Raw genomic sequence first — 288358 nt, 5'->3', positions numbered from 1 at the left:
TGTTTGGCGGTTGGCCGACAATGAAAGTAGAGATTGAGAAGGGAACAATGCAAAGTTAGTGAATTCAGTTCAGTAGTTGTTAAAAGTATATCCGTTATTTGTTTGTTTTTAGCTTTCTTCCTATATGGAAAGTGTTTCCAAATTTGAAACGTATCTACTGGGCCAGAAAGTAATGGTTTATGTTAAAATAAACATTTGGGGTAAATTTGTCGCTACCAGGTTTTTCTTGTGTTTATTGTAATGTTCTAAAATGTGTATTTTAAGTGGCATTAAAAAGTCTTGAATTTAACTTTCCTTATGTTGTAGGAACCCTGTCATGTCATTTTTATTTATTTTTTTGGCTGTCTGTCGTGGATATCCTCCCAACGACGTATAGATTTATGTTAAGGCTTATAAAAATTCTAAGTTCTTAAAAAGCAGTTGAAACGTCTTCAAACAATGGTCAAAAAACAGGCAGAGGCAGCTGGTTCATAGGGGGGGCTCGGGGAGGAGCCCCCGAGCCCCCCCTATTTTTACGTAATTTTAGGCACTTTTCCAGGTGTATCTTTAATATCTTTTTATCTACCGGTGGAAACCCCCCAAAGTACAATTTGTATATATTTTAATCAAAGCCTTTAAAGGCCATGGTGATACACATTGTAGTTTCATTAAAAACTTCACATATCAGCATAACTTTGATGTTTATCATTGACATGTCAAAACAACGTTTCATTAAAACATCAAGCATAACTTTGATGTTTAAAATTTCATTAAAACATCACACAGCGGCATAACTTTGTTGTTTAACCTTGACATGTCAAAATAACTCATCCTTGGGTTTTCCCAATGCCATATTTCGTCCCTCCTAATCTTATCTCAACCTTCAAACAGCCATGCACATATTACTTTTCTTAGACTTCAAACAGCCATGCACATATTACTTTTCTTAGACTTCAAACAGCCATGCACATATTACTTTTCTTAGACTTCAAACAGCCATGCACATATTACTTTTCTTAGACTTCAAACAGCATGCACATATTACTTTTCTTAGACTTCAAACAGCCATGCACATATTACTTTTCTTAGACTTCAAACAGCCATGCACATATTACTTTTCTTAGATACATGTTGAAGCACACCATTTGACCATTATAACGCGAATATATTTATTGTGAGACATTTATCCACTATATTCTATTCATGGTGCAGTATTAATTCACTAAATGTCCAAGTAGGACAGAGAGAGATTATTATTGACTTTAAGAATTTTATCAAGATTTTTACAGAAACAAGTTCACCATTCATTGTTTGTCATTCAGCAAAAAGCACTAATGCAAAGGCACACGGAGACTGGAGGAGCAGAAGGGGAGAGGATGAGGCTGTAGAGTGAAAATGCAGTTATTCTTTGCGAAACAGCTTTGTCAGTTAAAATTTGTTTTCGTCATTTAATTTTTCAATCTAAGGTGGGATTCTTTGCAGCTTTGCACATTTCAATTGCAATCTGGATTGGAAGGGGAAAGGTTTACTCTCTCTGCTGCTGTGCAGGCAGCCTGCTCTGCCAGACAGAGAGAGGGAAACATAAGATCCTCTCACTAGGGAGGACAGAGGTGCTTTTATGTCGCCAAAGTCTCTTCTAATACAGAAACAATGTCACTAGATTTGGCGCTAGGCCCTTTTTTACAATAAAAGTACTAGTCTGAAAATGCATTACATTTAGAGTGCTTAGTTGGCAACATTCTCAATGAGAAACATAAACCCCTTTCCCACTGGCCAAAAAACCTGTTTGAACTGGTGTTCTGTCAGATCGCCATACTCCGTCATACCAGCATACCCTTAAGTCAATACACATGTGCATTAAGCCTTTACTTTATCCCCATTTATCCCCTTAGTTTTGTATGAAAAATAGACTTTAGACTACCTCAACAGGCGTGTATCCCTGTAGTCACATACAGAAAAACAATTTAAGGTCAGATCACAATACGCTTCAAAAAACACCAAAAAGTAATTAAAATTTATTTTTTTTTTTTTTTGTACATGACTACAGAAATACATGCCTGTTGAGGTAGTTTAAAGTGTATTTTTTGTGTAAAACAGTGTTCCCGCGTGTCCTTAAAAAGTCTTAAAAGGCATTGAATTCTTCAAAATAAAACTAAGGCCTTAATTGATATTAAAATGTCTTAAATCTGTCTTTCATGGGTCTTAATTTTTAAAACACCATAAATAGGATTATTTTTATTACGATTTATTTTCTAAATAAAACGTTAAAATTGACAATTTTTTTTTTCTTTTTTGTAAAAAAAATAATAACAGCTCGCCATTATTGGTTCCGTCTCGATAGCGGAACCAATAAAAGGATTGTTGCGGCCGGGACATTTGGGAGATGCACCATTAACTTTCTGTCTGGAAAATATGAGCAAGTGTAAATGTAACCAAAATTGTCTCCAGACAAGAGTTTTCTCCATGGCTAAAACCAGGGAACATACATGAGGCTCAGTGGATTTAGTGCAAGAGGCGATTCAAGCTCAGAACGATGGGAATTAAGGCAGTGGAGTCACACATGCGAAGCACGAAACACAAAGCGTCAAAATGGAGTTACCGAGAAACAGCCGGTATTTCTCAGTTTAGTTCCACCCTTGTCTCTGCAACGCCTCCACTTATCACCAAATCAAACACACTAAGAAAACGATACAAAGAAAAATAGCTGCAAAAAAGACTTAGCACTGGTTATGTTGTGGCTTTAAAACTGATTTGTTTTGTTCCCTGCTAAAACAAAGTTTTAGCCTGACGTAGTCCTACTCAATTCTAGTCAGAATATGAGTCTGATGCTGCTCCATAGAGCTGTGATTATGGGGCGTGTTTCGAACGAACCAGGAAAAAAAATGCCTCTGCACTCAATTGGATAGACCTACAACCAATAAGAGCAACGGAGTGCGTGACGTATGTTAAGCGATGCATAGTTGTTGTCAACAAAAATCAAAGCGTGCAGTTGCACGCCTAGAATAAGAAGATGAGCCTTGATCGCGTTTCTCTGTTCCTCTTTTAAAATTAATTTGCTGTCGATATCTTCTAGAACAGACCTAATAGCATAATCTACTCACCTCAACTCTCCTGCGGCAGCCATTGTTGTTGTCACCCATGCGCGCTTTGGTCACGTGGTTGATTACGTTACTGTTGATCATCTGTCCATCATCGTATAAAGCCCGCCCTGACAATTTGATTGGATCGCCAGAGGGTGGGCGATCATACTCGCGCTACTATGGAGCAGAGCCAGACCGAACTTCCCGACCTCAAACCTTGTGGGCGGGACTAAGTTCGGAATGGCACCCAGGCTAACAAAGTTTGTGAATTCAGTTAAATAATTGTTAAAATGTATCTGTCATTTGTGTGTTTTTAGCTTTCTTCCTGTATGGGAAGCTTTTCAAAATTTGAAACATTAGTGCAGTGGTTTATGTTAAAAAAAACCTTTGGGTTAAGTTGTCGCAAGCAGGTTTTTCTTGTTTCTTGTGAATTTGGTCCCAAATTATTATTTCAAGTGGCATTAAAAAGTCTTAAAAATTCTTGAATTTAACTCGCCTTATGCTGTAGGAACCCTGTAAAACTAAAGGGATAAACTGAAGGGATAACAGGAATTGACCATATGTATGCTGGTCTGACGGGGTATGCTCATCTGACAGAACACCAGGAACAATCGGCTTTTAGTGGCAGTGGGAACAGCTCACTGTTCGTTTGTCTACCCGGGTCAAACAACTCGGAAAGCGACCTGCGTTAAAATTGTCTTGGCACTGATTGGCATGCGGTGGGAACACCACAGACCCGCTAAATTAGGTGATACCATTGAATGAAACATACGGACTTCGACAAACCGCGCCAGATGTTTCTGATCTATCAAGCTGAAACAACTCTGTTTAAATTCGCTAAACATGGAGCAGCTCTGGATGGAGAGATTAGGATGGATAATAGAGCAAATCAATGAAGCAGGCTTACTACGCTCTGTCTTTCATCCCATGTTGCTCTTCATTGTTTACATCCCTGATTTCCACCTCATTGTCAACATAATCAACACTCACCCAGGATGATGCCATCACCAGACACGCAGTGGTGAGGGCGACAGTCAAGAGGGCCAAAACCGAATGTCAGCGGATATACCCGGTTCTGAAAAACCCTGATTTTCAGTAGGAAAGCGGCTATAGAGGAGTGATTCAGAACATAAATGAATGTTTTAGGACTTAATTTTAGACAGTTCCTATTTTTAAGGTGACCTTTTTTAGAGTGCAGCGCTAGATCGCATCTGCAATATAATCACAATTTTACAAAAAGCAATTTTCAAATTGAAGGGGAACAATATTTACCAAGTTAAGGCTCATGTTTAGTAAATGGGAATAAAGAAAAAATAAATCTAATCCTGAAATGAAACTTTGCAAAACGTCTTGGTTAAGAACAGGGTTTCTTAGGAACTTTATTTTTTATTTTTTTTGCTTTATTTCCAAATTGTAATTTTAAGATTTTGTAGGACTGAGTTTTACAAATTGCATTTATTCCAAATACATTTTCAAGATTACATTCTCTTCACTTCTGGGGAATTAAGAGACACATCTCTATTTTTCTGGTGGAAGTTAGGAACAGTTTAAATGGTTCAGTGCCAGCATTGGTACTGGGCTTAAAATGAAGAGAATGCGATCTGTGAAGACTTAGACCTAAACGATGTTTATTGTAATTTTGTATACACAGCGTGTATACAAAACAAAATTTTATTTTGTAAAGCTCTCAGAATATCTCCATTCCTTAAACAGCAGCAAGGATCAAATGTAAACAGTGTGGGAGAAAAAACGGTGCAAAAACACACATCGATATGGAAGTTCAGAGCATTGTGACCCAAAAACAAAATTTGCAAAGATTCCATTTGTAAAACTCAATATATGAAAAGATAAATATATATCTGAAATACAATTTCACTTCTTAAATATGCATATATGTGTTAAATTTGAAAAAAAAGAAAATTGAATTAAATTAAAATTAATTAATTAACTAAAAAGGTACAATATAGATGAAATATAAAAATTAATATTTATTTGTTTTCAAAAACAAAACAAAAAAACGAAATTAGTTACAAATTTAGGTTGCATTTGTACGGAAGAGGATTAGGGCCACTGAAAAAAAAGTTAACTGATTTTTAAATTTTATTTCAGTTTCACATGGGAAAAAGTCAGAATTCTGACTTTTTTTTTTTTTCAGAATTCAGAATTCTGACTTTAATCTCAGAATTCTGACTATAATCTCAAAATTCTGACTTTAATCTCAGAATTCTGACTTTTTTCTCAGAATTCTTACTTTTTTTCTCAAAATTCTGACTTTTTTTTCTCAGAATTCTTACTTTTTTTCTGAAAATTCTGACTTTTTTTCTCAGAATTCTTACTTTTTTTCTCAAAATTCTGACTTTTCTCAAAATTCTGAATTTTTTTTCCTCAGAATTCTGGCTTTTTTTCTCAAAATTCTGACTTTAATCTCAGAATTCTGACTTTTTTTCTCAGAATTCTTACTTTTTTTCTCAAAATTCTGACTTTAATCTCAGAATTCTGACTTTTTTCTCAGAATTCTTACTTTTTTTCTCAAAATTCTGACTTTAATCTCAGAATTCTGACTTTTTTCTCAGAATTCTTACTTTTTTTTCTCAAAATTCTGACTTTTTTTCTCAGAATTCTTACTTTTTTTCCTCAGAATTTTTACTTTTTTTCTCAAAATTCTGACTTTTTTCTCAGAATTCTTACTTTTTTTCCTCAGAATTCTTACTTTTTTTCTCAAAATTCTGACTTTTTTCTCAAAATTCTGAATTTTTTCCCCTCAGAATTCTGACTTTACCATGAAGGGGGGAGATGTGGGAGCACTCAGCTTCACTGACAAAGATGTGAGTTGTTTGAGGTGGCCAGTGACACATTGGTGGAAAATGACAGAATTAGGCAACTTTTTACGTGGCCGAGGGGTCCCCTCATTAATGGAGGAGCAGAAGGTCATTAAAACAAGAGAGCTAGTCTCTAAAACAGACATGACTATGGCTTGATGCTAACATGTTTGTTAGCTGTCAGAATTCTGACTTTTTTCCCCATATTAAACTAAAATAAAATTTAAAAATCAGTAACCTTTTTTTTTTTTTTTTTTAGTGGCCCTAATCCCCTTCCGTACATTTGTCTAAATCCATTTTAAAACATATTCTGTCGTTTCAACAATAATGGAACAAAAAGTCCTCAGCAGGTCCAGAGGACACTACTGTCTTTGTTGGACCTTTTTTTGTCTTTCTGTCCACTGCAGATTCATTCACTGAAAACAAACAGGCGTTTTGTTTTTCTCTGTTTTTAATATCCTCCTTTTTACCCCCTAATATTTTGATTCATGCTGTTTCAGTGTTGGATAAGTATCAGCTCCATAACCTCCGGTGTCCTCCTGGAATGAGCTGTGGAGACTTCCTGAAGCTGCTGAGGTCCACCTTCCCTATGCTGGCCTCCAAGACTTACTTTGAGACCTTCAAAAGCAACCCTGACAGGAAGCTCCTACCTCTCTATGTCAACATATTCACGCCTGAACAGATCACGAGAGAGGCCGGGGAGTCGGCCCTCTTCATCCGGCTAAAGGTCCGATCCCATTCTACAGAAATCGTCTAGAAATCCTCTTTTTATCTGATATTTTGCTGAAAAGCTGTTTTCCTTTCAGCCTCCAGAGGACATCCAGGTCAGAAAACGGAGCAATTCGGATGATGCTCGTCCTTCCTTACGGTATGCAGCTCCCCCCGCCACAGCGTCAAAAAACCACCGCTTCTTGGCTCCTTTATAGTCGGATTGATTCCACTTGCTGTTTCATCCTCTAATCATTGACTCTTGTTGTTTATTTTTTCTAGAAAAAAAAGTCCGGATCATAAAAAGGTCGATGATAAAGACGCCCCAATGAGCCTCCAAGTCTGTTTGCTGGAGTCCGACGTTGATGTGCTCAAGCCGCAGGGTGAGCTGACAGATACTAGATCTATCAGTGGAAGCCTTTTTCTCTTGGTCAGAACCGTCCTCACAGGAAAGCTGAAAGTTTTAGCGTCTTAAAATACTTTTAAAAAGGAAAACTAAAAAAGATCTTTAAGGTACCTGTAGGGCTGGGCGATATAAGAAAATCTAATGAGGCAAAATATTTGGGCTATAATGTTGATACACGATATATATCATGATATGTTTAAATTACCTTCAAAAACAATAGAGTGCATAAAGTTTTACTTTCTCTCTTACGGGATTGCTTTTTCATATGACGAGGCACATCTGCTTCAGAGCTGATTTATTTAACGTTTTAATTGGTGTGCGGGGAGACGCTGACATGTGGGGATTACCACATTCGTTTTGCTGCGGATTACTTTTTAGGTGGTGGAATAAATCTATACTGCTAACGAGGGGTGTAAATAATTGTTTTGTATCGATGCATCAATCCAACAGCTGACGATCCGATGCATCGACACGTCCGCAAGAGAATCGATTTATGTTTTTTTCCTCCGGTCTATTTTTATCCATTTGCTCCTGGGCGTAATTCTCCCTCCCGTGCTGCAGTGGCGCTAAACCTATTTTGCCCTCCTACCTCGCTTCCTGGTTATACTCTTACAGCAGTGTGTTGCAGTGAGCTTGACACAGACAGTTTTAAATTATGCTCAATATTGCAGCGTGGTCTGCGCTACACACTGTGGGTCTAGATACGGCCGAGGCGGCGAGGAAGTGGGGGCGAGTTTAGTCCGACGACGGAGGGACATGAGGGCCAAAAAGAGCGGAGATCCAGGTGGAAAAAGGGTCCCAGCGTTCTTGCGCACCTCGCTCTTCTAGCAGGTCAAACTTCATGAGTTGTTTTCTGCAATTTCGGTCATAAAAACAAAACAAGCCGGCCTCCTGTCTGCGGTCAGCTACAGTTTGGGAGAGGAGCAGCGGAGCGTCTGTGGAGGGGGCGGGACGTCTGGAGCCGAGGTATTGCATTGCACTCATTGCACTGATTCTGTGCAGTATTTTTTGATGCAAGGCCTTTCAGAATCTATAACGCAGGGGTATTATTATTTTTCAGTGAATGAGGTTTTAATAGGAATAGGTGGAGTACAACTTTTCTACTTCTGTTATTTGCTGTTGTTTCTCAAAAAAAATGCATAACGATATTACAGCTTTCATTGATTTATTTCAAATTTGAAACATTGTCTAGCCTGTAAAGTGTTTAAAAAAAACAAACCAAAAAAAAAAACGAACCAATTAATCGAATCGTATCGTGGTGTATTCTTGAGTATCGAAAATAACCGAATCGTTGGGTCAGGAAATCGATACTGAATCAAATCGCCATGATGGATGAGATTTACACCCCTACTGCTACCTTTTGCAGCGATGGTTTTTGCGGCACGTCTTACAAATTGGTGCCTTTTGTTTGACGTCCTCGGTGTGAAATCCAAACTACTGCCATGTACTGATCAACTGAAACACCTGCTGTCGCCCTATTTCATTTGCCGGTTGCTATAGCAGAAAATAATCCTGTTTGGAGGAGGGGTTTATGATGCATTCAAAGTGTGTGGGGAAAAATAAAACTCTAAGTGAAAAAGATGCAGATGGCTTAAAGTCTTCATGTGAATTTGAACTCGATGGTTGCGATAGTCATTTTAACTATACATCGAGTATATTCGTTTTATCGCCCAGCCCTCGGGAGCTGTAGTCCCTAGATTGGGTCCAGTTGAGTTGTCCAACTCAGCTCTGTCTCTTCTCTCTATTATTATATTTGCGATAAGGTGATGAAAATTTTCGCATGTTGTCAATTTTGACTAATTTAGAGCAATCGGAATACTTTCAAATCAATTTAGCATGTAAACCCAAGAGATGAATTAAAGGATTTGCTTAATCGGAAACCAATGACCTTTAGTCAATTGAGTCTTAAGCTTCTTTGATTGCGCTACTAGCTAGCAGACATAAAGGGACTCCTCTTCAATGGCTATTTTGTCATAATTTGTTAATGAAAATGTGATGAGCATGTACGGAAACACAAGCTCAGTGAAATAAGGATCGTTTTAGCTTCATAAACAGCAGCTCAAACATGTTAGCATGACACATGCGCCCAATTTGGCTAGCTTTTTTTTAAACATTAAAGGCATAAAATGGTCAAAAATCATTAGAAAGACGAATTATTTAGCTGGAAAATCTGTCCCTAAATGTGTCAGACTTGTACCTCTGCTGTTCTCCGTTTTGAAAAATGCTGACTTGCATTGTTCAGCAGCTTAGTATAGCTGGCCACATCAGGGATGTTCTTTGTTCTCAGGTGCTCCACATCTCCAGCCTTCTTCAAAGTTGGCTGGAAGATGAAAAATACAAATTATGGATTAAACGGGGACAAACCCCACGAGTTGCCTCTTGTAAAGTCTGCAAAAAAGATGCTTGCATTTTGACGTTGTGTTTTCAAGGTTTGAAAAGTGCTTATATTTTGGATGAAATGCTTGAAAATGCTTGAAATTGTAACTATTTCTTTCGCAACAAATACCTATCTAACTGAATCGTGTGTTTATTAAATGGAGAAATAAAATGTTGGAGAGCCCGAAAATGAAACCTGCTCGCTTATGTGTGACTGCGATCTGCCAGTCTATTTCCATGTGACTCCGCCCCCATGAAACCACCAACTGCACCATGCCGGGAGGTTGTTGTTTCAATGAACGTTGGCTGGAAGATGAAAAATACAAATTATGGATTAAATGGGGACAAACCCCACGAGTTGCCTCTTGTAAAGTCTGCAAAAAAGATGTGCAGCTTTTTACAATGGGCGAGTCTGTGCTCTCGAGTCACATGAAGGGTAAGTCATAGACTTTTAAGTAAGCCAACTAAATTAGCCTAGTACATGTTAACGTTAGCACCTATTTGTTTACGCTAGTAAACTGCTAGCTAGGTATTCACAGGCTAAGTTACGTGTTACGTGTTTGTCGTCTTCATCATCGGTGGACTATAGTAGTTAATTAAAACTGATAATAGAAGATAAATATCTGCCGGCCGTCATCTGCGCGAAACTGGTTCCGTAAGGTGCTGGAAAAAGTTTTAAAATGGATTTTGAAAGTGCTTGAAAAGTGCTTGATTTTGACTTTGGAAAAGGTGTACGAACCCTGAATATGGGAAATATTAAAATTATGGGTCCTGGTACAACTGTTTTATTTCCAATACGATACCGATATTGGAGCTTTGAGGATGAACAGATACCGATATTGACTGATATGATATTAGCTTGAATAATAAAGTTTTTATTACTTATTTTATACTGAAGAATGTTGGAAAACACATGTGCTAAGTAATATTATTACAACAGGAAACAAAAGTCAGCAACAAAGAATATGAAAACAACTGACCCATTTAAATTAACCAATGAGTTAAAGAAACTTTTACCAGAAGTAGAGAGTTTCTGTTAGCATGAAAATATGTTACATTTTAAATGCTGGCTGATAAAATCTGATATCAGTTTGTTTGGCTAATATCTAATATAAATATCCATGTTAAAATGTTAGTCTGGACCAGATCATTAAGATTTTGGACCAAATGAGATCCCTGAGCTCTGTTTGGCTGCCAGAGTTGCCGCTTACTGTGAGAGCCCTCCTTAACAAAGATATCTGTGTGGGGAGAAATCGCACAAGACTGGATGAGCTGGATAAAGTCAGATGAAGAGTAGAACATGTAGCACCACATGTCTCTTCCATGCTGAATGTTTCCTTTGTTTTTTTTGTTTTTTCTCTCAGCTCTTAACAAGCACAAAATCCATGAGCTGAAGTGTCCCTGGGGCCTGCAGGAGAAGGACTTCATGGATCTACTAAAGTCCATATTTTCTCAGCTGGCTGGTCAAGCTTTCAAGGTTTTAACTCTTCAAAGCGGGAAACTTCTACCGCTGAAGGTTAACCGCCTCGTTCCGGAAGAGATCCAGAGGGCTATCGGTCATGTCGACCAAAGGTTCCCTCCACCAGTTCTCTACATTCAGCTGCCGGTATGTCCGTTCGCCTTTACCACAAATCCAGATTCCAGCTCCTTGAAGCATCGGTTAGAAATAAAAACCTGTTATCGTCTGTGAAACCTTTGAAGAAACCTTCACAGAAAGAAGATCCTAAACCTGTAGCTCATCCCAGCACAGCATATCCAGACATCCAGACCCTAAGGTAACCTAAATCCCCCACGGCTTTGAGTCTAACTGTTTCATTTCTAATGTTCTCTTCTAATCTCGGTGTTTTTCTTTGTTTTAGCAACTATGAACCAGAAGAGTTGCTCAATCTGAAGATCTGTATCCTGGATGACCCAAAAATACATCACATCACCCCTTCAGGTAAACCAGCTGATTGGATGGCTGTCCTTTAATCTTCTCTTTATGCCCAGAACCACTAAATTATTGGTTCCATTATTATAAACATAAATCTTAAAGCAGGTTTTATATTTTTTCATTGCTTTTTATAATTCAAGAGGTACAGTTTCATGTATTTCCAATGAATAACCTGGAAGACTTTCAGAAGTAGATAGAAAGGACCTTCAACAGGTCGAAGGTTATTAACTTGTGTGTCACACTGAGCTTGTCCCACATATTTTTGATTTATGCCCAATATTGAAGCATGGTCTGCGCTATGTTATCCCACGCTCTGATCCTCGGGGCTGAAAACAAGCAACAAGTCAGAATCTCTCACTGTGCCCGTTGTGCCGGCTCGGTTCCGATGAGAAGAAACTACCTTTGAAGTGGAGCGCTTTCATCCTCCATTACTCCACAGGTGGTCGGCTGAGGTTCGTCTTTAACCAGCTGAAGGTTCTCTTCATTCTCACTGTCATCCTCTCCACCCGCCTGTAAAAAAACAGAAAAGGCTTACATACAAGGCCATGAGATCAATTAAAGAACTTTCCTTTTTTAGTCTTGATCGATCCACCCAAACCTCTTGTTATTTAATCAAGCAACAATCAACCAAAGGATCAGGGAGCTTGTCCAACAGATTGTCCAACATGGACGGCAAATGGAACAGTCCACATTAGTCCACCTCAATGTTTTTAGTCCATAACTCTTTGGTTAATATGTGAACATAGAGAATATCTGGTAGGACCTTTGATTTTCAGTGCTTTATGATCCTAAAGGTCCCAGAGATCGGGGAGTGATTTACGCAACATGAGAAAAGGAGCATTCAGATCATCATAACAACAATACCGTCAAAACTAGCACCGAGCAAAACACCTTTGACCTTGAAGCCTGGTTAGATATGGCTCTAAGCTTCATGAGTCCATTGCCTTTGGGTTGTTAGAGTAACCCACCCCCCATCATGCCTCACCACAGGAACACCTTTCAGATCTTTCTGGTGGTTTCAAAGGTGTTTTCGTGACTGAAGGGATGGCTATCCTCATGCAGAACAGGTCACAGGTATGACGCAGATATTTTTGGATTTATGCCCAATATTGAAGCGCAGTCTGGGATATGTTTATTCCACGCCAAAACGCAAGAGGGACAATCAGGAACTAGCTGTGGGTCTAGATACAGCCGAGGAGGTGAAGAAGTGGGGGCAAGTTTGTGCGACAACGGAGGGACATGAGGGCGAAAAAGAGCGGGGATACAGGAAGAAAAAGGGTCCCAGCATTCTCACGCACCTCGCTCTTCTAGCGGGTCCATCTTCATGAGTCGTTTTCCACAATGGCGGTCATACAAACAAAACAAGCCGGTAAGGAACCAAGCAGGAAATACACATAGTCTAGAGCGGATGTAGATTTGACCAATCAGAGGCCTCCTGTCTGCAGCACTGTCTGCGGTCACCTACAAATTTTGAGAGGTGGAGCAGAGGGTCTGCGGAAGGGGCGAGGCACATCTGCATTCACTGTGACATACACAGACGACCTGGTTTCTGAGCACAAATCAGCCTTAAGATGTTATGAATAAACCTTGAGAAAGAAACTGGCTTGTTATGGGAATAAGTATGTCTTTTCTACAAACAGTCCTCTCACTCAGGTATTTTGTGGCCTTGAAGGTGAAACAGACTGAAAAAAAAAGATTTTTCAGTAACTAAACAGCATAACTAAATATATGAAACAAGAAACAAATAGAAATCCAAATTTTCCAACGACAGTGTCTTCTTGTAAACATCAGGGATGATGCTTGGGTGAACTCAGGATCTATGCCTCACAAAACACCTGCAAACTATGACCTGATTTTATTCATTTTATTATTTTTTGACTGATGGTGTTCCGTTCTCTCAGTGTTGCAGACACACCCCATCCAGGATTTCCAGTGTCCCGGGACTCTACTGAAGGCTGGCTTTCTGAACCTCTTGCAGTCCAAGTTCCCTAAGCTGGCTGGAGCCAATTTGGATTTCCTGGTCGATTACGGCACATATATGAGGGCTATAAATCTAAAGAATTCAATGGCAGAGAAGATCAACAGGATCCTGATATCAGCCAGGACTAGAGTCCTCTACATCATAATGAAGGTTAGAGGCTCATTGTCTTTCCTGCAAGGTCAAATATTCCTACTCTTCTTTTTTTCTGAGATGCCAGCAGCACAGATCAGAGCTGCTGTGTTCAGATAAGGGGCGTAGTGATTTAATCAAGGTCTCCAACTCTTTCAGGAAAAAACTAACGTCGAGGTCAAAGGAAAAAGGAGTCACTCTAGTGTTTCTGATGAAAGCATTTCTTCCCACGGTAAGTCCTGCTTGTTTATCTGAGTAGGAATTTTAAAAAATCAGATGCGGTCTCAGCCCCTGATTATATATTAGCTGCTATAAGAATGTCACTACTCCTCTATCATCAGAGTTCATCCTCTAGTGGCCTTCATAGCTCTGATAATATGCATTAGTAGCATGAAGTGTCCTCCCTTTAAGTCTTCTTAATTGAACCCGCAAATAACTGGGTACACATTGACCAGCAGGAATCAACAGCATTGCAGAAACAAATAGTACCCGATGAAAAACCTGCGACTTGTACGCGTACACTCTTCTTTAAGATTTTATTTAAGATCTGAACATGATAACTGGAGTCTGGTGTGCTATTGCTTGGTTGGAATGAAAATCTGCATCCACACGGCCCTTTCTGGAACAACTTTGACACCTTTGCTCCAACCTGTAGAAGTACAAGCTTTAGATGAACTTCTAGCCTCTGTCACACCTTGATGATTTAGACCAGCGTATGCCTGATGTACAGCAAAAATGCTGACATACGTTGGATAAGTTATGGGTACATTTTGTATAAGTTATGAGCACACTGAAGCACATTAAAGGGAAACACCGTTTTTTTTTTTTTTTTTTTACATTGGGCCCTTGATTTTACATTATTACATCATGTTCTACTCACCCATATGAGTTTTTTGTCATTTGGAGCCGTTCTGAAGATGTTCCGTTAAGTTATATCCAAGTAACGTCTTCCTATGGGCAACGACTTGAAGGCACAAACTAAACTGTTCATAATTTATTCATTATGGTACGCCAGCATTCATAACATGTAGGCGAATCACTGTCCCCCAGACATCCGCAGATTTCAAAAATTGAGCATCAAGGCCTGCAGTGTGAACGTAGCCTATGTTACCTCATGTGCAATCTGGGACAACATGACAGTTTATTTTCTCTCCACAAACTGGTCAGGTAGAAATCATTTCTGCCAAATAGCAGTTCACAGAAACCCCTATAAACCATTGCATCATCTGCATATAGTGTAATCTCTTTTTTTTAGTAAAATCGTATATGTTTAGAAAAGCATGGAGTGTTGCTTTTGGGCTGTCGGTGTCTGATCATATCTCACCATGTCTCATCCTGGCCTTAATTGTTTGTGCTTCTCAAGTTGTAATTTCCTGTCCAGTATCCTTAAAAGCAAACGTTTAAATTTCCAGAAAAAAAAACAGACAGAAATCCAAGATTTCAGAAGTCGTAGGTTATTCTGAACTTGATCAGACTTTCTTTTCACACTGAACCTTAAATGTCTACTTGGTTTCTTTTTTTTTCTCTTCCTAACACTGTCCTCTCTGGCGATATGGCAATAAGAATAATTATCTTGATGCCAAAAAGAGCCCAACGGATTTTTCTTTGACAAGTGTAGCAGTACGGCTATCGCCATAGTGTTCATAGTAAAAAAAACTGAAAAAAAAGGAGAAAAGATTAAAGAAAGAGAAGATGAAAAGGAGATAATGATAAAACATCGTCAGTCTGCTTTATCACCTGCAAAGATACACTATATTGCCAAAAGTATTTGCTCACCTGCCTTGACTCACATATGAGCTTAAGTGACATCCCGTTCCTAATCCATAGGGTTCAATATGACGTCGGTCCACCCTTTGCAGCTAGAACAGCTTCAACTCTTCTGGGAAGGCTGTCCACAAGGTTTAGGAGTGTGTTTATGGGAATTTTTGACCATTCTTCCAGAAGCGCATTTGTGAGGTTGCACACTGATGTTGGACGAGAAGGCCTGGCTCTCAGTCTCCGCTCTAATTCATCCCAAAGGTGTTCTATCGGGTTGAGGTCAGGACTCTGTGCAGGCCAGTCAAGTTCATCCACACCAGACTCTGTCATCCATGTCTTTATGGACCTTGCTTTGTGCACTGGTGCACAGTCATGTTGGAAGAGGAAGGGGCCAGCTCCAAACTGTTCCCACAAAGTTGGGAGCATGGAATTGTCCAAAATGTCTTGGGATGCTGAAGCATTCAGAGTTCCTTTCACTGGAACTAAGGGGCCAAGCCCAGCTCCTGAAAAACAACCCCACACCATAATCCCCCCTCCAACAAACTTTACACTTGGCACAATGCAGTCAGACAAGTACCGTTCTCCTGGCAACCGCCAAACCCAGACCCGTCCATCAGATTGCCAGATGGAGAAGCGCGATTCGTCACTCCAGAGAACGCGTCTCCACTGCTCTAGAGTCCAGTGGCGGCGTGCTTTACACCACCGCATCCGACGCTTTGCATTGCACTTGGTGATGTATGGCTTGGATGCAGCTGCTCGACCATGGAAACCCATTCCATGAAGCTCTCTGCGCACTGTTCTTGAGCTAATCTGAAGGCCACATGAAGTTTGGAGGTCTGTAGTGATTGACTCTGCAGAAAGTTGGCGACCTCTTCGCACTATGCGCGTCAGCATCCGCTGACCCCGCTCCGTCAGTTTACGTGGCCTACCACTTCGTGGCTGAGTTGCTGTCGTTCCCAAACACTTCCATTTTCTTATAATACAGCTGACAGTTGACTGTGGAATATTTAGGAGCGAGGAAATTTCACGACTGGATTTGTTGCACAGGTGGCATCCTATCACAGTTCCACGCTGGAATTCACTGAGCTCCTGAGAGCGACCCATTCTTTCACAAATGTTTGTAAAAACAGTCTGCATGCCTAGGTGCTTGAATTTATACACCTGTGGCCATGGAAGTGATTGGAACACCTGATTCCAATAATTTGGATGGGTGAGCAAATACTTTTGGCAATATAGTGTATGTAAAAAGAACAGCACAACCAATGGATATATAGTATAAGAGATACAATAAAGTAGCACTTTGATACTATCGCTTTAGTATAAGTAGTATGATCTAATGTGACATATATACTGTGGTAGCTGAAGATAAGAGATGTCTACCTGGTTTCTAGACCAGATGACGTCTGGAGAGTTAATGAATCCGTCCGAAAACGTCCGATAGAACATGATTGTTCAATTCATAACACTTCATCTGTTTTTAAATGAATTTGATATATGGTCTTTTAAGAAGGTTCAGAAACCTTAATACATCTTTCATCCATCCTCTAGGCCATTGCCTCCTTAGTAGCCTTAATTGTATGTGTAGTTCTTTATTTTGATTAAGGTATGTTGTTGTTCATGTAAAGCACTTCTGTCAGGTCTAACACCTAAAACACTGTAAAACAAGGAAAGAAAGGCACAGAGTCAGAATTATTTTTACTCGTGAGGAGAGTAGGAAGAGACGTGCAGGTAGATCCCCCCCCACTCTGCCGGTCTTCCGCTTTCTCCTTGCTATTTATTAAAGTCAGAGGGGAGGTCCCTAGTTACACAAGCTGAGGTTGCGCTAAAGGAATAGGAAACAAGAAATACAATTCAATTTGCAGCCTCAGTGAACAGGTCAATTTGCATTTAAATGTCTTGCTGCCAAATGGTCCGAGAACCACCTGGTTTCGTTAAGCTTGAGCAATACTTCCTGCGAGTTGACCTATACTGCTTGTGCAACACCTCTCTGGAACAGTAATATGTCACACATTATACATCATAAGAACAAACATTAACTATCTTATACATAATTATTCCAACAACTTCACTTTGCTTTGCAGCCAAAGTTTAAAAAAACGAAGAAAGATGAAATTAAAGTCCAGGCATTCGGGGTCACATCACAGGAACGGAAAAAGCGAGGACGACAAAACGGAAGACAGCGAGGATGAAGGCAAGCCAGAAGACAAAAAGCCTGCCAAACTCTTGGCTCCGGGCTCCCTGATGACCCAGATCTCCTCCACAGACAACACTCCTCCAGAGACAAAGGAAAGCTGTCCAGTAACAATGGAAACCATCCAAATAGACGACGACCAAACGGATGACAGTGAAGATGAAAGGCTCCGAGATAATCCAACGCTCTCCAGGCTGTCATTTATGAACACGCAGATTTCTGCTTACGCTTCAAAGGAAACTACTACTAAGGTGCAGAAGACACTTCCAGATGCAAAGGCGAGCACCCAGGTGGATGATGACGAAACGGAGGACAGCGAGGATTACAATGACCATGAGAGCGTAGATTCTTCTCAGCTGAACTCTACCATGTGGGATAACGAGGCGAGGAAAAACATAGTCAAAGAAAAGCCACGCGTGTCAGGTAAGGAGGAAGTCAAACCTCCAGAAGCAAAGAGAAAGCCAAATATCGAAGAGGTAGAGATTTTGGACAGTGAGGAAGGAGGTGATGATAGTGAAGCAGAGTCCAGCAGACGCTCGTCGCTGCAGTCTCAAATACCAGATCAGGATGTAAAGCAGAACTCCACCACAGAAAACATGAACGTGAAGCAAAATAAGATAAATCCGGAAGCCGTGAAGACAAACGCCCCGATAGAGCAGGTGGAAATCGGCGACGCTGACGGTGATAATGAAGACTCGTCAAAGTCGGATACGGTGAAAGAGAAGAAGGAGCAAACCTGCAGAGTGTGCAGCTTGATCCTCCTGTCCAAGCGCCTTCTGATTAGACACGCGTGGAAGCATTTGAACCACAAGGACCAGCTCTGTGGAGTGTGTGGAATGCAGCTGGACTCTGCAGTAGAGCTACAGATGCACCTCCAGAAATACCAGAAAACTCACAACTGCAAGATCTGCTGCAAGCGTTTCATCTCCAAAGACGGCTACAGGAAACACATGAGACGGCACACAGGTAAGGGACGGGATATCAAGAAACACGCCGTGAAGTTTTCTCTCAATAGGGTGTCTATGTGAAGGGGGAACTGTTGAGTGGGGTTGGTCAGAAATGACAGGAAACATTAGATAAACAAGATTTTCACTTCAAACAGTCCTGCGCCTGAATTATTGTGCAATATATCCATGAATGGATACATCAAGAAAAAGCTTCCAAATAATAAAAAAACAACAACATTCCACTGGACTTTGCTTCCAAGTTTGAAGATTTTTCGCTTCCCATCCCTCTAACGACCCCCTTTCAGGGACATAGACCAGTATCGGGTATACCAAGTTTACAAAGAAGCCAAACGACCCCCATTCCTAAGGGGCGGTTCGTCCGGTTCAATTTGCATCGTTTCTAAGCCAAAACTAGGCTTTTGTCTTTGGTCCACTCTATAACGCCTAGAACTCAACGCTATTTCTGACATTTTGTGTGGAAAAGCTTCCTGGACGGGAAGCGAAATGTCTTGAAACTTGGTAACAAAGTCCAGTGGATTGTCTTTTAACTTGTTTGGAATCACTATGACCTGGATGACTGAATCTCCACCAGCATATTAAGACAACGCAGAATGGCATAGATTTATTTCGCATACTTCAGAACTTGTATATTAAATACTCAAAGAGTTTAAGGCTCTATGAATGATGAATATTTTTCTAACCTTACAAACAAGAATAGCCCAATAGAGAATGTTCCCGTTCACTCTTGGTCCACTTTAGGTCGGCCATCCCAGCAGGAGGACACAGACCTCATTACTCTTGTGCTCTGACCCCTCCTTGTATGGAGAAGTTCGGTCAACAAGGAATGATCAATCGACATTATTTATACCTAAAACGAATATATTCCCAGTGATTTAATGAACTTAGCGTTAATCAGTAAAAAAAGGAAAACAATTTTTGTTGCGATCAATGAGTCTGGGAGCGGCAATTTTTTCCCATAGTAACTCCTCCCTCCTGCCATCTTCCAGCAGTGACGTCACGGTGCGGTAAGCCTAGCGCCATTCTCCCCGCTTTACAAGCTAAATCAATGGGAACTACTAGACACATCTGCAATCAACAACAATTATTGAAGATTTCCAGAGGACTTCACCATTGAAAGAGCTATAGTGAAACTGACAATGCCCACTTGCATGGCAATTGGATGTTGGAATACATCGGGTAAAAATGAAAAAAAAAGAGTTATTCCACCTTTCTGATTCCTGATCCTCCACGGACGGGTTCGTTGTTGGATTGCCAACTTGAAGAGGGAGGATTTGCCATCGAACTTCTGGCCAGAGAAAAAACACGTAATATGTAGCCAACATTTGGAAGAAGAATGTTTTCAAGATGACTTGGATAATAGCGCATTGTGACAAACACCAGATACAGCACTGGGACTTGATCAACAGCCAATACCGCACCGTGACGTCACAAACCAGTAGGTGGCAGTAGTTTTCTTTGACAAACATGGATGCCTCCAGTAAAGCACATTCAAATGGAAATTACCCTTCATTAAAAGACATATTATTTATTAAACAATATTGCATAATTTTATTATTTAAAATAATTTCAGAAGTTTGTCTTCTGAATATGACTGGGCTTTTCCTTTAAAACATTAGACCAAAACGATCTAAGGTTACCCGGCTGACTCGGATAACATTCATAATTTGGCCACTCTGGTAGATTTCATGTAGCCTGGGAGCCATTCCGAACTTAGTCCCGCCCACAACGTTTGAGGTCTGGCATTGCTCAATAGTAGCGTGAGTATGCTCGCACAATATCTGGCGGGCCAATCAAATTGTCAGGGCGGGCTTTATACGATGATGGACAGATGATCAACAGTAATGTGATCAACCACGTCACCAAAGCGCGCTTGGGTGACAACAACAATGGCTGCCGCTGGAGAGTTGAGGTGTGTAGATTCTGCTATCGACAGCAAATAAATTTTAAAAGAGGAACAGAGAAACCCGGTCAAGGCTCATCTTCTTATCCTAGGCGTGCAACTGCACGCTTTGATTTTTGTTGACAACAACTATGCGTCGCTTAACATACGTCATGCACTTCGTTGCTCTTATTGGTTGTAGGTCTATCCAATTGGGTGCAGAGGCATTTTTTTTCCTGGTTCGTTCGAAACACGCCCCATAATCACAGCTCTATGGAGCAGTATCAGACTCATATTCTGACTAGAATATATGAGTAGGACTACGTCAGGCTAGATTTCATGTCCAATAAACCGAAATATTAGTCTTGCTATGATCAGGGTAACAAAATGGAAGGAAAAAAAAACCTAGAGCACAGCGGCTAAAATCTGTTATGACATCGTAGAATAAAATCAACTATATCGTCATTACACTGTCAAAAGTTCAAAGCAACAATATTATCTCTACATTTAACCCATTCCCTTGGGGAGCAGTGTAGGGTTAAGGGTCTTTGCTCAGGGACCCAGAGTGGAGTCAAAGGGGATGGAACTGGTACTTGCAACTGCTAGGCCAACACTCCCCTGAAGGGTGGTGTCACTTGAAAAGACATTAAATGGAGAATAAAGGCATCAATCCGGCTGCCTCTACACGCTAAGCAAGTGCTCTACCATTTGAGCTAATTCCCCACATGCATAGAATCGTGGGATAAATATTCAACACCTCTAAAAATAAGAATGTGAAAACCTGAAGTTTGTTGGAAACATTTTGTTTTTAGTAAACGACTGCCAGAGTGAACGGCCGGAGCCCACGCAGAAGTAACCACAACCCGAAGACCCGGAGTCCATCCTGGGGTCCATCTTGGAGTCCATCCTGGGGTCCATCTTGGAGTCCATCCTGGGGTCCATCTTGGAGTCCGTCCTGGGGTCCATCTTGGAGTCCATCCTGGGGTCCATCCTGGGGTCCATCTTGGAGTCCATCTTGGAGTCCATCTTGGAGTCCATCCTGGAGTCCATCCTGGGGTCCATGTTGGAGTCGATGTTGGAATCCATCCTGGAGTCCATCTTAGGGTCTATCTTGGAGTCCATCCTGGTGTCCATCTTAGGGTCTATCTTGGAGTCCATCCTGGAGTCCATCTTAGGGTCTATCTTGGAGTCCATCCTGGAGTCCATCTTAGGGTCTATCTTGGAGTCCATCCTGGAGTCCATCTTAGGGTCTATCTTGGAATCCATCCTGGAGTCCATCTTAGGGTCTATCTTGGAGTCCATCCTGGAGTCCATCTTAGGGTCTATCTTGGAGTCCATCCTGGTGTCCATCTTGGAGTCCATCCTGGTGTCCATCTTGGAGTCTGTCCTGGGGTCCATCTTGGAGTCCGTCCTGGAGTCCAACCTGGGGTCCGTCCTGGAGTCTATATTGGGGTCAATTCTCGTTATGAAGAAGTTTAGTGCTGCTGTTGCTGGTGTTATTTTTGTTTGTTTGTTTTTTTGTTATGTGACTGAATGACCCTTTATAGTGTTTCTAAGTTATGTTAAAAGACTTTCACGATTACATTCAGCTCTTGTTCTGTCAGAATGTCTATAGAGAATATTTTTTTAGACACAAGAAGGAATTTTAACGTGTCTTTAAAGCGGTGACGGTAATTTTTCTCAGGTTCCAAAGTTACCCTCTGCTGTATGTGACTGATTGATTAATTTTATTATTCCTTTTATGGCGCATATTTTATCAGTTTATTAAAAAGAAAAATAACTATTTTTGTCATTTTTTTCTGATGCTATATAGGACATCTTTGAGAAAAGAAAATGGTTTAAATCTGATGGGACATCGTTTCTGTCGGGAAGGAAAAAAGCCAGGGTTAATTCAAACTTCTAAACCCAGCTTGGATCCTACTTCTAGGAAACAAAAAGAGTTTTTGCTCCAGGTTTGAACTGCTCCAGATCTGTGTTTCTAGATTATATATCACAGACTGGAAGGCTTTGGTTCTGCTTCAGCTCTATGGGGTCTTTTTTTCTACTTCCCAGGTTATATTAAAGAAAGATAAAACTATTAGCTCAAATTTTACACATTGTTAAGTTTCCCCAACCTTAACCTATAAAAAATGGAAACAAAGACAGTGTAAGATTTTTCCTGAAATGCTTAGCGAAGGAGAGTCCAGAGTTGAACAGTCAACCTCTGCATCTCCGCTTGGCTCAACACTTGCCAGGCTTTTTATTGAGCAGTCAACATATTACAACAGCAGGCGTTAGTTTCGATTACGCAGTCTCTTTGACATCGCATGAACTTTTAAGATAGGGAACTTGTCTGGTTTCAGTATACGCTTTACAAAAGGTGTCGGAGTTATGACTTTTCATTTCTCTGCTTCTCAAATGAAAAACAGGAAATCATTCTTGCAAAACATTTGACTGTCTTATGACCTTCATACACTATTTCCAATGATGAGTAACATATAGAAAAACAAATTATTGAGAGTTAAATGATAAAAAACAGAAATCATAATAACTCAAACACACATTAATAGCCAAAAGCAGAAAAGCAATAACATTTCATTTAACTTACTCCCATTTTTATTGGGCTTGGTTGGTACTTGGATGAGCAGGAATTTATTGTTAGATCTCTTTCTTAGTTTCTCTGTGGAGCTCTTAGCTTCAGTTGAAGGAGTCATCATGAGGGCCTGATCAACCAATCAGAGACAACATTGAGAAAATGTCCAAAAAACATCCAAAACCAATAATATAATAAAGCTAAACTCATTCTTACATCGACTCATTGACTCTTCAGCAATCCCTCACACTAAGCATGCTTGTAGCGACAGTGGAGAGGAAAAACTCCCTTTTAACAGGAAGAAAACCTCCAGCAGAACCAGGCTCAGTGTGAGCGGCCATCTGCTGAGGCTGACTGGGGTTCAAGGAGACAGAAGCAGAGATACAAAAAGCAACTGCAAAAGGCAACACACAGCCAGGCAGACGAGCTCCGTCACAGTCAGAGAAACAGGACTACACTGGAAAAACAGGCCAAGCTCAAACATCTACAATATTATTTACAAACAATGTTAAACACAATATGGTAAGTGGTATTTTAATAAATAATATTAGTGACCACTTAATTGTATTTCTAAGCTAAGTGAATCCTGGGATAACCAAGGATAGAAAGGATACAGCGGACCCATCCTTCAAATCAGGCAAAAGGGAAGCATTTGTAGGCCGCATAATGAGGAGTCTTGGAATCCGACCAGCCCTTGGCGCCGCGCTATGACGTAATCGGCCTTCGAATCTGGCCTTCAGAGAACGCATCCCATGACTCGATGCAATCAGCTGGTTTTCCTCAGACCGGAAGCTTTGCACCAATCTGACTGTATTGTATGCTGCCCTCGCAATGGAGAAGTCGCCTTTGTGATGCTGCTCTGGTGATTTTTTGCATTCTGTCCACCAACACTACGAGAAGCTGTTTGGCAGAAAGATGACACCTGAGTTCTGTCCGCCCGCACGCTACACAGGTAAGAATGACATCAGCACTACCAGGCCAGAGGAAAAGAAGGAGGCTGCATCTGTGATCTCACTAAAACTCTTACGCTGCATCACAATAACCCCAGCTTTTAGTGAAAAAAATCAATTTTGTTACTACATATTCTTTATTTTTACAAAGCAAACAAAATAAAATGACAAGGAGGATTTATGCATTAAGTAAAAACAGTGTAAACTTGAGAACTTTATACATTAGAACATAAAGATGCTGCTTGAACATAGAATAAAAACATTTTTATTTACAGAATTCAACCAGATCTTTATGTTCTATATTAATATATAAAATTAGGTTTTACAGTTGACATTCTTCTGAGCCATTTTATTAATGTTTTATGCAGCTCACTTGGCTTTACATATTCCAGTCTGTAATGTTCATTATGTATTTTGTTCTGTCTCAGGTGAGCTGATCGGACTGCAGTACCTGTTTCAGCAGACTGGTCAGGCTCTGCAGGACATGAACCCCGACTCAGAGGAGACTGCTGGCTTCATTGAGGAGCACGATGAAGATGAGGGCTTCTCTGACCTCACAGATGACCCCACACTGACGGATTTGGAGGTTTCTACCAGCGCCTCCCTCAGCATATCTGAGTCTGGAGATACCTCAGATGTAACAATGGTCAGTAGCAGCTATGTGCTACTGTTGTGTATTTTTTATTACATCTAAAGCATCAGTTTGATTGTTGTTAAGGTTTAAATGGTAATTTTGTTTTCTGTGCTAAATATTGACAGGCTGTTGATGACCAGAACGTGACTGGATACCAGCAGGTAGACATGCTCGCTGACTACTTGGTGGGGCTTCGGGAGCAGACCTCCCTCTGTCTGACCAACCTCCAAGCGGGCCGCATCATGGAGCTCTGGCACTGGCTGGATGACGGGGAGAAGCAGCGGGCTGTGTCTGCAGCTCGCCACCAGGAGAGACTTTTAAGTTGACGCCTTCAATCGCCAAAGAGCCCTCCAAAACTCCTGGTGTTGAGAGCACAACGCGCTGCGTGCCAGGAGACGTAGGCCGTTTTTATTCGTCTTTCTGGTCTGCACCCAGCCCCGAAGAGGAAGGCAAAGGGGCAGAATCACAATGGTACCTAATTTTGAGGGACTATCGTAAAATCAGGCAGCTGGTTATTGGAAAAGCCAGAGATTCAGCAGGTGGAAGTGAACCACTCCACCCTGATCCAGTGGCACAATGGCAAGTAGAAGAAGCAGGAGCTGTCTGCGCTTCTTCAGGGAACTTCTGTATCAATAGATTTAACTGTGTCAGAAGAACCATTGTTGAACCCAAATGTGCTGCCTTCTATTCCTGTTCCAGTGCTGAACATCAGTATCAGCTGCCAGAGTGTACAGCTAGTCAGCCCAAACAAAGGCAGGCACTGTGTGGCATCTTCCCTAAAGTTGCCGCAAAAAGGCAGCCCTTTGCAGCATCAGCGGTTCTCCCGGCTCCAGCAGGCTGTGCACCCTTGGCTCCCCAGCCTTTGGCTCCTGGGATCCATCACCAGGCAGGACAACCTGTGGTTATATATCAGGTTATCCTGCCTGAACAAATGCAGGGAACCCCAAAAAAAGAGGCCATATAAAAGAACAGGCTAACAGAATTTAATTTTTTTATTGACATTGAACATCACAAACATTTCTGTGAATAAATGTAATGACTTTTATTGCCCAACAGTTTTTATTGAAAATAAAGCCAGTTTACACATCCTTAAAGCGTAATGATTGCAATATTTTTCTGAAAAAGATAAACATTCATTGTATTTAATGAATTAATGAATGACACTGTTAAACACACATAGATGGATAGATAGATGAGAATATACACTATATTGCCAAAAGTATTTGCTCACCTGCCTTGACTCACATATGAGCTTAAGTGACATCCCGTTCCTAATCCATAGGGTTCAATATGACGTCGGTCCACCCTTTGCAGCTAGAACAGCTTCAACTCTTCTGGGAAGGCTGTCCACAAGGTTTAGGAGTGTGTTTATGGGAATTTTTGACCATTCTTCCAGAAGCGCATTTGTGAGGTCGCACACTGATGTTGGACGAGAAGGCCTGGCTCTCAGTCTCCGCTCTAATTCATCCCAAAGGTGTTCTATCGGGTTGAGGTCAGGACTCTGTGCAGGCCAGTCAAGTTCATCCACACCAGACTCTGTCATCCATGTCTTTATGGACCTTGCTTTGTGCACTGGTGCACAGTCATGTTGGAAGAGGAAGGGGCCAGCTCCAAACTGTTCCCACAAAGTTGGGAGCATGGAATTGTCCAAAATGTCTTGGGATGCTGAAGCATTCAGAGTTCCTTTCACTGGAACTAAGGGGCCAAGCCCAGCTCCTGAAAAACAACCCCACACCATAATCCCCCCTCCACCAAACTTTACACTTGGCACAATGCAGTCAGACAAGTACCGTTCTCCTGGCAACCGCCAAACCCAGACCCGTCCATCAGATTGCCAGATGGAGAAGCGCGATTCGTCACTCCAGAGAACGCGTCTCCACTGCTCTAGAGTCCAGTGGCGGCGTGCTTTACACCACCGCATCCGACGCTTTGCATTGCACTTGGTGATGTATGGCTTGGATGCAGCTGCTCGACCATGGAAACCCATTCCATGAAGCTCTCTGCGCACTGTTCTTGAGCTAATCTGAAGGCCACATGAAGTTTGGAGGTCTGTAGTGATTGACTCTGCAGAAAGTTGGCGACCTCTTCGCACTATGCGCGTCAGCATCCGCTGACCCCGCTCCGTCAGTTTACGTGGCCTACCTCTTCGTGGCTGAGTTGCTGTCGTTCCCAAACACTTCCATTTTCTTATAATACAGCTGACAGTTGACTGTGGAATATTTAGGAGCGAGGAAATTTCACGACTGGATTTGTTGCACAGGTGGCATCCTATCACAGTTCCACGCTGGAATTCACTGAGCTCCTGAGAGCGACCCATTCTTTCACAAATGTTTGTAAAAACAGTCTGCATGCCTAGGTGCTTGAATTTATACACCTGTGGCCATGGAAGTGATTGGAACACCTGATTCCAATAATTTGGATGGGTGAGCAAATACTTTTGGCAATATAGTGTATATTTAATAATCCCAGAGGGAAATTACAGGTTTTTTAAAAATAAAAAATAGATATAGTTCTTTCAGATGGTAGGTCACCCTTCCAAATCCAGCCACGACTTCCTCTGGTTCTGGTCCTTCCTCAGGTATCTTCATAAGAAAGACGGGGAAACCACATACATTTATATAAGAAACTATATTAGAAATTATAAGAACAGGTAAGTAAATTATATAAATTAAATTTAAAAGTCTTTATTCAGAATTACAGATGTCTACGTCCCTGAAAGTATTCTGTATAAACACATATAGATTTATTCCACATTCAGTGTGAGCGGCCATCTGCTGAGGCCGACTGGGGTTCAAGGAGACAGAAGCAGAGATATCCAGCAAGTCACAGTCAGAGAAACAGGACCACACTGGAAAACAGGCCGATCTCCAACATCTATAAACAAAGGTGTTGATGGCAGCAGCACAGCTGATATTTCTCTCCAGGATGGAGTCACAGCCAAACAGGAACAGACCAGATGAGGCTACTATGAGAAAAAGCAGAGAGAGCAGAACGTTAGAGATTGAACTAACAGATTCTGCAGAGTGGGAGAATAGAGATAGAATGAAGCAGAATGATGAAATAGGGGTCCCTATGTCCTCCAGCAGTCTAAGCCTATAGCAGCATAACTATAGAGATAGCTCAGGATAACCTGAGCCACTCTAACTATAAGCTTTATCAAAAAGGAAAGTTTTAAGCCTAGCCTTAAAAGTAGACCGGGTGTCTGCCTCACGGACTAAAACTGGTAGTTGGTTCCACAGGAGAGGAGCATGATAACTAAAAGATCTGCCTCCCATTCTATTTTTAGAAATTCTAGGAACCACTAGTAAACCTGCAGATTGAGAGTGAAGTGCTCTGTTAGGAACATAAGGAACAATCAGATCTCTGATATCAGATGGAACTTGGCCATTTAAGGCTTTATATGTGAGAAGGAGGATTTTAAATTCTAGTCTTGAGTTAACAGGAAGCCAATGAAGAGAAGCCAGGATAGGAGAGATATGATCTCTCTTTTTCATTTTCATCAGAACTCTGGCTGCAGCATTTTGGATCAGCTGAAGGCTTTTAACTACGTAAAGAATTACAATAGTCCAGCTTTGAAGTAACAAATGCATGGACTACTTTCTCAGCATCACCCCTGGACAGGAGATTTCTAATTTTTGTAATGTTCCTCAGTTGAAAGAAGGAAATTCTAGAAACCTCTTTGATATGGGATTTAAATGACAGGTCCTGATCAAAAACAACACCAAGATTTTTTACTTTATTATCTGAAATCAATTTAATCCCATCCAAATGGAGTTACCAGCTAATCAGCTTTTTTTTTTAAAGACTTCTGTTTTGTCTGCATTCAGAAGGAGAAAGATAAGAGTCATCCAGGTTTTTATGTCTTCAGACATGCCTTTAATTCATGTAATGGGTTAGCTTCATCTGGATTTATAGACAGATATAGCTGGGTATCATTTATTAAAAATATTGATTTAAACGAACCCTAGAGGTTTACTATGGTGAACATGATACCCAGCTGTAGTGTAGTGCTGTTTGGCCACGGCTAGGTGGCGGTAACGCGCCTTCCTGTCAGTGTTTCACGCGCGAATTCCTTCCTCGCTCCGGAAGTAGATGCGTCAGACGGGCCGTGCTGAAGTTTTTGGATCGCGACAAAGGAGATAAATCATGTTCTACTGCAGCAGCAGCGGCTCTGATCCGCTCAGCGTCTCTAAAAGAGACATCCTGAGAGGAATCATCACCGAGAAGCTGAGCACCGCCGCCCGGGAGATCCTGGCCGTGGTGGAGAGGACCGTGGCCGACTACGAGGAGGAGGCTGCGGGCTTCAGGCAGGAGATCGACCGCCAGAGGAGACAGCTGGAGGTGCTGCAGCCGCAGGTGAAGCTACACCGAAGAGGTGAGTGTTAGGCTGGAGGAGCAGCTGTGATGCAGGAAGGTTAAAGCTGACCGGCTGGTCACGTGTTTGAAGAGTGGAAGCGCGGCAGAGCATGGGCGGTCCGAGACAGGGGGCCAGTGCCCCTGTACTCAAGACATAATCAGGCTCGGACTGGGAACGATTTTCTGCCCTGGCGTTTTTCCATCCACACAGGCCAACTTATGGAACCCCAACCCCCACCAAAAACAAACAAACAAACAAAAACATAGAAAATGCACATCTTGGATTAACCGATCTATCTTCACCCATCACAAAGACTTAAGACTCGTTGAAATAAAACGAGTCTTATTTCAATTGAAAAAGCATTTGTGAAAATGCCTTTTCATTTGAAATATGGTAACAATTTGCTTCCATAGATCTGCGCTGGAACAGACATGGCTACTGATTCGTCCTTTGGATCTATTTCACTTATCAAATTTAAAAACAAAAAGATTCTTCATAGTATTAAGATAGGATCCCAGTTTTTATCGACTAAATATATATATTTTTTTTTCAAAACAAAACTCAAATTTTTAAAGCTGAATTTATCTGTTTTTTTTTTTGTTTTCATTCTGATTTTATAGAAAACTGTCATTTTAACTTACATTAAGTTATAAATATGTACAATTTCTAAATCCTGAATGTATATTGAGCTGATATTCCAAATAATAGCTTTATTTCATCTTTCAGATATTTAAATAGCTGCAGGATTTTGATTTTTGATTTTAACGATGATCCAAATGAACATTTTCAGGCCAAAAATTAATATTTTCAGTTGGAAGACATAGAATTTGAATTAAACTTTATTGAATGGGAATTTCCCTTCATGCAGCTTTCTTAATATATGTCAATCCTTTGCTCTGTTTTAATGTTTCCTGCCTCTCTGTGCGCCCCCCCCTTCCTGGTACGTTTGGTCTAGAAGCGCCACTGCTGCAGAGCCATGAAGAAGAGGTGGTGGTTGGAGAGGATCCGGTGGAGCGGCAGCTCACCCACAACTCAGGTAGGACTCACCTTGAAGCTCAGCGTCAGGCTGATGTTTGGGCTCCATTGTTCTGCATCTCATGCTTCACAGCACAGAGACTGAAGCTGAGAACCGGTCCTTCTAGAACTGATGGACCCAAACATCCAACCTTCTCCTACCAGGTTCTGATTATAGTACCTTTTATGTTGGATATCTGAACAAAAAGACCAAACAATAAGGTAATACCGATAGGAAATATTCAGATAACAGTTTATCCATCACATACTGGAAAAAACAATCTAGAAATTAGAAAAATATTTGAGTAGTATGGAAGTAAATCTGTCGCTGGGATTTGATTTAAAAATGCCACTGAAATTTAAATGTTGTATGTTTGTACTCACTGTTTCCGTGTTAAAATATATTCAGAACACATTTTTGACCTAAAAAGAAGTTCATTGTCATTATTTCTACCCAGTTGAAATTTCATTTATTTTCTCTTCAAGCTAAAAATTCACATTACTATTTCAAAGTGATTACATTTTCAATACTTATTTTTAAGTGTTAAAGAACTCAGCATATAAAAAAATTCAAATTTTCAAAATTCAAACTCAATATTTTCAACCCCCTGAGATTCAACTGGCTCTATTTCACTGTCTTAAATTTGGCGTCTAAATTCAGTGTGAAAAGGGAAGGGTTACTTCAGGTCACAGACATTAGCAATGGATTGTGGCGTCCAACACCCAGCCAATCGCGTTACGTTTCCTTAGTCACGTGACGTGACGCTGGTGGAGCTCATTTGGAAGGAAAACCAGCATGACGGAGCCGGTCATTCAAGCTAACGCTAACTCAACGGTGAGTTTATTATTTTAATTTTTCTGTAGTTGAGTTAGCGTTAGCTTAGCTTAGCTTAGTTGAGTTAGCGTTAGCAGATTTTTTTAACACTGAAAAATTAAACTGAAAAATAAGTATTGAAAATGTAATCAGATAATGAACTCAAGCCTACATTACCGTGTTAACATGCTTTTCAATCCTTCCTGCACATTCTTTTCAAACTAAACTTTGCTTTAAACTGTTTTTTTGCTTGGAAAAATATAAATTGTAATGTTAAAAATCTAAAAAAAACTTGACAGGTTAAAAACTTAAGAAAAATGACAAGATGTCACAAATGAATAACTTTTATTTTAGAGTCACGGTATGTTGATACAAGATAATACTATTAATATATTGTGATTTTTCTAGAGAATCATTATACAGAGTTATTTTATTCAGGGTTTCCACAGTCTGACATCATTTCAGAATTCCCTGACTTTTAACTGACTCAGGATTAGTTTTCCCTGACAAAATAAATGCAGCAACAAGACAATAATAATAACATAACAGGTCACCAATCTAACATGTTTAGCTCTATAGCATTTAAATGCATCTCTCCAATGACTAAGAGAAAAAAAATAATGAACATTTTTTAATGTATGACCTGCATCACTGTACAGAAGACTGCCATATGATAGCGCTTTCTAGCTTGTTTGTCGTTTTGGTAACTACCTCAAAATTACCACTAGGTGGACAAAATGGCGGAAAACCACGCAGCTTTTTTAAAGCACGCGAGAATGTGTACAAAACAACAAAAATGGCGCCGGCAACGCTTCTGGGTCGTTTTCAGCGAATGTCTGTGATTTTAAATTAATTTTGAGTGAAAAATAAAAAAAATTTGTGATCATTTTTTGCTAAATTTGTACTCTCCCGACAATAAAAGCTACTTACCCCAGGGGATTGAGCGATGGTTAACATCGAGCCCTGACTTATTTTAAGGAAAAACGACTTATTTAGATTTTGATTTTTTGTAGTGCAACAATGAATAGAAGATTACATTAAACTCTTTAGTTGATAAATATAATTCTCTAATTATTCCCCCCTCAGTGTTTCCTTCTGGGCATTTTCTGAGCTTTTCAGAGTCCTGGACGCAGCCTAATCCCAGTTCCGCTGATCTGCTGTCCTTCTCTGCAGGCGTGGACGACCCCGGGGGTCTGGACTTCCTTTGGTACGACGACAACGACCCCGATGATGATGTTGAATCTGTGGTTCAGTTCACTCAGAGACCCAGGCGCAAACGGCAGAAACCCAAGGACCCAGATTATGAAATGACACCCAGGTAACTCCTCACTGATTAAACCACAGTTCTCTCTTAGATCTCTTAGATTTTGGTTAAATTCATTTACATTCTAGCAGCAACTTCTAGGATTCTATCAGAGTTCGCTTCTGATGGGAAAACTGGTTTAAGATCCCATTAAAGAAAATAGCAAATCAGGGACATAGATTAATTTATATGACATGTGTCGTCAACTGGAGCTTTAGAAATAAACCGAACTGAAATGACTAGAATTGAATCTGCAGATCACAGCATCATCAGGATTAATCTGTTTTTAGGATTAGTCTAAAATGAGATGCTTACTGTAAATTTAGAAATATAAAATATTTTGAACTTAGGAAAAAAAATCTTCCTCTTACTAATTTTAAGTTAATGATAAGCAACAGAACCATGGAACTATCAGTACATATACCTGTTTATTCAGTCATGAATAAAGATGATTTTATCTTTAATGTGAAATATTTGTAGAGTTTTGTCTTCATTGCTGCCGTAGGAAGGTCCTGTTTTAGACCATCAGTCCAAGTAATGATTTAATCTAATACTGTGATTAATCTGCTGAACGGTCTCAGCCCTGATCCACAGTGAACTCGCTTTCACCGTGCGTCTCGTTTCCATCCAGAGTCCAACCTGAGAAGAGACGACCCAGCAAACCTCTGATCAGCGACGGCCAGACTCACCTGGACTTCAAGGTGCGCCTCCTGGAGGACCCTCAGGTGGAGGTGCTCTCCAATAACGGTACGCTTCCTCCAGCTGTCTGTTTGGGTCAGAAGAAGAAAATCATTTAGGATCGACTATAATGGGTTCATGTGGATCCTGAAAAAGTCTTAAAAGGCGTAAATTCTTCAATATCAAACTAAGGCCTTAAAGCAGGGGTAACGAATAAAGAAAATCATCAACCAGTAAAGACTGGAGGCCTTTTTTATCATAATCTGTATTTTTAAACATCATTTAACACTGAAATAAAATGAGGTTTTTATGCATCCATGTTATACTTTGACTTTTTAAACAAAAAATATAAAAAATAGAAAATTTTTTCCATTTTAAAATCTAGTTTTTTTTAAGTAGAGAACAACAATCGTTCAGTTTGGTATATAGACAATTTCCTCATTCAGATATTTTATAAAACACCTCAGATGACCCTTTATTTTTATTGTTTTTATGCCTTTTTTCTGTCTTAATGTTGGCAGTGGGCTTTAGGCTGCCCTGCAAGGCTTTAAACCTGGGTTTGAATGGAGACTAAGCCATTCTAAAGCACATATCAAGGAGCTCATTTTGAGCCTGGATCCAGATTTATTGTTGATTCTGTTCATGGTGGAGAATCCTGCTTCACAGCAGCAGGTTGAGCCAAACGTCCTCTAAATGTTCAGGGTCATCTTTGAGTACCATTTCACTTTTCTTTCACCAGTTTTTCTCATCGTCTTCTCCTTCTTTCCCATCGCCCGGCTTGCCACAGGTTTGCCTGCTGTGTCTAAATGCAGCAGCAGCAACCCAGACTGACAGCTCATTGGCTCATTTGGATCACATGAAGCCTGGAGCCGGACGCTCCAGAGCTTCTGAGGACTTTCTTTTCTCCTCATACAATTTAAAGACACTTAAGACCCTCGGCCACTTTCAAAGAACCGCGGTGAGAAAGCTGAGCTTCAATGACTGTCTGAAGCCGTAGCTCAGCACAGATTTATGCCTGAAAGTGAGCAAGAGCAGAAAAAGATAACTAACATCACCAGAATGATTGACAGTTAGGAGGACCACTTATTTAGATGATCCACCTGAAAAAAAAAGATCCTCCTCTATACTTTTAATTGATATTAAAATGTCTTAAATCAGTCTTTCATATGTCTTAAACATTTAATGTCATAAATAGGATGTTATTTTTGTAATCCATATCAAACATTAATATAACTGACAATAATGTTTTTGCATTTACCGATCGACTCGGTGGAAGAATTATTAGCTCCTTCCCGATAGCAGAACCAATAAAAATGATGTTTTAGCCTGACATTGGGATGATGCACCGCTACGTTTTTATCTGGACAACATGGGGAAGTTTAAATTCCTGCAAACTGGCTGTCAAGCAAAGAGTTTTCTGCAACCAACAGTCCAGAAGTCGTAGCTTTAACCTAAACAAATAAATAGATGGAAACTGCATCATAATGCTAATACAAACAAACCAGGGAGAGTAAGTGAAGCAAAGTTGCAAACTAATGTTTAAATTTAATTATTATGAATCAAAAATAAAAATAACGGAAAAGTGGTGAACACAAACTGAACCACTTTGTCTCACAAAAATTTGGGTAAATTTTTTTCTACCCAGTTTTTCTTATGTTTATTGTAAAGGTGGTCTTAACTTTTTTTTACTTCAAGTGGCTTAAAAGGTCTTAAAGTCCTGAGTTTAACTTTCCTTATGCTGCATTATCCCTGATAAACCTGCAGACAGACAGACAGGCTCCTTCCATTGGGTTTGGTTGTCAGAACCCTCCTTTGGTCTGGATGGTTCAGTCTCCTGCAGGATAAACGGAGCTACAGAGACGCTGAATCACGTCTTTGTTTCTGTCGCAGTGTTTCAGAAGAGCCCCATGCGGGACATCAGCTGTCCTCGGGGTCTACAGGAGGCGGACTTCCTGAACCTGCTGAGGTCCACCTTCCCTCAGCTGGCTGCAGGAGAACCCTTTGACCTGTTCATGACGGACAGACAGAGGAGGCTGCTCCCTCTGATGGTCAGCAGTCTGAATGCAGAGGAGATCTACGTCACCATCAAATCCTGCGGACACTCTGCTCTCTACATCCGCCTCAAGGTTCGGCTTGGTTCTGATCATCTGGGTCTGTTGGACCTGCCTCATTTATCCTCTAACTACCACTTTAACCACAGGCAGAGGGAGGGGGCTCCATGTCGGCTGCTTTCTGGTTGCAGTTTGGAACTTTTGTCTCCTTTAAAACTTAAAGTCGTAGAAAAACAACTGTCCCACGGTCAAATTTCCGAATTCTCCCGAATGGTGCACGACTTTACACGAGTGAATAAAGTGAATGTGATTGGTTGATTATCAAGGGGCAGGGAGGATGTGGCTGAAGGTTTGCAAGCTTTTTGGTTGTGGCCGATGTCTTTGAAGCATTTTGCTAACCAGTTAGCATCTTAGTGCTAGCAGGTTCCCAATGGGAAATTCCATTGGGACCAAGTAGCACTAAATTGGTGACTTAGAAACGACACTGTCAAGGAACGCTATGGACAGAGGAAACATTAAGAGGAGGAGAGTTTAGTGTCGGAGGTCGTGGATGAGTCTCCTCCGTCATCCATTTTTTATTTAGAGGAGGAAAGCGGGGATGAAGATGTTGTGGAAGAGGACGCCAGGGCGGCAGAAGCTTGGTTTGGTGTAGAAGGCTTCCAGCCGTACATGTTTGAGCCCTTGCCTCGCAACGCTGCCAGTTCTGTTAGCTCACACTCACTTTATTCACTCGTGTAAAGTCGTGCATCACTCGGGAGAATTCAAACCTTCCATTTCTGGGTCTTAAAGCACATTTATTTGAATCATATATGTATACCGTCCTACGCCGTGTGTGTTTGAGGAGTTTCTCTTGTGTGACCATGTGCAGACGGCGGTCTACCCTCAGAGCAGCAGCGATGGGGTCTTGCCTCAGCCAGTAGAGGAGGGGCCGAGCGTGAGCTCTGCCACGCCTTCATCGGACCAAGATGAGCAGAGCATGAGGTGATGAGGATCAGCAGGTCAGCTTCCCTCCATTGCATGGCTGCTTCATGATGTGTTCGTACCCCACCTGTCTCCCTCAGGTTATCGTCGCCCGGCGATCAGACTCAGAAGCGGCGGCGGGGTAGACCTCGACACGGTGAAGAACCAACCCACCACTTTCTCAGAATCTGCGTTCTGGAGAACCCTCAGTTAGAGGCTCCCGCAGAGACCGGTTCGTATAAAACTCTTCCTCATTTCCCGGTAGATTAACGTTCCGCTACTGAGGACCTTCTGTGTTTCAGAGCTCCACACGTCATCGGTGCGGGAGCTGAAATGTCCCCGAGGTCTGCAGGAGGCCGACTTTCTAGAGCTGCTGAGGGTCACCTTCCCTCAGCTCGTCGGAGACGATAAAAAAATCTGCATATACAAGTCTGACCGCAGCAGGAAGCTTCAGAAGCTCAGAGTGAACACCATAACCCCCGAGGATATCTACAGGACCATGAAGTCCACGGGGGTCAAGAAGCATCTCCTCTACATTAAACTGAAGGTATGAATGCCATAGAAAGCCCTAAACATCATCTCCTGCTGCAGCAGTTTAATCAGAAACTATAAAACCTTTGATTCAAATGAATGCCTCGATTGAAAGAAAACATCAAGGCCATCAGACAATTGTGTTGTTAATCTACATAACTACTTCTGCTTTGCTGTTGAACAACTCTTACGCTGCATCTGCATGAAGTAGAATTTCATGTGAATGGTTTATTTGTGTTGAATAAATAATTTCTTTGTTGGTTTGATCAACACAGGTTATGACCCATTTTCAGGTGTGTGAATGAAACCACGGCTCTTCGCTGTAAAAGGTGCAGCCTTTGTCTTTCAGGGTGACCAATGAGCTCTCAGCTTTTGCTCTGACCCTCAGGTCATGAGTTGTAGTTGGAGACCAAGAGGGTTAGAAATAAGCTTCTGCACAAGAATGGGGTAGTGATCAATCTCTGAGTCACAGATTAGCTTTGATGAAGCTGTAGATGCTCCGTGTGGCGTTTTTATCTCAAATCAAAGTTAATTCATATAGCACTTTATAACAACACCAGGATACGGAAGAGGATTAGGGCCACTGAAAAAAAAAGAGTTAACTTATTTTTTTATTTTCATTTAAGTTTAACATGGGGAAAAAGTCAGAATTCTGACTTTAATCTCAGAATTCTGACTTTTTTCTCAGAATTCTGACTTTGTTTTAGTCGGAATTCAGTCAGAATTCTGAGATTAAAGTCAGAATTCTGAGGAAAAAGTCAGAATTCTGAGAAAAAAGTCAGAATTCTGACTTTTTTCCCCATTTTAAACTGAAATAAATTTTAAAAATCAGTTTACTTTTTTTTTTTTTTTTCCAGTGGCCCTAATCCTCTTCCGTACCAGGAAGACCAAAGTGCTTCACAGAAAGATAAAAGAAGAAAAAAAAGAAAAAGAAAAAAAAAACATACTAAAATCATAAGCATAAAACAATGTGTCCTAAGTATTAAAAGCCAGTTTAAAAAAAAAAGTCTTTAATCTGGAGTTTAAAAAGTGCAGATCAGTGGGAACCCGCAGACAGAGGCGCAGATTGTTCCACATTTTAGCTGCGGTAAAGACAAAGGAACGATCGCCTGACTGTTTATACTGGGACCTAGGTCAGCAGGGGTGATGTACCTTCAACATTCAGTTAAATATAGCGGAGCGAGACAATGAAGGGCCACTGAGAAGGGAAGAACAAGAAAAAAGAGACGACACACCCAGAGTTCGCTCTAGAAACTGATTTCCCTTCCTACGGCTGATTTATGCTCAGAAACCAGGTGGTCTGCGTGTGTGTCACAGTTAAAGCAGATATGCCCCCCCCTTTCCGCACACCCTCTGCTGCACCTCTCCAAAATTGTAGGTGTCTGCAGACAGTGCCACAGACAGGAGGCCTGTCTACATCAAATCTATATCCTCGTATTTCCTGTTTGGTTCCTTACCGGCTTGTTTTGTTTCTATGCTGCCATTTTGTAAAACGACTCGTGAAGATGGACCAGCTAGAAGAGCGAGGTGCGCGAGACCATATTTCCACCTGGATCCCCGCTCTTTTTCGCCCTCATGTCCCTCCGTCGTCGCACAAACCTGCCCCCACTATCTCACCGCCTCGGCCGTATCTAGACCCACAGCCAGTTCCTGATTGTCCCTCTTGCGTTGTGGCGTGGAATAAACATATCCCAGAGTGCGCTTTAGTATTGGGCATAAATCTAAAATATCTGCGTCATACCTGTGACACACTGCTGCAGGAGGATAGCCATCCCTTCAGTCACGAAAACACCTTTGAAACCACCAGAAAGATCTGAAAGGTGTTCCTGTGGTGAGGCATGATGGGGGGGTGGGTTACTCTCACAACCCAAAGGCAATGGACTCATGAAGCTTAGAGCCATATCTAACCAGGCTTCAAGGTCAAAGGTGTTTTGCTCGCTGCCAGCTTTGGCGGTATTGTTGTTATGATGATCTGAATGCTCCTTTTCTCATGTTGCGTAAACCACTCCCCTATCTCTGGGACCTTTAGGATCATAAAGCACTGAAAATCAAAGGTCCTACCAGATATTCTCTATGTTCACATATTAACCAAAGAGTTATGGACTAAAAACATTGAGGTGGACTAATGTGGACTGTTCCATTTGCCGTCCATGTTGGACAATCTGTTGGACAAGCTCCCTGATCCTTTGGTTGGTTGTTGCTTGATTAAATAACAAGAGGTTTGGGTGGATCGATCAAGACTAAAAAAGGAAAGTTCTTTAATTGATCTCATGGCCTTGTATGTAAGCCATTTCTGTTTTTTTACAGACAGGTGAAGAGGATGACAGTGAGAATGAAGAGAACCTTCAGCTGGTTAAAGACGAACCTCAGCTGACCACCTGTGGAGTAATGGAGGATGAAAGCGCTCCACTTCAAAGGTAGTTTCTTCTCATCGGAACCTAGCCGGCACAACGGGCATAGTGAGAGATTCTGACTTGTTGCTCGTTTTCAGCCCAGAGTATCAGAGCGGCGGCTCCACGCATGAAGACGACGAGGCAGGTGAGAGGAATGCCAGGGCTGACGAGGAGTGGAAGCCAAGTCCTGAGGAGGCTGAAGATCTGGAGGATCTTGAAGATCCAAAGCCCAGAGAAGCCATTAAGCAAGGCCCCAGACGATTGGGAGAGAAGGGAGACGGGAGTAAGGCCTCCTGCCGGGTGTGTGGCGTGTTTTACCGGACATTGTCGAACTTTGCCAGGCATGCCTGGTCTCACGTAGACGACCCCCAGAGCGTGTGCGGGGTGTGCGGAGAAAAGTTCGACTCTTCAGAAGACCTAAAAGGACATCTTAGAACTCACCAGCAAACATACGATTGTTCGTACTGCGGGAAGGCCTTTGTCACCACCACAGGGCTCAAGAACCACGTCACTCTGCACACGGGAGAACGGCAGTATAAGTGTGACATTTGCAACAAATCCTTCTCCTACAAATCCGCCATGAGAAGCCACCGCTGGGTCCACGTGGAAGACAGACCTCACAAGTGTGACATTTGTCCAAAGTCCTTCGGTCTCAAAGGGCACCTCGTAGCTCACAAGAAATGTCACGTCGGCCGGGACCAGTACCTCTGCAACATCTGCGGAAGGTCCGTTTTCGACCTGCGGTCTCTGACTCGTCACAAACTGACTCATTCCACAGAGCGCCGCCACGGCTGCAAAGTCTGCGGGAAGCGCTTCAAGCTGGAGGGAACCCTGAAGGCGCACGAGAAGGTCCACACCGTCAGGGACCGCATGTACCTGTGCCACGTCTGCTGCAAAGCCTTCCTGTCCAACAGCACCCTGATGGCTCACATGAAGACCCACAGCGACGAGCGGCCGTTCGTCTGCCCCGTCTGCAGCAGAAGCTTCCTCACCAAATGGGACCTCAGGAAACACATGCGCATTCACACTGGCGAGGCGCCCTACGGCTGCACCAGGTGCGGACGCCACTTCAAACTCAAGAGCACCCTGAACGTCCATATCCGGAGCCACCTGGGCATCAAGCGCTTCACCTGCGGGGTTTGCGGCAAAGCTTGTTCTCGACAGGAACACCTGACCGTCCACATGAGAACCCACAACGGAGAGAGACCCTACAAGTGTTCCCTCTGTGACAAAGCCTTCACCCAGAGCCACTGCTTGAAAACACACATGAAGAGCCACCATCCAGAGGAAACTCTTGTACCTGAACCTTCAACTTCCTTCCTTCAGCCACCGGACACCGTGTGAATAACTTTGTTCTTTAGTCGTCTATTTTAGCTTTGCAAAGTCTTTGTCAGAACTGCAGTACATGGACCTGAGGTTTGACCAAACAGGGATGTGCGTGGCGCCATAACGTAGGTGAATGTTTATTTAATCCAGTGCTGTTATCAGTGCATTGTGTTTGCGCTTCGGAGAAGATGGTGTCCTTCCCTGGCACTCACTGGGTAAAGGTTCCGGTTCAACATGGACGATCTAACAGTAGAAAAACATTGTAGGAGAAGAAGTGTCCGATCCAGATTTCAAATGCCTCAATCATTTCTAGCCTGTTTCTCCAACTTCTGTCATTGAGTATCAACCATACCGAGGTTAACCAGCTTTACCGACACCAAACTGTCTCTTTTGGACACCATTAAAAATGTCTTCAGACCAGAACCACGTGATTGTTTTCTGCTAAAGTGGCTAATCTGTGCTAGCTCAACAGTCTTCAGCGTGGAAGTTGAGTTTTTTGGGTAAACCTGTGCTGCATTCAGTGACAAAAATATACAGACAAGGTGTTCATAATGATAATAATTGAACTATTTTGATCTCACACTGGAGAAACTCATTTTCTGCATTTAACTCATCCCTTTGGGGAGACGTGGGCTGCCACTGTGCAGCCTGCAAGTAGCAGTGTGGGGTTAAGGGTCTTGCTCATGGCTCAGCATAGCCGCAGTCAATACGCATGCGGAAGACGTCAGATTTACATTTATCCCCTGTTAAGTTTTTTGTCTATTTTTCGGCGGGGTATGAAATGTCGACTGCTGGACCGGACCTCAGCAGAGAGCCATGAGCCGCCCGTCCTCAGCTGGAGGAAGGGGGCTGGGGACCGGTGAGGCAGGTGCGCAGTCGACCAAATTCCCCTCGGATATTTTTTTAGGTTTGAAAAGCAGGACATGTCCGGGAAAAAGAGAATGTCTGGTCACCATAATTTAAGGTCAGGTCACCATATGCTTCAAAAACACCAAAAACTAAGTAGTTAAGAGTTTTTTTTTGTACATGACACCTGTTTAGGTAGTTTAAAATGTATTTTTTCGTACAAAACTAAAGGGATAAAATGGTATTGACCATTAGTATGCTGGTCTAATGGGGTATGCTCACCTGACAGAACAGCGGGTACTTCAAACGGCACGGCTGCTGGAAAGAAATCAGTTTTATACGAAGGGATCTGGGCTCCTGAACAGTGGAACAGGAAGTCTGAGTCGCTGCTGTCCAGGCTTTTCAGATAAAGGAGATTCATTGAACCAGAAATGTTGGCAGCCATCTATAATAAACACGCTGATAGCCGTTTAGACTGCGATGCTGCCTGCACTGTTTTGAAGGCAAAAAAAAAAAAAGATCACCTCTAAGACTTGTAAATAAACCCTGTTCTACCACAGACCTGTGTTTACGACTCGTCTCTCACACAGTGTGACGTCACCTCTGCTCCTGATGGAAATGTGGTCGAGGGTCTTTTCTAACCAACAGAAACACTGATGCTACGTTCACACCACATGTGATTTCAGCACCAAAAGAAAACGCCTGCTGCTTCATTTGTTATGCTTGTCCACATTAGAGACTGACATTTTTTCGGGAATCCCAAGGGTCACGGGATTCCCGTGGGATGGGAGTCAGTATTAGTAACGATCACGTGATTGGGACGGTACAGGATTAACCATTAACGGGAGCAGACGGGAGCGGGAGCAAACCAATAGTAACTAAAAAAAAACTAGGATCGATGCCAAAAAATTAAATAAAATAGAAAGAAAAAAAAAACAGTACCTGGCGCCGCCATTTTTGTAGTTTTTTTCCTTGAAGCCTACACTATAATGCGAGTCAAAAAAAACTACACGACCCAAAAACCAACAGTGTTCCGCTCTGAGTTTTTCACCCGCGCTCAAAAACAACAATGGGAGTGGTGCAGGAACGGGAGTCATTCTGAATGGGAGCGGGAGTAATTTCACCAGGAGTGGGACGGGACAGGATTTAGATTTCTACTCTGGCCCGGGATCGGGACGGGACACAACCTTTTTTTGTGGGAGTGGGACGGGACAGGAGTGAAAATCCACTCCCGTGTCAGTCTCTAGTCCACATTAAGGTCAGATTCGCCTTAAGAGCATCTTTGATGCCCCTGAAACGCGTCCAGTAAAGTGTGAAGAGATGCGTCTGATTTTGCTGCTCCTGTGTCCAGTGGCAGAAAGCAGATTTGCTATATTTCAATTCAGAAATACTTAGCAGGGCTTGATGTTAACGATCGCCCGGGGCAAGTAGTTTTTATTGTCAGGAGAGTTCAAATTTCATTGCATTTGCCCGCCGGGCAAGTGCAATGATTGCCAAAAAAATTATCACTCAAAGTTACTTTAAAATCACCGACATTCTCTGAAAATTACCCACAAGCGTTGCCGGCGCCATCTTTGTTGTTTTGTACACATTCTCGCGTGATTTGAAAAAACACGTGATTTTCTGCTAAATGGCGTGATTCAGCTCTTGGGGAGAGAATTCTGCAGAGCAGCAGCTGGATGATGAATTTAATCTATACTATAATACACGCTAGATTAAAAATGATCAGTCAGGGATTAGGAAAATAATAATTGTATGCGCTAGGGGTGGAACGGTTCACAAAATCCACGGTTCGGTTCGATTCACGGTTTCGTGGTCATGGTTTTCGGTTCGATACATGTTGATTGTTACACCAAAATCCCATAAAAATTTTTTGAAATTAATGAAAAAATCCCCCAAAAAATAATGAATTGTAATTATTTTAAATGATCCGTGGAAACCCTGGATCATTTCCACATGTTTTGCTGCTTTGAATTTAATCATCTCGCGCATGCTCTCTACCATCTCCAAGGGACTCAGAGGGGAGCGGACGGAGGGAGCCACAGTGGCGGCTGTAGGCTTTGCTTTGAGCAGGCGGTCTGGAGCGCAGCGGGGCGGAGCGCTGACGGAGTATGTGGGATTTCGGGGTTAGCGTGACATGTTGGTCGTGTTGCTGTTAGCATAAACAAAACGTGTTGCACAATGCTCGCACACTGTTGCACTTTTATCCACAACTTTCTTTCTGCCGTTATCGTACTGAACTTAATTAATCCCAAAGGGAAATTAAATGTTGCAGTAAGTCGTTATTTTAAACAGGTGTTGTTGGTATTGATAGATGTAGGCAAGAAGGATCTTCTTGTCTTTTAAAAATCGTCTGAAGAGGACGTTTACTGTTGTTACTTTCTTCAGTTTATGAAGAATTCCTTCCGAAATCTCCAGAGGTGTGATAAGTGGGATATATATATTTATATTTTTTTATGTTATACTGTGCCGTCACTGAGAATCCCCAGCAGCAGCTGCCTCTGGCCGGGTCGCCTCTTGGTCGCTGCTGTAAGAGGATGTTGGTGTTTTTCAGGTATGTGGTACCACCTGCAGGCACCCTAGTAATAAAATCAAACATATTTTGCAGACAGGTTTTTAATTTAGCCATCAATAAACTGTTTTAGAGGAGTGATCATAGCGATCTGCATCAGCAGAGCTGCGTCTGTCTCCCTGCCAGCTCCCAGATCAGCTTCTCTGATTGGTTGATGAGAAAAAACTCTATTTTTCTAACTCCAGCAGCTGCTGCTAATGACGGGCATCATGCTGCAATACATAGGTCATTTTTCTTAAAATAATTGCATTTTTTTCTTGAATTGAGGAGGAAAATCCGACATTTTGCCAATGGAACAAGATAATTTACATTTAAAATAAGAAAAAACAATTGCATTGTCTTATTTCAAGCGCATATTATCTAATTATCTTATTTTAAGAGTAAAAATACTCATCCCATTGGCAAACTATCTCATTTACCTACTCAAATTAAGGGTAAATGCAGTTGATTATTTTTTTTTTCTATATCATTTTTTCAGTGCAAGATTCATTGCTCCTGATGCTTGTAAACTATGGAAGCAAATCGTTACCATATTTACAATGAAAAAGCATTTTCACAAATGCTTTTCCATTTTAAGAATGTGGCTGCATTGTTTGACTCATAAATTAAATTAGTAATCATATTTGCATTTTAATATCCCAGCAAATACATACCAAAATTCAATTTGAAATGTAACGATTTGCTTCCATAGTAAAGCTGGAGGACCTTTTGATGCACCATAGACTGCATGTAAACCGGCTGCTTCTGCTGCCTAAAGCCCATACGGTGTGAAGGTGGCATTACATGCTTAATTAGAGAAATATTTTGGACCTCCACTGATATCAGAAAGATATTGACGCAGTTCAGAAGTATTTTCTAGGTTTGAGACAACTCAGCAGCTCCAACTTATTAACAGTCTCAGTGATTCAAATAAAAAGCTTTTATTGTCAAGTGCACCTCAAAGAAATGTTTTTCCCTCTACAATAAAATACTTTGTGGTCTAAACTCGATGCCAAGAGAAGAAAAAATTAAAACTGCATGCCATAACACAATATAATTAAAAGTGTAGAATAGAACATCAGTTTACTGCTGTGAGGAACACTTTAAGAAACACATCCTAGATCTGATAGAATGAAATATTCTCATTTATTACTTTGTTCTGTACAAAGATGAAGATGCTGACAACAAAATCACAGAAAAATCTATGAAAATCTAATTTATTAACCATTAGATGTCGGGGTTTAGAGTTACACACAAAATGAAAGATGAAAACATTACAGACTGATCAGACTTTGATGTAGTGTCATTAAAACGACGAAATGAGCCACATGAGGTCTAGCATTATACTGGTGAACATTCTGTCATCGAGGTCACAGTCATTCTAAAGAAAATTATTATTACTGGTATGTTAAAATGTACTTATGCTTTTAAAAATACATTAGAGATGAAGTAGTTTTATTCATCCCAGAATTTAATATCAAAATCAGGAAAAGTATAAACTAAACTTATGGACTTCAGTTTATACAGAGAAAAGGCTGCATTATTATTTGTTAATTTGGTAAAAAAAAAAATATAGGAAAATATAAGACTTCCACACAGAAAGCCCATATCCTCATCTTCAACTATCACAGTATACATGTTATACTTTGTGGATTTAATCCTTGGGTGAAGCTCTGGTCCACACTCCTTACCTGTAGGCGGCAGTGATGCACCATTTTTTTTTTTATTATTATTATTGTTATTCCTAATTAATGATGCTTACTAAACCGATCAGTTTTATTATATCGACCGAAAGTCCGACTGTCTTCCACTATAAGCCTGTTTTTGGTCGTCATGACCCAGATGACTTGAGGAATTTCACAGGCCTTATTTTATTTACTTTTGTTCCCACACGGACTTATTTTGTCCCCGCACACCTGCATAGACGTGTTTCCAACTTGTTGAAGTCTCTTATCCTCTCTAAATAAAACATGTTTTACGGCAGCAGCGGTTCGGATCCACTCCTCGTCCCTAAAAGCGAACTTCTGAGAGGAATCATCAGCGAGAAGCTGAGCACCGCCGCCCAGGAGATCCTGGCCGTGGTGGAGAGGACCGTAGCCGACCACGAGGAGGAGGCTGCGGGCTTGAGGCAGGAGATCGACCGCCAGAGGAGGCAGCTGGAGCTGCTGCTGCCTCGGGTCTTAGTATACAGAGGAGGTCAGTAAAAAGCATGTTTATTAGGATGGATTTACAGGCTATCCCTGTGCAAACCGCGCGGGGCAGGGCGGCTAGGATGTTCCCGCCTCGTTGGTAACGGACATGCCGACAGGGCGGCCATCTGGGATCAGACCATAGTTCAAACAGCTGCTTTTTTTTGTTTTTTCTTTTGAACATCATAAACGAATGTATAATATCACGTGACTTATAGATACACTAAAAGAAATGAAGTCTTACAGGCTTAAAGCACACATTATCAGATAAAACAGAGAATACAAAAGTGAATACAAATATAAATAAAATGATTCAGAGATCAAATAGAGTGATAGCAGCACGATAAAAAAAAAAACAGAGACAATGGGCATTAGTTCTAAAAAAAAAAAAAAATCATAATTATAGGCATCCACATGGGCGGTTCTAGACAGGGGCCAACGGGGGCCAGTGCCCCTTTAGATCATGTTATGGCCCCCGTACTGAAAACATAATACTCAAATAAATTCTATGATAAGCTGCGCTGGAACAGACATGGTTACTGATAGGTCCTCTGGATCTATTTCATGTTTTTTTCTTTACAAATCCTGTTCTGTACTAATTATTTAAAAAACAATAAGGCGATAGCTTCAGCTGTATTAAGAAAGGATCACAGTTCTATTTCATCCCTACTGACCGCCAGAGGGTGGTGCTGAAAGCACTGAATGTTCCCTTCGGGCATGCGCAGTTCGAGTAATTATACCAACAGAGTCACACCTGTGACACCGGATGACCACTCAGAAGCTATATAGCCTGGTGTCATCCTTTGCTCTGCTCCTTTTTTCTTCTCGCAAGCGGTTCGCTAACTTCCCCATTGTCTGAAGCCCCTGTCTCTTGACTGGAGTTGCGGTTATTCTCCGCCCTCCCAGGGCTGCAACGGGTCGATTCTGAGGATTACGGAAGGTAAGTGAGTTGTTTGCTGGTGATGGTAGCGTCCATGCCCCCTCTCCCGGCTCACGGCTTTAGCTTTTTACCTACAGCTTCGTGCTGTTTTGTTTCGAACTGGTGACGGCAGCGATTTCGCCCCTACTCCCAGTGTGAATAACTTCACTGCCGAAGTTATATACGGCTAACGTAGTTAGCTTCTTTAGTTTGTTGGTGTTATACCTGGTGACGGCAGCGGTTTTCGCCCCCTCTCCCAGTATATTTCCTACTTTTGCAGCCTTCTTCATCGTCTGCTTTGTTATAAATGGTGACGGCAGCGTTTTTCGCCCCCTCTCCCAATATCAACCTTTTTGGCAGTCTTTTCCTTGGTCTGCTCTCTTAATTGGTGACGGCAGCGTTTATCGCTCCTACTCCCAACTTAACTTGCCATACAGCTAACGTTGTTAGCTTTTTTGGTTTATTGGTTTTATTCCTGGTGACGGTAGCGGTTCTCGCCCCCTCTCCCAGTATCGGCTGCCTTGTGCTCGTAGCCTCTCTTGTTTTATCCGCTATAATTGGTGATGGCAGCGTTGTTCGCTCCTACTCCCAACTTAAGTTTCCATACAGCTAACGTTGTTAGCTTTTTTGGTTTATTGGTTTTATTCCTGGTGACGGTAGCGGTTCTCGCCCCCTCTCCCAGTATCGGCTGCCTTGTGCTCGCAGCCTCTCTTGTTTTATCCGCTATAATTGGTGACGGCAGCGTTGTTCGCTCCTACTCCCAACTTAAGTTTCCATACAGCTAACGTTGTTAGCTTTTTTGGTTTATTGGTCATATACCTTGTGACGGTAGTGATTCTCGCCCCCTCTCCCAGTATCGGCTGCCTTGTGCTCACAGCCTCTTTCGTTTCTCTGCTGTAATTGGTGACGGCTGCGTTTGCGCCCCCTCTCCCTATTTTTGATACTTTGTTCTTTGAGCCTTGTCGGCCTTAGACATGGATGGCTCTCACAGCTGCATGGATTGTGGGGCTGCCCTGCAGGCAGAGGATGGCCACGACCTGTGCCCTACCTGCCTTGGACATGAGCACCTTTTGGAGGCGCTGTCTGAGAACCCCTGCATGAACTGCAGCTTTATGCCCCATGCAGTGAGGGTGGCTCGGTTGGCCCAGTTGTGCCCCCAGGAGGGCTCGGACCTTCCGCCCTCTGGGGAGGTGGTTCCCCCCAAGCGTTCTAAGCGCCGTGGTGGGACCACAGCATCTGTGCCCCTCCCCCGGACGAAGCGGGCCAAACCTGACCAGGGCCTGTCCTCAAGGGTGGAGCAGTTGTCAGCAGAGCTGGCAGAGATGAAGTCCTTGTTGCAGACACGGCAATCTGATCCCTCGCTCCCAGTGGTTGGGTTCTCTTCCCCACCAATGCCCGAGCTGGTTGTAGAGGATGACGTTATCTCTCTGGCTGCTTCCGCTTCCCATTTTAGAGATGAGGAGGAGGCAGGGTCCTCTCAAGCCTCTGAGGCTGGTTCATTTTCATCTCAGAGTGCGGTTGGAGAGGCCGGTGACGGTTCCATGCGGGAGGTCATGTCTATGGCCCTGAAGCAGCTGCAGCTGGAACTCCCACAAGGAGAGGCATCCAGCTCCGGGAGTGCTTTTTTCAGACGTGGAAGGGCTCCTACTCCCTTTTCTGTACCTCCATCAGAGGAGTACCTGAAGGAGTTACACGCCTGTTGGCGGGAACCAAGAGCGCTGTCTGGCGCACCTCATGTTTGCCCTCTCTGCATCTGTTCAGGACACTGGTGGTGCAAGTGCGGCGGTTGGTTATAGTGACGCAGCGCTGCAGGCCTTCGCGCTGATGACAAGAGAGCTTGGACGGGTCATGTCTTTCCTTGTCCAAGCTCGTAGACAGGTCTGGTTGGCACAGTCTCCTCTGACTGAAGCATGCCGTAGGACCCTCAGGGGTGTCCCGGTTGTACCAGGGGAGCTGTTTGGATCAGCTGCCTTGGAGGCGCTGGAACGGACTGTTCAGGCACGTCAGACTAGCCAGCAGCTTTCCGGCCTTCGCAGGAGCATACCTGCCTTTCCCCAGCGTTTGGGCCGCCCTACCACTACCACCAGCGTTCAGCCCCGACCTCAGACTGGTGGCAGACCTGTTGGTTCCTATCCCCATGATGTGCGGCAGAGACCGAGAAGGGACTTTCGTGAGCCAGTCTGCCGCCCTGTTAGACAGACCCGGGCCTCAAATCCTGGACGCCCTCCCCCCAGAGCCCCCAGGGGCCGTGGGGATAGAAGATGATGCCACCGGGCCAGCCGTCGGACATTTTTCCCATCAGCAGCTGAATTTCTGGGCTGCTCATGCCGTAGATCCATGGGTGGTTGCCACCTTAACCAATGGCTACAGGCTCCAGTTCCGACGGCGGCCCCCCCTCTCACACCGGGTCAAAATGACTGTCATCACAGACCCGGTGAAATCTCAGGCACTAGATCAGGAGCTTTCTGCCCTCCTGGGCAAGGGGGCAATCGAGTCTGTAGATCCTCTGCGGCAACCCAGAGGCTACTACTCAACATACTTCCTTGTGGCCAAGAAGACTGGTGGTTTTCGCCCCATTTTAGATCTAAGGGGACTGAATCGGTACCTGAAGGTCCTTCCCTTCCACATGCTCACCATAACAGAGATCCTTCAGACCATTGTGGCGGGAGATTGGTTTACATCAATAGATCTGACAGACGCCTACTTTCACGTGCCTATTGCGGCAGAACATCGCCGTTTTCTCAGGTTCGCCTATCGGGGGCGCCATTGGCAATTCCGGGTGCTCCCATTCGGGCTCTCCCTTTCCCCGAGGGTGTTTACTCGATGCGTGAAAGCAGCACTCTCTCCTCTACAGGCCTCCGGAGTCAGGATTCTGCCATACCTGGACGATTGGCTTCTTTGTGCTCCCTCTCAGGTAGCTGCCTCTCGGGATACGTCCCAGCTTCTACTTCACGTGTCACTGTTAGGCCTCAAAGTCAACTTGGCAAAGAGTTGTCTGGTTCCATCTCAGACAACCACCTTTCTTGGGATGCATCTGGACTCTGCTACCATGATGGCCCGTCCATCTGTTCACAGGGTGGACGACATACTCCAGCTTGTCCGTCGATTCAGACTGGGCAGGGAGTTTCCCTACATAATCTTCCTGCGAATGCTGGGCAAACTGACATCAGTCACTCGTGTCGTGCCCTTAGGGCTTCTCCTTCTGCGTCCTTTGCAGCGATGGCTCAACAGCTTTCGCCTAGACGCCAGGCTGCACAGGCATCACAGGCTGATGGTGACCAGGAGCTGCCTCCATGCCCTAGCTCCTTGGCGAGAGGGGACCCTTTTGTCCAGTGGTGTTCCAATGGGGCTAGTAGTGTGTCGAAGGGAGGTGGTCACCACGGATGCCAGCCTCATGGGCTGGGGTGCCGTGTGGCAACACAGAGCTGTTCGGGGTCTCTGGGACCCAAGGGAGCGCACCGAACACATAAATGTGCTGGAGCTGCGGGCTGTGCACATGGCCCTCCGGTGCCTTTTGCCCCACCTAGAGGGAAGGCATGTGCTGATTTGGACAGACAACACCTCTGTTGTATATCATATAAACCACCAAGGGGGCACCAGGTCAGCGCGTCTCTTGAAGGTGTCAAGGGATCTCCTGGAATGGGCGTTTCCCCGTCTGTGTACCCTGCGTGCAGCATATCTGCCAGGACGGCAGAACCAGGTTGCGGACTCTCTATCCCGCCAGGCACCTGCTCCGGGAGAGTGGTCTCTTCACAGCGACGTAGTGCGCATAGTCTGGAACCTCTTTGGGCAGGCAGAGGTAGATCTGTTCGCCACAGAGGAGTCGACCCATTGCCCCCTATGGTATTCCCTAACCGGGGTGGCGGGCGCACTGGGCCAGGACGCACTGGCTCATCCATGGCCGCAGGTTCTCCTGTATGCCTTTCCACCCCTCTCACTGATTTGGCCGACTCTACGGAGGGTTCTCGAGCAGGGCCACAGAGTGTTGCTGGTAGCTCCGTTCTGGCCAGCGCGGCCGTGGTTCCCGCTGCTTTGGAGTCTGTGTCACGGTACTCCATGGGGTCTTCCAGCAAGGAGGGATCTGCTGTCTCAGTTGGGGGGACAGATAAGGCTGACTGGGTGTTCAGACACTGTGAGACACACCATATTGAGTGCTAGGGCTTCCTCCACTCGGCTGCAGTATGCTAACAGATGGCGCCTCTTTTCTCAGTGGTGCTCTGCCCACAATGAGAACCCGGTTTCCTGCTTGGTGCCCACTATCTTGGAGTTCCTCCAGTCTCTCCTTGATAAGGGCCGCTCTCCTTCGACCCTTAAAGTGTATGTTGCAGCAATTTCATGTCTTCACCAATCTGTTGACAACCGTACAGTGGGGCGCCATGAACTGGTTTCACTTTTTCTGCGTGGTGCTCGTAGGTTGTGCCAGCGGCCCGCTCCACGAGCCCCAGATTGGGATCTGCCGTTGGTTCTCACAGCTCTGTGCCACCCTCCATTCGAGCCTTTGGCACAAGCAGAACTCAAGTGGCTTTCCTGCAAGACTGCTTTCCTGATGGCTATCGTCTCAGCTAAGAGGGTCAGCGAGCTACATGCTCTTTCTGTCAGCCCTAGGTGTATCAGGTGGAATCCAGATGGCTCTGGTGTTACCCTGTGGCCTAATACTGCGTTTCTGCCTAAGGTGTTGTCTCCTTTTTAACCTTAGCCAGCCATTGCGGCTGGCTCGATTTCAGCCTCAATCTGGTACAACTGAGAATGAGTCTGAGTTGTTGTGCCCAGTAAGAGCGTTGGAGGCATACATTGCAGCCACCGCCAATCTGAGACGCTCGGACCAGCTTTTCCTATGCTATGGGGGTCCAAGGTTAGGCTGTCCTCTTTCTAAACAGCGTCTGTCCCATTGGATTGTGAGTGTCATCTGCCACGCCTACGCTGCAGGTCACTGCTCCCTGCCAGTCGGTGTGAGAGCACATTCCACCAGGAACGTCACCCCTTCCTGGGCTGCTTTGAGAGGGGTTCCGCTGGAAGCAATATATGCTGCTGCTTCATGGGCTTCCCCAACCACCTTCACCAGGTTCTACAGTGTCAATGTGGCTGCCCCTCATCCCCTGGGTCAGGTCCTTTTACAAGGTTCTGCTGGGCCTCCTCTGTGAGGTATGTGCTCAGGATTCCTTGTGACATCGTTGGCATTAGTCATTCAGTGCTTTCAGCACCGCCCTCTGGCGGTCAGTAGGGATGAAATAGAACGAAAGTTACGTATGTAACTACGGTTCTATGAATCCCGGATGACCGCCAGAGCTTCTCTGTCACTCAGAATCCTTGCTTTTGCGAGAAGATTCTGTAGGAGCAGAGCAAAGGATGACACCAGGCTATATAGCTTCTGAGTGGTCATCTGGTGTCACAGGTGTGACTCTGTTGGTATAATTACTCGAACTGCGCATGCCCGAAGGGAACATTCAGTGCTTTCAGCACCGCCCTCTGGCGGTCATCCGGGATTCATAGAACCGTAGTTACATACGTAACTTTCGTTTTCATCCGCCAAATGTTTTGGGGGTTTTTTTTTCAAAAGAAATTGGGAAAAAAATACTTTTTAATTTTTACAGCTGAATTTATCAGCTTTTTTAGTTGCAATTCAGATTTTATAGAAAACTGTAATTTTAACTTGAATTAAGTCAAAAATATGTAAAATTCCTAAATTCTGAATGTATATTGACCTAATAAGACACAGAATTTTAATTAAATCTAATTGAATAGAAATTTCACCTCATGCAGCTCTCTTAATATATTTGAATCCCTTGCCCTGTTTTTTATTTCATGCTTTTCTGTGCCCCCATGAAAACACGCTGGCCCCCTCCTGGCCCCCTGGTCCGTTTGGTCTAGATCCGCCACTGGGCGTCTAAGAGCTCCCCTTTAAAGGCTGAAAATTCAGGTTTTCAATTCAGTAGCGCCTCCAGAAATGTTTCATAGGGGGGTAACAAAAAACCTTGGGGGTGGAAAACTGAAACTAAAAGTCATAATTTCAGGGTTTGAATCAACTATTGTGGTAAACCTGCCTGTAGAAATGATAAAGACTTAAGTAAAGACCTACTGATATCTTGGTTGGGATGAAATGTTAAACTGATTCTACTACAATTTACACTGGTGAGTGGGGCGGCCACCCCCTGGTGGCGGCACTGTTTCTATTACTCCATTTACTGGAGTGGATGAAGAATTTTGTGAAGATCAGCAGGTTGTTAGAATGAGGTTGGTTAAACTCTCTTCCTCCCTCTTCAAGTTGGCAAACCAACGACGAACCCGTCCGTTGAGGATCGGGAATCGGAAACTGCTGAATATTTAAAAAAATTGGCTTTTATTTAAAAAAAAAAAGCACTGAATGTTGGAAACTGTAAATCATATACCCTTCTTAAACATTCAGTAGTTCCATACAATAACGTTTACGCAAAAATGATTAATAACTAGAATTAAGAAAGGTACCTTTATATGTCACGAAACATATGTCAACTTTTCAGATATTATAAACATGACTGCTCTGAAGTTCGGTTTATAGAGGAAAAAGATGTGCCAGGTTGACATCTAATAGCATTAAGGCTGAATAATCTCAGTGATTAGCTAGTATTACTTCAAGGGTTTTTTCGACTTTATTCAAAAGTAAACATGTTTCTTTATTCATATGTGTTATTAAATTGCATTTAAAAAGTTTCGTGTTACTAAAGAGAGTGGACACTTCAGGAGAAAACCCAGTGGTGCAGCTTTTTACCTCTGTTTGAGTAACTCAGTACTTTTTATATTTACTAAGTGCATTTAAACAGAAATGTGTATATTTTACTTTCGTAAAACGGGTTTGTTACTTCTATACATGTTGATCAAACGATGACTTAGACAACTTTTTTATAAAGCTTTATAACATTTCCATTCATTAATGATGTTACTTTTACAAAAAAAAACAAAAAAAGTAAAATGCATTGCAGCTGATGGAGCCGATTCTGAGATGTTCTGATCCTCCCCCATTGTTAAAGTCGACATTTGATTTATATTCCTTTTATTTTTTAGTTAATGTTATTCTAAACCTCAGTTCAATGTAAAAAATGGAATGGTATATGGTACCATTCTGTAAAAATGAAAAGGTCTTGAGAGCTGTACTGAAAGAAAGTTCTTTTTGTGTAAACTCTGTGTACAAACTGACAATAAAGTCTAAGGAAAGTTGAAATAACTATAATTTTTATACTTTTATCCGATGTATTCTAGCATCTAGCTGCCATGCACGTGGGCATTGTCAGTTTCACTATAGCTCTGGTGAATTTCAATGGTGAAGTCCTCTGGAAATCTTCAATAATTGTTGCTGATTGCAGATGTGTCTAGTAGTTCCCATTGATTTAGCTTGTAAAGCGGGGAGAATGGCGCTAGGCTAACCGGACCGTGACGTCACTGCTGGAAGATGGCAGGAGGGAGGGGCTACTATATTGCAATCTCTTCCTCGCAAGTAACTAAATTAATTGTCTCTGTGCCTTCTTTCTTTCCCTGTATGTATGTATGATGTTTTAGGTGCTTAGACCTGACAAGAACCAATCATGTATGGATTGTCCAGCTCAGATTTAACGTAGAAATGCTGTTTATCAGACGATTGCTTGTGACTGACCTACCTGGATCTGCCCATAGATCTACAAAGTCATGAGGAGGCGGCAGTTTGTGAGGAGCGAGAGGAGCAGACGCTGCCACAGGACGCTGGTAGGATTCAACCAGAACCAGCCTGAAGATTCTGGAACAAGAGATCAGAAACTGATTATGTTATGTTCAGGTATGGAGGCAGCTGAGGGTTCCTTTCTGCCTGGGAACCAGTCTGAGGAAGAGGAGGATGAAGAGCCTGCGATAATCTCTGAACTGATCCAAACAGACGTGAAGGACCCAGTATATCAAATACCTTCAAGGTAACAGATCAACCACCTGTGATATTCAATCATGCTTTCATCATTTACTTAGGTGTGTATTAGGTGAGGCTAAATATGGTTTAACTTCATTATATGGGTCTCATTCACTAAAACTCAACCCTGTAAAACAGAAATTGTGTTTAATGGTTCTTAAGTTTAAAAAACTCAATAGATTCATATTTCTAGTGGATTCATGTGAGTTTTAGGTCTTTGCCTTCATGCCCCTCCAGGTACCAGATCTGATTGGGTCAGTGGAGGCTGGTGGAGTTTTCTCCAGGGTGGGGCTATAAATACAAAATAGACGTATACCAAAAACCAATCAAACGTATACTAAGTTATCACACCAGTATATTTATATGAATGCCAACAACAAAAAACCTGATAAAAACACTTTAAATGTTGCCTTTCTAGGGCTTTGCAAAGGCAAATTTGTGTTTTGCATGATTCATTATCATGTCAAAAACCTAGAAGAATTGTAACACACCTAGTGGTGCAACCTGGACACATCTCCAGTGACTCTCTCGAGATCACTGGGTGTTAAGGGTCTTAGTCATACACCCTCACTTGAGCGACCCAGCCGGGGGTGATCAGTTCGCCGACTTGTGTCCACGTAGCGCACTATGCCACGCCTCCCCCCTCCTCAACCTGAGCCACCGTGAAGCCTTTTCAGCTGCTTCCAAGATGTTCTTGGTGGCTCTTCGTCTCTGCAGACCACAAATCCCTACGAGTCCAAGGACACGGTGTAGAGATCTGCCTGCGAATCCCCTGCAGCCCACTTCAATAGGCTCGCAGCGGGCCTTCCAGCCATTCCTCCGGCACTCAGCCACGAGTTCTCCGTATTTAGTCCTCTTCCTCTCCTGGGCTTCCTCTATTCTGTCCTCCCAAGGAACAGTTAGTTCAAGCAGCACAACCTGCCTGGTGGAAGTTGATGACAGCACCATGTCCGGGCGGAGTTTCGTGGCTGCGATGTAATCCGGGAATCGCAACTGCCTCCCCAGATCGAACAAGAGCTGCCAGTCCCTTGCTGTCGTGAGCAGGCCCCCTTGGGTCTTCTTGAAAGGTTGCAGTTTCTCCCCTGCTCGAACAAAGGCAATCGTGCTCCTGCTTTCCTGCCATAATGTGTTTGATGGGCGCTGCTTCTCATTTAAATCCGAGGTCATGCAGCCAATCAGAAGGGATCTGTAATCATCTTGCAGGTCAGCTCAGTCTGGAAAGAAAAGACGGCGCTCATCTTTAAATATTGACCCCAAAGAGCCTCTAAATCTCAGGATCCGGATCCTGGAGGACTCTGAGACCGAGGTGCTCTCAAATAACGGTAAGTTATATAAACTTACTCTCATCAGTCCAGCTCTGGTCCATCTGTTCCGGTTTCTCACACAGGAATGTCAATGCTCTGTTCCAGTGTTTAAGAAGTGTCCGATCTGGGACCTGCAGTGCCCTCATGGTCTGGAGGAGGCGGCCTTTCTGGACCTGCTCAGGTCCACCTTCCCTCACCTCTCTGCAGGGAAACCTTTTGATACCTTAATAACAGATAGAGGAAGGAAGCTGCAGCCTCTGAGAGTAAAGACTCTGACTCCAGAGGAGATCTACAGAGCCATCAAATCCATCGGGAACTCAACTCTCTACATCCGCCTCAAGGTTCTGACTAACTCTCAGTTGTTTCTTTGATGTAAAGCCTCTTTAACACAAAGCAGGTCTGAGATGTTTAATGTCATGAATCTGTACCGCCTTTTAGGTTAGTTTGGGCCTGAGAACAGGAGTACGGAAGTAAATCTGTGTCGCTGGGATTTGAATTAAAAATGCCACTGAAATTTAAATGTTGTATGTTTGTACTTCCTGTTTCAGTGTTAAAATATATTCAGAACACATTTTTGACCTAAAAAAAATTCATTGTCATTATTTCTACACAGTTGAAATTTCATTTATTTTCTCTTCAAGCTAAAAATTCACCTTACTATTTCAAAGTGATTACATTTTTAATACTTATTTTTAAGTGTTAAAAAAATCTGCTAACGCTAACTCATTTTAGCTAAGCTAACGCTAAATCAAGTACAGAAGAATGAAAGTAATAAACTCACCGTTGAGTTAGCGTTAGCTTGCATGACCGGCTCCGTGATGCTTTTTTTTTCTTCTTTTTTTTTCATACAACTTTATTTGTTTCTGCAAAGAACAATACAGAGCAACCATATTACACTATAGGAATTCACAACAACCATTATTTACAGACATTTTCAACTAGTGTTAATTCACATTTTTACCAGTTAAGTAAATGACCTCGTTTTGTGCAAAACAAGAAAGACAAGAAAAAAATAAACTAAGATCTTACATTTATTAAACAAAAGTTAACGCTAGGGGGAAACTGCGCTCTAAATAATATTAAAAAGGACAAAGGCTTCTCGAGTTTTGATTGCTTTCTTATTTTCTGATAATTGTATGGTGTCAATATATTTAAGTTCGTGCTTAAAAGCAGTAATGCATGGTTTGGAGCCTCTATATTTACATTTATGTATAAAGAACTTGGCCATAATAATAATAAAGTCAATTATATATACCTTATCTGATCTCTTTGTTTGAAACTTGCAATTTCCCTTAATGCCGAATAGTATAGTCTTCCAAAATAAAAGAAAATCTTTGTCTATTTTTTGCTGGTTTTCCTTCCGTATGAGTGCCACAAGCATCACGTCACATGACTAAGAAAACGTAACGGGATTGGCTGGGTGTTGGACGCCACAATCCATTTCTAATGTCTGTGACCTGAAGTAACCCTTCTTTTTTTACACTGAATTTAGACGCCGAATTTAATACGGTGAAATAGAGCCAGTTGAATCTCAGGAGGCTGAAAATATTGAGTTTGAATTTTGAAAGGTTGAATTTTTTTATATGCAGATTTTTTCACACACTGAAAAATTAAACTGAAAAATAAGTATTTTGAAATAGTAATGTGAATTTTTAGCTTGAACAGAAAATAACAAATGAAATTTGAACTGTGTAGAAATAATGAAAATGATTTTTACAAACATACAACATTTAAATTTCAGTGGCATTTTTAATTCAAATCCCAGCGACACAGATTTACTTTCATACAGGAGTTTTTTTTATTTGATTCAGTACTTTGTAGCAACAGCTACGTCAAACCACAGAACATGCTTTTCTATTATAGCTTTCTTTGTTGTGCTTCTGCCCTTTTTAGGCTTAGAGTCTACTATGAGTGAATGTAAATAATGTTGAAATTTCAATGAATATAATATATGACTCTGTTGTAGAAAGAAGAGGTAAAGACAAAGGAAGAGGGAGAACATCTGGGTACTGACCCTCCAACAGCTGAACCTGTGATAATGAAGAATGAGGAAACTGCGCTCCACTTAAGGTGAATTAAGAAAAGGAGAAGAAATTTTTCTTCTTCTTTAATTATTGAACTAAGAATAAACATTTCACCTTATTATTTGTAAGATGATCCTAAAATAACCAGTTCAATACATTACTACTGTCCCACGTATCCATCCAGGGTGATTTGCTTCACCTGGTATTTGGCCCCATACCTAAAAGGTAGAGCTAAATGCAGTCCCTGGCCTTGGCTTGGTGAAGATTCAGGTTTGTTTACAGGTAGAAATCCTACTTTCAGTTCCTGAAAAAGGTGAATTTCTAAATGTACATTGATTTGTCACAAAAATAAGTTTTCTAAATGTTGTTTGGTGAGAAAATGGACCTCAAAAAGTGCTCTGTCTTATCATTATTTTAAATAGTTAAAACAATTATTAGCAGCAGGTTGGATCTCCCCTGTAATGGCTGCAACCTGCTGTAATGTCCGCTATTACCACCTAAAGGGGGGGGGCCATGAGGGACGGTGCAGCAGTCAGAAGATTGACGAAGGCTTAAAGGAATAGTACACCCAAAACATGATTAGCCTTCATTTTCTACTCACCCCCATGCTGAACAACACTCTGGAGTACTTTTTTGATATCTAAAATGCATCTGGAGATCTGGGAGGCTTCTTGCTGTCTGCTGACATTCAAATAATGGAGGTCTATGGCGCCCGAGACAGAAAGGTCCACAAAAAACATGTCAATATTCCTCCATACTGCTCGTCCAATGTATTCCAAGTGTCCTGAGTGGGTAGCGTCCATAATTTACTCGAAATAAAGTAATTTAGAATGTTTTTAGAGCATAAACAGTAGTGTATAGGATTTCCTAAACGCACGCGCCTGCGAGTTCACGAGCCTACGGAAACCACAGCAGACCAAACCAGATGAAAGTGCGCATTCAGCGTCTGCTCTGCCGATAATGCAAGCGTAGAAGAAGAAATGTGCTGTTTACCTGTGCAAAGAAAGAAACAACGAAAGAAAAATGTCTGAGGACTTCAGTGTTGAGGAAGAGCATGAGTTCTTTGCCGAGCTGAATGCGCACTTTCATCTGGTTTGGTCTGCCGCGGTTTCCGTAGACTCGTGAACGCGCTTTTAGGAAATCCTATACACTACTGTTTATGCTCTAAAAACATTCTAAATGACTTTGTTTCGAGTAAATTATGGACGCTACCCACTCAGGACACTTGGAATACATTGGACGAGCAGTATGGAGGAATATTGACACGTTTTTGTGTGGACTTTTATGGACCTTTCTGCCTCGGGCGCCATAGACCTCCATTATTTGAATGTCAGCAGACAGCAAGAAGCCTCCCAGATCTCCAGATGCATTTGAGATATCAAAAAAGTACTCCAGAGTGTTGTTCAGCATGGGGGTGAGTAGAAAATGAAGGCTAATCATGTTTTGGGTGTACTATTCCTTTAAACCTGGGATGTGGAATGTTGAGTCTTTGCGAGGGGAGGAGCCTGAGCTTGTGTGAGAGTTGGAGTGATGCCGCCTAGAAATAGTTGGGCTCAACTTCACATGTTGCCTGGGCTCTGGAACCCAGCTCCTTTGGAGGTTCTACCTTGTGGAGAGACAGAGGGCCGGGACGGGTTTGGGTGTTGGAGTTTACCCTGATGGACGAGCGGGTCGGATCCTTTCGTCTTCTGTTAAAGGGGGGGGGGGTTTCTGATTGATGTTTTGGCCTATGGGCTTAACAGCAGTACCAGTCCTGGTAGTAGCGTCCCTTGGTTAGGGAAGAGGAGCCCCCATGATCCTCCCTGCTGTTCTCACCTTCTTCCAGTCTGAGGCGCTGCAGCCTCCACACCACACAGTGAGACAGCTGGTCAGAACGCTCTCTATGGTGCTTCTGTAGAAGGTGGGGAGGATGGGTGGGGGCAGGTGGGCTCTCCTCATCCTCCACAGGAAGTATATGCGCTTCTGTGCCCTTTTGACCAGTGAGGTGGTGTTTCCAGTCCAGGTGAGGGTGTCTGTGATGAATTTGGTGCTGCTGACCACCTCTACAGCTGAGCTGTTGATGAGCAGTGGAGCGTGGTTAGGCCGGTTCTTCCTGAAGTCCACCATGATTTCCTTCGTCTTCTCCACGTTCAGGGTCAGGCTGTTATCTTTGCACCACCAGCTGCTCCACCTCCTCTCTGTTGGTCGTTGTCGTCTCTGATGAGGCCCACCATCGTGGTGTCGTCTGCAAACTTCACCATGTGATTGGTGGTGAACCTGGGGATGCAGTCATGTGTCATCAGGGTGAACAGCAGGGGGCTCAGGATGCAACCCTGAGGGGAGGGGCTTAGACTGGATGACATCAGAGGTGTTCTGTCCGACCCCGACTGACTGAGGTCTGTTGGTGAAAAAATACTAAATATTGTTTCAGTCCTTAAGCATGTTTCTCCCATGAGATTTATATTTTGGATTTAGTAATTTAGCACATATATCTGTGCTTGATTCAGAATAAAAGGTGGCATTTTCTAACGGCATCAAAGTGAATAACTTAAAAAAGCTCAAATAGCTACTAAAGAGTTTTAGGACTAGGAACCCCTCTAGAAACTCTACAGATAATTTTACAAAGAATTCTTCATAAAGTGAAAAATGACAGCAGTGAGCCTCGTCTTCAGAAGATGGTTAAACAACAACAGAGAGTCTTCAGTAGGAGGTTTATTTAGTTTCTGTGTAACACACTCCACTCCAGAAGATCCTTCCTGCCTATATATATCAACATCTAATTGAATAACTGCCCATGATTCAATTTCCCTTTGGGATAAAGTATTTTTGAAATAAATTTGAATTGAATTACTAAAATGCTAACATTTCCCAGAAATATTGGAAAAATAGGAAGAACAGTCGCAATATTTTCTTGGTTTAATTGATTGATCTAAATCTTTAACTCTCCGTGTCGTGTTGTGTCCTGTTCTTCTTATGCAGCATGTCACAGCAAAGTGTACCAGACAGCAAAAAGATCTTTATGTTGAGCTCAACATCCCAACAAGACCTCAAAACAGAAGAGGGTGAAATTGAGAGTGACGTGCACTTCAGCAGTGATGAAGAAGAGGGATTGGCTGGATATAGGGAGTCGAACCCAGATTATGGACCACACAAACAAACAAGAGAAGAGAAATCAAGCAGTAATAAGAGGTGAGTTATCCTAAAATCAAGTCCATAACTTTAATTACTGTTTGAAAGCTCTAATCAACGGTGGATTAAGCGTAGATACAGAATGCAAACAGGTTTACACTTCAATCTTTGAAACTCAACTATAGGTTCTCTACCAGGGGCCTTGCAGCCTCGGGGTTCTAAGAACTGCTTTTGGATTTCCTTGAATTATCCTCCTTTGCATAGAGATCTTTGGGATATATTCTGGTAACTGAAGGCACTACTTCCCCAGCTTAGGAGTACGTCAGTGACCAATGAAACCATGGAGACTATGGAAACATTTTTGTTATCTGCATCTCATCCTGAAAGGAGGAGGTTTCTGTAATCCGTGACCTTTCTGGAAATTTGCTGACACTCTTACACCAACATGAGAGTATCATTCCTGAGATAACTGTTGAGTGTAAATGGCACGCCAAACTGAACCGGACCGCACCAGGCACAACCAAACCGCTCTAAACTGGTACTAGTTCATGAGTAGGGCTCGCCGTGGTTTTGTTCTGGCTCGGTTCTCAGATAACAAAGAGCGTATGAGTCATCTCCTTACAGTCAGCTTCTCCAATTGTGAAATTTCAGAGATTCATAAAAATACTAGCTTCCCTACCGTGCTACACAATTTCCAACAATGATTCTGCTTAGCAGTGTGATGAACATCAACTTCTATCGTTGTTTCCTGCGTCTGTAAGCCCTGGTTAGACTATTGTTTGTCGTGTCCACTTCCCAAAAGCCGACTCTGTCAAGTAAATTCACCAAAGGCTGCCTTCTTCGCCGGACTGTCCTCAAGCAGCGGAATATCACTATTATAACCAAAGTTCCTGAATGTTACGGCCGCCACCATGATGATTTGCTTGTTTCCCTCTAGAGAGTAGTAGTACCGGGGATTGTCACTAGGAGGCGAGGAAGTGTGCTAGAGTGGTTTGTAGTGTGTAAACGGTCGTAAGAAACTGAGCTAGGCACTGTTATCTCATCCAAGCTCGCTCCGAACTTGGCATGAATTGGTTTTCAGAGGGTAGTGTAGTGTAGTGTACGATTAAATTAGTTCTCTCCCCCAGATATACATCCGCGCTGAAATCATTATTATTGACCCAGCTCCCAACCCAACTGTGAGAATAGATTAACAGCGATATTTGCTTTATCGCCCGATAAGCCGATAACAGCCTAATTTATATTAGTGGTGGGAAGATTCCCACCGTTTGAGAAGAGCGTTTGAGAAGATTCTGGGACATCAGGTATACGCTGGCTAAATTAGCAAGGTGTGACAGGGCCCTAAATTTGCTTCCTCACTACATCAGTATTGCTTTCAAATTGTTTTCATTTTCTTTGCAGTGATTTTCAAGAAAGTACCAAAGGAGAACATGCTTGCAACACAACCTCCAGTGGTGAGAACGACAAGGATACAGACAAACCTGAGCGTAAGACACCGAAAATGAGGAGAAAAAAAGAAGGATGGAAGAACAGTAAGAAGATTAGGTCTTGCACAGTTTGTGGGGTCACATACAGAAATTTGGGAAATTTGCTTAAACATACCTTGAACCATCCCCTCAACCCCCAGAATATTTGTGGAGCCTGTGGAAAGGGCTTTGATTCTGAGGACAACTTGAAAAAACATATCCGAAAGCATAGAAAGTCTTACAACTGTCTGCATTGTGACAAGTCTTTTTTCAGCAGAGAAAGCCTCAGGTGCCACATTATTAAGGTTACAGGAGAAAACTTGCTTGAATGTAATGTTTGCAGTAAAAGGTTTCCGAGCCAAAAACGGCTGAACCAGCACCGATGGATCCACCTAGAAAATAAACCCTACAGGTGTGATATGTGTCCACAATCTTTCGGTCTGGAGTCACGTCTCCGAGCTCACAGAAAGCGGCACAGCAGCAAAGTTGTTTTGTTCCACACAGGAGAGACTCCCTACAAATGCAACGAGTGCAAACGCCGCTTTAAATCCAAGAATCAGCTTACCCAGCACATGAAGACCCATTCAGGCATTAAAGATTTCATCTGTAGTATTTGTGGCAAAGGTTCTTCTAAACCTGAACATCTAAAAATTCACATGAGAACCCACACTGGAGAGAGACCCTACAAGTGCTCTCTTTGTGACAAAGCCTTCACCCAGAGCCACTGCCTGAAAAAACACATGAAGACTCACCAGACTGAAGAGTCGCCTGCGATCCCTCCCGCTACTGAAGATGGTTCATTTAGTCCGAAATGAGGGACAGATATTACATTTATGCCTTCCTTTACTTTATTGTTCAAATGGTTTTTGAATTTAAATGTTGATTTGAGATTTTGTGAAATGACATGACTTTCCGATTAATTTTTCAATCACACTGTCATTGGCACTGTTGACTTGGAGCAAAAACGTCCTTGGTCGAGATTCCGACCTGGGGTCTTCCCAAGTGGAGATGTTCCCCTCATGCATCCGTTGGTTCTCTCTTGGCATGCTGGCTTCTTCACATAGTCCAAAAATAACAATTTTGTTTGGTTAATTGGCTTCTCATAAGTTGTTCCAAGGAACATAAGCTGTACTTCAACATGTCACTTAAGTAGAAGTAAACTAAATTTTATTCAGAAATTACTCTGAAGACACGTCAGCGAACAGTTTCCTTTCAGAGGCCTATCTTTGGTGTTAATAGATGACTGAGAGTATTTAGACTGATCTTTTTAAGATGGCGTTGAATCCTTCTTAAAGCATCCAAGGTTCATCAGGTGCATTACCACATCTAATCTATTTTTCTTAGAACAGTCCTTCCAGTGACAATAGATTACAGTATATACACATGACTGGCAAATGGTCCAGTAGGCACAATAGATGGGAAATAACATGAGAAAAACAAAACTTGTGTATAAACAAGAGGTTTATCTGCAACAAATCTGTTGGTGTCTCAGGTTAAAAATTTGTTCAAAATAATCCTGTTTTGCAGAAATGTTTAATTTTGTTCCTTTCTTTTTATTGTCCTTAAACTGTCACAAGTACAGAGCAATGAAATAAATTCCCTGCATTTAACCCATCCCCTTGGGGAGCAGTTGTTCATTGTGCAGTGTGGCGATTAAGGGTCTTAATCAGGGACCCAGAGTGGCAGTCTGTGGGAGTGGGCTTAAACTCAGAATCTCTGGATTCCAAGCGCAATTTCCTAACCGATAGACCGCCACTCCCCTAATGCGATAAAAAAGTCTTGAATTTAAGTTGGTGAGTCTTTTAGAAACCCTGTCACAAGGAAAGCTTATCCTTTGGGCTTGATCGCATCTTAAACATTATACGTATGGCTCACCACAACTAATGGTAAATACCTCGTTGGCAAGAGACCAACTCAATCTGATGTCCCAGAAACTGAAAACTTAGTACCACCTCCCTGTTCAATAAATTAACTATATATGAAACTGATGTAAAGAGACGCTACCAAATATTTTGCTATATCCTCTACAGGGATAATACAGCTTCTTCTCAATACACTGCATGACCTTATACTTTTTTCAAATGTAGATTACTGAGAGAAATTCATCTTTCCAAGAGAAAAATGCTTTTGGACGAACATTCGAGGTTTGTAAATGCTGTTAAACAGACATCCTATAGTTGTTCTACCAGACGTGTCTCCATACCATCGTGTTCTTCTTAAGAACATTGGAGTTGAAGTTGTACTCAAAGAATGCAACCAATGAGGTCCAAACACTAAAGGAACTAACCTTTCTTACGTACAGGCTGTTCTGCCCCTTGTGGATGACTTCCCAATTGGGTTTCCAGTCGAGTTTTTTGTCCAGCCGAACACTAAAGTGTTTATACTCCTCCACCACCCCCACTTCTTGTCCCATGGCTTGCACTCTTATCAGAGAAAAACAAGACTGTGACCTGATCTTATAGAATTAGGCAGTGTTGGGAAAGTTCTCTTTCTACGTGAACTAGTTCAAAGTTCAGTTCACACATTTTAAAATGAACTAGTTCAGTTCATAGTTCATAATTCAAAATTTTGAACTAAGTTCCAAAATATGAACTAGTTCATAGTTCTTTTTTATTTTTCATATATTACTCAATTACACCATAGCCTACTGTAGAACCACAGACAGCAATTATTTTATCAGTTGTAACTGAAACTGTGCGTCAGATTTCATCTTCATATCCAGTTTTGAATCCTTATCCAACCAGGGTTTACATTAGCATTGAGGGGACAGCATTTCCCCATTGTTGCTTTAACGCTTTGTTGCTGTTCATTCACTTCACACTAGTAGCAGCTGCAGCTTTCACCCCTACAGTATATTCTCAAAAACATCAGGAAAAATGTGCTGCTTCTTCTGCTTAATAATTCTGAGGAATTATTAAAAGAAAAACAGGAAAGTAGTCTTTAAGGTGCAAATGTTTTTTTTTATTTTGATATTTTTTTCTATTTGAAATTTCATTTCAGTACATGCTAAAAAGGAATGCTGGAAAATTATACCAGGCAGGTTTAAGTGCGGATTTTTTTTACTGAAAGCCGGCGGGCAAAGTTTGCAGAGAAATGTCAGATTGTTGCCATCATCCTCACCAACCACCTGGTCATGAAACTGTTTTAAGTGATCATACTGCTGGTTTGTCGCCTCCATGCTGCTGTGGCTTCCACGCTGCACTTTGTTTTGATGATGCAGGCGGCTGTAGGCTACGACACTGGTAGCTGGTGTTGCCAGATTGGGTGTTTTTCCCGCTACATATTAAGGCCTGTTTACGGTGTGATTTAGCCGGGGTTTCGCCTGGAGGACTCTATAGAAATCTGGCAACCTATTGAACGGAGTTGAACTGAGAGAGCGTGTTGTTCACAGACACCAAAATGAATGAGTTCACAATAACGTTCATCAGGCAGTAATGCAGTACGTTCAGTTCACGTTCGCCCAAAATATGAACGAGTTCATGAACGCGTTCAGGCACAACACTGGAATTAGGTCTTCCTATACTGTTATACGAGTCCTTGAAATTTTCTGTACACAAATCCAAGATTTCTTTCCTCTGGTTAAGCAGTTGAAAAACTGTAGGAATGTTAATAGTATAGCAGAAAGTGGGGCATGATCGAAATCACCAGTTATTGCCACTGAGAATATCATTTGCCCAGAGAGTTTACCAGTGTTCTCTTGGTAACTGTTTACATTCCACCTTATGCCATTGCCTGATGTCATCAGTTGTTTAGTTGCTAAGCTACATACACAACAGCCAAATGCGTTACATTTGTGCAGATTACAGGACATCCAATACCTGATGGAGACCTCTCATCTGCTGAAATAATATACCAGATTTCAAAAGTAACAGGAACAAGTTGAATCCTGTTAATTGGAGTTGGTGGAGTACCACCTTGGTGTTCACTTTGACAAGAAAGGACAGAGCAGAATTGACAACATCAGTATTGCTTTCAAATTGCTTCATTTTCTTTGTAGTGATTGTCATGAAAGTACCAAAGACAAATCTGAGTGCAACACAGACTCCAGTGGTGAGAACAATCAGGATATAGACAAACCTGAACGTAAGACCCAGAAAAGGGGGAAACAAAGATGGCTGGGAGAGGAGTGAGGAGATGATGTCTTGCAAAGTTTGTGGGGTCACATACAGACAATTGCCAAGTTTGCTTAAGCATACCTTGAATCATCCCCTCAACACTCAGAGTATTTGTGGAGCCTGTGGAAAGGGCTTTAAATCTGAGGTTGTTAAAATGAGGAGGATTTGTCCCCTTGGAAGAAAGGCTGTAGCGCCCCGGGGACCTCCTCACTGGTTTTTTTTCCTGGGAGCAAGTTATTTACTACTCTTAACTCAAACTGGGTAAAACCATATAAAAAGGACTATAAAACAGGAGTAAAAAATAACAGACTTTATTCCAGATCAGGTCGTTACAGGACAGAGTAAAATGCTTAGACCTTGCACAGCTGTGGTCTCAAAATCACGTCCGCAAGCGTCCGGCAAAGTTTGGGCCCCAAACAAGGTCATCACCTCCTTCTTATAGCTCAAGAGTCTACGTGTTGCATCATGTTGATGTTTAGCTGTCCGTATCAGAAACTGACACGCCATCCATGTCTTGAACTTCATGCAGCTTGCTTCTATGCTTCAGGGTTACAGATACAGTAGCTCTCCTATCAGACCGGCTCCAAGATGTGCCCATATCCTGTGTATTCTTAAAGACACGAAGGCTGTCCTAATTAGATGACCTCCGTACACACAGTGACGTCCACAATGTGAAGGAAGGCCTTCTACTCTGTCTAATCTGACTAACAAAATAACAATGCACATGATGTATAAATGATAAACCTAACAAGGTCAACTTGAAGAAACATATCCATAGTCACAGAAAGTTTTACAACTGCATTGTGACAAGTCTTTCAACAGAGAAAGCCTCAGGTGTCACATTCTTAAGGTTACAGGACAAAAACTTGCTTAAATGTAATATTTGCAGTAAAACATTTCCAAGCCTAAGTCAGCCGAACCAGCACCGATGGATCCACCTAGAAAATAAACCCTACAGGTGTAATATGTGTACACAATCTTTCGGTCTGGACTTACATCTCCAAGCTCACAGAAAGCATCACACCAGCAAAGATGTATAGAAATGCAACGTACGTGCAAGACATTTCCTATAAAACCGACGCTGACGCGCCACATCCAGACGACTCACAGCAGCGACAAGCCATTTCCTTGTACAGTGTGGTAGAGGCTTCAAACTCTGTGGAGACCTAACCAAACACATGAAGGTACACACTAAGGGTGTCAGTGGCGTTGGATGTAGGAGTTTGCCCTAATATCGATGGATTAACAGTTCAAGCCCAGGCTCTGACTTTCATTGTGGTCGTGTCCTTGGGCAAGACACTTCACCTGCATTGTCTCCTGTTGGTGGTCAGAAGGCCGGGTGGTGCCAGTGTACGGCTGCCCCGCTTCTGTCAGTGAGCCCCAGGGCAGCTGTGGCTACAATGTAGCTTGCCACCATCAGTGTGTGAGTGTGTGCCTGAATGGGTGAATGAATGTAGTGTAAAGTGCTTTGGTCAAGTCTCCTGACTTGAAAAAAGGTGCTATATAATTACATGCCATTTACCATTCACACTAATGAAGCTTCATTTAAATGCAGCCAGTGTGGACGCTGCTACCAACAAAAGACTAACATTACCCAACACATCAAGACCCATTCAGGCATCAAAAGGTTTGTCTGTGGAGTTTGTGGCAAAGCTTGTTCTCGGCAAGAACACCTGACCGTCCACATGAGAACCCACAATGGAGACAAACCATACAAGTGTTCTCGGTGTGATGAAGCCTTCACTCAGAGCCACTGCCTTAAATCACACATGAAGAGCCACCAGGCTCAAGATAAACACTTTGGCTTAATCCTAAACTACCCCCTCAGCACTAACCCTTAACAAGTGTCACTGCCAACGCAAGTGTCACTTGCAGACTTTATTGGCAGGCATCTTGATTGAAAGCAGGGGTGTCATTGTGTCTGATAATGCATGCATTACCAGACACAATGACACCCCGTGTGTGGCTGTAGCTCCGTGGTGCAGGTTAGCATAACATCAAACATTTGCCCCTTTCTTTAAAAAAATGTACAGGTGCTGGTCATAAAATTAGAATATCATGAAAAAGTAGATTGATTTCAGTAATTCCATTTAAAAAGTGAAACTTGTATATTATATTCATACATTACATACAAACTCATATATTTCAGATGTTTATTTTGTTTAATTTTGATGATTACAAATGACAACAAATGAAAATCTCAAATTCATCATATCAGAAAATTAGAATATTGTGAAAAGGTTCAAAATTGATGGCCCCTGGTGCCACACTCTAATCAGCTAATTAACTCAAACCACATGCAAAAGCCTTTAAATGGTCTTTCAGTCTAGTTCTATAGGCTACACAATCATGGGGAAGACTGCTGACTTGACAGTTGTCCAAAAGACGACCATCGACACCTTGCACAAGGAGGGCAAGACACAAAAGGTCATCGCTAAAGAGGCTGGCTGTTCACAGAGCTCAGTGTCCAAGCACATTAATAGAGAGGTGAAGGGAAGGAAAAGATGTGGTCGAAAAAAGTGTACAAGCAAGAGAGATAACCGCACCCTGGAGAGGATTGTGAAACAAAACCCATTCAAAAATGTGGGGAAGATTCACAAAGAGTGGACTGCAGCTGGAGTGAGTGCTTCAAGAACCACCACACACAGACGTATGAAAGACATGGGTTTCTGCTGTCGCATTCCTTGTGTCAAGCCACTCTTGAACCACAGACAGCGTCAGAAGCGTCTTGCCTGGGCTAAAGAGAAACAGGACTGGACTGCTGGTGAGTGGTCCAAAGTAATGTTCTCTGATGAAAGTAAATTTTGCATTTCCTTTGGAAATCAAGGTCCCAGAGTCTGGAGGAAAAGAAGAGAGGCACTTCATCCACGTTGCTTGAAGTCCAGTGTAAAGTTTCCACAGTCAGTGATGGTTTGGGGTGCCATGTCATCTGCTGGTGTTGGTCCATTGTGTTTTCTGAGGTCCAGGGTCAACGCAGCCACATACCAGGAAGTTTTAGAGCACTTCATGCTTCCTGCAGCTGACCAACTTTTTGGAGATGCAGATTTCATTTTCCAACAGGACTTGGCACCTGCACACAGTGCCAAAGCTACCAGTACCTGGTTGAAGGACCATGGTATCCCTGTTCTTAATTGGCCAGCAAACTCTCCTGACCTTAACCCCATAGAAAATCTATGGGGTATTGTGAAGAAGAAGATGCAATACACCAGACCCAAAAATTCAGAAGAGCTAAAAGCCACTATTAGAGCAACCTGGGCTATCATAACACCTGAGCAGTGCCACAGACTGATCGACTCCATGCCACGCCGCATTGCTGCAGCAATACAGGCCAAAGGAGGCCCAACTAAATACTGAGTGCTGTACATGCTCATACTTTTCATGTTCATACTTTTCAGTTGGCCAACATTTCTATAAATCCTTTGTTTTTATTGGTCTTCAGTAATATTCTATTTTTCTGATATGATGAATTTGAGATTTTCATTTGTTGTCATTTGTAATCATCAAAATTAAACAAAATAACCATCTGAAATATATGAGTTTGTATGTAATGTATGAATATAATATACAAGTTTCACTTTTTAAATGGAATTACTGAAATCAATCTACTTTTTCATGATATTCTAATTTTATGACCAGCACCTGTATAAGGTCAAAACAATTTTAAAGAGAACTTTCCATTTTTGAATGGATTGTGTTTTTTTCATGTAACAACTTGTCATTTTCTGTCAGCGTGACGAAGAGGCAGCAAACCAGCAGAATTTATATTTTGGAAGGTGTTTCCTCGGCCAACAGGCCGCTTTTACACCTACTGCCGAATTCCAGCCAGCCTGCATCTGATGCAGACTCGCTATTTAAAGGCTGAACGTTCGACTGGCCGTACCCATTACGTGGTTTGGGATTGCACTTAATGTGGCGGACCCTCCCCAGCAAGGCACAAGCGGAGGGTTAGTGCTTAGGGGCGGGTTTGCGACTGGGCCTTGTTTCAGTCAGGAACAAAGCTTTACCTTTTATCTCTGACCCTGCTGTCACTCTATCTGTGTGAAACACAGTGCAGTCTGATAATCACTGAACTGCATCTGTAGTGTTTTACTATAGGAAATATGTTACCATGGCAAGTTACCTGGTCCTTAATAGTCATTTGGTTTTGTATTTCTCTATGTTCTACCCTTGCACGGGCAGGTTAGTAATAATTGCTAAGCTATCAAGAGAACACCACAAAGCCTCTCTATGGGCTACCACTTAAGTCTGTTTTGAGCCCAGAACTCCTTTTCTCTGTATTTAATGAAATTGGGGGGAAAAAATAAAAAAAGTTTTTTTGTTTTTTTGTACTGTTAACTCTTAAAGAGACGAAATTAGAAGAATGGTTGGAAGAACAAGCCAAGAATGGAATATTGGGAAATGAAGGGAATATAAATTATATTCACAGATTAAGCAAAGCATTATTTATGTACAGAATACACAATTCAAAAGCAGAAATTGATGTAAACTAATGTTGCTACACACTCGTGTACAGTAGGTGGCGGTATGCGCAATGAAGTTGCGTTCCGCCATGATAGAAAAGAAGAAGAAGAAGGTGTTTTGCTCCTACACGGACTGCTTTTCTGAAACACCACAAACCGGAAGTGAGTGCGTGACAACGACTGACAGAAATTTTGGATCCCGATTGAGAAAGCCCAGCATGTTCTACTGCAGCAGCGGCGGTTCTGATCCGCTCGATGTGTCTAAAAGCGAACTGTTGAGAGGAATCATCACCGAGAAGCTGAGCACCGCGGCCCGGGAGATCATAGCGGTGGTGGGAAGGACCGTAGCCGACTATGAGAAGGAGGCTTCGGGCTTGAGGCAGCAGATCGCCCGCCAGAAGAGGCAGCTGGAGAGGCTGCATCCGCAGGTCACCACGTTTGGAAGAGGTCAGTGAAAGACAGGCGGTTTTAATCTGCTATTGTGCCGCTGAGGTGTTGATCAGCTTGTTTATGGCTGAACTATCTGGATCTGCTCCCAGGTCTCCAGAGCCATGAGGAGGTGGATGATGTGGAGGAGCAGGAGGTCACAGGTAGGACTCACCTGGAAGCCCAGCCTGAAGATGCTGGCTCATCTTAAAGATCAGAAGCAGATGATGATGATGCTGCTGTGTTCAGGTATGGAGGCAGCAGAGAGCCCCAGTCTGCCTGGGAACCAGTCTGAGGAGGAGGATCCTGCAACAATCTTTGAGCTGGTTGAAGAAGAAGAGGAGGACCCAGATTATCCTTCATCATCAAGGTAGCAGATCAATCACCTCTGAGGACTAATTTTGTGTTTAAATAGAATGATCTCATAGTATTACAGCCTTAACTCACACTTCATGGTTAAAGGGTTAAACTCAATAATCACCCTCACCTGATAACAGAACTTAAAATGTTTAGTTAGTAAAACAAGTAGGTTTGTTGTTACTCCTTGAATGGATGTCCTATTAGATCATTAGTCTCTGTGTTGGTGGATCAGAATAGTTTATTGTGAAATTTCACAACTGATCTGTTTTTATTCACTGGATTACTGACATGAAAAAAGTGAAGCCACCGTCCACCATGCTGGTACCTCCCACTCCCATGGAGATGCACAGGAAAAATGTGTAGCAAATATGTATACATTTATGTGTGTGTATATATATATGTATATATATATATATATATATATATATATGTGTGTGTGTATGTGTATATATGTGTATATATGTGTGTATGTGCGTATATATATATATATATGTGTGTTTGTGCGTATGTATATATATGTGTGTTTGTGCGTATGTATATATGTGTGTTTGTGCGTATGTGTGTATATATGTGTGTTTGTGCGTATGTGTGTTTGTGCGTGTGTGTATATATGTGTGTTTGTGCGTATGTATATATGTGTGTTTGTGCGTATGTATATATGTGTGTTTGTGCGTATGTGTGTATATATGTGTGTTTGTGCGTATGTATATATATGTGTGTTTGTGCGTATGTATATATATGTGTGTTTGTGCGTATGTATATATGTGTGTTTGTGCGTATGTATATATGTGTGTTTGTGCGTATGTATATATGTGTGTTTGTGCGTATGTGTATATGTGTGTTAGTGCGTATGTGTGTATATATGTGTGTTTGTGCGTATGTATATATTTGTGTGTTTGTACGTATGTATATATGTGTGTTTGTGCGTATGTATATATGTGTGTTTGTGCGTATGTATATATGTGTGTTTGTGCGTATGTGTGTATATATGTGTGTTTGTGCGTATGTATAAATATGTGTGTTTGTGCGTATGTATAAATATGTGTGTTTGTGCGTATGTATAAATATGTGTGTTTGTGCGTATGTATGTATATATGTGTGTTTGTGCGTATGTGTGTATATATGTGTGTTTGTGCGTATGTGTGTATATATGTGTGTTTGTGCGTATGTGTGTATATATGTGTGTTTGTGCGTATGTGTGTATATATGTGTGTTTGTGCGTATGTGTGTATGTGTGTTTGTGCGTATGTGTGTATATATGTGTGTTTGTGCGTATGTGTGTATATATGTGTGTTTGTGCGTATGTGTGTATATATGTGTGTTTGTGCGTATGTGTGTATGTGTGTTTGTGCGTATGTGTGTATATATGTGTGTTTGTGCGTATGTGTGTTTGTGCGTATGTGTATATATGTGTGTTTGTGCGTATGTGTGTATAAATGTGTGTTTGTGCGTATGTGTGTATGTGTGTTTGTGCGTATGTGTGTATATATGTGTGTTTGTGCGTATGTATCAGAGATGGGGACTCGAGTTTGTGACTCGTACTCGAATCGCACTTAAGTCGCATATTTAATGACTTCAGACTCGACTGAGACTCGTGATTTCCAACTTGTGAACAATATTTTATTCCAGTGTAAAAACACTTATTCAAGTGTTTTTTGTTTTACTAACTTGACTGATCGCCGCTTGCCTTACCCGCACACAGAAGAAAACTCAAAGACCCAAACCGTGAAGCACTCAAGTTAAAGTGTTTTATTTATACAAAAAGCCACAGCAAAAGTAGCATAATAAAACAGTCCTTTTCTTCTCCTGATAAAACCTAAAATTCAAGAGTTTTCCTTAAAAATCAGAGGCTGGAAGTTGGGCTCCGCTTGTTATGCTGCTTCAGGTGCGAGTGATCGGCCTGGAGCACCCACTGGCTGATCCACAGACTCTGCGGCGCTCCAGCACTGTTCCACTCCCTGGCGTGCCAAACCCCTTTCCAGACCGATCCAGCTAAAAAGAGAAGCAAGGAGAACGCCAGCATCCACGCGCCAAAACCACGTCGGAAGATATATTCCCGTTTATGCTTTAAGCGAGGGGGAGCGCTACTTACCGGCGAGGTTCCCCCTCTGCCCTAATACTCCTTACTGGGACGGCACGGATCCCGCCTGCATCTCCCCCAGCAGCGCGTCCGTCTATGTCACCTTCAGATTCCGTTCTCCTTCTCCTTTCCTTCAGACTCCTTTTATGTCGGCTTTAATCAGCCCTTGCTCACACCTGAGCGCAGCAATTACGCAGCGCAATTAATGCACTCCGCCTCCTTAGACAACTTCTTCAGTCCAGTGCGCATGGATTGTCACAAGGGAAAAACAAACCAAAACAACCCAACATGCAGGAAAAATTTCAAAAGTCTAAAATAAAGGAAAACAATCATATAAAAAAGAAACATCAAAACATGCAAAGCTCAAGAAGAAAATACAAAGAAAAACAAATCATATCTTCCTCTCCAAACATGCAAAGCATAATACTAACATTAAAATGAAAGAAAACCATAAATTATATTTTTCCCTGTGCAACACACTGACGTCACTGATGCAACATTACGTGGACGGCAGGATTGTGATTGTTTTTTTTTTTCCACAGTCCTCATTTTCAATTAAAGAGCAGACATTTACTGCTAAAACTAGAAAAAGTTGTAACCACAAATGTCAGGAAATACTGTAAGAAAATGCAAAATTTATCTTGAAAAAAATTTTGCGTGTGCTTTTTTTAATTGTATTTTTCATTTAGCAGTTCCAGATAATGATAATTCCATAGATATAATAGCGACCTTTAAGCTATACCGTCTCAGTGACGGAGATGAAAACACATGGAGAAACAAGCAAGCACAAAAATTATTGTACTTTTTTAAATTAATCAAGTGATTAGAATTTTTTGTGCGATTAATTGATTATTGCGACAGGCCTTCTCAAGACTTGAGACTTGACTTGGACTTGCAAAAAATGACTTGTGAACATGTCTGGTATGTATATATGTGTGTTTGTGCGTATGTGTGTATATATGTGTGTGTTTGTGCGTATGTATATATATGTGTGCATGTATGTATGTGTGTGTTTGTGCGTATGTATATATATGTGTGCATGTATGTATGTGTGTGTTTGTGCGTATGTATATATATGTGTGCATGTATGTATATATGTGTGTATATATATGTATATATGTATGTATATGTATATATATGTGTGTGTGTGTATGTATATATTTATATATACATGTGTATGTATATGTGTATAAATGTGTATATATATATTATATGTATATATATATCACTGATTCTTGAGAGTCAGGACAAAACACGTTTTAAAAAAATATTTTTAAAAACACACACTATATCAATTAGAGTGATATTTTTCTGCAGAGAAAGGTCTTAGTTATTTAACTATGTAAAGGAACAGGTTCTACATAAAAACACATTTTTAACAAATAAACATGTTTCCCTTCAGAGCTGAATTTGTGTCAACTCCGTCAGACACACTAAAAAGTATACAATTTTAATTCTTCCAATCATACAAGAATCTAAAGTTCTGAAGTATACTATAATAATGTTTAATTAGTATATATATATAAAAAAACATAATGTATAAACTTAAGTTGTGATTTCACACTATTTTGAAAACTCAGATTTCTAAATATTTGCATTTTCAAACTTTGATTTTAATTTCAATATTGTAAAAACAAGTTTCTTAAATAAATAAAACATAAGAGGATGTAAATCAGATGGTCCTTTATTACAAAAACAACATAAACTGAAGGAAGAATATTTTTTCTCCCAAAAAATTTACAAAAACATACATCCAACGCTGTTGACGAAGATCTGACGGTGTTGACGAAAAACTGACGGTGTTGACAAAAAATGCGTGCATTGCTGATTGAATGAACAGATTTGCTCTTTGACCACTACTACTAAAACTACTCCTTGTTAACAGAGAATTTAGCTTACTGTAAAGCAAACTATAATAAACATTTTGCACATACAACGTTTCTAACTATTATAAATTACACCGTTTTCAACTATAAAAAAAAACAATAAGGAAAACAAGGGGCCCTCCTTCCCCTCTATTTTCATCTGCCACCCCTATACCACTTTCTTCTCTTCATCTTCTCATCCACCTGTTCTTCTCTTCCTTTCCTCCTTTGTAAGTAGCCATTTACTTTGAAGTGGTGTGTGTGTGTGTGTGTGTGTGTGTGTGTGTGTGCGTGTTTGAGTGTGTTTGCACTGCCTACTTTATACTGGGTGTGATCTTAAATTGACATCGTTTGACAAAAATACTGCAACACATAATCTGTATTTTAGAATTATGTTCAAGTAGGTTACTTAAGATTTCATTTTTGTCTAATCTGCACTTCTGCCTTGAGCAGCAGGCGTCGGACATGCTCCCTCTCTATAAAGTCCATCACATCAGGGGCTATGCTGTAGATCTCTCGTTTTATTAATTTGACTGGTGATGCATTTCCCATTAGTTTCACTATGATGTCTTCAACTGGGCGGAAACAGACATCCTTTGCGTGCATTGCTCACAAAGGATGTCTATATGATGACCACTGGTGGCATCATATACTACTACTAGCCAGTCTCTATTATTAAGGCTGCTAACAGTTGTTACTGTCACAGTACCCTCAGGACCTTACAGAGGCTCCTCATCCAACTCCTCCTCCATTACATCTTCCATTTCCATATCCTCTCCCCCCACTCCCATCTCTTTTTCCATCTCCTCCAACAACAGGGCCAAAGGCCTTTTCTTCCCTGCCCTCTTTGTATGACTCTGCTGTTCCTCTGGGTAGCCATGAAAATAGAAGGCATGCATGCTATGTATGTGCATTTATGTGTAAATAAAACCTTGAAATATCAGTTTAACCTTTCACTATAGTCACAAATAATATTATATTTGCACATTAAGAGGTCATTGGTGGTTTTGTCAACTCTGTCAGACATAGAACCTGACGGAGTTGACGTCTGACGGAGTTGACGTAAGGGCATGTATTTTCCCTCCAAAACATGTATTGTACACTGCAGCTAGGTACTTTTTCCTCAGTTGCTAGCTGTCCCAATAACCTCCCTAAAATGCTTAAATTCAATCCACTATGGTTTAAAAAAAAGTATCTCAACTGAAAGACAGTATTGACAATGTGCAGCTGTGACCATAGGAATATTGACATTCTTTGTCTCAAATATGAAAAAAAATTAAAACATACCAGATCATGTGTGGTAGTGTTGCATTCATCACAGACAGGGAGATAAAGAGGGGTCCTCAGAGATAAAGCTGACCATGCTATTGCATGATATAAAGAGCTTTATGAAAAAATCTGACGGAGTTGACAGAAACTGAGGACACAACTTTAATAGGCAGATTTTTATGGAAAATATAGTTTAATGTTGACTTCATGTGTTGTTTTTTATATTTATACCCCTTATTTTTTATTTGATATTTCTGTTTTCACAATTTTAGAGCATTTTTAAGTTTTTTGGGATGGTTAATATTGTGACCTATTGCTGAGGACAAGTAAAATAACATGGACTTCCTAACCAAAGACAATATATTTAAACAAATTTTCCCCAAAAAGATAAAAAAGTTTATTCTAAAAATCCGATAGGTATATAAAATTCCTTTGGATTTAACTTTGTAAGTATGTAAATCATGATGAATTTATTATTTTTTGCTATAAATTAGAATTTTTTTTGTGGGACATGTTTTGTCCCGACTCTCAAGAATCAGTGATATATTATATGTATATATTATATGTATATAAATATATATATATATATATATATATATATATATATATGTGTGTATATATGTATTATATGTATATATATATATACACATATATATATATACATATATATATATATATATGTGTATATATATTTGTATGTGTGTATATAAGTGCGTCAGTGTGTATATATATATATACACATGTATTAGACTCCATTAACACATTAATGTTGTTGTGTTAAATTTGTATAATATGTTATATTACATGATTTATAGACCTCATTGACTTCATACTGACTAGACAATGTGCTGGGTTTATATTTCTAGTAGAAGTTAAAGTAATCTACTGATGCTATGAAACAGCCAGTGTGTGTCAAAGTGATGAATTTATCTTTATTATAAAAGTCTTAAATTCCCCTGAAAATAAGACCATCATTGCTGCTTGATGCTGCAGCACACGTATTGTTTACATTGTGACCGGTCTAACTAGGGAGTACCAATATGGCGGCCTGTGTCTTCACTTCAACCCCCTACTACCAACAAGCGATCAGCAATCCAGTGAATAAATAGAGATCAGTGAGTGTGACCCGCCCAGCTATTAACATGAAGATTCATGTCAGTCCCATCAATACTGGCAGGAGGACAGACACATCCTCCTGTCTCTCACCAGCTGTAGTTTCTGCCACAATGTGTTTGATGGGCGCTGCTTCTCATTTAGATCCGTCAAACTGTGTCTGACCACTGAGGTCTGTGAGACATGCAGCCAATCAGAAGGGATCTGTAATCATCTTGCAGGTCAGCTCAGTCTGGGAAGAAAAGACGGCGCTCATCTTTAAATATTGACTCCAAGAAGCCTCTAAATCTCCGGATCCGGATCCTGGAGGACTCTGAGACCGAGGTGCTCTCAAATAACGGTAAGTTATATAAACTTCCTCTCATCAGTCCAGCTCTGGTCCATCTGTTCCAGGTTCTCACACAGGAATGTTGATGCTCTGTTCCAGTGTTTAAGAAGTGTCCGATCTGGGACCTGCAGTGCCCTCATGGTCTGGAGGAGGCGGCCTTTCTGGACCTGCTCAGGTCCACTTTCCCTCAGCTCTCTGCAGGGAAACCTTTTGATACCTTAATAACAGATAGAGGAAGGAAGCTGCAGCCTCTGAGAGTAAAGACTCTGACTCCAGAGGAGATCTACAGAGCCATCAAATCCATCGGGAACTCAGCTCTCTACATCCGCCTCAAGGTTCTTAGTCTCAGTTGTTTCTTTGATGTAAAGCCTCTTTAATAAAACATTAAAGCTGATCTGAGACATCCTGTTGTCTCTTCCATGTGTGATTTAAAGTATAGGATGTCCGCTTGTTTGAGGCCCGTTGAGTTTAATCTTTGTATTTGACACCAACAGCTAAAACCAGAGATGATGTGATTCTTTTAAAGCTTTCCCATTGGTTTTACCTTTTGTTAGGATCCAGATCTGTCATATGAGTGAAAGGGTTTAACTTAAAGATTGATTTTATGTTTTATTCTGTGTCAATGACGATGGGGCTTTCTGTTCCAGGAGAAAGAGGTAATAACGCCTGAAGAGGAAGAGCATCTGGTCTCTGACTCTCTACCTGCTGACCCTGTGATGGTGGAGAAAGATCAACCTGTGGCCCAGAAGAGGTGAATTAAGAACAGAAGAAGAGAGAAATCATCATCATAATAATAATAATTCAGCTTTATTGTCTCCTATTGGAGAAATACACCTCTGCATTTAACCCTTCCCCTTGGGGAGCAGTGGGCTGTCATTGTGCGGCACCTGGGGAGCAGTGTGGGGTTAACGGTCTTGCTCAGGGACCCAGAGTGGCATGCTGAGGGGATCGAACCGAATACTTGCAACCTCAGTAGCATAAGCGCAATACTCCAACCACTAGGCCAACATTCCCCCTTATGATTGATTTATGGAAACATTTCAGATGTAATTTAAGATAAAAAAAAACTTTATTATTCTGTCATTGGGAAATTTGTTTTATGCAAATATTGGACAGTAAGAGAAAAAAAAAAGACTTAGATGCAAATATAATACAGAAGATATAAATATATATGCAAATATGTGTATATACATAGAACACTACACTGGAAAAAATTATAACCCACTCAAATTACGCATAAAAAAATGTTGTCCAGATATCACATCTAAACTATTTGACTTTACAAAATCTGAATTTAAAGTCGTAGGGAAGTCATATTCAAATGTCAAATCATTTTGGCTTAAACATGTATATTAATTTACTCTTTATCAGACCATATTGTACCAAAATGTTTAACAAAAATTTTTTTGTTATCTTATGCAGGCCAGTTAGTTATACCTCAGCTTGTTCACCTAAATTCGGCCAATCATATATCAACGGTCATCTGTCAATCAAATTTTTTCGGTCATAGCATCTTGATTCATGTGTCGCAGCTAATATACGCAACGGTTGAAATCAGAATCCTTTCCTTTCCCATTGAGTTCCGTCCCAGTGTTCACGGGGATGGACGTCTGTGACTTCAGCAGGCGTAGAGCTAACAGAACTGCCAGCGTTGCGAGGCAAGGGCTCAAACATGTACGGCTGGAAGCCTTCTACACCAAACCAAGCTTCTGCTGCCCTGGCGTCCTCTTCCACAACAACTTCGTCCCCCTTTCCTCCTCTAAATAAAAAATGGATGACGGAGGAGACTCATCCACGACCTCCGACACTAAACTCTCCTCCTCTTGCATGTTTCCTCTGTCCATAGCGTTCCTTGACAGTGTTGTTTCTAAGTCACCAATTTAGTGCTACTTGGTCCCATTGGGAACCTACTAGCACTAAGTTGCTAACTGGTTAGCAAGATGCTTCCGACAAATCGGCCACAACCAAACTTGCTTGTGAACCTTCCGCCACAACAATCCCGCCCCCTTGATAACTGAGCAATCACATTCACTTTATTCACTCGTGTAAAGTCGGGCACCACTCGGGAGAATTCCAAAATGCAATGGTTGGAACAGCCGCTTCCCTAAGACTTTAAATCTTTGCCCTGTTCCAAATGATTTCCTGAACATTTCAGTTAATATAGCAAACTAATATATTTAAAATGAACCAACCTAATATACTTACTTTTAACTAAATGAACATGAATTAAGGTTTGTATTGACACCAGTTCATTAATTTAAATATAACCAAATTGGCAAGAGGTTGCAGTTAGCATCGTCGCTAACACGCTTGCCACAGTGACGGCCGGGTATCCAGCATTTAACTCAAACAAAACTCCACACTGTACCTTAAAGCAATGTTTGTTTAGCTCTGGATTTAGCCCAGATGAACGTGCAAGGACTTTTGGCTAGCTAACGTTAGCGATTCATTGCCATAACGTTATCGGTACATGCGTAAACCCTCAGACATCAGCTAGCTAATATTAACTAGTTAACTAGCCAGCTATAACCTTGATTCTATGCAACTGCTTTGCTACTTGTGTTTATTTATGGGCGAAATCCACCCAGAATGTTGGGACGACAAAAATGGCGCTCTCTCAAGGTCTGGGACTTGGACTTGATCATGTGACAGCAGTGTGCAAAGCGCAGTTCACATGTGACTCAAACAAAGAAAATATATCATCAGGTCATGAATAAATATATACATATTAAAAGAATTTAAAAACTTTGTTTCGGCTCCTTTTATACTTGTGTTTAGTTCAGATTAAATCAAACTCTATGTCTCAAAATCCAAAAAAAATTAGTTACACGATCAAATCAATAATTTTATCCAGTTTACAGTGAAAGTCATTAGTTTGAATGAACAGCTTCATGTTGCAGTTCCCTGAAATCCTGAAAAAGTCAATACTTATTGATTAGTTATCACTTCAAATAACAAGGTCATTGTGAACATTATTATTGGTTTTATTGTAATGGATGACACAGATTGCTTTATCCCGATAGAGGAAGCAAACAAAGCAATGTTAATGCAGCTGGGACCCTCAGAGTAGATGAATGTCGTTCATGCAGTGTTAGCAGTCACTATATATTTTGGAACACATAAGAAAATGTAAATTCAACAAAAATTGTCTGTCTAACCAAGATTTCTCTCAATCCTAGAAGCTATTATCAGGGAATGTTTATGTGACACTGTGGACTTGGTGCAAAAAATGTTTCAAACTCTGCATGACGGGATTACGGCCTTGAGAAGGGTGAAACTCAACAACCAGCAGATGTTTCTAAACAGCAGCTGCACCACATTCCCAGACAATGTTTGGCAATGTTTCTGGAAAAAACTGATAGAATACCAATTATACACGGTGAATGAGATATCTTCCATGCAATGTTTCCAGACTCTGTTCCCCACTCATTTGCTTTTCTTTTCAAACCGACTCCCCCACCTCAACTTGGAGGCAGATTTGACTCATGCATTTTGGAGCAACTTGTTCCGAATGCTGACAGTGGCATGCTAGTTTTGATACACTACCATTCAAAAGTTCGGGGTCACCCAAACAATTTTGTGTTTTCCTGAAAAGTCACACTTATTCACCACCATACGTTGTGAAATGAATAGAAAATTGAGTCAAGACGTTGACAAGGTTAGAAATAATTATTTTTTTACATTAAACTTTGCTTTTGTCAAAGAATCCTCCATTTGCAGCAATTTCATTTGCTCTGCGTCTCACAAACGTTCTTCTTTGTGATCAAAACACCTCAAACTTGGATTCATCCGTCCACAGCACTTTGTTCCAGTCTTCCTCTGTCCAACGTCTGTGTTCTTTTGACCATCTTAATCTTTTTCTTTTATTGGCCAGTCTCAGATGTGGCTTTTTCTTTGCCACTCTGCCCTGAAGCCCAGAATCACGCAGCCGCCTCTTCACTGTAGATGTCGACACTGGTGTTTTGTGGGTACTGTTAATGAAGATGCCAGTTGGGGACCTGTGAGGCGTCTGTTTCTCAAACTAGAGACTCTAATGTACTTATCTTTTTGCTCGGTTGTGCAACGCGGCCTCCCACTTCTTTTTCTACTCTGGTTAGAGCCTGTTTGAGCTGTCCTCTGAAGACAGTAGTACACACCGTTGTAGGAAATCTTCAATTTCTTAGCAATTTCTCGCATGGAATAGCCTTCATTTCTAAGAACAAGAATAGACTGTTGAGTTTCAGATGAAAGTTTTCTTTTTCTGGCCATTTTTAGCGTTTAATTGACCCCACAAATGTGATGCTGCAGAAACTCAATCTGCTCAAAGGAAGGTCAGTTTTGTTGCTTCTGTAACGAGCTTAACTGTTTTCAGATGTGTGAACATGATTGCACAAGGGTTTTCTAATCATCAATTAGCCTTCTGAGCCAACGAGCAAACACATTGTACCATTAGAACACTGGAGTGATAGTTGCTGGAAATTGGCCTCTATACACCTATGTAGATATTGCACCAAAAACCAGACATTTGCAGCTAGAATAGTCATTTACCACGTTAGCAATGTATAGAGTGTAGGGATGGGAATCGAAAACCGGTTCCTGTTAAGAACCGGTTCTGTATTTTCCGATTCCATGGCATCGTTTGGCAGCTCGCTGAACGATTCTTTTTTCGATTCCCGCAGCACCAGAGCCTAGAGCGCCGGCTCTGGGGAGCACGACTTACGTCACGTTTTTTACGTAAGTTACGCAAGTTACGCAAGTTGGAAGAACTATTCGAGGAGGAAGACAACGAGCTGCGGTCACTTTGTGAATCTTTCCTTAGCCCAGAGGGTAGATCAGGAAATCCAGCTCTGTAAAAGCTTGCCCTCCATCCCCTGCAGGGATAGCGCCACACTGTGGTGGTGGAACAAGCAAGATACGCTGCCCTTGCTATCTGGACTGGCTGAAAACTACCTCTGTGTGCAGGCTTCCTCCACCCCATCTGAGAGGGTGTTCTCCACGGCTGGAGACACCTTAAGCGCTGAAAGATCCCGTATCCTTCCAGAAAAAGCAGATATGCTCATCTTTCTGCAAAAGAACTGTTAATTTTCCCTCACTGCAAAAACGATCTGAAATTAAGTAAAAATATCTTAAATCAAGTGTATTTACCCTTAATTTGAGCAGGTAAATAAGATAGTTTGCCAATGGAATGAGTATTTTTACATTTAAAATAAGATAATTAGATAATATGCATTTGAAATAAGACAATGCAATAGTTTTTTTCTTATTTCAAATGTAAATTGTCTTGTTCCATTGGCAAAATGTCTCACTTACTTACTCAATTCAAGAAAAAATGAACTTATTTTAAGAACAAATGACTTATTTAGATTTACATTTTTTGCAGTGCTACTACTGTTTTATAATTAGTATTTTTGTTATTTAAAATAGGTTATTATCCCATCATTTGTTATTAGACATTGTTGGTTATTAAGTTTGTTCTTGTATTCATTTTTCATTTAAACACAGATGTTACTCCAGTTTCACATTTCCTGTGGACATCTTGATCTTGTTGAGTTTGTATGATTGTGCAATAGTTAAGTAAACAAAGTTGATTCTGATAATCAAACTGTTTGTTCTCCTTTTCCCCCCAAATTGGAATCGAAAAAAGAATCGATAAAGAATCGAATCGTTTCATAGAATCGAAAAGGGAATCGGAATCGTGAAAATCTTTTCAATTCCCAACCCTAATAGAGTGTATTTCTTTAAAGTTAAGACTAGTTTAAAGTTATCTTCATTGAAAAGTACAGTGCTTTTCCTTCAAAAATAAGGACATTTCAATGTGACCCCAAACTTTTGAACGGTAGTGTATTTGATCACCTTGGAGCAAATTTTAGTAGCAAGACAGTAGCAAGACAATGCAAAGGGCTGTACATGAAAAACAACAATAAAAGAAAGTAGGAAAAATACATTGCAGTAACATGGTAGGAGAGAAATGCTAACCTTCCTTTCCTTGCCATTTAACTTCTCTAAATTGATGGATGTTTTTCTACTCTTCTGCCTTGATGTGCCGCTGATCACAAACAATTCAGTTTATTTCATATAAGAAGGTGAGGAAGAGAAGGTGTGTCCAAACTTTTGGTCTGTACTGTATATATTTATATATATGTTTATATATATCTGGCAGAGCAGACTGCTACTCTGAAATCTATGCAGCTACACTCGTATTTGTCATCTGAACTCCCTCCCTAAGGTCTCCGTCAACTGCTTTACATTTAGGCCAGTAAGCTGAGTTTTGATAAGTGTAACAGCCGTGGATACAGTCATATTAAACACATTTACCTCCTTATTTGCGTGGGCACAGCGCAGTGAAAACGTCAACCGCACCCACTTCAGATTCTGTCATCAACTCACCTCGAGTACTTGCAAAGGACTCAGGGTGATTCTTTAAGACCTGTTAAAACGGTTGCTATGAACAACACTGTTTTGTCCCTCTTATGCAGCATTGGTCAAAGTGCACCAGGAGGCAAGGGGAACATTTTCTCAAGCGCAACATCCCAACAACAGGACTTCCAAACAGAGGAGGAAGGAGCTGAGAGCAGCGTGGACTTCAGCGGAGATGAAGATAGGGGTTCAGAAGGCAACGAGGACTCAGACCCAGATTATAAACCGCACAAGCAAACAAGAAAAGAGAAAGCCAGCTGTGACAAGAGGTGAGTGATTCTGTAAGATCCAGCACTGTGCCCTCATATGCAGATATGTTATTGAATATTTATCCTGATATCTTTCAGTCTGCCATATTTTGTCTTTTGACAAATATTTAAATTCCCCACACTTTTTGTCAGTGGTACATAGAAGGGCAATGGATGGTAGCAAGTATGATGAGCTAGTTCAGCTTCTAGCATTATATCTTCTCTATCAGGCACCCAGTGCGCAATGTTCACAGTGAAGCAGTGCACAGTGGCTGTGACGCTGCACGTCCTCATGCCTGCCTACTCACAGCAATTCAGGGTTTTAGCTGATATGCTGATGATGCCATGAAGGAAAAAAAAATATTGAGGTATGTCTGTTCTTAGCCTCACAGGCTCTAAACGAAGGTCATGAGCAATAAGAATGAGTTACACAGCCTCCTTCATGGCACGAAGGGTAGGACTGCTGTTTTGAGAAGATCCATCAGGCCAGTGAAAGATATATTAACCTAACAGGTAATGGCTTTGATGAACTCAAGTTGTTTTTCCTCCAAATGTTCGCGTGTGAGAAAGTTCTTTATGTAAGAGTGGGATAGTTCCAAGGGAGAGTGTGTGTATTGGGAGTTGTTGTATAAATGTTTGCAGTCAGAGCTGTATCTCTCCGTCGGAGGACGTTAAATGCATTTCAACATTTTCTTGCAAGTCTCAGTTTCTCCTCAACTTCACAATGCCATGTGGTCGTTAATTGTGTAGAAAGAAGATCTTACTTTACTTGGAATAAAAGCTTGAAGAACATTGTTTATTGCCAGCAAGTAGGAAATTCTGTGTAATACAGTCCTGGTAGCAGGCTGCGCGAAAATTTTTGTTTTTGTTTTGGTAAAATGGGTTTTTCATATGGAGAACCCATGATGGTTCCCTTGTGTCCTACAAATGGGTAGTTTCACCTACAGTCTGAGAACTTAGGACCTTTTCCAGTCTGTGGTCCTGTGAGCCGTCCATAATTCATCTTCCATCTCATAATCATTATCTTGTAACACCAGTCCATCATCGTCTTCATTCACAAATGTGAAATGTCTCCTTATCGGTGGTGGGATAAACAAATATACGGAATGTTGCACATTTGTTAGGGCTTCAGGATTCTAAGAACTATTATTGCTTTTCCTTGAAATATCTCTCTCTATACCCTTTGTGTGTTTTCTGGGATCTGCAGTTGCTTTCCCAGTTTGGAGTTGAGGCTCATCATTCATCAGTTACCAATAGCAATAATTATAATGCACGAATAGAATTATCAAGATGATTGCCTGTGCACTGTGGACAGATATTAGATAGTGAATAATCGTTGACCTGTATAGTGCACTCTGTGGAGGATTTTGTATTGTATTAGTTGTAAATTGGGGTTTCTAGTCATGTTAAAAGTTCTTAGACATATCTGAGCCAAAATGTTTTGTTCAAAGCTGAGTGATAAATCCTCCTCCCATTTCATAATAGCAAGAGATATTGTATCATCCAGTTTAGTCAGTGTCCTGTATAATATACACAGTAGTTTGGGGGGGTTAACTCTATGAACTGATATATTAGTTTGAATTTGTAAACCTCCTTCAATATGCTTAAAATTGTTTCTAATTATAGATTAAATTTGTTTATATTGTAAGAATTTATTTTTGTTAATCCCATATTGACTATTTTTCTAGCAAATGTGATAAACTCCGTACCTTCAAATAAATTATCCAGATAGTTAATACCTTTATTCTTCCAGTATGGAAAGTTTATAATATTCTTATTTTGTAGAATGTCAGGGTTATTCCAGATGGGTGTACAACTGCACGGGATAAGTGATGACTTTGTTATTTTAAGAAACTCCCACTGTCAGAGAAGAGCTGATGGTAATATTTTGAAAGCATGAATGCTGTTTTATATTACAGCTAATAAACGGTAAATGTGAAATTATGATAGACCACCTATTATAAGTGCCGTTCATCGGGTTGAGTCTTGGTGTGTTTTTTTTTTTTTCTGAACGGAATGGATATTTCTCCTGCTCTCGGTCAAGGTTTGTTTTAGTTAGAGTGCCCAAAACAGGAGAGAATCACCCAGACAACAGAGGTAAGGCGAAAGTGTTCCTCTGCTAAAGACCGGGGCATTAGGAAATCAGTGTAACAACAGCAACTGACAGAGCTCCATAACTGGAGGCCAGACATGCCACCCTCTAGAGCTAAGGAACCAGAGCTGCATTTTGGAGGATCACACTGAGCAAAAGAAGTTCGGATAACTCGTCGTGGGAAATTGCACTAGAGCGGGGAGAGGCTTCAACTGTCTGAGGGTAGCTAGGCTACCTGCGGAGGATCCAAGGCACCAGTGAAAGATTGGCAAAGTTTGACGGGGAATAAGAAAGCTGGGGGTGGGGGAGAAGCTACTGCTTCCTGGGAGTAGGACAGTAGTGCTTTGGAGAAGCCAGCCAGGGAGAACGAGCAGCGAGAAGTTCATACAATAAAAGCCAATTTATACTTTTGACGCATAGCGCCTGCAACCGGCAAATCTGACTCTGTGCATGACCACGCCCCCCACACAGAGGCTCTGCAACCGTCGTTGCGCACCTCAAAAAAATCCTGACTACACGTCGGAAGCTCGCAAACCTGCGCAGACCTTAAGCAGAAGTGCGCAAACGAAAATGCAGCTGTGATTGGTCCTTGCTATGCCTTTCTAAATGACTGTGTGGTCGTCCTTCTCGATTCAGTGCTGGGTTGTGCCATTTTAAAAAACCGAGGAGTAATAACAATGGATAACCACGACAAAAGGTTAGACGTTGTTTTGGAAAATAAACACTCTTGCCAATGCCGCCGAAGAAGTTCTCGTGACATTTTAGGAAAATAAACACACTCGCCATTGCCGCCGAACAAGTTCTCGTGACCATCCGTCGAAGTTCTCGCGAGTTCTCGAATAGGCTCCCTCTAGCGCTTTGGCGGGAAACTGCTGTGCATCCCTAGAAATTCCAGACCGATGTTGCAGAAGCATACCAGCAAAACTGCTTCACAAGCAGACGCAAGCGACATCTGATGTGATCGGTTGCAGACGTGTAATCCAACCTTAAAGGAATAGTACACCCAAAACATGATTAGCCTTCATTTTCTACTCACCCCCATGCTGAACAACACTCTGGAGTACTTTTTTGATATCTCAAATGCATCTGGAGATCTGGGAGGCTTCTTGCTGTCTGCTGACATTCAAATAATGGAGGTCTATGGTGCCCGAGGCAGAAAGGTCCATAAAAGTCCACAAAAAACGTGTCAATATTCCTCCATACTGCTCGTCCAATGTATTCCAGGTGTCCTGAGTGGGTAGCGTCCATAATTTACTCGAAACGAAGTCATTTAGAATGTTTTTAGAGCATAAACAGTAGTGTATAGGATTTCCTGAAAGCGCGTTCACGAGCCTACGGAAACCGCGGCAGACCAAACCAGACGAAAGTGCGCATTCAGCGTCTGCTCTGCCGATAATGCAAGCGTAGAAGAAGAAATTTGCTGTTTACCCGTGCAAAGAAAGAAACAACGAAAGAAAAATGTCTGAGGACTTCAGTGTTGAGGAAGAGCATGAGTTCTTTGCCGAGCTGAATGCACACTTTCGTCTGGTTTGGTCTGCCGCGGTTTCCGTAGACTCCCAGATCTCCAGATGCATTTGAGATATCAAAAAAGTACTCCAGAGTGTTGTTCAGCATGGGGGTGAGTAGAAAATGAAGGCTAATCATGTTTTGGGTGTACTATTCCTTTAAGAATCCACCAATTTGCATTCATATCAGTTTATTGGTGTACTGCAAAAGGATTGCATTGAAATTGTTTTGGTTTTTTTTTCAGTGGTATTCAAACTGTGGAACGTACCAAAGGGGAATCTGAGGACAACACAGAATGCAGAAGTGACAACGATCCGGCTTTGGAAAAAGATGACAACTTGAACCTGGATCCTGACCTGCAGACATCTTTAAAAATAAGAAACAAAGGATGTTGGAAGAGGAGTGATGGAGTAGAAAAGTCGTGCAAAGTTTGTGGGGTCACCTACAGACAGTTAGGAGGGTTGTTCAAACATATCTGGAGCCATTCCTCTAACCCTCAGAATGTTTGTGGAGCCTGCGGAGAGAAGTTTGAGTCTGAGGAAAAGTTGAAAGAGCATTTCCAAAGTTACAAAAAGCCTTACAACTGTCCACATTGTGGGAAGTCTTTTTTCTCCAAAGATGGCCTGAAGCAACACATAACAAAGCACACAGGCGATAACTTGTTTAAATGTAATGTTTGTAATAAAACCTTTTCACAGAAAGGTTTGCTAAACCAGCACCAATGGGTACATGTAGAAAATAAACCCCACAAGTGTGACCTGTGTCCACAGTCCTTTGGTCTGGAGTCGCATCTCCGAGCTCACAGGAAACGGCATGCGAGCAAAGATGTTTACAAATGCAAGATATGCAGTAAGTCATTGGGCGACCGCCGATCTCTGGCCCAGCACACGTTGACCCACTCAGACGAGCGACCCTACTGTTGCCAAACGTGCGGGAAACGCTTTAAATCTAATGTTGGACTAAAAGTACACAAGATGACCCACACAGTGAGAGATCGGCCTTTCCTCTGCCATGTGTGCTGCAAGACATTTCCAACCAAGCAAACCCTTAAGTGCCACATCAGGACTCATAGCAGCGAGAAGCTGTTTGTCTGTACAGTGTGCGGTAAAGGCTTCACGTTTAGTGGAAATCTCAAAATACACATGAGGGTCCACACAGGAGAGACGCCCTACAAATGCAACGAGTGCGGACGCCGCTTTAAATCCAAGACTCACCTTACCCAGCACATGAAGACCCATTCAGGCATTAAAGATTTCATCTGTGGTATTTGTGGCAAAGGTTCATCTAAACCGGAACATCTAAAAATTCACATGAGAACCCACACTGGAGAGAGACCCTACAAGTGCTCTCTTTGTGACAAAGACTTCACCCAGAGCCACTGCCTGAAAACACACATGAAGACTCACCAGACTGAAGAGTCGCCCTCGCTCCCTCCTGGTTCTGAAGATGGTTCAAAAAGTCTGAAATGAAGGACGGACCTTATTTTGATTTACATTCCTACTTTAGTTCAGTGTTTGTATTCCATCTTTTTGAAATTCTGAGTTAAATTTGGATGTTGTAGAAGCAAAAAGGAATAAACTCCTTAACCAAAAGGTCTGATGAAGTAATTTATTACTGTTGTGTCTCATTCTGTAGCGCTCCTGAGTTGCAGCACGGATGTTGTTGGTTCACATTCACATCTAGGGCCTTTCTTCATTCAGATTAAATGTTCTTCCAGTGCATCCACATCTTTTGTTACTCTGGCTTCCTCCTACAAATAAAAAACCAATGACTGTTAGGTTGATTGGTCTCTATACACTAAATTGCCAAACATACACTATATTGCCAAAAGTATTTGCTCACCTGCCTTGACTCACATATGAGCTTAAGTGACATCCCGTTCCTAATCCATAGGGTTCAATATGACGTCGGTCCACCCTTTGCAGCTAGAACAGCTTCAACTCTTCTGGGAAGGCTGTCCACAAGGTTTAGGAGTGTGTTTATGGGAATTTTTGACCATTCTTCCAGAAGCGCATTTGTGAGGTCGCACACTGATGTTGGACGAGAAGGCCTGGCTCTCAGTCTCCGCTCTAATTCATCCCAAAGGTGTTCTATCGGGTTGAGGTCAGGACTCTGTGCAGGCCAGTCAAGTTCATCCACACCAGACTCTGTCATCCATGTCTTTATGGACCTTGCTTTGTGCACTGGTGCACAGTCATGTTGGAAGAGGAAGGGGCCAGCTCCAAACTGTTCCCACAAAGTTGGGAGCATGGAATTGTCCAAAATGTCTTGGTATGCTGAAGCATTCAGAGTTCCTTTCACTGGAACTAAGGGGCCAAGCCCAGCTCCTGAAAAACAACCCCACACCATAATCCCCCCTCCACCAAACTTTACACTTGGCACAATGCAGTCAGACAAGTACCGTTCTCCTGGCAACCGCCAAACCCAGACCCGTCCATCAGATTGCCAGATGGAGAAGCGCGATTCGTCACTCCAGAGAACGCGTCTCCACTGCTCTAGAGTCCAGTGGCGGCGTGCTTTACACCACCGCATCCGACGCTTAGCATTGCACTTGGTGATGTATGGCTTGGATGCAGCTGCTCGACCATGGAAACCCATTCCATGAAGCTCTCTGCGCACTGTTCTTGAGCTAATCTGAAGGCCACATGAAGTTTGGAGGTCTGTAGTGATTGACTCTGCAGAAAGTTGGCGACCTCTTCGCACTATGCGCGTCAGCATCCGCTGACCCCGCTCCGTCAGTTTACGTGGCCTACCACTTCGTGGCTGAGTTGCTGTCGTTCCCAAACACTTCCATTTTCTTATAATACAGCTGACAGTTGACTGTGGAATATTTAGGAGCGAGGAAATTTCACGACTGGATTTGTTGCACAGGTGGCATCCTATCACAGTTCCACGCTGGAATTCACTGAGCTCCTGAGAGCGACCCATTCTTTCACAAATGTTTGTAAAAACAGTCTGCATGCCTAGGTGCTTGAATTTATACACCTGTGGCCATGGAAGTGATTGGAACACCTGATTCCAATAATTTGGATGGGTGAGCAAATACTTTTGGCAATATAGTGTATTTGCACACCCATCCAAATAATGGGAATGTGTATAAAGGTGTATAAAATCAAGCACCTCGACTGTTTTTACAAACATATGTGAAAAAGAAATTGGTTCTTCTCAGAATCACAATTAATTTTAAGGTGGAACTGTTATAAGATCCCACCTGTTCAACGAACCCAGTTGTGAAATTTCCACGCTCCTAAACATTCCACAGACAACTGTCAGTTGAACCATCAGAAAATGGAGGTGTTTGGGAACGACAGCCACTCGGCCACGTAGTGGTAGGCCACGCAAACTGATGGAGCGGGGTCACTTGATTCTGAAGCTCATAGTGCAAAGAGGTTATTAGCTTTATGCTGTTAGTTTCTTCATACCTCTAAACTTCATGTGGCCTTACGATTAGCTCAAGAAAAGTTCGCAGGGTTCCATGGTCCAAGCAGTGGTGTAAAGCACGCCGCCACGGACTCCAGAACAGTGGAGAAATGTTCTCTGGAGTGATGAATCGTCCCTCTCCATCTGGAAATCTGATCAGACGGTCGATGGGAGACAATTTGGACATTCCATGCTTCCAACTTTGTGGGAACAGTTTATGGTCTGAACAGATTATGACTGAACTACCTGGATCTGCTCCCAGATCTACAGAGCCATGACGAGGTGGGTGTTGGTGAGGGTTAGGAGCTCTCACAGAACACAGGTAGGACTCACCTGGAAACCCAGTCTGAACATGCAGGATATAGAGATCAGAAACAGATTGTGTTGTGTTTCAGGTGTGGAATTATCAGAGTCCCAGTGTGCCTGGGAGCTGGTATGAGGAACGGTAAGAAGATCCAGCACTAATCTCTGAACTGATCCAAGAAGACATTAAGGACCCATCAAGTTAACAAATCATAAGTACATTGATTGTCTATGTAATCCAGCATATATGAAAAATATACAAAAATACCTTTAAATAAAAGACTGATTGAAGTAAAAAGTAGGTTACTGGCGATATTGATGAAATCATAGAGATGTTATTGTTTTCAATGTTCGTAAAAAGCTAAAACCAAAAAAAAATGTGGGTTTCTATTACTCATACACATCATCTTCCCCTTAATCTGAGACACCAGGTCCAGCAGAGACTCCCAGACTTCCCTAATCCCAGACACCTCCTCCAGCTCTGCTGGGGGGAGTCCAAATCACTCCCAGGCAAGCTCAGAGACCTAGTCTCTCCACGGTGTTTTATGTCGTCTTCTGGGCCTCCTTCTGGTAGGACGTGCTTGGAAAACCTTCAGAGGGAGCCGTCTAGGGGACATTCGACAAAAATGTCCAAGCCATCTCAACTGACTTCTCTCGATGTGGAGGACAAGCAGATAACTGGACATTGCCTAAATAGATATATCATAAATTTTGGATTTGATATTGGATATGGCACATCCAATCCAGTGCACTTTACAGAGAACTGTTATTTGTTTCCTGTTATGCTACGTTCACACTGGAAGCAGCAGAAGCAGCTAGTTTACATGCAAAGTCAATGGTTGATGTGCATGTTGGTGCAGCAAAAAGTTCCACATCGCTTTTGAGAAACATGAGCAGCTGAAGCGGCGCAGCATGAGTTTCTGAGCATCTAAAGCACGGGACGCTTATCAGAAGCAGCAGCTGCTGGAGTTGGAAAAATTTAACTTTTGGTGCTCTACACGCTGCATCAACCAATCAGAGAAGCTAATCTGGAGCTGGCAGGGAGACAGACACAGCACTGCTGATGCTGAGCACTATGATCACTCCTCTGAAACAGGTTATTAACACCTAAATTAACTTAAAATGTTCAATTTTATTATTCTGCTGCCTGCAGTTTGGATTACCTACATTAAAAATGCTAACATCTAATTCCAGCCGCCGCGAACAGTAGGGGAAAACCTCAAAGAGCCAGAGGCTGCTGTTGAAGGGGATTCCCAGGGACAGGGTTGGGTTAGCTAGTGTTCGGGGCTCCAACGGCGAAATAATTTTTGAATGCAGGATCATAATCTGGGTGAACTGACTAGACAGATGAAGTTTTCAGGTGGACTTTCTTACTTAAAAACATTAAAACTACTTTTTTACCCACTGATCACAGCAAATATAGCTGCCATTGTTACAGGCAAAGAAAGAAAAGAGTAGCTCTAAATTAAACTTTACAAGCATCAAAAATGAAGCAGCATGCAAGCTTTTGCTGCTCCTGCTGCTCGCAGTGTGAACTTAGCTTTAATAATAAAAATAAAGTTAATTTTGATCAGTGTTAATTTGGTGACTTTTTAAAAATAAGGTTTATGCCAAGGCTAAAGTCTTTACTCACGAGGTATACGATTCATTCATTCAACAGATCGGATCGATATAAGCCGATACTGGGGGGTTAAAGGAGAGGACGACTCAGACCTTAATCAGAAACCACACTGACAAACTAAAAAAGAACACAAAGAGGTGGGTTGACTGGGATGAACTGAATTTAGTGATGAACACAGAATAAAAAGGGTAGAAAAGCATTTACCAATAAAATAATGCAGTCAGAGTGCAGCAGGGAGTTCATATTTGAGAAGCAAAAATAATCATTAGAATTAATTGGCTTCAAAACTAATTTACATAAGTGCGTACAAACTAATTTACAATGTAAATCAAAGCGTGTATATTTATGTGTAGAGAGAGAAAAACTCAAATATGGTTTAATCTCCACACTGGAAAAACCATCTAGAAATTAGTAAAACATTTATTAAATTATGTTTATTTACCCTTAATTTGACTAGGTAAATGAGATAGTTTGCCAATGGAATGAGTATTTTTTGCTCTTAAAATAAGATAATTAGATAACATGTACTTGAAATAAGACAATGCAATTGTGTTTTCTTATTTTAAGCGTAAATCGTCTTGTTCTATTGGCAAAATGTCTCTTTTATCTCCTCAATCCAAGAACAAATGCTCTGATTTTAAGAAAAAAAATGTCTTGTCTAGATTTTAATTTTTTCCAGTGCATGAACCCAGGGTTGGTCCCTTTAGGTGTTGCAAACCTTTGCATTCATCCAGAATATGCTGGAAGATGAGATGTTGCCCAACGATCTGATGGATATCATGGATATAATGGATAGACGGAGCCTAAAGTTACTGAAAATGTCCAACTTTTTAGGCAAAAAAGGCAGCTTAACGCTGTTGTTGACGTCTATAAGCTGTGATTTAGTTTGAGCATTTGCAGTAAAATGTTTCTGACATCAGTGGTGGCAGATCCACAGGGAGACTCACCCCTGACACAAAGGGTGACCCCCACTCACCCCCCAAGGGAGGGGGAGGGGGGATAAAGAGGTCAGACTGCTCCAAGATAAACAATGAATGTATAAGGAAAGATGTAGATGGAGACGGTTCCTTCCTTCCTTCCTTCCTTCCTTCCTTCCTTCCTTCCTTCCTTCCTTCCTTCCTTCCTTCCTTCCTTCCTTCCTTCCTTCCTTCCTTCCTTCCTTCCTTCCTTCCTTCCTTCCTTCTTGAGGAGGTTTTATCTTTAAACTCTAACTTCTCTCTGTGGATTCTTAAGATTCTCCTCAGATGAAATCTTCACTTGCTTTTGCTTAATTTTTATTCAAAATATTTTTTTATTTTTGGACTAAGAGAAGCTTGCAATATAAACAAGGAAACTTTTTGAAACTAAATCAGGTTTTTCCCTCCCTTTCTAATCTGTCTGCTGGGGATGATGACATCCTCGGATGATGACATCTGAGGGGACAGATAAAGTGAATAATATCAGCCTCTTTAGTTGAATCAGTTTATACATTAGCATATAGCTACTAGAGCCATGAGACCTACAATGGAAACAATCCTAATCTAGATAACTAATTTTCTTAAAATGAGTGCATTTGTTCTTGGATTGAGGAGGTAAAAGAGACCTTTTGCCAATAGAACAAGAAAATTTACACTTAAAACAAGAAGACACCACTGCAAAAAGAATCTAGAAATGAGTATAAATGTCTTAAATAAAGTGTATTTAGCATTAGTGTATTTTTACTCTTAAAATAAGATGATTAGATAAAATTCACTTGAAATAAGACAATTAACTTGTTTTTTCTTATTTTAAATGTAAATGGTCTTGTTCCATTGGCAAAGTGTCTCTCTTACCTCCTCAATTCAAGAACAAATGCACTTATTTTAAGAAAATTTACTTATATAAATTTAGATTTTTTCCTGTGTACTGCTTTGTTTCAAGTGCATGTTATCTAATTATTTTATTTGAAGTGTAAAAATACTCATTCCATTGCAAACTATCTTATTTACCTACTCAAATACACTTAATTTAAGACATTTTTAGTTATTTCTAGATTGTTTTTCCAGTTTATTGGGTGAATTTGAAACATTAACACACCAGCTGTGGTGCAGAAGGATGCAGAGGTGGAAAGCTGAGTGGATCAAAGCTCCCTGGAGTTAATAGGAGGTCAGATCTTAGAAAGCGGAGGTTTGATCCAAGCAGGCGATAATCGTTCTAAAGGATTTTCCAGATTTGGGTTGTTTCCTTAAACGTTTTATTTTGGAGGTGATATTAAACCAGTTCCGCTGCAAACATGGAAGTAGTCGGTTTCCCTGCAGCAGTTTTCTAATCAGGCTTATAGTATTTATTAAATTATATTATTGTCTAAAATATGAAAGATCTTTACAGCGGGACTCATTGATTAATGATATTAGCAGTTTTCTTTCAGTTTGCACATTTAGTTTTACTCTTTAACTGTTATTTCCAAAGTGTTTTTATAAAATACATTCATGTAAAATATACATGTCAGCCACTAAATTTGCTCTGAAGCGAACCTGGAAAGCCTTTTAGTCAGAATCTAGCCCTGTTACGCCGTGGTTAGATACTTAGTTCATCAGTGTAACGTGACCCGATAGTTGTTGGCCTGCAGCGGCTCAGCGTCAGACGAGCTGAGAAGCTGAAGAACCAGAGGGAAGATACTGGCAGGCTGCTGATGGCTTTATAACATCATGGGCAGCAGATGATCCATCACATCTCCAAACAGACTGCTGGCTGGAAACTCAATCTGGTTTATAACAGGATGGAGCACATTCTAAATTTAGAAGTAAGTATCTATTATTATTATTAAGGCATAATCTGTTTGATTTAACTTTTCCTTTTTTAAGGTTTTAATGTAAACTTTTCTGATTAGTGAAAGTGCAGCAGAAATCAAAATTAATGATTTATATATTAACAATAAGCCCACAGAAATAAAACTTATTCAAAAAGTATTTTATTATATTCATGTAATTTCTGCTTTAGTAAAGATGTGAAGTTTTGAAGATGTAGACTAGTGTGTTGTTTTGTTGTTTATACTGTGCAGATAAAATGTATTTACTGCCTATATGGATTAATTCCTTTTTATATATATAATCAAATAAATTTAAGGCAGAGAAAATAAATTGATTGATTTTTTTCAAACCAATCAGATAAATTATCATAAACTGTCTAACTAACCAGGAAATATGCAAAAAAAGTTATTGCCCTGCTCACTTTAAATCATTTGACCGTGAGTCAGTTGCACTTAGTTATACCCATAAAATAAGAAATCTCTTTTATACACTGGGAAAAAAAATCCAAAACTAGGTAAGTAATTTTTTCTTAAAATAACTGCATTTGTTCTTGAATATAAAAGAGACATTTTGCCAATGGAACAAGAACATTTACATTTGAAATAAGAAAACACAACAGTATTGTCTTATTTCAAGTGCTTTTTATCTAATTTTCTTATTTTAAGAGTAAAAATATTAATTCCATTGGCAAACCATCTAATCAAATTAAGGGTAAATAAACTTCATTTCAGAAAATTCGTTTTTCCATTGCAGAACCAGACTGATGACATGAAGTAGACCCAGATACTAAGACTAAGACTTCTTTTTTATCTATAATGTCCTGATATAAAGTAAAACAAATAAGAAAAGAGCAGCAAAGTCATTAACATCTATCACAAAGCTCTTTACAAGACTCCTGGACTCCAGAGAACCATGATCTATCGGTACAAATGTTATCAGTTTAGACCAGCGTGAACGATTTACTTAGAAATAGTCTAAGCTTAAATGTTTCTAAGGCCAAAACTACTGCAAAGCAAACAGACAATGAGTAAAACACCTGGATGACCTCTGGGACTTTATGGATCATATATACATAACGGATATTTTTTTATGTCGTGAACAATTTATTCTATTGAAAATACGTCTTTACTGCACCATAAGGAAAGTGAATTAAAATAAAATGAATCTCCAGGACAGGAATTTTACAATTCTAAACTTTTGTTTTTGTTAGATAAAATAAATTTGTTTTAAAGGGGACAAACAGATGATTTAATTAGAACTTTTTATATTTTCAACATTTATCACATAAAACAGAAACAGGTCTAATATTCAGTTTGTTTTTCTGTTTATCTTTTTAGGAGATGCCGTTTATAAGCGGACTGAGTGAAAATGTTTCAGGACTGAGCTTTGGTTTGTGAAAATAAGTTTAATTTAAATCTAATAAATTAAAGCGGGGTTCTTTCTAGTTGAAATACTTTTTATTTTATTGTGTAGATGAGCAGCAGGAGCTGGACTGGACCCTGCAGGACTCAGACCTGCACTACCACATTCTGACCAGTGGGGGGCAGAGCAACTCCCCACACACTGCTGCTGCTGTAAGTGTCTAACATGGTGGGAAAGATCAGGTCTGTGTGAAACCACAGGCTGACATTAATAATAAATCATTTATTTGACCTCCAGGTCAGAGAAAAAAAATCACAATTTTCAAGAGATTTTTTTTTTTTCACCCCTTGAAGCCAATCTGTTCCCTTTCTGACACAATCAGTGTTAAATCTGGTCCAGGCGGCTCATCGGTGGCCTGAGGCTGAATGTCTGACCTGATGACCATGATGATGAGTCGTTTCGCCTCTGAACAGCTGGGAGATAAACCGCTCTGAGACGTTTTCTCTTCCTGTTTGTGGGATCTTCACAGACTGGGGGCCAAAGATCAGAAAATGCTCTTTAGTGTGGAGAGAAACTTGACTTCTACGATGAAACATCTGTAGACGTATGCATACCAGTTATCCCTAAATAGGGCTCTCAGTGAAACACTTGGAAATTCAAAATTTCAAGCTAATAGGACAAGACCTTATTACGATGGCAAAAATGAATGCCAATGTAACAAGAAGAAACGCCAACTAGCCCGAATATATTAGAAAAAATAACAAAAGTGCTTCTAGAAGAAATTCATGAAAAACACTCTGAGAGTGAAAGAAACACATTCGTTTTGGTCCAACATAACCTTAGAGGCATTAATTCTGATACTGGGAATTACATTTTTTTAGTTTATAAACCTAAATATAATTGTTAATCAGGCTTATTAACTTTTTAACTTTACTTTTTAACTTTTCAGTGAGCTTTTTATCTTTTTTCTTGACTTGTTAACTTATTTTTTTCAACTTAATTTAAGTTAATTTAAGTTTTTATTTAAAAAAACGGTAACTTGCACTATAAAGGGTTAACGCGGCTTCCTACAGTATATGATAGACCCCAGGTGGCCTTTTTATTAGGTACACTGTTAGGATAATTATCACTAATGATGTGTGAGTTTATTACATCCTAATATTAGCTGCCTGTTGTGTGTCAGAACTGATGTTTATCTAATTAAGAAACTTCCTCTTTCTTAATTAGATGTACAGAATGAAAATTATACAGTTATAATCTTCATTCTGTACTTGGCAACGATTTGGGAATGAAATGAGAGCGGCGTCCTTCTGCTAAGAACAAAGTGAAATACTTTGATAAGGCTGGAGCCATGGATGTCTAATCATCTGCTAACGTGTCTGATGTAATGATGTTACACTGCAAAAATTTGAATCTCAACAAGTAATTTTTTTCTTAAAATAAGTGTATATTTTCTTGAATTAAGGAGGTAAATGAGACACTTTGCCAATAGAACAAGACAATTAATACTTAAAATACGAAAAAAGCAATTATGTTGTCTTATTACTTATCTTATTTAAAGGGTAAAAATACTCATTCCGTTGGCAAGTCATCTTATTTACCTGTTCAAATTAAGGGTTAAATTGATTTAATTTAAGAAATTTTTACTCATTTTTAGATTGTTTTTGCAGTGTATGATGTAATAATGTAATGATGTGGCAGACTGAAGTATGAAATGCCATAGATATCCATAATAAAGGCTAGATGTCTTACGGCGGAGTCTCAAACGTCATCACCGGCGGCCATCTTACCTCAGGCAGGCTTTCTGTTGTGCTCTGTGGTACCTAATGTAAGGTGAGTGATCAGCACGAACACTAATACTCTTATCTCACTGAATTCTTGACGGATTTACAAACAGTTTGGTTTCTTACAAACATTATGAACGTGGCTATTATTCTAGATGCTTGAACATGTCGAAATTGCAGATTTTCTTGTCGAAAAATGACTTAATCGCGCAGCATAGTTGTGCATCACGGCTACTTGCGCAAGTTATCAAGGCTGAGATTATTAGTCAATTATATAGGTTTTACTGACACCAATAACGATTGTATGACAATTAATCTTTGGTGTAAATTATAATATTTGTGGATGTGGTTGTAGTTATTAGTTGGCTAATAACAATAATCTGAGTGTTGTTGTATTTTCATTATTAGCCTAACGTTAGCTGGCTAATAACAAGAAGCTGCGAAGTGAGACCTAACGTTAGTAAGTTAGCAGCTAACGTTACAGTTTAGCTAGCTGCTAACGTTAACCAGCAACTTTACATCAGTGGAAGAGGCAGAATTTAACATGATTTCCAATCGATTTGGTCTGTCAACACATCTTACATTATGTTACAGGAATTTGCTGGGTTTATTAAAAGGAAGATGCCAGACTTTTGCTATGACATAATAGTATTACAAGATTGTTGTTGACTCAAAGCTTTTATAAGTTTGTATTAGTTTCATTTGGACAACTTAAAGGTGGTGTTGTGCCAAACATTTTCAACTTTCCAGCTCATCTTCAAAGGGTATGTGTATCATTGAAATTTAATCACATATTGATATACCAATTTTATACACTGTGAATTGTTGTTGGTCACTTTTGTTTTTGTTTCTGCAGGTTATATAATGTGTAAGCAGGAGGAGAAGATCTTCCATCCCCGTTTGCTGACATTCCTGCACTAGTACATGACCACAGCTACCTTCCTGTCCGCTTTGATGGCCTTGTGGACAACGCTCTCTTGTACATTACACAGAAGCTCAATAAAACCGTCCTTTTCAAAGGGCATTAGCCAAGCTTTGTTTTTTGGGTCATTTTTTAAATCTCTGTCTTCCATGTGTATACCATCACAGTAGTGTAGGTGGGGATTTCAACATGCTACATCTATATATACTTGTGAAGGGGACTATTGTACCAATTTTAATAGCAAATAAATGTCATTTTTATAATGGTTTAAAAATAGGAACTTTTGTGTAATTACCCCTGATATATAATCCGAATAGTCTACATGAAACTTCAAAGTGTTACCTTTAATTTGAAACCTGGATTATGCTGCTACACCAAGAGGTTGCCACACAATAAGCCTTTTCTGTCAGTATTCCATATTTTATTATAACAATAATATTCATATTATAAAAGTATGTATGTAAATATAAATAAATTAGGACTGTGAAATAATTAATCACACCCAAATAAAAGTGTTTATTTATATATATATATATATTTATATATACATACATATTTTTATATATATATATATATATATATATATATATATATTTATATATACATACATATTTTTATATATATATATATATATATATATATATATATATATATACACATATACATAATTTTATTTATATATATATATACATATTTATATATATATATACACATATTTATATATATAGGTATCTATATCTATATAGATATCTATATAGATATCTATAGATATATCTATATATCATGTTGCCATTCAGTACACTGAGTTTTAATAGCATATATTGATTTAACATAAATACCTTGTGCATGTGTATATTGCACCTGTATGTTCTATTCAATGTTCTTTTCATATGAAATACCATGGTTATAATTATTCATAAGTGTGCAGTATCATAACTACATGTCTGACTTTTGTTTAACAAACCAAACAATTAGACAATTCAGGAAGTTATGGTTATTTAAGTACATGCGCCTTTAAAACACAATGTTACGAATGAGCGAGCTGCCTGTGGCAAGATGGCCGCCACGTGCGGACGTCGACCCCCATTGGCCAGCAGCGCGGACGAGACATCTAGCCTTTATTATGGATATCTATGTGAAATGCTGTTTGTCGGGGCTACTTCCTGGTTGGTGAGCAGCTGCCTTCTGTAACTCTAAGCAGCTTCTTTGTTCTGAGTAAGATTATAATTTCTATCAGCATCTGCTGTCATGTCTCCTGGTTATTTAATACATATAAGTTATGAACTGTTATTTAAGTAGTTTATCCAGAGTGATTTGCTTTCAGGAAAAAGAACCAGAGAAAAAGCTTCAAGCTGCAGAGTCATAGTGATAAAGTGGCCTGTGACTGAGTTTGGTCTTCTAACTGCACCCCCTCCCTGTCCAGGTCTCTCTCCATCCTCTGGTTCCCCTCTTTCACTACAGTGACAGACACCTGCCCCCCTCCTCCCCGTACAGCCAGCCAATCAGCGAGCCCCTAGCCCAAAAGGCCAACTCCCCCTCCTGGACACGCCCCTGTTACCATAGCAACACCGTTTCCAGGCGAGTGAAGCATTATTGAACTTTTAGCTTCCGCTTCTGCTTCCTCTAACTGTTCGTCTTCATCTCTGCTCACTAAGGACAAAAAATAGCTTCTGATTTTATTTTTATCAACCTGGAAAAGTTACAGACACTTATTGTGGAGCAACGTTTTATAAAGTTTGGATTTATATAACATCAGATAAAAAAAATTATTTATATTTTATTGATTTCAGTAATATTTAGTAACTTTTAGGCTTTTCAAAAGTAATGATACTCTGGAAAGTAAACTTGGAAAACAAAGTCCTGTGGATTGTTTTTTACTTTAACTTGATGACTGGATGACCGAGAATCTTCACCACACTGGAAAAACTATGTAGAAATAATTAATTTAATTCTTAAATTAAGTGAATTTATCCTCAATTTGAGTAGGTAAATGAGATTTGCCAAAGGAATTAGTACTTTTACTCTTAAAATAAGATAATTAGATAATAAGCAATTGAACTCATTGGTGCGTGTTAGACATGGAGTAACACGATTTAAAGAGGTACATAGACTTCATTTCACCAGGGACAAACTGGCGAGAATTTTTCAGGGAGCTGATCAAACAGGTGCCAGCCAACACATCCTATGTGTTTTGGTCTTGCCCAAGACTCAAAGAAATCTGGATTGAAATCTTCAAAACTTTTTCATCCATCTAAAAGAAAGATATTGAACCCGTCCCTCTGGTAGCCATTTTTGGTGTGGCACCAGGGGGGCATAGAATTAACAACAGTTTAAAGGAAGGCAATGGCATTTTATTCGCTGTTGGTCCGGAGATTGATTCTGTCTAATTGGATAAAGGCAGCAACACCAACTCATAAACGATGGATAGAGGAGGTAATGGCACACTTAAAGCTGGAACATCTTCCATTGACATCACAGGGAACCATTAAGAGATACACTATATTGCCAAAAGTATTTGCTCACCCATCCAAATTATTGGAATCAGGTGTTCCAATCACTTCCATGGCCACAGGTGTATAAATTCAAGCACCTAGGCATGCAGACTGTTTTTACAAACATTTGTGAAAGAATGGGTCGCTCTCAGGAGCTCAGTGAATTCCAGCGTGGAACTGTGATAGGATGCCACCTGTGCAACAAATCCAGTCGTGAAATTTCCTCGCTCCTAAATATTCCACAGTCAACTGTCAGCTGTATTATAAGAAAATGGAAGTGTTTGGGAACGACAGCAACTCAGCCACGAAGTGGTAGGCCACGTAAACTGACGGAGCGGGGTCAGCGGATGCTGACGCGCATAGTGCGAAGAGGTCGCCAACTTTCTGCAGAGTCAATCACTACAGACCTCCAAACTTCATGTGGCCTTCAGATTAGCTCAAGAACAGTGCGCAGAGAGCTTCATGGAATGGGTTTCCATGGTCGAGCAGCTGCATCCAAGCCATACATCACCAAGTGCAATGCAAAGCGTCGGATGCGGTGGTGTAAAGCACGCCGCCACTGGACTCTAGAGCAGTGGAGACGCGTTCTCTGGAGTGACGAATCGCGCTTCTCCATCTGGCAATCTGATGGACGGGTCTGGGTTTGGCGGTTGCCAGGAGAACGGTACTTGTCTGACTGCATTGTGCCAAGTGTAAAGTTTGGTGGAGGGGGGATTATGGTGTGGGGTTGTTTTTCAGGAGCTGGGCTTGGCCCCTTAGTTCCAGTGAAAGGAACTCTGAATGCTTCAGCATACCAAGACATTTTGGACAATTCCATGCTCCCAACTTTGTGGGAACAGTTTGGAGCTGGCCCCTTCCTCTTCCAACATGACTGTGCACCAGTGCACAAAGCAAGGTCCATAAAGACATGGATGACAGAGTCTGGTGTGGATGAACTTGACTGGCCTGCACAGAGTCCTGACCTCAACCCGATAGAACACCTTTGGGATGAATTAGAGCGGAGACTGAGAGCCAGGCCTTCTCGTCCAACATCAGTGTGCGACCTCACAAATGCGCTTCTGGAAGAATGGTCAAAAATTCCCATAAACACACTCCTAAACCTTGTGGACAGCCTTCCCAGAAGAGTTGAAGCTGTTCTAGCTGCAAAGGGTGGACCGACGTCATATTGAACCCTATGGATTAGGAACGGGATGTCACTTAAGCTCATATGTGAGTCAAGGCAGGTGAGCAAATACTTTTGGCAATATAGTGTATTTCAAGATCTGGTAACCTTTTATTTCTTATTTTGAATCCGAATTTCCAACTGCTTCACTGGCGAAAAAATCTAGATCTAGATAAGCCATTTTTTCTTAAAATAAGTGAATTTGTTCTTGAATTGAGGAGGTAAAAGAGACATTTTGTCAATAGAACAAGACAATTTACACTTAAAATAAGAAAACGCAATTGCATTGCCTTATTTAAAGTGCATTTTATCTAAATATCTTATTTTAAGAGTAAAACTACTCATTCCATTGGCAAACTATTTCATTTACCTGCTCAAAATAAGGGAAAATATGCTTAATTTAAGAATTTTTTACTTATTTTTAGATCGTATTTCCAGTGTTCAGCATAATTAGCAGCTTTTTTTGGGCAGAATTATCATTATGATTGTTATTCATACTTATGTTTTTAGTTTTCAGCCCACTGATGTCTGGAACATGGGTGTGTGTGTGTAGTACCTGTTTTGTTGATAGTTGGTCTATGTTTTTTTTTAGATGTTTGTGTGATGTATATATGGAGTCTTATTTTTTTTTGTTTTGTATGTCCTGGACGGGATGTCAGTTGGTTCAATATGAAAAACTTATAAAAACTATTTGATTATTAATAAGAACTTGAAATAAGAGGATGTTATTGTGTTTTATTTTAAGTGTAACTTGTCTTGTCCCATTGGTAAAATGTCTCTTTTATCTCCTCAATCCAAGAAAAAATCACTTATTTTCATAAAAAATGACTTATCTAGATGTCGATTTTTATCCAGTGCAGCATCATAATTAATAACTTCTCCTGTAGATCTCCGGTGAAGGTGAAGAAGCCTCTGAACGCCTTCATGCTCTACATGAAGGAGATGAGACAGCAGGTGCTGCAGGAAGGACAGGAGAAGGAGAGCTCCGCCATTAACCGCATCCTGGGACGCAGGGTGAGACTCCGGATGATGTCATAGTGATGTCACAGCGGCTGGTTGGCCTGATGCGTTTGTCTCTGTCTGCCAGTGGCACGCTCTGTCTCCCTCTGAACAGTCCAAGTATTACGAGCTGGCCCAGAAGGAGCGGCAGCTCCACATGCAGCTGTACCCCGGATGGTCTGCCAGGGACAACTACGTACGTACAGCAACACATCCCACAGCTGCACCGGTGGAAGCTAGGAGGAAAACATCCGCTGCTTCTTCTTCTGTTTCCAGGGGAAGAGGAAGAGGAGGCAGAGGCAGCAGCAGCTCACTGAAGGCTCATCTGGGACAGGATTCGTCTGCAGCCACTTCTAGTTGAAGAATCAAACTGTTTCTAATTACTGTCAATGAACTGAAAATATAAACACTGACTTAATGCACTCACTGAACATTTACACCCTGGTTCTGCTCAAGTCTTTCAGCTGCAGTGAGATCGGATACCAGCGTTCCTCTCATGATCATCCTGTGCTTTCAGTCTAAGGAGTGTGAAGCCTGATTCATTTAAATGTTTGGGTTTATTTTATCCTTTAATCTGCGTTCATTATTGCTCTCACTGTTCTTTTTTTTTAAATATTTTTTAACCTGAATTTCTGACCTAAACAATTTGTTAGGATTTCACACTAATTTATGTACTAATTAAATTTTTCTTTAAAAGTTTTGAGATCTCTACATGTAAACTCAATTTTATTTTGATCATTTTGTGGTGGTTATGCTAAACATAAGGGTTTACATCAATTTTGTCCTCATTACTTGCCCTAGAATGTTAAGAGTCTACATTGAGTTGTGTTTTTTGCATTTACTAGTTGCTCAAATAATACCCCTTTAATCTGCGTTCATTATTGCTCTGACTGTTCTTTTAAAAAAAATCTTTTTTAACCTGAATTTGAACCTGACCTAAACAATTTGTTAGGATTTCATACCAATTTTCGTACTAATTAAATAAACCTCCAGGATTTTAAAGCCTAGATTTGGATAAAGGCCTTCATTAAGCATTAAGCTCTGGTTTCGCTCGCACTTAAACGACCAATCAGGTTGCAGGATGATGTTTCAAAGGAGGGACGAACAGAAAGAGCAGCAGTCTAAAAACCAAACCCTGTTTTGCTGGACTAGGTGTCATTTTACCCTTAGAAGGTTCCGCTAACATTAGTTCCAGACTGGAACTAAAGTAAAAAGATTGAAGAACATATATATATATATATATATAAAAATAAAAAACTCTTCCTTACCCATTGCGGGTGGTTGGTGGTCTTCCCCCCCTTTTTTACCTCCAAGCTCAGGTCCTCTACTAGAGGCCTGGGAGGGTTCCTTGAACTGCACTCCTCTGGACCGAGATATCTGATGTATTTCCAGGGATCTGCTGTAACCACTCTTCAAGTTAGGGGGGGGTCAGTGCCCCGAGGGCCCCAATGACCACGGGTACCACTGAAATATATATATATATATATATATATATATATATATATATATATATATGTGTGTAACGGGTTTTAGAAGATGTAGATTTAATTCTACTAAAATATGTTTTATAGTTATTTGTGATGAGTGGTTTTTGGCGCCCCCTACTGGTTGTCCTATAAATACTGGGGAACGGCTGACAATTCCACTGAATCTGTTCGGCCCCCAGCTGTGCTGTTGGTGAACCAGAGGGGAGGCTAACCAGAGTATTTGTTTTTCTCTACCATTCATTACAGTAAAACTTTTTTTTTTTGTTAAACCCAACTGTCTGGCATACGATCTGTGCATGACGGGATGGCTTAAGCTGTGACATTGGTGCCGTGACCTTGGACTTCAGTCAAGTTCATCGAACCTGTGACCGTCCTGTCTACAACATCGGTTTTTGAAGACATCAGTTCACATTGTGTACGAGTTCACCTTCACAGCTGATACGTAAATCTTTAAAAAAAAAAAAAAAAAAAACCCAACTGTCTGGCACCCGATCTGTACATGACAGGAGGAGCTGTGACACGTGTGTGCCACATACACAAACTTTATAGATTTTTCCTTTAAAAGTTTTGAGATCTCTACATGTAAACTAAATTTTATTTTGATTATTTTGATCATTTTGTGGTGGTTATGGTAAACATAAGGGTTTACAACAATTTTGTTCTCAACTACTTGCCCTACATTGCTAAGAGTCTACATTAAGTTGTGTTTTTTTTTGCATTTACTAGTTGCTCAAATAATAAAAACATTTTGAAAAAAAAAAAAAAGGCAGGTTTTTACCGTTTTGATCATCATCAAAACTAGAAAGAACCCAAAGTGGCTCTGGAGCCGCCCTGAGCAGCTTTATTTTATCAAACTAATAAAATAACGTTACTGGATGAGAAAGTCTCTTAAATTAGTGTCTCTTTATTTGAGCAGGTAAGTAAAATTATCGCCCACAGAGTATTGTATTTTGTTCTTGGAAATTATCTTTTTCCACGCAGCTCTTATAAGATAATGTTTTGGTTTTTTTGTCTTATTGTGAGTGCAAATATCTCATTCCTTTGGCAGATTGTTTTACCTACAGCAAATACATTCATTTAAAGAAAATTTCTCTATTAATTCACTTTAACAAAAAAAAAACAGTTTTAGGTAGAAAATAAAATGTCTGTAGCTGTTAATTCTGTGAAATTAACAAAAGCCAATTTGGTTTCCTTTAACTTTTCGATGTTCATGCTGAAACATAACCTGCGGCGTATTCAAAACAAGCTGCTCATTGATGGAAAACAGGCTGGAGTCGTTGGAAAAAAAAAACTTTGTTGGCATTTATTCAGGTTACTTTAGTTTCTGTGAGGATGTGAAACATTTAAAAAGGCACAAAACAAAACAAGCAACAGAAGCTAAAGGGTAAATACTTCCTCATGGCATGGAGGTCCCGCTCAGACTGCCGTAGAAACATTTCTCCCGTGGTTAAAGAAAAGCCAAACGGCTGAACGTGACTCCCTGGACGCTGGAGTCTTTCTGCAGCTGTGAAGCACCATGATCCCTCCTTTAGTCTGAAGGCTTTAAATATCACAGTGCTGATCAGGAAAGCAGCAGTTCATCATTTACAACAATAAAAAAAAAGTCTTATTGCTCCTCGGCTTCAACATCCGGATCTTCATTCGTTCTGCAGTGGGACCAGTCCAAACCCACCAGCAGTCCGACCGACAGCTGCTGCATGAAGGATGGACTCCACATTGGCAGAGGTAAACATCAACACTTCCAGGTTCTGCTGCGGTACCAGGTGGGTTCTCCTCATCAGTCGTCCCTCTCCATGCCCATGGTGTGGTACCTCTCCTTGCAGGATGACAGCAGGGCCCGCGGCGACAGGAACACGACGGGGACCTTTGTCTGGACGTTCCTCTCCAGGAAGTTAAAGACCGGGTTCCACCAAACCCTGGACAGGTAGTTGTTCTGGGTTCCACGCAGCTCCTGGGCACAAAATAAGCAGCAGCTGTACATTTATAGGTGATTTTTCTCCCCCATTTTTTTTTTTAGGGATTTCATTTGGCAACTTAAAAAAATTACTACTCTGACTCCATGAAACCTACAATTGAACTTCATCTTCCATCCAGCAGAGGGCGTCCTAGAACCTAACCTGTTATTTTTTTTCTTTACTGGAAAGTCAGACCATCACAGAGTGGCTGAACATGATAAATGCTTATGCTTGCTCCCTTTCCTCATTTATCTATCTTATATTGTTTTTTTCGAAAGTTTTTTAGTAAATTTCTCCACTGTGAGATCAATAAAGTCAATCAATCAATCATGACTTTAAATTAAATCTGAAATCCTGAAACATTAGGGCTGGTAGAGAGAGACCCAATACTCAATGTTGGGCCAGTTCCTAAATAAACAAAACTAGCTCATCGTTTACTTTTTCAAAAAGTTCACAAACCTATAAATGAACTAGTTCAAGTTTATTTGGTAAATTAACCCTTTAAAGCCCGATTCAAGAATAAAACAAAACAGAAAATTATTTTTTTTGGGTTGAAGTCCTTATTTGACCTTTTAACAAAATATGCAAAAAGAAAAAGCAGAAATACATTTTTGATATAAATAATTTATTACTATGCGATAAGTCAGGATTATTTTTGGTGTAGTCTTCTGCCCTCTGTTATCAGGTATATCTGATTGTGTACAATAGGATTTTGAGCAAAGTTTTTACCATTAAATTATGCAAAAGGTGTCAGACGCAAATTTTTCAGAAACCGTATGTATCAAATATACATTTGGCATTACAGGGTTAAGCCACAATCCTCGACAACAGAACCTCCTATTTCCGCCTTTGAATGTTTGATTATAATAAATAGAGAGAAATGGAAAATCCTGGATGCAGTCACGGTATAGTGGAAGTGCAGTGATCCTTTATTTAGCCAAATTACGCAGAACTTTAGAAACATGCAGGAACATTCAGCTGAAAAGATGTGGATCCCATATTATTTACGTTCGTCATTCAGTAAGAGATATTTCCCAGAATGGCTCTGATGCTTGAACTCGATGTGTCGCTTTAAATTTGATGTGAACTTGGCTGACGTACGGACTTGTTTGTTAAGTCTCAGTTGGCACAGTTGATTAAAAATGTGAGTTTTTTTCTGTCCCAGTCTTTCTTTTTTAGTTCATCAAACTCTGCCAGGTTCTCTGCTAAACTGGCATCAGAAATAGTAGACATGCTGCTCTGTCATGCTGTGAAACCTGACGTTATCCAATGAAAAGTTTGGTTAAACTGAACGCCAACGTAAGCTGTGCGAGTCGCTCATTATTCTCAGAGTGAACGTTGGTCTCGTTCACGTTCATTACTTCCTAAGCTGATACATTCAGTTCACCGTTCACTAAAAATATTAATGTATTCAGTGAACAGCGTTCATGCACAACAAGGGGCGTAAATAATAATCGTTTTGTATCGACACTGGAGAGAATCGATTCATGTTTTGTTTTTTTATTCCTCCGGTCTATTTTTATCCCTTTGCTCCTGGACGTAATTCTGACTCCCGTGCCGCGGTGGCGCTAAACCTATTTTGCCCTCCTACCTGGCTTCCTTTAGCCACTACCGCCTTTCTGCTTGCACACAAACACTCGCGTGAACACAGAGGCGTTAGTATTTTTCAGTGAATGAGGTTTTCATAAGCATAGGTGGAGTATAACTTTGCTAACTCTGGTATTTGCTGTCGTTTCTGAAATAAAATGCATAACGATATTACAGCTTTCATTGATTTATTTCAAATTTGAAACCTTGTCTAGCCTGTAAAGTAAAAAAAAAAAAAAAAAGAATAATATCATGGTGTATCCTTGAGTATCGAAAATAATCTATTGTTGGGTCAGGAAATCGATACTGAATCGAATCGCCACTCCGATCTGATGATGTTTCCAGGCACTGAAAAGCTGCATGGTGTCAGTATGGTTTTATGCTTGTTATGATGTCATCAAACCTTCCAACTTGACAAACCTGCCTCAGGATGACTGCATGATTTATAAACAAACTGCATTTAACCAAACAACCATTGAACCTCACACAGAAATATGAATAAAGCAATAGGACATGATGTGCAGCTGGAGTTAGGGAGGCCTATTCAAAGTCCAGACCTACATCCAGTTAAAGGATGAAGTTTGTTCTCCTTTCACTCCACAGTAACCTTCCTCTAATGTACAAAGTGGGCCTTAAGGGCTGTTTTTCAGGACTTACATGATTGTTGGCCATGGTGTGGTACCACCAGAACACCCTGGTGCAGACGTAGTAGGCGATGATCACGTCGACGCTGTAGTGCTCGTGGCCCACCAGGATGCAGATGACTCCGGAGACGCTGAGCAGCCAGCAGACCCAGTGGTACCACCACATCCAGCGGGGGGAGTCTGGAAACAGATCCTAACCGTTAGTCTGCTGATATAGAGGGACAAAAGGAACGGAGGTGCGAAAACTTTCTGAATGCTCGGATGTTTTGGGTCAAAGCTGCATGAAGCAAACAGCTTTTTTGTTTGTAACAGCAGAAAGAGAGCAGCTTTCTGTGAGGAAATGAAACCACTGCAGGGACGGAAGGGTTAATGTTGGGCAAGAAGGTTTCTGTGTGAAACCAAGAGTCAAACGCAACGTTCTGTAGGGAAGCTTTAATAAAGGAACACCAAACAGAGAGGACAGGGAGAAACCTTTAACCCAGGGGTCTTCAACAATTTCCCTGCAAAGGACCCCAATCTGATGGCAAGATGAGGACCCCCTAATTATATATATTTTATGAAATTGTGTTCTATCAAACTGGTCCTATAGTCACTCTATTACAGATGGAGTAATGTAATAAAAGTAATTTTTCAGCGGGATTATTAAAGTATTTCTGATTCCTGGTGGATGGGAAAAGGTGTTGTGAATGAAACAGTGCCCAGCTTGAAAGAGTTCCTGTGTGTCGCTGAATGTGAGCATTGATGATTGAAAGACATTTATCTGTTTACTACAGTCTGTTGATTTCGTGTTAATGTGGATTTAAAGACGTTTCAATTAGTGGAAAAAATTGCAGAGGGGAAAACTTTTGCGATCCCCCATGCAGTACCTTCGTGGACCCCCTGGGGCAGAAGTCCAGACCCACATGCTGGCTAATCTGGACCCAACCTGATTTAAAACATTATAAATTACCGCTTGAGAATGGCTTTGTCTCCATTCAAACCCAGGTTCAAAGCCTTGCCGGGCAGCCTAAAGCCCACTGCTCTCATTAAGACAGAAAAAAGAAATAACGGTAAGTTCAGGTGTTTTATAAAATAGGTGAATCAGGAAATTGTCTATATACCGAACTGAAAGATTGTTCTACTTCAAAAAACACTGGAAAAATGGGAAATTTTTAAAATATTTCTCTAATTAAAAAAAAATCATCTATGTATAACATGGCTGCATAAACACTTTATTTCAGTGTTAAATTTTGTTTAAAGTAACAGATTATGATTAAATACATCTCCGGACCTTTACTGGTTGTTTATTTTCTTTATTCGGACCCTACTGATTTTTAATTGGTTACCCTTGACCTAAGGGTTGAACACCTCCGCTTTAACCAATCAGAATGGATGACCTGATTGAACCGTCTCTGTAGAGTGACCTTGCCTGACCGGCAAGGCAGGCGGGGGGAAGCATACCGTCACCGGGTCGGGTTCGTCGCTACGATCCCAGTTCCAGTCTGCTGCAAACCCAAATCTGGTCACCCTAGGTGTGAACGTAGGGGTTGATTCGTTCAAGTGTCAGGGTACGCGCACAGGGGGGAGGGACAAGCAGACAACCATGATTGACGTGTCAGGAACCAATCATGTATAACGGACCGTCTTTTGTGATTGGTTGAGGTTATTCATTGATTTCTCACTGTAGGGGGGACCATTTATTACTTTTCACTTCACTTTTATTAGTTTCACTTCCAGACCTTGTATTTCACTGCTTGCTAAGCGGCTGTGGGGAGATCTTTAAGCCACATGGTAAAAAATGCATCAGAAAATGCATCCTGAGGCAATTTTGACTGTTATTACAGATATTCACTATTTTTTGATCAGTTGGTCACATAACTCCTCCACTGCACGGTGTCTGAGCCATCTTTGTTATTAGTCGCCTTTTTTGGGTAGCAGCAACCTATGGGCCGCTGTGATGGCAAATCCCATAATGCTTTGCGAGGAGAGCTCTCCGTGCAAAGCATTCTGGGATATATCTGCCTCTTCTGAGGCCTTTCGTTTCTTCTCATACACTTCATGGACACTTTTTTTCTTCTGACCATCGGCCATTTCCAGAGAACCGCAGTGAGAAAGGTGAGCTTCAATTACTGAAACCGTAGCTCACCACAGATACCTGAAAGTGCACATGTGCAGAAAAAGATGGCTAACAGGACGAGCAGGTAGGACGGCTTTATGTAAACATATCACCAGAATGTTTGATAATTAGGAGGACCACTGATTTAGATGATCCACACAGAAATAAAAGATCGTCCTCTACACCTTTAACAGAAACAAAATCAATAACTTGTTGAGTTTCTATTCCCTTTGCCTCTGAATCTGAACATGCTCTACTTGCATCATCTGCATCCGGCCACATGGTGGTGCTATCAGTCGATCTATTAGACTCACATTCTTTGATGAAGAGGTAGGCCAGCGTCAGCATGACTGTGTGGCCGCTGTACAGGAAGTCTCCACACATGAGGTGAGAGCCAGTCAGAGACAAACCTAAAAAAAACACACAGTCAGAATACGTTCTGATCAGATTCAGGCTGACTCCTTTAACTACTGAGAATCACCAGGTTCAACTTCTCACTTTGATTGTAATACGCTGCAGGGATCACCTGGCAGCCAATCAGAGAGCAGGACTCTCTACTATGTAATGAGAAGTTAGCTTGGACGTTACCTCCTCCTGAAATGAGCCGCAGGATCCTCCAGATTTTCCCTGTAGAGTCGTTGTAAAGCTGCACGGAAACAACAGTTAGTGATCGTTGTGCTAAATGAACCGGCGAGGTGTCGTAGGTGGGTGGGGACCAACCTTGGGGGCGCAGACCATATGCTTCCCGGGCACCGGCAGCGTGGTGATGTACATGGTGATGCAGCGGTACATGTAGAGAGTCCCGATCAGGAAGAAACATCGGCGGCCCACGATGGCTCTGCAGGCAGAGAAATGGTCAATAATGGCCGAAACACTCAGAGGAACAAGGCGTTCAAGGCCAACGCTGAATGTTTGAACAGATATCAGGTCTTTGGGGAGATATTGATTCATTTACAGGATAAAGATGACCAATAACAAATGTTACACATTTTAAACAAGAGAAAAGTGAACAAATCAATGGAAGGAGCAGCAGTTCATGAGCTTCATGTCATCTCCATGCATGGCTACTATATATATATTTTTTTATTTTATACAAAAAACAGATTTTAACCAATAACTTTTTATATATAACTTGTTTGAGAAATTCTCTAGAGGGACTTCATTTGTCTAATTGCATAAAAGGTTAATTGATAAATATGTCAAAGTTTTTTTTTCTTGTTTCTCCACATTTACCTTGTTATAGAAACAAAAATCCATCATTCGAAATAACGTAACAAAATATTGATTTTTAATGTCAATGGATTCATTTGGTTTTAAATTTAAATTAATTTAAGGAAAAAAAATGATATTCCTTTTAATTCCAGTTAATTTATTTAGTTTATTTGATCAATAAACTTTTAGAATATTTTAATTTTGATCATTTTAAGTTTTACATTTAAATTGACAATTGTAAAACATCTTAAAGCATAAATGAACAACTTTTAAAGTCACAATCTATAAATTTAAATCTGTTATTTTGTTATTTGTAAATCCTCATTTTATTTAAAAATGCTATTCTAAATCTATTTATTTTATAATTTCATGTGTTTTTTTTAAGACGGAGTATTAGGGCAAGGCTAGAGATATTTAATTTTTTATTTCGAGAATAAAGTCATAAAATTATGAGAAGAAAGTCGTAAAATTATGAGAATAAAGTCATAAAATTACGAGAATAAAGTCTTAACATTATGAGAAGAAAGTCGTAACAATATGAGAAGAAAGTCGTAACAATATGAGAAGAAAGTCGTAACATTATGAGAAGAAAGTCGTAACATTATGAAAATAAAGTCGTAACATTATGAGAATAAAGTCGTAACATGAGAAGAAAGTCGTAAAATGATGAGAATAAAGTCGTAAAATCATGAGAAGAAAGTCCTAACATTATGAGAAGAAAGTCGTAAAATGATGAGAAGAAAGTCGTAAAATGATGAGAAGAAAGTCGTAAAATGATGAGAATAAAGTCGCAACATTATGAGAAGAAATTCGTAACATTATGAGAAGAAAGTCGTAAAATGATGAGAATAAAGTCGCAACATTATGAGAATACAGTCGTAAAATGATGAGAATAAAGTCGTACGTTATGAGAAGAAATTCGTAACATTATGAGAAGAAAGTCGTAAAATGATGAGAATAAAGTCGCAACATTATGAGAATACAGTCGTAAAATGATGAGAATAAAGTCGCAACGTTATGAGAAGAAAGTCGTAACATTATGAGAAGAAAGTCGCAACAATATGAGAAGAAAGTCGTAACATTATGAGAAGAAAGTCGTAACATTATGAAAATAAAGTCGTAACATTATGAGAATAAAGTCGTAACATGAGAAGAAAGTCGTAAAATGATGAGAATAAAGTCGTAAAATCATGAGAAGAAAGTCGTAACATTATGAGAAGAAAGTCGTAAAATGATGAGAATAAAGTCGCAACATTATGAGAAGAAATTCGTAACATTATGAGAAGAAAGTCGTAAAATGATGAGAATAAAGTCGCAACATTATGAGAATACAGTCGTAAAATGATGAGAATAAAGTCGTACGTTATGAGAAGAAATTCGTAACATTATGAGAAGAAAGTCGTAAAATGATGAGAATAAAGTCGCAACATTATGAGAATACAGTCGTAAAATGATGAGAATAAAGTCGCAACGTTATGAGAAGAAAGTCGTAACATTATGAGAAGAAAGTCGCAACATTATGAGAATAGTCGTAAAATGATGAGAATAAAGTTGCAACATTATGAGAATAAAGTCGTAAAATGATGAGAATAAAGTCGTAAAATGATGAGAATAAAGTCGTAAAATGATGAGAATAAAGTCGTAAAATGATGAGAATAAAGTAACATTATGAGAAGAAACATTATGAGAATACAGTCGTAAAATGATGAGAATAAAGTCGCAACGTTATGAGAAGAAAGTCGTAACATTATGAGAAGAAAGTCGCAACATTATGAGAAGAAAGTCGCAACATTATGAGAATAGTCGTAAAATGATGAGAATAAAGTTGCAACATTATGAGAATAAAGTCGTAAAATGATGAGAATAAAGTCGTAAAATGATGAGAATAAAGTCGTAAAATGATGAGAATAAAGTAACATTATGAGAAGAAAGTCGTAAAATGATGAGAATAAAGTCGCAACATTATGAAATGGGTTGTGGTATGAGGAATTCATTCTCGTAATATTACGACTTTATTCTAAAAAAAAAATCTCTTATAGTCGTAGTTTTTACGTCTCTTCTTAGAATAAAATAATTGTCACGTTAGATGCAACAGGTGAGCCATTTCTCTCAAGAATAGTTTAGAACCATACAGACGGTGGGGTCAGAGGAGGCCCCGCCCCCACTAGCCGGTCTTACTTGTGTTTGAGGAGGAGCCACTGGACGAACCAGAGTCCCACCAGGATCAGCCCGTTGGTCTCGGTGACGGTGAAGGCCCAGGGAACCCGGTCCACATAGTCGAAGAACTTGTCGGGCAGCGGCGGGCTCACGGACTTGTCCGGCACCCTCTCGTGGACGATGGTGATGACGACGGTGGTGAAGACGAGGTTGAAGAAGGCGTAGAGGAAGGCCACGCCCGTCTTCCACCACTCGTTGGGGAGGTCGTCGCCGTGCTCCTCCTTCATGCAGATCTTCTCGTAGTCGCAGCGTCTCTTCAGTTTGCTGTTCAGGGACTGGATCAGCCGCAGGCTGCACAGCCCGCCGCGCTCGCTGCTGCCGTCCTCCTCCACGGTGGGCACGGAGGCGTGGCGGCTGGGGTTACCGTTGGCAACCCTCTGTGGACGCGTCGGTGGCGGCGAGTTTGTCGAGGTCACGTTAGCTTCCACCGGGATACGAACTTCTTCCTCTTCTATGAGTTCTGAAGCAGCCATGGACTCGGCTGAACACTGTGGACCAATCAGAGCCTCCAAACCAACTGGCTGACCAATGACGGGCTTCCTGGTGATCGATGAAGTTCAAATAGGGCAGAATGTGATCCGTTTGGTCAGAATCAGCAGAAACCTGAAAAACAGCAAACATCTCTCAGCTTGTTTCCCGTGGATCGGCCCAAACCTTCACTACAGGACAGACAGCAGAACATTTTAACCTCCAGCACCTTTTTCCTCCTCCTGATTCAAACAGACCGACGATCTCTGCCTGTAGGGTCCGACTCAGGGCCCTAATGTTTACAAAGTTTTTCTCCAATCAGAGGTTCAGCTGTCGCTCTGCTCTTTGACCTGCTGCTGAATTAATCAGTCTACAGCCGTGAAAATGAACCTTCGCTGAGATAAAGGACGTTACACCGGGGTCAAGCTTGTTTTTTTTCTTTTAGTCGTTATGCAGAACGAGCCAATCAGCTGCGGACAAACCAAACATTCCTCTGAGCAGCTCTGTAATCTTCCTCTTATCAAATCAATGGTTTCTGTTATCAGCAGCAGAAAGCCTCTCGTGATTTCTGGCTCCTCCTCCTCAGACAGGTCATTGACCTTCAGCACACACGTGTGTTTACATCCCATCATATCCAAATCTAAACAAGCAGGGTGATATTTCAGATACTCTGTGTTTCAGAGTCGGGGGGGCAGGGTCAGGTTTCTGCAGGCTTCCCCATGTTTGTTGAAGAGAAGGAAGAGAAGCGGAGCAGGAAGCAGCAGACGGCCCTGAGTTTGACTGCAGGTAACCTCAGGGAGACACTCCCTACAAACCAGTTGAACGGCATTAAACGGAGGAGGAGGAGGATGAGGGGGAGGATGTCCTTCAGCTTTAGTACCGGCTGATGAAACAACAAACAGGTAAAAAAAAAAGGCTTCCTGTTTCCACAGAGCCCACCTGGGATTTACTGGGATGCAGCTGTGACACATCAGGCTGTTTCTACCTCTAACTGGAAACAGAAAAATAAAGATGCATTTACTCCCATATCTACTCAGCATGTCATCACCTATACTGATGCTCTTTGCAGTTATGACTGATGGTTTTTATTTGACGATAAAAAACAATAAACCACACCTTGATTAAAAAACCCAATTAAAAATGTTCAAATAAACTTTAAGTCATGAAAATAAACAGTAGTCTTTTAAGTAAACATCCAACTAAAGTAAAAACACTGTATTTGAAGAATGAAAAAGAGAATATAATTCAGTAAAAAAAACTTTTTTTTAACTGTTTGTTCATTATGTAAAACATTTTCTTTATATATACACATATATTTTTTTTTTCGATAATTTAATTAATAAATAATCGGATAGTCAAAAGGTTCTTTAAAGAGGATTTTATAGAGAATTAAACCAGGTGAAACTAAAACTTTCCAACTTGTGGATTCTGGATAGAGCATATTTACAGACGAAAAATATATATTTTTTATTTATCTAGAATGCAAAATATCAATTTATGTTTTTCCACAATATTGGTCTAATTCTTGCTCTAAATCGGTCACTCTTTCAGCTAAAGGCACATTTTAGAGTCTATACTCTAGTTAAGGATTAATCGATTACTAAATTAGTTGACGATTATTTCAATAATGGATTTATTGCTTCAACCCTAATATATATATATATATATATATATATATATATATATATATATATATATATATATATATATATATAAATAAATAAGGAAATGTTTCATGTAATAAAAAAGAAATTTAAAAAACTTAAAGAACTGAAGAACTTAAGGGAGGCACTTTTATTCTCTCCCTTCATACGGATAATTTTCTAAATATATCCCATTGTGCAAACTATTAATGGGAATGATAATTATTTCCTATTTGCAAACAGCTGCTGCACACAGAACGGGCACCAGGGGACAGAAATGTTCTGGCTCGATCCATTTGGACCTGCAGCAGAACTTTTTTAGGGTCAGATTGAGGCTTCTACTCCTAAGGACACTGCTGCAGCTCTCAAGCACGGTTGTGGCAGCATCATGCTTTGAGGCTGAAAGGCTACTAGTTACAGTTACCTTTAAAATTCTTTTACTTCAATTTAAAATAAAGAAATATAAAAAAAGACTGATCCGGGATCAGGGATCCAACTCCTTTAGTCCAACAGTGACTGAATCAGCTCCTCATGCAGGGTGGAGGTGAGCCGATACCTCAGGACTATCGGTTTTAAATGCCGCAGAGCAATGATCCTAAATGCATCCAAACTCGTTCTGGAATGATTAAAACGAATCTAACTGTCTAAAAAAACAACACAGAATCGATTTAAATGAACCGTTCTGATCATCAGAGGGGTCCATTCTGCCGTTCCCTCCTGAGTAAAGGGGTACACTACAGGCAGCCGTGATCATGCTGGACCAGAGGGGTCCGTATGCATTAGGGGCCACATTACACTGTGCATGGTTCAGGTATTCAGAGGTAATCTGCACCAAATTTTAGTGCCAAAACCTGCATCTTTGACTGCAATCTACTGGATCTTCATCCGTCAGAGCAGAAGCAGCATGGAGCTCTGATTCAGTCATTCTGGCCCCGCTGACTCGACTGAGGATCAGGACAGGTTAGCAGAGGATTTAACAGAGTGTGATGAAGCAGAGGAAGGGGTCGGGTCCCTGGCTGCTGCTAAATGCCTCCTCCTCCCGCTGATCTTCACATGGGACGGCTGGAATGCCAGCTTCAAGTTAAAACATGTGACCACAAACTCATCCCTGGTCAAACCATCTCTGATTGATCAGGCGTCACAGAAAAAAAAACTATTTCCTACTTTAAAGCCCAGTTTTAGTCTGTTGCTGCTCTGATTTAATACATCAAAACTGTATTTCTGGGTTTTCCTTCTCTTCCAGCTGCTGTTTTTGGATCATCTTTCCTTTCCAAACGCTCCTTTTCTCTATGCGCTTCTTGGCAAACATCCTGTTTACTGAGCAGCAGAAGCGAGGCCTAATGACGTTAGAAACACGGGAATTCAATTCGGACAAATTAGGGCTGATTCATGAGCTGGAGTCTGATGAGGAGGATCCTCTGGCCTGCAGAGAGCGTCCTGACAGCTTCCTGCACAGATCAACTTTAGCAGAAAAACAATCACATCCCTGTGAGTAAAGCTGGAGGAACCTCATCTCAGATCCACTTTTATTATAAAATCCACTTAAAAAACAGACTATTTAATTAATGTGGTTTAAATTCTCAAGTTTTAATGAGATCAACTTATTTAATCATCTCCAAAATGTCAGATAAGATGTTTAGACTAAAAAAAAATGTAAACTAAAATAAAAATTACCATACATCTGTAATAATTTTAAAAGGGCCTTGACTTATAGTTGTATAGCCTTAAATTTAATCAATATATATTGATTTTTACTATATTTTACAGATTATTCTGATCTAAAGACATTTTTAGTATTTTAACAAAATAAAGAAATGATAATATTTCACTTTAGGGACTATATGATGTATATCCTTAGTTCTACGTCAGAGAATACAATGTTTTTATTAAAACACACATTTTTACATATATATTTTTTTTACTTTTTCTCAGGCCAGTTTATCCAATAAACCTTAAGCGTATTTCTTCTTTAAAAATGTATAAAATTAAAATAATAATAGTTTAGTTTTTGGGTTTTTTTTAAGTTTCCGTCCTTCATTTTGAATTTACGACATGAAAGCTGGATCCAGGAAACACCTGTCGACCGCAACAGGTAACAGTTTTCGTCCAAAAAAAACGGATAAAACTCGGATAAAATAGAATTTTCTTGGTGTAAAATGTCAGGAGGAATACACTCACCTGTTAGCTGGTTTAATTTCGGGTCTTCGCGTCGGAAAGATAAGCTTTTTCTCCTCCTTTCTCCCCTTTTTCTGTCTGCCTGCCGTCTTGGTAAAGCAAGCCCCGCCTCTGCCTCGTGCCTGGCATTCTTCGATGTTTAGACTCCAAATATGGTTCGCCTGCTTCCGCCACGTCACCAGCTGCGTCCCGGTTTCCGCCCTGTTGACTCACCTGTGCCATGACTCATCTGAGCTCGGTTTCACTAGGGGCTTTCCGGAGAAATGCAGCTTGTGCAGCTTTATTTTTTCTAAAAATAAAAAAAATTATAAAAATGATTTGGAATAATTAGTTAAATTTGCCTTTTTTTTTTTTATTAATTTACAATCGAAATTAAAAATTGGAAATATAAACAGTTACCTGGAACTTGTGCTTCTTTTTAAATGTCTCTATGACTAATTTAATGATCATGACTAAAATAGCATAATTATAGAGATGACTGATTACTTAAGCAATCTAAATAGCTACTGGTTTTCTTACATAAAGATTTGATTTATTTTTAGATGTTTTTTTAAGGATCTAAATAAAAAGTTCTTGTTTTTTGACTGTCTGGTAAATGTTGAAACTTTTCACATATCAGTCAAATGTATGAACATTTTCTGAGGATTTTTTTAAGCATTTAGGTATTGTTGTTATTTGGTTGTTCAATCTGTCAGCTTTAGATCGATTCACTCGTTTATAATATCATTTCATGCCCATGTTTGTCTTTTACCTAAAACACGATAAATCAGTTTGAACTGATACGTTTAAATTACAGTAAGCTGCAAATCCATCCATCTATCCATTTTCCATCAGCTCGGGTCTTGAGGGGTGCTGGTGCCTATCTCTAGCTGTCTATGGGTGTGAGGCGGGGTCCACCCTGGACAGGTCGCCAGTCCATCACAGAGCAATACAAACAACCATTCACAAACACACTCACACCTAAGGAGAATATAGAAAAGCCAATAATCAACAGTCATGTTTTTGGACTGTGGGAGGAAGCCGGTGTACCCGGAGAGAACCCACCCATGCTCAGGGAGAACATGCAAACTCCATGCAGAAAGACCCCGGGTGGGGAACTGAACCCAGAACCTTCTTGCTAATTGTCATTAAATGCTCAAATAGTCTCTTTATTTTATTGTTATCTGAAATTCTGACCGTTTTCTATTCAGTTTGGCTTTGATATCCCAGTAGAAAATGTGTCCTTAACTATGTAGGGGCAGTGATGGCCATCCTCACTATGTAGGGGCAGTGATAGCCATGCTCACTATGTAGGGGCAGTGATACCCATGATAACTATGTTGGGGCAGTGATAGCCATGCTAACTATGTAGGGGCAGTGATAGCCATGCTAACTATGTAGGGGCAGTGATAGCCATGCTCACTATGTAGGAGCAGTGATAGCCATGCTAACTGTGTAGGGGCAGTGATAGCCATGCTCACTATGTAGGGGCAGTGATAGCCATGCTCACTGTGTAGGGGCAGTGATAGCCATGCTAACTGTGTAGGGGCAGTGATAGCCATGCTCACTATGTAGGGGCAGTGATACCCATGATAACTATGTTGGGGCAGTGATAGCCATGCTAACTATGTAGGGGCAGTGATAGCCATGCTCACTATGTAGGGGCAGTGATAGCCATGCTAACTGTGTAGGGGCAGTGATAGCCATGCTCACTATGTAGGGGCAGTGATAGCCATGCTCACTATGTAGGGGCAGTGATAGCCATGATAACTATGTTGGGGCAGTGATAGCTATGCTCACTATGTAGGGGCAGTGATAGCCATGCTCACTATGTAGGGGCAGTGATAGCCATGCTCACTATGTAGCGCCAGTGATAGCCATGCTCACTATGTAGGGGCAGTGATAGCCATGCTAACTATGTAGGGGCAGTGATAGCCATGCTCACTATGTAGCGCCAGTGATAGCCATGCTCACTATGTAGGGGCAGTGATAGCCATCCTCACTATGTAGGGGCAGTGATAGCCATGCTAACTCTGTAGGGGCAGTGATAGCCATGCTCACTATGTAGGGGCAGTGATAGCCATGCTCACTATGTAGGGGCAGTGATAGCCATGCTCACTATGTAGGGGCAGTGATAGCCATGCTCACTGTGTAGCGGCAGTGATAGCCATGCTCACTGTGTAGGGGCAGTGATACCCATGATAACTATGTTGGGGCAGTGATAGCCATGCTCACTGTGTAGGGGCAGTGATAGCCATGCTCACTATGTAGGGGCAGTGATACCCATGATAACTATGTTGGGGCAGTGATAGCCATGCTAACTATGTAGGGGCAGTGATAGCCATGCTAACTATGTAGGGGCAGTGATAGCCATGCTCACTATGTAGGGGCAGTGATAGCCATGCTCACTGTGTAGGGGCAGTGATAGCCATGCTCACTATGTAGGGGCAGTGATAGCCATGCTCACTGTGTAGGGGCAGTGATAGCCATGCTCACTATGTAGGGGCAGTGATAGCCATGCTCACTATGTAGGGGCAGTGATAGCCATGATAACTATGTTGGGGCAGTGATAGCTATGCTCACTATGTAGGGGCAGTGATAGCCATGCTCACTATGTAGGGGCAGTGATAGCCATGCTCACTATGTAGCGCCAGTGATAGCCATGCTCACTATGTAGGGGCAGTGATAGCCATGCTAACTATGTAGGGGCAGTGATAGCCATGCTCACTATGTAGCGCCAGTGATAGCCATGCTCACTATGTAGGGGCAGTGATAGCCATCCTCACTATGTAGGGGCAGTGATAGCCATGCTAACTCTGTAGGGGCAGTGATAGCCATGCTCACTATGTAGGGGCAGTGATAGCCATGCTCACTATGTAGGGGCAGTGATAGCCATGCTCACTATGTAGGGGCAGTGATAGCCATGCTCACTGTGTAGCGGCAGTGATAGCCATGCTAACTATGTAGGGGCAGTGATAGCCATGATAACTATGTTGGGGCAGTGATAGCCATGCTCACTGTGTAGGGGCAGTGATAGCCATGCTCACTATGTAGGGGCAGTGATACCCATGATAACTATGTTGGGGCAGTGATAGCCATGCTAACTATGTAGGGGCAGTGATAGCCATGCTAACTATGTAGGGGCAGTGATAGCCATGCTCACTATGTAGGGGCAGTGATAGCCATGCTCACTGTGTAGGGGCAGTGATAGCCATGCTCACTATGTAGGGGCAGTGATAGCCATGCTCACTGTGTAGGGGCAGTGATAGCCATGCTCACTATGTAGGGGCAGTGATAGCCCTGATAACTATGTTGGGGCAGTGATAGCTATGCTCACTATGTAGGGGCAGTGATAGCCATGCTCACTATGTAGGGGCAGTGATAGCCATGCTAACTATGTAGGGGCAGTGATAGCCATGCTCACTATGTAGGGGCAGTGATAGCCATGCTCACTGTGTAGGGGCAGTGATAGCCATGCTCACTATGTAGGGGCAGTGATAGCCATGATAACTATGTTGGGGCAGTGATAGCTATGCTCACTATGTAGGGGCAGTGATAGCCATGCTCACTATGTAGGGGCAGTGATAGCCATGCTAACTATGTAGGGGCAGTGATAGCCATGCTAACTATGTAGGGGCAGTGATAGCCATGCTAACTATGTAGGGGCAGTGATAGCCATGCTAACTATGTAGGGGCAGTGATAGCCATGCTAACTATGTAGGGGCAGTGATAGCCATGCTCACTATGTAGGGGCAGTGATAGCCATGTTCGCTATGTAGGGGCAGTGATAGCCATGCCAGTCCAGGGACTGACTGCATTTCTACTGTTAGGTGCCTTGGTTAGAACAATGACCGGCGTACCTGACATGTAACAACCAGACCATGCATATGACTTTAGGTTAATAGACTATATTAATTAGGCTGTGTATGCTTCCACAAACTAAAAAAAAACTATAGTCCACCATCCTCCTCCTTTTTTTTATTTTTATTTTTTACAACTAGACTACTGTATATAACTAAAATAAAGGATCTAATTATTCTATGTTTTAGTGAAAGTTGTCACAACGTAAAGGATTGTCCATCCCTGGTTTAAACATCAATGTGCAAATAAATCAGTTGCTTTTATCTTATATTAATAATACTAGTTAGGTTTATGGACCAATGACTAGACTGCAGTGTTGAGCAGTTGGCAGCATTATTGCCTTGCAGTGGGAAAGAAAGTATCCAACTATTCACCCCAGTTAAATAAACAGAGATTGATGGATTTCACTCAGTTGGCACTTTATTTTCATATCTTTGCAAAGAGAGCAATTCATCATACAGCCCTTACTGCTCTGTATTCAGCCCCGTTCTGCCTGGGCAGAGTGTGTTCCCCTGACTTACAACAATGGAGAGTAGTCAGAGCTAAAAAAACAAATTACAGACACTTTGGTGAAGCAGTTACCATGTTATGAATAAACCTTGAGAAAGAATCTGGCTTGTTGTGGGAAGAAGCTTTGTCTGGTCAACAAACATCCTCATGTAGATAATGGTGTGGCCTTGCAGGTGAAACAGGCTGAGTGGAAACTTTTATAGTGAGTAAATAGGATAAATTGATATATAAAATAAGAAAAATCAAAATTTTCCGACCATTCGCTGTCTTTCTGGAGGTTGTGCTGTTGTGCACACGGATGAATGAAACGCAGCGTAAGAACAAATGACTTACTTTAGTTTAAATACAAACACAGTGTTACAGTTTAAATGTTTATTTAGTGAGTAGATCTGGAAAAAAGTATTAGGAAGTGAAAATTATTTAATTTGACCTCCTATCCTTCCTACAGTCCGTATTGTAACTGATCCTCATTAATGTTGCGTTTCTTATGATTTTATAATTCTCAAAAGCCATTATTTAAACAAACTAATTAAATTACAAAATATGTTTCTCAATTTTACCCCAAATATATGCAGGCGAGAAATGTTACAGCAGGCATCTATTTTAGACTCAAAGCATTAGTTAGAGCTATATTTAACAATAAACCAGCTGCCTGCAGATGATCCTTTTTTATTAAGTTAATTTAAATTTAAATCCTCCTAAGAAGGATTTATTTATTTTACCCCTCTTGTTTCCTTCCTACATTAAAAACAGATTTTTGGTTATTATAATTTTAGCTCCCAGATCATTGAAACTAGTTTAAAATAAGGGTTTAATCATAGATAGTGAATCACTGCTCATAATGCAGGCTCTCTGGTGTTAATGTCACTTTAAATTTGTGTTCCTGGTGGAAAGAAACCACTAGGTGGCGCTAGATGTTCACTAAAACACAAATACATTCATTGCCCAACTGATTTCCTTTGAAGTTTTAATAAGGAAATAAAATGTATGAAGAAAGGAAACTATTGATGAGTGGAAAATGTCATCCATGTTCTATTTTTTTTTAAGAATACAGTACAAACTTTATTTAAAATGATTACAGTAAAAATACTAGATAAACACAAAGTAGTTCAAATTAAAATGTAAAAAGCCTTTAATAAAAAAAAACGGAGAACACATCAAATCCTCATTTAAAAAAAATACTTTTGACTTCTGTGAAATTTTACTAAACGTCAACAGGTCCAGGGATGTGAAATATGTTTATTTTCACTCTGAATTAAATGTTTGTTTTGATTGAATGAAATATTAAAGCATATTAGATTCCCACCGTGGTTAAAAGTGGAGGCATGTGCCCTTTGACCTCCAGCCACTGACGCTGGAGATGGAAGCAGGCAGCTGTCAGGCTGAGGACCTTCGCTGAAACACTTCAGGAGCTTTCTGAGCAGGACGACTGGCAACATGGACGAAGTGGACAACCTGTTCAACCCCAGGTACAGAGCCCTGCTTTGGTTTCTCCTCCATGTCTCTGAACACTTGTTTCTCTACTGACACCAAATTAAACCTTTTTTCTTAGGGGGTCAGATAAGGTTTGGCTGCTCTGTTTTAATCCCTGCTATTATTCTGGTATCAGAGTTTTACCTTTAAGTCAGAAATTAGAAGAAAGTTTGAGTGGCCTTTCTTTTTATCAACATTAATGACTTCAGTTGTGTTTTTTATTTCTGTTTTGTTGTTCCTCTGTGTTCATGTTAGTGAGTCCTGCTAGTTCCAGATATTTTTAGCATCATAACCATTGCAGCTGTTCAGTCTCTGCATGTCAGCAGCCCTGCACCTGCTCTCTCTGTGGGTCTGTTTAGCTGCAGCGTGAGGTCATGCTTTTAAAGCTGCAACGTGAAAGGTCCTGACAGGACCATAATAAAGCCATCCTTCTGCACAAATGGCCACCGATCCAAAGCCTCCAACTCTACAACTTTAAGTATTTACATTTGATTGTTGGAGAGGGAAGCTGCATAAACAAGTTTTAATAGTTTGGATTGTGTATTTTATTTTTTTTATTTTCTATTAGTGAGAAAATTCATCTATTCAAACAGGAGGTTTAAAGCAAACTTTTCACCTTTTAAAAGATAAAAAAGTAGTTTTTAACATAAAGGTCTGTGTTTTTGGAAAGTCCAAATTCAATGATACATAGTTACAATGTAGATACATAGACAAAAAAGACAGATTTTGGTTTATAAATAAATCTTAAGTGGTACTAATCATGATACGTTAGAATTTCATCAGACATCTTAGTGATGCAGGTAATAATTAAATATGTTTGGGAAGCAGAGGTGTCAAATAACAAAATACAAATTCTTTGTTACCTTATTGGGTATCTATACTCTACTGGGGTAATTATTTTTAGATAACTTTTTACTTTTTTGCAATTATCTCTGCTTTCTACTCCTTACATTTTAAAATAGACTCGTTAGTTTTGTTTCATTTAAGCTTATTTTTGTTATGGTGTTTTACTATAATAATAAAAAAACCAACATCAAAGTAATTGGTTTCATCCATATAATTAATTTCTTATGCAAAGTTATGCAAAGTAAAATTCGACACTGCTACTATTAATTATAAAACTAGCAAACTTAGATATAAGGAAGTTATCGTCCAGAATTGTAGAAAAATGTTCCTTTAATAGGTTAGTAACCAGTATAAGGTTAAAGCTTCTGTCCTTAACATGTTTTCCTGCATTACGTTTACTTTTATTCTTTAAGTACTTTTAAAAATGGTACTTTTACACGTTTTCTTGAGTAAAAAGCTCAAGTTGAACCTCTAACTTCTGTAAAGTGTTTTAAACAGTAGGATTTCTATTTCTACTTGAGTAATTAACATTAATGATGGTAGAGAGATGGACTTCTTTGGTCTGGTATCTCAAACACCTACTGGAGGGTGAATTGGTGAACATATCCTAAATTAAATTAATTAGTTCATTAAAAGGACTCTGTACAACCTTAAATCAAGCTGAAGTACAGTTTAGCTATTTAATTGAGTTTTTCCTCTCAAATCTCGCTACAAGCGAGGAAAAACTCCCTTTTAACAGGAAGAAACCTCCAGCAGTACCAGTTTCAGTGTGAGCGGCCATCTGCTGAGGCCGACTGGGGTTCAAGGAGACAGAAGCAGAGATACAAAAGGCAGCTGTAAAAGGCGTCCCCGTCCAGGAAACACACAGCCAGGCAGACGAGCTCCGAGCCAGCTCCCATGTCAGGGGATGAAGAGAGCACATCCAGTTATTCACAGTCAGAGAAACAGGACTACACTGGAAAACAGGCAGATCTCCAGCATCTATAACGAAGGTGTTGATGGCAGCAGCACAGCTGATATTTCTCTCCAGGATGGAGTCACAGCCAAACAGGAACAGACCAGATGAAGCTACTATGAGAAAAAGCAGAGAGAGCAGAACGTTAGAGATTGAACTAACAGATTCTGCAGAGTGGGAGAATAGAGATAGAATGAAGCAGAATGATGAAAAAGAGGTCCCTATGTCCTCCAGCAGTCTAAGCCTATAGCAGCATATTAGACATATTACAGTAGCAGTACAGGGGATGAGCTGCATATGAGAAACAGACTGTTTGGAACATGACTTATTAGTATTACCTGTGACCTCCAGCAGATGGCAGCACAGCCTGGCAGCCACCTAACCACAGCCTGTAGGTCTAAATTAATCTCAGTATAAACCATTGATCCCAGTTAAAAAAAAATACACAAAGCTAATCATTAGGGTAACATAAAATCACAATAATATTTACATTATCAATGCTGCATATCAGGCTGACAGGAGAGGGTATAGGACAGTTTTAACACTTAAAACAGATTATAGTTGTGTAGAATTAGCATGTTTCTGCATAGCTACCCCTAAATAATCCCTATGAAACCAAACTGGGAGCACAATCACCTTTAGCCACCATTACGTTCCAGTAGATTATCTGTATTGGCTTTCTGATCTTTTGTGGAAACTGGTTTATGTTTGAAAGGAAGTAAAAAATGCATTTTAGTTGAGCAAATGGTGACAAATTCAAGGTTTTTCAGATTTATTCAATGTACCAGATTCATTTTTTTGTCATTTTTCTAATTACCTTATTTTCATACTTTTCTGCATAATATATTCATTTTTCTGATGTAATCTTTTTTCCTGGGGCTTTTAGAAAATTGTGCCTTTTTTGTTTTCATCTCTTCAAAAAAACTGAATCGAGAACAGATTTGAATTTGCAGCCTATTAATTAAACCTGCCCTGACCTTACGAGGTATTCAGATCCAACCACATCGATCGGCTATAGGCAGCGGTTACAGGCTGGGACGTCCTGATACGACCCGGATTGACCTGACATGATATCAGCAGGAATCGTCTGTTTATCGCTCATTTTTTAGTTTGTAATGTTAAAAAAAGCCTTTATCAGGTGATATTAGTCAGACAGAGAACAAAAACACATATGAGTGTTTATCAGGTTCTTATCAGACCAATTTCAGGTCAGATTATCCATAATTACAGACATGAATAAAAAAATGAAAACCCCCCAAAACCTGATATCAGTGAAATGGGAAATTAGTGTAAAAGAAAAATCTAATTGTTTAAAGTTTTGCAGGATTAAACATGTTTATTTTTACAGAGAGATTGTTATGCTGTTCTGAAGCATTGATTTACATCATAGCTCAAAACCACAAAAGCCTCAGTCCAGGAAGTCCTGGCGACCCGCTGGCTGCTAACAGTGGACACCGATCAGAGATGGACATCTTTTAATTATCCCTTCAAACTGTTTGTTTTCACAGTGATAAAACAGAAGTGATGTTTCTCTCCGGGTCACGATTTACATACTTAAATATAAATGATCAATTTAAGGTTAAGTAGAGACAGTCATCCTGTCCACCTGTCCACCTGTCTCCTTCTCTTCTCCTATTCTCCTGTCCTCCTACACGCTGTTTTCTGTCCCCCCTGGCCTCCTATCTTCCTGCCTTCTATCCTTCTGTCCTCTTGTCTTCCTATCCTCCTGTCTATCGTCCTCCTGTCCCCTTCTTTCCTCCTGTCTCCAGTCCACATGTCTTCCTATCCTCCTGTCCTCCTGTACTCATGTCTCCATCTCTCCTCCAGTTTATCTATCCTACGTCCTCCTGTCCTGTCCACTTATCCTCCTATGCACCTGTCCTCTGTCCTCCTATTGTCATGTCTCATGTCCTCCTTTCTCCTATCCTGCTGTCTACTTCTCTCCTGTTCACCTGTCCACCTGTCCTCCTGTCTCCTGAACTTCTGTGCTCCAGTCCTCCTGTCCTCCTTTGCTTCTGACCTCCTGTCCACCGTTCCTCCTGTCTCCCTCTCTTCTCCTGTCCACCTGACCTCCAATCCTTCTCCCCTCCTATCCTCCTGTCGTCCTGTCCACCTGTACTCCTGTCTCCTGACCTCCTGTCCTTCAATCCTCCTGTCCTCCTTTGCTTCTGACCTTCTGTCCACCTTTCCTCCTGTCTCCCTCTCTCCTCCTGTCCACCTGACCTCCAATCCTTCTCTCCTCCTATCCTCCTGTCTCCTGTCCTCCAATCCTCCTGTCCTCCAGTCCATCTGGTGTTACAGGAAGCAGCTCCAGCTGTATGACTTCATATCCATTAACTCTGACATTTAGCTGTGTGTGCAGCCCTGCAGCAAAGCCACAGCCCTCCATGTCCTCTCAGATACCGTCTACATAAACACCTGATCTAATCGTCTGTGACATCATCGTCTTTCTGATTTGAATAAAGGTGTTTAACCAGGGACAGTCGCTCAGACCAACGTTAGACAGAAGCTCCTCCCATTAGTGACGTTAATCAGCTTGTGTGTCTCAGTCAGACTGAACTTGTTGGAGGAGACCAACTCATAATTAATCTAAACTTCAGGGATGATATTTCATAATTAAGATCCTCTTAGTTTAGAGATATTTTATGACTATTTATAAAATAGCAACACAAATTAAAAACATTTATAAGTATTATGGATTCACAGAGAACCTTTACATCTGTCCTCTTTCTACTCATGCTTTGTTGTTTCGTGTCTGTTTTTCAGCCTTGCAGCCGCTCTGAAGAAACTGGACCCCGAGGATGGAGAGCAGATCATGGAGTATTTAAAAACTCACGCACTGCTGAGCAGAGAAAAAGCCTGTAAGACCTCAATCTGTGGAAGTGTGTTTGAGATGACCGGGTATCAGGTCAGAGGTCAGCTCTGATGTTTCCATCCACGTTCAAATTGAGTCATTAAGTGATTTCCATCATTTCCCAACATGTTTTTACCATGTTAGTTAGTTTCCAACCTTGATTATTGATTTTCCCGGAGTGCAATGCACCACTTCCTCAGGTGGTCCCATAACCCATCAGCATAACGGTGTAGCATCCTACTCAGCCATCGCCACCTACAGCAAGGCGGTCTGTACGGGACCATCCTTCTACCACCACCATGTTTGATGGAGGTTATGCTGAACAACAGCCTCTAAGAAAACAACTATGGTTTCTGAAGTCCATGGAATATTTCCCAGATGCCTGATCATTCAGATGTAATTTGACCAAAGAGGGAGGGGTATTGTTGTTCTTTTGGAGAAGAAAACTTCTGGCCTTTGAACTCCTCGATGCCATCCAATCTGGTCTGCTAAGTTCACTGGTCTGCAGATGCTGAGATGTTTTTCTTTTTTTGCTTTTATGACCTCCTGGGTAAGGGGATCAACGTAGAGGAACATGATTGAGCTCACCCTAACTTTAAGGCTGAATCCCAAACCGGCCCATAAACCATAACCCTCTGTTGGCGTGTTCCTACGGAGGCTCTGCCATTTTAAGGGCCATCCCAAACCATGTGGGTAGGGGGGGTGGACTGTTAAGGCTTTAAATAGCGAAGCTGTGTCCAAATGTCCTAGCCTCGTGAGACCATCCTGATCTCGTGAGCTTTCAAGGTTTAACTCGCAGATCAGTCTGGAGACTCTCCGTTAAAGAAAATTTGGAGCCGTTCACCAAACCAACGTCCAATCAGCGTTGGCTTTGAGGCGGGTTGAGGTGTGACGCAACGAGAAGCGCGACAGTTCGGTCTAAAGAACATGGCGGCTTCAGCCGATGAAACTAGCGTTAGCGTTGCTATCGAGCAAGTTTTATCGGAATTACAGAGTATTTTTTCACTGAAAGAAGAGCAAAACACTGCTCTGGAGGCTTTTCTCAGAGGAAAAAATGTTTTTGCTCTTCTCCTGACTGGTTTCAGCAAGAGTAGCCTGGCTGTTAGTACGTCATATGCTTCGTTGATCTGATTGGTTTATTTGGCCCGTCTATCACCAACATAGGCCAATCAGCTAACCAGTATTTTCGCCCCTTCCCAAAATTACTTCAACGGAAGGTTTCCAGATGTATATGCGGAGCAAATCCATCTGGCGGAGTCAGGTTATAAATTTCCACCCTAACCCGTCAATCACTATATAGAGCGGGGACTATATAGTGGACTTTATAGTGAACTCAGTTAACTGACTGTTCAGACAGATGATCACTACTTTTTGCTCCACCTTGGTTTCGTAAGTCCGCCTCCCTGCACGGCGCCTGCACCATCTTTATTCTTTATTGCCGCCACAACAAATCCCATGACGTTATGCAAGGAGAGCTCTTGTAAAGCAATCTGGGATATATCTGCTCATCTAGTGACCATGGATGATCACTACTTTTCAAGGTGCATTGTGGGAAATTTCGAGTCAATTTTCATCCCCTAGATTAGGGGTAACTGATTAAAAATCAGTGGGGTTTGAATAAAGAAAATCATGAACCAGAGACGTTTTTAATTATAATCTGTAACTTTAAACATAATTTAACACTGAAATAAAATGAGGTGTTTATGAATCCATGTTATACATTGAATTTTAAATAAAAATATATATATATAAAAAGACAATTTTTCGATTTTAAAATCTAAAGTGTTTTTTTAAGTAGAGAATAACAATCGTTCAGTTTGGTATATAGACAATTTCCTGATTAACATATTTTATAAAACACCTGGCCTGATATTTTTATTTTTTTTTCTGTCTTAATGTTGGCAGTGGGCTTTATTCTGCCCTGCAAGGCTTTAAACCTGGGTTTGAATGGAGACTAAGCCATTCTCAAGCACATATCAAGGAGCTCATTTTGAGCCTGGATCCAGATTTATTTCTGATTTTGTTCATGGTGGAGAATCCTGCTTCACAGCAGCAGGTTGAGCCAAACATCCTCTAAATGTGCAGGGTCATCTTTGAGCACCATTTCACTTTTCTTTCACCAGTTCACCACAGTTCTTCCAGCAGTCCACACTTTCTCTGCTCTCTTTTTCTCATCATCTTCTCCTTCTTTCCCATCGCCCGGCTTGCCACAGGTTTGCCTGCTGTGTCTAAAAGTAGCAGCAGCAGCAACCCAGACTGACAGCAGCTCATTGAATCATTTGTATCACATCCTGGTGCTGGAGGATCCGGAGGGTTTTACCGTATTAACAGGAGAAGCAGCGCAAGTGAATTTAGACACTGACACACGGACAACATGCAGTAATTTATAAATGCTTTAAATCAGGCGGGTCTGGATTAGCCAGCAGGTGGGACCGGATCCGGACCTCTGCCCAAGATGTTTGGACACTAATTTAAAATGGCGTAGCCACTATGTAGTGCCCTATATAAGGACTAGGGCGGATGTTTGGACACAGGCCGAGTCTGCATCAGTGCAGGCTCATCGGAATTTGGCAGTGGGTGTAACGGCAAACTAGTAATGGAGTAAACACATTCCTCAAAATATAAGTATCAATGGTTTGCTGCATCTTCATCACACACACAGAAAATGACAAGTTAGAAAAATGAAAAAATGTCTTTAATCCCTAAATGGAAGGTCCTCTCTGAAATAGTTTTATTTGACTTGCTAGAATTATTTTTAAGAAAATGGCAAATGCACCTGCGCCACGGAGCTACAGCCACCAGCATGCAGTGTTACTTTGTTGGCATAGCAACGACTGCTTTCCCTTTTCCTTGGAGGGAAGAGGCCGTCCCATTCACATTTATACCCCCTACCTCCAATCCAGGCTCCTTCCTGAGCTATGAGTGTGACTGAACTGACTGCTCTGCTCTTGCTTCACAACAGGACCAGCATTACTCTATGTGTCCATCTCCAAATTCATCCTACAATAACAAAGCATCTAGATGTCAAATAAAATGTAAAAATGTTAATGCTGCTTATTACAAACACTTTGCACTTGGATAGCTTTATTACCAATACAGTCTCTCTCCAGTCTAATACTGACGATAGGTCCAGTCCCCTTTGCGTCAGATACTGAAGTAATGAGAGTACCCTGTTCATTATTTATTGATGCTCAGAGTGCATGATGGGTTGTTGGAGTAACTTGCCAAGAAGTTACCATGAATTGTAAAGTAAAAACCTACCACTAACCTATTCCTAACCCTAAAACTAAAGAATCACTAGAATAAATGTCACTATATACCCCTAAAGCTACCAAACTAGCTTTTTAAGGCTAAAATCTAAATAACTTTTTGTTGCGGGTCAGGAGATACAATGTCCCAGCCTGTCCTTTACCCTGGGCAGCCTTTTAAAATGAGAGAGGTACTCCCGTTGGGTTTGTATGTAATGTCAGCATGATGTCACGGTGGGATGGAGGTCTTCGAGGACCTAAATCCAGAGATCAGGAGAACGAGGTGAATCCTTTAGATTTAATGAGTAACTGCGGAAAAATCCAAAAATCCAAATGACCAGAAATCATCAAGGGAAACTCATGCAGGGAGCCAGAGATGACAAAGCAACAAACAACAACAAGGAACCAGCACTGAGTGACTGCAGACGTGGAGTATATAAGGGGAACAGAACAAAGGATGAACTAATGAGCTGAATAAGGAGCAGGTGTGAGTGGAAATAACTAGAAAGAAGCCAAGGGAAAGGAAACAAGTATAAGGGGTCAACAGAGATGACTAAAGACTGCTTGAATATTACGGAAAATAAACCAAAGATCAACAAAAAAGAATAAATAAAAACTAGAAACGCAGAGTCCCAAAGATGAGAACCATGGGGACACATGGGGGCTTTGACCAAGCGTCAGTGTTGGACCAGTTGGGAGTGAGAATGTGTTGAAATAACACCAAACACAGCAGAAATCTGTAATGAGGGAAAACAGTTTTAGACCTCTGAATATTGAAAAGGTAGTAAACTGCCTTGTGGTTGAAATTACAATGTGTGTGTTGCAGTGCTTCAAGCGTCCGTTAGAGAGCAGAAGAAGCTGCTGGTTGAAAATGGCAAACTGAAAAAGGACATCGAACAGCTGAGAGGTCAGCTGCAGGACAAACAGAAGAGACGGAGCGGTATGACACCAAAACCAACCAATGATTGACATTAAAATGACACCGGACAGCTTAACTTTGGCTGTTTAAGGAAAACTTAGGCAGATCCTACACTCAATAAGCACCTTTAAAGATGATTTCATACACAACTCAACCATTTCCCCTTTCTTCCAGCCAAGGCTGTGCTGTCTCAAGCCCCACCTCCTCATAGTGTAAGCCCCGCCCACACCAAACCTGAAGGTGGATCCACCTCCCCGCCAAGAGCAACAGCTGGTGTTCCTTCAAACCCCCCTCCCTCTGCCTCCTTAAGCGACGTTAAAGACAGACCAAGCAGAAGGAGGAGAGGAGAGAAGAAAGGTACACTGCAAAAATAATATAGAAATAAGCAAAACATTTTAATTAAATTAAAAGTATTTACACTTAATTTAAGTAGGTAAATAAGATGATTTGACAATAGAATGAGTATTTTTACTGTTAAAATAAGATAATTATATATTATTCACTTGAAATAAGACAATGTCATTGTTTTTTTCTTATTTAAAATATAAATTGTCTTATTCAATTGGCAAAATGTCTCACTTTCCTCCTCAAATTAAGAAAAATTTCACTTATTTAAAGAAAAAAATACTTTTTTGTATTTCAATTGTTTTCAGTGTAAGAATAAACCAAGATGGAGTTAAAGTAAAAGTAAAAGATTAACACATTTGTATCTGTCTTTTAGTGCGTGCCAACACAGACACGCTCACTCTGGGGGAGGAGTCTCAAATTGATGCGTCACGCCTGGATCTGCGTGTTGGAAGAATCCTGAGCATCCGTCGCCATCCACTGGCTGAAACCATGAGTGTTCAGGAGGTGGATGTGGGAGAAAACAGCCCCCGGACGGTCGTCACCAAGATGGGAGGGGGGAAAGATCTCGACCAGGTGATGATTTTTATCATGCTTATATATGACGGCCATTAAAAACCTTTTTGATTAGCTGGAGTATAAAATGATATCATGATGACTTATTTACGAAAAAAATCATAAAATATAGTATTATTTTCATCAAATATTATTATTAAATTATTTGAACAAATATTCTAAATGAGTTTCTCAACCGACGAATAATTTCCCAATATTTTTATACCTTTGAATAGCACCCATGCATGTATGGTATTACATTACGGTAGAATGATTTCAACAATATTAATAGTGTGCCAATTTTAGTAAAGTATTTTTTACCTCATCTCTAAATATAAAGTGTTTTTAAGACCTTATTTCAAAGATATTAAAAAAGTTAAACAGGAATATTTAATAAATTAGCCATTAAAATATTTATTTGGAGGGTTGAAAACAGAAATTGAGTAAATAACATGATGATAATTAATGAATTTGACGAAATAGACAAATTTTCACAGAAGAAAGTCACCTGGTTATGCACTGTTTCTGTCACTACCATCAGAAAAATGATTCAGGACCATTAAACACAAAACAATAGACATTTTCTGTTTTAAATGCTGTAAAAGCAATCTTTCTCCTGTATTCAGCCAACCTCTGCTAACACCCCCAAATACAACACCAGCCCATTTTATAAAGTGACTCAGAACAAGCTGCACTTTATTTAAATACTACATGCTGCTATATTATTAGTACATCTCTTTTCTAATGATGTTTATATTTTCTAATGTTTTTTTGGAAGTTGAAAGAGTGATAATATGTTGTGTCTTTTTTTCTTAGGGTGTTTCATATCATTTGTCCTATAAGGATGCTTATTTTTCCATATTTTCCCTGTTTTCTATGTGTTCCTGCTGAGCCGGGTTTCTCAACAAATATCCTATTATAGCCTCATAATGAGAATAAAGATTCTTGATTTTATAGAAAACTGTATTTGTCTAGTAGGTAGAGTTGCCAACCGTCCCTTGAAAAATAAAATTGTTCCGTATTTAGAAATAGAAGTACCTGTCCCGTATATATTGGAAAGGGAACGCATTTTGCCCGTATTACTGGGAGAGTAAAAAAGTAATCAGTAAAAAGCTAATGGAAAATGAAGAACAAGGGCACATTAGATACAAAAATTACGGTAAACTTGTTCCAGGGCCGTGTCCTACGTTGTGACCAATGAGCTGACAGCATACATGTAACGAATACTATGTATTCATTGTTTTATATTCATTATTACAGTTTGAAGTTAAGCAGGACAGGCTTATGTTTAAGATACTGATTTTATTCAACAAAGTTTGTATTAAAGTGAATACTCTGCTTACCGATATTTACGCTATTGTGTTCATGTCACTCCCAAGTATGCAATATATTATATAATATATAAAAAAAAGAATCACCACGCCAGCAGGGGTAAAGGCAATCAGGTCAGCTCACACGCATATGAGGTGTCCCTTTTTTTTCTTTTTAGGGAGTTCGCAACCGTACTAGTAGGCCTAACCCATGCTAGCGGCTAATTAGTCAGGCTAACACCCAGCTCTCAAAATAATAACAGCTACAGTGGGAATTAGTTGCTAACTGCAAATTAGAGTGGCGTTAACAGCAATTGTAAACATTTCAACAGGTACTAACAGGCTAACAGGAGAATAAAATGCTTACTGAAGTCTAGACATAAGCTAACAACCAAAAGAAATCAAGCTAACAGATAACATACACTGAGTTAAGGCTTAAATATTCATAAATTATCTTAATTGCGAGTTTTTTTTCCCCTTTTCTTTATGTTAATTTAAAAAAGTGATATGATTTTCTCCCACTAGCTTCAAGGCTCTCTTGGAGTGTTTCTATGCAACGTAAAGGCCTCAAAAATGAGGGGCGTGGCCTCACAGGGCCGCCTCATATGTTGCTCCGCTTCCGACGACAGCATTGAGCCTCTGGTTCCGCCTGCAGGCTCCGCCCCTGGAGACAGAATCACCTTCTTCAACTATCCTGGTAACTACGGTGACAGCGTTCATGCATTGTAAAGCCAGATGGTCATCATCAGCTTTTATGATGGCTGATATATCTGAACAGGTGACAACATTACGACCTCATGTGTGTTTTAGGCGAGCCGGATCGAGAGCTTCCATCCAAACTGAAGATCTGGGAGCTTCTGCTGCCTGATCTGCAGGTGGACAGCAAGGGTGTGGCCAACTATAAAGGCTGTGGGTTTGAAGTGAAGGGGAAGGGACTGTGCAGAGCTCCCTCTCTCACTAACTGCACAATCAGATAGAGGAAGGCCCAATGGGCTTTGTTTTGCCTATGGATGATTTGACTGAAAACTGCTGGTACAGGTTGATAGATTGAAGTATGTTCCTTCTTTTAGTGTGAAAGCATAAAAAAAAACAATAAATAATTTGACAAAAATATCATGTTTTGTTTGTTTGCTTTTATTTAAGTAACAATAGTATGGGTGATTATGTTTTATTGATACTGCTTTCACTAGAGTGTCTTCAAACATGCAAGTAACAAACAAGTAGTAGGGAATTCATGTTTAAATGTCAAATAATTCTGGCTTAAACATTTATATGAATGTACTCTTTATCAGGCCATACTTCCCCAAAACTTAGAACATTTCTATTTAAAAACGAAAAATGTTCTGTGGGTTTTTTTCGTTATCTTATGCAGGCCAGTTAGTTATACATCAGCTTGTACGCCTAAATTCGGCCAATCAGATATCTCCAGTCATCTGTCAATCAAAATTTTTTTTGGTCATAGCATCTTGATTCATATGTCGCAGCTAATATACGCAACGGTTGAAATAAGAATCATTTCCTTTCCCATTGAGTTCCGTCCCAGTGTTCACAGGGATGGACGTCTGTGTCTTCAGCAGGCGTAGAGCTAACAGAACTGGCAGCGTTGCGAGGCAAGGGCTCAAACATGTACGGCTGGAAGCCTTCTACACCAAACCAAGCTTCTGCCGCCCTGGCGTCCTCTTCCACAACATCTTCGTCCCCGCTTTCCTCCTCTAAATAAAAAATGGATGACGGAGGAGACTCATCCACGACCTTCGACACTAAACTCTCCTCCTCTTGCATGTTTCCGCTGTCCATAGCGTTCCTTGACAGCGTCGTTTCTAAGTCACCAATTTAGTGCTACTTGGTCCCAGTGGAATTTCCCATTGGGAACCTACTAGCACTAAGTTGCTAACTGGTTAGCAAGATGCTTCCGACAAACTGGTCACAATCAAACTTGTTTGCAAACCTTATGCCACAACAATCCCGCCCCCTTGATAAACGACCAATCACATTCACTTTATTCACTCGTGTAAAGTCGGGCACCACTCGGGAGAATTCAGAAATGCAACGGTTGGAACAGCCGCTTCCTTATGACTTTAAAATGACGATCTATATGCACTTTTCACAATATACCTAAATTCATGGACATAAAAATTGGTTTAAAGCTACAGTGTGTAATAATTACAGGGATATACAGTCAGAAATGTAATATATTATACATAACTATGTTATTTATCATTATCTACGAGCTCAGCCTCTTAACCTTAATATTTGCGTTGCCTTAGAATTCGTTATTTATAATTACATAGGAGTGGGTCTCGCAGCCATGGAGGCAGACATCTTTGCGCTACGGCAGCGCAGAGCCAACAAACTAGCGATTGCGAGATCGCCCATTACGCTCGAAAGTAACTACGGCAAGTTGAGAGAGATGAACTGAGACGGTACTGAAATCTATACCCTACACAGACTAATGAAATACTATCTGTAAAATTATCTTTGTAAACAAACCTCATCACTTGAGAAGGTAGGTGATGCGGACATCGTGGAAGACATTTTGTCCCGTAACGCTCGCCGTACTGTTGGGGGGGGAGAAGCGGTGGGGGGGAGATGTTCATGTTGCTGCAGTCTGCAGTCTGGACGTTAGATGTCGCTGAAAATTACACACTGTAGCTTTAAAAGCTAGCTGCCATAATCAGTGTATATTTATATATTTAAATCTAAGGCTAAGATTGAAGTAACAGATGTTTAAAGTTCAAACACGTTCACTAATGTATTCTAACTCCAAATTAGCAAATGAGAAATTAAACTGGACACTCAAAGTCCTCCGGGTTTCTGACAGACTGACTAGTCTGGCCTAAACCTCAGAGCTTTGTGATGATTCTTTGCCGATAGTTGGAGAAGTTTGTCTCTCAGCGGGCGGCCTCTGACTGATGGCCAGTCAGAGTTGTTGTCCAGAAAAAAGGCCCCACCCCTAGCCTCTTTAGCCAGAGTGCGCAGCCAATCGGAGGTCTGGGAGAGGTAAACGGACGGCTGAAGCCCTGCCTCTCCCAGATGATCAGCATGTGTGAATACCAGCATGGCGTGATCACGCCACTCTGGACCGAAGAGACTCTGAAAGGAAAAGGAGAAAGCAACATAAATTTTGTTGTACAACATCATCCTTAGAAGGTTTCAAGTCCAACAGAATCTAGTGGTAAAGTACAACATGTGCTGGAGGCAAAAGAAGAAGTTTATTTATTTTCCTTCTTGACTCTCATAGAAGGAGGACATTTTTTCTCTGTCTCCTAATCCCTCTCTGTATATCCTGCTTAGCTTCTGTGTCTTGTCTTCTGTTGGAGCCTCTCTTCAAATATCTTCCCAAAACCTGCAAACTGAATCGTGGATCTGTTTGGCTGTTCTCTTAACGAAATTGATCGAATTTTCTCTACGGGGAGTGTCCAGATGGGACGTTTTTCTCCGGGTACACAATGGATTCTAGACAGCATTGAAAGATTGTGTGCCTGACGATGATACCTGTTGAGGTCATAGAGGATTCCTACATAATTGGATTTTTCATAACATGATTTCTACTGTTTGGAATTGGTGGATACCTGGCATATTGTGAAATTTGAAAGATGTTGGGGACTGTTTTGGCCAGTGTCAGGCTACCTGGAATGTACAAGGAGATCTGCAGAGCTATCAACACTCAGACTGAGATGTTAAGGAAGCAGAACTGTAAACTGGATGCAATGGCATAATCTTGGAGACACTTATAAGCTCATATCTTGACAGAGTGGATCATAAAAATCTGTTCTTTTGGGTTTCACCATGATGAGACTCCAGGAAAAACTCTGAAAGCTGGCAGAAAAAACATAACAGCCAGCCTGACCCAAACAATTTGCCTCTATCTGGAATTTGCCTCCCCACTGGCTTTAAAGGCCTTTATCTAAGTAACTCTGCTGGGGTGATATGTAAATATGAGCCTCTACCCCCTCCCTCCCCTGAAGACATCTGTGAAGCTGCCTTGTTGGTCAGATTATGAACTGTGACATCTATCAAGGACATTGACCCACGGCTTCATGGATATTCAGATATGATATATGCATCTAGAAATAAGTATAAATGTCTTAATTTAAGGGTATTTACCCTTAGTTTGAGTAGGTAAATGAGATAGTTTGCCAATGAAATGAGTGTTTTTACGCCTAATATAAGATAATTAGATAATATGCACTTGAAATAAGACAATGCAATTGTGTTTTCTTATTTTAAGTATAAATTGTCTTGTTCCATTGGCAAAATGTCTCTTTTACCTCCTTAATCCAAGAACAAATGCACTTATTTTAAGAAAAAGCTTCTCAATTCAAATGTCTGGATCCGCAGTGAGACATTTGAATTGAGAAAGCTTCCTGGAAGGGAACCGAAACGTCTTCAAACCTTGGAAACCAAGTCCAGTGGATTGTTTTTCAACTTTTACGGAATTACTATGACCTGGATGACTGAGAATCTTCATCAGCGTTGTGTAATTTTGTTCATTCATTTAAAAGGACAATGGCAAAACCTTGTTATAAGTATGTCAGCGCATTGGCCGTTAAAATGTCCTCTGCAGATGCAAAATAACATATGGAAAGGGCCAAGAGATGTTGATATTTCCTTTTCCGAAGTGAAATATCAATAATACTCATACCCTAACTATATGTTGTTGGGACAAAAACAATTTTGCTTTTAATTCAGCATTGAAAAAAGAACAAATGCTGGTACAAACTGGTACCAAGGCCAAATGATTGTTTTTTTCTTTGTGTGATAGTTAAATGCCGACCAAATTACATTGAAAGGTCAAATAAACTGAAATAACCAGCACAAAATACGATAGGACTGGATTATATAGCAATCCATATTAGGGTTTAAATTAGTAAAAGGGCAAAATATTGACATAAGACTAAAAAAGGCAAAGACTAACCAAAAAATTCCACATATATTGTTAGTACCTCTGCTTGATGCAGCAGTCGCGAGTTTTCATTCAGCTGATCCACTCTAACAACAACCACGACCACATGAACCCCATCAGTACAGAGCTCCTGCAGGCTCTGTGGGCGAAGCTTCGTTGGGGGTGTGTCCATAACTCTCAACATGAGGTCAGACTCCGCCCCCTGCCTTCTAAAAAAAGCAGAAAACTTCCTGCTTCGGACCCCTAGCTCTGCAGTCACGGGAACGCCAGAAACGGAGGTTCCTGTCTGAAATTCGTGTCCACCTGTAATAGTGAGAAATGTGGTCGGATTCATTCACACTCAAAACATCAAAACACGCACAAGAAGATGTTTTCAAGACTGACCAATAAGCGCGTTCCCCACAGAGCTCCGCCCACTCTGCCTCTCACCTAGCAACAGGACATTTAGAACAAGAACATCCTGTTGCTCTTCTCTTGTTTGAAAACCCAGCCAGCTTAGGATATTTCCACAGTGTTTATCATCCATCTGAGGAAACAACATGAAAGGTTTGCATTGTCTGATTCATCCAAGTCGCTTGTCAATATTCCAATATGTTCGCTCTGGAAATCAAACAAACCTCGATGCTTCCTTTCCATAAACCTCAGCTAAATGCAACTTTCTGGTATCAAGAATATTACTTGCTAATGAACGTTTTGAGTCCTCTTTTCTTTTTTTTATGATACCTTGAATCTTTAAATGAATAATAAATTTCAGTCTTACCCTTTGGTACCTCTGCTTGAGAAGCGGACAGGGACTCGTCCCCTTGTCTGGTCACTGTTAGGTATGTGTCTCTGCAGGAGTGGTTACAGGTTAAAGTATAACCAGTCTGACATATCTGCTCCACGCTCTGCAGCTTTATTGGGCCATAAAAGTAATAATTATCTTTGCATTTCCTCACACTGTAGCACTAATGTCTCTATCATCATGTGTTGTCCACTCTCTGGTTTTACTTTGGGATACAACTGAATTAAAATGGAAATGTTTTTATTTTAAAATGTGACCTGCTGTCAGAGTAACGCTACAGAGACTCAGTGGGACAAAGTCTAGATGCACAAAGAGCTATTGAGTCTGACTCCATCCTGAAATCATGATAACAGTTTATTACATCCACATGTTGCCATGATCTGGTTCCATTTATTAAACCTTGTAATTTATAGGCTGATATTTAAATAGAGTTGTTTGGGCTTAAACATTGGACCCACATCCCAAAAAAGGCTCAAAACATGGACCCTTACTAGAATTGCCCATGTTTATTAGTGCATGAATGCATTTGATTCCATCCTGCTGAATGAGTCTATATAAGCTACACACACAGATGATGAATAGGGATGGTTACTGAGCCTGAGTGGGTCCAGGATTAAGATTAGCTTAATTAACACGATCTGAATGATTTGACTAGGCCAATTTATCCAGTCAGTCCACATTCTGGTGGAGGTAGGACCGCCCTTGGACAATCGCACCTCCATTGTCCTCTCTCACACATTAAACCAGACATCTGATTCATACTGACATCTTTTGTATCTTTTCCCTCCTCCTCTTCCTCGATTAATTCCATAGCCTTTTCTTCTCCCAGTAGATCTGACATTTTTCGAAGTTGCAATGGCTGCTAAATGCAGGTATTTCTCAGCTTTGTTTTTTTCTCTTTCTGTACCTTTTCAGCCAGTAACTGAGCATCCCTGGCATGCTGACGAGTAACAATGTGGCACACTTGACAGCCCAGCCAACCTACACAACTTTTTCTTGCTGTGCATTGTGTTGCGAAAGTCCTTTGTTAACAGCATCACATGATATTATCTCCCATAGACCAGGCTCATCACCCAAAGCCTTAGGCCTTGGGTTTTCTGCTGTATCTTGTAAAATGGTCTAAAAGTCTTTTGAAGAAATCGTCCGTTGTCGCACCAGACAGCTGCTTGCAGCACTATATGTTTGTCGTGTTGATATTTGTGGGAAATGTTGTGCCCTGCCCAGATCTGCCCCTTGTGGCCCAATTGTTCAAAACGGCACCCCAAAGCGCCTTCTTGGAAGCCAAATGTGCCAAAGTGCCATCTTGGGAGAAAAATTGCAACTTTGGAGTTGGAACGCACACTAAAGTGCCCTTTCATGTTCTAAAACAGATGCCAAAGTGCCCCCTTTGTAGCCAAAGCATGTTAAAGTTCCTTGTCAGTAGCCAAACCAATGCTAAAGTGTCCTTCCGGGAGCCAAAACGCAAGCTAATGTGCCGTCTCGGGAGCCAGAACGCATGCTAAAGTTTCCTCTTGGGAGCAAAAACGCATGCTAAAGTGCCCTCTTTGGAGCTATAACATGTGCTAAAGCACCCAGCCGGGAGCCAAAACGCACCCTAAAGTGCCCTCTTGGGAGCCATAACGTGTGCTAAAGCACCCATCCGGGAGCCAAAGTTCACACTAAAGTGCCCTCTTGGGAGCCATAACTTGTGCTAATGCACCCATCCGGGAGCCAAAACGCACGCTAAAGAGCCCTCTATATTGGTATGGTAGTTATAGGTACCTTTTTTTTCTTTTGGCCCCTGCCCTTCAAAAAGCGAGGGCTTGCCTTGCTTTTTGCACCAGTGCATGCCACTGTTGCGGAACTACTTTGGAGCAATCTGTTGCCTATGTTTACCTCCTGGTTGCTAAGCCAATCATACTAGTGTTCTCAGGGTTTCCGAAACAGAGCAGCTTTTTGTATTTTATGTGTTGGCTAATGTCAATCTGCAAACATGGAGGCCAGCAAACAAAGTGAACCAGAAATAGTTTCAACAACTGAAGTCTCAGCTTCCTCCAGAATTATTTGCACAATAATTCTTTACTCATTTTCAGTTTATCTATGTCACTCGTCCCTCTTGGCTTGGCAACCTGCACAGCACTCTCTGAAGGGGCAGTTATATGCACTGTTGGTTCTAATTTGAAACATTAGGTTTCATTATTACTTATTGCTCCTTCAACATGTCAGGGAAGTGAATAATGACTTGTTCATGACTTGAAATGTAAGCCAATTAACTTGACTTGAGACTTACCGAGACTAGAATGATGCAAAAACAACAAAACTGTGCAATAAACATAGTAATAAAATAAACACAAAGAAATCGTAGCTGGATTCCTAAGCTAGATTACTGAGCAAATGTTTACAGTTTTAGGAAACTAGACTTTCACTAAACCTGTTAGTCATTTTCATATCTGAATAACAAACAGATGAATTCATTTAGTTTTTCACTTATGTTTTCCTCACTTATTTACTCTAAATGCTCAGTTGCTCGGTACCTTAATTGTTTAGAATACCACATAGCCATGTTGACATACATTTTTAGTAGCTATTTCTTATCTAAGAACAGGAAGGTTTGTCTAATGGTTTGACACAAGCAAGAGGACCGTGTCATTTGGCCATGTTCCCAGATCCAAATCACATTCATGAAACAGAGTTTTGACATTAGGGAAAAGGGGAAACACAGATGGGAATGTGACGACAATGCAGATTGATGACCTACTGTGGACATGCATGAAGGGGGAAGCTGGGAAAATAACCCATGTGGGTAGCGTAGGGAAAAGACCTTGTCACTGTGTGCGTTATCTTTATGGCTGCAATAATCAAAAGTCAGGAGAGTGATTCCTCACAGCTAAAAACTCCAAACAGGGAAGAACACGTTCTCTCCTGCCCTGCTGTCAGTTAACCTCCCAAAGATCGCAATCAGTTCAAGGAAGATTATAGGAACCAGCTGTATAGATGAGTTTCCAGATGGGTAGCTCTACTTGGAGACTTCCTACCTGTTTTCTGTAAATCTAAACATTTTGCTAGTTTCTAACACAAAGTTTAGGTTCTTCTATTGGACTGATTTATCTCACTTATTGTTGTTGTACATTTATTCACAATAAGCATTTTTGTTACAGGCTTTGTTACAAAAAACTTGGGATTCTAAAGGTAAACTCAAAATGTATATAAAAAAAATTAGATGGCTTTGTTTTTCAATTGGGGCCCTTGGTATTTAGAGGTGAGAAGATTACAAACATTACAAATATTTTAAACGTTTTTGTACTCATTTAGAATTTTACAAATAAATTTAGCAATGTAGAACCCTTTTGGACCAAAATTACACTAATTCTACCAATTCAGTTCAGTTTATTGATATAGAACCAGGCTCAGTGTGAGCGGCCATGTGTCGAGGCTGACTAGGGTTCAAGGAGAGAGAAGCACTCATACTGGAAGAAGCAGAGATACAAAAGGTAACTGTCAACCAGCTCCACAGGAGGCCACTTCCCGGAAAAACACAGCCTGGCAGAGAGCACCTCAAGCCAGTCACATCTATAACAACATCTATAAACAAAGGTATTGATGGCAGCAGCACAAATGATGTTTCTCTCCAGGATGGAGTCACAGCCAAACAGGAACAGACCAGATGAAGCTACTATGAGAAAAAGCAAAGAGAGCATGACATTACAGATTGTACTAACAAATTATTCAGGGTGGGAGAATAATGGTAGAATGAAGCAGAATGATGAAATAGGGGTCCCTATGTCCTCCAGCATTCTAAGCCTATAGCAGCATAACTGTAGAGATGCTCAGGATAACCTGAGCCACTCTAACTATAAGATTTATGAAAAAAGAAAGTTTTAAGCCTGATAACTAAAAGATCTGCCTCCCATTCTACCTTTAGAATTCCAGAAACAACTAGTAAACCTGCAGATGGAAAGCAAAACCTTTTTAGGAAAGTTTTTTCCTCAATATGAATAAATTAATTATTGCCATGTATCATTAGCTTTGCAGATCTCTAAATGCCCACTAGGATAGATAAGCAGATTGTGCAATATGAGATATACTAAACTCGAAATCCAAAAAGACGTGAATTAAAGAGAAATTACCCTTAGTTTATTTCCTGGAAACAAAATGTATCCACCCTGAGTGGTTAATTTCTAAGTTTAGAGTAGTTTTTGGTTAAACCTTACATGTAAGTATAATGGGCACAAACACTTAACATTAGCGCCACGTTTGACCCATGTTGCCATGCAATAATGACCAACTAAAATAACACGTTCAACTGGGCTTACCTTTAAAGATGCAGTTTAGTCAACCCAGTTAAGCCTAAATCTGCCTTGTGCTTACACAGCCCGAGAAAAAATCCAGTGCATTCCAATTACATCACCTGGCTGGGCTTAAATGTAACATACATTTATCCCCCTGAACTGATTAAAAGGGATAAATAAAACCCCTACACTGTATATGCTGTGCCTGTAGAAAATGTCAGCTTTTGAATTTAACAAGGTGCAGATCACTGGAGTGTAAATAAAATAGGTTTTGTTAAAAGCTATCAGTTATCAACATTGCTTTGTGTTGGATCACTCATTGGTTTAGGTTTTTGGACCTGATGAAGTTTTAAAGATATGAGATTCTTAATTATACAGGTTGTAGTGGGAATATTACTATATCTATAGCGATGTGTCCATGATGTGGAAAACTTTTGATCCTTTGCTTTTAAACCACTTCTAATTTTCTGTTACTGGTTTCAAAGTAATACATTGAAACTCCGGATTTATGTTTATCTGTCTGTAAGGTTGACCAAGAAGGTGTTTTATTTTATATTGGAATATTTTTATTGTCAGTATTTCATGTTTATGGTGTTCAAGCTATTAGGTTGATGAAGGTTCTCAGTCATCCAGGTCATAGTCATTCCGTAAAAATTCAAAAAATATCCACTGGACTTGGTTTTCAAGATTTGAAGATGTTTCGCCACCTCTCCAGGAAGCTTTCTCAATTCCAATTGAATTGAGAAAGCTTCCTGGAGAGGTGGCGAAACGTCTTCAAATCTTGAAAACCAAGTCCAGTGGATATTTTTTGAATTTTTACGGAAATTCAAGCTATTAGCTAACTAGCTATTATTAGCTATTATTAGCTAATTAGGTATTAGCTAATATGCTGGTGAAGATTCTCAGTCATACAGGTCATAGGCATTCCAAAAAATGTAAAAGAAAAAATCAATCTACTGGACTTTGTTTTCAAGATATAACACGTTTCGCTTCCCATCCAGGAAGCTTTTTCAAATCAAAATGTCCTTTTTTTGGAATTAGCTAGCTAACAGCTACTACAAATTGGGTGCAAAATAGCTACAATGTGTGAGGTCAAGTGTATTTCAGGCTTCATTTATTTAGATTTATGACCCATATTGTTATCAATTTACAAAGTATGGATGGATGTCTAAATCTAGGGAAGGCTAACTAACTATGAGCCTTCAGCAGCCATTTAATGAACTACTAGACAATGTATTTACAAAAAAAACTGAGCAATAAATAAAATAAAGTTCTCATATAATATTTGTGCCCTTTCAAAGTGGTACAAAACACAGTACTATAAAGTGGAAAGAAAACAATTTAATCATAAAGTAATAATTACACCCAGATTTACCACAGATGTATAATCATAAGTTAATTCTGAAAACAATTGATTTACAATACCAATCCAAACAAAAATATGTATCATACATAAAACTCAGGTTTTAAATATTCTTTTAACAAGTTTTCACCCAGAAAGCACAGCTGGCAACAGAACGAGTAAACCCAGTAAGATTTAGTATAACAACAACAGCCAAAACTAAAAGACAAGGATGTATTTTATACCATTCAAAATATTTGTACAAGTTAGACGAAAGGAACAACAGCAGAGGTGCAAATACTACAAAGGAAGACCTGCGGATGGGGGATAAATTGACAAAACCTGTTTACATGTCTGTGATACAACGATGAAATAAAGCAAAAATAAAAGTGCAATATTATTTATTGAGAAGCCATCATCCTTTAGCACAGGGGTCTTCAGGGACCCCAAACTGGCGAGATGGAGCGGGGACCCCTAATTATATATATTGTATGAAATTGTGTTCTATCAAACTGGTCCTATAGTCCCTCTGTTACAGATGGAGTCATGTAATGAAAGTAATTAAAGTATTTCTGATTCTCATTCCTGGTTGATGGGACAGGTGTTGTGAATGAAACGGTGCCTAGCTTGAAAGAGCTCCTGTGTGTCGCTGAATGTGAGCATTGATGACTGAAATAAAGTGTGTTGAATTCATGTTAATGTGGATTTAAAGACATTTCAATTAGTCTAATCAACCAAAACTTTGGAGACCCCCATGCAGTACCTCCGTGGACCCCCTAGGGGTCGCTGACCCCCTGTTGAAGACCTCCGCTTTAGCACATAGCTTAGCTAAGTTTGGCTTTAGCTCATGCTGAAGTAATGCTGTGGGCTTTTTCTAATGTAAAACCTTTGATGTTTGCTTATGAACAGATCAAAAGCTGAAAACAATGCGTTTTCTTTCATACAAGGGGGGGCTTCCATCAGATATGCATCAACATTTGCACTTTAGTTGTTGGCGTAAAAGAGGTCAGACCGGATTTCAAAGTGGTTTCAGCTTGTCTAGACACCCTGAAGGGAAATCGCATCCGAGCCTGAAAGATTTTTCACCCCATTCAGTTGGTGAGTCAATGTTGCCTGACAGGAAGCTGATTACCATCCAGATGCTTGGAGTAAGAGGAATTTTCACAGGTGTAAACAGGAATGTAATTCATCCCTCCCTTTCTTTAACAATGCATCATCCTCCCGTTGCCTCGAGGCTCGATCACAGACATGGAAAAAGCTGTTTTCGCTCCATCCATCCCTAAATCAGTCTGTTTGCCTTCTCGTCTCTAAAAGTTATTTTCTCTGGCAAACATGGAGTCTCGTCTTGGCCACAGCTGAAGACGATTTTCCCAACGAAGACGAAGAGCTTGCGGACAGCATTGAGGTGTGGGGAGAAGAGTGCCGAGACAGGGACGGGGACGCAGCAAACTTGGATTTCAAGGCCTCCTCCAGCAAAGAGGACGATGGTGCAGGAGTCTGGCTGCTTGGGTCGCGTAATGCCCGGCAGGCGAGTCCTTCACCACAGGAGCAGCGCTGAAAGAGCTCCAAACCCTGGTGCCCCTTACGCCGCTGACGCGTACAGACCTGTCCCTCGCGCAACACCGGCTTACAGATCCGAGTCCAGAAGTGACGGGCACAGCACAAACTGTCTGAGCAGTCTGAGGAGCGCAGGCAAGGGTCCCCCACCTGACCTGCAAACAGAAAACAAGAAAACTCTCAGCAACACGAACCGGAAACAGTCATTAACCTATAAAAACCCACCGGCCCGTTTTAAAGCGTTTACAATTAATAACTCAGAATGCAAGAAAATTACACTGGTAAAATGTTTACCAACATGTTAGACATCGTTGGAAAGCTTAGATTGTCCACAATTCAACCACTAAGTTCATTTTATAGACACAGAAAGCATCAAAGCACAATTAACACAGATATAGCAGCATGTCAAAATGTAAACATGACAAAGCAGCCACAACAAGCAAGAATGTTTTTATTAATGCAGTTCAAAAAAGACCTATTATTGTCGACAAAAAAAGTCATGTTTGAATTGATGCAGCTTGGGCTGTGCTTTACTCACCCAATTTTCATTTATATATATAGGAACTAGAGGGTGTTCAAGTAATGTATCATACTTGTAATTTGGGCTTACATTTCTTAAGTTATTTGCTTTTCCATTTGCGTATGCAAAATAGGCAAGGAATTCGCAAAATGAGGTGGATGTTAATCTGATACAATTAAAACAAGTATACCTTTACCAGATGATCCTTTAACATTCACTCTGCCTCTTCTCTTCCATCCTTTTTTCGGCGTTGAGCTCCTGTCTCCATCCAGGTCCAGGATGCTCTGGGACAAAAAGCTGTCCACGTCAGCAACACAGATGTCTGCAAACAGAAAGAGAAAAAGAAAAAAAACTGCAGCCATTTTTCAACTTTAGAATCATTGTAAATACAGATTTCTTCGAGGGATTAACTTACTGCTGTTGCAGCGGTTGCCAGGGCAACACATGCTGTCCCTTTGACAACGCCGGTTCCTCCTGCGGCAGGCCTTGCAGCGGGAGTGTGTGGGGCCTTTAGTCGGGATGTGGCAGTAGTTGCCCTCGCTGCACTCCAGGTCGCTCATGCACTGGTACAGCTGCAGGGAAACACAAAAAAAAATATTCCTGAGACAAGGTTTACCCCGAATGTACCTGACGATTCAGGTTAGGAAACTTTGTTGAGAATATGGCGGTTAACTTTTAACATTATGAGGACTTTGTCAAGCACTGAATCCAAGCTGTTATGTTTGAAACACTGAGCCTTGTTCTGCTAGAGGGTTCTTCCTGTTAAAAGGGAGTTTTTCCTCTCCACTGTCACTACAAGCACGCTTAGTGTGAGGGATTGCATTCGAGTCAATGAGTCGATGCAATCAACTGGTTTTTCTTAGATAGAAAACTTGAAATCAATCTGACTGGATGATCTGGTGAATTGTAAAGTGCCTTGAGATGACATGTGTTGTGAATTGGTGCTATAGAAATAAACTGAATTGAATAGCAGTTAAGATTAAAGTTTAAAAAAGTAGTAAAATTGCTGGAATCACCTTTCGAAGCATTTAAACCTTAAGATACCAAAATCAGGTTCTGAGTTTTTTTAGTTTAAATTTTAAACGTTTTTCAATAGATTTAGAAACACTGAAGCAATCTCTGAGACCAGAAAGGTAAAGCAGTTGTAGAGGAATTTCTGATACATTTTAAGTAATTTAAATAAGTAGAAACGTTTTGATGGTCTGTTTAATTAAGCCAAAACATTATCATACTTTTTATTTGTTGTTAAAATGTAAAACATTCAAATAACAATGTTTAATAACTGTAGAAGATAAGTTTGACAAGAAGTATCAACTCATTCAAATTTTTTAACTGTCAGGCAATGAAGGACTTAATAATAAAATGTAAAGATAAACATTTATTCATTATTAACTGTAGCACCAATAAATAAATACTCTAAATAAAAAGAAAAGTGAACAATTGTTTATTTGTTATAGTGGTTTTGTCACAAATTTATAAACGTGACTCATACAGATTATCATCAAATATAAAGAAGAACTAATCTGTGTTTTATTTTTATGTGAAAAATAGAGAGCTTTTGGTTATTTTGCTATATAATCTGGGCAGAGAGCAACCAGCCTTTTGTGTTTACAGGTAATGAGATAAAAGTGAAAATAGCTGGGTTCTTAAGAGCTGTTAAAACTTTCCTGTCCAAAAACTGTCTGTTTAGTTGTGTTTTTTCCTATAATTTGCAGTTTTTTTCAACACTAGTGGGATTCATTTACTAAAGAATATCCTACAGGTCTTGCTCTCATTTCTTCAAACAGACTCTCCATAAATATTGCTGCTTTTTCATCCACTTTTTATCATAACCCCAGATAACCAATATGTTGGATTAAAAGAGGTGCATTTATCTCCCAGATTACTTAATCCTGCAGATTAGCAGAACCATGGTGAGAATGCCTTTTCACCAAACAGGTCTTTAAAACCACCATGTTGGAGCAATAGTTTTAGTTTTCTATCACAATTTTGAGCGATCTTTGGATAAAATGAAACATAAAATGATAAAGGATAAGAACTGCAGACCCAATTTAAAGCTAATCTCTCCACCTGTTGGGTGGTTTTCTCTTTGTTTTTAATTGTGTTAAAGGTTTTCTCTATTCTGTGAGATCCACAGATTATTTTCCCACTCACCGTCAGGTCCATGTCAGGTCCCCACGCGCTCCTGTTCATGGGCAGCGCGTGACCCTCCGTCAGGATCACGGTTCTGATGGAGTTCAGCCGGACGCGCGCCTCTGTCCGGCGGGCGCACGCCAGAAGCGCGACCCCGACGCTCACCATCAGCACCAACTGGAGGCTCATCGCTGCGAAACACCGGGCGGGTTTTATAAGCCTGCAGCAGAAAAACCAAAGGAAAAGCAGCAGGGCAGCAGAGTTTAAATGTTTTTAAGCGCTTCCTAAACAAACAGAAGCCCAAAGATGAGTTAAAATCTGACAAACCAACCCGCTGCTGCTGAAAATGATGCTCCTCCTCTGGAATCCTGAACAGGTCTCAGGTGTTTGCTCTGGATGAAACTGAGGCCAGGTAAACCCTGATCCATTTATAGCTTCATCCCACTGCCACGCGTGGCCCGCCCGACTCCCCCCCTCCTCCTCCTGAGTCCACATCGATACCCCCCCACCTGCAGCCATCGATACAGGCTGGAGCTGGACATGTTTGGAGAAGTTCCTGTTGGACGATGAAGCGTTAAGGATAGGCTGGAGATTCTTCTTTTCTATTTTGAGAATAAAGCGGGGAAATTACAAGAATAAAGTGTTAACATTATGAAAATAAAGTCATAAAATTAAGAGAATAAAGTCATAAAAATAAGAGAAAAAAGTCATAAAATTAAGAGGAAAAGAAACAAGAGAAAAAAAGTCATAAAATTATGAGGAAAAGAAACAATTAAGTGAAAAAAGTCATACAATTATGAGAATAAAGTCTTAAAATTAAGAGAAAAAAGTCATAAAATTAAGAGGAAATGAAACAATTAAGTGAAAAAAGTCATACAATTATGAGAATAAAGTCTTAAAATTAAGAGAAAAAAGTAATAAAATTAACAAAAAAAAATTAAGAAAAAAAGTCAGAAAATTGTGAGAATAAAGTCTTAAAATTAAGAGAACAAAGTCATAAAAATAAGAGAAAAAAAATCATAAAATTAAGAGGAAAAGAAACAAGAGAAAAAAAGTCATAAAATTATGAGAATAAAGTCTTAAAATTAAGAGAAAATAGTCATAAAATTGTGAGAATAAAGTCTTAAAATTAAGAGAAAAAAGTCATAAAATTGTGAGAATAAAGTCTTAAAATTAAGAGAATAAAGTCATAAAAAATAAGAGAAAAAAGTCATAAAATTAAGAGGAAAAGAAACAAGAGAAAAAAAGTCATAAAATTATGAGAATAAAGTCTTAAAATTAAGAGAAAAAAGTCATAAAATTAAGAGGAAAAGAAACAATTAAGTGAAAAAAGTCATACAATTATGAGAATAAAGTCTTAAAATTAAGAGAAAAAAGTAATAAAATTAACAAAAAAAAATTAAGAAAAAAAGTCCGAAAATTGTGAGAATAAAGTCTTAAAATTAAGAGAACAAAGTCATAAAAATAAGAGAAAAAAATTCATAAAATTAAGAGGAAAAGAAACAAGAGAAAAAAAGTCATAAAATTATGAGAATAAAGTCTTAAAATTAAGAGAAAATAGTCATAAAATTAAGGGAAAAAAATAAAGAAAAAAAGTCATAAAATTGTGAGGATAAAGTCTTAAAATTAAGAGAAAAAAGTCATAAAATTGTGAGAATAAAGTCTTAAAATTAAGAGAATAAAGTCATAAAAAATAAGAGAAAAAAGTCATAAAATTAAGAGGAAAAGAAACAAGAGAAAAAAAGTCATAAAATTATGAGAATAAAGTCTTAAAATTAAGAGAAAAAAGTCATAAAATTAAGAGGAAAAGAAACAATTAAGTGAAAAAAGTCATACAATTATGAGAATAAAGTCTTAAAATTAAGAGAAAAAAGTAATAAAATTAACAAAAAAAAATTAAGAAAAAAAGTCCGAAAATTGTGAGAATAAAGTCTTAAAATTAAGAGAACAAAGTCATAAAAATAAGAGAAAAAAATTCATAAAATTAAGAGGAAAAGAAACAAGAGAAAAAAAGTCATAAAATTATGAGAATAAAGTCTTAAAATTAAGAGAAAAAAGTCATAAAATTGTGAGAATAAAGTCTTAAAATGAAGAGAATAAAGTCATAAAAAATAAGAGAAAAAAGTCATAAAATTAAGAGGAAAAGAAACAAGAGAAAAAAGTCATAAAATTATGAGAATAAAGTCTTAAAATTAAGAGAAAAAAGTCATAAAATTAAGAGGAAAAGAAACAATTAAGTGAAAAAAGTCATACAATTATGAGAATAAAGTCTTAAAATTAAGAGAAAAAAGTAATAAAATTAACAAAAAAAAAATTAAGAAAAAAAGTCCGAAAATTGTGAGAATAAAGTCTTAAAATTAAGAGAACAAAGTCATAAAAATAAGAGAAAAAAAATCATAAAATTAAGAGGAAAAGAAACAAGAGAAAAAAAGTCATAAAATTATGAGAATAAAGTCTTAAAATTAAGAGAAAATAGTCATAAAATTGTGAGAATAAAGTCTTAAAATTAAGAGAAAAAAGTCATAAAATTGTGAGAATAAAGTCTTAAAATTAAGAGAATAAAGTCATAAAAAATAAGAGAAAAAAGTCATAAAATTAAGAGGAAAAGAAACAAGAGAAAAAAAGTCATAAAATTATGAGAATAAAGTCTTAAAATTAAGAGAAAAAAGTCATAAAATTAAGAGGAAAAGAAACAATTAAGTGAAAAAAGTCATACAATTATGAGAATAAAGTCTTAAAATTAAGAGAAAAAAGTAATAAAATTAACAAAAAAAAATTAAGAAAAAAAGTCCGAAAATTGTGAGAATAAAGTCTTAAAATTAAGAGAATAAAGTCATAAAAAATAAGAGAAAAAAGTCATAAAATTAAGAGGAAAAGAAACAAGAGAAAAAAAGTCATAAAATTATGAGAATAAAGTCTTAAAATTAAGAGAAAAAAGTCATAAAATTAAGAGGAAAAGAAAAAATTAAGTGAAAAAAGTCATACAATTATGAGAATAAAGTCTTAAAATTAAGAGAACAAAGTCATAAAAATAAGAGAAAAAAATTCATAAAATTAAGAGGAAAAGAAACAAGAGAAAAAAAGTCAGAAAATTATGAGAATAAAGTCTTAAAATTAAGAGAAAATAGTCATAAAATTAAGGGAAAAAAATAAAGAAAAAAAGTCATAAAATTGTGAGAATAAAGTCTTAAAATTAAGAGAAAAAAGTCATAAAATTGTGAGAATAAAGTCTTAAAATTAAGAGAATAAAGTCATAAAAAATAAGAGAAAAAAGTCATAAAATTAAGAGGAAAAGAAACAAGAGAAAAAAGTCATAAAATTATGAGAATAAAGTCTTAAAATTAAGAGAAAAAAGTCATAAAATTAAGAGGAAAAGAAACAATTAAGTGAAAAAAGTCATACAATTATGAGAATAAAGTCTTAAAATTAAGAGAAAAAAGTAATAAAATTAACAAAAAAAAAATTAAGAAAAAAAGTCCGAAAATTGTGAGAATAAAGTCTTAAAATTAAGAGAACAAAGTCATAAAAATAAGAGAAAAAAATTCATAAAATTAAGAGGAAAAGAAACAAGAGAAAAAAAGTCATAAAATTATGAGAATAAAGTCTTAAAATTAAGAAAAAATAGTCATAAAATTAAGGGAAAAAAATAAAGAAAAAAGTCATAAAATTGTGAGAATAAAGTCTTAAAATTAAGAGAAAAAATTCATAAAATTAAGAGGAAAAGAAACAAGAGAAAAAAAGTCATAAAATTATGAGAATAGTCTTAAAATTAAGAGAAAATAGTCATAAAATTAAGGGAAAAAACTTAAGAAAAAAGTCATAAAATTGTGAGAATAAAGTCTTAAAATTAAGAGAAAAAAGTCATAAAATTAAGGAAAAAAATTAAGAAAAAAAGTCATAAAATTGTGAGAATACAGTCTTAAAATTAAGAGAATAAAGTCATAAAATTAAGAGAAAAAAGTCATAAAATTACGAGGAAAAGAAATAATTAAGAGAAAAAGTCATAAAATTACAAGAATAAAGTGGTAACATTATGAGAATAAAGTCATAAAATTAAGAGAGAAAACATTAAGAGAAAAAAGTCAAAAAATTATGAGAATAAAGTCATAAAAATGAGAGAATGAAGTTGTATTTTATGAAAACTCTTCCAAGAAGCATTTTCTTCCCTAAAATGAGGAATGTGGAGCATGAAGTTATATTTTGGCTCTGGTTTGACAAATTAGGAAATCTTTTAGCAGCAGCATCAAATTGGGCAGCAGGTCAAAGTGGACTCAGGTTGCTGATTGGTGGAGCTGGTTGACTGTCATATGCTGGTCAGAGCTCGAAGCTTTCTTTCTGTGTTATGATGACTTAATTCTTCTAATATTACAACTTTACTCAAAAAAAAAAAAAGTAAATCTCTAGCCTGTTCCTAATATACTGACATACAGTTGGATGTGATGCAAACATGAAAAAAACCAACCTTAGCACATAGAGAGCAGGTCATACTTTAATCCAGAATAAATAGATTTATGCTACTATACTATACTACTAAAATTAAATCTTTCTCTTTTGAGAATGATTTCATGCGACATTTTTGCACATTTTTGAAGTGGAAAAAATGTGACATTGGTTAATGAAGTGTTTGCCAATGACAAACATGTAAAATATATGATGTGCCTTGGTAACAGGCTTATTTTCAGAAACAACAACTAAAGCTAAGAACTTCTCCCAGAGCTTATTTTCACCTGATCATGGAGAGAAGATGGATGTTACTCTGGTGGAGAAATTTACAACACTCCATAAATTGGGACCAACCCAAAAGCCACATCAGAGACACAGAAAATACACTGTGAACGATCCACCCCTATGGTGAAACACGGCGGTGGTAGAATCATACTGTGTTCTGGCTGCTCCACAGGGAGTTTTGTTGGTGGCAAATCAACCTTTTTGAGCCGAGATGCATGTCACCTAAAAAAAAAAAGTGTTTATGAACAAAGTAGTTGCAGCATCATGCTGTGGGCTGTCTTGTTCTATGCATCATGGCAGCTGATCAGTGTCAATGTGAAGGTGGATGGTAATGAAACTGGGACAATCTTAAAAGAAAACCTCTCAGCAACCTGAACACACAACCATGGATTGGTTTAAATAAAAGCTTATCCCTCTTTTAGAATGGCCTAGTCAAAGTCCAGACCTAAAAAAAACAGCAGAGAACCCATTAAAATATTTATATAAACTGATGCTTTTGATCATGTTTGGCCAAACTAGAGGTATTCTGACTGCAGCCAAAAGAGGCTTCAGGTTTTAGCCTCTGAAAGTAAATCTAGTATCAACGAGCCTCTGAAGCAGTTAGCAGCTATGCCTGGAGAGAAAGGAAGGTGGTTTAACCCAAAAGAGCTGATTGCAAATGCAACCATGTCTCATTATCTTCCACCTCACAGTAATCTGTTACCAGTGCAGTGCACAGACTTTATGAAGGGTAGGGGCAGGAAGAAAAAAAGGCACATATTTTGGCTCCCGTGAGGACGTGAGGGCACTCGTTTTTTAACAACTGAGCCACAATATGGGTCCCCCCCACCCCCGTGCACACACAAAACTTAATAAAGCCCACGGAGGTTTGAGGTTGTACCATCTCAAAGATTCCCATGGAGTTCTAGACCTGAACTGGATCCTTTCCCTCCAGAGTGTTTAGTGTAGGCATCCCCAAAGTCGGTCCTTGAGGGCTGCTGTCCTTCAGGTTTTAGAGGCTTCACTTTAATTCAGTTTATTTCTACAGCACCAATTCACAACACATGTCATCTCAAGGCTCTTGACAGTTCAACCAGATCGTCCAGTCAAATTGATTCAAAGTTTTCTATTTAAGGAAAACCAGTTGATTGCATCGACTCATTGACTCAAATGCAATTCTTCCCACTAAGCATGCTTGTAGCGACAGTGGAAAGGAAAAACTCCCTTTTAACAGGAAGAAACCTCCAGCAGAACCAGGCTCATTGTGAGCGGCCATCTGCTGAGGCCGACTGGGGTTCAAGGAGACGGAAGCAGAGATACAAAAAGCAGCTGTAAAAGGAAACACACAGCCAGGCAGACGAGCTCCGAGCCAGCTCCCATGTCAGAGGATGAAGAGAGCACATCCAGTTAGTCACAGTCAGAGAAACAGGACCACACTGGAAAACAGGCCAATCTCCAACATCCATCCATCCATTATCTGACACGCTTGTCCCAATTGGGGTCACGAGGGGTGCTGGTCCCTATCTCCAGCTGTCTACGGGCGAGAGGCGGGGTACACCCTGGACAGGTCACCAGTCCATCGCAGGGAAACACAGAAACACACAACCATTCATGCACAAAAGGACAATTTAGAGAAGCCAGTGAACCTAACAGTCATGTTTTTTGGACCCAGAACCTTCTTGCTGCAAGGCAGCAGTGCTACCCACTGTTCCACTGAGCAGCCCCCAATCTCCAACATCTATAACATGTTTCTCTTCTTCAGCACAGCTGGGTCTGATGATTGCAGTTCAGCAAAAGCCTGTTAATCAACTATCAATGGAAGTCAGCTGTGCAGAAGAAGGGAAACCTCTAAAAACTGCAGGACAGCAGCCATCGAGGACCGACTTTAGGGAAGCCTAGTTTAGTGTGTCCCAGTTTCCTCTGTCAATTGGACATGTAGGGAAAATCCAAAGGGAAGCACCCGGATACCCTTTATAGGAGTAGTAGTTTTATAACTAAACAGCAGCAGCTCTACTCTGAGCTTCCTCTGGATGAAACCAGAATGTGGCCCATCCTACAGAGGAAGCTGTATCCTGGATGCTTAGATTTAGATGTATTTTTTTTATTTGACAGGGACAGTGTACATTAATAAGCATTAATACAAATGCACAAGAATTAGTTAAAAGGCTTATTTTTCACCTGTTGTCCCTGGACAGATCCTAAAATTGTCTACTTAAAAACACAACAGTAAGAATTTTACCATGAAAAATAGAAATATAAAAAGAAATAAAAACACCTGTCTTCAAACTTGTTTAAAAATACGGAATAAATGCTAGCTGGACTACAGATTTTTGGTTAATAAAATATAATCAAACATTCAAATAAAAATAATTAATAAATTAATTACTTAATTAATTACACACATACATGCATATATATATATATATATATATATATATATATATATATATATATATATATATATATATATATATATATATATATATATATATATATATATATATATGTGTGTGCATGTATATATGTAAAATAAAATGTTTCTCTTTTAGTCATTGTCGATGTTTGAGATGTTTTAATATAGATTAACCTGTAAATCCGGAGACACACCCTTTAGCTCTGCCTTTCCGTCATCTCAGCAAAACCAACAACAACCTCAGCTTGGAAACATCTATTTTGTAAAATTCACTTTTCTGTTGATTTGAGTCAAACAAAAGATGTTCCCACAGTTAGTAAAAAGGCTTTGTTATGAGTTATTGCTACTGCATCACGCGAACCTCCAGGTGTAAAATGAATGCAGGGAAATAATGAGGTCTGTGTAACTGATTGTTCATGCTGCAGTGCAACCTTCCATTCAGTCTTTTAAACTGAATCGACAGCTATTTAAATTCCTAAAACCCAACACAGGAAGATTTCAAAGCCAGCAGATTGTCTGTGGATGATTGTTTTTGTTTTGTATGAGAAATTAATTTTGGAATATTTCCATTTGGATGTGAATGGTGACTCTGGGTAAACAGTAGTGTCCTTTCTGTCTGTGTGGAAAACCAAACTTGTGACCTTTTTCAGAAACATTTAACGTTTCCACAAACTACACGCACACCTGCGGGTGTTATTAATGCGTGCTCCACATCTGAGCTGAAGCCACAGATGGCAGATAAGATATTCATGTGGAAAAAGCGCACCACAACGGGCCTTACTCCCTACCTCGCATAAACACACGCTCACTTCCTGCTGCATGTATCAGAACAGGAAGGTTTGAATTTCAAAATGCACCCATTCTTCTTTGCAAAGTAGATATAATTGATTCTGGACTTTGACATGTGGCTCCGTCATTCCTCTGGCTGCATGTTTAGGGTCTTTTTGTTTTTAGTTGGTTCCTATGTTTTCAGCATTTATATGTCATTACCTCTCTACCATTAGATTTAGGCTTATTAGTCAGTTGTCACTGTCGGTAGGTATTTTCTATATTTCTATTCTTTTTGTTTAGCCTTCTGGCTACAGTCTATCTCTTAGTGGCGCCTAGCTTAAGCCTTGGATGGTAGGTCCTTGGAAACGGACTTAAGAAATAGTGTAGGTACCAGATCTGCTCGGACCCTGAGCATGCCGGTGACGTTACGCTACGTGATTCGCTGAACAATGCCGCATGATGTAAAACATTGTTGTTGCCCAAACAACAATAATAACATCACTTAGCATCTGTGTGCCGAGTCGGTAGCATCTGTAGTGTTAGCGTGACAAAAGACTGATGAAGTTTTACCTGATTGATAAGAAAACTGAAAAATGATGTTTATGGTGAACAAACTAAATGCAAGACCAGGCCAGCTGGTCTATACAAAGATATATATCTTTGTATAGATATATATCTTTAAGATATATATCTTTGTATAGTAATTTCCTTCGAGGCTGGAATAGCCGCAAGGGCTGCTGGGTAGTGTCAAAATGGCGAAAACGACACCATTTTGTCCTGGTTTTGTGATTAAGAGGTTTCTTTACGTCGATGTTCTGTTCACACTGGGTTATAATTGTGTTCTGGAGGTTACAGTTGTGGTGCTTCATCTAGCACCATCGGAAAAATTTATTACCAGTTGTATATAAGGGAACAAGCATTCCCTGTTGTTTTGTAATGAATAAATAAAGTTTTGCATCTGGAAAGTGGTTTCTGTGTGAGTTACTTTACTGCTGACAAACACCCTCTATATATATATATGTATATATATACCGGTATATATATATATATATATTTTATATATATATATATATATATATATATATATATATATATATATATATATATATATATATATATATATAATATAATACAATATAATAAAGGCAGGCCCGTCCAGGAAACACAGCCAGGCAGACAAGCTCTGATCCAGCTCCCATGTCAGAGGATGAAGAGAACACATCCAGCCAGTTACAGTCAGAGAAACAGGACTACACTGAAAAACAGGCCGATCTCCAACAGGGTAAAAAAAACACAGGATATTAAATAGTAATTCCACATTATAGAGAAAGACAGAAGTGGCCTTTCTCACCAGTTTGTTCAGTCTCTTTCTGTCCCGCTCTGCACTGCCAGGGGCCCCAGCAGACGACAGTGTAGAGGAGGACTGATGCCACCTCAGAGTCATAGAAGGTTTTGAGCAGGGGCCTGCTGACTCCAAAGGACCTCAGCCTCCTCAGGAGGTGGAGACAGCTCTGGCCCTTCTTATACAGGGCGTTGGTTTCATGAGTCCAGTCCAGTTGATTATCGACGTGAACATCCAGGTATTTGAAAAACTTTTATTTAAATAAATGCTTAATTGTAATGAAATGTGACACAAAAAACCCCAATATTAAAAGGGGGGTTCTAAGCAACTTATATGGTTTTTGGCTGTTCTCTGGTGGATCTTCCGCTTAATATCTCATCTGCTGCCAGCCCATCAACATCTGATATGGTATTAAAGGAAGGATGAAGGTCCTAATAAAGTTTTATCTCTCCATTTTTTCATATAAGCACTTGTTCTAGCTGTTATTCTTGCATTTGGTTTGCTGTAGAGATGATTTACTGAGCAAATTAACTGATGTCTTGTGTTAATCTGACAGTTGCTTCCAAGATTCAGTCGTTCGGTTGTGGTAAAATTATCTTTGTGTAAAAAGTTAGACAACAGCACCACGCTGTGGATAACTTTTGCAACTGCAAGGTTAAAAAAAGAAAGCGTGTCACAGAAATAGGATCAGCAAATTAGGCTATTCTTTTTTAAAAAAATGTTAAAACTCATTGTTCATCTAGATATGTACATTACTAAAACCACTAAAACCGCACACACACAAAAAAAAACATTTTATCACAGTATTTTATCTGTTTTAAAACTAGAGCGAACTCTACTTTTTTCAGGGGTTAAACGGAAATAAAACAACCTTTTTAGTCCATTTAGATACTTTATATGAACAACTTGGATGGAAGGGGGATTATGAAAAAAAAATCAATGTTATATCAGTGAAAAATATGACAAAGCTTTTCACTTTGTTGTCATTTTAACTTCCCTGCAAGCACTGATTTAAAAGGCTCTTCTTTTTTGAGCCATTGTGAACATAAATGTACTTCAAAAAGCTGCTGTAAGGAAAGGCTGCTTTATGATTCATTTTCTCATCAACCTTCTGTGTTTCATCCCTTTAAATGATAGCTTAGTGTGAAATGTAAGATTTTTTACAAAATGACCCAGCTTTGGTAACTTTTGTCTCCAAATATTTTCACCAGACTGCTTTTTACCAGCACGTTTAAAGCAGCAACATCGCCGACCATCAAATAACAGGAATGTCGTATTCTTTCATGTTTACAATTTTAAAATGACTATAAGAAATAAGGTAGCATCTTCCAGGATCTTAAGCATCAACAAGCTTCTGAGGCCTTGAGTCATAGTCAGTTTTAAATAAAGCTGCATCCTGGGTTTACGGCCACCTCTGGGATTATAAAGGGGGTTTCAACCAAAGAACTGGAATGACTCTGGATGTTGTATTGTTAAAAACAGGGACATAATTTTACACTGCCAGGTGTGCCATAAAACACAAAACCAGGAAAAGAAACCCATCCCACAGAAAGAAGACCAGGTGTTTAGACATTGATGGTGCTTCTTTCCAATAATGGCTTGTCTGAACCACTGCCGACCCCCAGCACTCACTTCCACAAGAGCCGATTCCTATGGAAGATTTGAAAAGCAGCCTCTGCGTGTCTCTGTCCACATTGATGTTAGCCAGGAAGACCTGAAGAACAAAACATATTGTTGATTTAACTCAGCTTTCTACACCATCATCTTCCAGCATCGGATCAGCAAGCCAGATTCTGTTAATACAATCTCTTTAGTTTAACTTCAGTTTTCTCACAGACAGGCCTCAGTTACTCAACAGCAACAACACTGCAAAAAATAATCAGAAATAAGTAAAAATGTCTTAAATTAAGTGTATTTACCTTTAATTAGAGTAGGTAAGTAAGATGATCTGGCAATGGAATGAGTATTTTTACGCTTAAAATAACATAATTAGATAATATGCACTTGAAACAAGACAATGCAATTGTTTTTTTTCTTATTTTAAATGTAAACTTTCTCGTTCCATTGGCAAAGCGGCTCAATTACCACCTCAATTCAAGACAAATTTATTTATTTTAGGAAAAAATGTATTTATTTAGATTTACATTTTTTGAAACACCTCCTCCATTGTCGCTGAGATCAGCTTTCAGTCATCTTCTCATCACACTGATGACTGTTGTGCAAAGTCCAGCACCAATCACAGCAGTGATACGTCTTATCCAGAACAGAGATGAGAGGGCAAATAACGAGGAGGTGAGATTTTCCGCAGGCTGGTGCTGATTGACTCCAGGAGAAATCCTCTTGTGCATCAATAGACGATGGCAGCGGGGTCCGAATAAAGAAAATCATCAACCAGTAAAGGTCCATAAAATGCAGGTGTTATTGCATCCATGTTATAAAGTGACTTTTAAATAAAAAATAGAAAGTTTTTCCATTTTTAAATCTAAAATGTTTTGGAAGTAGAGAACAACAATAGTTCAGTTTGGTATATAGACAATTTCCTGATTCACTTTTTTTCATAAAACACCTGAACTGACCGTTTGTTATATTTTCTTTCTTTTTTCTGTCTTAATGAGAGCAGTGGGCTTTATGCTGCCCTGCAAGGCTTTAACCCTGGGTTTGAATGGAGACAAAGCCATTCTGATTTTAAGTTCTCTCTGACACCATCCAGGAAGGAAATATCTGCTGCAAGCAACACCTTCAAATAGAGATGATAGAGTTGGCCCTTTTTTTCAGTGCATACTCCTGTTTCTCTCCACTATAGCTATGGGCTCAGTTTTTACTGTGATTAGCTGTAGGTGCTATCTTTCATCCTTTGACATGAAAACAGGCTCATAGCTTGGCTGCTTAACTGTTTCTTTCCTAGATAGAGCAACCTGTGGAGGTAGTTTACTATTACTTTTCCTAGCTTAGAATGTATTTATAGATCAATACTTTGTTTTGTTTGTCTGCTTCTGTCTCCTTAAACCCCAGTCGGCCTCAGCAGATGGCCGCTCATACTGGGCCTTGTTCTGCTGCAGGTTTCTTCCTGTTAAAAGGGAGTTTTTCTTCTCCACTGTTGCTACAAGCATGCTTGGTGTGAGGAATTGTTGTTGAGTCAACAAGTCAATGCAATCAGCTGGTTTTCCTAAGATACAAAACCTTTAATCAATCTGACTGGTTGAATGATCTGGTTCAATTGTCTCTTTAAAGTGCCTTGAGATGACTTTGGATGTGGTTTGATGTGATTGAACCTAATTGTTAAACCTGTATGGATTGATTTTGTGTCTGAACAACATTCTGTTGTTTGAGAGGCTTTTAACATATTCTGTGCATTTTTGCACAAATGGAAATAGTTGAAAATGATCATACTTTAAACTCTTTAGTATTTCTGTGTTTGATTGATGCCAAATCCTACAAACTTAGTATAGAAACTGATTAATAAGCACAGGCCCAAATATTTGGTGCATATATTTTAATAATTTGGTAAGCAAATAAGGTTATGCATTTCAAGTAGGACAGTGCACTATTTAAGCCCCTTCATATGAGCAATGCTGTGCAGCAAGGAGAAATTATCTTTGCTTCTCTTTTTAATGTATATGGAACAACTGCCTCATGTTTGCTGATATATATATATATATATATATATATATATATATATATATATATATATATATATATATATATATATATATATATATATATATATATATATATATATATATATATATATATATATATATCTATCTATCTATCTATCTATCTATCTATCTATCTATCTATCTATCTATCTATCTATCTATCTATCTATCTATCTATCTATCTATCTATCTATCTATCTATCTATCTATCTATCTATCTATCTAGCACTGAATGATGAAATGTACTCAGCAATAAAGAAACAGCAATAATGACGTGTTAAAGAACAGCTCTGTGAAGTCTAATGGATAAGATCCATTTTGTACGATTTTACTTGAAAGCACCACGGATTTAAAGGGCGGCCGTAAAGCTCATAGTAGAAGCGCAGCTGGTGGGGAAACGCACCATGCAAGCGGAACCGGGGCTCCTGAGAACACCGGAACAGAGTCAGAACCGCAGTCTATCGGCTCCTGCCTTAATCAGGTCTATAGAACACACCTGCTGACATTTAGTCCCGCTGTTCTGATGTGTCCAGCAGATGAAATCCGACCCTGAGAGCATGAGGGTGGAAATAAATGAGTTTCCTGAGCCACGTATGGAGCGGCAGTTCCGCCCTCAGCTGGCGGCTGTCAGCCGGGGGCCCCTCTGACTGAGGCTCAGTCTGTGCTCCTGCAGGGAGATCTGCCTCTGAAACCACCGTAAGTACCGCTCATGTTTTCATATGAGGTTAATAATCTGCTGTAAGTCTGATATTTTAATGTTAAAGTGATATTTTCCTATGTTATAATACAAACCTAAACATTTGAGAGATCATTAAGAAACAAACAGACTCTGTTCCTTCGAAATAATCTTTTTTTTTTCTTTAAAGGCTTCATTTATACAGCCTGTTGCTTGATATGCGCTTATTTTCTCACTTTTATTTTAGAAGACATTAACTAAATAGGCCCATTAATGTATTTCCTGTTCATTCTAATGTTATAAATGTAGGATTATCTTTTATCTTTTACTGACCTTCAATTTTCACTAGCTTTATATAAACATAATCATTGCCTGTATATTCCTAATCCACATTTCATAATATAACCTTTAAAAAGAGAGTTAACTGCATTTGTACCGTGGTTTGAGCTGCAAAACACCCACCGTTCTTTAGTTTACAGGATCACACATACAGTCATACTGAGCCCACTGTCTGTGGCAGCAGTCAGTCAGAAGACTAAGCATGCAGCATCATAAGCCTGTTGATTTAAAGAATACGCCTGCTTCCTCTTGTGTGAGAAAGCATACCAAACAGGTTTCATTCTTACTTGAGGTCCAGAACTGAGATGTCGGACTTGAAACAATTAAGTGCAAATGTTCTTATTAAACGGTTTAAAGAGGAAGTTAAAGTACCTTTAAAAAACTGAGATTCCATGAATACCTTTAACCCCACAATCCCCACCAGGTGCCGAACAATGACAGCCTACTGCTCCCCAAGGGGAGGGGTTAAATGCAGAAGTACCCCTTGTACACCCTTTTTTTTTTTTTTTTTGAAACACCATTCATCTTAAATGATCATCAAATGTCAGCAATATATTTTCCAGCACTAACTGAATTAGGCACAGTTAACTTAGTGCCACAGGGCTGCGTATTCGGACCTCCAGCTTTTCTGGGAAATGTTGCTATGTAAAGAGATTTTCAGCCTAATTTATGAAAGAAATGTATTGTACTCACACTTTATATTATAGTCTTATGTAGTCACTTTTGTCACTTTGACCTATATGACTTTTCCAGGGATCCAGGGGCATCCCTGTCAGCAAATATAACACCATTGTCGGTGACAGTAAAGCTTTTTGCTAGCTTTTATCTTACTTCAGATCTCATTCTTGTACTCCGTGAATGAGACACCTGTCCATTAGAGTGGAATATCTAATGAATGCACACTCTTATTTTGTAGGGGGAAAGTCCATTAGACCAACTGAGGCCCCGTCCACACGAAGTCAAAACGAACACGAAACGTTGATATTTTCCAGAACGTTTGTCGTAAAGACGGAGACGTAAAATAAATGTGATCGTCCACACGAATGCATGAAAACGCTGCAAAATCTATGCCAGGCCTGTAAGTGGCGCTGTCGTGCCAAAGCAAAAATAGGCGACGAAATGTTGGGCATGCGCACTAATATTTATACATGGTTGCCCTGCGGGTCCATTTTCGTGGTTCAGTCAAATTCAGGTGCTGAACTATGTCGTCGATATTGCTCTGTTCTTCCTGGAGATATTCCAGAAGAAGAAGATTCTTTTGTAAGCCCAACAGCAGGGTGAGTAGCATGAGCAGCAACCATTCAACACAGTACGGCGCCATTGTTGTTGTGATACTGTGTCGCGCATGCGTGTTTAGAGGCGACGCTATGACGTATGCGTGTAAAAAAAAAAAATGCGGTTAGAGCTTAAAGATGGAAACGCGAAAACGGCGTTTCAAAATCTTCCCACTCTGAACGCTGAATAAAAAAAAGATCGTTTACAGACCCCCGAATCGCCGGCTTCGTATGGATGAGAGGCTGGTTTGGTGAAAAATGTGTGCGTTTAGGCCAGGGTTTGGCTTCGTGTGGACGGGGCCTGAATTATAGTTTAGGAGTACCCAGAGGTAACCAACGCATAAACAGTGTGACTTCAACCTTGGTCCTCAAGGCACGCCATTCTGCTTATTTTAAATGATTTAGCATTCATCCATCCATTTTCTTTACACTCTTTATCCCAAGTGGGGTCGTGAGGGGTGCTGGTGCCTATCTCTGTTGGGATCCAGATCTCATCAAGGTACAAACCAGAATCAAACCCCTGACAAGTCTTCACCGCTGCCTGGCTAACCAAACTATTAATCTCTGCAGATTACTCAGTGATTCCAGTCCCGGACCAGTACCAGAACCTGTTCTTTAATATTCTTGTGTGCTTCTCATAAATAACTGTTAAACTTTTACTCCGTTTCCTGTGGTGTTCTACTTGTGGGTTTAAACACAGAGACCCATCATGACAATCTCCAGCTGTGAATGGGCAAGAGGCAGGGTAGACCCTGGACAGGTCGCCAGTGGTATAGCATTGATGATTTAAAATTATTCCATGAATACCTTTAACCCCACAATGCTCCCCAGGTGCCGAACAATGGCAGCCCACTGTTCCCCAAGGGGAGGGGTTAAATACAGAGAGTGAATTTTGTTGCTCTGTACTTGTGACAGTGTAAGGAAAAAGAATCTGACAAGAAAATTAAATAGTGTGTTTTTTAAGCATACTCTAGATTTGTTAACGTGAGGGAGATTTTGGGGGCAGAAATTAGGTAACAGATGATGCTTTAAAGTCCTAAGGAAGTCATATTTAAATGTCAAATCATTCTGGCTTAAACATGTATATAAATTTACTCTTTATGAGACGATACTGTTCCAAAATATTAAAAATTTCTGTATAAAAAAAAAAACTTGTCTTAATATCTGCGTTTATTTTTCCGTTTTCTTATATAGACTAGTTAGTTATATGTCAGCTTGTACAACCTAAATTCGGCCAATCATATATCAACGGTCAATCAAGTTTTTTTCGGTCATAGCATCTTGATTCATATCTCGAATCTAATATATGCAACGGTTGAAATAAGAATCATTTACTTTAGCATTGAGTTCTGTCCCTGTGTTTACGGGGATGGACGCCTGTGTCTTCAGCAGGCGTAGAGTAGAGGCCTGCCTGCTCTGGCAGTGTTCAGTCCTGCTCCAGCAAAGAATCATGATTTTCAGTCCTTGTCCCGCTCCCACCCGCAATTCCCGCATGATTCCGATGTTCGCCTACTGCTCAAGGCAATTCGTGTCATTAGTTTGAGGAATTAAACACACTGTGCTTAGCTGAACACATTACGCTTACGTCTGAAGCATTATGTGTTGTTTCACTAGAGGAGCTCTGCTCTTCTGCCATGATCGGAGAGCAGAGCGGAAGAACCAGAACACGGAAGAGCAGAATGGAATAGAGGTAATTGAGATTACACATCCGCAAATGTATTCCAAAATGTTTTTATCAATAGATAGGCTAGGGCTGGGCGATATAGAAAAAAAGCTTATCGATTAAAAAAAATGCATATTGATCGATATCGATAATTATTGAAAAGATTTGAAACCATATTTTATGTGCAGCTCTGCCTGGACTTTTTATGATATTGCTAAATGATTTAATTTTAATAAAGAACACAAACACAGACTTCCAATTAAATATTTACTTAACCAACTTTTTTAACCATAACAGAATTGTTTTAAATCCGTTTTTAATGTTTTTAATCCAGAAAATCACATTGTCTGATTTTTAAAGAATTTATTTGCAAAATATGGTGGAAAATAAGTATTTGGTCAGTTACAAACAAGCAAGATTTCTGGCTCTCACAGACCTGTAACTTCTTCTGTAAGAGGCTCCTCTGTCCTCCACTCGTTACCTTCATTAATGGCACCTGTTTGAACCCGTTATCAGTATAAAAGACACCTGTCCACAACCTCAAACAGTCACACTCTAAACTCCACCATGGCCAAAACTAGAGAGCTGTCAAAGGACACCCGAAACAAAATTATAGACCTGCACCAGGCTGGGAAGTCTGAATCTGCAATAGGTAAACAGCTTGGTGTGAAGAAATCAACTATGGGATCAATTATTAGAAAATGGAAAACATACAAGACCACTGATAATCTTCCTCGATCTGGGGCTCCACGCAAGATCTCACCCCGTGGGGTAAAAATGATCACAAGAACGGTGAGTAAAAATCCCAGAACCACACGGGGGGACCTAGTGAATGACCTGCAGAGAGCTGGGACCAAAGTAACAAAGGCTACCATCAGTAACACACTACGCCGCCAGGGACTCAAATCCTGCAGTGCCAGACGTGTCCCCCTGCTTAAGCAAGTACATGTCAAGGCCCGTCCTATGTTTGCTAGAGAGCATTTGGATGATCCAGATGATGACCGGGAGAATATCATATGGTCAGATGAAACCAAAATAGAACTTTTTGGTAAAAACTCTAATCGTCGTGTTTGGAGGAGAGAGAATGCTGAGTTGCATCCAAAGAACACCATACCTACAGTGAAGCATGGGGGTGGAAACATCATGCTTTGGGGCTGTTTTTCTGCTAAGGGACCAGGACGACTGATCCGTGTGAAGGAAAGAATTAATGGGGTCATGTATCGTCAAATTTCGAGTGAAAACCTCCTTCCATCAGCAAGGGCATTGAAGATGAAACGTGGCTGGGTCTTTCAGCATGACAATGATCCCAAACACACCGCCCGGGTAACGAAGGAGTGGCTTCGTAAGAAGCATTTCAAGGTCCTGGAGTGGCCTAGCCTGTCTCCAGATCTCAACCCCATAGAAAATCTTTGGAGGGAGTTGAAAGTCCGTGTTGCCCAGCGATAGCCCCAGAACATCACTGCTCTAGAGGAGATCTGCATGGAGGAATGGGCCAAAATACCAGCAACAATGTGTGAAAACCTTGTGAAGACTTACAGAAAACGTTTGATCTCTGTCATTGCCAACAAAGGGTATATAACAAAGTATTGAGATGAACTTTTGTTATTGACCAAATACTTATTTTCCACCATATTTTGCAAATAAATTCTTTAAAAATCAATGTGATTTTCTTTTTTTTTCTTTTTCTCATTCTGTCTCTCATAGTTGAGGTATATCCATGATGAAAATTACCGGCCTCTCTCATCTTTTTAAGTGGGAGAACTTGCACTATTGGTGGCTGACTAAATACTTTTTTGCCACACTGTATATATATATATATATATATATATATATATATATATATATATATATATATATATATATATATATATATAAATTCCCGAAGATTCCTCGGAGGAGAGTCGCGGCGGGGCCTACACAGCTCGTACTCCTGCGGGTGTGAGCGGCTGAGATGATAAAAAAAAAAAAAAAAGTTGGTTGTGTTATCAGACTTCGTTTTCACTGGTTCCCGACACATTTTACAGATGACTGAGGTTTGTTTTTTGTTCGACTTGCCATGACCGAAATACTGCCAATCTGGCGAACTACAAAAACCCTTCTTTGGAACAATTTCCTCCGACTCTCCTGCTGCGACATCTTCATGTGCTCTGTGTTGTGGTTTGAGAGGGCGGCGCTTTGTGACGCCATGCCTGGGTCCGCGATTGTGATTGGTTGGGAGGAAGTAGTGACTAGCATAAACCTACATGCTAGGCTACAATGAGAAGGAAGGAAAACTACGTTTCTTTTTTATCGAACTTTTATCGACTCTCTTTTTTTCTATTGCGCCATACGTCTAAAGATCGATATATATCGTTATTGAATTATCGCCCAGCCCTAAGATAGGCTACCAAATACAATATCCAGCACATTTTGATGTGTATATATATGATAGACATAGACTAATAAGTTATGACTTTATTCTCTAGAATAAAGCTCTACGCACTCTACTCTCGTTAGCTCTATGTCTAGCGTAGAGCTAACAGAACTGGCAGCGTTGCGAGGCAAGGGCTCAAACATGTAGGGCTGTAAGCTTTCTACACCAAACCAAGCTTCTGCCGCCCTGGCGTCCTCTTCCACAACATCTTTGTCCTCTTCTAAATAAAAAATGTGTGACGGAGGAGACTCATCCATGACGTCCAACACAAAACTCTCCTCCTCTTGCATGTTTCCACTGTCCATAGCGTTCCTTGACAGTGTTGTTTCACCAATTTAGTGCTACTTGATCCCAATGGAATTTCCCATAGGGAGCCTACTAGCACTAAGTTGCTAACTGATTAGTAAGAGTCTTTGAAGAAACCGGTCACAATCAAACTTGCTTGCAAACCTTCCGCCACAACAATCTCGCCCTCTTGATAAACAACCAATCACTTTATTCACTCATGTAAAGTCGGGCACCACTTGGGAGAATTCGGAAATGCAACGGTTGACACAGCCATTTCCCTATGACTTTAAAAAGACTATGAAGAACCAAATACAGAGTCTTTTTCTAATTGTTTATTAGGAGAAATGGAGGGAGAAGAAATGCTGGAAGACTTCCTGGGAGTGATGACTATTCAACCAGTAAAAGTATGAACTTACGCCAACAGCTGGATCCTGGTTGAAGCGAAATTCTTCTGATTTGGATTCCAGTGATCATGATCATGAGGGTCTTCATGACCAAGCATGGACCTTGGTAAGAACTGATTACTCCCCAGGTCATTTTATAATGTCTTGATTTGGTGCAATAACTGTAATTTCTATTCTGGGTATTTGTGGTGGAATCTTAATATTTACCTTAGCATACAATCCATTAGCATTGTGTGTGTAACAGCTAGGTACATGAATATGTTCCTATTGATGGTAAATGATAAATGGCATGTACTTATGTAGTTCTTTATAAAGTCCAAGGACGCCAAAGCACTTTACACTACATTCAGTCATTCACCAATTTACACCCACATTCACACAGTTATGGCGACAAGATGGACTGTGGCCATAGTTGCCCAAGTGCTCAGACTGCAAAACATCGGCGGCTCCAGGTCCACTAACCACCAACAGCAGGCATGGTGGATAAAGTGTCTTGCCCAAGGACACAACGACAGAGATGGACAGAAGGAGGCTCGATCAACCACTACTTCCCAAACCACCTATGATAGGAAGGCATTCATTAGCCCTTTTTAGACTTACAACCTGCAGCAAGTCATTACTGGTAATCTACTTGGTCAGGGTTATGCGTATTAATTTTCGTGGACCACTGCAGTGTGAATAAGGCTCTTACATTACTGGGTGAGGTATGTATTTGCATGTTTACACAAAATCTTGATAGGAATCCTGTTGCCTGACAAGACGTCCGAGAACAACAGCATCACTGACAAATGGGGGAGCATTTTCTCAAGGAAGCAGGCAGGTTTTTAGTGATATGCGGAAACTGGTTGGTTCTGTCTGCTCAGACAGTGAAGTAGTGCACCAACTATGAGTAACTGTCTGGGACTTGCTTATATTTGGCAAAAGATAGCTGCTCTATAGGACAGCAGACTACAATGGACAAAAGTTAAAGTTTCGGGTTGAAGTGCCCTCTTCACAATTACCTGTCCTCTTCATATTTTGGTGACCAATTGCAAGGTCACTTGCACTTGTCTTTATTTAGGTCTTCCCCTTATGTCTGCCATCCTTTTATCTGACTGTGAAATGCACTGAAACTGAAATTCTTCATTAGTTTTTATAAGACCACTAACAACTGTAATAACCAACTGTTATGGAGGGGACCCAGTATTCAAGGCAAGACAGAAGGTGGGATTACTCAAAAATGTTTATTGAAAATGTCTGAAGTTACAGCAGCTAGGACATCAAAGGCAGGAATCCCTGCAGGAGAGAAACGCATGTTAGTGACCACGATAATCTGATGGAGGATGATTATGAACATGTGAGTCACTAACGTGGCTTTAGAGTTCAGTTCATGCCCAGAGAATGAGGTTGATTCCAGCTGGTTGGCTGACAAGACGCAGCAGTTGACTCACAAGGGTTTCAGGCGCCGAATCCTTGAGGATTACAGAATTGACAGGAGATCAGATCCAAGTAGATGAATGAAGGCAGGATAATCCAGCGGGTGAAGTAAGGAGGCAGATCCAGGTACAGTCCACAACTAGAATCCAGCAGGAGTTCGAAGACAGGTCCGGGAAACAGATTAGAAAGGAACAGGCAGAAAATTCACCCAGCTAGAATTGCGACTTTAGCCTCACTCTGCTTGGCAGTGCCCCCACTGAAAATGGGGGACACCCAATGAGGAATAGCAGAGTCACAGTGAAGGCAGTGGTCTTTCTTCTGAACTAATTTTTACTTTTGAATAATAGTCTCAAAGGTTATACTTTAACAAAAATATGCCAGTTGTTAATGTTGAAAAGCATAATATCCGACCTTTAAAAACCCTCCCATATAGGTTAAACTTAGTGATTTATGTTCTTGTTGTACTTCTATATGATCAGTATCTACACTCTGCTTTAGGTTCATAATTGCATAATAGGTGTTTTCGAGACTTCTTTTCTAATCTTGCAGCCTGCTTTCAGGAGGAGTTTTCTTAAAGAGAGAGCCATACCACAGCTTGTCTGTGATTGCTGCGAATGTTTTTCCCTTAATATATGAATTCAAATTCTTCTGAGACTTCTTTAATCGCTCAGCAGACTCATAAACTTCTACGGGGCCGCCTGTGTGTTTTTCCTGGGTGGCGCGGTCGCGGTGGGTGTTGCGGCCGGTCGCCAGGGCTTGGTGCCGGGGGGCGGGGCGTGTTTCGGTGCTCTGTGGGGCTGGGGCGTTTCGGTCGGTGCCGCAGGGGGGGCGGTGTTCGGTGCCCGGCCCTACTTCAGGGTGGCCGGCTGCCGGCGGAGCCCGCGGACATGTCCCTGCGGCTCCCCGGGGCGCCGGCATGGCGGTGGCTGGGGGGCTTCTTCGGGGCTGTCTCTCCTCCTCCCTGGGTGGGGGTCTGATTTTCGGGGCTGGCCCCTCCTTGTTGCCTTCGCTCTTGGGGTCCCTTTGGGCGCCTGTGGCTTTGTGTCTCCCGGCGCTGGACTCAGTGCTCTGGGGGGTGTGCCTCTCCGGCTCTCCACAACCACTATTGAGCATTTTTTCTATGGTTAAAACTTTACATGCACAAGTTCACCCTCACAAACAACTACAGGTGCTAGGCTTCAGGTACTTAGAGATTCACTTCCAAACAGAAACCCCACATTCATATCTTCAGGTAACACAGAGTACATGTCAGACTTAATAATATTACTTTAGCGATACTTTCAAGGTGTTGCTTTATTGTATATCTCGTACTGTGTCTTTTGGTTGTGCTGTTCTTTTTTCATCTCGTTACAGGTGATGAAGCAGACTGAAAATGTTTTGTCATTGTCTCCTTCCTGTCTCCTCTTTCTTTCATCTCTTGTCCCTTTTTTTTCCTTTTTCTTTTTCCTTTTTTTCTTCTTCTGTTTTTCTGCTCTACTTACATTGCAGTGTCCATATGAACTGTAAAACTCCCTGCATAATTATAATAAAGCAATTTATATGCATGAAACAAGTGGAGCAGTATGCCATACCGCTACACTTGTGAAAGTAAAATCTGTTGGGCTCCTTTGACATCAAGACAATTATTCTTATTGCCACCTGCCAGACAGGACACTGTAAAAAACAGTACTCTTTCTAAAGGCATCAGGCACTTTTTGGATTTCACTGTTGTAGTCTCTCCAACTTCAACACTTGGAAGCACCAAATAAAAAACAGTTTTTTTTATCTTCTACTCCTTATGTGCTAGGCTGTCTAATTTAATGGCAAATAAATGTATATAAGTTTTCTAATTTGTGTAAATTTTACAGTAGATTGTATGTCCTCTATCCCAATGGAGAATCTGAAAGTTAACTGTACTAATAAGTCCAAATTTCTAAATGAGATGGCTAAATTGATTTTTCATCTGTTTTTTGTGTAAAATTCCCCTAGATAGTTTTATAGACTGGAAGGGTTTCTCTGTAGCAAAGCCACATTTTCTGTTTTAATCAAGCTCATGTTGAACACAGAAGAAAACATAGTGCAGCTGTGAAAGATGCATCTCATTTTTTGCATCTGATGGTTACACACCAGAGGGGACTTGTAGTAAAGGAACCAGGGAGGGTATGTTAAAACGTGTTTCCACAGGAAGTGCAGAAACCCAACTGGTTTCCTGTTCACTTCCGTGACTGCACGGCTGTCAGTAAACACGTCGTACATGTACTGATCTAACTTTCCCGCAGGTGAATAGCATTTCAGATCGTAGTGATTAAAGTAAGTTTTAGGTCAGTTACATTTAGTTCTGAAGTTGTGTTTTTACATTAAATTAAACTTCAGATGCTGATTAACTCTTCATCACCGCTCATTAATGCTCATATAAAATCTAAACTTAAAGAAGCAGGATTTTATGAATGGAAGTGGTTTAAATGAGCTGCAAAAGGTCTTAATGGAGTTCCACAGGGCTATGTGGTTGGAACCATAATTTTTACTTTCCTACGGGTTTTCACTTTGAATACTCAGTTGAAAACTAAAATAAGTTAATGCATAACATTTTTTAAATGCTGATTGGACTGTTTTCCAAAAAGTCATGTGAGTTAAGATTACTTTAACATGAGTTTTTTGTCTAGAAACTTTAACTTTTGTCCAGTGTCTATCACTGACAGCTTTAAAACTAAATAGACAAATTGAAACTGCTTTATTTTTATTTTATACCTGGTAGTTAAATAAGTATAACTTTTGTTTGTTTTCCAGAACTTATTTAAATATAATTGCATTATGTTTCACTTTGTTGCTATACATTAAAAAATACGTATGAGCATTTCTAAGCCATAACCAGGCCTTGTTGGGCTACTCTATAAAGCTTGGAACTCAACGCTAATCCAGACATTTTTAATTGAAAAAGCTTTCTGGATGGGAAGTTAAATGTGTTTAAACTTGGAAAACAAAGTCCAGTGGTTTGTTTTTTTATCTTTGTAAACTTTTTTTTGGAACATATGAGTAGAATGCATGTAGAAGTTGTTTTCTGCATGTTGCAGATTTTTATGTTAATAATGTATTTATATGATGCAAACTTAGCGAAAACATCACTTTTATCACAGGTGTTGTTTTTGGGTCCCTATTGGACGCAGATTTGTTGTTTTTGGGGTTACAGAATCCAAACTGTTGACTCTAACAGACTAAGGGAGTTTCCTTCCTAAATATTTAGAACTGCTTATGTATTTTAACCAAATCCTTTATTTATGGTGTTATTTAAGTTGTTCATGTAAATTTCTTCCCAGATGGATACTTAGTATTTAAAAATGGAAGGGTACAATGGGCTTTTTTCCCCTCCTGACTGCTCGACTGGAAGGTTCAGGGTTTAAAGCAGGAATGTGAGGTTTGTAATTTTTTTCTCATTACATGCAGTTTTTGTACCATATAAAAAATGGAAGCTAGAAGTGAGTAGAGACCCCCTCCTTGGTGTTTACCCTCCATTGGGGTCCTGGACTGACATTTATAACAAGAGTTTAAAAAGGAAAACTTTTTTCAAGGGTCAAATTAGTGGAACCAACTTTATATGCACAAAAGGCGTATTTTTCTTGACCCTGATGTATGGTAGCAGTATCTTTTTTTAGTAAGTGAAATTAGAAGACCCTTCAGCACCCAAAAAGTTTTGATTAAAAGCTGCTGTCTGCTGGCCTGGCATGTTTTCAGTTTAAACCGGGTACCCCTCAATTGTTTTTATTGTATTCTTATATTATCAGACTTAATATTTATACTACCACTAAAATGTGATTAAATTTAAGTAAAACTGATGATTGTTCACCCTTTTTTCTTTTTTTGTGACTGTAAAAAGGTACATTTTAAAATATTTTTTTTCCATTACTAAAACCCATTAAGTTAGTTCCTTCCCCCCTACTTTCACATCATACAGCTTTACCCCCTGTCACACTATGGAGTTACTGAGTTTATAACTTATTGTTTAGTGTAGAACTAAGGTGAGGTAGACATATTTTCTCCTAACACTGACATTTTTTGAGGCAAACCTCAATTGAAGGATCATAATTCTTACTTTCGGTCACACTCTTCAATGAAACTGTTTTCACTCCTTTGTGGTTATTACTTCTCCTAAACCGTTGTCATTTTTATCCGGGTGTGTTGCCTAATGTGTCAACATTTTTTTGAAGAAAGAGATGGGCTTTTTTCAACAAAGATGCTCAGATCCTGTGTTTATGAAAAACTGTGTGTAGTGAGGAAAAAGTATTCAACTATTCACCCTAGTTAAATAAACAGAGATTGGGCGTGCAGGTGGACCCATGTATGGAGGCCTCAGTCCTCTAAGCGGCCGACCCGGGTTCATATCCTGCCTGGGGTCCTGTGATGCATGTCTCTCCCCCTTTCTAATACCCCCTTTCCTGTCAGCCTACTGTCAGAAAAACAAGCCACTAGTGCTGTAAAAAAACAAACAAAATTAAAATAAACAGAGATTGATGGATTTCTCTCAGTCTGCACTTTATTTTCATATCTTTGCAAAGAGAGAACAGTTCATCATACAGCCCTTATGGCTGTATGATGATGTTTGTCACAAATGTGAGAAGGTGGTCTGGGGGAAATGTTCAGCGGGAATCAATACATTTTTGTAAATAAAATTGTCATTTCAAACTTCGAACCTGTGTGGTAAAACAGTCTTATTTCACTGATTTATTTTGAATACAAATTTAGACCACAAATAATAATAGCAAACAATACAGCTTTTAAAAAATATATATTAGAGCTATTTTAAGGTCTACATATCCACAATGAGTTCATATCGCAAACTAGAACCATTTCAGATGATGACATTGTGACGGTTTTTACAAGGTTAATTATTTTAGTTTTAGTTTTTTTTTTAACAGGGTGTTTGTCACTTTTTAGCGGTGCCAGTCAGGTATCCCTCCTGACAAGTAGGATCAATATATATAGATTTTTAAACCAGTCACACAAGGACCATACACTTTTGCGTGTGTAGACCCTTACAAATAAGGAATGAAAACTTTTCACAAAAAGACAACAAAAAATTAGGCTTAACAGTCCTTGTATTTCAAAAAGAAAAATAAATATATAGCCATCAAAAAATAATCACAAAATTCTTCTCCAAAAATAAATGTCCATTATAATCCAACGGATTAGGGCTCCAATATAGATTGCCCCACAGCAAGAGAGGTCTGATGAGAAAATAATCTTGCTCAGAGGCAGGCGCTGGAACAGGTTTTCTGTTGTTGGTTTCAGGAGGACCTTTAACTGTGATGTCACCGGCTTCCGGGTAATTGTGATGACACGTCAGCACGGCAGGAGCACAGAATGAAGTTTCTTTGTTTGTTTGGTTTTCTCCTTTTCCTTAATGATCGGTGGGATCCAGAACAGTGGCAAAATACTGAAAGCACGAGGGATTAAACGGCCTCGGACTGACTTTGTTACTGGTCGATAGAACGGAATATGCAGACGTAGTAGCAGCAGCTGTTTCTGTTACGCTGTCTGCTGAGACACTGACTTTTTCAAACTGGAGCTAGGAGTCAGATTGAACAGCGGACCAATCAGGTAAGTGCATGTGTTAAATGGGCGTAAAGAAGGTGTGTCTTGAGCTGTGAAGAAGCAGGAGGGTTTATGAATAACGGTGCAGCCAGCTCTGTGCAACAAGCAGGTTGTCACACACCCCCCCCTTGAGAAGTCCCGAGCTAGTAGGGTGAAAAATCCTTTATACGCCTCATTACTTCAATCTTAGATTTTCTCCAAGCTTGCTGTTTTGTATGCGATCAATGTGTTGACATTCTTATGAGAGAGGTAATTTAAATGCTCAACTCTCTATTAGAAGTTATCTACTTTTATTTAAAAGTCAGAAGAAGTGAAACCATGGAAATCTTCATGGTCGCTTTCCTCATGGAACAGTTCCTGAACTTTTCTGTGTTGCTCTTTTTCCACTTCTTCTGCTGTAGGAAAACAAGGTTTGATCTGCGATATATGAACCACGCGGAGATCTTCTCCAGTATCCTCCAGAACCACTTCATAATTTACAGAGCCAGTCCTTTTCATGATTCTGTAAGGACCTTTCCATCGTGGAGCAAGTTTGGCCATAAAAGATTGATCAGCCTTTGATAAAGGGTGTGAACGAATCCATACACGGTCTCTTTCTGAGAAGTTTCCATCTCTTCTTCCACGGTCATAGTTGTGTTTCTGTCGCTGCTTAGCTTTTTTCAGATTGACATCAGCAAATTCACGGAGCTCAGCAATCTGTTTTACTGTAGCATAGACAGGTGTGTCAGGGTCACAAAGGGTTGGACTCAGCTCTGCATCCAAAGGCCCTTTCAGAGGTCGTCCAATGTTGAGTTCAGCTGGAGTCACACCAGTAGATTCATGCACTGCAGAGTTTAAAGCAAACCGAAATTCCGGTAGGTATTTATCCCAACTCTTATGTTTGTTACTGACATAGGATGAGAGCATAGCCTTGATGTTGCGATTAACTCTCTCCGTAAGGTTAGTTTGTGGGTGATATGCAGAGGTTTTCTTTGGTGTGAGATTCCATCTTTTACAGGTCTCCTCGAATACAGAAGAAATAAATTGTGGACCTTGATCAGAGAGAATGTATGTTGGCACTCCCCATCGTGTCAAAATCTCTCTGGTCAAGTATTGGGAAATTATTTCTGCAGTAGCTTTGCGGAGGGGAAACATTTCAACCCACCGTGAGAAATAATCCACAAAAACAAGTAGATGGACATTACCAGTAGAACTCCGTGGAAAGGGTCCCATGTTAGGTGCCAATATTTTATGTGACGGTTTTTACAAGGTTAATTATTTTAGTTTTAGTTTTTTTTTTAACAGGGTGTTTGTCACTTTTTAGCGGTGCCAGTCAGGTATCCCTCCTGACAAGTAGGATCAATATATATAGATTTTTAAACCAGTCACACAAGGACCATACACTTTTGCGTGTGTAGACCCTTACAAATAAGGAATGAAAACTTTTCACAAAAAGACAACAAAAAATTAGGCTTAACAGTCCTTGTATTTCAAAAAGAAAAATAAATATATAGCCATCAAAAAATAATCACAAAATTCTTCTCCAAAAATAAATGTCCATTATAATCCAACGGATTAGGGCTCCAATATAGATTGCCCCACAGCAAGAGAGGTCTGATGAGAAAATAATCTTGCTCAGAGGCAGGCGCTGGAACAGGTTTTCTGTTGTTGGTTTCAGGAGGACCTTTAACTGTGATGTCACCGGCTTCCGGGTAATTGTGATGACACGTCAGCACGGCAGGAGCACAGAATGAAGTTTCTTTGTTTGTTTGGTTTTCTCCTTTTCCTTAATGATCGGTGGGATCCAGAACAGTGGCAAAATACTGAAAGCACGAGGGATTAAACGGCCTCGGACTGACTTTGTTACTGGTCGATAGAACGGAATATGCAGACGTAGTAGCAGCAGCTGTTTCTGTTACGCTGTCTGCTGAGACACTGACTTTTTCAAACTGGAGCTAGGAGTCAGATTGAACAGCGGACCAATCAGGTAAGTGCATGTGTTAAATGGGCGTAAAGAAGGTGTGTCTTGAGCTGTGAAGAAGCAGGAGGGTTTATGAATAACGGTGCAGCCAGCTCTGTGCAACAAGCAGGTTGTCACAACATGATCACTAGTCATGCGTTCCATTGGTGAAAATGTCCCCCGTCAAATTGACGGCCAGTGGGAGTTCCACTAGAATCTGAATTCTGCGAGTACTAGTGTTAAGGCTCAATCAAGAGGGCTTTCTGTGGTGTAATGCTCTTAAAGCTTTATGTATTTTGTGACAAGTAAAAGGTGCAAAATTAAAAGGATCTCCAGAAAACATGGAGATAAAGTTATTAAACCCTTAGTTTACAAGGTATAAAGGGATAAACCATCATGGAAGGATAAGGAATAATGCAGTGTTGCATTAACCTCAAAACCCTAAACGTGGGAAGTGTTTTCTCTACTTAGCAGGGCCGTCACTAGGTTTGAGAGACATGGGTGGCTTAGCCCCTAGGTAAGATATTTTAAAAAAGAATTTTTTTCAGTGCACTTTCTAAGGCGCTGTCTATAAATTCATTATTTTAAGAGCAACATACCTGGGAAACACTTCCCTCACTAATGCTACTTCACCAACTAAACTACACCAGTTAAAATGTGCTAAATTACAAAGAGTAAATGGTAGGTGCCATGCATTACTGCATAAATGGAAGAAGGCAAGTGGTTTGCCACTCATCATAATGGAAACCTTCTACAGAAGACAGTTGTCTAACCAACAGACTCCCAACATCTTCATAAACCCTTAACCTGGCCATTCATCTTTCCCCATCTCCCCTGCACCCACAACCTGTCAGGAACCCCTGTCTGCTTTGCAATAACCCTGTTTCTGTGTGTGTGCTTGGTGTGTGTGTGTGACCTGGACTTTGGCATGTCTTTCTCTACACCTGGCACAGAGAGAAACACATATATGTGAGGAACTTAACAATAAATGCAGCATTATCTTTGATAGATTTCTGCTTAATCTAAAGTTTAACCACAAAATACAAGTTGCATAAATGGACAGTAGGCAATAGGCAATAGCATCATTGCAAAGAAGGATATCCTTGAGACTTTTTCACATCAGTCTGACAAAGTTTTAATGCAAATAAAGGAAGTATTTTTAAGTACAATGTATTAATGAAAACACAAAATCAACAGTATATGAAACGTACAACTTAGAACTATAGTCAACCCAAGGAAGCACTACCATATCACACAGTGTCGCCCTATCAGACTGGTGGCACATAGATATGGGAGAATTATCCTGCCATAATGCAAGAGCACATAACTTCAATTAGAGAAAAGAATTTCATCTTCTTGCACTCAAAACTTATAATGCTCACACTCAAAACATGCGCTCTCTCTCAAATATTTTCTCTTCTCTCAAAAATCTTTGTTTCTTCTCTCAGATTTAAACAGATATTTTCTATATTATCACAGATATTTTTTCCTCTCGCTTGCCTCCATCTCCGCTCTGCACGGGTCTCAGTTACGCTCTGCTTGCGGATTTGTTTTGCTCTCTCAGACTGCAGTTGGATCGTTGCCTAGCAACCTTTCCAGCCAATAGAACGACAGCCTCGGAAAAGGTGCGCTTGTTTAACCCTACGGAGTGTGCCTGTGCTACTACGCCACTTATAAAGCGTCAGCTGAAACTGCTATTTACAGTAGTTTTGTGGCTGATTGTTGTTTAGAAATAGAAAACCTGGTTTCATTTCTTAGTTTTGCCCTGGATTTTGTAGCGTTTGTGGACGCTACGTCGCTACTTGATCAAAACAATAACGTCGCTACAGGAAAGTTACTTGATAAATAAAGCAGCGACGCTACGGTCAAGCTACTTGAAAATGTAGTTAAACTAATAGCTTCGCTACATGTAGCGGCGCTACTGCCCATCACTGCTCCTGTGACAAAACTATTATAATGATGCTAGTAGGCTACAACAACATCGTGTTTTCCCACACCACTGACTTTGTTCACCATGGTAACGTAATTCCTACTGAATCAGACAAGCTATTAGGCCTATATTGTCTCTTTCCTCACTCCAGGTAAAGTGAAGAAAATGTAAACCGCTGACATCAAATGGCAAACTCACCGTATGTATCTGCACGCAACCATAACTTTCCTAATCAAGCTCGATGACTGTGTGGAGATTCAAAGGGCGCGCTGTTGCTGCACTGCACAGCTGCTATGGTCCAGTTGATGGCCGTGTACCACGTGACGTGACGCTGGACGCGGAGCCAATGAAGGAAATGAATATCCTAACGATATTAATAATTGTATAAATAATTGTGTTTGTAAATAAACTAACAGGAACTTATCTTCAGATTAACTTGCCTTCTTGGTGGCTCGTTTTCAGTGCTTTACTGCAATTGTTTGGGGTTATATGGAAAAAAAATCAATAAATAAAAAAATAACAATAAAAATCGCAAAATAATTATGGGGTGGCTAATACCAACGAAGGGATGACTTCAGCCACCCTAAAATAGGTCTAGCCACGTCCCTGCTACTTAGTCTCCTACTTTATCACCAATATGGTGATAATGGTTCACATTTCCTAAATGGACTTTGTGTTATTAGTTATTTGTATATTGTCACAATGGCATCTGTTACAGGAATGTCTAAAACGCTGTTTTATGTTGTATTCTGTCTATATAAACAGTACATATAGGACATTAGTAAGAAAGAAGTGCAAAGAGCAGTCAGAATACTCTTGGTATGTGGCTTTTAGTGGCATTACTACTTAATGTCAGATATTCAAATATGAATGGAATGCACCTAGGTCTTAGTTAATTAGATACCAGGGTGAGAAAGTAGGGTGGTTTAAGTTCTGTGATGAATATAGTAGAAACAGTTTTATCTCTATCACATCTACATAGCAAATTAAGCTGTTTTATGGTTTCCTTGGATTTTCGATCCAGACGGATCAAAATGTGGATCCGGGCAATCCCAGGCCATCAGTCAGCAGGCTCAGGACAATATCAGCATCATTATCAAGATAATTCCAAGGCAACAAGCAGTTAAAACCTGGTGTGAAAGACATTACTCATAGGGTACATGTTCCTATATACCTTATTGTCGGCAAAATAAAGATTATCGATTTGACGAACTTCCTCTGGCATAGTGATGTGTTGAGTTTATCATGTTAATAGAAGTCAAATAACTTGGCAAAAAGACAGTTCCATATGATCTCTGTCAGATTTGGGTCAGAAATTATGGACAAAAATTCCAGCCGTTGTCAGAACCTCCAGACCAGCAGACAGCAGCGGTACTCCTTTTTATCTAAAACAAAAACTATAGAAGAAATGATGTCATCAAAGCAGATATAATACAACAGTCATGGTTTTTAAAGGAAAAGACACAAAGTTTGGTGCATATAAAGTTTAAAACGGTAAGTTGTTAAAGATTGCAAAGTTAACAGACATGTACAGCAAGTGAGGAGGGGGAGGGACAATATTGAAATAGATTTCCAAGACTCCAGGCAAAACAAAAAAAAGAGAGATGGCAGATTCTTAAAAGTTTAGTAACAGCAGCTCTATTGCACCAATAAGGCCCTCGCCATATGGGCAGGTTAAAGAGTCAAGACCTATATCTGCAGACCAGACTCCAAAATCCCATCCATGCAAAAATTCCTTGGAGAGAGATTCCAGTTAGAACAATGCATCCTCTAGTTCAGCCATTAAAAAAAGGGTTTCAACACTCAATAATTTATTCATAAGAGCCAAGGCATATGAAACATTATTTTTCTTGTAAAGCTTTAACCATTCGACGTACAGGAAAAAAAATTCCAGTCTGAATTCTGAGCCCAAAAATTCAAGACCAGCTGACAGCAGTGTAACCGCAAAAACCACAATCCCCACACCTGTATTTTTTGCAATGAGTCACCCTGACTGACCGCATGTCTGTCGATTGAATGGAAACAAGCCAGTTTTTCCACATTTGTAATGACCGTTTAACACCAGGAAGATAGAGGTTGATCCTCTAAAATAAATGCTGTTTATTTTCCATTGTTATATGTATGAGCATATACCTATATGATTCATATAGAGGGCAAAAAAAAAAAAAAATACTTTTAGCAGTTTTGTAATTGTATTTGTAAGCAAGGTTATTTCTTTTCTATCTGATAAAGTTTAGGTTTAGTTCTCTGGATGTCAGATTCCAGGTTTGGGTTTGTCTTTTCTGTAACATTCCTTTCTTTGTGCCGGGCAGTAGTTTCTTTTCATCTCTTCCGTCCTTCTCTAATCCCTGAAACCAGTTTGTGATTGCCAGTACATTTTGTACACTGAATGGAATGTTCCAGTGTCTGCCTTTGTCTTATTTCCTTATGCTTATCCCTCAGGGCAGGTGATTGTTTTTTTGCTCAGAAAAAAAAAAAACTACAAGGAAGATTTTCTTGCGAAATGTTCTATTAAAAGTTTTCTTCCTTCTCCAGTCACATTCCTGACTCTACCATTCAGGTTAGGCTTTTTTTTCTCTTTTTGTTTGCCTCAGGCACATGTTGACAACATAGTGGAAATGCATTGGGCTCTGCAGGAACTTAAAAGTGAGGAAAGGGTTAAGTGAAGCCAGTCTGAGGCCTGTTGCTACACGCCCCATGTGTTTTTGTGAAAGGGAGGATTTCAGTATTTTGTTCATCCCTGCAGTCAGTTAAGCCTCTGATCATGTTTGCTTCCACATTTTTCTGTAGATTCGGGGTCTGCTTTTCACGCTGGGCAAAATTCCGAATCTTCACGGTGAGTTTAAATATGACTTAAGCTGACATCCTTTCGTAAAGTTTAGACAATAAAAGTTAGTTTTTTGCTGCTTTCGTAGACAGAAAAGCTTTTTATAGTTGAGCCACTCCTCTTCCATGCGGCCATTATGTGGAACTAACTTCTGTACTTCCTAACGTTTTATCTTCTGCTGTATATGTCGACGACGTCTGATTTTTATAACTAAATTACTCCAGTGTTTACAGATTATGGAATGAAAACATGTGTTTGAGCTTCCCTTCTGTGTATGTCAGGATCTTCAGTATGAGTGCGGACACTAACACTGTTGAAATTTGGGTTAGGATATATCCCTTATATTTTGGTGTCAGGCTCTGCTACATTCCTCTTGAACTTAAACACATTTTCTTTTTATTTTGTCAGACTTTACACTGAAAAAGATAATGCAACCGCTTTTGGCATTTACTTAATCCTATTTAGTTGTTTTATATTAGCAGGGTGGGGCATGAAACAATTGTGTTAAAGTAACTAAATATGTAAATGCCAAAAGCGGTTGCATTATTTTTTTTTTCAGCGTAGCAATTGATCAACACGGTATTGTATTCTTCATCTGTATTCAGCCCGTCTGAATCAGTACTTTGTAGAACCTCATGTTCAGTGGATTGAATGAAGATTGTCAGTGAGCATCAGTTTCTTTGGTTGTATGTTTAGGACTGTTGTTCTTCTAATGTGAGGGTGAAATGACTTCAGTAACCATGACGACAATGCCCATACACAGCTGGATGAATCAGGCTTTCCAGTCTACAAAAAGGGACTCTTTTTCCTGAGGAAGCTGAGGTCTTTAAACATCTGTCTGACGATGCCGAGGATGTCTTATGAGTCTGTTGTGGCCACCGCAATCTTCTTCGCCGTCACGTGCTGGGGCAGTGGGCTGAGGGTCAACAAGAGACTAAACAAACTGACCAGGAGGGCTGGTGATGTTGTGGGGGACGAGCTGGACATGTTGATGACAGAGGAGGATGCTGTCCAGGCTTCAGTCCATCTTGGGCAATGTCTCACATCTTCTCCACGACACACAGACCCAGCAGAGGAGCTCCTTCAGCAGAAGACTCCTCTTAACCCAGATGCACCACAGAGCGCCACAGGACGTCATTCCTGCCTGTGGTCATCAATCTCAACAACGCCTCCCTCAGAAATTCATACAACCCACCTCTGTAATTCAGACTCAGATTACAGAATTATTGACAATTTATACATTTATTTATTCTTTTTCTTTTTTTTTTTTGCACATTACTATTATTTTTTTTAGATCTGTATATGTATATATTAGGGTTGTCAAAAGTATCGTTACTCAAAAAAGTATCGATACTGAAACATTGTATCCGGATACCATACTCATTTTCAAAAGTATCGATACAGCCATCAAAAGTGCAGAATAGTGGAAAATTCACTTTCAGAACACTGTGTGATTGAATAATTCTGTGCATTTTTAGTTTCAGACTTTTTTATAACAGGTGCAGCTGCTGAGAATTAATTTTGTTTAACTGGTTTGGCTAGTGTTATTGTTATGTCTATGCAAAACACAGTCAAGGAAGGAACATTTAATTTTAATTTTGTAAGTTTTTTATCAAGCTTGCTTAATATTTTGCACAGCATACAACCTCAAAATATTATTCTTATTGTTTTTTAAATTTATTTCTTGTATTTTTTTAGTAATGAAAATATTCCTGTTGAATTTTGGAGTCTTTGTTTTTATTCTTGTGGTATCGAAAAGGGTATCGAGCATCGAATATTTTACTTAGTATCGATATCGAGTTGAAAAGTTTAGTATCGTGACAACCGTTTTATTTATATATATATATATATATATATATATATATATATATATATATATATATATATATATATATATATATATATATATATATATATATATATATATATATATATATAACAGATCTCATCAATCAACTGGAGTCCTGCTAATCATCTGTTTACCTGATTCAGGTGTTTTGAACCAGAGACAAATTGAAGTTGCAGACTGGAATTGCCCACCCCTTCTCTAGGATTGTCTTATAGTTAATGAAATATGATTTCATAATTTTATCATTATACAATTATAACTGAATCAAATGCTTTGACAATCCTCTGTACTCACAGCGTCACTGGATCCATGTTGTTGCTTCCCTAGAGGAAACATGACACCAGAAATGTTTTATTCATGTTTCAACTTGCAGCAGCTGAGTTGTTTTTTCTATGAGTCATGTTGGTGCAACAGCCACACCTGAACATGTCTCTGATAGCAGGGGCTGGGTGCAGTCAGACCTAGTATAGCTAAGTACAAAGTATGTGGTTCGTACAGGCCAATCTGCGTTGATTTGATTTAACTTTTAAGAAGTTGATATAAATGCTTAAAAATGTTTAAAAGTTAGATAAAGAGTATAAAGGTCAGTAGGAACAAAGAATGGCTCCTTGACAAACCGGAGTGGAACAAATTATGGCACACCATCATTATTTTGTGCTTAAGATAGTTTTCTGCTGATCGCCACTGAAGGGTAACAAAGATGCTGATACTGATATGAGTCGTACTTTAGCTGGAAAAACAAAGACTCTAAAATTATTCTACAGCTCTAAAGACACAAGGCTTGACTTGGCATTGAGGTGTGGAACTAGAGTTGGGTAAACAATTTGATGGAAATAGGTTGAAATTAAGCTGATATGTGTGTTTTGCATGTAAGCATCATTGAGCAGGGAAGTTGCTTACATTCTTACTGTATCCCACTGAGAAAAAATTGTTTTAAAGGCCATTGAAAGGACGAGACGATGTACATCCAAACAACGTCTACATGTGGTTGAAAAGTGAAAGAAAAGCCGTAATTTTCAGATCGTTGAAAAAACATTGAAAACTGGGCTTGCAATTTCTTTTCAATGTCCAGTATTGGATTAAAGTGGAACAAAATCAGACCGAACAAACATTTTTTTAACTATATCAAGACTATGCAGACCAACCAGATTTAGCCAAAAAAAACAATGTCTAAATGCCGCCTGGTGTTTGGGAGGAGTAGCTTCATTATGTAAGAAGCTAAAATGTCTATCAAACTATTTTAAATGACTAAAGGACCATCTAAAGGACCTCAACATCTTATTTACAGAATCTCTGAGCCAGTGATTTGACAAAGATAGATACTTTGGTTTGTTCAAAGTAAGTCCTTTTACTTGAATTTTACTCTTTATTGCGTGAAAAATATACCAAAGAGTCTGCATAATTGTTTAACACAACCAAAGAGGTTTTGTATATAGACTTAAGAGATTCAACAAACTCAAGAATCTTTATTGTCATAATTTATTTTTTGTCGAAAGTTGGCTCAGAATGCACATATATAGAACACAATGATACACAACTAAAGCACATGGGAGAGGATGTCATTGAGCGATAACAATCAAAGAAACCAACAAATGAAAACTATAAATATAACAGCTGAAAGAGATGAATACGTCTTTTACTGTTGCTGTTTCGTTTAATTAGATAAGTAATTATTTAAAAGTTAACGTTAATGCATGTATTGTATTTATAAGATAGGTACAAATGCCCTAAAATAATCTGGCAAATGTTCATCTTTTAATTTGGCAGATTGATTTAAATTAAAAGATACAGAAGTTTCCTGTTAAAAGGTAGATTAGGTGCATGAATAACATAAAGGAAGGATGATATTTTTGGTATTAGAGAGCAAAGACTTGACTTTAACTCACCCCTAAAAATAAATCAAAACGTGACTGTGATTTGACTGTGATTTGGTTTAATAAAAAGCTTAAGACATGATGGAGTCTAGATTAATGACACGAAGCTGACCTGGACATTTCTGTTCATCATGCACCAAGTTCGATCCAAATAAAAAAGCTTCTCTTTGTATGTGTGTCAAATCAAATAGGAAACCCTTCAGTACAGACTTAAAGTGTATTTTTACATTTTCTTTTCATCTCTCCAGTCCAGTTCAGTGTGGTCCACCAGTGTCATTTCCAGTTACAGCAGTCAGGCTACATCCAAAGGTAAATTATAACTTTTATTCATACTATATTGACCTGATCAGGATATTACAATCCCACTGAATCAAACCCCTACAGATCCATGTTACCTCACCTTCATCTCTCAGAGAAGCAAACCAATCACTTATCAGTTGTCATAAACCAACTCCTTCCTGATCAGTCTGCTTTCTTCCTTTAGACCAACCAGAAAGTTCATCTGACTTCCTGCCGCTCTCCACTTCCAGATTCGTGTTGCTTTTGTAAATTAAACATAAAAAGACACGGGTTCTCCATCTGATTCGGCATATGGGTAAAAAAACTATAAACTAACATGACAGAGCGGGTGAGCCTCCCTCTTTTCCAGTCTCTAGGGAGGCATGATGGCTGGATTAAGGAGATTCTACCTTTCACCGCCCTCAATCGAGCTCTGCAGCTCCCTACCCCTACTGCAAACAGTGCAGCTCTGTCTCTCTTAAGGAGCTTGGTTCCAGAGCCCAGGCTGTGTGTACAGTTAACCCAACTATTTCTGGCCGGCAGCAGTCACCCTTCCCCTTAGGCTCATTCCCTCCATAGAGGTGATATTCCCCCTCCCGGTAGCTAGGTTAAGTGTCTTGGGATCAGTTTGCAGAGGCTCCTCCTTTGATTGTCCCACAAGATTCCCCCTACAGGTCCTGGGCCACTGGGTGATCACCTCACATCCCTTATTTGAGCACAATGGCAGCCCACTGCTCCCCAAAGGGATGGGTTAAATGCAGAGAGTACATTTCTTTGCTCTGTACTTGTGACAGTGTAATGACAATAAAAAGCTGAAAAAAGAAAAGAAAAGAGAAGATGGGGTTGGGGGTGTAAGTATGTTGTTCATGGTACGTACTTGTTGTTTTAGCCTTGATGTCATGACTCATGTTTCTTCCATCTGGTTGAGTTACACTTTTAGCTTCTTGCCAATGCAGCTAACTCTCCAAGCATGAACGTTTACTCCCTTGTTAACTTTAGATCTTAGCTTCTTCTTAGCTTCATAATTGCACTGCCTCCTCCTACACCAGCTATGGTGACCAAAGCCTTCTCAATGACCCGCCCCCTGCCTTTGCTATTTGTTTGAATTGATTGAATTGTGTGATTGACACTCCAGCTCCTTTAGTTTCTTCTGTACCGCATGGAAAAACAGTCTAGCAACTAGAGTTGAAACGCGAGCAATTCCAGATAATGTTCTTCAACTTGTGATGTTTATTAAAACAAAACAAAAATAAGAGAACATCCACATTCGTATAATAAAAACTCGTTCAAAAACTGTGTTGCTTCCAGCACATCTGTTTTCCCTCAGTCCTTACGTACACGTCTACAATTACAGCATGCAGGAAGCCCAGAAAATATGCATTTCAAATTGCATTTCTATATTCTATGCTTTTAATATTAGTTTTTTACACTTAAATTATAATCTTAACAACAAACAAAATGATCAATCTTGTATTTTAACCATTTTTAAAACTATAAATGAATTTGTCCCAAATTGGCTCTTTCAGGAATGATAAAAAATCGCCACTCCAGAGTAAAAACAACAACAAAAAACCCTAGAAAAATAAACATTTTCCAGTTGAGGGAGAGCAATGCCCACCCTTGCCCCGGGACGGTAGTATAGAAATAAAGATTTATTATTATTTTAAGAACATCATCTGTCTAGATATTGTGTTTGAATGCAAATGTTGCCCATGTTGGCTCCTGATATGGTACCCCTGAAATTCTTAGTTAAGAGTTAATTATAAATCAAGACACCAAATTATTGCAAAATGCATCTAAAAAAAAATACCTTAGACTTTCTCCAGCATCAAATCCATTTCTAAAATGTAATATAGTTTTCTTGTTTGTAGCCAATTACCTTTACTTAATTTGCATCAAAACAGATCAATCTGCTTATTATATTCATTGCCTTAGAAAACATGCAACTTTTGGTTCAATGTGAATGTTTTCTAAGCCATAACAAGGCTTTTGTTTGGGCCATTATATAAGCCTGGAACTCAAAAGCTAATCCACACATTTGGAATTAAAAAAGCTTCCTGGATGGGAAGCGAAACGTCTTCAAACTTAGAAAACAAAGTCCAGTGGTTTGTTTTTTAACTTTTTTATTTTGTTGGCGTGACTGTGACCTGGATGACTGAGAATCTCCACCAGCAATCATTGCCTTCAGTGTTCTGTCTGTCATTAACCTGCTGTGTATCTTAATCCTTCTTCTTTCAGATGTTTCTCTGCGCTACAGTTTTGGACGCCCCGTCCTCTCCCTGCAGCTCCCTGCAGGTCAGAAATGCCGTTTCACTCTGACGCCGATGTTGACCACTGTGGACGACTTGCTGCAGGACATAAAAGCCAAGGATGTTACTGTGGAAAGCGCTGCACTGTTAAACAAAGGTAAACATCTGTAGAGCATGGATAACAAACTTGAGTCTGCTTTCTGTGTTGGAGGACATCCTTCCTTATCAAGAATATTTTGTTGTAAATCAGGCACGCAACACGCTTTATTACTAACCTGGTTTTTATTTTTGCAAACTGACCTTGATTAAGCAAAACTGCTGTGATTAATTTCCATTTTCAAAGCAATTTTGTCTTTCCAACAATAAAACTAGCAGGAGGTGTATTATGCTGTTTTCCTCAGATGGTAAGAGGATCCTGTCCTGCATGTTTCAGCCATCTGTAGTGTATTTATAATAAATACTCTTAGCAGAGCTGGCTCTGCTCTGTCACTTCCTTTCCTCAGCTCAGCATCAACCCACAAATTCCACCACTGTTAATCTTTAACTCACTGCAGACATGCAAAACATACAGTAGAATCCAAATACAAGTTTAGAAACAAAAGCTGCTCCTATGAGGGAATGTAAATCAGATGCTGTGCAACAGGGTTTGAGCTTCAGTGGAAGCGACGGATGATTCACAGGCGGCATACATGCTTTTTATACGATTCTCTATTGAGCTATTTGGATGTGATGCTGATTGATCTTGCATTCATAGTTTGCAGAACATGGAACCACTTGGTAGAGGAAGCTGCAGCCATTTGCATGCGGAAAGATGCTTTAGAAAAAACAACGTCATGGGGAAATGGTAGAACTTATAACGCCATTTTCACCATCTAAAAACCCGAAATTATATTGTTTCTTGCCCTGTGCATTGTACAGCTTGATCCACCAATCTTATAGCCTCGTGAGACCATCCTGATCTCTCAAGCTTTCAAGATTTCACTCGCTAATCAGTCTGGAGACTCTCCGTTAAAGAAAATTTGGAGCCGTTCACCAAACGAACGTCCAATCAGCGTTGGCTTTGAGGCGGGTTGAGGTGTGACACAACGAGAAGCACGACAGTTTAGTCTAAAGAACATGGCGGCTTCAGCCGATGAAACTAGCGTTAGCGTGGCTATCGAGCAAGTTTTATCAGAATTACAGAGTATTTTTTCACTGAAAGAAGAGCAAAACGCTGCTCTGGAGGCTTTTCTCAGAGGAAAAGATGTTTTTGCTCTTCTCTCGACTGGTTTCGGCAAGAGTAGCCTGGCTGTTAGTACGTCATATGCTTCGTTGATCTGATTGGTTTATTTGGCCCGTCTATCACCAACATAGGCCAATCAGCTAACCAGTATTTTCGCCCCTTCCCAAAATTACTTCAACGGAAGGTTTCCAGATAGATATGCGGAGCAAATCCATCTGGCGGAGTCAGGTTACCAATCTTAAGCTCTACGGAGTGGCTCACCAGTTAGCCTTCAGGTTTAACAGTGGCTTTTGTGGCTAGGGTTAGCAGCTGATATTGGTGGATGGACTTTAACCCCCTTGATTTCTTGTTGACTGCACAACCAGTCCTTAAAAATATTACCATCCACTGTTTTCCTCAGATGGACAGAGGATCTCCTCCTGCACTTTGATGGAAACTGTCCTCATTAATGACTTTCAGATCCTCCTCAATGACAACATGTACAACGTTCGCTCGCTTGGACAAGGTAAAACCTGCTCTCGTCTGCAGGGGGCACTCAAAGCTCTGATGTTTATCTTCATTCTGTTGCATTCATTCCGTAAATCCACCTTGTGTTTGTCCGTGAGGCTCGTCCAATGAGCACGTGTTGGGTTTGGATGACATGAAGTATACGGTCCACCTTCTCCACGCTGCTCTGAGTCTTCCTAAGCAGTTACATCTCAGGCATTCGGAGCTGCTGGTGGAAAAGGAGAAGCTGACACAGCAGCTGAAGCCACTAGAGACTGTAAGACGTTTAGGACTCCTCCTGTTGATGCTACAGTCCCTTCCCTGTGACCTTCTGGTTCAGCAGTTCTTGGTCCCATTCTGTTTTCAAATCAGGTGAAAATGCTGATGGCGAAGGAAGCAGAGAGTCGAGCGACCCTGCTGGGGTGGGTGGGGCTGGCCTACCTGTCTCTGCAGGGGGGATTCCTGGGATACCTCACCTGGTAAGCAGCTACACCCCACAGACTAACTCCCGCAGCTTCACCAGCCTTTCACTGAGTTTTTGTCTAAATATGTGCCAGGTACGTGTTCGCCTGGGACGTAATGGAGCCGGTCACCTTCTTCATATCTTGCACCACAAGCATGATCTTCTTCGGCTATTACATCCTCACCAAGCAGGTCAGATCCAGATGTGTGGGATGCAGCTTTGGTGGACATTAGATCGGGGTTTCACAGGAAAGAAATGTTTCTGCAGGATTTTGTCATGCACGAGGTCTGGGATCGTCACTTCCTGCTCCACTTCCACAAGAAGGCGTCAGTGGAGAGGTTTGACGTTGATGAGTACAACAAGCTGAAAGACAAGCTTGCAAAGGTGATGGATGTGTTTTTAAGATGTATGATTTTTCCTTTTGTTATTTTAAAAGCTTTTTAGTAGCTCATTAATTTACACCAAAATGATTAAATGTTTCTTTGCCATGCTGTTGCTCAGCTCTGGAAAGAGCCATTACCAGTGTTGGGAATAACGGCGTTGAAATAAACGGCGTTACTAACGCCGTTACTTTTTTCAGTAACGAGTAATCTAACTAATTACTTTGACTGTCACTATAACGCCGTTATCATTGCCGACACCCCCGTTACTGCCCGTTACTGTACGTTACTGAAGTCGCACAATGAACTTTTTTTCACTTCATGATAGGTAGGGTTGGGAATTGAAAAGATTTTCACGATTCCGATTCCCTTTTCGATTCTATGAAACGATTCGATTCTTTATCGATTCTTTTTTCGATTCCAATTTGGGGAAAAAAGGAGAACAAACAGTTTGATTATCAGCATCAACTTTGTTTACTTAACTATTGCACAATCTTACAAACTCAACAAGATCAAGATGTCCACAGGAAATGTGAAACTGGAGTAACATCCGTGTTTAAATAAAAAATGAATACAAGAACAAACTTAATAACCAACAATGTCTAATAACAAATGATGGGATAATAACCTATTTTAAATAACAAAAAATACTAGTTATAAAACAGTAGTAGGGAAAATTAACAGTTCTTTTGCAGAAAGATCAGCATATCTGCTTTTCTGGAAGGATACGGGATCTTTCAGGGCTTATGGTGTCTCCAGCCGTGGAGAACACCCTCTCAGATGGGGTGGAGGAAGCCTGCACACAGAGGTAGTTTTCAGCCAGTCCAGATAGCAAGGGCAGCACATCTTGCTTGTTCCACCACCACAGTGTGGCGCTATCCCTGCAGGGGATGGAGGGCAAGCTTTTATAGAGCTGGATTTCCTGATCTACCCTCTGGGCTAAGGAAAGACGGGGCTTTGATTCACAAAGTGACCGCAGCTCGTTGTCTTCCTCCTCGAATAGTTCTTCCAACTTGCGTAACTTGCGTAACTTACGTAACTTACGTAAAAAACGTGACGTAAGTCGTGCTCCCCAGAGCCGGCGCTCTATGCTCTGGTGCTGCGGGAATCGAAAAAAGAATCGTTCAGAGAGCTGCCAAACGATGCCATGGAATCGGAAAATACGGAACCGGTTCTGAACAGGAACCGGTTTTCGATTCCCATCCCTAATGATAGGTCTCGTTTGCATGTTGTCATGAGAGAAGGGAGAATGAGATAACCTCTCAACAATTATTGGCTGATGTATAGTGAGATGACGTCTTCAGCCAATCACAGAAATTGGGTAGGTGGGTGTTTCCGCATTCACATAGGTGGGTGTTTAGTGCTTACAGCCACACACACACAGAGAGAGAGATGGCGAGTGAGGAGCACTCCAGCTGCAAAACAGCCTTTTCCAGATGGAAATATCAGCACTATTTTAAACTAACTGAGGTTAAAGGTAAAAATGTACACGTCGAGTGCAAATTATGTCCCAGAGCGAAATATTTGTCCACGTCTTCTCCAACTCCAACTTAATGAAGCATCTGTCGACGGCTCACGCTTCAACCAAACTAGTGGCCCAAGAATACACAGGTAGTAGGCGGGCTAGTGTTTACAACGGATCCGCTAACAAGGAAGGACCCTCCCCATGCAAGCAACAAAAACTTGAATTTAGTGCCTCTGCTCCCCAGAAACTATCTCAGACAGAGCTCTATGGCTTGATTGGGAGATACGTTGTGGAAAACATGCTTCCGGTATCAACAGTGGAGTCAGACTCCTTCAGGGCGTTGATAGGCAAAATCCCAAGAAAAGGAGGCGTTGGTCCGCTCTGTAGAAAGACGTTTTCGAATTACATTGATACCGAATATGCTAACATGAATGCTGAGCTAAAAAAAGAATTCGAGCAAATGGAATACTTGGCTACAACTGCAGATATATGGACAGCACATAACAAAAGCTACCTAGGCGTAACTGCAAACTGGATGCATCCAGTAAACATGCAACGAAAAAAAGCGGCCCTGGCATGCCGACGGTTTAAGGGTCGTCATACCCACGAGAGCATTGCCACAGAACTTGATAACATCCACTCGTCTTATGGCATTTCGCACAAAATAACGGCAACTATCACTGATAATGTCTTGAATTTCGTTAAGGCATTTAAGAAATATCAGCCACAACCAGTTGACGAGGATGATGACTCTGTTGATGAGGAAGGTGAAGAGGTTACTTTTGTTGACATAAATGATGTCTTGCAAGCCCGTGTTGATGAGGATGAGGATGTGATTAATTTACCACCACACTACAGGTGTGCATCACACACACTGAACCTTGTGTCATGTTCTGACATTGAAAAGTGGATTCTCTCCAGACCAGAGAAGGCACTTTACAGAAGTGCAACTGCAAAATGCACAGCCTTGTGGAATAAGGCCAGCCGTTCCACAGTGGCTGCAGAGACAGTAGAGGATGTGGTTGCAAAGAAGCTGATAGTGCCTTGCAGTACCAGATGGAATTCTTTCTATGATGCTCTAGCTAGGATTTGCGAGATTCCCTTAGTGGACCTCATTACCATCTCATCCAAGTTTGGCTCAAAAGCAATCACAGAAAAAGAGCATCAGCTCCTGAAGGAATATTGCATCGCAATGAAGCCATTGACAGTCGCCCTAGATATCCTCCAGGGAGAGGACAACTGCTACCTCGGCACACTGCTACCTACCCTGGAGACCTTGATGATGAAAACCATCAAGCTGAAGAGTGGGCTTCAAATACTTGTGGACCTTCCAGAAGCAATTGTGGAGGTAAGAACTACATATGTCTATTTTTTTTTAAATTGTGTATAATGTGTATAATAGTATAGATTGTGTATAATTATAATACATGTGTATAATTGTTTAGTGTATTATATATTGTACTCAAAGTGTGTGTGTGTGTGTGTGTGTGTGTGTGTGCGTGTGTGAGTGACAGTGGGTGAGAGAGAGTTTGTATTTGTGTAGAGACAGTCAGTAATGTGTTCTTTGCTTTATGTCAGGGGTGTCAAACATGCGGCCCGCGGGCCGGTTCCGGCCCGCCGAATGATTTAGTCCGATATTTTCATAATTTGTATCTGTTTGATGTATTTTTCATGCAGGACAGTGTTTTTAATTTCCAAAAAATCTGAATAAATGTTTTTCAACATCAATCACTGTGATCAGCTCACACGCATAATGCACTTAAATAAATGTTTCACTGAGTAAAAGTATTGTTGAAATTGCACATACTTGCACATATTTCTTAAAAACGCTGAGGTTATTCATCACATATTGTCTAAAAGTTAAATTCATTTAATATAAAAACCAACAAGTCCCCTTATTACTAGTTATTAATTACTTATTATTAATTCTATTTAATCTTGCAATGAGTTTACTTGTGTGGCCCCCTTGAGATAAGATTAAGCCGCATGCGGCCCCTAAACCACAATGAGTTTTACACCCTTGCTTTATGTCATTTCAGGCAATAAAAACAAGATTTGCAGAGGTGCTGGACAGTGACAGCGCTCTCCTGGCTGCTGTGACTGCCCAGGTTCAAGTTACGTTGGCTGCGAACCCAAGAAAGAAAGGACAAGGCCAAAGCAGAGCTGCTGGCGGTATGTCGTGCAAGTGTAAGAAGTGAAGACCAGCATAAAGGTACAAGCACCACCACACCCACATGTACCAGCTCAACTGTTGAAGATGCATTCTTCTCCTTTGATGAAGAGGATGACACTTCTGCTACTGCAGAAAGTCAAGTGGCAGATTATTTTAAATCAGGAGCTCAAGAGATTGACTCACTTCATGGATTTCCCCTTATAAAGAGAATTTCCCTGAAGTATAATGCTGCCACTCCATCCAGTGCTCCGGTGGAGAGACTTTTTAGCCTGGGGAAGCTGGTTTTCACACCAAAAAGGAACAGACTCTCTGACCACAAGTTTGAGAAGCTTCTTCTCTTGCGATACAACCGCTGGTTTCAGGGCTAAAACGTTGACATGACTGGGCTGGGTGGATGGATGGAGAGAGGAATGCATTCATGTTTAGAGTTGGATTTAACAAACCCATGAACGTTTCCAGTTCAATTTGCACTCCTGTAAGCTGTTTACTTTCTTTAAGAAAAAAATTTGGAGCACTTTATATCCATCTGTTGTGTACTAGTTCTGGTAAGTTAGAGTTGCGTTAAGTGGAAGTTTGTGCAGGTAACCGTCTTTGCTGTTGGTGAGACAACTGGGTTGGCTGTGTGGATAAATGATTGTACAAATGCAAAATGAACGGATTCATTTATGCACTTTAAATTGGATTGAAGAAATCCGTATATATTTTCAGTTCAGTTCAAAGCCTCTGTTAGACTGTGTATTTCTCTTTTTTTATATATATTTTGAGAAGTGTATGTCCATCCGCTGTTGTTTATGTTGAGTTGCAATAAATGCAAACCTCTGTGCAGGCACTTGTCTTTGTTGTTTCACATCTAGCTTATGAAACAAGCCTTGAGAAGGTGGGGGGGGTATGGGAGAGAGAGACGAAAAAGTAACGTAATAGTTACTTTTACTGGTAACTAGTTACTTTTATAGTGGAGTAACTCAGTTAGTAACGCAGTTACTTTTTGGGAGAAGTAACTAGTAACTATAACTAATTACTTTTTTAAAGTAACGTGCCCAACACTGGCCGTTACCATGGAGAATGAAATATATTTTGTCCAGTTTACAGGATGCTTCTAGAGTATCCTTCATGGCTCATATTTCCCATGATTCATTGAGTGTATAAGTGGATTGGTAAAGCACTATGTTTTTCTTAGTAGCTGTTAAGTTAAATATATTCGTCTGCCTGGCTGTGTGTTTCCTTTTACAGCTTCTTTTTCTATCTCTGCTTCTGTCTCCTTGAACCCCAGTCGGCCTCGGCAGATGGCCGCTCACACTGAGCCTGGTTCTGCTGGAGGTTTTTTCCTGTTAAAAGGGATTTTTTCCTCTCCACTGTCGCTACAAGCAAGCTTGGTGTGACGGATCCAGGTAGAAAAAGGGTCCCAGCGTTCTCGCGCACCTCAGTCTTCTACCTAGTCCAATTGCAGGAGTCGTTTTAAACAATGGCGGTCATACAAACAAAACAAGCCAATAAGATGCCAAACAGGAAATACGCATAGAGTAGAGCGGATGTTGACCAATCGAATTCGCCTGCCTTGTGAATTGCTTTTATTGGACAGGCAAATTTCAAGATGATCAAAAGCAGACAGTGTTTGCATTCAGTGTGAACGCACCATTAGTCTCTGCCTTAACATCCTCTCACACAAAGGATAGCTGCTTATCAACAGAAAAGAACGTCAGCAGGTCCCTATGCTTAACAAGCTATGGTAGGAAGCATCTTGCATCCTTTTCCTCCCCCTTCCTTACTTCCAGCACTATTCAGACAGCAGGTATCATGGTGACCACTAACCACTAAGAGTCCTTTTTGGTGTCGGATCGATAAATGAGTCCAAAATGATGAATTCAATGCAAAATCTGGTGTCAAAATGCGTCATCTCCTGGATTTGAGATTTGTAGACCCACAGGAGCTTATTACGTCCATCATTTTGTGTCCAGGTGGAGGACGACCTGCGAAGACTGAGGAGCGCCATTCAGCTGCAGCTGCCAGTCAATCAGATTCAACCTCAGAGATCCACCTGAACTTTAACCTCCATCCCCTTAATGACATGTTTGCACTTTTTAGGCATTTGATTATTTTTTATGAAAGCCGATTTACTTTACTGTCTCATCCGAGAAAATGTTTTAAACGCTGGTTTCTGCTCATCTTTATTAAGAGCTTTAATCTTCTGTTAAATTTCTTTATATTAAGATTTAGGAAAAAGGTTGAAAAAACACTTGATGTCTCGATAAAATAGGTGATCAATCAGAAATATGCCAAAGATTTCCAGGATTTATCCATAAAGGTTTGCTGAAAACATGCATAAAATCCCAGAAAGCAATTTATATTTTATATAGAAATCCACGTCACATTTCTTCAGGCCTGGTTTAAAACTGTTCGATCAGATTGAAGGAATCCTGATAAAGCTCCTGGAAATCATTCAGTTACATCTGCTGGGATGCATCCATAAGACCCATCAAACAACCTTCTAAGGTCCAAGTTTTATCAACCTTTGTAGCCCAAATGTTACCTTATCTCTTTCCCAAAAAGTAAAAAATAAAAATCACTGGACTTTTTAAGCTTGGGTTTGGCCTGGGCTTGTTCAGTTAATCACTTGGAGTCTGGTTTTTTGAAAAAGTCTCATTGGCTAAAAATGGTTTGTAAAAACACATGGTTTGGGAATATATAAAACCCTGCAATATTTTACAATGCTTTTAAAAATTTGAGTCTGAAAGCTCCTTTGATTCCTTAATAAATCTTTATTTTTGTTTGCAGACTTTGAACCATTTTTTATTATGGTCATCTAATGAAGGAAGAGATAGCAATGTCTGCCTAAAGACTGGGCTTACAGACAAATCAGCGGCACGTATCGGGGATCGGTTAGACTGTTGTCAAAACAACCGGCATGAGCATAAAGATCCTCTATGAAACGATCACTTGTTGCATAGTTGTAAATTCCTTTATATGCTGTTTTATTGTGAACTAAACATCTAATTTGAACACCACAAAAAATGCTGAGACAATATGTAAAAAATCAGTCTGAATGTATTGAAATTGTTATAATTATCCAAAATTTTAACAGCGATATGAAGCAGAACAAAAGTGTTTTCTAGAATCGGCTTAACGGTTAAAAGTCTCCAACAGGGTGATGGGTGTGAGCTGCAGCAGCGATGAGAAGCTATTTAGGAATTAAACCTGGTGACTGCAGACCAGCCGGTGTGAAGTCGGATCCACTCAAAGTAGTGTGCAACCTGCCAGGAGGAGAAGAAACCAGATTCACCTTGGTCTCCATGCTATTTATAAACTCCTAGGCAAAGAAAAGGGGGCATTACCTGTGTGTAAACTCCTGGGAACCCCTGCTGCCCACATCTCTCTCCCCAGCTGACGATGCCCCACAGGTAGGACACCCCGAGCTCATCCTCACACACCAGAGGCCCGCCGCTGTCGCCCTGACACGAGTCCACGCTGCCCTCCAAGTCGCCTGCACACAAACCAAACCAGCTCACGCCTTTAACACCACATCACAGCTGCTGGCTCCGGTGGCACTTGCCGGCACTCACCTGCACACATCATCCCTGGTTTAAAGCGATCCCCATAGGCAGATTCACAGCCGGAGATGAGCGACACGTTGGCCCACAGCAGCACCTGAGCAGACCTCCCATCTGTGCAAAACAATCATAAACAAAAACCAATAAATCAGACTTCACAGACTTAGTCTGTTTGGGGTTCAGCTCAGCATGTATGTTCTTTATTAAAAGAAAGCCTTCAAAACTTCATCATGGATTTACCTTATTGTCAGCTAGATTTTTGTTTTAACGAAATAAACCCTTTAATTTGCTTTATGTTGGCTGTGTTTTCTCCTACAGCTCTAATTGGATGAAAGTGCTACAAAGGTTTACTGGGTCAGCATTGTAAAATCAGCTATAAACTCAGATATTCAAACCACAAGTGAGTTTTTTCCAGTTGCTTCCTTCTGCGATACTTATGGAAGCAAATCATTACCTATTTAAAATGAAAAAGCATTTCCAGAAATGCTTTTTCATTTAAAGAATGCAGAATTGAATTTTGAACAAATAATTTTGAAGATTATTTGTTTTTTTATTAAAATTTGACCCAGAAGAATGTCACATATCATTTATACAATTTTCTTTTTAATTACTGGGATTTTATAATCATTGTGCTCAGTAATAAGGTTACTACTAGCAATAAAATCAGCATATTATTTCTCTCTGGGGCTGCAACTAACGATTATTTTGCATTTTAACAAATCTGTTTATTTATTCGATGAATTGATTAGTAATTGAATAGCCAAATGTTTTTTAAAGAATATTTTTTTTTATTAAATTAGAACACTTCAGGAGGATGGAGCATATTGACAAACACTTTTTTTTTGTTTTGATTGTAAATGCAAAATGTTTATTTAATGCTTTGTTTTTGGTATAATTCCTGCTCTAAGTGGGTCGCTCTGTCAGGTTAAGGCATGTTTTAGAGTCTCTACACTCCAGTTAACGATTAATCGATTACTAAATTAGTTGACGATTATTCCAATATTCGATTAATCGGATTGTTTCAGCCCTACTTCTCTCTAGTTTATACTTTGAATGCGATGTGTACAATTATATTAACCGCTGATTAAAAAATGTTAAATGCATCAAAAAGACAAATACAAGTATATATGTGTAGTAATTACTCTGCTTTAAGCCTGTGGCAGCCATATTAAATATAGTATGGTTGGGATTGGTGAGGAAGTTATGACTTTCCAAATCAGAATTCTAACTTCAGTGGATGTTCGAGTCACACCATAAAGCTGATTACTCTGACCTAAGGTCACCATCTTCCTTGTGAGGTCATTTCCTCAGAAATGCAGATATCTGATGGCTTTACTCTGTACCTTTTCACATTAAATCATTAAAGGGTCAAAGCTGCTGCGTTTGGATCTAAATAGGCACCAAATGGGCTGTTTTTACTTCCTATTTCCAGCTCATTGGATAAAGTCAACTTCAAGCATTGACTAACAAGTTAATGTCTGTGGAAACAATGTTAGACACTAAATGAAAACATGACCCTCAATCCAAATATTACAAACTGTAGCTCCTAGCTCCTATCAAAAGTAAGAGCAGTATCATGGTTAGGAGAGAAACGTTATTACCTGATGAAAAGGAACAAAAAACAAAGTTACGCACACTTATTGAATAGCTGAAGCTCTATAGTAAAAGCCAAAAGATATGCAGGTGTGTACATCAGATGTGTCACACACAGAACATGGGAAGAAATACAGGTGCTGGTCATAAAATTAGAATATCATGAAAAAGTAGATTGATTTCAGTAATTCCATTTAAAAAGTGAAACTTGTATATTATATTCATACATTACATACAAACTCATATATTTCAGATGTTTATTTTGTTTAATTTTGATGATTACAAATGACAACAAATGAAAATCTCAAATTCATCATATCAGAAAATTAGAATATTGTGAAAAGGTTCAAAATTGATGGCCCCTGGTGCCACACTCTAATCAGCTAATTAACTCAAACCACCTGCAAAAGCCTTTAAATGGTCTTTCAGTCTAGTTCTATAGGCTACACAATCATGGGGAAGACTGCTGACTTGACAGTTGTCCAAAAGACGACCATCGACACCTTGCACAAGGAGGGCAAGACACAAAAGGTCATCGCTAAAGAGGCTGGCTGTTCACAGAGCTCAGTGTCCAAGCACATTAATAGAGAGGCGAAGGGAAGGAAAAGATGTGGTCGAAAAAAGTGTACAAGCAAGAGAGATAACCGCACCCTGGAGAGGATTGTGAAACAAAACCCCTTCAAAAATGTGGGGGAGATTCACAAAGAGTAGACTGCAGCTGGAGTGAGTGCTTCAAGAACCACCACACACAGACGTATGAAAGACATGGGTTTCTGCTGTCGCATTCCTTGTGTCAAGCCACTCTTGAACCACAGACAGCGTCAGAAGCGTCTTGCCTGGGCTAAAGAGAAACAGGACTGGACTGCTGGTGAGTGGTCCAAAGTCATGTTCTCTGATGAAAGTAAATTTTGCATTTCCTTTGGAAATCAAGGTCCCAGAGTCTGGAGGAAAAGAATAGAGGCACTTCATCCACGTTGCTTGAAGTCCAGTGTAAAGTTTCCACAGTCAGTGATGGTTTGGGGTGCCATGTCATCTGCTGGTGTTGGTCCATTGTGTTTTCTGAGGTCCAGGGTCAACGCAGCCACATACCAGGAAGTTTTAGAGCACTTCATGCTTCCTGCAGCTGACCAACTTTTTGGAGATGCAGATTTCATTTTCCAACAGGACTTGGCACCTGCACACAGTGCCAAAGCTACCAGTAACTGGTTGAAGGACCATGGTATCCCTGTTCTTAATTGGCCAGCAAACTCTCCTGACCTTAACCCCATAGAAAATCTATGGGGTATTGTGAAGAAGAAGATGCAATACACCAGACCCAACAATTCAGAAGAGCTAAAAGCCACTATTAGAGCAACCTGGGCTATCATAACACCTGAGCAGTGCCACAGACTGATCGACTCCATGCCACGCCGCATTGCTGCAGTAATACAGGCCAAAGGAGGCCCAACTAAATACTGAGTGCTGTACATGCTCATACTTTTCATGTTCATACTTTTCAGTTGGCCAACATTTCTATAAATCCTTTGTTTTTATTGGTCTTCAGTAATATTCTAATTTTCTGATATGATGAATTTGAGATTTTCATTTGTTGTCATTTGTAATCATCAAAATTAAACAAAATAAACATCTGAAATATATGAGTTTGTATGTAATGTATGAATATAATATACAAGTTTCACTTTTTAAATGGAATTACTGAAATCAATCTACTTTTTCATGATATTCTAATTTTATGACCAGCACCTGTATGTTGAACTCTCTGAGGTGGGCGGTGCCTATAAGTCCTGCCATGCAAATGATTGTGGGAATCCGTAGCTCCTAAGCAGTGGATAGGAATGCTGGGCGGACCCTATTGCGAATAACATATTGATAGAAAGAATCAGGCTTCTTTTTCCTACCTCCTTCATTATACCAAAAAGGACTCCAACTGAATTCATTAAATCAGTAAGAACGCTTTAGCCAAAGCGGCGGTGCATCAGGGGTCGCCATCAGGTCAGCTGACAGCTTTGCCACGACCGGGACAACACAGTCTTTCTTGCACCCCCTTTACACTTTTCCCTGGAAATCTTTCATAAAACTTTCTGTGTTTTATGTTGGGTATTTTCAACCCATCTATTGAATTTAGTGGACTAGTTGATCTTTTCTCTACTTCATAGGAGAACAGCAAGAATGGCCGGCAAAGTATGGCCTTTTTTGACCTGCTGTATATCAGCGAGGCCCTAACGTGTTTTCCCTTCCATTGTGGGAGGTGGAACAGGTTAGATACTTTGGGAATTCTCTGCCCTCTGAATCTGCTAGCAGTTCATTTGCCGTCTCTGAGAAAGACTTCCTTTTAAACGTACAACATTCAATCAAACAGAATCAGTCGTTGTTGTTGGCCACAGCGCAGAATCATTGAAATTAACGGCGTGATCCGTCTCTGAGCCACTATGTCAGACTTTCTGATCCGGCAGCAAGCCCCTCCACCTGCACTGTCTCTCGGTAGGAACGGCTCTCTGTCTCCTCCTCAAACACACGCTCCACCGGCCCCCCCGACACCTGCGACACCCGTCCCTCCCTGTCGGATGGCCGTGGTCGCCATGATAAGTGCTTTCCGAACAGTGCTGGAAGGAGCCGGGATTAGGAAGCAGGATGCTTTCCATGGACCTGAACTCCTTTCCTGCCCTGGATAACATTCTTACTGTTGGCCTCACGAAAGGAGAGAAAACTTTGAAGTCCGACGGAGCCTGATTTTATTTAGGTGGGACTACGTGTTTCCAAGAGGTTTCATGTTTCTTTTTTTTTTTTTTTTTAAGTCTTACATAAACGTATTGCCCCTTACTGGTTTGCCATGTGTATTGACAATTTTTTGAGGGAGTTGAGGTAAAAAAATAAATAAAAATGCTTTTCTTAACTCGGTAAAGATCCTGCTACTCTGTGTTTCTTTTCCTATGAACACTGGAGACATTTTTTTTCTTCCCTCAATGGTAATGCTCATACCTGCTGTGCGACCCCACCCTGAGATGCTGCAGGTGTGGTTGGGCTGGAACAGTTGAGTGGTCCAGGGGACGCACACGGCTCTGACAGCCGGGTTGTCCTCCAGGCATTCCTCTTTGAATGGAAGCTTCTCCAGCTTTACTAGAGCAATGTCGTTTTCATATGTGGCAGGCACGTAGCTGCAGGACGTCCAAACAGAGAGAGTCAGTAAAAATGAAGGTTTACCATAATGTGTAACTGTCCTCAGAATCTGTGCTTAGCTGGACTCATACTTTGGGTGGATGCGGATGTCCTCCACAGGAACAATGTCCGTCGTTCCTTGAGCTCTAAATTTCTTCCACAGAGAAAACTTGACTTTAAATGCGGAGGGATTCTGCCTGGTAAAGAAATGTCAGAGGTAAAAAAACAACTTAATACTTTAAGAAACAATAATATAACCCCTGCATACATCAAAATAACACCTGGAATGAGATGGACTGTCAGTAAAACATTAGACATTGAGAAGTTTCTTTACTGAAATTCCCTACAGTATACTCTGAGCTACCTGACACAGTGAGCAGCTGTGAGGACCCAGCAGCCTCCAATGTAAGCTCCTCCACAGTCAATCCTCCGGTTCTCCTCCAGAGCCACCTGCCACTGGATCTGAGTCTGCAGAACAGCAGGGAGACGGACTGTCAGGTTTCACAAACATCAGGTGGATTCACAGTCATTTTCAAGAGATGCTTCGAAACTCCTGACATCAAACTTTTGACCTTTGCATTAAGAATGTGCTTTCATTTCAGCCCTAAAACAGTATCTAATAAACTATGACTATATGCATTTTTGAAAGGTTAAGATAACAGCATGGATGCTTGATAAAAGGACTAACTTATAATCATCCATAGTGGAAGGCAACAGCGACTGATAATAAGGTTTTAGAATATAAGGTAAATGTAAGTAGGTGGGTCGGGGGTTAGAGAGAATGGCGAGTGCTACTCACTGAGCAAAAATTTGTTGAAAGGACTGCATGATTTACGTCCAAACTAAGTCTACATTTGGCTGAAAAGTGAAAGGTGAAAAGCCGAAATTTTCAGTTCCTTGAAGAAAATATTATCATTGGACTAAATTGGGACAAAATCCGACCGACGAAAGAACCCAGTTTTTAACAAGGTTAGAGGTAGAGGTTAGTATTATCTTCAGTACAGTGGAGCTAAGCTTTGGTTAAAGGCAGGCCTTTGGTAAGAGAATCTAAGCTTCATTTACAATTTTACTTAAAGTGTTGGAAATTTATTTTTTTATTTATTTGTACATAATGCGTTTGCATGTTATTTTGCATGCGGCCAAAAAACATCAGTGCTCCAGCTACATATTAATCAATTAATCCTATTTAGGCCTGTTCTGTCAGTGCCATGGACCCTAATGACTGAGAATTTACACAGGCGTGATATAATAAATGATTTTTCAGGTTGGTATTCAGCACTCGAAGTGCATCAAAGCTTAATTGGGTTATTCTTCACATAAACTCGCCTATGCAACTTGAGAGGGTCGTATCCTTTGCTGATTCTGTCTTGCGGCCCACAGAGCTTCTTTACAGCACTCTAAGATCCCCTTGTATTCTGCCCGAAATAATTCATGCTATGTGTATGGCTTCTCTGAAGATAAGACCTTGTACATTTAAAACTTAGATGTGATAGTGAGCGTTACTGACCGGATTCGCCGGGATTCCTCCCACCACTCTCTTCCTACGGCTGGTCCGTCCTCGCACATCCGTTTCTGTGTCATCCACTATGTCTCTGTTGGGGATCCCACAGAAGAGCTTGGCCTCCAGATGCTCTCTGTTGGCTCGGGTTTCTGGAAGATTGTTGAAAAAGATAATTGGATTAAAGTTATAGTGGTTACACTGAATAATAAAACTTTCTTCACCCAATTTGACTCCCCTCACACTAGCCAACACCATCAGACCGCTGCTGCAGAGGGGGCAGCTGGAGGAAGTTGGAGTGGACAAATATCTTGCTGCCTGGACCATCAACTACCTCACTAAATGCTCTCAGTACGTGCCGCTGCATGGCTGTTGGTAAGAGGTGGCAATCTGCATCACTGGGACCCCCCCAGGACACCGTTCTGTCTTCATTCCTCTTCACCCTCTACACCTCGGACTTCACCTACAAAGCAGATAGCTGCCATTTCCAGAGGTGCTCGGATGACCCCCCCATTGTGGGCTGTGTTTCTGAGAGGAACGAGCTGGAGTACTGGTCGTTCATCGTGAACTTTGTGGACTGGTGTGAGAAGAACCACCTATGTCTTAACAGTAAAACCAAAGAGATGGTGATTGACTTCAGGAAAAGATCCCCACCTCATTCCCCCGTGAACATCCAGTGACAGGACGTAGAAACTGTGGAGTTTCAAATAGCTGGGTGTTCACTTTAATAATAAACTGGACTGGACTCATAACACCGACGCCCCATAGAAGAAGGGCCAGAGTCGCCTCCAACTCCTGAGATCCTTTGGAGTGAGTAGGCCCCTGCTTCAAACCTTCTATGGCTCTGTGGTGGCATCAGCCCTCCTCTATGCTGCCGTCTGCGGGGCCCCTGGCAGCGCAGAGCGGGACAGAAAGAGATTAAGCTAACTGGTGAGAAAGGCTGTTTCTGTCCCAGGCTGCACTCTGGACTCAGTGGAGGAAGTGGCTGAGAGGAGGGTGCTGTCCAGGCTTACATCCATCATGGAGAACACCCTTTCACCCTTTGCACCAGACTGTAGAGGACCTAAGCAGCTCTTTTAGTAAAAGACTTTTACACCCTGTTAGTGAAAAGAAGCGCTACCAGAGGTCTTTCATCCCTGCTGCCATCAGACTCTACAATCGACACTACAACGGCAATAACTTTTAGCATGTCTAATGTGCAATTACTATTTCATACCCTGTGCAATAACCTGTGCAATAAATATATATATATATATATAAATACTCATCTATATAAATACCCATTTAATACCCAGTGCAATAACCCTGTATAATAATCCTGCTATATAAGAAACTTCAGCTGCTATGTATATTGTGTATATACACATTTTATATACTGTATATATCCCCCATGCACATTTTGGCACCTTCTTTTTTTGACTATCGAGCCGATGTAACGAGTAAATTTTTCCACTGTGAGATCAATAAAGCTAATCAATCAATCAATCGATCAATCAATCAATTAATCGACCAATCAATCAATCTATCTATCAATCAATCGATCAATCAATTAATTAATCAAACTGTACAAACAACAACAAAATGAACTAACCAAAATGTTAAAAACAGGTCAACATAAACAACACGAAAATGATGGCAGACAAAAGAAATCCAAAAAAAGCTCAATCACTAAATGACTATAACCAAGATTAAAAAATGTAAAATGCAAAAAAAAAGAAGCAAAAAAAAAGAGAAAAGAAAACTAATGCAAAAAAACTTCCTTGTTCAGATCAAGTAAAAAGTAATAAAGTCAGCAACATGGACAGAGTCTCTGTCCTCAATTATTAGAAAGGGTTTAGGTGCTGTTTTAATGATCACTCCATCATAAATAACCATTAATTGCAATACAGAAAAAAAACATTCAGATAACCAGTAGAGAGCAGATGCCTCCTGGCTCTTTACTGAGTTTAGTATTTTATTTAGCTTTTGTTTTCCGTGTAATTGTTTTTCCTTATTCAATATTCGAGAGAAGATGTTGATTTCCTTTCTCCTCTTTAAGGTGGGTTATTACCCTCATTAAAAGTTAACTAACTACTCTTTTTATACATATAATGAGTCGAACGATGGACATAGATGCAGGTTTTCCCCAAGTTTCCTACTTGAGCCTACCTGAGATATCTAGCCACTCTCCAGACCTAAACCCAATAGGGAATCTTTGGAGGGAGGTTTGCAGTGTGTGCAAACCTGGTGAAAAACTAGTTAGACCTACTTAGAAAGGCTACTATGCCAAATATTAACATTGATTTTCTCATATAATCAATTCTTATTTGCAGCAGTATCATACAAATACATAGTTTGAAAATGATTGATTTTGATTTCTGATATTTTTTTCTAGATTATGTCTCTCACAGTGGACATGCTCCTACTATGACAACAACAGTGCTCACTGGAACATTCAGAAGTTTAGAAATCCTTCTGTATCCAATGCCATCATTATGACTTGCAACAGTAAGGCTGTAACGGTCTTAAGAAATCTCTTTACTTTTACCCATTATTAGGAGTTTTTTTGTGTGATACCAGAGACACCTTTTTATAGGCCATCATTTGGGATTGAACCAGCTGATTTTAAATTGCACTTACAATGGGCAGGATTGCTTTCTAACTACTGAGATATTTCAGCTGCTGTCTTGGCTTTCCATGCCTTTTTGCACCTCCCTTTTGCATGTTCAATATTTTCCCCTGTGCCATTCCATATCATTAATCATAACTTAATTGCTGGATATCTATGTTTGATTTCTTTGTATGTGTGGATTGATACAGACATGTGGAGGAAATGTCAGGTCAATAGCACCTCTAGAAATATAGTTACTGAGAATATATATATATCTTATCTATTTGCTGTGTGTCTGTATGGTGAGGGCTACTTGGCTTTGGCTTTCTAATAAACTTATTGCATCATCCTTTTTTTGTCTTAGACAAAGGTAAAGAAGTTCTACCTCATATTTACTAGCGCTGCAGTTACGTACCATTTTTACGAGAGATATACTCTGAAAAAAGAAAGGAGATATCAAAACATGATTTCAAACTTTCATTAAAAAAACTTAAAATTTTCTTTAAAAAACAACATTTACAATCATATGCAAACTTGTTTATTACGGTACCTGAGGGGCTTTGTTGTGAGGTTGCTTTATCTGACGCTGCTGCACCTGAAGTGAACAGAAAAACATTTAGACATTTAGCCACCTGATAGATTGAGTTTTTTTTTTTAAGATTTCACTGATTTCTGTGCTAATAAAAATTGTAAAATAATCTAATATCAAAACTCATAAGCCAATGTTAAGCAATAATTTATTGACTTTGAGTCACTTTACTTAATAATAATTTAGCTTTAAGTTAGCCTTTACCAGAACTTAGTTAACTTAGTTACCAGAACTGAAACAAAAACTGACTGATTATTAACAAATATTGATATATTGACAAAAGCAGGACATCTATTTGTCTTTGACCACTTTGTATGAACACTATGTGTAAATTAGCTGTAGCACAGCCAACTAAATTAACTAAATAAAAAAATAAATAAAACAAAACAAAGAAGCTCCAAAGATTTCAAAATTTTTTAACAAATAAAATCTAATACAATATCCAACACATGTAAGAAGAAAATCACAGAGGAAACTCCCAGCTTTGTCCAACATCTCAAGTATGATGAAGAATGGTAGGTGGTGCTTTTGTTTTGCTACAATGAGATAGCCAAGTTTAGCTAACCTGTTAGCACATTTTCAGCCGCACAACATGTGTTGATGATAAAGATTTAAAACCAAATATCCATCCATCCATCCATCCATCCATCCATCCATCCATCCATCCATCCATCCATCCATCCATCCATCCATCCATCCATCCATCCATCCATCCATCCATCCATCCATCCATCCATGTGTTAACCAACACAGCACCACAACATCCAAAGGCTTAATGAACTCTGGGTGAATGTCATCTACCCCTGGGGCCCTGCCACAGAGGAGCTTTTTAACCACCACAGTGACCTCAGTCCTATGTTTAGCTTCCTAAATGAAAAGACGTGCTGACGAGATTAAGGAGGTCTTCAAAGTACTCTGACCGCCGATCCACAACATCCATAGTCATGGTTGGGAGCACACAATCCTCAATATAAACAGTGTTTGTGCTGTACTGCTTTCACCTTCTTAGAAAATTGCCTCAAAACCATATCGAATTCTTTTTCCATGGCCTATACGAACACCCAGGTTTTTGCCTCACAGACCGCAGGGAGTTTCCATGCCACTTGGACAGCCGGTACCTATTAGCTCATTCTGGGGTCCAATAGCCTGGTGAGACATGCTGGGAGGATGTCCCACTTATGTCCACCAGCAGGTTTGAGGGTTGCAGCTGCAACATGCACCAGCAACCTTACAGCAAGCTCTGATGAGTTGCCTTAACAATGGAGGTGCAGAACATGGCCCACTTGGATTCAGTGTCCCTCACCTTCTCAAGAACGTGCCTGAGGTTTTCCTAGAGGTGGGAGTTTTACCTCTACAGAGCAGTAGAGTCTACCAGATGTTTGAAGTAGACCCTCAGAATATGTTTGTGCCTAACAGGTTTGGCCGGTATCTTTCCAAACCATCGAAGCCAGCTCCTCCTCTCTCTTCTTTAGAGTGAGAGAGTGTTCAATCCCTCTCTTAAGGAGGCTCGTCAAGAGCCAGAGCTGTGTGTCAAAATTAATCTGACCATTTCTTGCCGGATCCTCTCAACATCACCCACCAGCTCAGGCTCCTTCCCCACCATAGAGGTGACATTCCATTCATTGAGACTCGACTCTAACATGATTGCTTGAAACTTGACCTGGAATTTGAAGACAGAGACTTTTGACCGACTTGAGAATTAAGAGACAATGACATGGTACCACTTCTGTCTAGCACCCCTTGTGGCTAAAAGGTTCACAGTGTTGCTTTAAAATAAACTGCTCTATTCATTTGATGATTTTGGTTTCTTACTGAATGCAGTCAAATGTTTCTGTGATTCATCTGCACCATCAAGACAGTCAATCTGTTTGTCACCAACTGCTTCTTTGTGCAAACAAATCCCTGTCTTGCAGCGGAAAGCCCCATTCCTGCATTCTGAAAAACACAAGGATATACAGGGTAACCTTGAACATGTATACTTCTTTAGCTTCAACTAAATAAAACAGGTTTCTTGGTTTTTGGTCTTACTTTTGCAGCACATCTCATCACTGCGGTCGCCGCAGTCATCCACTCCGTCACATGTCTGGTTGAGGGAGATGCATTTCTGGTTTGCACAGGTGAAGCCACATTCTGCAATGTGAAAAACCACAGGGAGCAGAGCCCGTGACACAGGTAGCTCTCTACATGGCTGCTTGTTGCATAAAACTTCTTGAAACTTAATAATAAGCTAGTTCGGGTGCAAAACATGTTTAGCAAATTTTGTAGTTGCAATCTTATGCTGTTTCCAGATAATTCTAAATAACCAGTTGCACATTATTAGCTTTAAAATTCATACTTGTCATATTCCACTTATCAAGGAATGGGTCATGAGAATTCCCAGGCTTTCATTTCCCCAGACACCTCCTCCAGCACCCCTGGGGGAATCAAAAGGTGTTTCATGGCAAGTTGAGAGACATAATCCCTCCAGGGTGTTCTGGGCCATCCTTTGGACCTCTACCAGCTGGGATATGTCTGAAACACCTCATTAGGGAGGCATCCAAGGGCATCCAGAAAAGATGTCCTATATTTTAACCATTTACTGGATGGTTTGGCTCCTCAACCTATCTTTAAATGAATGCTCGACTACCTTGTAAAAGGAGATAATTTCAGCCACTTTATCCGGAATCTTGTTTTTTTTGGTCATTACCCATATTTCAAGACCATAGACGAAAAAAAAGCATTGCCTTTTTAACTTATCTCTCCACAATAACATACTCCAGCATTTGGACAACAAGCTTCTCAAGAGCGATGGAAAAAAGAAAAATTTCAAGGTCAGGGATGCACTTTATATGTTAGATTTCCTCAAGAATCATCTGTCGGATTGTTTAGAATACAATTAGTTCTGTGTTTCATAAAGGGAGACAATTGCCCCATTTAGCACTGCATGAAAAGTGGGATTTTCGTCAATATGCGGCACTGTAGATTGTCGTGGAACTTCAGGTTAGCGGCAGTTTACGGCAATTTGCAAGCTTCACCGAAAACTCCCATAAATTGTCAGAAATTGACGTGGGCTTTCTTAGGCAGTGTTCCCCCCATGCCTCCCCCCAATGGAATTCTAGGGGAGGCTTTAACATGTAAATGAAAATGCTGTGAGCTATACAAATGCAAAAGGTAAGAAAATCTCTGATACAAAGAGATCAGGCTCAGTATAGACTCTCATTTTTGCTTGAATTGATTTATTTAATTAAAGTATAGAGACCAAAACAGTACTTTAGCTGACATAGCAATACATTTAGAGCAGTAATTATTTTTTTAAAAATTTGCATTTAAGAGAAAAAATAAAATGTTGTCTGTCAATATGCTCAATTCACAATTACTTAAGTGGAAAAGTTTCAAGAAATTAGTCTGAGATGATTCACTTCATAACATGGCGCATTATCCTGCTGGAAGTAGCCATCAGAAGATTGGTACACTGTGGTCATAAGGACATAAGGTCAGCAACAATGCTGAGGTAGGCTGCCTCATTTATTTGATGCTAAATTGGTATTAAGTGGCCCAACGTGTGGCAATAAATATCCCCCAAATAGATGGTACAAAGAGATCAGGCTCAGTATAGCCTAATTATAGACTCTTACATTTTAGCTTGAATTTATTTATTTAATTAAAGTACGCTAGATTACTGTGTATGCAAATGTTATGTAAAAAAATACACAAAATAATGTATTTCAAAAATTTGTTTTAATCAGAATCAGTTGGTAAAATGTGCATTCCATGCAAACAACATTAGAATCAGAATGAGGGGTCTGCAGAGATCACAGTCTCCTAGAGCTCAACTACTGTGCATAGTGGCATGACTACCGTGACTTTTTCTTTGGTCTTACTTAAATGCACAGAGGATGTATTAACTGATGGCATCATAGTAACTCATAGTAACTAAAGTTATTGAAGCTCATCAACTAAGGGGTCTAAGAAAGCATTGATATGTAGTGATGGCTCTTTTGGTCCAGGTATGAGTCCAACGAGAATCATATTTTCTTCCTTTTTTTTTATTTTTTATTTTTAATTTTATTTTTATTTTTTACAGTGTCCTGTCTGGCAAGGTGGCAATAAGAATAATTGTCTTGATGCCAAAAGGAGCCCAACAGATTTTACTTTCACAAGTGTAGCGGTATGGCAATTGCAATTATTATAATTATGCAGGGAGTTTTACAGTTCATATGGACACTGCAATGTAAGTAGAGCAGAAAAACAGAAGAAGAAAAAGGAAAAAGAAAAAAAGGACAAAAGATGAAAGAAAGAGGAGATAGGAAGGAGACAATGACAAAACATTTTCAGTCTGCTTCATCACCTGTAACGAGATGAAAAAAAGAACAGCACAACCAAAAGACACGGTACGAGATATACAATAAAGCAACACCTTGAAACTATCGCTGAAGTAATATTATTAAGTCTGACATGTACTCTGTGTTACCTGAAGATATGAATGTGGGGTTTCTGTTTGGAAGTGAATCTCTAAGTACCTGAAGCCTAGCACCTGTAGTTATTTGTGAGGGTGAACTTGTGCATGTAAAGTTTTAACCATAGAAAAAATGCTCAATAGTGGTTGTGGAGAGCCGGAGAGGCACACCCCCCAGAGCACTGAGTCCAGCGCCGGGAGACCCAAAGCCCCAGGCGCCCAAAGGGACCCCAGAAGCGAAGGCACCAAGGAGGGGCCAGCCCCGGAAATCAGACCCCCACCAAGGGAGGAGGAGAGACAGCCACGAAGAAGCCCCCCAGCCACCGCCATGCCGGCGCCCCGGGGAGCCGCAGGGACGAGTCCGCGGGCCCCGCCGGCAGCCGGCCACCCTGAAGTAGAGCTGGGCACCGAACACCGGCCCCCCCACGGCACCGACCGAAACGCCCCAGCCCCACAGAGCACCGAAACACGCCCCGCCCCCCGGCGACCGGCCGCAACACCCACCGCGACCGCCCCACCCAGGAAAAACACACAGGCGGCCCCGCCTCCCGCCGGGGCCCACGTGCATCCGCCGCATGGCCCCCGGCCGCGAGCGCCGCGGGGCCCCCCCAAAACGCCCCCCCGGCCCAAAGCGCAGCCCCACCCCACCAAGACTTACGCCAACAGCGGGCAACGCAACACACCGCGCACAGAATCAACCCAAGAGCAGAAAAGCCGCCCGGCGCAAAACCGCAAGAAGAGCAGACCGCAGCCGGCGCAACCCCCCCCCCCCAGCAGCCCGAGGGGCAGCACAAAACCAGAGCGGAGCGAACCACGCCGCTCCCCCACCGGACGAAGCCAAAGCAGCACAGCCACGTCCCAGGCCCGGCGCCCGCCTGCCCCCCCGAGAAAACAGACATGCCAAACCCCCCCCCCCAAAAAAAAAAAAAAAAAAAAAAAGGAGCCCCCACAATGCGACAGTGGACACCAGACACCGACCCGCCCGCAACCGCTCCCCCCCACCGAGGAAGAAAAAGAAAAAATAAATAAGTAAAGAAATTTATTATTTAATAAATAAATAATTACAATTAAAATAAATATGCAGGAGGAGAAATGCGAGCAGAAACACCGGAGCCCAAAACAGGACCCAAGACTCGCACCCCACCATGCCGTGCAGCTCCCCTCCCCCCCGAACCGATACCACAGAACCGGCATAGGAAAAAACACCGCCCAGGAACCGGCATCGTAGCGAAGGCACCGGCACCGACACCGAAAATCCCCGAACAACACCCAGCCCCACCCCGAAGTGGATCCAGTCCCGGGCCCCAGGGATCCGAGCCCCCAATCATGCCTTCCCTCCCTAGTGCCCCCACTCGTACCACAGAGAAAAAAACCCAAAATTAAATAAAAAATAATAATAATAATAAATAAAGAAAATAACAACGCGGACACACATTCACACATAACACTCACATCCAATAATACCAGGACCAAAAACCCGGTGACACCGGTGGTTGGTCCCGGGACTATCGGATGACCCAATAAGTGAACCTAAAATCCGGATGTGGGGGGAGGGGAGCGGCGACACCGCCACACCAACCCATCTCATTCCTGCTTCAAGCCCGGCCCCCCACCCCGCACACGGACCGGACCACCCCCAGCAAGAGCCCCTCCCAAATGTTTCTGTGATTCATCTGCACCCCTCCCACCCATCCCGCGCCTGCCACCAAACCAGAACTGCCCCCCCCCGGAAAAAAAAACAAAACGCTTCAACCAGGCACTTCATGCCCCTCCATCCAACCTTCTTTGGGGAGAGCAGAGGTGACAGCCCCGCCACCGGCAGGCCACCTAGGCCCCGCAGCCGGCCCCAGCCAAAACCACGGACCAGGTGGCTTGCTCTTCCTCCAGGCCCCAGACTCCGGGCGGCAGCCGGAGAACAGGGGTGTGAGAAGACCCCGATCCTCCCTGCGCCCGCTCGAATGTGGTGTTGTTGCGTGTTGCTCTCAGATGCAATTAAAACTGGGAGTACCGAGAGGGGGTTTCCGGCTTAAGCTTTTCTTAAAAACACAAGATTAATAAATAGAATTTAATAAATGTAGAGAAAATGTTGCTACACACACGTGTACAGTAGGTGGCGGTATGCACCTAAAAGTTACTTGCAATCCGCCATTAATGAAAAGAAGAAGAAGAAGAAGAAGGATTTTGCTGGTACGTGATCCATGGCTGGACGACGTCCCCCGTTCAACTCGCCTTCAACTCCTTTTGGACGCGATGGTGACAACTGTGCGGGAGAGACGAACTCAAAGAAGAGAAGCTAGCGGTAAATATATGTTTGATTACTGCCTGCTCAGCTAAAAGCAGCCTAGCCTTAAGCTACGGCTAATAGCAGCCTAGCCTAAAGCTACGGCTAATAGCAGCCTAGACTAAAGCTACTGCTAATAGCAGCCTAGCCTAAAGCTACGGCTAATGGTAGCCTTGCAAGAACAAGCTTTATTAAAGTGTATTTTTTGTGATTCATAGGAAGCAGTACGCCGTCTTCACAACTCGGAGGCTAATTGCAGGTGCTATGAACCGGAGCAAGGGTAAGATTTAAAGAATATGCTTTCATTCTGCGGTAAAAGGAAATGGATACGGATAGATACCGATCATAGCTGTACATTTTGTTTTCACAGACTTCCCTCGCCTCACAATGAGGCGGTGACCTCCTATTTGCTCGGAGCCATATCAGCAAGTCCAGATTTGCACGATGTTGATAAAGACGACATTGTTTTAATGTTTTCTCCTTCCTTGTTACTGTGACTTGCGTTTGATTTTTTATTCATACCACTCTCATTTAATTGTTTTCCAGCTGCCTGTAAGACGTATTTTGAGACGGTACGCAGGAGCTTCAGATATACACAGCCAGCCAACACGTTGCGTGCGGAGGCTGCCAAGCATTCTGCTCGGAGTCGGGCTAGAAGAAAGAGGGTAAGACTTTATTTGGTGACTATTTTTCAGGTGCATTGATAGATGTGTTGTGTCCATACGCAGTGCGCTGATTCATTGTTTTTTTTCAGCTGCTGAAAGCGAGGCAGAGTGTGCTAGCAGATGAGGAAGTGGAACTCTGGAAGTCCGCCACCGCCGACCTCATGTCCGACGAAGAAGATGGCGTCATTAGCGGTGTCTCTGGATGGATTGTACGGTCGCCGCCATTTCGTAGGCCGGATCTCACTGAACTCTGTGTTAAGCTGCGGTCCCGGTTAGAAGCGATGCCGAAGTACAGGGCCACGCACAGTAGGCGTCTGCACATCGGACCTGCCTCGGAGGGAATGCTGCCAGTTACCTCCAACCCCGAGGAAGCAAACGGACCGTTCACGGACTTGTAATTTTTAGATACGCATGTGTTTGGATACGCGTTGTATATAGTTGTGTGTTTTAATAAAGCTCTTTCTTTGCATAAACAGCTTCTTGCAAATGTTCATTTCCTGTATAAATTCATTCATGTCCTTGATGGTAGCCTAATAATTGTGTAGTAGTGTAGGATAACATAAATACACAGCATATGAATGAATAAATATATGAATGAATAAATAAATTATATATATATATGTAAATTTATATGTAAATATATATGCCAACCAATCACGAGCGACTTTACTTGTTTAAAAAGAAGTGGTTCCGTCCAATACTCAGTAAGAAAATTAAAGCCTGGCGTGGCCACGTGTGGTTTTGCTGCCAATTACGAGCGATTTTACTTGTTTGAGAATAGTGGTTTCAGCCAATACTGAGTAGGTTATTCAAGCCAGACCTGGCCAGCTGCATTCATATGCTAATTAGGGCCATTAGTACAGCTGATCGCTCTCCACATACGTCAGAGTCCGTTTCCAACAATTTGTGGCGCGGACAAGAGCGGGTTGCAAATTGTCGGAAACTGACGAAAATCAGGGAGATCTGGGGGAGTTTACGGGGACGAAAATCTCACTTTTCATGCAGTGTAGACTATCCTCTCAAAACCGATCCTTGCCGAGTTCATACAGAGGGGGATCAGTTAACCGTGCCGAGCTTGGTTCCTTACAACCATTTACATACCGCTCTAGCATGGTCCTTACCTCCTAGTTACGATCTATGGTACTGCTGCTCTCTAGAGGTAAACAAGAAAATCAACATAAGCGGCACCCATATCATTCAGGAAGTTTTTGGAGTCATGAGAAGAAAGCAGCCTTTGGTGAATTTACTTGACAGTGTCGGCTTTTGGGAAGTGGATAGGACAAACTAATCAGGGTGTACAGAGGCAGGACACAATGACAGACGTTGAGGTTCATCACACTGCTAAGCAGAATCATCACAAGAAATCGTGTGGCACAGTAAGGAAGCTAGTATTTTTATGAATGTCTAAAATTTCATGATTATGGAGGCCGACTGTAAGGAGATGAAGCGGTCTGCTCATGCGCTCTTTGTTATCTGAGAACTGAGCCAGAACTGAACCATGCCAAGCCCAACTAATGAGCTTGTACCAGTTTTGTGCAGTTTGGTTGTGTCTGACACAGTCTGTTTCAGTTTGGCATACCATTTATACTCAACCGTTCTCTCGGTTACGGTGCTTGGATCTATATCAACACGGTTTCAAAAGGGTAGTGTCAATAAGCCTTTAGTCCAAGTAATCGGGCTCCTTCACAATTCCCCTCAAGAAATCTACCATTGGGAGATCAAAATGTCCTCCAAAAATACGTTCCTCCCACAGTCCAAGACTAGTTTATTGAGCAGTGGATTTTCCAGAGGGTTGGAGCACCCTGTCATTGGCTAAATTATGATCAAGACATTCTGGACCTCCGGCCAGGAAGCCGTAGAAGTTAATGGAGAGGCACTTATTGGGTAATAAAATTTAGGTGGTAAATGACATACAAATTCATCATGTTCCAATTCAAGACCTAAGAAGACAGGAATGGGTCAGTGTCAGCTAGGATTTGGTCCTGAGGTTCAGGTTTGGCACATCCATGATAATGACAGAAGATATAAGGAATCAATAACACTAGAAATCTGGACACTTTATAAGCATTTGAAATAATCAAGGAGTGTATTGGCTGTTAAAAAATATATTTTAGGAAGGAAGCAGGACCTATGTCATTTAGGACTTAATTGTGGATCCACTTCCGTCACCAATAGCCATATTTTTAGATTCCAGGACACAAAAAAGGGCGCTGCTTCGATGGTGAGGGATTCAGCCCCTTTCCTCAGCTATCTTACTAGGATGAAAGCTGGCTTTTGTAGCCCTGAAGAGTGAGTGCAACTAAGACGACTTAGCAAGCTGTGGATTATTTGAAATGCTCTAAGTGTTAAGGCTCTGTCTACATCTTTCTGTCTTTGCTTCAGTTTCCATCCACTCTATACCCATACTACTACAGCTGAAAGATGACCACATTGTTTACAGAGTGATCCTTTGAGTTTGAAGAAACTTAAACTCCTCAAGGACAAGAAGCAACCAAAGAGTCTCTTGGAAGAGCTAAGAGTACCAATTTTGGACACACAATGGCCAAGAAAGGTACCACCATTAGTGCCTTATTAGCAAACTGATACCATTGATGTAATGAAGGCAAGCCTTCAGGTGACCACATGCAGATTGGGCTCATGATTTCAGGATCTTCTCAGACTGACCTTCGGGTGGGTCTTTGTAACAGGTTGCTGCCGCGACCCTTCTGCCTGAAGAATTCACCTTATTGTAGATTTCACACTCAGCCAAAGAGGTCTCATAGCCTTGGCAATGGATGTTGACACAGTTGTTAGGGAGGTCTTTGTTATCAGTGTTGTTCACAAGGAAGTTGTAGTCCACAAAGTCTACAGATGCTGCCCCTCTGTTACAGTATGGAATTTCATTTAGTTTGTGTGTATTTTCCTTTAAAACAATACCAAAAAATGCACTTTATAGGTATAAGTGTATAATATTATCCTCACAGTGAATATTTGTGCTCCTTGCAGGCAACATTAGCAGCTGCCACATCCCACAACTCCTGACACACTAGTAAGTTCTCGCCACCTCCGTTGCCATCAGGAAGGAAGATCTTGATTACTCCTGTAGTACTGTCCAGGGAACTTTGGAACTTAGGAATGTTCTCTGGGTTCCAAATAAAAGAAAGTAAAATTTATAAATGCAAAAAAGAAACACAGAAATGTGTTTATGAGACAAAACCTTTGCACTCTTTTCCAAAGTGGGAAAATAGGAGTTTCGTTGTCCGGCACGAAACTGCCATTACCTGGGAAACAAATCAGCTTGTTTTTTCACAAAACATAATTAAATTATTCTTTTATTATCTGCTTGTCCCCGAAAAAATCAGTGTCTTTGCAAACAAATAAGGATCGTTCTGGTTTTACCTGGCAATAAGATGTGTAACTCCTGTGGTTTGTCCCACAAACTGGTTCCACACCTTCAGTCGGACACAAGTAGGGAGGTTTGCAGGAACAGTGTCCTTGAACGCATCGCTGCCATGGAGGGCAAAACATCAGGTCACATGATGCTCTAGTCAATCTGAGGAATATGAGTCATCATTCTTCTTTGATCAACTGATCTAGATTGATAGATCACCTGGGGCTATTAGCTCACCTTTCTTTGGCTGAACAACCTAGACTAGCAGTTTCGGTCTAATAAATCCACTAAACTTACCATACTACTGCAATCTTAAACAATAACATGAAGGACATTCAGAAAGCCATTTTTGAGGATTACAAAAACATTTAGATGAGTACTTGACTTACTTTTTGTCCAGACATTCTTGTGGGCCCAAAAACTCATCTGTTTTTGGTGCTTCAGTGGTTTTTGGGGCAGGTGTTGTGACCACTGGAAGCTTTGGTTTCTGCTTGTCCTGTTTAGGCTGTTCTAAGGCAGATGCCTGCTCTTTTTCTGGTGGACTCCCCTGAGGAAGAAGTTAAAATGGATTCATAAATCTGTATATCAAAATAGTTTATTATTTGTTGCAGCTTATGCAGTTTGCAGATGATGCCTGGTCTTACTAAAAATGGTCAAAAAGCCCTTATTAAATGTTTTTCTCAGCGATATCAGGTATACCTTAAAAATCATATTGATATAAGCAATAGAAGTTATAATCTGAAAGTTTTTCAATATAATTTTTCTACATTGAGGCCTTCTGAAAAAGTCACCTAAAGGTTATATTTCCCTTGAATTTGTTCAATAGGTTACTTTGTAATATGAGCAAGTTGTGGCAACTTCACAGTCTTTTAAAGTATATAATCAGAACAGCTTATTTTGTGTTGGTTTTCCTAAGAATGTATTCCTGGTTGATGGGACAGGTGTTGTAAATGAAACATTGCCCAGCTTGAATGAGCTCCCGTGTGTCGCTGAATGTGTGCATTGATGACTGAAAGACATCTTCTGCCTCCATCTATCTGTTTACTACAGTGTGTTGAATTCATGCTAATGTGGATTTAAAGACATTTCAACTATTAGAAAAAATTGCAGGGAGGAATATTAAAAAAAAAGTCTTATCAGCCAAAACTTTCACGACCCCCATTTATCACCTCCATGGATCCCCTAGGGGTCGCAGACCCCCTGTTGAAGACCTCCAACAACCTTGACGTACCATGACCACTCCCTTTCTCCCAGAGATCAAACAAAGAAGCCCACTTTGTTTCTCAATTGTTAAAATACTCTCTACTTAAACCATGTTGATCTATCCCTGATTTACCCTACACAAGCTCACCTCATTTTTCAGAGGATAATTTAAATGGGGCTACAGTTAGCGTGTTAAAAGTTTGGTTATGCTTTTTCAATCCTGCCCAATTTAATGATTGGACATCTGAACCTGCAATTCAAAATGAATTTCTTTTGGCACTTGTGTCCAAAGTGGAGATTGGGGGCCATTTGCAGCCCTTGGCAGATTTTGTGATGACCCTGACAATAATTCAAGAACCTGGTTCTGACAGTACACATTGAGGATGCAGATGGACGCTACTTTTTTTATATTCTCGGTCAACATTTTCACAAAAGAAAGCTTCTAGTAGCCTGGAAATTTCTCTTAGAACAGAAACCTTTACTTAAAAGCAGGCTTCAGTGTAGCCCAGACCCCCACCCAACTATATTTGGGTCTACAATGATATATAGATCACCTCCCTGCCTGCCAAAACATGACCACTAGATTAATTTATAGAGTATCTTGTATATTTAAATTAAAATTGAGCAATTAGGTATACAGTTACATAAGAAATATATTTACAAACTGGTTTTGCAACAACCTCAGCCGAACGGATGATCTTGGCCCTCATGGCAAAATTTTTGGACACCACTGAGTTAGGATTAGATAAACAGCCTACTGTTGCACTGCTGTTTTTGCTAATTATTTTAGGATTATCCAGATTCTGTTTTGCTGATAAGCCTGAATAAGAATGAAAAGGTCCAACTCACCGATTCAGAGCAAACGATGAGAAGAAAAAACAAGGGGAAAGAGTATGACTTCATCCTGACAGATGATGAGGACTGAACAAAAAAAATACAAAGGTGAGAAAAAAAATGTCCACAAGTGTGAAAAGCTGCAAATTCAGAAGCAGCTTTCTGTCTGATTGACTGAGCTTAAAGTCTGATATGTGCTCTGCTGGCTGATGTTGTCACCAGTCAATCATTAGCCTGTCTCATGAACAAACCAATGTGATCTACTTATTGATCCATCTGACTAACAGAGGGACTGTACATGTGGGAAACCCAGATTCTGTCAGCACAGAACTATAAATATGTGGGTGTAATTGCTGCTCGGAAGATTAACTCAGACCTGATCCGCACAGGGGATTTTTGAAGTTTCAAAGCTGCTTTTGTTTACGGCTTTGTGAACCTCTTTGTTTTGATGATGTTTTCGTTTTTTTTACCAATGCGCCTTACAAAACCTTAGTTAAGACTTAAGGGAACACAGACAGCAACCGATAACCACTTAAAAATTCACTGTAAATGTTTGATAAATTGAAAGGATTTGAGGAAACCAACTGCCTAAAACCATTTAATTTTATTAACTGCTTAACTAGTAAGTTGAAAAGAAAAATACGTTTAAGCACATTTATTTAAATTATTTTATCGATGGGACTTCATTGTGTTAACATTTTAATGGACGGTATTGTTCTGTGAATTTTAGATTAAGACCAGTAAGTTTCCTGTATTTACGTGTATCTTTTATTTATATATCACTAATACTTCAGTGCTGTGTTTTACACCATACCAGTTGTGGTAGGGCTGTGGTAGGGCTTGGCACATGGGTCAACTTATTAAGATAACATTTTCTCTTGTAGAGAAGTTCTATCAATCCCTAAGTGTGATAGAGCTGAATAATTCAATTCAGTTTATCTACATAGCGCTAATTCACAAGTGCTAATTCTACAGTGAAAAACAGGCCAAGCTCGGACATCTATAAACAAAGGTGTTGATGGCAGCAGCACAACTGATATTTCTCTCCAGGATGTAGTCACAGTCAAACAGGAACAGACCAGATGAAGCTACTATGAGGAAAAGCAGAGAGAGCAGAACGTTGGAGGTTTAACAAACTAATTCTGCTGAGGGAGAATAGAGATACAATCAAGCAGAATAATTAAAAAGGGTTCCCTATGTCCTCCAGCAGTCTAAGCCTATAGCAGCATAACTATAGAGATAGCTCGGGATAACCTGAACCACTCTAACTATAAGCTTTATCAAAAAGGAACGTTTTAAGCCTAGTCTTAAAAGTAGACAGGGTGTCTGCCTCATGGACTAAAACTGGTAGTTGGTTCCACAGGAGAGGAGCCTGATAACTAAAAGATCTGCCTCCCATTCTACTTTTAGAAATTCTGGGAACCACTAGTAAACCTGCAGATTGAGAGCAAAGTGCTCTGTTAGGAACATAAGGAACAATCAGATCTCTGATATCAGATGGAGCTTGGCCATTTAGGGCTTTATGTGTGAGAAGGAGGATTTTAAATTCTATTCTGGATTTAACAGGAAGCCAATAAAGAGAAGCCAGGATAGGAAAGATATGATCTCTCTTTTTCATTTTCATCAGAACTCTGGCTGCAGCATTTTGGATCAGCTGAAGGCTTTTAACTACAGTTTGTGGACTTCCTGATAGTAAAGAATTACAATAGTCCAGCCTAGAAGTAACAAATGCATGGACTAGTTTCTCAGCATCACCCCTGGACAGGATATTTCTAATTTGTGCAATATTCCTCAGATGAAAGAAGGAAATTCTAGAAACCTCTTTGATATTTGATTTAAATGACAGGACCTAATCAAAAATAACACCATGATTTTTTACTTTATTATCTTACTTTATAGATCAGTTTAATCCCATCCAAATGAAGAGACTGAATAATAAGGTATTTTTTTTCCAATACTCTGGTACAAATACTATGACTTCTGTTTTGTCTGCATTCATCTAACTGAACTCTGGGTTCAAAAAATGCATTAAACTGGTGGAAGTTTTTATTTCATATGGAAGATTTATCGTCTTGCAAGACAGATTCTGGTTCTTAATTAAAACAAGGTCAAAAGGAGGTCATGGAGTACAGAGATGTGCCTTCCTTTGTCAGGATGCAAACAAAAATGAGTTTTCTTCTTATTTTTTTGAATGTTCAGTCAAGTTTTACAGGCAAATAAACATCTGAAGCCATCATCATCAGTTCACTCTATACTAATTTTGCGGCAACAAAAAGACTGGAAATGTTTCTGTACAACTTGAGGACGACAAACAGAAAAATGGAAATGCAAACAGGTTAATGTCCAACAGTGAAGCGATAAGGACCGTTTCAAAATCCCTGAAATCCCTGAGCTGGGAAAAAGGGCAAGGTTTCAACTTGTTTTCTTTTAAAAGGAAATGAGAAACAGTTCAGCTGTTCAGATTTCTGAAGGACTGAAACTGCTTTTTGCAGACATTTGTCCTTTGTTCTCTAAAGTTTATAAATGTCTTTATTTTGAAAGGGGCTGAAACTGAGGGGAACTTTTTTTTCCACCCAATCTTGGCTGATAAACTGATTCTATTTCCATTTGTTTTAGTCTGAAGGAAAGTTTCTAAGTCCTACCAGTACTGGACCCAGAGGGTGGCATCGGGCTTCCATTATGGATCAAAAGGCTTCAACTAATTCAGTCCTGACATACGACAGTTAAAGATTTTGATGAATGCAATCTAAGGTGTTTCCCAGGTTTTCAAAAGGACATTCAGGGATTTTTAACTTTTACTGCAAATTAAAAAAACAAAAAAGCAAAATAGATTTTTCACTGTCTAAAAAAAGAATCCGACATAGAGATGTGATAGTGATTCAATTTGAAAAATATTCCTTTATCTTTAGCATATAGAACTGAATTTGTAGCTATCCTTAATGTCACAGTCTTGGTTCTGTTGTTTTTCTTTTGAGTATTCAGTTTTACTTTGCTCCATGTTTTCTAGTGTTATTGATTCATTTCTTATTTTGTTGTGTTTTCTGGTTATATTTTAGGTTTTCGAGTTTTTATTTGTTGCCCTCTGCTGCCCTCTTGTGTTCTAATTTTTCCCTAGCTCCTTTCCAGTCTGCTATATTCACACCTGCTCCCTATCTACTCGTTAGTCCTCTCTTTGTTCAGTCTCCCATAAATACACTCCTCAGTCCTGGTTCCTCGTCTACCTTCCTCCAACTCCGTCTCACTGGGTCTTCCTCATCATGATAGTTTTCCGCCTAAAGTCTCCATGCTTTCTGGTTTGTTTTAATTTTTTCATGCTTGATTTTTGGATTTATGGATTCCTGCCTCTGTGTTCTGCTAACTTTTCATTAAATCAACAAGAAACTCACCTCTGCCTCCCTGCCTCTGCATTTGGGTCCTCAAACCACAACCAAATCCTGACACTTAATTTATATCAGGTGTGTATTTTCAGGCAGAAATTGCTTTTAAAGCCTTTATGTCGGGTTCATAAAATGTAGGTTTTTGCAAAAGGAGAACTGAAATACACAATTATGGATACAATTTCTGCAGAAAGGAGAGACAGTTGAACCCCCGACTCAAAAACACTGTCTCCCACTGGACCTCCTCCGCAGAGCGTTTATTAACAGAACATGACACATGGTTTACAAACAGAGTATTGTTCTGACAGAACAATTGATCAGTTCATGAAGACAGAATGCTCCATCAGAGTGACAAGGTAGGATGGTCTCCTGACTGAATCATGACACAGGAGTGGAGCATCCCCTCGCACAAATGTTTTATAAGCACACATTAATTTTATAATCATCACTGAATAAACCTAACATTCCCTCCTCTTGTGCATATAAACATTAGCATGTAGCACTTCTAAAAAGATTTTTACTACACACATCATAAATGCATTGCAGATAGAGAATTCAGTAATCAAAGATCAATATGCAAAACAAAAATATGAAAACGATTAAAATGTAAAACTTAAGCAAAAATGTAAGATTTATTAAGAATGTAAAAAGCTTAAAAAATCTGTCCCTTCAGTAGGCAAAAACTATTTAAATCTTCAACTCATTCAGAGCGGTCCGTATGAGTACAAACATAACAGTCCGTTTTATTCAAACCTTCAGCAACGTGCTTGGAATGCTGCCACCACATATTGCCGCCGTAAGGATGACTTGCTGTGGATCCATCAAAAACCATTCTGGTTTTTCCTTTGTTTCTGGCGGTCAGTTTGAGTCTCTAAGAGCACCAGTCCAATGGTCACCATCAGGCAGCAGAGGCACTTTAGTTTTCCCATCTTCACCAGTCCCTCCAAGGAAGCAACCACTAACCAGGACGCTAAGGGATTGGGTTAGGTTGGTTTCTTCACCAGCGTTGAGATGAAAAGCTCTAAATTGCTTAACCCCTTTGTAGCTGGGCTTCACCACAGATCCCTACCTTAGTCGTGGGGTCCCTGTGAAGGTAACTGGGCTTCTTGCTGAGGAAAATCTTTAACCAGCTTACAATGACTCAGGTGGATCCAAGTGTCTCTCTCCTGGATCTTCACAGCGGTTGGAGTTGCTAGTTGCACAATGTAAGGTCCTTCACACCTAGGAGCTGCCCAATTTTCCCCTTGATGATTTTAATCAGCACACGGTCTCCAGGCTTTAGGCCTTCCTGTAGGGAAAACAAAAGGAGCTCTGGGCAGATTACATGTTCTTCGCAACATGTGAGACATGCTCTGCAAAACTTTTTAAAGTAGTGATTTAATCCTGCAGTTGGATTAAATACTTGTTGTACTATACTCATTATCCCTCCCGTTGAGACATAATAAACTCATGCCTCAAAATAGCCGCTGCTTTCAATCAGAATCAGAATCAGAAATACTTTAATAATCCCAGAGGGAAATTATTTTTGTTACACGCTTCAGTCAGGGGCGGATCCAGGATTTTTCAAATGGGGGTGCGCACCTAAGGGTCATGGGTTCACGGGGTCACAGGTCAAGACAATGTGAGGCTAAAAGACCAAAGAATACCATCTTCACTCTTTCACACTACCCTAATTATTCATCCAAGGGTTTTTAATTGATAATTTTAATTGATGAACATAAGTAGAATTAGCATGATTACATTATTGTAATTAAAAAAGGATCTCGGTTTTTAAAGCATGCACAAGGTTAAAAGGTAGTTTGAAGAAAAAAATTATCCTTATCAACAATTAATCAAACAAGGAGTTTCTTTATTTCCAGAAATGATATTTACACAGAACATGAAATAAAAAAACTTGGGTTCAAGTATGGTTCGAGTAAGACAAAGGAGTTTTGAATATATTTTAACAAGATAAACTGTTGAAAAACAAAAAAAACAAAGTTAAACCACACAAAGAATATTGTTCTCTACTACAAACTTAATGATGATGATAATGGGTTTACAAATGTCTACCTTCTGGGATGCTTCTGGGCAAATATGTCTATGATTTTGTTGATGTCTAGCTGAATGTCCTTGTGCACATACAAAAGTAGCAAAGCCACAAACCTTTCCTGTCCCATTGTTGACCTCAGCAAAGTTTTCACTGCTTTAAGACCCGAGTTAGCACTTTCCACAGAAGCACTGGTAACAGGTATGACTGACAGAAGGTGAAGAATCATATAAATGTTTGGGTAGCACTTCATATTTGTTATCTTTAGAATTTCAGGGAGAGAGCTGGGTTTTTCCACTGATGATGACCACTTTGTGTGCCACAACTTCACTTCCTGCCTGAATGTTGATCCTGACGGTAGATCATCTTTATATGATGTAAAAATGATAAAAAGTCATACTGGTCCAGCCAGTCCCTCTGGCATGTTCTTTTGGTCACCCCGCTGGCTCTTCGGTTGTCTTTAAATTCTCTGGCAGGGAAATTGAAAGATTTGGGTGGTTTTCTGGTCTGAAGAAGCTGGAATTTTCCAGAGTCGTCCATTTCACTAATCCGGTCCTTGGCCTTTGATATATCTGTAATAAGATTGATATTTACATTGTCAATTTTGTATGGGTGCTGGTGGAGTTGTAAATCTGCCTACATGAAGCTTTTGTATAGTCTTGCTTTATTATGAAATAATTATTATGAAATGTAAGATTTCAAGATTAAGCAAAAAAGTCAATCGTGTAAAAAAAACAAAATTAGTTGTTTTGACATTGAAAAAAAACACAACTATTACTAACCTATGTCGTGAGTTGTTTGGGGCAAATCCGCTTGGTTGAGCGCCGGCTCTTCAGTTGTCTTTACATCGAAACACGGTCCTTGTTGTTCATCTGGAAAAGAAAATAAATTTTGTGATCAGGTGAACCTTGTAATCTCAGGAGGACCCACAAAACAATTTAATGTTGTGTTTTTATCGTAAATTATTAAATTCACTGAACACATATCACCAGGTGCACACAACTGAATATACTTAAAAGTAATTAGTATTTTTATTGTAAAATATTAAATGCACTGAAAACAAAAAACACCAGATTTGTAGTTATCATATCACAATGTTAACAAGACTCCCTTAGACTCCAAGCATGTGCTTAGAGCATTCATTGATTTGGATCCTTACCATAAAAGTTAGTAATGTTTTCATAAAGGATACCATTCTTATTTTTAACAGTACACCACATGTGGTACAGGTTTAGACCCAAAAATACACACTACAAAATAACTATTGTATGCATGTCAATGGCAACTAATGTTGCTTATTTTTGTTAATTGTACACTCTTTTTATTACTTATCAAACACTGCAATTTTCATAACTTTCCCGTTACTGGTTAAAGTATTCCTACCATTGCATTACTTTGCAACTTTAAACAACTTGTTTATCAACAATCAACAATGTTGATAATGTTTTCTCATTATCAACATTTTCTAGCAATCATCATACCTTTTATCTGTGTGTCTCCAATATCTGAACGTTCATACAGGTCAACGCTGTGGTCATTTTCTGTAGTTGTGCCAGGTCCACTGAAGAATAGAAAACAAGATATAAACATTTCAATCTGTGTTATTTAGATTATAGACATTAGCCTATAGAAAATAAAGTGATAAAGTTGGTTTCTACTTACCCTTCTGTTGGATTGGACCAGAATCTTAAAAGAGATGGTTGTCGGGTTTTCTTGTTTGGCCTTAAATCTTCAGGTCTCCTCGTACTCGCAACGACGCCATTGTGGTACGGCAAGCCGAATGGGCCAATAATCGTCCATACAATAACGCGCAGTTCCAACCCGTATTTTACTCGAGTGCGCGTTTTTTACGTCACCGCACGTTCTGACTGGAAACGCGCGGGTTGGAACTGCTCGTTATTGTATGGACGATTATTGGCCCAATCAGCTTGCCATATCCCAAAGGGAGGTGCGCGCGACCCCGCGCCCCTGCCTGAATCCGCGCCTGTCAGTTACAGTTTTATATATGTATACACACATCCAACTACACAATATAATAAACATAAAAAATAAGAATATGGGGGAACTATTGTTTCCATGGGTTCTCTTTAACCCATAAGAATAGGACACTACAGTTATGAGCCTATCACCATGAGACTGTAACAACACAGAGGTCATATAACTTGCTTAACCGTCAACTGCACGGTTTTTGATAATTTTGCAAAGCTAAGACAGTTGCTGAGAAAAGTTCTACTTTTAGCTTTGTGAATTGCTGTCTGCTACTCTGACATAGCTATTAGTGTGTCATAAAAAACTTAAGAAAAGCTAAGTTTTTTTTCATAATGTGGAATCTAAGCCCTGCAGTAATTGCACAATTCTAAAAAGACATTCTTGTAGCTTTTTACCTTCTTCTAAAATAACATGGCCCAAACAACAGACTTATTTCTGCACCCGCTAAAATTTTTATAACTAGTTTTATACTCTCCTTTGCTTCACATTTTAGCAGATATTGTTTTTATCCTTGTCCTGATTTAGGAACTATTTTAACTGAATCTATAGTTGTCAACAGTCGTACATCAATTCTTCTTGTAGACCACAAAGCATTTGGAATATCTTTGAAATTATTTTCATCAAATTGTGATAGCAAAGAATGCTGAGTTATTTTAACACATGCTAAATCTCTAATTTTATAAGGCTGTTGTTAGGTTTATTCAATGATGATTATAAAGTTAATGTGTGTGCATATGAAACATTGAAGAAATAAGATGCAACATTCTGTCCTGTGATTCAATCAGGAGGGTCATTCTAGACTTGCCTTCAGACAGAAGGCATTTACAGTGTCATTTCACTTTGGCCATAAAACAGGGTCACTCTGTTTTATGACCTGCATCCTGCCAGATAATCATTACAGGGTCTCTGCCCTAAGACCCACCCATTTGTTTGTGTTCTGTTAATAAAAGACTCTGCTGTTCTGTTGGGAGCCAGAAAGGTGCTGAACTGTGAGCAGCTAGCCCTTCTCATCCTGCAGGAAAAGCTCTGTTGAAAATCCCTTTGTGTGTAAGATTCATTTTTGTCCTATATGAAATATGAACTCACAATATTTTGAATCTAACAGCTGTTTCCATAGTTGGAAAAATAGACATGGAGCAGAAATGCTAAGCATGTTGCATAAAACACAGAAGTATTTAATTGCAACACCATTACATGTACTTTTCATACAGCCTTCATTCCCCCCAGACTTGATGGAAAATTGCAATGCCTAATTTTCCATCAAGTCTCACTTTAACAGATTAATGGGGTGAGTTGGTGATATTACTACAAAAACATGCAACCTTGCAACCTTTTTCCGGTTTGAAGGTCTTCTATTTCTATTGCCCTTGACATACATTCCTAGGATGTTTGATTATTTGCTGATTTTACAAAAATTAGCCTTTTAGATGGTTTTAGCAATTACATTATCTTTAACAAAAGTATTACAGGCTCCTGATTTGCATATAAGTCTAACTGCCTGCCCATTATTGCTAGAACTATTCATGTTTTTGGGAATGAGCCTGAATGTATCACATGCGTGTCAGCTGCTTCTCTGGAGTAACTTCCCCTGCAGCATGTACATCTTTTCACCACTACCCCTTTGTCTGTAGGCTCTAGCACTAATTGCAATTTCCTTAACAAATCTCTGCCTAATAAATTAATTGGGCAGTCTTGGCTTAACACAAAATCAGCTTCCACCGTGAATCCCTCTTCATCAGTGACCAATTGTTTTTCAGAAATGCGCTGAACGACCATTCTCCCATCAGCAGAGACTACAGTGATCCATTTTGATCCAGGTTTAATCTGAGGTATTGTATCCCTCAGAAAAGATTTATTGGCCCCGGTGTCACACAAGAATTTTACTTTTACTCCTTGAATGTTTAAATGCCAGTATGGTTTTTCTGATGGGTTTAAAAAAGAAAGGAAAATTAGGTCCAGGACCTCTACTGGGTCCACAATTAACTGCAATTTTTGCTGGTGCACATGACTCCTGGCATCTGTGCTGGTCATAAAATTGGTGACGGGGAGGGTCACTCTGCGTGGGTCTGGACATTCTCGAGCAAAGTGGCCCTCCTTATCACAATTGTAGAACCTATTGTGCTTTCTACGTGACCCCTTATTTTTCCCCTGTGACCACCGGCCCCTCCCTTGAGCCCAATTATGGTCCAAACTTCACTTCATACCCTTTTTTATGTTTTAGCTTGCACAATCCACTTATTTAATCCCTCATTTTTTTTTTATTCCCTGTATGTAGTTTGCATGACTAAAATAATTTTCTGGTGGGTTATTTCTTTTTTTCTTTTTTGGTTCCGAACCTAATACTTTTGGAGACCCTGCAGGCACATTAGAAAGGCTGTCAACTGGATCAATGCTGCAGTCACCGATCCACCTACAGACCCCCCCCCCACTGCTGCAGATTCAAGCTGTCTCCCTCTAAACTGTGTTTCATTATTTTTTGGATGCACACAAACAACTTAAAAAATCCACAAACATAACTTTAAAGACAGAAACACATAACATTAAAAGACAGACAAACACAACATTAGATCTATTTTTTTCATTTTTAATAATAACATATCTACTTTGCGCATGTATTATACCAACACCTCGCCATTTGGAGCTAATGAATTTATTTATATATTTATTTATCTATGTGTTTATTTATTTCTTTTTTTTATTTATCTATTTTTTGCACTAGTGCTTGTTTTTAGCCGGCACATAACATTTCTCCATTGACCTACTTCCACACACCATCTATTTCATACTCTAACTTCCACTTCTACAAGTATTTTAAATTACTTGGATCAATCTGTATTCTCTATACTCTTCCCTGAACCCATCCTTTTTAATTATTTTACCTCCCTGGCTTCTTATTATGTTATCTTGGAATAGAACCCATATTTTTTTTTTAAACCCATATACTCAAGTGTTTCTTTTTTGGTGGATCCTGCGCTTCTACAAACTTCTAATCGTAGATTTTAAATTATCCCTAAATTTATTTTGACCTTTACCCATTTTAAAGAATTTAGTCCAGTACAAACACTGTTAAAGAAAAATGATTATTTTAGTTTTTAAAACAGTTAATCTTATGGCGTGTGTAAAAGGTATGTTGAACACTTTCATTTTGACCATATTTCTGAATTTTGAACAAGGCTGTGTTAATGATTTAAAACTACTAATGGGTAAGTATTCAAAGCACAGGAGGCCTTAAAATGAGTATCTCCTGGGGGGTGAATAACAGTTGAGCCTCAGGGGAGAGGTCTCCTTGGGTTACAGAAGATCAAAGGTCTTCCAGAATAAACATCTGAGATGCTGTAATACTGAATAAAATGTAGAATGTTAAAACATTAACATTTAGTTTTTAAGACATTTTTCTAAGTATTAATATCATGTTTTTTAATTGAAAGTTGTACTATCTGTGTGAATATCAGAATCAAATTGAAATTGTTTGAATGAAAATGTTTTGTTTACTATTAGAAAATTGCTCAGGATATAGGTTTAATGGGGTAATTGAATATGTTAGATTGAATATTATGTTTTATATGTGAGAAAAAGGAATTGTATTTTATGTTCTGTTGATTCTATGTGGTCTAAGGCAGGATTCAATCTTTTGGGGTGGAATGGTGCAAAAGAGCAAGATTGAGCTGTGAAGATAACCTTTCCCTGAACCAAAATACTGAATTTAAGTTTGTTCTTGAAATTTATGGCAGGAAAGGGGCCCTCAACATTCCACATCGATTCTGTTAAACTTTATCTCATGACAGCCAGATGTCCTTAGAATCTAGTGGGGGGCCCGGCCGTAAATTAGTTTTTCTGAGTGTCCAAAGTAGCTTCCAATTGGTCAAGCTGGACGACCTTATACTAAAGGGAAGGACTTATCTACATTATAAAATTTTGGGCACAGGGGCAAAAATTCAGATAGCTGCCACTTTTTTGCTTTTGCACCAGCTCTCTCCAAAGACGCGTCTTTGCCTCTCTTTTTCTATTTTTCTTTACCTCAGGTAACTGAATGTATGTTTCTGTTGTTCTGCAGTTTTGTTGTTAACTCATAAGCTGTTTTTTGTTGGATTAAATTCTGTGATTCTGTGACGTTCGCATATCTTGCTGGTTTTCCTTGGGGGCCACACGCAGCTCGCTGAGCGCACCTGGGAGAGGAAGAGAAACACCCAACCTTTTTCCAAAGTTAACTATTTAGAATATTTTCTTCCTTAACAACACCTAGGGTATTCTATGCACTGGATGTTTATTCAACAGGACAGTACCCAAAAACAGTTGTGGTAATTTCTGCTTCTACATTTTTAGGGGAGAAATTCTTGCCTCTGCATCCACAAGAGCTGTACTGTATTAAACCCCTGCAGTTTTAGCATGAAACAACCGAACCTGAAAGGTTCGATTGTTTCCTCACACACTCTCACACCTATTTTAAGGCCTATTATATTTTTTTATTTTAACCAACATAGACACAAAACACCTATCGTTACGTCTACACTTTGGAGTCTCCAACTCCTGGCCCTCGCACGCATCGGATACCCAGATGCCTTATCTGTCAAATATCCCTGCTGCGGCAGCTGCAAACCTTACTATCTTGGGAACAACACAGAGTCCCATACTCTAACGCACAGAATACCCAGATGCCATATCCGTCAACAAGGCTTGGTCTCGTCAAATATTCTTGCGATTACAGCTGTAACTTAAATGGTCCTGACCAACTTTTGATCAAAAGCTTCAGGCCTACCATTTGTCGTGTAGAATCAGTCCCTCTGGAGTCGTCACCAAGATGTCCAGGGCAGGGTTGGACCAAACTGGCCCCGTCCGGCGAAGAGATGACGGCTGTGGACAGATTCTTGGCCTTGGTCCCAAACGGTCCTGGACAATTGGATTTCGACTCCCGGGTTTCGGCACCAAATATGTATAAAATGTAGGTTTTTGCAAAAGAAGAACTGAAATACACAATTATGGATACAATTTCTGCAGAAAGGAGAGACAGTTGAACCCCAGACTCAAACACACTGTCTCCCACTGGACCTCCTCCGCAGAGCGTTTATTAACAGAACATGACACATGGTTACAAACAGAGTATTGTTCTGACAGAACAATTGATCAGTTCATGAAGACAGAATGCTCCATAAGATTGACAAGGCAGGATGGTCTCCTGACTGAATCATGACACAGGAGTGGAGCATCCCCTCGCACAAATGTTTTATAAGCACACATTAATTTTTATAATCATCACTGAAGAAACCTAACACTTTAATAAGAAATTATGTAAAAAAAAATGGATAAACACCCTGTAAAAGAGAAGAAGTTACAGACAAACATAAAACAGACACAGCTCAAATAAGTTTAGATGAACTGATTTCATTGAATTTCTAAAGTCATAACAGTGCAGATTGAAAAAATGTTAGCAGATTATAACCCCAAACACAGATTCATCTTAGAAACAAAGGCAAACTTTTTTATTGAGGAGGTATGTGTGAAACTTTGCCAATGGAACAAGACAATTTACCTGTAGAATAAGGAAAAATATCTACTCAAATTAAGGGTAAATACATTTAATTTAGGAAATATTGACTTATTTCCATATCGTTTTTGCAGTGTTTGCCCTTAGTGAGGATGAGCAATCAAAAAATAAGCTTAACATCATTAAAAACTTATTATGTGGAATATATTTAGAAAATAAATTATAAAATGTTTATAATAAGCTCTAGATTATATGTTACAAAACACCAACAAAGCAGCAGCTTCAGTACAGCAAACAGCTGTTAGTTCCAGGAAGCTCTATTTCCTGGGTTCTGATCGTCCGCTGATTGAGATGAAATTTACTTCAGTAGTTTTGGCTTCCTTAAAGGGTCCAAACATCTCTGGTTTTATGTTGAAGGGTTTCTATCACAGATGATAAAAGATGTCAAGACAAGACATAAAGATGCCAGGATAAGTGAATTAAGACAAGATGGCAGCCATGTTTTTGTATTTACAGACAAGCTTGAGGCTATTTCTGTGGCAGATATTGCTTTGCCGCCTGATTTAATCAGTGTTAACATGAAATACACTCACTAAATGGGTTTCAATTACAAATGTTCAAAAAATATGTTGATATTCTGCTAATTCCCAAAAATAGAAAGTTTGCTAATTGCAGTACTTCTAGTAAAGAATGAGTACACTTGAAATTGTGCATTAATCTGTTTAAGTCGTAACATTAAAACATGGCAGTGGCAGATCCTCCAACAACTTGGGGTTTTCTTCTTCTACATTTTACAAGGCAGTAATGTCCAGCTGCAGGTCGCGTTGCTTGTGTGATTTGAAAAATGTTTTACATTGCAGCTTTGCAATATTTATGAATTTTGATACAACTGAAAAACCACCCCATCAAAGCATACAAACTTTTTAGCAGAAACCGAGACTTTTTCGATATTGCAGTGTTTCCATTTAGCGAATATATATTCATCATTCGATGGTTAACGTAAAAGAAGCTGTCTCATTAATTTAAACTTCCCTCACTCGGTGTCCTCCTGAACGTCTTAACTGGCCCTCAGTGGAAAACCAAGTCCAAATGGTACAGGATTGGGCGTGATCTCTAGAAAATAAACCCCTTTGGATTAAACATCCCGCTTCGGTCTTGGTTCTGACTTCCTTTTACACCTCCGCTATCCAATCTCTCACCACCCTATGACAAAAACTTAACCCTAGTGTTTAGATTTGTTTTCCAATGCACTGACCATTTATTTGGTGTTATCCATTATTCCCATCTTTGGGAACTGAAGAAAAAGGGATAAAGATAAAGACACCTTTGCAAGGAACTGGAACGTCTCAGTAGGCACCAGGACATTTATACAGGAAGGTGTCAGAGGGCTTAGAGATGCAGTCCAAAGGCACCTTATCCTTCATCCTCTGTCACCACCCTGCTGAGCTTCAGACCGCCTGTGCAAAAGTAAAGCCTACAGCCTCTGCCCTCCCGCCCGTCTTGCTTCCTCGGAGCTCGAGGAGAGCATGCGCAATATTATTATTAAACTTGTAGGAGCAAAACATGCAGAAATTTACGCTTAATTTAATATGACATATTAAAAAAATCCCCATCATCCTGCATATGTGCAGTTTCTGGACAAATATTTTCTTTTTGTTGTATATTTTTGTAACAGGGATAACAAGGATCATACAAAATAGCTTTTTTATGAGCTATGTTTGTTCTCTACTTCCAAACTCAGCATCTCTTCATCCATTCCTGCAATAATAAGTTTCTTTTGACTGGCTTTGATTAAACTTTTTAAGCCTCTTGGTATAAAATAAATATTTTGATGGAGATGAGAAATCTCCTTCCTGGTCTGTTGAAGTACCAACAGGTTGCATCCGATCTTTTAAATAAACAGTCTTAGTTTTTTTGGAATATATAAGAATTATGCTCTAATCTGTAGTTACCGATCATTTGTCACTATATTTTAATTTGACAAACTAGATCTTCTGGACTTTCTTTTTCCTGCTTGGTGTGAATGTAATTGCGGATCTTGACCTGGCCGGACAGGAGCGGAGCAAAATATAGCTCTACTCTGTATTTAGACGCTAACGGACTGAGACGTGTGGAGGAGTAGAGGTGGATATGAAACAGCTCTCATTGACTAACATGACAGACAAGCGCTCCAGACAACGTACGTGAGCGCTGATGTCTGATGTGGAATTGGGGGGTAAGATAGTGACAGCTAACAATCACATGTGAGACTAAAACAAAGACAAACAAAGAATCCCCGAATGATGAGCTTTGATACCTGTGCAAAAGCATGCTTCCCCTTGAAGTGGCTGGAGTCAAGCTGCTTCTACTTCAGGTCATAAATCAAAGATCACCAGAATTATCAGAGCTGAAACCCCACCTAGTATTTTTCAATACTGTGAACAATGAACCTTTACAGTCAATGCCTGAAGATTTTAAATGGTTTAATTGCATAAGAAGGGTATTCTGTGACCAGCATTTACTCCTTGGTGTTTTAAATGTCTTCAGAGCAAATGAAAAGAAGAAAGTAAAATATTAAAAACCAAGCTTCAGATGGAAAATCTCTAAACATGGTGAGCGTTGCGCTGATTGGTTCATTTTTCATTAATAAAAATCTAAGGACGTCACAGACACAACAGCAAAAATAAAACCACAAAAGCTCACAAAATGAACAGCGTTCCTGTTTCCACTTTATTGCACCAAATGATTTCCACCCAAAAAAAAAGGCCTCCTTCACCCTCCTGCCTTTACATCAGGAAAAAAAAAATAAAAAAAAATAAAAGATTACATTACATAAGATGCAACCCAATGGAGAACAGATAACATTTTGAGGACAGATGCACACAGAGGCACTGACATTTACCTACTGGACAGAACAAGCAAAGCTCTCCAGGAGCAGAGGGTTGTGGCAATGAACAGAGTTAAACCATAAAAAAATAAACATTTCTTTGTTAACTTATCTGTACCATTCAAATATTTATTTACCTGATTATCTGTTCTTAGGTTATAACTGGCTCCTTCGGATGTTGAATCTGCAATCCTATTAGAGGTCTTTTTTTTATTAAACGAATATGGTTCACTCCGTCAAAATGTTGAGGATTCAATGTCAGTTTAGATTTACGTCCTTATTTGGCTTCCACACTTTGCCCATTTCCTCTAACCACAACTGTTTACCCTCAAAACACCAGGCCTCAACCTGTTTAATAAACACAGCATACCTACTTTATAAAAAAAAAAAAATTTAAAATCTATTTTTTGATTGATAAACTCAATCCAAATTTACTCCAAATCTGATCACATTGAGGCTCCTCCACCTGACTGCCATATATGAACTTACCCGGTCAGATTTCAAATCTTTGTTCAAATGCTGAGACATGAGGAGAGAAAACTCTAACTTTCTCATCTCTGAACAGAATTAACTAAAACCCATCATAAAAAAACAACAGACACCTGAGACTCTGATGTCATTGCCACAAGTCCTTTAAGCATCTCTGGTCATTATAAATAGTTTTCTGCGATGCATCAGGTTGTTCACAAGCGATGCTTCAGGTCACGCAAAAACATCAAGAAATACATCCAGACATTTAGGATGCAGGAGAAAAAAACAACAACAAAACAACACAGAACCCCGAAAAACAGGTAGGATTTGGTCTTCATGTCAATACGTTCATAAATACAGAGGACAACCATTCTGATATCCAAATGTTTCCAGAGAAAGCAGAGATTAATTAGGCTAAAGGAAGATAACCAACCCCTTTTTTCATCATTTTTACCAACCCACTATCCTCTAGATTTCCCCATCAGAGAGTCTCCATCCTTATGAACTAAAATAAATCACTTCCTTTGATCCACGTTTTTAAAGAACATAGATTGTGCTTAAATGTACTTTACACTATAAAGTTGCTCTATATATATATATGTATATACTTTTGATCTAAATGTCTGAATGAATTATGAAGCAATTCAGGTTATTAAGCAACAAAACAAGTAAAAGGCCACGATTCCTTGTTCAAAGCAAAGGTTTTGCAAAAATAAAAGAAAAAAAGATGGCCGCTTGGCCCCGGGCAGCTAAAGGTTATAAATGTGCGAGTACTTCTCAGAGACCGAGCTGCTTCAGTGCTATCTTCTAAAAAAAAAAAAGAAGTGACATCCTTTTGGTTTAGTCATCTACAATCAGAAGTTTTGGATTTAAAAATGTTTGATAAAATCGTTTTTTTTATTTCTCTTCTCCCTAAAATTCGGATTTATTTTTGGCTCCTTGACAGCAGAAAAAAAAAAATAACCCTATAACTTCTTTCAATGTTAACATAGAAATATATTAGATTAACACTTTCCTTTTTAAAGTCCAGGATCCCAAAAAAAAGCAAGTCTTAAAAATGGAGTTCCCTCTAGCTGTATACTGGGCCCCCTAATTCTTATATCTACTTATATAAAGTTTAAATGATCTAGATTAGCCAGTTAGATCCCCAAAGGTTTTAATGGCAGTATTGAGGAACTATACCCATTAGGGCTACTGTGACCCTGCTTCTTAAAAATAGATCGGCACAGTTTGTACAGTCATTTTCATGTTACTCAACTGTAAAAGCTGCCAAACATTGGACAACTTGGAACTTAGTCTATCTCCTTAATAACCAGACTTTCTAATACTATTCTTACTTTAAATATAACTACCAAGGTACATATTGATTTTTTTGTAGCCATACTGATTACAACTTCACAATTTAAAGATGAGCGAGTCCATTAGCATCTTAAGTGGCCAAAAACTAGCTAATGGCAGAACTGCTACCCCAAACGATGGTGAAACTGACATGCACTCCTGTGCTTGCTTCGATCTTTGCATTGTTGATTAGCAGTCATTTATCATGATACACACTGTTGGGTCTCTGCCATAATTGATTTTGATGCTTTTTATTCCTGGGATAAGTTGAACCACCTTCATATGCTAACATAAAATGTTTAGCATATGAAGTTGATGCTAACCTTAAATGGTTAACATTAGTCCCAGGTAATTTGAGGACAGTAAAAGTTCATCTAGAGAAGCTTTCAATTACAGAACTATTCATAACTTTTTTTGAAATATGTTAATAAGACAACTGCCACAACAAAAAGTTCATCATAGCAAATTTTAGTGTATATCCAAACCTTGCAGGGGTTGTAGTGTTTGGTTTTCTTAGTCTTCAACATAACTGGAATTAGCCTCTTCTGTAACTTAGGTTAAGTTCTTAGCTTTTACTTAATTACTAGACAGTTTAAGCAGCGTAAAAGGATCAGTAAAGAAACAAAAAACAGAAGGGCCAGTACAGGATCCTGTGGAACTCCAGATTCAAATTTTCATAACAAAATTTTCGGTTTATGGTTTAGTCACGTTACATGAAATATGCGGGGCTGTAGTCATGACGATCCTCCTGTTGCTATTTTTCAGTGCTAATTTCGCTAGCTAAACTGAGCTAGCTCAGCTGGATTTGATGCCTAATAATAGTCCAGAAATTATTAACCACCTAAAAGCTGCTCTGTTTTTGAGAAACACATGAATAAATTAAACCCGGTGACTTCTTAATGCAAATTTTACAAAAACAAATCAGAAGAGCTAAACTATGAACAACAAACAATATTTCATATTGCTGCTCTAAATGTGCAATTGCTGCCGTTTGTGTGTGTAATCTCCTTCAAATGTGCATAACAGCCTTTACGTGTGAGCTTGGAATGAGTGTGATTATTTAGGCCACGACTGGTGAGAAGGCGGTGACTGTGCACAGACACACCTGTGTCCTTCCTGCACATGTGGCATGAAGCATTTATAAAAATTAAAGAGGTATAAAGCTAAAAAGAACAGACAACCAAAACTTTGTATTTTTACCTATTTTTCATACCTGAAATATATATACATATTCATGTTTTACTTTTTCCTAAAATATACTTATTTTATTACTTTTTTTGACTGTAGAGTCATGGTTTGTTCATGTTTGTTTTCAGTTTCACAAAAGATTTTCCAAGTTTTTTTAATGCCAGAAAATCTCTTTTGGGTTTTTTTTTCCTTCTACTTACTGAATCTCCTTTTTGCTTCTCCTAAAGATTTGATTTTTGATATCTTTGGGCTGTTTGGTGAAAAAGAAGACAATGTTTTGTTGCAGAAAAGACATTTGTTTTTCAAACAAAATCCAATCAGAGGTTTTAATGACCCTTCTAATAATATTCCACCTTAGACTGGCCGCCATCTTGAACAAGCTTAAAGCATCTGTGTCAGTGTAAATGTTCAAGCAGTTAAAAGGAGAAAGAATATAAAGTAAAGCAGATGCTTCCCCGGTAAACTTTAACTGCGGCTGAGCAAACAGCAGCAGCTTGACTTGTTTCGCAGCATCATGGGGTGCCAACAGGAGAGCCTTTGAGGCTGCTGAGGGCTGCGTGGATCCTGAAGTGCAGTCTGGACTCCATGGAGTAGTCCTTGTAGTTCGTCCTAAAGGCAAGAGCCAGAAAACAACCATTCATAAAATAAACAGAAAATGTTTTCTGAATTAATTCAAATAGCTATTACAAGGGTTTAGCTTAGCAAAGGATAGCTAGGTACATAACTAGGGTTACAAACTCCCTGAAATAAAAATTTAAAGGGACTGTCACTACCCGATCTGCCCCAGAAGCACGATCCGTCCTTCACATGCGCCTTCAGCTATTTTGCGCATCCAGATATACATCCTGGTCGTCTTCGATTTTATTTTGTTAAAAAGACCTAAATTACATTTTTCCCTCCCCAAAAATAGTAAGCGTACTAAAATATAATGTTTTAAAGGTTAATAATGTATTTCCTGAGAAAATAAATTCCTTAAAATCCTTTCTATTTTATCACTCGTCTCTACCCGATCTGCACCGGAAATAGGATCCTATGCTATTTCCGGTGGCTTAACTTTTTCGGCTTTGGATTTAAACATAAATTGAATTTTATGTTTTTGTTTCGTTTTAACCTTATGCTATATAGTGCGTAATCTAAAGAAAGAAATGCAGATAAACATGGTTTAATCAAATTAAGCTCTGAGCATGTCCGATGATGACGTCAGAGAAGCAGTTTAACGAAGAAAATGTAAAAAGCATCAAAATTGTCTCACAAAAGTCCTAATTAGAGAGTTAAGGATAGTAATAAGTAATTTTAGTAACATAATTCCATTATTTATGGACACCCGGATGTATATCTGTTTGCGCATGCGCAGGACAGATCGAGTGGTGACAAGGCTAAAATACAAAAGCAGCATACGGCAAATCAAAGGAACCCAGATGATCCAGCAGCTCCTAAAACCCTCCTCTACTATAACACTGCATTTCACAGTACAATTCTGAACAAAGCATTTTTGCATTTTTTTCAAATTTCCTTTTACAACACCTGTAGGTTTTTTTTGTCTATTTTAATTTTTACAAAACTATGGAGGACCAGCTCTACCATATTTAAAAATAAATAAATAAGCATACAATCAATTACCCCCAAAAATACAATAAACAAATAAATGTAGGTAGAAATTAAATTATACAGTGAGACATAAATGTATAAATCTCTTTTAAATAGCTTCTTTGTTTATTCACCTTTGTAATAATTAACTTATTTATATATTGTCAGTCATAATCTTCAAATTTATTTATCAATTACTTATTTTTTAAAGTATTTATGCGCATGTTATAATATTTGTGTCTGTTTTATTCTTCCTTTGTATTTTTTACCCTATTTATTTCTTCAATGTTATTTATTTCTGCCAGTCGTTTTTACATAACAGCCGGTCCTCCATACAAAACATGTTCTTTGCTTGCAAAATAGAAGAAGCGGCAATCGCCCACGCTGCAAAAATGATCTAAAAATGAGTAAAAAAGTCTAAAAGTAAGTGTATTTACCCTTAATTTGAGTAGGTAAATAAGATGATTTGCCAATGGAATGAGTAATTTAACTCTTAAAATAAGATTAATAAATATTATACACTTGAAATAAGACAATGCAATAGTGTTGTTCTTATTTTAAATGTAAATTGTCTTGTTCCATTGGCAAAGTGTCTCACTTACCTCCTTAATTCAAGAAAAAATGCACTGAATTTAAGAAAAAATAACTTATTGAGATTTATATTTTTTGCAGTGCACTAAAAAAAAAAAAATCTGTCCAAATTATCGGCGACGTATCGTTCTGTCTAACTCCCACATTTGAATCAAATAAAAAAAAAAGAAATGTGCGTCCAGTTAAAGCTGCACTTACTTGGCTTTCTCAATGTACGTGGTGGCCTTTAAGAAATCCCCCTGTTGTTTATACAGCAGGCCCAGCTCATAGAGGGTGAAAGGGATCAAGTAGTGATCGTATCGGATACGACTCTCACTGAGAGCAAACAGACACACAGAAGAGGAGATAAGAACTGATCTTAGCAGAAGGAAGATCAACAGCGTCACTCAGAGCCTGAACCATATCATCTGAATGCCTTTGTTGTTCTGTGTGTTTGGTCTTACCTGGAAAGGACCTGCGTGAAGCAGAGCTCCGCTTGAAGAAACCTGCCCAGATGTTTCAGGCAGAGCCCCTTCAACATCTGGACCAGACCGCTGTCGTCTGGATGGAACTCTGACGGATCTGGGAGAGAAAAAGGGACGAATGATCAGCAAATAATAATAATACCATTTATTTACACTGCACTTTCCATCACAAAATCTCAACGTGCTCCAGGTAAAAAAAGAGAACAAAAAAAGAATAATAAAAAAAAGCATGCAAAAACATCTAAAGGGGACCAAAAAGCTTTGCTAAAAATAAATGTTTTAAGGCAGTTTTTAAAACACTCAGTGGATTGAGGAGCCCTCAAGGTATCAGGGAGGGCATTCCACAGATGTGGGGCTCGCATTATAGTCAGTCTGGTTCTGGGAATGTGGAGGAAGTTTGAATGAGTAGAGTGAAGGGAGCGGGTTGTGTTCTGTGGGTTGATAAGTTCTTTGAGGTGTGTTTGTGTGTGGGTGTGGGGGTGGGGGGGTCCATAGATGCATTGATGTGTTAGGATCCTGGTAGGGTTGTCACGATACTAAACTTTTCAACTCGGTACCGATACTAAGGAAAATATTCGATACTCGATACCATTTTCGATACCACAAGGATAAAAACAAAGACTCCAAAATTCTACAGAAATATTTTCATTAATAAATAAATACAATAAACAATAAGAACAATATTTTGTGGTTGTATGCTGTGCACAATATTAAACAAGCTTGATTCAAAAAAACTTATAAAATTAAAATTAAGTGTTCCTTCCTTGGCTATGCTTTTACACACATAACAATGACACTAGCCAAACCGATTAAGAAACAAAAATAATTCTCAGCAGCTGCACCTGTAACAAAAAAAAGTCTGAAACTGAAAAGTGCACAGAATTGCAAGAGGGATTTCAATTGTCTTCTCTTTATTTATTTACCGTCAATTTATTTTTTGAGGGATTTCTTTTACCCACGGGCAAACGCTACAGGCCGGAATACTTTAATCCCTGCATAAATGACGGGAAACAGTTATATGAGTAGATCTCTATTATGGAAAACGCCTGGTTGTGCTCACTTGGGTCATTGCGCAGCTGCTGTTCAGCTTTCTCAATAGTAACCAGCAGAGACTCTGTAAAGTCGGCTCTTTTCCCAACGATGGTGAACCCGTTCCAAACGTACATCATCTCCTACCAACAAAAAAAACAAGGATTTATTAGCTCTGAATACAAAGGTTTTTATTCACTTCCAAGTGAAAGATGCGCAGTTGACGAACCAGTGCAGGGATGACCAGTGGGACAGGCTTAGCAGCTTTGTAGCGTCTGGACTTCCTTACTGCAAACTTCTCCATGGGGATCGACTTTCCTGCCAGGCGCTGTTTCAGTCCCTCCACCTGCCTGCACACAAATACTGCTTTATTAGTTTGGCCCCCAAACAATAACCATCAAAAGGTATCTTTAAAACAAGCCTTTTTTTCCCCTCCAACATCATGAGTAAAATGATGCTGAGGTGCATCGATGTGAAAGAAAAGCAACCTGAAGAGCTCTACGATATCCTCCCCCGTCTTCCTCACATCATCCTCCGTCATCATGCTGAGGATGGCTGCTTTCTGGTACATGTAGATGGCCTAAAAAAAACCCAAAGCACACAAATCAAGACCTCTAGTGCAGGGGTCGACAACCCAAACTGGACCAAAAAAAAAAAATAAAAAATCTGTCTGGAGCCGCAAAAATGTAAAAGCCTTATATAAGCCTCGTATAGCAACACGGGCTCTAAGTGTATTATCCCACTATAGAAAAGGACTATATGGGCTTAAATATATAATAAGCATTCACGATTAAATGTTTATCCTGAAGCAAATGTCACACAGTAGCCTGAGGTGACGGAGGAACAGTGAACGCTACCATCGCGCACCGCTTCACCACCTTCACTGCGCGGTTTAAATTTTCTTGCAATAACGAAATTATAGAAAATGCAAAAGCAAAAATGCAGACAATCGTTCAGCAATGATAATGAAAGCAAATGAGTCGGCCTATTTGAATCCTCTTTTCTCCTCAGCAATCTTCCTTTTTTTCCCTTTGGGATTCATATTCCGAGACTCACCTGTAGCTTTGTTTGCCTGGCACCGCGCCACACTGGTTCCAAGTTATGATCACTGATCTCTATGGCTATGACGCAAATTATTGTTTAAATCTATTTATAATACAAATGTTTAAAGCATTGGAAAACATTAATTTATGTTTGCAACCTGCACACCATAAAAAAAAAAAAAAAAAAAAAATCGATTTTCATACATTTTTGAAAAAGCTCCAGGGAGCCACAAGGGGGAGGCTAAAGAGCCGCATGCAGCTCCAGAGCTCCAGGTTGCCGACCCCTGGGCTAGTGGATCCAAACTAGATCGCACAATTTGGCACATTAGAAATAAGAGATTAGAAGGCGCTGATGACACCAAATGTTCAAAGCTCCACATCTCTACAACAGTTGTAGCTAGAGGTCTGAAATTCTCTGCATTTGTGGTTGACATGATGTAGAACAAATGTAATAAAATGAGACAGGGCGTTTTTCAAGCATGTCTTTATCACAATAAAAAAAAAACTTTTAGTCATGTTTGAACTGATGCAGCTTGGTCTGTGTTCTACTCACCCAATTTCCATTTATATATTCAGAAACTAAAAGGTGTTGGCTTTCAAATAATGTATTGCACGTGTAATTTGGGCTTAAAGTTCCTAAGTTATTTGCTTATCCATTTGGGTATGCAAAATAGGCGAGAATTTCCCAAAGTGGATGTTAAGAGGTTGTTCATGTCAAGAGAGAATAAAAAGGAAATCCTAGAAAAAAGCTAAAGCTCACCTTGGACCAGCGGCTCTCTTTGCAGAGCAGGTCGGCATAGCGGTACGCCTGCTGCCATTCCTGCTGGAACGAGTGAGTCCACATCAGTTCCCAGTAACACAGGTGGTGGATTTGCTTCCACTCCTGCTGGCTGCTGATGCACTCCTCAAACCGGGCCCTTGCCTTAAGAGCAGAACACATGACGACATTTTACGGCTCTGATTTGGGAATTTAATTAGGCAACAACAAGAAAATGATTAAAAAAGTACAGCAATGAGAAATCAGATAGACGCTTCAAGTATTTCTTAATGCTGATATGGAATGTACAAAAAAAATGCTTAGAATTTATGCAATTAAATATCCTGTAAAGAACTGAAAGTGTTTGGCCCCTGAGGAAAAAGGGACATTTACAAATTTCTTTAAAATAATAAAAAAAAAACATTTCAGAAAATAAAATGTGTTTTTAACAACATATTTAAAAATAATATTCAAACATTTGCAAAAAAATATAGAAAATAAAGTTATATTTCTAAATGTTTACAAGGTCAATCTTAGAATCCCTTTCTAAAAAAAAAAATAAAAATGTGTATTTAAAAACCTACTGTTTTTCTATGAGGTATTATATGGAATATTAAATCTAAAAAAAGAAATCACAAAGATAAAAAGCTTTTTTTAATATCAACATCTTGCCATTATTTAATCACTTCATCAAAAAAGGCAATTGAAGCTTAGAGAATCTGAGAAAATATTTTTTACTGTCCTTTCTAGAGTTTAACCGATAAAAGCTTTTTAAGATTTGACATCATATGCTGAAAAAAAGCAAACGTACAAAATAAAAATTCTGATTTTTGATTCATTATTTTTGAAAGATAAGAACCTTGAGCAAAAAGAAATAAAAAATAATTAAAAACAGATTTTGTAAATGAAAATTGGACGTGTTCTTAGGTTGTTTTTTTCATATAGATAAAAAAAAGGTTAAGTTACATTTTGAAATGTTTAGAAAGTAACTCTTACACTCCCTTTTTAAAAATCTAGTAAGAAAGTATATTTCAAAAGCTGCTATTATTACATAAGCAGGTATGAAAGGTAATGTTAAAAAAACAGGAAGATACAAATATATTATATTATATATATATATATATATATATAGTGTGTTTTTTATATTATATATCCATTATATATATGTAAATATTCTATTATTCTATTCTATTATTTTTTAGAAAATATATTTGATATTGATTTTGGTTAAAGATTAGATCAAAGTAGGGATGGGCAATATTTGTTATACGTTTTCTATATACAATTTAAAAATATGTAAGTAATAACAATGAACTAATGCAGTGTTACACTAGTGCCAGGCCAGCAGGGGGGGGCGAGCACGTTCTGTTTTTCTTTATCAATGTGGTTGGAAGAAGATCATGAGTCTGGTTATGACTGATTGTTATGAAGCGACTTGTTTCAGAAAACCAGGTGATTAGCAGCATCTAGATTAGCAGTGATACCTGTAATGTGAAAGAGCTGAGAATAAATGCTGCAAACTCATGAGAACCTTTTAACTCTCTCTTTCCTTGCTGCGGTACACTGCAGAGAGTCTTCCAGTTACCCTAGAGATCCCAGGGAGAGGTTCACAGCAGTTTGTAAACTCTTTCATACTGTAAAAGTGGCTGTTCTTCTTCACTTTGTTTCCACTTTCGCAACCCCAAGAGCATCAATGAAAGCTGCTTTGACATTATAAAAAATGACTTATATTAATGACTGTCAGAAGTTGGTAATGTTTATTTTTAGCACAGTACATAGTGACATCTGTAAACTCAAACATTTAGCGTTTCATATTTTAAGTTTGCTTTTATTCCAGCATCAAAAACTCTTTAAAGGCATACTATGCAACCGGTGTTGATTTTCCAGCGAGGCTCCCCCCAGAGGGCGAAAGTAAAAGTGCACCTTCGTAAATATGCTCAGCTGTTCTCCTGGTTTCTCCGTCAAGCCAGGCGCGGTTGTTTTGAGCTTAGCAGACAGGCGAACGCAACGAATCACCATGTCTACTGCGGTAAGTGACTATTTTGTTCCAATTTTCGAGTTTGAAAATTTAGCATGTTTCCGACATGGGCTTTCGCTGTTTTCTTGCTGGTTCCGCCATGATAACTGCACAAATATCACCACTGCGCTAGCAACGAGCATGCCTTTCACTGGGGGCGTGTAGCAGTTCTCGCCGTAAAGCAAGACCGACTCTCGTGATGCACGAGACTTCTGAGCCTGTAGGTGCGGGCCGAGGGCTCCTGCAATTGCAAGTACGGTATTTCCCCTACAGACCACCAGGGCGGCCGAGAAAACCTTTGTTCGACCTGAAATTACTCATTTAATCATCCAAAACGTTATGGAACACATTAATTAACTGAAAAATGTTGCATAGTATGCCTTTAAAGACACAGATCATAAGAGCAAAAGAACAAACCTTCTCAAAGTTTCCTCGTAGCGTGGCGATCCGAGCAGAGTAGAAAAGAATTATGGAGCCCTTGAAAAAAAAGTAAACAAAATATTTGTATAATTCTCTGTGTGTCCCAGCCGATCAGCACTAAATACAGTGACATGTAGTTGGCATACTTTAGGGTACTTTTCCTGGTATGGTTCCAGCAAAGCTTCCGCCTCCACCAGGTTCCCCTCCCCCGTTCCTTTTCCAAAAACCACAAAACAAATTTTAAATCATAAACCCAAAAATCAGACATTCAGGGAAGGATGTTAAACCAGACAAGCAAAAACTTTACCCAGTATCAGTGAGACATATGTGTTATAGAAGAGCAAGGTTAGCACGCAGAGGATGGAACGCAAACTTTGGCTGGATGCTCCCTCCCTTAGCTGAGCTAAACCAAAACTCTGAAGGCAAAAACAGACCAAGTGAGATTTATTTCGCAATGTCGTATAAAGGATATGCACACAGGTTTGGAAAGAGGGGAAGTACTCACCCTGTTTCCTGAGAACCCAATAAACTCCAACAGCCTTAAAATCCTCTGAGGTAGGAGAGACAACATCTAAAACGCAAAAACAAATCACATGAAGAGAGGCATTAAAAAACTGCACCTGATTGTTATTTATTTATGCAATTTTGGATATTTTTTCACCCATGAGAATTGGAAGGTCTGTCGATATGTTGATGACATGCTGCTAATTTTAGCAATACGAAGATAGAGTGAAATTATTTAGATTTATTTGTAAAACAAATTCATATACGGAAGAGGATCAGGGCCACCGGAAAATTTTTTTTTACTGATTTTTAAATTTTATTTCAGTTTAATATGGGAAAAAAAGTCAGAATTCTGAATTTTTTTCTCAGAATTCTGACTTTGATCTCAGAATTCTGACTTTAATCTCTGAATTCTGACTTTTTTCTCAGAATTCTGACTTTAATCGGAATTCTGACTTTTTTCTCAGAATTCTGACTTTAATTTCAGAATTCTGACTTTTTTCTCAGAATTCTGACTTTTATCTCAGAATTCTGACTTTGATCTCAGAATTCTGACTTTGATCTCAGAATTCTGACTTTGATCTCAGAATTCTGACTTTAATCTCAGAATTCTGACTTTATTCTCAGAATTCTGACTTTTTTCTCAGAAATCTGACAGATTACAAACATGTTAGCATCAAGCCATAGCCATATCTGTTTTACAGACTAGCTCTCTTGTCTTAATGACCTTCTGCTCCTCCATTAATGAGGGGATCCCTCGGGCACGTAAAAAGTTGCCTAATACCGTCATTTTCCACCAATGTGTCACTGGCCACCTCAAACAACTCACATCTTTTTCAGTGAAGCTGAGTGCTCCGAAATCTCTTCCTTCATGGTGCCCATCTACATTAAGATACAAAATTCTGAGATTAAAGTCAGAATTCTGAGAAAAAAGTCAGAATTCTGAGAAAAAAGTCAGAATTCTGACTTTTTTCCCATGTTAAACTGAAATAAAACTTAAAAATCCATTAACCTTTTTTTTTCAGTAGCCCTAATCCTCTTCTGTATGTTAATAATCTGAAAATCTTTGGAAAAGTTTCCCATCAGCATAAATGACGTCACATTCAAACAATGTTCACCCACCAGGTTAAATGAGCCGATCCCCAGCTTGACTCCACCCTCAAACTGTTTGAAAGACTCAGACTGCACTGGCTTGTCCTGGGAGATGTTCAGCACATTCTGACAATCCCTGATGAACAAAAAATCCTCATATTAGAGTCAAGCATGAATTCAAATTAAATAAGTAAAACATATTTCAGACGGAAGTGTTAAGAGTATTTATAACGCACTTGTAGATTTGGTAGCTTGTTCGAATCTTGATTCCTCCTTTTATAAAACTGATCATGTTCTCATCCTGGAAGAGAAGGATCAAGGTTTTACTTACATTATATCACAGCGATTTCAAGAGAAATTTCTTAACCCTGTAATGCCAAATGTATCATATTTGATACATACGGTTTCTGAAATGTTTTGCGTCTGACACCTTTTGCATAATTTAATGGTAAAAACTTTGCTCAAAATCCTATTTTACACAATCAGATATACCTGATAACAGAGGGCAGAAGACTACACAAAAAATAATCTTGACTTATCGCATAGTAATAAATTATTAATATCAAAAATGTATTTCTGTTTTTTCTTTTTACATATTTTGTTAAAAGGCCAAATAAGGACTTCAAACAAAAAAAAAAGTAATTTTCTATTTTATTCTTGGGTCGGGCTGTAAAGGGTTAAAATCTGTTCCTTTTTAGTGCGTAGACGGAATGGGCTTCAGAAAATATAAAATTAAGCTTTCAAACTTAAGAATATCTTAGGAGCAACATTTCTTTTTTCGCTTCCAAACTTTATGTGAAGATTAATAAATTACTAAAGCAACCAGTAAGTTCTATACTTTCCCTTATGAAAAGGAATTATGATGAATAATCAGCAATAATGGAAGATGAACACCAAAAATAGTAGCAGTTAAAAGAAAGTTTATTACCATCAATAATAAGTTAATGTACAAAAATAGATTATATATATTATATATATATATTATATATATTAATAAAACAGGATAACATCTCTAGAGATTCACATCTTATTGTTTGTTTTCTATCACCTCACATTATATGTGCTTAAATGTCACCAACCAACCCAGAAAGTACAGTGGGTATGGAAAGTATTCACTCTTTGTTTTATTTTAGCCATTTGCTAAAATAAATAAAGTTAATTTTATTTTCATTAATGTTCACTCAGCAGCCCATCTCGATAGAAAAAAAACTGAAATGTAGAAATGTATTCAAATTTATTTAAAAAAGCAAAACTGAAATATCAAATGGTCATAATTAATCAGACCTTTTGCTGTGGCACTAGTATTTAACCCATATGCTGTCTATTTCTTCTGGTCCTCCTTGAGATGGTTCTGCTCCTTCATTGGAGTCCAACCGTGTTTAATTAAACGGATTGAACTTGATTAGCAAAGTCAGAGCAAATGAGAATCATGAGGTCGAAGGAACTGCCCAAGGAGCTCAGAGGCACAGATCTGGTCAAGGTTACAAAAGAATTTCTGCAGCACTAAAGGTTCCTAAAGGCTGGTTTATACTCAGAAACCAGGTCGTCTGCGTCTGTCGCAGTGAACGCAGATATGTCCCGCCTCTTCCGCAGACACTCTGCTGTACCTCACCTATATTGTAGGTCATCACAGACAGTGCCGCAGACAGGAGGCCTCTAATTGGTCAATTCTACATCTGCTCTACATTATGCATATTTCCTGTTTGGTACCTTACCGGCTTGTTTTGTTTGTATGACCGCCATTGTGGAAAACGACTCGTGAAGATTGACCAGCTAGAAGAGTGAGGTGCGCTAGAACACTGGGATCATTATTCCACCTGGATCTCCGCTCTTTTTGGCCCTCATGTCCCTCCGTTCTCACACAAACTTGCCCCCACCTCCTCACCGCCTCGGCCGTATCTAGACCCACAGCTAGTTTGTGATTGTCCCTCTTGTGTTGTGGCGTGGAATAACATCAAAATTGGGCATAAATCCAAATATCTGCGACAAGCTCACTGCGACACACTGCTGCGAGAGGGTAACCAGCCCTAAAGAGCCCAGTGGCCTCTATAATTCTTAAATGGAAGAAATTTTGGACGACGAGAGCTCTACCTAGACCTGGCCGTCCAGTCAAACTGAGCAATTCTGGGAGAAGAGCCTTGGTGAGAGAGGTAAAGAAGAACCAGAAGACCCCTGTGACTGAGCTCCAGAGACGCAGTAGGGAGATTGAAGAAAGTTTCACAAAGTTAACTACCACTGCAGTCCTCCACCAGTCGGGGCTTTATGGCAGTGTGGCCCAATGGGAGCCTCTCCTCAGTGCAAGAAATATGAAATCCAGCATAGAGTTTGCCAAAAAAAACATGAAGGAATCCCAGACTATGAGAAAGAAAATTCTCTGGTCTGATGAAACCAAGATTGAACTTTTGGCATTAATTTTAAAAGGTATGTGTGGAGAAAACCAGGCACTGCTCATCACCTGCCCCATACAATCCCAACAGTTTGACATGGCAGTGGCAGCATCATGCTATGGGGGCATTTTTTCAGCTTAAGGGACAGGAGGACTGTATCAAAAAGTAGAGAGATATGCTGGAAGAAAAGGTCTTCCAGAGAACTCAGGACCTCAGACTGGGCCAAAGGTTCACCTTCCAACAAAATAATAACCCTAAGCACACGGCTAAAATCACAAAGGAGTGGTTTGGGAACAACTCTGTGACCATTCTTGACTGGCCCAGCCAGAGCCCTGACCTAAACCCAATCGAGCATCTGTGGAGAGACCTAAAAATGGCCGTCCACCAACGTTCACCATCCAACCTGTCATGACTGGAGAGGATCTGCAAGGAAGAATGGCAGAGGATCCCCAAATCCCAGTGTGAAAAACTTACATCATCATAATACATTTGCAAAAATTTCTTCATTTTTGTTTCTTTCTCTCAAGATGGTGCTGAATGTAAACTAATAGGGAATAAAATGAACTTCATTGATTTTAGCAAAGGGTTGCATTGAAACAAAGAGTGAACAATTTAAAGGGGTCTGAATACTTTCCATACCCACTGTTTGCTGTAAACTGCAAGCATGTCTGTCCACGTTATTGAATACAACGCTGACTTTAAAAAAGAAAAAAAAACGTGATTTTAAGAGCATTCAGATCCATTTTCTAATGGATTTTAGGACCCGGGCAAAATTATTTTGTCAGACTATGACTATTTTCTTACACAAATGAGTCAAAAAGCTGTGACTTGTGTTGTGGAATAAACACAATGCAAATATGCTCAGTTGGGTCAAATAAACCATGAAGAAGACAGTGATTCATACCTGTATGAAAGTTAGAGTTGCTTTCTGCAGAAGGCACTCGGCATAGCAGAGCTCTGCATGCATTTCCTCTGAAAGCACAAAGATAGTCGATGTATCATGTTGCACTTCTCTTGTGAGTTCTACCACCCAGCTAAAACCAGTAAGGTCTACATACCTTCCTGCAAGTTGGACTGTTTGCTGATCAGACTGGATAGAGAACCGACCATCGAGTTTCTCTTCCTGAATCTGTAAATACAGTTTATTGAGATTTTAATCTTTGATTCAGTCTGAGGACCTCTGGGGGATTTATTCAAGCTGGAAGCTAGTTGTCAGAGAAGAAAAGAACACTAAAACACTATAGTAAAAGGTACACTTTGATCGAAAGATTATCCGAAAAAGTTTCAGTAAATCAATAGTGACGCAAAGAACTGAGGTTCATCAATACAGCAAAGTTGTCATCTACTTCTGAAACAATACCCGATCAATAATCTATTTACCTTAATTGGTTTCCAATTCAGATGAACTGATTATCTATGCACCCATAAAACAGAAGAATCATGGCATTAAACTCTCACCTGTGACATGTCTGCAACGCCTGCTTGATGGTTTCCATGGCAGTCTGGATGTCCTTTTGCTCAAAAGTCATGGTGGCCTGCATCACCAGGATGCTGCTGTAACCGAGGGCGTGGTACATACTGTGCTTCCACCTGCACACAGCTCAGTTCAGTTACAAACGCGTCGTAACCAGTTAAAACCATAAAGAACTGGCTTGGAAAACTTTTAGCCAAAACCGGCAGAAAGGGTCGAGAAAGAAAGGACACGAGGAAGGAGAGAATGAAGACGAGGAATGAGAGAGGAAAGGACAAAAGGAAACAAGGAAGGAGGAGACATGGGAAGAGGGGTGAAGGATAGAAGTTAAAGAGGTAGGACGGATCGGGGAAGAAAAATGTTAAGATAGGCAGGAAGGAAAGAAAGAAAAGGAATTTCAGAAAGGGAGGAGAGAAAATAAGATACGGCAAAGGGGATGAGGATGGAGACTGAGGTACGATGTAAGGTAGAGATAACACAGGGGTGAAGAGATGGTGAAAAAGGAAACACAAAGGAAAGAAAAAAAAGGACAGGTGCAACAAACACTAAAGGAAAAGAACATGAACTCAAAGCCCAGAATAAAGAAAGAAGGAAAAGATGAAATTACATAAGACAGTTGGCACATTGATGGAGGGTGTGGAAGCATATTGTTTCTTGGCCTATTTGTGAGATAAAATATTCTGAGTGTGCCTTTTATCTGCCTTAATAGGTGTGATTGTTTAGAAGACTTGTACCAGTCTGTATGCTGGAGTTAAGTTATGTAGGGAGTTCAGAGTGGGAATGACAGAAAGCAGCTGCCTCCCTACTCTAAACAAGGGTGAAGGGAGGGTCATGAGAGATAAGAATAAGTTCACAAAGCCTCCTTCATGTTGAGAACAGGGAGACCTGTTCAAAAATGTATCTGGCTAAAATGTATGACCTTGATGAATTGGGTTTTTAATTGGGAATAACCAAATTTTCAAGTGTCAGTAAGTTCTTTATGTAGGGGCTGGGATAGTTCCAAGAGAGAGTATGTTTATTGCGAGTTGCTGTACAAATGTATGTACTGAGCTTTGCCCAGTCAGAGCTCTATTCCTCCAGCTGGGGATGTTACATAAATTTGAACCTTCTCTTGCAAGAGTCTCAGCTTCCTTCTCAACTCCACAAGGGTGAAAACATGAAAATAGGGTGCAAAAGGACAAGAAAGGAAGAAACACAAATGACTCAATTAATGAGGGAAATAAGGAAACAATGAAGGCAGTAAATAGAAGAGAAACAGCAAATTTAAACAGTGGGGTATAGGAAATATTAAACGTCATCATATTAAATTATCTCTCCAATATGAAGAGATTAAAATAATGAAAGATAACTTGTTTTTAGCCAAAATAAATGAAATGTACATTTGAAAACTGCTCTGAATATTCTCTAGAAACCCTCAACATCAAGAAATGTTTGATGATCAGAAACATTCAAAGGAGACAAAATAAAATAAGATTAAAAAAAACATGGAGGATAACAGTGCTTACCATGGCTTAAGCAGGTCAAGTGCCTGAGAGAATTTGTTGTTAAGGACCAAGTTTAGGGCACACTGAGTCTCTTGGATGGCAGTCTGCAGGTCCATCTGACAGGTCCTGAACACACAAAGACAAATCAATCAGAGAGCATGAGAAGAGTCAGTTAAGCTACGTTCACACTGCAGGCCTTAATGCTCAATTCCGATTTTTTTGTGAAATCGGATTTTTTTTGCGTGTCCGTTCACACTTCCAAGTATATGCGACTTGTATGTGATCTACTGTGTGAACTGAATGCGTCCAACCGAAGTGTCCCGCATGCGCACTCGAGGACGCGATGACGTCACACGTAGCAAGCGTCCTCAGTGTTTGCGGAAGTAAACATGACTCGTAATACCGCAGCGTATATTGCGTTCTTTAAGTTCTTCTCCAACAGGAGCAGGCACATTACGAACGAAATCTTTTTAAGAAGATCAAAAAGAAAGACCCTCCCCCGGTTCCGGTAAGACCCTTCGAGTTTGGTCTGAATCGAGCTTTCTAAATATGAATTAAGTCAGCAACCTCACTTTCTCTCCATTGACTGCTCTCTGTGTTATCTTCCGCCATGGTTGTTAGTTTTTCCCGCCTCCGCTTAGTAGGACGCAGATTAGTAACGTTTAGTAATATTTGTCAAGTATCAATGACGTGTAGGTCGGATGAATGCGACCTGGCCGTACAGACACAGGTCGCATTTGAAAAGATCAGATACGTATCGGATTCAGGAGCACATATCCAAGTGGCCTGGGTCGCATTTGAAAAAATCCGATCTGTGTCGTTCAGACTGTCATAAAAAGATCAGATACAGGTCACATATGGGCAAAAAAATCGGAATTGGGTCACTTCAGGCTGCGGTGTGAACGTAGCCTTAGTGAGAGAGAAACTCGGGACATGGTTTTATAGGGCTGGACATTTACTGCATCGTTTGACATCGTTCATGACCAGTGCTGCACCAATACCGATACCAGTATCGGGCGGGGCCCCGATCCAGCACTAAAATGGTGGTATCGGTATCAGCGAGTACCAACAAAGAAGGCACTGATACCATTCTGAGAGCAAAAAGTTTCTTCAACTATTGTCACCCATTCCAGGTAGGCAATAAAAAGTTCTACTGGATTCACTTTGTATTAGTCTTTTTCCTGCTTCACAAAGGAAGGCAGCAGCTTGACAAAGCCATGATGGCAATTATTTTACATCCAAGTAGTATGCAGTTCTTCATATATACACACACATCAATTTCAAACAGATGGTATCGGTATCGGCCGATACTGCACAGCCAGATATCAGGTATCTGGGCCAAAAAGTTATGATCCCAATTTAGATTTATCACCTAAACCAGGGGTGGGCAATTCCAGTTGCTGGGGGGCGGTATCCTGCAACTTTTAGATCCATCCTTGGTCCAACACACCTGAATGGCTGAGTTACCTCCACAGTATGCAGTCGGTTCCTGCAGAGTCCTCCCAATTATCTGAGTACTTGATTCAGGTGTGTTGAACCCAAGGCACATCTAAAAGTTGCAGGATACCGGCCCCTAGGAACTGGAATTGCCCACCCCTGACCTAAACAATACATTAAAATTAGCGATGACAAAAAAAATGTTTAAAAAATTGGTGAAATTAGAATTTTATTCTCCACATTCGAGCATCAAAAAATTCAAATATGATTAAATGTGGTTACAATGTAAAAAAACAAAAAAACATTTTTTTCTTATGTAACTAAAGAATTTATGTTAAATTTGTGTATTACTTTAAGAGTAGTGAAAGACTTCAAAGGATTAAGGAACCGTGTATTTATGGTCAATTTTATGGTTGTCAGGACAATATCACAACATATTGTGATAAAACTATAAGGCCATACTCCTCAGCCTTATTGTTTTTGAATAGAAGAATCGAAATGACCAAAACTAACTGCTGCTAGAAGGAAGGATGTGCGATAATGCTCATTAGTGCACCTAAGATGCAGCAGTCACTGAAAGAGGTCTCTGATTCTGGAACAGGCTAATGCCTGAGGTGGGGGATGTTTTATAAGTCTGTGCAAAATACAGATGTGTCCTGCACACAATTATTTTCACAATTTACCAACTGTGGGAAACATTGTGATGTTATAAGTTCCCTGTTTTGCTTTTTGCAATTGTGACTTAGACTGCAGTATGAATGCACCTACATTTAATTTTAAATTATAGGCTTAAATACAAAAAAGTATGAAAATGTAGCTTTCTAAATGAGGCTGCAGGATAAATACTAACAACATATGAAAAGCAATAAATAACAAATACTGGCCAGCTAACACTGAAAGTGATAAAAAAGATGCATTTAAAAAAGAAACAGGAGGCTGACGAGAAATGCAAACAACAAAACATTTACCAACTAATTCCCACAATACTTTGCTAGCATGCATGTACTTACGAAGGTATCCGATCGAAAGCATCCTCAAAACAGTCCTGAAACAGAGAGACAGAGAGGGGTGAACCAGTTGCCCTTCTTCACTGTGTGTGTGTAGTTTCAAGCCATGCCAGGGGATGTGGGGGCATAGATTGCATCTATGACTGAAGGCTAAATTTGACTTTTGAAAATCCAATACCAAAATGTCCAGAAGATGGCAAAAGTGCATCTTATATAAGCATGTGCCCACACCCTGCAGTTCTGTTCTCTCTATCGTACTTAGGGATGGGAATCGAAAACCGGTTCCTGTTCAGAACCGGTTCCGTATTTTCCGATTCCCATGGCATCGTTTGGCAGCTCGCTGAACGATTCTTTTTTCGATTCCCGCAGCACCAGAGCCTAGAACGCCGGCTCTGGGGAGCACGACTTACGTCACGTTTTTTACGTAAGTTACCTCAGTTACGCAAGTTACGCAAGTTACGCAAGTTGGAAGAACTATTCGAGGAGGATGACAACGAGCTGCGGTCACTTTGTGAATCAAAGCCCCGTCTTTCCTTAGCCCAGAGGGTAGATCAGGAAATCCAGCTCTATAAAAGCTTGCCCTCCATCCCCTGCAGGGATAGCGCCACACTGTGGTGGAGGAACAAGCAAGATACGCTGCTCTTGCTATCTGGACTGGCTGAAAACTACCTCTGTGTGCAGGCTTCCTCCACCCCATCTGAGAGGGTGTTCTCCACGGCTGGAGACGCCTTAAGCGCTGAAAAATCCCATATCCTTCCAGAAAAAGCAGATATGCTCATCTTTCTGCAAAATAACTGTTAATTTTCCCTACTACTGTTTTATAATTAGTATTTTTGTTATTTAAAATAGGTTATTATCCCATCATTTGATATTAGACATTGTTGGTTATTAAGTTTGTTCTTGTATATTTATTTTTCATTTAAACACAGATGTTACTCCAGTTTCACATTTCCTGTGGACATCTTGATCTTGTTGATTTTTTAAGATTGTGCAATAGTTAAGTAAACAAAGTTGATGCTGATAATCAAACTGTTTGTTCTCCTTTTTCCCCCAAATTGGAATCGAAACAAGAATCGATAAAGAATCTAATCGTTTCATAGAATCAAAAAGGGAATCGGAATCGTGAAAATCTTTTCAATTCCCAACCCTAATCGTACTTCTATCCAAACACAGTTTCATTTACTTATTTTTTGACTTTTCACACATTTCTCCGGGGCAAGGTGACTTTCCATGTAGAACTTCAGCACTGTACCACAATCTATCTGGCGACTTGAGCAAGAAACGAGAGGAGGAGAAACAGGCTTTCCTAACACCCGCCCCCTTCTTCTTCTAATTGGCTAATACTGCTAGGAATAATTTGATCCCTTGAGGGTGTTCTGTCAGATGAGCATACCCTGTCAGAACAGCTTACCAATAGTCAATACCCGTTTATCCCTTTAGTTTATCCGTTTAGTTTTGTGGGAAAAATAGACTTTAAACTACCTAAATGGGTGTGTTCCCTTTTAGTCATGTACAAAAACCTTATTAATTAATTTTTGGTGTTTTTTTAAAGAGCATGGCCATCTGATCTGTTTTATGTACATGACTAAAGGGATACACACACATCAAGGTAGTTTAAGGTCTATTTTTTGTACAAAACTAAAGGGATGAACGCAAATCGGATGTTTTACGCATGTGTATTGACTATGGGTATGCTGGTCTGATGAGGTATGATGATCTGACAGAACGCCGGCTTCTTTGAAGTAGGAGCTCGCAAACAAAGTCCTCAAAGTTAACTGGAGTCCCACATTTCACTATTCTCCACTATTAGGGTTTTACTTCTGGTGAAGAAGCTCTTTCTGCAAAATAATTTTCTTTTTTGATATTTGATCTTTAATATTTACAGTCATTTTAAGATAACCAATATTAGATTTTTATTAAGCGTAGTAGTGGGCCTTACATAAGTAAATCGCACACAGCGTTTCTTCCGAGCCTCAGTTACAGGCTAATAATAGCTGACCAGTGGCATCTTATATAATCACATCCAGCTGCAGCCACAGTGAGCTTTATCCAGAATATCATTGCCTGCAGGCTGCAGCTATCGAGCCTCTGAAGGTCCGGACCTCAGCTGAGCTGCACAAGCGGGCTCAGATTTCGGCCGTGCAGCGAAGGACAAAAAGGAAATCTAAAACTGCACACTGTGTATAAACAGGGTGCATCAGATCAAACTGTGGTGGGATTTTGAAATGATGTAAGCAGCTAAAACAGTAACGTTATGACTGCTCAAAACAGGAGTTTGGACAACCAAGTTCAAAGGTCTGCTTCATAAAATGTAGAATATCAGCCACTGTATGGGTAAAATATATCAAATCAATTACTCAAGGTTTTTTGAGGAACCAAAAGAAGAAAAGAGCTAAAATGATGATAATCTATATAAGAGCAATGATTAACATCTAGAACACTGGCCAAAAATGAAAAAAAAAATGTAATCAAGCAAAAACCAAAAAGACTTTTCTAAATAAAATAGGAATTTCTTTCACATTAATTTATATCACTTGGAGAAGCAGAATGGCCACTGATTAAGACAAAAGTACACAAACTGTTCACAACCTCAAAAATATTTTAAATGCGGTACATAAATAATATCACAAAAAAAAATGTAAATAAATACACCAAATACTTTTTGTTTCGTGGGAAAAATGCATGTTTTAGGAGCAAAGAGAATCAAACACAATATCAACCAGTTAACCAGTAAAACAGATCTAAAATAAACACTTCCTGGAAAATTTATGCAAATTCAGAGTTTGAATCCAAACAGAAAAGGTCAACTTCTTATTTAAGAGACACAACACTTTCCCTCGCTGGAAATCAGACCCTCTGTCTGGTGGTGTGTCACTGTTAGTGGCATTCTTCATACAAAGATTGTACGCCCTGCTGAGTGGCTCTAAATACGACCACAGCCCAAATGGCCTACAACGGGAGTAGCAGACCTAACGAGGTGGAGGAAGGGAAGGATATAGCTGGTACTCATTTAGGGAAGCCATATTTAAATGTTAAATAATTCTGGCTTAAACATGTATATAAATGTACTCTTTATCAGACCATATTGTCCCAAAAGTTAGAAAATTTCTATTTTTAAAACAATCCTGTCTTAAAATCTGTGTTTTTTTTTTTTTTTTTTCATTATCTTATGCAGGACAGTTAATTATACGTCAGTCCGAACACCTACATTCGTCCAATCATGTATCAACGCTCATCTTTCAATCCAATTTTTTCGGTCAAAGCACTTTGATTCATATGTCGCAATGGTTAAAATAAGAAATAAGAATCATTTCCTTTCCCATTGAGTTGCGTCCCAGTGTTCACGGGGATGGACGTCTGTGTCTTCGGCAGGCGTAGAGCTAACAGAACTGGCAGCGTTGCGAGGCAAGGGCTCAAACATGTACGGCTGGAAGCCTTCTACACCAAACCAAGCTTCTGCCGCCCTGGTGTCCTCTTCCACAACATCTTCGTCCCCGCTTTCCTCCTCTAAATAAAAAATGGATGACGGAGGAGACTCATCTACGACCCCCGACACAAAACTCCTCTTGCGTGTTTCTGCTGTCCATAGCGTTCCTTGACAGTGTTGTTGCTAAGTAACCAATTTAGTGCTACTTGTTCTAAATGGAATTCCCCATTGGGAACCTACTAGCCCTATGGCTAAGTTCACGCTGCAGGCCTTGATGCTCAATTCCGATTTTTTGGGGAAATCCGATTTTTTTGCGTTGACGTTCATAATTCCAAAAAAATGCGACTTGTATGTGATGTCCTGTGGGAACTGCAGTCATACAACGCAAGTGTCCCGCATGCACAGTAGAGGACATAATGACGTCACAGGCCAGCATGCTTTTTTTTTCCAGAAGTAAAAATGACTGGTAGTGCCGGCACGCATCTAGCGGTCTTTTCCAAACATAAAAACACAATCTTTTCAATATTTTTAAGCATAAATAATGCTCTCTACATCATCATCTGCCATTGTTGTTTTTCTTGCCGCTTCTACGTAGCAAGACGCAGAATAGTAACGTCTGTCGGGTATTAATGACGTTCAGGGCGGATTCATGGCCGTTTGGACACAGGTCGGATTTGAAAAGATCAGATTCGTATCAGATTCAGGACCACATAGCCAAGTGGCCTGGGTCGCATTGGAAAAAAATCGGATCTGTGTTGTTCAGACTGCCATGAAAAGATCAGATCCAGGTCGCATATGGGCAAAAAAAATCGGATTTGGGTCACTTCAGGCTGCAGTGTGAACATAGCCTAAGTTGCTAACTGGTTAGCAAGATGTTTCAGACAAACTGGCCACAACCAAACTTGCTTGCGAATCTTCCACCACACAATCCCGCCCCCTTAAAAAATGACCAATCACATCCACTTTATTCACTCGTGTAAAGTTGGGCACCACTTGGGAGAATTCGGAAATGCAACGGTTGGAAAAGCTTCTTTCCTACGACTTTAAGTTACTATAATCCTAGGAAAATGTGTGAGTAGCGATTGATTATGTTAATTGCTTAATTTATCCAAATGAATCTAACAAGATACTTTGTCAAAATAAACGTATTCCTAAACGAAAAATCTGGATCTATATATCTATATATAGATATATACAGAGATGGCAAAAGTACTCACTTTCCGTACTTGAGTAAAAGTACAGATACTTGTGTTAAAAAATACTCTGGTAAAAGTGGAAGTACTGATTAAACTTCTTTACTCAGGTAAAAGTAACAAAGTACAGGCTTGTAAATTTACTTAAAGTATAAAAGTAAAAGTAGAAACCACTTTTTTCACGCCGTTGCCTACATTTTAAATGGATGTCTGCCAATAGGACTAGATCTCCGTTGTGTTCATTTTCAATCATCTCGTCGTCCATGCTACTATGCTAACGCCACCGCCACCAAGCTGCAATGATTTGCCGCGAATGAATACCGCCGAATCTGTCGATTCATCTTGTAGTGGTGCGTCAAATGCAACGTAGATTCCCATCCAATTAGATTGAATTTGGTATTGATGACGTGAAAAATAATAACGGTAACTCCATTGAAATGATTCAAAACTAAAGTAACGAGCCAATTTTTTAAAACGTAAGGAGTAGAAAGTACAGATATTTGTGTAAAAATGTAAGGAGTAGAAGTAAAAAGTCACCATAAAAATAAGTAGTAAAGTAAAGTAAAAATATCAGAAAAATCTACTTGAGTACAGTAACGAAGTATTTGTACTTCGTTACTTCCCATCTCTGGATATATATAAAAAAAACTCACTGAAATAGAACTTGTTCTGCATTTATTATTGCTGAAAGCAAATGTCTCGTGAGGGCCGAACTTTGGACACCACGCCTTCTATACCTAGACAGCTGGGTGATTAGTTGGATCACCGGAGAACTTCACACATACTACAGAACTGTAAACATAGACGGCTGATTAAAGGTTAACCTGGACTTGAGGAAGGAAATAGATTTAAATAGATTTAAATCTAACCTCCAATTAAGTTTTACCTAAAGCATACCTCAGTAAAGAAACCGCAACCATCATCACATCAGTATCAACATTAGCTTCAAAATAACTTCCATCCGTCTCAAATTAAAGTGACTAAAGTAAAAACTAACGTAAATATAAGCTATTAAATATTAACTAAGATGACAAAGAGGTAAAAAGCTTTCCATTTGAGTTTTATGAGCAGAGGATTGAAAAGCAGGCGCTATGCCTTTAGAGACGAGGAGATTTCAAAGTTAGTAAAGTTCTCCAGTAACAGCTGCACCTCTCATAAATTAGTCAATACCTTCCTGCTGTGTCCCATTACCGGCTGTATGTGCTATAAACCAGCTAATACCCATTAAGGGGGACCAGGAACAAAGGTTTGGCAAACCATAAAAAGATTAAAAGACTAGAAATTCTTTCCTAAAGGGCGGTAAACGTGGCACATCCTGAGGATACCCAGGTCTTCAGGGCCTTATACTTTCTAGTATCTGTTGTATTTTGTTAGTTGTCAGTTTTGTAATTAGTTGACAAAGGGTCAAAGGGCATTGCCCTCACAGCCAAGTAATGTTTTTTTATGCTTATGCTGAAATATTCAGCATTTCCCTGAGTGTTTATTTAGGATGTTTTTGGGAAGCATAAGAAGAGGCAATGAGAACCTTTATCCCAGCCTCCTACAAACAGAGTTTGTCTCGCATTCCTGCGAGTTTAACCCAAGTCAGCTGAATTCCTCTTAAACTCGATGAGCATGAATGAGGCCTACAGAGGCGCATTAGTGAGCTCCGATCAGGAGCTGAATTGGTGGAAACAGGAACTCCCAGCCTTTCACCTCAAATATCACAACCCATCAAGACGCAGAAAAACCCCACAAAGACATCGGGGAAAATGGGATCTCACCGCCGGAAGTCGAGGCCCCCGAACTGACCAGAGATTCCAGTTTTACTAAGTTGTTTTCAAATCCAATCTGTTGCTAAATCACCTTAAAATAACACGACAAACAACAAATTCTGATGTCAAGTTCCTGCCTTTCTAAAGGAGTCGATGCCATTTCTCTATGTAGCTTCAAGGCTTTTACGGAGTTCTTAATCACAACTAGAATGTCTATTTCTATTTAATATTGTGACACTAAAGGCAAACTTTTATTTGTATTTATTATTTTGGTAATACTAATAACAGCTTATTGTTAATTATATTATTTAATGAATATTGCTGTGTCATTGTCAAACCCTGTTTGTCATGGCAACTGCAATTTTTGCATTGATCCAGGAGACTTTGTCTGTTTTGGAGGCTCAAAGTTTTGGAGCTGCTGTCTTTAAACACATGGAAGCTTTTCCTCCTTTTCTTAAGGACGAAGACAAAAAAAAGGCCCTCCAGAGGATAATAATACAGTAGAGACCTTATAGAGGAAAGAGTGTGGAGTAAATTCAATTGTTTTTAATAAAGAAAAATTCCCCTCTCCCTTGGTGGGGAGGTCACATTTCCTGGGTTGGCCCCGTCTGGGCGCCTTTGCTTTGGGGGCCCCTTTGGGCATCTGGGGCTTTGGGTGTCTCGGTGCTCTGGAGGGGCGGGTCTTTGGCTCTTCACAACCACTATTGAGCATTTTTCTTTTGGATAAACTTCACATGCTCAAGTGCGCTCTCACAAACAACTACAGGTGCTTGGTTCCAGGTACTCAGAGATTCACTTCCATACAGAAAGCCCACATTCTTATGTCAGATTAAATAATACTACTTATACTTCAGCGATAGTATCAAGGTGCTACTTCATTGTATCTCTTATACTATATCCGTTGTTTGTCCTGTTCGTTTTACGTCGCTTTGCAGGTGATAAAGCAGCTGAAAATGTTTTATCATTCTCTCCCTTTTATCTCCTCTTTCTTTCATCTTTTCTCCTTTTTCCTGTTCTACTTACATTGCAGTGTCCATATAATCTGTAAAACTCCCTGCATGCATTGTAATAAAGCAATATACATGAATAAATGATGGGGAACACTATGGCGATAGCCGTACTGCTCCACTTGTAAAAAGCAAAATCTGTCCAGCTCAGTTTTTGGCATCAAGACAACTATTATTATGATCCCATTTCCAGACAAGACAGTAGAAAAAAACCTACATACATAAACATTTACATAAACTAAATAAAGGCTAAATTATTAAATTACCTTCCCACCATGTGTAGTGATCCTGTTTTATATGATTTTTAAAATCAAATGACTCCTGCTTCACAATAAGAGGGGAAAATAATCAAGAGAATCAGTGATAAAAAAAAAAAAAACTTCTGACATAAATTGGCCTAAACTGGCAAAGAAAAGCAGAACATAAAGTTCATAATAATTTAGAGAACTTTTTATCTTTTTTCTTTCAGGATTTTTTTCTTTAAATTCAGTTTGAATCATTTACTTTATTTATATTTACAGCAACCCTTCATGAATAGCTGTCGGGTTTTAGGTTCTAACTGTTTTTAAAGCATAATTTTCCCTCCATATTACTAATACAGCTTTCGTAGAATTTTAAACAGTTAGAAACTCATTCCTACTTTTTCTGCTCTTTTAAATCTCTGCCTTATTCGTAAAGATAACAGCAAACACCTTCTTTAATCTTTAACACTGGCTTTGTTTCCCCACCAGTGTTTTTGCCCCTTAAACTTGATAGATTATCCTTTACTTCCTAGACCTGTAAGAAAACATCTCCTTGTTTATTACAAACAAAATAAAAAACACGTTTCAACAGAGCGGTTTAAAGATTTCCTCCGGAACATGCAAGCACTTTGAGCACTGGCACACACCCAGTTTAAACAGCATAAACCAGGTCGGATCATGTGGGTAAACAACAAGATTTATTGATCAAATGAGTTAAACGTTAAACCTTTTCCAGTTTGAAATGGGTTGGACTCTGCAGGACCGTCGCTGGGCTTAAACAGAAAACAATAGGAGTCAGTCTGAATGTTGTTCTGTGTGCGGCAGGCAGACGGTCACTGAAATCAGAGCTGCTATTTGCATAACTGCACACACACACGCAGAGAAAGGGACACTATTACGTCACTGAAAGCTGATTACATGCTGCAGATGGATAAGCATCATAATCAGCTGATTGCTAACTACTCACCTGAGCTGGATTTTTTATTTCAGCGGCTCCTAGTGGAAAAAAAATTGACTGAGACCAGAAGCCAAAAAAAACTAAACCGTAAGGACGAAATGATAAAACGCTACCCTGATCATTTAAAGGGTCATATAATGAGTCTATAGGGTATTTGGTGCTAGTGCTTAAGGTCTCTGAATAAGGTGTGTAACATTGGTTGGGCTGCAAATAGCATATCTGCTGTTCTATGAGCCCTAATGCAAGCCTGGTTAAAAGCCCTAGAATGAAACGACAGGTTTTCTTCCTTTTATGGTATGATCAAGAATATTTAGATGAGCTGCACGCTGATTGGTTGGTTTACAACCAGCAATCGGCCGTACATTGTGCGCCCTTTACTAAAAAAAAATGAAAAAAATGGTACGCAATGTTTTTCCCCAAGCAGCAGGTGCTGCAGTTGGAGAAATTGAACTTTTGCTGCGTATATTAACTGCGACATATGAATCAAGATGCTATGACCAAAAAAATTGATTGACAGATGACCGTTGATATATGATTGGTTGAATTTAGTTGTACAAGCTGACGTATAACTAACTGGCCTGCATAAGATAACAGGAAAATTAAAAAAAATTATTTTAAGACAGGATTTGTTTTTTTTAAATAGAATTTTTTTTAAACTTTTGGGACATCTCATAAAAAGTTCATTTATATAATGAGATAAAGCAACACAGAACCAACTATGGATGAAAAATGACTAAAGTCATGCTGATAGGTGAAATGTAATGCTTCTAAACGCCACTTTAGTCTCCAAGGCCTTAACGATATCTCATTGTCCTGGAAAAAATTATTATTTTTTTAAAGATAAATGAAAATTTTACTATTTAACAACATAGATATATCATTAAATAACCATAAAAAAGGGCTGGAAGTTTTTTTAAAGTGCTGTGAAAATGCCTCTGATATAAAATCACAGAGATAAGTCTGTACATCAGGGTTGTCCAACTCCAGCCCTTAAGGCCCGGTTGCCTGAAGCCTTTTTACGTATCCCCGGTCCGACAAACCTGAAACAAATCACAGCATCACCAGACACATCTCAAGGTTCCAGAACAAAGACCCGAGCTGGACACCTTTGCTGCGAATTCTCCACCGATAGGCCGATGCGTCGGCCCGCCAATATTTTTGTAGGTTTTTTTGTTTTGATATTGATCTATACGAGCACGCATTCCCCGATTCATCAGAGCATTGAGCAGCAAGGCCTTCACATAAATCCGATGCTAACCCCTCCATTTTCTGGGCATAGTTAACATTTCGTTTGATTATTAATCATTTTCAATTTTTAATTTAGACGGGCACTCTGTGCAATGCCCTGGCCACCACACTCACCAGTGTAAATTTTACTAGCATCAGTTTAGCATTTCATCTCATTCTGCACAGCCAGCGACGTAGCATTAAAAATCACACAGTGAACCAGGATGAGTAGGCGTTTACTTCAGTCTTTATGATTTCTAAAGGCAGGTTTACCACAATAGTAGATTTAAACTCGAAATGAAGGCTTTTAGTTTCATTTTGCCCCCACAAGATTTTTAGTGGCCCCATCTGGCCCCCCCATGAAACATTTCTGGAGGCGCCTCTGGCGATCGTGTGTTTTGCACTGATGGTTCAAACCATATAACAATAAAGAGATGTGCATGTGACTGAGAATGAGAATGAAACAGAAGTAGGTCAGGAGGAAGTGGCGATGACTTGCTCTGACGTAGGGGAAGACAGTGAACCGGAGATTAAGAGACACTTTGCTGGTTTCTATTTCTTAAGACTTTTCTCACAAGTTCAAAGATAAATGTAACCGATTTAAATCTGCTTTCACTGAAAAGCTGCATTGGATACACAGAAAAGCCCTAAATGACTCACACCCCTGACATGTTCAGGTTAAGACCGATTTTTTAATTTGATAGGAAGTGATATGTTTAATTAGCTCAGTTTTGGCTAGATCTTTTAAAGTATCTGTGGAACACTGCTAAAGATTAGGGTGATGATGAGGAGGCCTTTCCAGTCATAACGATTCATTCCATATCACAAACTCTGAAAAAGCTACCCAGCAGTCATGACAAGCGATTCAAATAGAGATGTCTGTGCAGTTAGTTAAAATGAATTAATCTTTTATTTTTTATAGGCACCCATGTCTTTATTTGTTAAAAAAACTTTATTTGGTTTAAAGATATATTGGAGAATGTTCTTTTTTTGGGTGGATCATCAAAATAAGTTCTCCCAATCGTCAATCATTCTGGTGTTTACATTAGGCCGTCCTACGTGCTCGTCCCCATTTTCCCGGTGGCGAGTCTGACATAGTGGAAAAATTGCAAACCTTCTTTTGGAAAGTAAGCTGGTATGAGCGATGCCACTAGCAACTTTTAAACAGAGCGTGCACGAGGAGAAATTGCACGCGTTTAATAGTTGTTCCCTCTCGGGAGCGGGTAAAGGGTCGTGCGTGTGCATTTTTTTTTTTAAGTGAAGAGGGCGGGTCTTTTCAAAAATCTTCGAAAATCCTCCACTATACATTTAAGAGACACATTCAAAGAGGCATGATGGAGTTTCCTGATGATGCCGCCACCTCTGGCCTAAACACAACTGCAGCACTCTAATGCTTATTCTTGTATTCGCGCTCGTAATCCATTAAGTTTTCTTTTTGATTTTTTCCAACATTGTTGGTATCACAATTGGGCCGACTGTCGTTCGCTTCTGCTTATCCACAAAATCCATCTTCATTATAACGAATAGATTGTTTGCTAGGTCGGACCCAGGCTCAGGCTGGTAATCTGTGATACAGAGCATCAGCCCTGTGTAGAGTAATTTTTGGGGACGATATGAGTTAAGGAGGACCGGCCCTCGTACACTGAAAATACTCTCTGGCTGAAGCTCCTACCCGTGACAGTAAATAACTCAAGGAGCTCAAGAACTAATACAATGTTAACTGTTTAAACATTGCGTGTATTATATATAACCCTTTCTTTGTCATGCACATTCTTGTGACGGTTGGCATATGGTGTCATATTCTATTTCTTCAAACTGTAAAATCCTTGCATCAAACTAACTTATATTAAAACTAAAATGCTTTCTTTTAACCAAACTATGAGGTTCCTCTTATATTTGGCGAATTTAGGTTAGAATATTTTGCAAAAATATGCTGCGGTGCATAATGGGCTAACGTTTCCCGTCTTACGTGCGTGGTTTCCAGGTTGGGATGTTTTCCAATCTGGCGGTTTAGGATGGCCTTCTATGGGTAAAAAATTTTTTTCTTTAGATTTATGGAGTAAGAGATCAATAGATTTTGGTTCAAATTGTGCGATGTCGTATATCCAGGTGTTTATGAAAATTTCTTTGGGCTGGAAAACGTGAGCCAGTGACATGTGGCAAACCTGCTGATGTGGTGACGTTACACAGCAGTAGTCACTGTTCTATAATGCCAGAAAAATGTCATTATAGAAGTCTTGGAGATGGTTGAGGATAGATCGGTTAATCCACAATGTGTATTTGTATTGTATTTCAAATGTGAGACGCACTCGTTTGACTGTGCTTCTTTTTTTTATTTTGTTCGGGGGGCGGTCCATAAGTGGGCCAGTGTAGATAGAAAAATGCCACAACCAAAAATCGTTCCCAGTCTGAGCCTGGTCGGACCCATTTAATTTTTCAGTGTTAAATTCTGTTTAAAGTAACAGATTCTAATTAAAAACGTCTCAGGACCCTTACTGGTTGATGATTGTCTTTAGTCGGATCCTGCTGGTTTTTAATTGGTTACCCCTGATTTAGAGGAATCTGGCCCCTTTACCACTAGAGGGCACTGTGTCATTCATAAAGCCCCTTTAATCCAGATGTAATGTATTTCGTGAGAATTGTCTAAACCCTCTAGATCATCAATCATTATGTTAGAGATTTTTTGATAGTGTTTAAAAATAATAATAATAATAAATGTGGAATAGAAACAGTTTCATAAAGCAGCTCCACCAGTTTGAAGTATCTGTTTTAACAGAGGAGTCAACGTTAAGCAGCTTTGCTGATGACCTCATTATTTGCACAGAATACATTTAAAATTAAATAAGTATTTTAAAGCCAATGCGAAGCAGCAGCAGCAGCAGCTTAGGAGGATGAATGAAGGTTATAAGAACAGGATGTGACATCCGGGCTGAGGAAGCCTGAGAGCTGCAGGAATATTTAAAAAGCACAACATGATGTCAGGATGAAAGCAGGGGAGCCTCTCACCTCCTCCTCGGCGGCCGCCCCGTTGCCGACGTGGGCCATGTCTCCTGTCAGCTCCCTGAACTCCGCGGCTGCTGCTGCTGGTTGTTGCGCCTTTCAGGAGCGCGTCATGCCGCTCAGACAGCGCGCCGCCCCGCTGCGCGCACCCAGCCCGTCCTCCGGTTCGGCTTTAGGTCCGCTGATCACCAACCTCGGTTCGGTTCTTCCTTGTGTTTGCTCGGACTCGGAGGTTCGGGATCTGCTCTCTTCCGTGAAGTGGAAGGCGAACACGCCTCCCACGCCTGGTTTCACTCCGCCCACAGAGAGAGAGGAACCTGCAGAACCAAACTGAATCCAGGTCCATTGCTCACATTAAAACGGCATTAATGCACCGGCTCCCCTAATGCAACAATCATAACATCTCTTGTTTCAAATCATATTTTATGGCAGCTTCCAAAAACATCGCATTAAATGGATTGAGCAGTTTCTTTTTTCTTTAATTACATAGAAAAACTCCTAGATGACTGCAGAGACAAACTCTACCATGTTAAAGATGAAAACTCCTTCTTAGTCCTTCTTAATTGTAATATATTGTCATAGTTTTTTTTTAATCACTTTTTGCTTAATATACCGACTTTATAATCATAAAGTAAGATATTCTACATGACGTTCACACTGCTGCCATCTTCTGGTGGAGAGGAGAACTGCATGACCCACAGCCAATTTCATTAGATTAGATTCAACTTTACTGTCATTGCACAGGTACAGGTGCAAGGCAACGAAATGCAGTTTAGGTCTAACCAGAAGTGCAATAGCAGCAAGTGCAGGATAAATAATGGTTCTTTAAATACAGGACATGGGTTTTACTGAATGAGTATAGAGATGAATACCATTATAAACAGAATCTTACTAATAGATTAATATAATATATAGATAACTAGTGTTATTAACTAAATTTACAACTGGATATGTACCGAATATAATATACAGGTGGATATTACCATAAAAAGGGTTTTTACAGTTATATACCATAGCATATATACAGATGGGTTTCACTATAAAATCAAAAAACAAAGTTTGGACAGAAGCTATCTAAATGAAAGTGCAGTGGTAGGTAATTGCATATTACAGTTAAAGTACATTATTGCAGATTTAAATGTAAACAATTGGTGCTTTGACTAAACAGTCGGCAGTAACAAATCAATATTCAGTCAAAGTGAGTAGTGCAAGATGCATGTAAACAGTTTTTACAATAGTAACAGTCAGGTGTGCAGGTGAACATTACAGTCTTGTAAAAAAACAGAATATCATCCACATGGGAACAACAAATCACAGGGGGGCAGTGGTGTCAAAAGTTCACACATTTGTTACTTAAGTAGAAGTATAGATACTGCAGTTTAAAAAGACTCTGGTGAAAGTTGAAGTATCAACTTGACCTCTTTACTCAAGTTAAAGTGAAAATGTATGTGCTCCAAAAACTACTTAAAGTATAAAAGTATAAAGTAACCTTTAGAAAAAAACAGTCAGATGCCACTATATGAACTGAAAGCTCAATTTTTTGACTTTTTTTAAAAGTTCTTTGAGATAGGGCCAAGGATGAGGGAGGTCTTGTCGGTCTCCATCCCTAGATACGCTCTCGCCTGTGTCCGACCTTTCAGACATTTCAACATCTTTGTCTGAATCCCACATTGTAGCATGGCATAGACAATTCACGTTTGCAGTTTGAAGAAGACCTGCTTGCTTCTGATGATTTCCTTTAGCTAACCAATGAGTGTTTGCGTTCTATGACTCATCCAATTACACTAGTTTTCACTAGACGTGGATGGCGCCAATGATCTGCATTGGATGGAGCACATGACGGGAAATAAATATTCATAAACATTAAACCGACGCTAAGAGTAAAGAGTAACGTTTGTTTAAAAAAATGTAAGGAATAGAAAGTACAGATACTTGTGTGAAAATGTAATGAGTAGAAGTCAGAAGTAGGAAGAAAACTAAGTAATGGAGTAAATTATAGTTACCTAAAAAGTGTACTTAAGTACTTAGTTCGATACTTGACACCTCTGCAGGGGGGCCAATAGTTGGCCAGGGGTGGTTATGACAAACATCGCAATATATAATAAATTAAAATCCTCCTTCTCACATATAAAGCCTTAAATGACCAAGCTCCATCTTATATCAGAGATCTGATTGTTCGTGATTATTTGTTTAACTGTAAAACTTAACATGCAAAAAAAATAAGAAGAAACAAAGGAAGGCACATCTCTGCACTCCTTGATCTCCTTTTGAGCTTGATTTTATTGAGTTGTATATATATATATATATATACATATATATATATTTATAAAAACAAACTGTTTTCTCACCCCTCATGGGGTGGTATGTGTCATCCTCGGGTCCTCTACCAGAGGCCTGGGAGTTTGAGGGTTCTGTGCAGTATCTTAGCTGTTCCTAGGACTGCGCTCTTCTGGACAGAGACCTCTGATGTTTTACCTGGAATCTGCTGTAGCCACTCTCCCAGTTTGGGGGTCACAGCCCCCAGTGCTCCAATTACCACTGGCACCACTGCTGCTCTTACTTTCCACATCTTTTCTAGCTCCTCCTTCAGTCCTTGGTATTTCTCAAGCTTCTCGTGTTCTTTCTTCTTGATGTTGCTGTCGCTTGGGATTGCCACATCTATCACTACTGCCTTCTTCTGCTGTTTGTCGATCAACACGATGTCTGGTTGGTTAGCCATCACCTGTTTGTCAGTCTGGATCTTGAAGTCCCATAGGATCTTAGCTCGGTCATTCTCAACTACCTTAGGAGGTGTCTTCCATTTTGACCTCGGGACTTCCAGCCCATACTCATGGCAGATGTTCCTGTACACTATGACAGCTACCTGGTTGTGGCGTTCCATGTATGCACTTCCTGCCTGCATTTTACACCCTGCTGTTATGTGCTGTATTGTTTCAGAGGCATCTTTGCACAGTCTGCACCGGGGGTCCTGCCTAGTGTGGTAGACCCCGGCCTCTATTGATCTTGTACTGAGTTCCTGTTCTTGTGCTGCCATGATTAGTGCCTCTGTGCTGTGCCAGTGCCCCTTTAGAAATAGTCCTGGCCCCTTGTTATGGCCCCTGTACTAAAGACACAATACAGTGATTTTCTCATGATGATCTGCTCTGGCACAGAAAATGAGAAGTTGAACCGTTTACATTCAGTACTTTTTAAGAGCTGCTTCAATGATGATTGAAAAAAAAGAGGAAAGGACCACATTTTTCCTCTTCATCGTCCAGCACCAGAGCTGCAACTGGCTCTGTGGCTCACTTAATTAACAGTTAACTATAAAAACCTTTTAGCGTTACATAAAAAAAAAAAAAAAAAAAGAGTGGATTTTTTTTTAGAACAGGGGTAATAACAGGGGCACTGGACCCTTTTGGCCCCTATCTAGAACCGCCTATGAACATCAGTGAACTGCACTAACCCCACATAAACAAATATCTCTGGAACACAAAGTACTGTGATACCTACTATCAGCACAGCTGTAGGAGGCTTTATATTTTGAATTAGAAAGATGAAGCCTATTTTAAATAGAAGAAGATCAGAAGGGGATGTGAATCGCTGACAGGCATTGAGTTACCATCATGTAGGTTTGTCTGCTGAATCTTTAAGACTGTTGTTTTACACTATCTGCACCTAACATGTATGATCACCTAATAATAAAACTCTGTTTTAGACACTAATAAAGTTCATGGAAATAAAGATCTTTAATGTCTGACCTTTCAGTCTCTAATGTTAGGGTATTGTGTCATTGGTTAAATGGTTTGTTTAAAGAAAAGTGTGAGAGGAACGAAATCAGTGGTGGGTTTTCATTGTATCAAAGATATGTTGTAGAAAGAGAGTGTTGCGATCCATTGTCGCTGAAGACACACCCCTCCGGCATTGGTTTTAAAAAGACTAGCTTCCCATATTAGCGTCCTGTTTAGCTGGTGGCTCTGTGCCGCTAAAAGGCTAGGCAAGAGCTTCCAGCTGGAGGCTACACCACGTAGCAAACAAACCCCTCAGGAGAAGTCTGCGTTTGCTGGACCGAGTCAGAGTGCCTTTTTCCTGTTAATCAGAAGGAGCTGAACGCAGTGTTTTTATTCTCCCTGCTATTCAAACTGAGGGAACACAGTGTATCCTGAATCCTGCTGCAGCAGAGACAGAAGAGCTAATCCAGCTCTGCTAACTGCCAAACAACGGGGGGCCCAATCGCTGTTTCCAGAAGGAGCCGTTAGAGGGAGATGCTGAGCAGCACAGAGGAGCTGCTACAGGCTGCGGCTACAAGCGAACCACTGTAGCTAATACGGGAGAAGTCCCCTGTGCTACCGTGAGTTAAAAAATGAACCCTCTTGTTGTTGCATCGGATCTATCCAAATCTCTTTGAGTTGCTGTTCGATGGACGGACTGGACCGAAGACGGGTCTGCAGAAAACCGGACTGAGCTGAAGGCCTTCACTCCACCGAACCAAAACAGTAACTTCACCCTTCTCCCTCCTTTCCATCTGATGCTTAATAAGTGCTCTGCTTGGGTGAACTATAGTTGGACCCGACCAGAACCAGAACCCCTGGATCCAGCTAAGCTAACGGGTCTTTCAGCTTCATCATAGTTTAATGCATTCCTGAGTCATTATTCATTTTTTCACCATAAACTCAAGGAAACTTCACTATTTTTGTCGTGATTAACATCTCTGAATCAGGGTTTATTCACATTTTATATGCTGCTGTTACAAAGGAAAATTTCAAATGCATTAAGCCTTAAACTTCAAACATCACTCTGACTCTTAAACCCCTCTTCCCCTTTTATTTCTTTAAATTTTATTATTTTCAGTAGTGTTTAATGTTTGCTTAGTTATTAGATATAATACTGTGTGATTGTAGCTAATAAAGGTACCATTGTATTTTAACCCATGGTCTTTTGTGCTCATTTTACACAGTGAACGATTTTTCACTCAGGCTGGATTCACTCTTTTTTCAGTAGCATCTGAATGAACAGAGACATTTATTTGGTTTTCCGATTAATAATGTTGCTAAGAGCCATAGCCTAAATTACTAAATGGGGTGGGGGTACCAAAAGGGGCATGGCAAGATGGTTTTCACAATTAAAGTAATTCCTGAGACCATGAAATACATAATGAGATTTTCCCATGATAATAAATTAATGTACAAAGGAATAAGTAGACATTTAACATTTATTAATGTATGGAATGCATGGGTTAAACCAAAGGGGTCCGCAGAAGAACTGCATGGGGGTCACGAAAGTTTTAGTTGATTAAACTTTTATTTTATATTTCCTCCCTGCAATTTTTTCCACTAATTGAAATGTCTTTAAATACACATTAACATTAATTCAAACCCAGTGTAGTAAACAGATAAATGGAGGCAGATGTCTTTCAGTCATCAATGCACACATTCAGAGACACACAGGAGCTCTTTAAGCTGGGCACCGTTTCATTCACAACACCTGTCCCATCAACCAGGAATCAGAAATACTTTAATAATACCAGGGAGGGATTACTTTAGTTACATTACTCCATCTGTAGTAGAGTGACTATAGGACCAGTTTGATATAAAACAATTTCATGCAATATATATAGTTGGGGGGTCCCACTACTTTTTGCTATTAGTTTGGTGGTCCTTGGTCTGTAAAACAAGCACAGAGTCTTCAACATGGGGGCCCTGACCCGCTAGAAGGTCAAAGAGAAAGTGTCCCAAACAGTTCCAATAGGTAGAAATTATTTCTAAAACTTTCTGAACTTGATAAGTTAAATCTTCATCCTCTGCACCTATAGGCCCCCAGTTTGATATTAATACCTTTAAAATCCCAATCAGCAGATAAACGTCAACGTGGCAAAATTGGCCCTTCTGTTGAAATGTTGAAGCCCCTCTGATCTAGAGAAAGATGGCTTAACTCTGTTCGGATTCAGTGTATTTGAATAAGTTCCCAATAAACTTATTATTAATCATAGAAAATTGAGTTGGTTTGTCTAAAGGTCTGTTTGAGGAAACCAGTCAACTGATTGAGATCAGATCAAAAATCATACAGACGCTGTTATTGTTTTTGCTATGTTTTTATTTGATGCTTAAAACATAAATCACAATCTTAACTGATTCCCTTTAAATTTCTTCATTTGTCCCTAATATATTAGAAAAAACATCTAGCTTGATAACAAATCATAATTTCTTTAATACTAAACTGATTAGAATTTATAAAAGCTGATTAAAGTGTTGAGCTTTAAAACCCACCTCACTAGTTCTACCAACAATTAAAATAAATCTATGTCAATCAAAGAGTGAATGAAAACTACAGAAGGCCTAGAAGAGAAGGGTCATGTCATTAAGTAACCTAACCGTATGCAAATTACTTTTCTTCTAAATTTAGAAGAACAAAAATAAGGACAAAAGCTGGAGAGAAAAAAAAACCTGTATGGGTGTCTGTAATACCAATTTGTGCCACAACAGAGGAAGTGCTCCACTATTACACCTTTTTGATGTTTCAAAGTAATTGAGCTTTTGGCTTTAAAAATCAAGTATAAAACGGTTGCATTTGTTTCAAAAACTGATTAATAACTGTATTTATAAATAATTGGATTTGTTTAAAAACTAATTGGTCCAAGCATTTCATATCAGATCAATAAGACCCAAATCTTCATGACAATCATAGAACATCTGAAACCTCATAAATAGCATCCTCAGAAGAAGAAAATCACACATTTATGGTCTATAAGAGGTTTGGTTTCAGAAGGTTTGAAAATCAAAATTAAAATTGATTAAAATTTGGATGCTCTGCTTTTAAAAATGACTTTCTGAATCTTCTATTAGCACGTTCTGCAGCACTCCGCATGTGGTTCTCTTATCTGATTAACATTGACATTTCTCTTACTAACTCACCCACTTACTGCTCATACTTTCAGTTAACCTCCTTTTTATTTTTTACACCCGTTGAAGTTTGGTCCAAATCTAAACTTTGGATTATTTGAGCGTATCGAGCCCGATGCTATTTCTTAATAGTTTACAGTTATCTTCAAAGAGCTACAAATTGCTGGAAAAACACCCCAACCAAAACAGTAAAGCCACTGATGTCCTGAGATTATACTCTACCCATGAAATCTGATTATTTTAGAGCTCCATTAGCCCACAGACATCCCTTCACCAGTCACCAATGAATACAGAAAACAAAGAAAATCAGCTGTAGATCCACCAGGTGTAGAGATGTCCTTGTACCATCAAGGCGTCAGGAGCCATGTAAAAACTAGGATCATCCTGGATGTTTTCAGCTCCCTTGGGTCAGTCCCAGTCAATATGGAATCAATCTGAGAAGACAAGAACAAACTGACCATTTTTTCTTCAAAACAACACCCCTGTCCTTTGTTTTACACTAAGCTCCTTTTTTTTTAACTCCAATCTGTCCATCTTGGGTCCTTGTTATTGACTCTGAAGTTTTAGCTCTGCTCTGACTGTTTGCTACTGGGTGGGGCGGGTGGCCACACTTAGAACATGAGAAATCAACTGAATTGGTTGAAGGATCTGGTCATTCTTTCTACATACCATCCTGAAGGTATGTTTCAGATACAAATGAGTGGAGGCCATCTTTAAGGCCTAGCCTAGTAAGCCCGAAGTAGCTGCTAAAAGCAAAGTCTGGGAAGTTTTGTTAAGGTCTTAGCTCGATCTAAGATCAACGCTAGAAGCAGATGGATAATTGGGTGGATAAGAATGTGCAAGCATTATTGACGATTTGCCAGAACAAAGCAATCTTACCTAACCAGTCCATGACATGCTGAGGAAGGCAGCAGGGTCTTCATACCTGGACCTGACAAATCTACGTTTCCGAAGTATATCACACTTCTAGATGTTAAGGATAGACAATTAATGAAGTCAATATGAGAGCTTATGCTGGTGAAGCCATTGATTTGTTAAATATCCCAATAAAGAGACAAACATCTTGAGGTAAAGTCAGTAGGATTTAGAGAAGGGGCACCTTGACGCAGCTGTTCTCCTGTTTGACACACAGCTGCAGTTTACAGTGCAGGTAGACCTCAGCAGAGCTTCCAGAGAACTGGAACATGTTGAAGGAGAAGTAGTTGGAGGTTCCCTCTCCGTTTCCTTCCACCTTCACCGTCTGGTCCTCAGAGTTTGGACAACTGCCGACAAAAGTGAAAACAATCTTAGTTTAATGGTCAGATTAGTGAGATTATAAAGGTCGTCATGACTGGATCTCAGCAGCAGTCTCACCCATTCTTAATCAGGTAATATTTGCGACCATCAGAGGGGGAGGCCTGGTCAGTTGCCAGCAGGAGTCGGTTACCACAGCAACCAGGTTTTCATCCAGGCCGTCGGTGTCCAGCTCCACCCAGACCTTCTGGTTGAGTCGTATTTCTGTGTTTGAATCCACAGCTTGTGTTCGGCCGGCGTCAGCGTAGGCCTTCATCGTCAGAGAGTAATTCCAAGGTCCGGATGAGATGACTTGGACCACAGAGCTGAAGGTAACCCACACAGATCCATTGGTTTCGTTGTTAAGGTGAAAAAGGAACTCTGGTGAGGAAAGCTATTTCTGATTTTTCTCTTTCAACACACCTGGACTTGACTCTGAAGGCCACAGTCTTTATATCAGGATCAGTGTGAGTGCAGGAGAAGTCGATGGAAACCTGGTCTTGGCGGGTAATGCCATCAGAGGAAAGGTTCTGGGTCATGATGGTGTTTTTGTAGACAGTTTGGCTGTTGTTTTTCTGAAGATTGAAGCAAGAAAATGTTTGACACAGGTGAGATATTATTATTTAACGATTTCAGGGTTGGAACTAGGGCTGGGCGATATAGAAAAAAAGCTTATCGATAAAAAAAAATGCATATTGATCGATATCGATAATTATTGAAAAGATCTGAAACCATATTTTATGTGCAGCTCTGCCTGGACTTTTTATAATATTGCTAAATGATTGAATTTTAATAAAAAACACTTCGACTTCGAATTAAATCTTTATTTAACCAACTTTTTTAACCATAACAGAATTGTTTTAAAGAAAAATAACTTAAGAGACCTGAGTTATGTTATTAAATACTGACAAAGAATAAACTAAAGTGACCAGAAAAGTGACCAAAATAAATATAACAAATAAATAAATGCCCCCCCACCGCCGCCCCCGTTTCCTGCTTTAACCTGAGTTATTACTTTGAAGTTTCTGGCCCCTCAGCATTTTTATCTCAATTGTTAGAACTACGTGGGAAACTGCCCAGAACTGAAAATATATATATATTTTCCGAAGATTCCTCGGAGGAGAGCCGCACCGGGGCCTACACAGCTCGTAGTCCTGCGGCTGTGAGCGGCTGAGATGATAAAAAAAAAGTTGGTTTCGTTATCAGACTGGTTTTCACTGGTTCCCTACACATTTTCTAGATGTCTGTGGTTTGTTTTTGGTCCGACTTGCCATGACCGAAATACTGCCAGACTGCCGAACTACAAAAACCTTTCTTTGAAACAATCGGTCTGCGCCAGGTGACGTCAATGTTTACCTCGGGCGCGGTGCATCGTGGGAAAACCACCATAATAGGTGGAAAGTCGAGATAACCCACACGCGGCTGTTCTTTCGGCACAATTATTTACCAGAAATGACACGATCGTGTTGTGTGAGAGGCTGCCAGTCCCGGTGTCGTGCCAAGGTAGTTATCCCTGCGAAAATTTGTATCTCCTCGTCGGCGCGCGCACGGAGTAGGAAGAACAACCCGACTTAACTCCGCTTCAATTCCAACGTGCAGAACTTGAAATTTGAAAGGTTTTAAGTGTATGAAAGTTGAGCTTTACTGTTTTATTCTTTGCTTCACATGTTATAGCAGAATATCGCCAGTGATATTGATCTAAAACTAATAATAAAACACAAACGTTTGCTTGAAAGCTGGTCGCTGACAGCAGTGTCTACTCCTCCCTCTGAAAGCAAACAGATCCTTGTTTTTTTCCACACGTTCATTAAAAAAATCTCTCATTGTTTCACAGTGTCCAAATGTTCTCATCCCATTGAAAAATGTTGTAAACCATATACTTGTAATAAAAATGAAATAGAAAATGGAGTGCACGTGTAATCATTAAAGACTATATGCAGAAGGAAAATAATTGTTTCCTGGTTGAAATTTAGTACTTAAATCTATATTTGTGTTTATAGTAACGTACAATTTATCTATGTTGTACTATCCTTAATAAACAGTTTGTCTTCTAACATCAGCCATTTTATTTCATCCCATATTGCTAGAACTGGCAATATGGGATGAAATAAAACCTGCTGTAATCTGTTACCCCTGTCTAAATCAGGCAAAAAAAGGCCCCATCTTTTTCATTTTTGGCTTAAAAATATCTTTTAGGACGACAACTAACTCCTGAAACTTTGGATGTGATTGACCTTTATTTCTTAAAGTTATAAGGGGGGAACAAATTATAGCAGGCCACCTGCTGTAATCTGTTTCACCCTGTCTAAATCAGGCAAAAAAGGTCCCAGCTTTTTCATTTTTGGCTTATAAGCATCTTTTATGATGACAACTAACTCCTGAAACTTTGGATGTGATGGACCTTTATTTCTTAAAGTTATAAGGGGGGAACAAATTATAGCAGGCCACCTGCTGTAATCTGTTTCACCCTGTCTAAATCAGGCAAAAAAGGTCCCAGCTTTTTCATTTTTGGCTTATAAGCATCTTTTATGATGACAACTAACTCCTGAAACTTTGGAGTTGATTCATTTTTGGCTTATAAGCATCTTTTATGATGCAAAAAATGAAAAAGCTGGGACCTTTTTGGCCTGATTTAGACAGGGGGGAACAGATTACAGCAGGTGGCCTGCTATAATTTGTTCCCCCCTTATAACTTTAAGAAATAAAGGTCCATCACATCCATAGGCGGATCTACTGGGGTGGCATAGGGTGGCAAATGCCACCCTAAATGACAGCCTTGCCACCCCAGCTGCCACCCCAGTTGGCTGTAGGGGTGGCGAGGCTTACAAATTATGGATCATTTGAGAATTACGACCGCTAATTTCCAATGTCGGGCTGCAGTGAATGCAGCACGAGATGACGCGAGAGCGACTGTGATTAGTTTTGAAAACCGAATGGGGCAAAGCGAGGGAGCCAGGGGTGATGGGGAGAGGAGACACGGGATGAAACAGGTAAAAACTGATCTACAGAGAAATGAAATCATAATGAAAGCACAATGTTGCTAGCATAGCTGCAATGCTGATTTTGAGATGAGAAAAATCAGGTTGCAGAACATTATTTCTCTATCTATGATGTTAGTTAGGCCTGACGTTTCAGGTTCAGAAAGACATACTTGTGGTCAACTCTGACAGAAAAGAGACGATCAAGTTTGGTTGTACTCAAATCAAAACGCACAAAGGTATTGGATCTAAATAAAGTTGTGAAGCGTTTTGCTGAGCAACATGGAAATCACTGCATTCAGCTGTTATAGTCATGTTAACTTTATGTTATGCTCTCTGCTGAGCCTTTACAGAGCTGTTACATTTTGTTTTGGTACCTGAGAAAATCTGATATTTCCTTTAAAAAAAACAAAAGTGTTAAAAGTTCAAAATGTGATACTGGTGTGAATCCTGCTTAATATTAAGAAGTGTTGTTGTTTTTTTTTTGTATATATAGTATGAAGCTATACAGAAATGACCCGTATGAACCTACTCACAAGCAAAATGTATTTTTATGTTGCTTCTTTTCAGATTTGTGGAGATTTTGATGAAACATACAGAACCCGCCTTTTTGTTGATTTGTTGATACAGCAGTATGGAGGACCAATTATCAACTTAATTGATAATAATAATTACCAACTCTGCCATATTTAAAAATAAATACAGAAATAAATAAATGCTCAATAAATAAATAAGCATACAATTAATTGCCACCAAAAATACAAACAACAAATTAAATTATACAGCTAGTCATAAAGGTATATAACTTTTTTAATTGGCTTCTTTATTTCTTTGCCTTTTTAATATTTACCTTATTTATTTTTTTGTCACTTATTATCTTCAACTTCATTTTTTAATTACTTATATTTTTAATTATTTACTTATGTGCATGTTATCATATTTTTGTCTGTTTTATTCTTCCTTTGTATTTTTCTACCCTAGTTATTTCTTCGCCGCTATTTCTTTCTGCCTGCCCTTTTAACATTTCTGCCTGCCATTATAATATAATTTCTAATTACATTTATTTGTTGATTGTATTTTTGGTGGCAATTAATTGTATGCTTATTTATTTATTAAGCATTTATTTATTTCTGTATTTATTTTTAAATATGGCAGAGTTGGTCCTCCATATACAGCTCTATCTACAGCATATTTACATGCATGAAATGTCCCTTTCATGTTGCCTTAACTGCTGTATGTCAAGTTACTGAGGAACAAATGGGGTAAATGTGTGTTCAGAGTAAACAATCCATAGATGTCCAGTACCTTGTTCGGGTGCCTTGACCCATTTATTTCTACTGTGTAGTTCTGCTCACTTTAGTACAGCTCAGTCCATAGATCTCTGATAGGTAACTTTTTCTTTCTATAGTTTCTTCTTGTGCAAATGCTGCAAAGCTGCCTCTCTGACAGTCAATCTCACACATCTGCGACTCAGTACCTGTGTCTTACCTTAATACCTTTCCTGTCATAAGGCCCCTCTAGAAGTAGTGTTATCATTCTATCTCCTATTAAGTGAGATCTCATTGTACAATGTATTTTTAATATGAACTGTTTCACATGAAACACTAGTACTGTACATACTATTCTCACCAAACTGTGATAACTGATTAAATTCAGTGTAAACAAATGCCATATGTTGCCACCCCTAAAAAATTCCTGCCCCCCTCTCGCCACCCCATAAATATTTTTCTAGATCCTCCCCTGATCACATCCAAAGTTTCAGGAATAAATTGTCATCATAAAAGATGCTTATAAGCCAAAAATGAAAAAGCTGGGGCCTTTTTTGTCTGATTGAGACAGGGGGAACAGATTACAGCAGGTTTTATTTTATCCCATATGGCCAATTGTGGCAAAATGGGATGAAATAAAACGGCTGATGTTAGAAGACAAACTGTTTATTAAGGATAGTACAACATAGATAAATTGTACGTTACTATAAACACAAATATAGAATATAAAAAATAGATTTAAGTACTAAATTTCAACCAGGAAAAAAATATTTCCTTCTGCATATAGTCTTTAATGATTACACGTGCACTCCATTTTCTATTTCATTTTTATTACAAGTATATGGTTTACAACAGTTTTCAATGGGATGAGAACATTTGGACACTGTGAAACAATGAGAGATTTTTTTAAGGAACGTATGGAAAAGAACAAGGATCTGTTTGCTTTCAGAGGGAGGAGTAGACACTGCTGTCAGCGACCAGCTTTCAAGCAAACGTTTGTGTTTTATAATCAGTTTTAAATCAATATCACTGGCGATATTCTGCTACAACACGTGAAGTAAAGAATAAAACAGTAAAGCTCAACTTTCATACACGTAAAACCTTTCAAATTTCAAGTTCTGCACGTTGGAATTTAGGCGGAGTTAAGTCGGGTTGTTCTTCCTACTCCGTGCGCGCTCCCGACGAGGGGATACAAATTTTCGCAGGGATAACTACCTTGGCACGACACCGGTACGGTAATTTCGCATTCTGCTTACTTTTTTCCATATAGTCAGAGAAACAAACTCAATCCTTTAGTCCTTCGTTTAGCTATGCTGTGGTTGTTTACACTACGCCTTTTCCACCAAAAATGGCGTCTTAGCAACAAATGTCACGTGACTGGCGGAGACCGATTTCCTCCGCCTCTCCTTGCTGCACAGCTTCATGTGCTCTGTGTTGAGGTTTGAGAGGGCGGTGCTTGGTGACGTCGTGCCTGGGTCCGCGATTGTGATTGGTTGGGAGGAAGAAGTGGCTAGCATAAACCTACATGCTAGGCTACAATGAGAAGGAAGGAAAACTGCGTTTCTTTTTTATCGAACTTTTATCGACCCTCTTTTTTTCTATTGCGCCACACGTCTATCGATCGATATATATCGTTATTGAATTATCGCCCAGCCCTAGTTGGAACTAAACCAGAACCTGAACTGGAGAAAATACACTGGTTGATTTAAACTATAATGATCTAGAGGAGTGAGAACCAGTGTTGTGCCTGAGCGCGTTCATTGAACGAAAGTTCATGAACTCGTTCATATTTTGGGCGAACGTGAACTGAACGTACTGCATTACTGCCTGATGAACGTTATTGCGAACTCGTTCATTCTGGTGTCTGTGAACGGCACGCTCTCTCAGTTCAGCTCCGTTCAATAGGTTACCAGATTTCTATAAAGCCCTCCAGGCGAAACCCCAGTTAAATCAAACCATAAATAGGCCTTAATATGTAGCGGGAAAAACACCCAATCTGGCAACACCAGCTACCAGCGTCGTAGCCTACAGCCGCGTGCGTCATCAAAACAAAATGCGGCGTGGAATCCATAGCAGCATGGAGGCTACCGTGGAGGCGACAAAGCAGCAGTATGATCACTTAGAACAGTTTTATGACCAGGTGGCCCGCCGGCTTTCAGTAAAAAAATCCACACTTCAGTAACCTTAAATTCCTCCCTCAGCCTGGTCCCTCAGTTTGTGTTAGTAAAATCTTCTTGAGCGGAGGTCTTCAACAGGG

The 288358-nt window shown here is 39.9% G+C and overlaps 13 protein-coding genes and 1 pseudogene across 17 annotated transcripts in view; 8 read left to right on the top strand and 6 right to left on the bottom strand.

Annotated features, from left to right (window-relative positions):
* Positions 1 to 11384, top strand: part of LOC119797121 — a 37450-nt gene extending 26066 nt beyond the window's left edge. For both annotated transcript variants that reach the window (XM_038306076.1, XM_038306075.1), the window contains exons 11-15: positions 6379 to 6605; positions 6685 to 6746; positions 6869 to 6969; positions 10733 to 11143; positions 11228 to 11384. In XM_038306076.1, the coding sequence (XP_038162004.1) occupies positions 6379 to 6605; positions 6685 to 6746; positions 6869 to 6969; positions 10733 to 11058 (716 nt within the window). In that variant the 3' untranslated portion in view covers positions 11059 to 11143; positions 11228 to 11384. The remainder of the gene's footprint in view (positions 1 to 6378; positions 6606 to 6684; positions 6747 to 6868; positions 6970 to 10732; positions 11144 to 11227) is intronic.
* Positions 11385 to 17231: 5847 nt separating this feature from the next.
* On the top strand, positions 17232 to 21169 carry LOC119797120 (zinc finger protein 652-B-like). Its single transcript, XM_038306074.1, has 2 exons — positions 17232 to 18326; positions 21020 to 21169. The coding sequence occupies exons 1-2, from the start codon at positions 17276 to 17278 to the stop codon at positions 21061 to 21063; spliced, it is 1095 nt and encodes a 364-aa protein (XP_038162002.1). The 5' UTR covers positions 17232 to 17275; the 3' UTR covers positions 21064 to 21169.
* A 7259-nt stretch (positions 21170 to 28428) lies between these two features.
* LOC119797132 (zinc finger and SCAN domain-containing protein 2-like) lies at positions 28429 to 41154 on the top strand. 2 transcript variants are annotated; one of them, XM_038306085.1, is made up of 10 exons: positions 28429 to 28738; positions 29679 to 29756; positions 31722 to 31866; positions 32483 to 32598; positions 34420 to 34655; positions 35449 to 35561; positions 35642 to 35772; positions 35843 to 36087; positions 38379 to 38488; positions 38563 to 41154. In XM_038306085.1, exons 1-10 carry the CDS (start codon positions 28510 to 28512, stop codon positions 39806 to 39808), a joined length of 2649 nt encoding a protein of 882 aa, XP_038162013.1. In that variant the 5' UTR covers positions 28429 to 28509; the 3' UTR covers positions 39809 to 41154. The 2 variants fall into 2 exon arrangements, with proteins under 2 accessions (XP_038162013.1, XP_038162012.1); XM_038306084.1 differs by having other exon boundaries at positions 29676 to 29756.
* Positions 41155 to 55371: 14217 nt separating this feature from the next.
* LOC119797128 (zinc finger protein 239-like) lies at positions 55372 to 62918 on the top strand. Its single transcript, XM_038306081.1, has 5 exons — positions 55372 to 55523; positions 55611 to 55846; positions 57472 to 57575; positions 60488 to 60697; positions 62039 to 62918. Exons 3-5 carry the CDS (start codon positions 57544 to 57546, stop codon positions 62916 to 62918), a joined length of 1122 nt encoding a protein of 373 aa, XP_038162009.1. The 5' UTR covers positions 55372 to 55523; positions 55611 to 55846; positions 57472 to 57543.
* Positions 62919 to 70739: 7821 nt separating this feature from the next.
* On the top strand, positions 70740 to 89961 carry LOC119797146 (zinc finger protein 37-like). The gene is made up of 8 exons (XM_038306103.1): positions 70740 to 71125; positions 71218 to 71268; positions 71354 to 71474; positions 78013 to 78131; positions 78219 to 78454; positions 78767 to 78870; positions 84575 to 84784; positions 88606 to 89961. The coding sequence occupies exons 1-8, from the start codon at positions 70750 to 70752 to the stop codon at positions 89828 to 89830; spliced, it is 2442 nt and encodes an 813-aa protein (XP_038162031.1). The 5' UTR covers positions 70740 to 70749; the 3' UTR covers positions 89831 to 89961.
* Positions 89962 to 96186: 6225 nt separating this feature from the next.
* LOC119797145 (transcription factor 7-like) lies at positions 96187 to 105900 on the top strand. Its single transcript, XM_038306102.1, has 7 exons — positions 96187 to 96466; positions 97811 to 97862; positions 97947 to 98047; positions 101965 to 102119; positions 105083 to 105209; positions 105283 to 105390; positions 105471 to 105900. Exons 1-7 carry the CDS (start codon positions 96383 to 96385, stop codon positions 105549 to 105551), a joined length of 708 nt encoding a protein of 235 aa, XP_038162030.1. The 5' UTR covers positions 96187 to 96382; the 3' UTR covers positions 105552 to 105900.
* A 2055-nt stretch (positions 105901 to 107955) lies between these two features.
* Positions 107956 to 120829, bottom strand: sgms2b (sphingomyelin synthase 2b). Of its 2 annotated transcripts, none has more exons than XM_038306086.1 (7): positions 120681 to 120829; positions 116353 to 116994; positions 113683 to 113800; positions 113551 to 113608; positions 113277 to 113372; positions 110881 to 111047; positions 107956 to 108632 (listed from the first exon to the last, which is right to left on the bottom strand). In XM_038306086.1, exons 2-7 carry the CDS (start codon positions 116862 to 116864, stop codon positions 108459 to 108461), a joined length of 1125 nt encoding a protein of 374 aa, XP_038162014.1. In that variant the 5' UTR covers positions 116865 to 116994; positions 120681 to 120829; the 3' UTR covers positions 107956 to 108458. The 2 variants fall into 2 exon arrangements, with proteins under 2 accessions (XP_038162014.1, XP_038162015.1); XM_038306087.1 differs by lacking the exon at positions 120681 to 120829 and adding an exon at positions 117089 to 117195.
* Positions 120830 to 126366: 5537 nt separating this feature from the next.
* aimp1b (aminoacyl tRNA synthetase complex interacting multifunctional protein 1b) lies at positions 126367 to 138645 on the top strand. Its single transcript, XM_038306088.1, has 7 exons — positions 126367 to 126496; positions 131068 to 131162; positions 135230 to 135343; positions 135497 to 135679; positions 136044 to 136243; positions 138058 to 138229; positions 138343 to 138645. The coding sequence occupies exons 1-7, from the start codon at positions 126465 to 126467 to the stop codon at positions 138507 to 138509; spliced, it is 963 nt and encodes a 320-aa protein (XP_038162016.1). The 5' UTR covers positions 126367 to 126464; the 3' UTR covers positions 138510 to 138645.
* A 1549-nt stretch (positions 138646 to 140194) lies between these two features.
* LOC119797140 (GTPase IMAP family member GIMD1-like) lies at positions 140195 to 143295 on the bottom strand. Its single transcript, XM_038306093.1, has 4 exons — positions 143199 to 143295; positions 142823 to 142964; positions 142479 to 142741; positions 140195 to 140625 (listed from the first exon to the last, which is right to left on the bottom strand). Exons 2-4 carry the CDS (start codon positions 142962 to 142964, stop codon positions 140359 to 140361), a joined length of 672 nt encoding a protein of 223 aa, XP_038162021.1. The 5' UTR covers positions 143199 to 143295; the 3' UTR covers positions 140195 to 140358.
* A 6688-nt stretch (positions 143296 to 149983) lies between these two features.
* LOC119797148 (dickkopf-related protein 2-like) lies at positions 149984 to 153475 on the bottom strand. The gene is made up of 5 exons (XM_038306105.1): positions 153374 to 153475; positions 153064 to 153262; positions 151325 to 151481; positions 151100 to 151231; positions 149984 to 150544 (listed from the first exon to the last, which is right to left on the bottom strand). Exons 2-5 carry the CDS (start codon positions 153229 to 153231, stop codon positions 150147 to 150149), a joined length of 855 nt encoding a protein of 284 aa, XP_038162033.1. The 5' UTR covers positions 153232 to 153262; positions 153374 to 153475; the 3' UTR covers positions 149984 to 150146.
* Positions 153476 to 166355: 12880 nt separating this feature from the next.
* LOC119797119 (calcium uniporter regulatory subunit MCUb, mitochondrial-like) lies at positions 166356 to 201220 on the top strand. Of its 2 annotated transcripts, none has more exons than XM_038306073.1 (9): positions 166356 to 166630; positions 172927 to 173097; positions 192909 to 193076; positions 194542 to 194646; positions 194747 to 194904; positions 195000 to 195106; positions 195185 to 195281; positions 195358 to 195474; positions 201064 to 201220. In XM_038306073.1, exons 2-9 carry the CDS (start codon positions 173088 to 173090, stop codon positions 201145 to 201147), a joined length of 846 nt encoding a protein of 281 aa, XP_038162001.1. In that variant the 5' UTR covers positions 166356 to 166630; positions 172927 to 173087; the 3' UTR covers positions 201148 to 201220. The 2 variants fall into 2 exon arrangements, with proteins under 2 accessions (XP_038162001.1, XP_038162000.1); XM_038306072.1 differs by lacking the exons at positions 166356 to 166630; positions 172927 to 173097 and adding exons at positions 186523 to 186677; positions 190640 to 190700.
* A 624-nt stretch (positions 201221 to 201844) lies between these two features.
* On the bottom strand, positions 201845 to 225049 carry cfi (complement factor I). The gene is made up of 18 exons (XM_038306104.1): positions 224883 to 225049; positions 223220 to 223377; positions 222839 to 222992; positions 222657 to 222720; positions 222422 to 222581; positions 222125 to 222321; positions 214108 to 214209; positions 213899 to 214014; positions 213692 to 213712; positions 213395 to 213428; positions 211906 to 211926; positions 208910 to 209052; positions 207767 to 207870; positions 207495 to 207599; positions 207226 to 207401; positions 202666 to 202767; positions 202438 to 202586; positions 201845 to 202356 (listed from the first exon to the last, which is right to left on the bottom strand). Exons 1-18 carry the CDS (start codon positions 224934 to 224936, stop codon positions 202288 to 202290), a joined length of 1929 nt encoding a protein of 642 aa, XP_038162032.1. The 5' UTR covers positions 224937 to 225049; the 3' UTR covers positions 201845 to 202287.
* Positions 225050 to 243290: 18241 nt separating this feature from the next.
* Positions 243291 to 273991, bottom strand: LOC119797142 (tetratricopeptide repeat protein 39B). Its single transcript, XM_038306095.1, has 19 exons — positions 273712 to 273991; positions 260901 to 260935; positions 258475 to 258579; positions 256957 to 257088; positions 256557 to 256627; positions 256403 to 256470; positions 253348 to 253412; positions 253142 to 253247; positions 252021 to 252086; positions 251823 to 251931; positions 251662 to 251729; positions 251513 to 251572; positions 249082 to 249243; positions 247767 to 247858; positions 247508 to 247628; positions 247310 to 247421; positions 246229 to 246346; positions 245984 to 246100; positions 243291 to 244216 (listed from the first exon to the last, which is right to left on the bottom strand). The coding sequence occupies exons 1-19, from the start codon at positions 273748 to 273750 to the stop codon at positions 244120 to 244122; spliced, it is 1743 nt and encodes a 580-aa protein (XP_038162023.1). The 5' UTR covers positions 273751 to 273991; the 3' UTR covers positions 243291 to 244119.
* Positions 273992 to 281667: 7676 nt separating this feature from the next.
* The window catches only part of LOC119797127, a 12605-nt pseudogene continuing 5914 nt past the window's right edge, over positions 281668 to 288358 (bottom strand).

Source organism: Cyprinodon tularosa, unplaced genomic scaffold, assembly GCF_016077235.1.
Source record: "Cyprinodon tularosa strain WSP-4 unplaced genomic scaffold, ASM1607723v1 ctg571, whole genome shotgun sequence".
Lineage (NCBI taxonomy): Eukaryota > Metazoa > Chordata > Actinopteri > Cyprinodontiformes > Cyprinodontidae > Cyprinodon > Cyprinodon tularosa.
Note: the sequence above shows the minus strand (reverse complement) of the source record. Positions and strands in the feature narration are given on the sequence as shown.

What these genes read in the sequence shown, in the direction of transcription:
- sgms2b (XM_038306086.1), bottom strand. Translation starts at nt 116,864, where the DNA reads ATGGCTGCTTCAGAACTCATAGAAGAGGAAGAAGTTCGTATCCCGGTG. An exon ending in TGGCTCCTCCTCAAACACAA is followed by an intron (nt 113,801 to 116,352) that starts GTAAGACCGGCT and finishes CTCTGCCTGCAG; the next exon opens with AGCCATCGTGGGCCGCCGAT. An exon ending in ATATGGTCTGCGCCCCCAAG is followed by an intron (nt 113,609 to 113,682) that starts GTTGGTCCCCAC and finishes GTTTCCGTGCAG; the next exon opens with CTTTACAACGACTCTACAGG.
- LOC119797128 (XM_038306081.1), top strand. Translation starts at nt 57,544, where the DNA reads ATGAAGAATGAGGAAACTGCGCTCCACTTAAG. An exon ending in GAAACTGCGCTCCACTTAAG is followed by an intron (nt 57,576 to 60,487) that starts GTGAATTAAGAA and finishes CTTCTTATGCAG; the next exon opens with CATGTCACAGCAAAGTGTAC. An exon ending in AAATCAAGCAGTAATAAGAG is followed by an intron (nt 60,698 to 62,038) that starts GTGAGTTATCCT and finishes TTTTCTTTGCAG; the next exon opens with TGATTTTCAAGAAAGTACCA.
- LOC119797132 (XM_038306084.1), top strand. Translation starts at nt 28,510, where the DNA reads ATGTTCTACTGCAGCAGCAGCGGCTCTGATCCGCTCAGCGTCTCTAAA. An exon ending in GGAGGTGCTCTCCAATAACG is followed by an intron (nt 32,599 to 34,419) that starts GTACGCTTCCTC and finishes TTTCTGTCGCAG; the next exon opens with TGTTTCAGAAGAGCCCCATG. An exon ending in GAAAGCGCTCCACTTCAAAG is followed by an intron (nt 38,489 to 38,562) that starts GTAGTTTCTTCT and finishes GCTCGTTTTCAG; the next exon opens with CCCAGAGTATCAGAGCGGCG.
- LOC119797145 (XM_038306102.1), top strand. Translation starts at nt 96,383, where the DNA reads ATGATCCATCACATCTCCAAACAGACTGCTGGCTGGAAACTCAATCTG. An exon ending in ACCGCATCCTGGGACGCAGG is followed by an intron (nt 105,210 to 105,282) that starts GTGAGACTCCGG and finishes TCTGTCTGCCAG; the next exon opens with TGGCACGCTCTGTCTCCCTC. An exon ending in GGTCTGCCAGGGACAACTAC is followed by an intron (nt 105,391 to 105,470) that starts GTACGTACAGCA and finishes TTCTGTTTCCAG; the next exon opens with GGGAAGAGGAAGAGGAGGCA.
- LOC119797142 (XM_038306095.1), bottom strand. Translation starts at nt 273,750, where the DNA reads ATGGCCCACGTCGGCAACGGGGCGGCCGCCGAGGAGGAG. An exon ending in ACAAGCTACCAAATCTACAA is followed by an intron (nt 253,248 to 253,347) that starts GTGCGTTATAAA and finishes TTTGTTCATCAG; the next exon opens with GGATTGTCAGAATGTGCTGA. An exon ending in GCAGCTGCGCAATGACCCAA is followed by an intron (nt 246,347 to 247,309) that starts GTGAGCACAACC and finishes TTTCTCTCCCAG; the next exon opens with ATCCGTCAGAGTTCCATCCA.
- LOC119797119 (XM_038306072.1), top strand. Translation starts at nt 186,606, where the DNA reads ATGTTTGCTTCCACATTTTTCTGTAGATTCGGGGTCTGCTTTTCACGC. An exon ending in CAAAATTCCGAATCTTCACG is followed by an intron (nt 186,678 to 190,639) that starts GTGAGTTTAAAT and finishes TCATCTCTCCAG; the next exon opens with TCCAGTTCAGTGTGGTCCAC. An exon ending in CAGTCAGGCTACATCCAAAG is followed by an intron (nt 190,701 to 192,908) that starts GTAAATTATAAC and finishes TTCTTCTTTCAG; the next exon opens with ATGTTTCTCTGCGCTACAGT.
- LOC119797140 (XM_038306093.1), bottom strand. Translation starts at nt 142,964, where the DNA reads ATGGATGATAAACACTGTGGAAATATCCTAAGCTGGCTGGGTTTTCAA. An exon ending in TGTGGGGAACGCGCTTATTG is followed by an intron (nt 142,742 to 142,822) that starts GTCAGTCTTGAA and finishes TCACTATTACAG; the next exon opens with GTGGACACGAATTTCAGACA. An exon ending in GACTGCTGCATCAAGCAGAG is followed by an intron (nt 140,626 to 142,478) that starts GTACTAACAATA and finishes TTTTCCTTTCAG; the next exon opens with AGTCTCTTCGGTCCAGAGTG.
- LOC119797146 (XM_038306103.1), top strand. Translation starts at nt 70,750, where the DNA reads ATGAAGTTGCGTTCCGCCATGATAGAAAAGAAGAAGAAGAAGGTGTTT. An exon ending in GATTATCCTTCATCATCAAG is followed by an intron (nt 71,475 to 78,012) that starts GTAGCAGATCAA and finishes ATCATCTTGCAG; the next exon opens with GTCAGCTCAGTCTGGGAAGA. An exon ending in AAAGCCAGCTGTGACAAGAG is followed by an intron (nt 84,785 to 88,605) that starts GTGAGTGATTCT and finishes TTTTTTTTTCAG; the next exon opens with TGGTATTCAAACTGTGGAAC.
- LOC119797120 (XM_038306074.1), top strand. Translation starts at nt 17,276, where the DNA reads ATGAAATTAAAGTCCAGGCATTCGGGGTCACATCACAGGAACGGAAAA. An exon ending in ACACATGAGACGGCACACAG is followed by an intron (nt 18,327 to 21,019) that starts GTAAGGGACGGG and finishes TTTTGTTTTTAG; the next exon opens with TAAACGACTGCCAGAGTGAA.
- LOC119797148 (XM_038306105.1), bottom strand. Translation starts at nt 153,231, where the DNA reads ATGAGCCTCCAGTTGGTGCTGATGGTGAGCGTCGGGGTCGCGCTTCTG. An exon ending in TGGCAACCGCTGCAACAGCA is followed by an intron (nt 151,232 to 151,324) that starts GTAAGTTAATCC and finishes TTCTGTTTGCAG; the next exon opens with ACATCTGTGTTGCTGACGTG. An exon ending in TAAAGGATCATCTGGTAAAG is followed by an intron (nt 150,545 to 151,099) that starts GTATACTTGTTT and finishes TTCTGTTTGCAG; the next exon opens with GTCAGGTGGGGGACCCTTGC.
- aimp1b (XM_038306088.1), top strand. Translation starts at nt 126,465, where the DNA reads ATGGACGAAGTGGACAACCTGTTCAACCCCAG. An exon ending in CAAACAGAAGAGACGGAGCG is followed by an intron (nt 135,344 to 135,496) that starts GTATGACACCAA and finishes CCTTTCTTCCAG; the next exon opens with CCAAGGCTGTGCTGTCTCAA. An exon ending in CACCTTCTTCAACTATCCTG is followed by an intron (nt 138,230 to 138,342) that starts GTAACTACGGTG and finishes TGTGTGTTTTAG; the next exon opens with GCGAGCCGGATCGAGAGCTT.
- cfi (XM_038306104.1), bottom strand. Translation starts at nt 224,936, where the DNA reads ATGAAGTCATACTCTTTCCCCTTGTTTTTTCTTCTCATCGTTTGCTCT. An exon ending in CAAGAATGTCTGGACAAAAA is followed by an intron (nt 222,993 to 223,219) that starts GTAAGTCAAGTA and finishes CATATTCCTCAG; the next exon opens with ATTGACTAGAGCATCATGTG. An exon ending in TCTAGGAAAACCTCAGGCAC is followed by an intron (nt 211,927 to 213,394) that starts GTTCTTGAGAAG and finishes TTCTTTTTTCAG; the next exon opens with AGTATATCTCTCGTAAAAAT.